Source organism: Cyrtonyx montezumae, unplaced genomic scaffold (assembly GCF_038088225.1).
Source record: "Cyrtonyx montezumae isolate F1298 unplaced genomic scaffold, pur_monq_1.0 scaffold_3, whole genome shotgun sequence".
Classification (NCBI taxonomy): Eukaryota; Metazoa; Chordata; class Aves; order Galliformes; family Odontophoridae; genus Cyrtonyx; species Cyrtonyx montezumae.
The window spans coordinates 100,521,184-100,786,781 of NW_027072034.1; the positions used below are offsets into that span (position 1 = coordinate 100,521,184).

Consider the following 265,598-nt stretch of genomic DNA (forward strand, 5'->3'; position numbering starts at 1 on the left):
CCTTCCCCAGGGCTGCCCACGCGTGGCCTGCCTCGTTTCATCACCCAGCAGATCGCTACAATGGCGTCCTTTATCCCGAAGCGCCTCCAGCGACCTCCCCTGAAGACGCTGAGGCCACATGGTCATTATATCACCCACCCCCCAAATAAATAAATTAATTAAAAAGCAAAACCCCGCCCACATTCAGAACGAAATTGCCGTTGCCACCCCTACATCGGGGCGGGACCAGGCCGTTCTTATAGGGGCTGAGTGGGCGGTTCCCTCATAGCGGTGTGCGAGGCCATGGCGACGTATGTACAGCTGAACACCGGAGCTAAGATGCCCATCCTGGGGCTGGGCACCTGGAAGGTAACCGGGTCGGGGCTGAGGCCGGTTCTTGGAGCGGGGTTGCTTCTCCCTTGGTGGGCTGTAGGGGACCCCAGCGCCCCGCTCCGGTCCTGTGCTGGGGGTACTGAGTACGAGTGTGGCTGGGCGGGTGAGGCAGGCGTTGGAGCCCGATGTTGGGGCCTCTCTGGACGGCAGCTGCTGGGGCTTCTTTTAGCAACAGTAGGGGGAAGGGATGAGGCCTCGGTCCGGCTGTGCGGGGCCCTGCGCGGGAGCGGGGTGACGCTGAACAGCTGGAGGCCGGCTCTGAGCATGGGAGCCTCTGCTGGAGACGTGTACGGAGTGAAGAATGCTGCAGGAAGAACTGCTTTGTTTGCTTACTTCTTGTTTTGCTTATTTTTGTTGAGGGTTGGTTTTGGTGGGGTGGACTTCTTGGGTTTTTGGGAAAAGATCTTCAGGATGTTTTGATGAGCATTCTTTAGACGTTTCTTTTTTTGATTATTTTTTTTTTCCAGTCCCCACCAGGGCAAGTAACAGCTGCGGTGATGGCTGCAATTGATGCTGGCTACCGTCACTTTGACTGTGCTTACGTGTACCAGAATGAGAATGAAGTTGGGGAAGGGATCCAGAAAAAAATCAAAGAGGGTGTTGTGAAACGAGAGGACCTCTTTGTAGTCAGTAAGGTGAGGATCTGATGCTGTGCAGTCCATGGAGAGGCCTGCTTTTTACAGTAAACCCCTAGTTCTGAGCTTCTTCTTTTATGTTATTCTGCATGGTGATGTTGTGAACTTTTCTGGACTGAATTTTGCCCAGTCTTATACAGAATATGACCCTGTAGTAGTTTTTAAATATCTTAATTCATGTCTCCTGCTTGTTGTCTGATGTAAACTCAACCAGTCCTGTATGCTGCCACATCAACTCTTGCCCTCAGTATCGTGGGCTGCTCCTGTTCTCAGAGCAAGCCCCATCTGAAAAGCAATAACATGACCTAATTCCACATCAGTTTCCAAAGGAGGCCTCTCTCCTGAACAGGACAGAATTGCTCCAAGAGCTTTAACCCAGGAGGTCATGGTGTGGCTTGACTTTTTGTCTCCAGCTGTGGTGTACATTTCATGAAAAGACTTTGGTGAAAGGAGCCTGCCAGAAGACTCTTGCCAGCCTGAAACTGGATTATCTGGATCTCTACCTCATCCACTGGCCTGTTGGATTTAAGGTACTGTGAGAACAGTGCTGTTGGTGTTGTTGCACTTGGCACTTTTTAAGAGCTATACAGTTTTACAACGCAATAACTGCTCAGTAATGGTGTACCTGTTGTATATTGGCAATGCTCTGGTGTTTGCCTCTGTTCTGCACAGGTGAGCCAGGATGGTGATTTGTACCCCTGAGAATCTTGCTTGCACAGCATCCTCCGCTGTTTTGATTATGCAGCGGATAAACTTAGACCTAGAAGCAGTCTTTCTTATTGCAGTCATAGGTAACAATCAAAAGGAAGGTAGTATAACATGGGTATTGTCTTCTACAAATCAAAAGTATGTTCAGTGGGTCAAGATTTAGTTCCCCCTTTGTGGATGAGAGGGCTGTAATTTGCTGTCTGACAGGAATTCTTTCCTTTTCTGCATGTTGCAGACTTGCAGAGCAAGAGAAAATGCTGCTTTTTTTCTCTTTCATCAGTGAGTCTTTAATACAGCAGAGGTGGAGCTGGCATTTGCTGTAGAGCCTTAGTGTTCTACAGAGCTTGTTTTTTAAAAAGTGAAGCTTTTAATTCTTAACTTTTACTGACTATATAGAAAGGAATCAATGTCTCAGTCTGAAAATTAAGCTTAATCTGTTACAGCATAATAAAAATCTGTTTTAACTGCTACTTCTGAGATGCGTGCTTCAAAAAGCTGTTTATATCTTTGAAATTGCTTTTATATGAACACTACTATCGAATTAAAAATGTGTTGTGGTATTCAACGGAAAACACCTGGTTCTGAACCAAACTCATACTTAGCCTCTTGTCCAAACTGGTGCACAAGAGGTTTCAACATTCTGTTTGCAACTTAATCAGCAAGCTTCCTCATGAAAGACCTGTCAGCAGATCGGGTCTTTATGGAAAGACTGTGTTCCCAGGTCCTAGATAGATCCTTATTAAGTAGTTTAATAAAACAGTCCACTATGCTCACATAAGAACATTTTTGTAATGCAAGAAGTAAGTTTGTAAATTCACTGTAATTCTACAAGTGAAGCAATTTTTAATTCATATTTTGGTGAGCCACAGGACATTGATATGCTGTAGTGGGCCAGTCTTTATTTGGATGGTTGCTGGCAAAAATGCTGCAAGCCCATTTGAAAACAAAATAAGGCTCAAGAATGTAAATTAATGTGCTTATTATCTAATAAGCATGTAGTGAAGTAGTATTTTCTTTAGAACTGTTTGTGATACGGTCTGCAGCTGCTTTTAATATTCCTAGCTGAGAATGTTTCCGTTATTTTCTGACAGGCAGGAGAGGACCTGTTTCCCTCGGATGACAAAGGCATGTCAATACCTGGCAACACAGATCTTCTGCAAACATGGGAGGTAAGTTCAGCTGCAGTGACAGTTACGCCTTCTATCCTCATCAGTCTCCTCCGTGTCGTCATGAACCTCACTGCTCTAAGCTGTTTCACGTTTGCAGAACTACTTGGAAGGAGCTGGTACTGTAGTGCATTAAGTGCTACTTTAAGACTCTGTGCATTCTTAAAGAATGTATCCTTATATGGTACAAATATACCAGTGCTTTGTTTCTCCCTCAGACCTAACTGCAAATCTAAATGCATTGTGCTTCTTGTGAAGGAAATAAGCTGTGTAAGGAAGATTGTCTTCCTCAGGCCCTGTCATGCATACTGGGTGTTAATTTTTGCCCTTCTTGCCATTAGGCCATGGAAGAGCTCGTGGATGCAGGTCTGGCAAAAGCTGTTGGAATTTCCAACTTCAACCACGAGCAGATAGAAAGAATCTTGAACAAGCCAGGGCTGAAATACAAGCCTGCAAACAACCAGGTAAGCTGATAAGTGACCCCCAGGGGAATGTTCTAGGTTTTATTGGTTTTGTTGGGGTTTTTTTCACCCTCAGTGGTTGCTAAGATTGTCTTACAGGATAAGGCTGGGGTTTCTGCGCTACTAATTGAAAATCTGGCAGCTCCAGTATATCTTCGTTTTGGAGCAGAGAGAAAAGTCAGATGAGCCTTAAAACTGCCTTTCAGTGGAACAAAGCTCTGTAGGTGTTCAAGAACTTGGTAGAGATGTAGATAGTTGGTTGTTTTTTTAGTGATATTTTTTTTTTTTTCTTCCAGCTCCTCTATAAGGGTGTCAGTTTCTATAATTGATGACTTAAAACTGGAGGAACTGCACAGAAATACGCTCTGTGGACTGTTCACAAATAGTCTCTATGCAATGTGTTGTGCTGCTTGATTGCCCTTCATAGCATGGGCAGGCAGTATCTAGTACCGGTGTGCCTTGTTTCAGCCTATGCTTGTTGTCTCGTCTCCCAGCATGTGCTACTTACAAGCTTGGCTTTACTTGTGATGACCTTCTTTATTGGAAAGCTATTACTAGGAGCACTATGGCCTTCCCTTCCTCAGCCTGCCCTAGTACCAGTATGTGTTTCAGTCCTCAGCCGTCCTGGTGTCCCTCTACTGAGATGCCAGTCTGTCAATCTTTCCTCTACTTAAAGAACTGGGAAGGGGGAAATTTGGATGCTATATTTTAAAGGTAGCCTTTTTTTTTTTTTCCCCCCTTCCACTTGAGTAGCGGGGGATGATCACTTCCTGCAACTTGCTGGCTGTGTTCCTGCTGACAGATAACTATTAGCTAACGTTTAGTTCAGCCTGCCATGGCTCCCAGCTGCTTTCTAGCAGAGCTGCTCTCCAGGCTCCAGCCTGTGTCACTGCTTGGGGTTCTTCCTTCTGGGGTGCAGAACTTTGCAAGCAGTTCTCTTGAATTTCATAAGGTTTGTTAACATTTTTTCGCGTTACATGAGTAGGTCTTTCTGAAGTGGCAGCCAAGCCTTGAGTATTTCCTCTGGTTCTTTATTTCCCCCTGAGTTTGAATCACCTCAGAATTGTCAAGATTTCTGCCTTTCACAAGTTGTTAAACAGAGCAGGTTCCAGATTCCTCTGGAATCTATCTAGACCTGTCAGAAATTGCCATGGTACTTAAAGGACTGCAATCAGTTCTTGAAACTGGATTACAAGGACTTGTTAATTTACTGTAATAGCTTAAGCATATGTACTTTAAAAGGACTTTAGGAAAGCTAGCAGTATTCTCTGGAATTCTGTTCAATATCACACCTTCTGACAAGTGTGGAAGCCATAATTCTGCACAGAGTATTTTCATAATCTATCCCTCTCAATTTTTAGGATACTTAGAAATCTTACGATAGCTTTCAACACTTACCACCTCTCTCTGCCAAGAAAGCTTTCACTGTAGTTAATGATTGGCCCTCTATTTCTATAGAAGATGCTGACCTTATGTCACACTACAAGTTTACTTAAGCTCTCTGATTACCATAATCAAGTTAAACTTAGAGCAATAGGTCTTAGTCTCTGTCCTTCAAAACTTACCACTTCTTCATAAGTGTTTGCAAGCTTAGGAGCTTCACTGTTATTAGCTCTCACGAGCTGGCTTAGTGTAAGATCATAATGCTTCTTGGAGGCATTTCTCTGGTGTCAACATTCCATGTGTAGCCCAGTAATCCCATGTATTGATATTCCTGTTCTTAATTAATGCAGTTAGTATGTATATTGGTTTCATTCATGGTGAGATACGAATTTGGCAAGGTAGTAATTCCACTGTCATAATACTAGTAATTATTTCCCAAAGGAAAACTGACTCTTAAGTATTTCATCATTGCCACAGTGTGGGGTGTAATATCTTAAATATTTTAAGTAGATGTTTATTGGGTGATTTTCACCATGGTCTAGATGTAACATGTAAAACAGCTCGGGAGTCCTGCAGCTGGAATTCTAGTGGACATGTGGGGATGACTTTGTCTCGTTCATGTGCTCTGAATTCTCTGTTGAATAGTGGGGAACATCCACAGTTTGACTAAATGCCGTTAACCTGAGAAGCTGCTGAAGCAAAATTAATATGCATAATCTATCCTGAAGGCTGCATTACTAAACACAACAGGAAGTTATTCCAACATGCTTCAGAAGAGAAGCAGCCATGCAGGCTTCTGGTATCAGCAAGCAGCCAGAACCATAAATAAAGCACTCCAGGCTGTAATCTGATCCCATGATTTACGCTGTTGCTCTGCCTGCCAGTAGCACAAGTTTCCAGGGACTTCCTTCTGAAACTAAGCAGCAGCTACCTTGAAGGCTAGGATGACAGTGTAGTCAAAAGGTTCTCTTTTGCCTGCTGAAAGATTAGTGCTGTCTGGTATGAGACTGTCCCACAAATCCACCTATGAAAAGTGTCAAAGTTTCATGTTCATTCAGTGCCTCCAGACAACACGAATAATCTCTGTTCTATACTTCATATCAATGCTTTAACCTGCTGGAATACAGATCTGCTGTTAAGGACTCTGAATTGTGTTATATTGATAGCCTTATGGAAACTAATGGTAAGCTTGCTTGTATTTATAGTAATCCTATAATGGAAAGTCACTCGAAGTTCTAGGATCTGTAGCAATGAATAGCCACTCTTAATGTTTGCAGGCTGGAAGTATTCAGCATGAGTATTGACGTTAAGCTGATAAAAGAATGAAACATTACCACTATTTAGGCTTATGTAGCAGGTATAGAAGCATAATGACTTTACAGCCGTACTGAGCAAGGAAGAGAGCTTTGTACTCCAGATTGGTCTGATCTCATATTCTTATGACTTTACAGTTGTTTGTATGTATATCTCATTGAATTATTCCACTTAAGCAATTGTAAATATGATCCTGTACATTAGGGACAAGAGAGTTTAAGTTCTCGGACCCCTGCACTTGAGAAGAGACCTGCTACAAAAAGCAGAAAGGGAGTGGAGGTGTAGAGAAGGCAAATGCTGCATAGTATCACATAGACTATAAATTAGGACCAAAAAAAAAAAACAAAACAACCCTGGCTTTGGATTAAAAACCAATAAATGGAACGTGACGGTAGTTCTGCTGCTAGCATTCTCTGCACTTTTGTGCTTCCAGGTTGAATGTCATCCATACCTGACCCAGGAGAAGCTGATCAATTATTGTCAATCCAAAGGGATCTCTGTGACAGCATATAGCCCCCTTGGCTCTCCTGACAGGCCATGGTAAGACCAATTTGCAAGGCAGTTGGATGGGTTATCCTAACAGCATTAAGTTTACTGGTTGTTCCATTCTTCATTCATAAAGATACAGATACCTGTTGTTAGGTTGGCTCTTCCATTGTTCTTCTGTTCGTTTTGCAGGGCTAAGCCAGAGGATCCTTCACTTCTGGATGACCCCAAGATAAAAGAGATTGCAGCCAAGCACAACAAAACAGCAGCACAGGTAGGTAGGTGGTACTGCTTCCTGTAACATGGCTTGTGTTGCTATTATTTAGAGCAACTAATGACACGAAAGATGTAAAGGAAAGCCTGGTTTTTCATTCCCTTTGAGCAGCTGCAGTCACATGAAGTAACAGTGCAGTTTGTTTATTGCACAGTATGCAGTGTATTCTCAGAAAGGTTCTTTGACCACGAATAGGAAATGATTTCTTGACCTACCTTCAGATGTTTCAGTCTACCCAGCTCAAGTTGTTGCAGAGAAATGATCACTTGTGTAGACAGCTTGTTTCCTAACTAGGCTTTTAGCAGTCTGGGTACCACAGAAACAGTATGGAAAAGGAAAAAACACCACTCTTTGTACTTGGAGTTCTGCTTAGAGTACAGGTGTGATATGAAATGTAGCTCCCCTGTGATAGTTTCATCCCACTCAATTGTACAGCTAACAGCATATGGCTGTTGGATTAGGCTCTAAATTTTACAGAACAAGAGTAGTTCTCTCTGATTCAGTGATGTGCTCCCGCAGGTTCTCATTCGCTTCCACATCCAGAGAAATGTGATTGTGATCCCCAAGTCTGTCACACCACAGCGCATTGTGGAGAACTTCAAGGTGAGTGATTACAGGTGACCTGGCATCACTTCCCCCTGCAGAGAAAACAGGGATCCTTTCTTCTGCAAGTTGCAGATGGTTTTTACATGCAGTGTTGTATACCACATAAGACTTACGTAGAGCAAACGCTTAAGCCCTTGTTCATAAGTAGTGTTGCTTTTATGTGATCCTTGACTGAAAGCAGTCATCAGACTTCCAGGAGGCACTTAATTGGATTAAATGAATGTGGCAAATCCTGTACTTGTTCCTTTGAAATGGGACCGGAAGATGAGTCTTTGACAAAATAGATGGAGGGATTCTGTAACATTAAGTGTTCACCAAAGTTACTGGAACAGCTTGCATGTCAACCTCAACTTCTGGCTTTTTTTTATTCCCTCTACCACTGAAGTCTTGGAAATCCAGATATACCTTTCTTTCTGTCTTTTCCTTAGAAAGAAGGCAGGCATTACTTCTAACCAGCCTGCCTCCAATGTGGACTTGTTTTTTTCATTTTGTGCATCGTGCCTACAATCTTTGATTTCACCGAAGAGGTGATTTCCACCTGTCTCTCTTGTTAGGTGTTTGACTTTGAACTGACTAAAGAAGAGATGGCAACTATCCTCAGCTTTAATAGAAACTGGAGAGCTTGTGCAATGAGCATGTAAGTGCCAGCATTTCTCATGCTGTTAATCTCTTATAATTTTATTTATAATTTCATGTTCTAAACCTTGTTAAATACAGGATATTTAAGCTCTATATCCAGAGAATTCATCCTCAAAACAATTTTTTCCACACTGAAATGTTAGATTTTCACATTATGAAACAAACTGTGATGTGCTAGGTATTAAATAATTGTAAAGTTGCAAAAAGGTCTTCCAGGCAGTAAGCAGTTAACTTTCCTACAACATGCTTAGGTCCCACAGCATGTTGGAATATTAAATGCAGCCTGATGTGCTCAGAGCCAGGAAGAATCTTTCCATTTACAAGTGCAGCTTATCACCATGGAAAACAGAAGTCTGCAACAAATTGACTCTGTTTTAATACAGTTCATCTGCTCCTCTGATGGTTCTTTGCAGTGGTTCCAGCTACAGCTTTCAGCCACTAGACTAATCTTTCCTCTTTGATTTCTTTTAGGTCCCAAAATCATAAGGAGTACCCTTTTAATGCAGAGTACTGAAGATGGTTTCTTGCCCTCCTCCAGATTTCTCAGATAACGCTTCTGCTGTTGCCCATGAGTTGTCTATATAGCATTCTCACTGCATCAGCCTCCCTTCTTTTTTTTTTTCTCCACAAAGACACGGTGTATCTACCCAGTGACTTTTTGTTGTTATTTGTTTTGGAAGAGGGAAATGTGTTTCTGAAGGGCATACTGTGTGGACTGTGGTGGAGTGGTCTTTGCCAAACTGTTTGTTGGAATTGGTAAGCAGAAAACACTGAGAAAGGTTGAATTACCAGTCACTTTTATTTTGGAGTACTGTGAATTGGAGCTAGTGACTATTGTCAGGAAGGACCAGAATATGACAGGCTTTGCATAATTAAGTTGAGGTTGGATATTTTCTTATGACTTTTGGGTTTGGTTTTGTTGCTTTTGTTACTCTCTGGACTTCTTTCTAATTGGAAGTACCAGTCGATTTCTAAGTATAGCAGTTGCTACATGAGTAGCTCCTTTGAAAAGTGTAAAGGTCCTGTTTTCTCGGTGATTTCAAAGCTGTTTTTGCTTATAATAAAATATAGTTTCATTACTGTGTGTAATGAGCTCTTTATTTCGGCAATGCTGTAATGGTAGTGATGCTAATGTAGCTGTATTATGTTAGCTGTCTTTGGAGATTAGACAAATGCAAGGAGAACTACCAATCACTGTAACTGGTGTTAGCAGGTTGCAGATAAGTTATCTACTGTTCCATGCTACTGTGTATGTGGAACATGTGTTATGAATCTGTGGCCATGGACCTACACTGTAATGTAGCCTTGGCTGTTAAATAGCCTACTTAAACTTTATTTTAATGCAGCTGTTCTGATATAGCTGATAGACTGATTTAAGCATTAGTATTTTAACTTTGTTTCACTGAAGTGGTAGTATATTTTGGCTAGTAGAAAACTCATTCCTTTAACAACATCAAGCCCAGACAGAATTCTGTGGTTGTTTTTTAAGTAAACAGTATAAAACATGTGTCTTCCAGGTCAGTAGCACATGATCCTGGAGAGATTTGCAATTGCTGTTTGTATGAGGTGTAGGGATAACACTATTTCCAAGAAACCCCTGAAGTGTGGACTGGTAGATCAGAAGCTACTACCCTCTTTTGGGAGGACAGGAAAGTAAGCTTACACCCATATCTTGACAGATGAGGTTTATCTCTAGTTCTCTTTATAGATTTCACAATACATACCAATGAATATGTTAAAGTTGGTGCCTTCTGAGGCTGCTTAAAGCTATTTGTATTGGAATCTCAGCTAGTTCAAGAGTTACAGTAATTAAATGTTAGGGGAAACACCATGAATGTGGTTGTTCTCAGAGTATTTCTGAAGTAGGTAATTCATTTTTCGGTACTGATAAAGAGATACTAAGGCTTCATACTAATCTAAAGTTTTAGTCTTTCTGATTAATATGAACTATTCTACTGAGAAGGGAAAAAAGCACTTTGTCTCTTTCAAATTTTTTCCATTATTCCTGAAGCCAGACCATGCAACATGTTTTTTATCAGAATAATTTACAACAGGCTCAGGAGACAAGACTGAGTTGCCTTACAGCACAGCAGGGAGGCAGGAGAGAATCAATGACTAAGTGATGTGCTCCTCTAGTGCTGATTCTCCTAAAATAAACAGATTATAATCATTGAATTCTGGGCTTAAAGGCAAATACGGGGGGGGAAAAATTAGCTCTGGAAGTGGTTTTGTTTCTGTAATGCAATAAACAAAAGCCCGGCGGCATCTTGGAGAAGCAGAACAGCTAATGTTCTTAGGTTAGTCTGAGCTGTGTCAGAAAACTGTTTGGGGCAATGTTGACTTGCTTGGAAATAAATCTTTGCACTGAGTGTTCTTGCAAGAAGTTATACTGGGGATGAGGGATTCAGAAATAGTACATCAGGCACTGTTCATTTCCTCTGTTTTTATTTCACTCAAACTTCATGAAAATGCATGCCTGAAATTTTCCATTCTCCAAGTAGGAATTTTACTGGAGAGGACTCTTGGACAGACTGCTCCACAGCAGAAGGTAGCAAGCCCTCAGACTGGAGGGGCTTTGTAACAGACGTGCTCTGTGTTTTGCTGGATGACTTAAGGGGAAGGAATTTGGAAAGAGTCATTCTGGGACATTGCAGCGTTTCTCTGACAGAGGACTTGGATGCTTGGTGAGATGGATGAGAGCAAATAGAGGAGAAACAGAAGCACCTGAGGGAAGGGGCAGTGATGCTGAGCTTTGAACACAAGGCTAAGTTTTCTCCTCGGACAGTGAGGATTAGAAAGAGTGGTAGAAAACCCTGTTGATTATACTGTTTTTATTTTTTTCTTGATTTGCTTGCTTGAGGCCTCATGTAATCCAACAAGGGTTAGAGCCAGTCTTCTGGCCTACAGCAGCCTTCACTATAATATAAGCTGATCTAGGGATTGTAGGGGGTCAAACGTCAATTTATTTTTACTGTAACAAATACACCAGGTCATAGAACTCCTTTCATCTTCTAAAAGGTGAAGTGGAATGATCAAAGAATTAGATATCCGGAGCTTAGCATTCCTGCTACCCGAGTTCTTCCTGCTACAACTGTTCCACAGCATTTGTTTTTTTGTTGTGACTTGACAGTTCTCTGGGTTTCTGATCAAAGAAACTTGTAAAGACAAATACAATTTTGTAGCTCTTCCAGTGTGTTGTTTTTGTTTTCTCAGCTTCAGAACATGCGGTTCAACTCCACCTCATTGGCATTTTAACCAGACTTTCTCAGGACGTTGCTGCAACAGATACCTCAGTGTGATACTGCAGGACCCCTAGGGGAGGGTGACCAGCCCACAGTAAAGATTAAGAGTTGGGAACAAACACTGTCCTGGGACCTATAAAGTCAACGCTTGCACTCCAATTTCATATTTTTCAGCTGTCCTTTCACTGCTTAAAGTTGAAAGTATGTTGAGGTGGTTTTTTTTGTGTGTTAAAATGCATCTGAGAGAGCAGATGAATTTCCTTAGTAGTGATGAACCATGAACTGCTTTATCTGGGAAACGGGTCCCTCTTCAAGGAATTTTTGTGTAGCAGAGAACAACACAAGAAGCTGCTGTTAATATCAGATAGGACACCACCAGCAGATTTGCAGGTATGATATGTTGCCATTAATGCTTGCTGTTAATGTTACTTTGGGTGAAAGTGGTCTAACTTCTGACATTGGAATACAAGCAGACAAGCTAGTTGTCTGGCTGGAATCACTTGGACTTTCTTCACCTCTGGGGAAGATGGAGGGGCTGTTCTTGTTGAGCTTTTGAGTCTGACACGAGCACATATTGTAATACTTGTGCTGGATTGTGGAATCTGGGACAGAGGAAAAGAAAATCCTCCATTGCTCTGTAATCTGCATTCAATGTGTTGAAAACATTGTTAGAAAACTCCTGCTTAATTTAGACACCGAACAGTTGACTTAGGACAAGTGTTAATCACTTAATCGTACAGGTTATCACTGGTATACTCCATCAGTGGCATTTCATCACATACCAGACACATGCCTGACTTTGTCCTTGGTCACTTAAAACGTACAGAGCTGAACCTTACTCTGGTTGGGCCTTGCTCATTTAAGCTGTGAAGCAACTCTTCAAACCTTTCATGCTTTCCAAACTGTCCTAGACTTTTTAAATTTTGGCATAGCTCCTTGCACTTGATGACTGGTCAAGGAGGTCTTATCCTACTTAACTACAGCTTGTAGGAATGATTCCCATGCCATGGACCATATTTGTCAGCTCTCTATTTCTCTTTTTATGATAGAGGGTTCTATGAACTTTCTGTGCAGGATTAAATGCAAACAGTTTGTGTAGAATGGATCTGTTGTACTGTTTCTGTTTTTTGTTGTTTCTTTTTGAATGATAAAGAATTCAGTGTGGGAAACCTTGGAATTATAGTAGATAGAAAACCAGTGAAGTGATGACTAACAAAGTTTCTGAGGTTTACTTCTTGCTTATTATGTTACCGTGTTTTTTCTCAGAAATGTGGGAGAAATGGTTTGTTTTTTTCACACAGCCCCTTTGGAACTTATAATCAAGGGCTGACTATACCAGAGTGGATGAGCTACACAATAAAAGCTCAAGTCATGGGACAACATGTTGTGACAGAAAGGCAAAATGTTGAGCTAAGGTATTTTTCCATTTACAGTGTTCAGTCCAGTGGTGTGGATAATTTCACTGCTGACTAGGAAAGATGTATCTACAGGATTGTCCTAACCACACTGTGACATTACCCCCAAATCATTTTTAATTTCCCTCAGCAATCTAAGACTTCTGCTGTAGTTCCAATAGAAAGCCATGGATTATGCTGCTGAGGAAACTGCCGTGCAGGAAGGGAATCTGCTGCTCCTTTGAGAAGCTTTCATAAATGGGCTCTAGGGAGTTTAGCACTGTCTCATACTCTGAGAATACTCATTTTCTTTTCCTGAAGCATTTCGTGGTAGCTTGACTCATGTCTCAAATTTTCAATTCTATGAGGTGCTAGAACTGTGGCTTCTCAAATATCGGCCTCTCATGCTATGTATCCATACAGCCTGGGGGCTAATAGTGGTTAAGTGTTCCATAGGTCATTGAGAAGAGGGTGGAGATAGAATGTCATTTCATGTATCAGAATAGCAGCATGCTGTTGGTTGCAAGCTCAGAAAAGAGGAGTGGGTTAAATGCCTACCAGTACACAGTTGCTTGTAAACACAGACTCCTTTGAAGAAATCTGAAGATGGCAAATAAATGGCTTCCAGCACTTGTCAGTAGGTAGAAATACTTCTGTACAGGATGCTCACCTTACAACAAATAACTCTTTTGGTGAAGCTATGGAAGTAAACTAGAGCAGCTTATAGTAGGCTTTTGTAGGCTGCTGCAAGGCAGTACTAGTCTGCCAGGAAGACATGCTGTCATTGTCATACGGCTGCAGCGCTGCTGCAAAATTTAAGATACTTTATTCCCTGTAATTAGTATCACCCACACTTTTTTTACCCCTGGTAAGCTTTCTGCAGTTGGGAAAAAAAATCTATTGTCTGTACAACAAACAATCAATTTCTGGCTTCTAGCTTGTTTTGAGCTCTTTTTTGCTATTATGCAGCTGCTGTGATCATCTAGTCTGGCTTCCTGCCTACCAGAGTCTATAAACATCCTGTAAATAACTTTGTCTGATAACCGTGATTAAATTGGAATGTTCTTAGAAAATTCCTGTGAAGCAGGATAGGCCATGCACTGCAGCATTGAGTGAATATTGCTGCTGATGCTTCAGAATAGTTCAGGACCTGCTTGGGATCTTTTTGGCAGAACCAGGCTGCAGTCTGAGTGCCTGGAAGTGCAGCACCTTCCACGCAGCTTGTTTTCCAACTGTGTTAACAATGACAGACTGTAACCTGAGCACCTCCCTGTCCACACCACTGCATTCTGCCCCTTTGGCATCAATTGCTGATACGTTTCAGATCTGTGCTTTCTTTAGGAGAGATGCTATATGAAACGCAACTTGATTGCATTCTTTCCTGGTTCTAGGGCACCTGTTATTAAAGCACCTTACAAGAGACCGAAGTAGCTCAAAGATGTCATCACTTCCCTTAAAGGCTTAAAAACCTCAAGTTCAAAGAATGTCAGTTGGCAAAAAATATCCATGAAATTTGTATCCTAGCTGAGAACCTAAACTGCATAATCATCCTAATCATCTTTCCCCTCTGCCAACAGTACTTGTCCATTCTGTTTTCCTGGACTGGAAGAACCTGAAGTGGTGACAGGAGTTTTGTGTTTTAGAAGTCAAGAGCAAGAAGTCTTGATTAACAAGCATTTCATTAAAATTTGAGCAGATGCGTAGGCTGAAGCAAACTCTGCTTTTTCTCTCCCCTTGCCCCTTATGGAAAACAACATTCAGTAACAACCTTTGGGTAAGAACAGAAAGTGACTAATAGCCAGGGAGTGGTATAAGAGAGTGGAAATGTACTCCTGGCTCCTAGAAATCTGCCCGACTTTTCTGCCAAATAAAATAACTCCTGTTTCCTTTATCAGACTTTGGATTTGCTGGAAGAGGTTTGCAGCCTTAGCAGCTATTCTACTGCTAAAGGCAGTATTTATATACTTCTGTAGATATGATAACCCAAACATACAAATCTCCTACCAGTTTGTTAGTGTTTAGCAGTTCATAAATGGGAAACTTCATTAAGAAAGCTGCTCGAGAAATACAATGCTGCAGTGACCTCTGAGGTGTTTTTAATCAATCACACAGCTCTGAACTCGATGAGAATCTAAAACAGCATATTGTTCTATGTTCTACCTTGTAAAAGTCTTCTGATGTTGAATGGCTTGTCTTACATTAACAACTAAAACTGTGCTTTAGCCTGTTGTCTAAAAATAAAAGCATCAGGGGCATCTTTAAGCATCTTTAAATTTCTCTAAAACTTGACATGATTTATATCTGACAAAGACTGATTTCTGTACGGCCCCTGGATTTAGGATAATTTGATTTAAGTGTAATTACTAAATGCTAATATAATGCATAGAATCATTTGAGTTGGAAGAGACTTTTATAGGTATCTGGTCCAAATCTGTGCAATGGACAGGAACACCCACAGCTAGGTCAGGTTGCTCATTCAGCCTGAGCTTGAGTCTCCAGGCCTCCATCTCTTCTCTTTGTGACCTGTTAACATCTTTGGTTACAACTGAGAATACAAGATCAAAGAAAGGATGCAGACAGAAGATTGGAATCTTTGTAGTTGATAATAAAAGAAGCAAATCCATGTATGCTCAAATTTACTCTTCAGCATTCCTATGAACTACATTCTTCCATCTTGTGCAATATGTATTTGATTTAATGTGTGCTTTAATATTCATGAACTATTACAGATCACTTGAACCATGAAGCGTAGTCCTTCTGATCCCTGGGGGATCTGAAGATAACACCCTTTCAGTCTGTGTGATTTTTGCATCTATGAAATGATTATACGATTATAGCACTTAAATGGATATTATTTTAATGCTAAGAAAAATACGCAGGCACAGCTTTTCACTTAAAAAAGAAAAATTGAAAATAATTTGTAAAATGAACAAACTGCCTGTTTCTTTTGAAGTTTTCAGACAACAGCCTGAAATCCATTTAAAGGTGCTTCAGCATACCTTAACTCTACATAAATCTCAGTGCTACCAGCTTGTACAAGGTGGACAGTGCTCTAACAAAGCCTGGTGCTTGCTGGATTCCAGTAGATATAGATATGATTGTGGATTGGCTGATTCCCTCTTTTTTTTTTTTTCCTAAGTGAGGCTATCAATGGCTGTCTGTTAAGAGGATATTGAAAGATAATCTAGTCCTGCCTAAAAGTAGAGAGGGAGTTGGTGAAGGAGGTGCTCACTTGCTTAATGCACAGTTTTGATGCTGCTGCTTCGAACTGAGGCAGGTTTCCATCTCCTCTTTATCCAGTTCAAGGTTAAGTTTTCCTCAGTGGGATGTGGAATGGATTTCGGAATTTCACTCACATTGCTTTGAATCTAGAGCTGGATAAGCTCCTGTAGAAATAAATAGGGAATTACAGCTGGAAGTTCCACCCATCTGAAAGCCAGATCTGATAATCCTTTCCTACGTGGTTACAGTGGACAGCTCTACTGATAATCACAGATGGCCTACATATGAAAAACAGAGAAAAAGAACTATAGTAAGCACTTCCTGATTGTTTGCATGAAGCCAATTAACCATTTTTTTCAAGTTGGGATGACAGAGTGCGTTGAACAAGAATTCAGAATTGGCCAGGGATGCTGTGTGTAGAAGTGGCTTGAGAGCTGATTAAAGACCACCAGTGAAAATCCAAAGACAGTGGTAATCACTGGTGAACATATAACACTAGTCTTTAAATCTAGAGAAATTTTTTAAAGCATTACTTTGGGGATGATGGTGGAACTCATCTTTCCATAAGGTCTTTTGCAACTTTAGCACAAGAGAAAAAAGTAAATATCTCTGGGGAAAACACCAAGACCTCTGTTAACCTGAGCTGGGGTTTTGCTGTGCTTGAGTGCAGTTTCCTTCATTTAGGGGTCATCAGAAAGGGAAACATCCTCAGTCTTGGGCCTGGAAAATAAAGAGCAGACTTCAGCAATTGAATGTCCTACTGTCTTCGCCCTCAAAGACTGCAGTGTATGAATATTAGTGAAGTGATAAGAAAGCACCATTTTGCACACTTAAAATCATCTTCTTGCTGCTCCAGTCCTGCCTTCATTCTTTTCCTTTTATCATAAGCAAGCACGTATGCAGGTGTTTGTACTTCTTAATGTGTCAGATATTCATGATACATTTCAGTTCAGAGTTCTCCAGCCTGGGATCATGCTGGGAATTTGTTTTCTCCAGTTTTGTACATATTACTCAGCTCAACAGTTTTCTCCTGTAAAGGGTTATCCACACGCTTGTTTTATTGTATTGATTCCCATTTATTTCCAAGAGTGAAGTGTTCCTACCATGGCCAGTTGTGTGCTCCAAGTGGACAGTATGCAGTGACAGAGATCCCTTTGGGCAGGCAAAACATACTCAGCTCCTCCTGAGGAAGGTAGGGTGGCTTAATCTACAAATAAAAATATTCAATTTCTTTGAAAGCAGAAGCTTCTTCAAAGTTTAACTTCACTGTGATGACCTACCAACCCCATGTCGTCTTTGGAAAGAGTGTAACTTTTGCATTTATCTGGTTTTAATTTAAGAGTGTTGAACAGTATGTCAGAATGCTTCCCCTTCTCAGTGCTGCCTCACAAGTCCTAGACTTCTTACATTACTTTTCAGCTGTCTGCCTCATTTTTCATGACCTCTCATAGTCCCCATATCAATGGACTCCAAGGTCCAGCTGTTTGCATCCAGCTGAAGCACCCAGCTGTCTTATTAGCCTCAGTCATTCGCCTTGGCCCCACCGTGTAGCCTGGCTCTGTTCCTATCCAGTGCATGCTGCTGCTTTTCTGCCAGCCCTGGGGCACTAGGATTGGAGAATAGCAACCTGCGTTTTCTATTTCTTGATAATTCAGCCAAAGACAGGTGTATTTTCACTGGGTTATTGAAAACCACAGCCTTGACATAAAAGCTATTTCACGGCCAGAGATGCTCTGTTAAATGCAAGACACTAATTGTCACAGACAGCTGTGATATCAGTCCTGATGAGCTGAAGCACAATTTACCTGATTATTGGCAGGTTTGCATTTTGAGTCTGGTTTGCTCAGGAGCCAATCTGTCCATTTAGAGTTGAAGTTGGAGATTCTGATGGCCTTTACCATCCCCACATCCATCAGCTCTTCCATAGCCTAGAAATACCACAGGATCAGTCTTACTATTGCATTAAGATCTTTTTTTCTTTTTCTTTCTTTTTCTTTTCTTATTTTGTGTATTTATTTATTTTTGCATATGGAAAAAGTGCCTGCAAAACGATTTTGGCAGTAAAACTCAATGTGGAGAAGATGTGGTAGTAGTACAGCACAGTGAACACCAGCACCTTGGTCAGAGTCAGGCTCTGGTGTCAGGTGCCACCATATAAATAAACAACAGCATGAATCCAGATGAACAGTTATCATATGACAGTTATTTCAGCAGAATGCAACCATTCTGCTCCAAAATAGCAGAGGGGGCTTTTTAGAATAATTCCTCAGCTAACAAAATAGTTTTCCCATACTAAAAAGCCTGTAGCTGGAACGGAGTGGCTGTGCTCAGCTAACCCCAGAGAGACAGATCATCACTGCTGATTAATTTCCCACAGGAGCCGTACTGTTTAGCAGTGTTGGTATAGCACAAGCAGTGCTACATTCCTCTCACTTCCTATTTTATTTCACACTAACAAATGGTAAAACCACTTGACAGCCATAATTAGTTTGGCACCTCCAACATAAAAGAAGCAGGAGAAAAATAACATACTGCCTTTCCAGAAGAAAATACACCTTTACCAAATCAGAAATCCTTCTCAAGGAACTTGACTGACTGATGAGTCTCATCCTCTGAGCACATGAGGGAGGAGAGCAGAGGAAGAAGAAATCATTAAGAAAGAAATGTGGGCCCGGACTCACACGCTGCCTGTGCATGTACCCGCACACACAGTGTTAGCCATAGGCTTTAGGCAACTCCAGTCCTTTCTGGAGGGGGAAATTTGGATGCCTGGGCCACACTGGCACAGATATTTTATCTTGGCTGTGTTCTGACAGCTCAGGAACAGATTGGGTTGAGCACAGCTTCAGAAAAGCCACCCATGAAGACGTGGTGCGTTGCAGGGACACCACAGTGTGTTTCACTTTAGAAATTCTCCCAAACTGCCCCCTGGTGTGGTCAGAATGAAGTTTGGGGGCTGTTATTTCAAACTAGCAAGATTTTTTCATTCAACTACTGAGTGTACCTCCCGTGTATCCAGAAAATCTGTATCACTGGGAATTATCCTACTCTTATCATCTGCAGGAAATGGCTCCTCACCTTTCTGTCATGGCAAAATAAAAGTGGGGTTAAAGCTGGCTGGAATTGTAAGTAGTTAAATCACACAAATCCAACGAGCAAGTGGATATCCTGGCTTATGTTTGTGTTGGGGAGAGAAGTGGCCAAGAACAGTAATCAGTATGAACACAGTAATCTTCAAGAAAATCTGCCTCTGGAGAATCCGTCCTGCGGGCAGAGGAAGGGCAGACACTTTCATGTGCTTCAGTCAGGTTGTGGGAAGTCTGGGGATGTGACACAATGGGGAAGTGAGGATTTATTTAACCTGGGGGTAGAGAAAGAAGAGAAAAGGGAATTCACAGCTCTTTGATCCTGGGTAAGCAAAGAACAGCCAAATCCCAGACTTCTTCACAGAGCAGTGACGGAGCAGTGGCACAGCTGCACAGAGAGGTGGTGGAGTCTCCTTCTCCGGAGATGTTCAAGACCCACCTGGACGCCTACCTGTGCAACCTGGGCTAGGGAGCTGCTTTGGCAGGGGGTTGGACTCAGTGATCTCCAGAGGTCCCTTCCAACCCCTACAGTTCTGTGATTCTGTGATTTAAGAGGAATGTGATCTGGATAGTGATCCGATCCATGACAAGAAAATGCTGTGCAGGTGAAAGTAAGGCGATTTTGTATTGTGAAACCTATCTTAAACAGCCACAATATTACCTTTCCTCCTCATCGCTCTGGTATTATGTCACAATGTCATTAGTTCTTAATGAGGTTTAACAATGCTCTTCAGTAGATCCCCAAGGAAGAAGTGTCTGAGTCCTGACAGAGGGCTCAGGAGAGTTGAAGCCTCATACCTTGAATCCCAGGGGCCAACGCATCAGGTAGAGATCCACATAATCCAGCTGGAGGGCAGCAAGTGTCTTCTGGCAGGCCTGCTTCGCCAAGGCTTCTCATGGAAAGTGCACCACAGCTGGGGAGGACACAGAGCTGGGAGCTGCTCTCCCCACAGGAGGCACTTGGCATGAACAAAAGCAACTCACAATAATGGACAGCTCGTCATCCTGAGGAAGCTGCAGTTCTGTGCATCTTATTTTATCTGCAGCAGTATCTATCAGCTAAGTAAAATGAGACTGAGACAAAAATTCTAGCCATTTAGATGAGGATTAAACAGAGTGAATTAAAAAGCTAAACTGGTGAAAATCAACCCCTGGTTTCCAGTAGATAGAAGTTACTTTATTTTTCCTACCATTGTTGTTGGGAAAAACAAAACGAAACATAACACCCGGGAGTTAACAGGCTGAGCCCAGCAGCACAGCAGGAGTGACCATGAATACAATAGCTGTGCTTCCTATCTCAGAGGCAGCTGAGAGCACTGCCTCAGTTCCTGTCTCCATAGATGACAATGGATATGGACTACAAAAAATTCCCTCTCACATCAAGGCAGTTTTTCAAGGATTGACCTCTTTCTTCTCTCCATCCACAACATGCTTACATCTGAGAGACGAGCTAGCTCCCAGCCCAGTTCCATTTGTGGGCCAGTGGCCTCACATGAGATGAGTTACCCAAGGCCTTACCTTGCTGACAGTAAGGAAGTCATCTTGCCTCACAAGATGACCCTCTTCAATTTAAAACACAAAAATATTGAGGTGCTCCAATTTGGATCTTGTTTTTGTTACTTTTCTGGAGTAAAATGAACACTTTGGCTCTGGCCACAAGTCACTGATGATTTCTAATGTTCCCCCAAACAAAAAAGCAGTTTCCACCGTGAGATACTGACAGCATAAAAACCCGAATCACCTCTGGAAAGGCTTCTGGCCTTCCTCACCAACAGGCTGACTCCTGTTAACACAGGACAAGGGACGCAAGAGGACTACAAACCACTACAGACAGTGCCACCTCCTGGGTAAAATGCACAACTTGTTATTTAAGAGAAAAGTAAAACACTTCCATTCGTGGCTCAGAGGCACTGAAGAGTTGCTTGACAACTGGATATCAGCTTTGGAAAAAGACACTTCAGAAGGAAATGATCCAAAACAGCAACCACTGCCTACATTTAGCTTAATTAAATCTCCATCCATCACCTTTTTTTTTTTTCATTATTTCAATTCTCCAAGTGTTTCCAATCAAAGAGTATTTATCTGATTTACCTTAATTCAAAACAATCTCACATAGAAACCACAGCAGGTTTGTTCTTCTGTTTTGTTTTCCCATGAGCCTGCATGTGATCAAGTTTAGAGTCGTACAAGTTTTGTCTTTGGATCCACGTTCTGTAGTTCTGTGCCAGAGAGAACTATCTGGGAGAAACCACAACAAGGAGTGATCTGCATTCCTTTCAGGTGGAGGAGGAGTTGGTGGAGAACAGCAGTGGCAGTATACCCTGTCCATGCACAAAGCTGAGTAACACAAGATGCTTTTCAGAAAAATAATCAATTTTTTTTATATTGTGCTCACTGTACAGAACTTCAAATTCCTGAAGTGAGAGTGATGGAGCAAAAAGGACGCCTTGTTGTCCCACTGAAACGCAGAGAGTTGCAGTTCCAGTTACATGGGAACCTTGATATCAAATAGCTTTGATTATTTAATCTCAGTAGGTTTGGACCATGTTTTCATTGCACTAATACAAGAGATTTTTTTTTGTGGTGACAGAGATCACATATCCAAAAATTTCCTTCTATGTAGTCCTGACAGGCTCCTATTACTGTACTGATCAGTTCCTTCAGAGTGCTCCTTAGCATTACTGCCCTAGGAGGCCCCACACAAGGCACACTTTTCACTTAAAGCCTATTTAGTTACTGTTTAGTTTTCTTTGTGTCTGCTGTCATCAAACCAATCAAGACTGAAAGGGTTAAGTGAACTAATTTTTACTTATGTGAGGAAAAGCAGCAGCTGGCCAAGAAATAGAACAAAATAATTGAAGCTATCTTTATGCTTACTGAGCGGTGTGTTATAGATAGAGCAATTTACAATTCATATTTCATTTCTAGTCTCAAGTTCAAGTGGCGATCCACTTTTTTCTTTCTCTCTTAATAAGATCATTTTCCCCCATTTTAAGTGTTTTGTCCAATTTTACATTTATAATTCAGTATGCCCTTAAATCTTCTCTCTTATTATATTCTTATATTACATATACTTATGATATTCAGTAATACAATATTCGCAGGTAAAGAACTAATCAATCAAATTTATTTTTTTCTGCAAAGTGCTATGTACTACTCATCTGCTTTCATATGAATAAGTTCTCCACATTCTCTAAGGAGAAAATGTAAATTCAAATCCACCACGTCACTTCAATTCCCATGTCTACATGCGTCAAAGATGACATCTACACGACATGCTAGGTTATTAATACCCAATGTCAAAAGCAAGAAGAAAGGAAAACAGGCTCAGCAGAAATTTTTTCTTCTGTAGGATGTGAGGTTCTTCTTCTGTAGCTAAGAAAATTTTCCTTGCCATCACCACCTGCTCAGTTTAAATATTTCTTGAAGGACAGGTATTAAAAAACTACAGTACCGGAAATACTTTAAGAGGCAACAAATGCCATGTGGAATATTTCTGCATTTTTCAGACCTGAAGAGGAGATGACTGAAAAAGTCCTTTGCCTATCTCAGGAATTTCTTGGTGTCACTTGTGTGAACAGAGGTGCAGGGACTAGCAGAGGAACTCCATGTTCAGCATGTACTTGCCAGGTGCCCAGTCCCAGCATGGGCATCCTTGCATGAGTGGGTACCTCCAGGTCGGTGGTCATGCATGGTCCCCTTCCAAGAGGCACACGCAAGCAGAGACTTAAGCCCCTTCAAAGCCTTTCAACAGCCTTTTCTCCTCCCTCCTCCCTTGTCGTTGACTGCAGGTGAAGAAAAAAATGGGTAGAATTAGTACGATAAGTGAAAGAAGGAAGGGATTTTATCTTCATGTCATTCTCCAGAGAATGACAAAACATACTGTGGACTCCTTCCACACATTTGTTGAGTGAGCTTGGCATTTCACTTACACATATTGCATTGACTGTGGTTGCAGCTTTTCATGTTCCTCATAATCTCTGGTTTTCTGAAATGAAAAAAGAAAAAGGTATTTGAGGAGTTCACACTCCCCCAGATAACCCTTTCTAATCTCACCTGTCCTCACCCAAACAGATCACTAGAAGTCAGAAAGATAGTTCTCTTTGTTTTGCCCACAGGAAGAATCATTGTAAATAATTCTCAGTCATGCTTCATCCTCACAGCAAATTACTTATTTCCTCCTCACTGCTTTTATTGCAGCCTACAGCTTTTCCTCATGAGACAAGGGCAGCAGCCTCTCTCACTTTCCTGAGAGCAAATGGTGGCACTAGAGTTGCCTGATGCACAAGGCCAAACCTTTTTGACATGGTAACAATCTCTGTCTCTGAAGGTTTACAGAGGGAATCTAAAAGCCCACTATAATTTTTGCCCTGCCCCTTGACAGAGGTTTTGCTGCAGAAGTGGCAGATTTTCTGACATTATCTTGTTTGATTGTTTGACATATTTAAAATGCCTTGATTCAATTTTGTTGATATTTGTAAAATAATCAAATAGACAACAAGTTGTTACCCACTCCCCCATTAATGACATATTTTTGGAAGTATTTTGACATTTACACAATGTGATCTGTGAAGAACCACAGTCCCTTTAAGCAAGGGTTTCCCCTACTTGGAAGTCTCCGAGTGAGAGCAGCTAGTCCCGGCAGACCCCGGCAGCCCTCTCTCGCGAGAGGCTGACGTGACATAGGCGTTGCCAGGGCAACGGCGGGGGATTTAAAACGGTCAGAACCCGGAAGTACCGCTCAGTCCTCGTGATCAACTGCTTTGGAGTCGGCACAGCCGGAGCTGCAGTGGCTGATTGAGGTACAGGGGGGGTTTCGGGAGGTTCCAGTCTCTCGGGAACCTAGTGAGAGCAGGCAGTCCCAACGGCTGTTCTCGGGAGAGGTTAACGAAGCGTTAACGAGGCATAGGTGTTAACGAGGCATAGGCGTTGCCAGGGTTTCATCGCCCTCGCCCACACCCCTCAGCTGAATAGGGCTGAAGGGGTATATCCCTGAAGGGCTCAGGGAGGGCAGCGAAGTATCACATTACAATTCTTATCTATATATATATTATTATAAACTATTATTTATTTATTTACTTTCAATTTTTTTTTTTTTTTTTTTTTTTTTTTTTTGTGCCATGGTCTCTACAAGACAGAGGGCTTGCCTTAAGAAGGCTGTGGTGACCCAGACAGAAGGTCTGCCTAGAAGTGTGGCTACACAGGTCTCTGGTTGCAAGGAGTGCCAGAGCCTGCTACTGCTGGATGAGGGTGCTAAGCAGTTCTCCTGTGCAAGGTGTGAGCAGGTGGAAGATCTGCTTAGCATGGTGGTTGAATTGAAAGAGGAGGTTGAGAGACTGAGGGCCATCAGGGACTGTGAGCGGGAGATTGACTGGTGGAGTAACTCCCTAGAGTGCCAGAGAGAAAGGTACCAGGGAGATCCCCCACAGTTGGTGGTGGACTCCCTGACCTGTCCCCGTTGGGCAGAAGGGGGATATCTGAGGGATAGGGAGGGCTGGCAGAGAGTCCCTGCTCGGTACCCTGCTCGGTACCCTGCTCGGTACTGTGGGCAATTTCCCCCTCTGCCTCCCCAGTGTCCCCAGATACCCCTAAGCAATAGATTTGCAGCATTGGAAGTTGAAGAGGTGATAAGGGGTGAAGTGCAGGAAGATTCCCGCAGGAGGTCACCAATGGCAAGGCAGTCACCTCCGTGCATTGAGACTGCTGCTACTAAGAAAGAAAGGAAGGTGATCGTAGTGGGTGGCTCCCTTCTAAAGGGAACTGAGGGCCCCATTTGCAGACCAGACCCAAACCGCAGGGAAGTGTGCTGTCTCCCTGGGGCTCGGATCAGGGACATTACTAGAAGACTCCCGGACTTGATATGCCCCACCGACTACTACCCATTACTTGTAGTTCAGGCAGACTACAATGAAATATCTCAGAGAAGTCTGCGAACTATGAAAAGAGATTTCAGGGGATTAGGGCGATTAGTTCAAGGGGTGGGAGCACAAGTGGTGTTTGCTTCCATAACTTCTGGGGCGGTGAAGGACACAGAATGGGCTAGGAAAACACAGGTGATGAATAACTGGCTGAGAGGCTGGTGTAGAGATAGACACTTTGGGTTTTTTGACCATGGGACAGTTTACTCGGCTCCTGGCCTGTTATCTGTTGATGGGACGCACCTATCCCAAAGGGGGAAACGAATCCTAGCACAGGAGCTAGCTGGACTTATTGAGAGAGCTTTAAACTAGCTGTGATGGGGGAAGGGGATAAAACAGGGCTCACCAGTAAAGAGCCTAAGGAGGCTGTGCTGGAGAAAGGGGTGAGGCAGATATCTCAGCTGAAGTGCATCTATACCAATGCACGCAGCATGGGCAACAAACAAGAAGAGCTTGAAGCCATTGTGAGGCAGGCTAACTATGACCTCGTGGCTATTACAGAAACATGGTGGGACCTCTCCCATGACTGGAATACTGGGATTGATGGCTACAAGCTCTTCAGAAGGGATAGACAGGGAAGAAAGGGTGGTGGCATAGCTCTCTATATCAGAGAGTGTTTTGATGTTGAAGAGCTTGTGGTTGGAAATGACAAAGTAGAGTGTCTATGGATAAGGATCAGGATCAGTCTCTAGGAGTGACATCGTGGTGGGGGTCTGTTATAGACCACCTAGTCAGGATGAAGAAATAGACGAGGTGTTCTATAAACAACTCGTAGATGTTGCACGATGGCCAGCACTCGTTCTCATGGGGGACTTCAACTTCCCTGATATATGCTGGAAATACAATACTGCGCAGAGGAAGCAGTCCTTGAGATTTCTAGAATGTGTGGATGATTGCTTCCTGACACAGCTGGTGCAAGAGCCTACCAGGGGAGATGCCTTGCTTGACCTACTTTTCACTAACAGGGAAGGACTAGTAGGGGATGTGAAGGTTGGAGATTGTCTTGGCCAGAGTGACCATGAAATGGTGGAGTTTGCTATTCTGGGTGACGTCAAGAGGGTGACTAGCAAAACTATTACCTTGGACTTCCAGAGGGCAGACTTTGACCTGTTCAGGATGCTTGTTGCAAGGGTCCCTTGAGACTTGCTCCTGAGGGGTAAAGGGGTCCAGGAAGACCCCTGGGGAGGCCCTCCAGAGGGATTTGGATAGGCTGAACAGCTGGGCTGAGCTCAATAGGATGAGGTTCCATAAGACCAAGTGCCGGGTCCTGCACTTTGGCCACAACAACCCCATGCAGTGCTATAGGCTTGGGGCAGAGTGGCTTGAAGAATGTAGAGAGGAAAAGGACCTGGGGGTGTTGGTTGATGCTCGGCTCAACATGAGCCGGCAGTGTGCCCAGGTGGCCAAGAAGGCCAACAGCATCCTGGCCTGTATTAGAAATAGTGTAGCCAGCAGGAGCAGGGAGGTGATCATCCCCCTGTACTCAGCTCTGGTGCGGCCGCACCTCGAGTACTGCGTTCAGTTTTGGGCCCCTCACTACAAGAAGGACATTGAGGCCCTGGAGCGTGTCCAGAGAAGGGCAACAAAACTGGTGAGGGGTCTGGAGCACAAGTCTTATGAGGAGCGGCTGAGGGAGCTGGGATTGTTCAGTCTGGAGAAGAGGAGGCTCAGAGGAGACCTTATTGCACTCTACCACTTCCTGAAGGGGGGTTGTGGTGAGGAGGGGGTGGGCCTCTTCTCCCTGATAAATAACGACAGGACGAGAGGGAATGGCCACAAGTTGTGCCGGGGAAGATTTAGATTAGAGCTGAGGAAACATTTTTCCTCTGAAAGAGTGGTCAGGCACTGGAATGGCCTGCCTAGGGAGGTGGTTGAGGCACCATCCCTAGCACTGTTCAAGAAGCGTTTAGACGAGGTGCTAAGGGATTTGATTTAGTAGTTGGGTAGGGATAGTGATAGGAGGATGATCTTGTAGGTCCTTTCCAACCTTATGAACTTATGAAGAGTTAAGAAATACATAGTAAGTAGAGCTTTGTCATTTCAAGATCCATTTTATTATCTCTGAGTGATTCTTCAAAATCAAACTTATTTTATCTGCAGGACAGACAATTAACAGTGGCAGTCTTGATTCTTAATGTTGTGGTAGTGCTCCTTTGTGGCCTTATCTTTTTTTTTTTTTTTTTTTTGTCCTATATTGGGTACTTTATCATTCATAACTGAAAAAATTTCTGCATCAATTGCATCATGATTTTGCAAGGCTTAGGAAGAATAGCAGTCTCTTCTGGAAAATCCCAAACCTCTCATTTTTACAGAGAGTGTTTGACTCCAGCCTGGAGGCTGCTGTGTTCTGACAGAAGGAACTGGTGTGCTATCTGATTTCAGAGCACTGCCCAAGATTTCACAAGAAGTCATTTCAAAGATATGAGTGGTAAGCACGTATTGTTTATCCAGCCATCCATGAACTTTTCCTTCTCTGGCACTTCTTTGTTACAGCAAAGGACAGCCCCAGGGTAACACTATGTTTCAACAGGCAAAGCCTCAGATGCCCAGTGACCCAGTGCAGGTCACTTCATTTACGGCCTTTTTTGCATCTTGCAGCTCCTGCATGCAGGATATGCTCAACGTGAAAGCATAAATCCACCGTTTTTTATTCAGCACACAAAAACAACAGAACTTGAGAGTCCAAGAGATTGAGCACGAGTATGCGCAGTTCCCACTGGGCAGACAGTGCAAAGAGCTTCCACTCTTCCACTGAAAGGCCAGCAGCATCAATCAGGTGGCCAAAGGTCAACCCTGTTGCTCCCCAGAAGAGGTCCCCAGTGGCACCAAGCTCTTGTTCTCCAGCACCAACTTTCCTTGAGAATTTTGTACCTTTTCACACTGGGTAATTTTCCTCTTGAATCCTCTGTCTCTGCTTGCACTGATCTAAACGAGCAGCTTCCTTCTCCACAAGCATCCTGCCCCTTCTTGCACAGCTTGAGGCTGCTGACCTCCTTGCAGCTTCTTCCTACAAAGTGACCTTTTCCATGCTGGCCTCAGCCACAGGCATCTCAACCCCATGTCCAAGGATTTTAATTGAGAGGTGTGAATTTGCTGCAGCTTTGGGACAACCTAAAAGAGAATATCTTTCTCTTCCAGTCTCTGCTCTGCCCATGGCCAGTGCAGTCTTGGGTAGAAGTTCTGGCCCACATTTCCATACTGAATCAAACTTTGCACCCCATTGGAGGCTGAGCTTTCAGTCATGAGTCTGTTTAGGAAAACAACCATTACCTCAGAGCACTCTAAAGTGTGAGTGAAAATCTTTGTCTACTTTGAAGAGGTAAGCCCAGCTTCCATCTTATACATCTGTGCAAAAACCCTGGCAGGGTTCATACTGTTTCCTTCCACTTGAAGTTCTGTCCCCCAGTCAGAAGATGTGGAGATGTTTCTGTTGAATGGCCCAACTTTTTACCTGCTATTTTACTATCATGACCAAACAAATGACAGCTGAAAGCATCACTTTCCACATAGGTTAAAATGGTCTCAAGGTGCTCAATCAGAGGCTTAGATTACATTTCAGGAAGATTTACTTCACAGAGTAGTCAAGTAGACTGCCTAGGGAAAGTGTGGAGTCCCCATCCCTGGAAGTAGTTAAGGGACGTGGATGTGGCATAAGGGATGTGTGTTAGTGGTAGGATGTGTCGGGTCAGGTTGAAGATTAAACTTGACGATCTTGAAGGTCTATTCCAGCCTAAATGATTCTATGATTTCCCTTTAAGCCCTTGTTCAGTTTTTCACCGTGGTTATGTCTTTAAGTTATGTTATCTTTTTCTTTAATTCCAGGAGATTTACCTCAGATAGACTTATCTTCCAGTTTCTTGAGCACATTCACATCAGAAATCTGTGTTACATTTCCAGTTCTCTAAAGCATTTTTGACTCCTGTTCCTGTTTTCACAGGCAGGTGCAAACACCGCTGAGCCTGCTGCATGCAAACTTCATCCTGGTCAAATATAAGCCAGCCATGTGGGAAACAGCATGGAATCTGGGTTAAATTGCTCTAAACTGAAAACTAATTGTTTCAGAAAGTATCTCCAAAGGGCTATCTGAGGTCTGTTTGCACTTGCAAGGAAAGTAGTGCCCTCCACATACAGCTGAAAGTGCAGGCTGTATTGCCAGGAGCCATTTTGCTATGGCTCTATTCCTATCTCACAAACTCTTACCCTTAAGCTTTGGTAATCCCAAAACAAACCCAAAAAAAGGAAATGAAGATTTACCAGAACCTACAGTTATCTCTCCAGTTTTCTTTTGGCTTTATCTTGCTTCTCAAAGATCTTGCTACCTGTGTTAGGTTTCACATGCACAGTGGCTCTGGAACAGGGTCAGTAATCTCAACTCCTCTGAGGGGACTCTGTGGCTGTGTTGGGAACTCTGGCAGAAAGGCAGGAGGTGCTTTTCCTCACCGTGCTGCTGTGTGAGGTTATAACTGCAGGGCACAGAATCTCAGCATGGGCTGTTTTGCCAAGCAGCGTGCTCTGAAAGCCATCCTCAGGCTGTTTACTCAGTGCACACATGAACGGCTGTAGGCAGACACAGGGGCATTCAAGGTGATCTTTTGCAAAAAAAGCTCAGGTCAGGCAGTTTTTAAATCTATAAGCAATGCAGTCCCACTCCTCCCACGGCCCAGTTGGATCTGGAAGCAATATAAACTGACTACAAACCCTCACGATAAACTCACTATCTCCAGTGCAAGGGCAAAATGACCTGGGAAGGATGTGTCTCATTTTCTCAGTTGTTTGCTCTGTCTTCATTACTTCTGATGTGCAGTTTCTCCAGTGTATGAGCTCCGAGTAACTTTGTGCCTCCTGGCATTTCCTGCTATGCTGTTCAACAGAGAGAAGGATAGAAAAATAAGTTCATAGTCTTTATGCAGGGCGGCCCTTGATGCTTTATTTCCACACACCTCCCAGACATGACAGTCTTTCATAGGGACACAGTGAGTCCTCCTTAGTGTTAGTTCTCCCAGACAGTCTTGGAAGCAGTGACCCTGGATTTGCAAAGTGAACTATGTTACTACTAGTGATTAATTCACGTTGCATACTCAGCCTCTTCCTGGATGTAATGCTATGGACAGCCACCAAATCTGTGCTGCTTTAAATTGTGTAAAAGGTAGCAGTAAAGAAGTCAAAGAGGAGCACGCTATTTACAAGTACAGAAGTTAATCGTGTTCATCCTCAAAAATGCACAGTATCTCCTTCTCTCCCTAATCAAGCCCATGGATGCTGTGTGAGCTACACACATGTAAGAACGACATGATGCACTGTGATTGCCTCATGCTGAGCAGTAAAGCCTCCAGGTCAGACCACAAGTGCACTGACAGGCTCTGCAACCCCTTTCCCATGCCTTGGGGCTGATTGACCACAGAAGTTGCTTCATCCTCTCCTCACCTCAGGAGCAAAACATTCAGAGCCAGTGCTGATACAGGGCAGTTGTAATTTTGGATCCGACACGCAAATTCTGTGAGAGAGCTGTGAAAGGCCTTATTAGGAACCTTCACTCTTTGTTTTCAGGGTTGCCTTTGCCTTTGAACTCAGGCCCCCATGCTAGGTCCATGCCCAAGCTACACCAACAGCTGCTGAAAGAAGGTTGGGGGCCAGGAATCCTCTCACCTCAGAAGGTGCTGATTCAGGACTTTAAATACATTTAGTGTGACGACTGAAGCAGTTTACATTTCAACTGCACAGACCTCAGGGACACGCAGTTTTTGGGGACCTGCCATAGTAAAGAGAACCAGAACTGGTCTCCATGTTTGTTCATCAGTATTAAACATGCAAGCGTAGCATGGCAGCACCACAGTGAGGACTTGACAGCTCCTGATTTCCAGCACCTTAGGGAACACCATGCCCGCAGAGATGTTCAGTAGTCGAGCGGTTGCTCGAGGTGGGGCAAGCTCCTCCTATGGGAACTGAGCAGCCTTTACCAGGCAATTCATGTTTTCAGGTAAAACCAGGCCAAGAACAATTCAGAAAGGTTATTTTTCTAGGGAATTTATCCCATACTATTTAATTCAACGAACAAAAAACAGAGATTTCTTCTTATTGAGATACAGACTGAAAAGATTCTTAATGCATATCTCAGCAATTCCTGGATAAAAGCAGATAGGAACTTGATTTTCTTATTCATCAGTCATGACAGACTTTTAAAAGTGCAAATTGTTTCTGAAGGGGAACAGGCTGGAAACTGCTCACATGGGATATCAAGAATACACTGGGATTTTTTAAAGCAGAATGAAGAATGCAAATAGAAGAGAGTTAACAGAATAATGGACCTTATTAATTACAATGAAATAAGTACCAGCTAGCTCATAAAAATGTAATTGTCACAGCTATGCTCCAAGACATCTATTTATCTTCCATACACCAGCAGAAAATGGGCATGATTCAGCTTCATCACCACCAAAAAAATACAGTTTATGTTGCTAGGCTGGAAAGGACTTTTAGACATTAAACTGCTGGAATCAGTGACCCTTCCACAGACTGCAGTGAGGACTTACCACTACAAACACCTTGAAAGCACCAAACTTTAAACTTCCCTCAAATCTGAAGCCCATGAAGAGATTTTACAACACCATTCTTTTGACTGCCACATACTACCAACCTGCCTTTCTAGTTCCCTCTGCCTTTTCCCCCCAGCTGTGTAGTCTTGCCACAGGAACACAGGCTGAACCAATAAGTACAAAGTATGGAGTATGGAGTATGTTGTCACAATCTTCGACTACTGGTGAAAATTTTCCATTAAGTACATATATATGCATGATAGGTATACTAAAACAATAATCACCTATCATCTATGTAAATGCATACAAACTCATCTTCTACATCAGAAGTAAAATAGCTCCCAATTTTAAAACATCTTTTTTATGCTGACACCAACTTCAAATCATAACTCAATTCCTCAGTGATTCATTTCCTTGAAGTTTTTTAAGAGTAAGCATCTCCTCCCTGGAAGCATTCAAGGCCAGGCTGGAGGGGGCACTGAGCAACCTGGCCTAGAGGGAGGTGTCCCTGTCTATAGCAGGGGTTTGGAACTAGATCATCTTAAAGGTCCCTTCCAACCCAAACCATTCTGTGACTCTGTGATCAATGCCGCATCTGTGATAAGGGCATTGATCCTGGTTAGAGCTGTTTCTCAAGACTTTCAGGGTCCCTTGCCCAGCTTGCCAGCATCAAACATGTTCTGGACAGTCCTTTTGGTCTTACAGCTGCCATGGTCCTCCAGCCAAAACATGTGCCCTCTTGGAACACCGTGCAGGTTTTCAGGCCAAAAAGTTCCTCCGTGTTGCAATCTAGGCATCAGCATGGTGAGTCAGCAGAGGAAAGGACTAACTTTATTATTTTTTAAGAGAAAATTAGTATACAGAATCACATAAATATGAATGATGCAATAAATAAATCATAACACAGCATGAAAGGAAATATTTCTAGATGCAACCTATTAAGGTCCTTTCTCCAGTTGAGTTGTCCTGCACTTCTTTCATAGAAAAAAGAAGTGAATGCAGAGGTCATTGATGGAGTGTAGTTCTTTCTGAGGAACATCTGCACACATCCATGCTGGCTTGCAGATACTGAGCTCCATGGACAAGGCACAGCTTCTGAAAACATTCTGATAAGCTAGATAAGGCTTCTCAGGGGATGCTTTTTCATGTAAAACAAGAGATATGCTGTTTGTCCCCTACAGAAAAAAAGAAAAAGCAAAATTAGTATGTTTGAAGATGTCACTAATGTCAGTTGTAAATCACCTTCCAGGCTCATTCCTGCTCATCTTTTTGAGATTTAAGCCAGCTGAAGCGTCCTTCTCCAAGGTTCTTATGACAGCATGTAACACTAACTGCCCTGGCAGCACTATAGCTTATAGGAGGAAGTCTCCCTCTGCATGCTCATTTTCTTACTATTCATCAACATGGATACTATTCATCAACAAGGGACAAGGCTGGACTCTTCTCAGCAGTGTGTGGTGATAGGATGAGGGGAAATGGCCACGAACTGAAGCATAGGAAGTTCTGCACAAATGTGCATAGGAACTTCTTCACAGTGCAGTGACGGAGCACTGGCACAGCTGCACAGAGAGGTGGTGGAGTCTCCTTCTCTGGAGACATTCAAGACCCACCTGGACTCCTACCTGTGCGACCTGGTGTAGGGAACCTGCTTTGGCAGGGGGGTGGACTCGATCTCCAGAGGTCCCTTCCAACCCCTAACAGTTCTGTAATTCTGTGATATAAAGCATCAAGGAATCATGACTAATGTACCTAATGCTAGTCAGGATCAAGGGTCATTCACAATAATACTCTCACAGTGCCATCTGTGACTACTGCAGGCTCCACGTATAGATGTACCAAGTAACCAGCACAAGAGGATGCTCCCTCTACACTCCAACATCCCCAGTTCATGAGAGGCAACACGCAGTTCCAATCATTTGTTCTTTCTCTTTGCTACATCATTTTGCAGACCCCAGAGTGGCATTAAGTGAAAACAAAGAGGCATTTCCTTACCAGCTGAGGTCCGAATGCCCATAGGTACATTTAACATCATCCCATGACACCTGAAGTAAAAAACAGAAGGCGATGGTGGTAAAAACTCTTGAGGTGGACATATTGTGATACCAGTACAACAGTCCTCATGACAGTGATACAACTGCCACTTTCAGGAGCTATGAATATTTTAATTGAACAGATTATTGCTCATGATTTTGGGGGAAAATCAGTTCCTTTGCCTCTTCTGAAAACATGCATTAAACAGATCTAGAGTATATAACGTAGGGTATGAAGTGGCTGCTTGTGAAAAATGCAAAGCAGACCCTGAGGCCCCGAGCTAAAGTCATCTTGTCCTCAGCTCAGAGTATGCTGTTGAAGAGGAAAGAGATGCACAAAGCTCTGCAGCTTCACTTTTCTCTCCTGGTTCTCTTTAATTAGCAGTCAGTCAGACTAAGTGACATCTAGAAGGGTGTCTGGAAAGCTACAAAGGAAATGTGAATTTGTCTCCTTACCTGGTTAACAATAGAATCATTGAAGCAATACCATTTGCATTCTGTGAGGCTTCGAATATAGGCACAGTAATGTCCAGAGCTAATTGATCCTGAATGAGCAACAACAGCAAAAAGTTCATACTGCCAGGTGTCCTGAAAAGAGACAAAGGAGGAACTTTCAGTAAGGCAATTTTCATTTACCACTGCTGAAGACGAGCAGCAACCAGGACAGCAAGAATGTGCATTTCATAAGGAAAAAGGAGGAAGATTAGACTGATCCTGAGCATCCTGCCTTTTACAATCTTACCCTCAGAGTTTTGCCTGACACCTGTGGGCTACCAGCCTCCTTGGAGATCACAGGAATATAGAAAAGGCAAAAGGACAGCAAAGAGGCAGTAAAGGGGTGACAAAGGGGCAGCACTGCACTAGTAAGGTTTTGCTGTTTCCACATTTTCTCTTGTTATTTGCAGTAAGGGAAAGAGTTCTACAATGTGGCAGATCACTCAGCTGCTTGGTAAAGCTGTTGTCTTCCTGCTCACCTCAACATCTGGATTTGGTCATCTAAATTGACAGTGTTTAAATCTTTCCTGTAGTATTTTTAGACATGGAAGAAAAAAGTTACGCTAATTGCTCTCAGAAGAAAAAAATAGAAAAAGAATTGATTTTATTTCCATAAAACCTTTTTTTTTGGACCTCGTGGCAGAAAGCTCCAGCTATGTTGCCTTTGGAGATTTAATCTTAGCATGAGAACTTGAATAACACCTGAACCAGTCAAAACAATGTCAGACCACACCAAGCACAGGTGAAGTCTGAGATACACAATTCTAAGACAGTGCTTTAAAATGAAGTCAGCACTGGTCTGATCTGTAGGTTATTATGAAACCTGAGCTAAAGGCAGAAGAAAATTGCCTCTTTTAGTCAGGGCATTAGGATTATCTCACCTTTTCACTGTCATACGCTTCGCACTGCTGTTCTGTCAAGACTGCATTGAAATCAAGGTCTTGAGGGAATGGCAGACAGTCACTAAGTTTGTGGATGTAAGCTGATCTGCCAAAGCAGAAGCGCTTCAGGTGTATGGTCAGAGTCTGTGGCAGGTGGACTAGCTTCACACTCTGAAAAGGAATATATAATGTAATTTAGAACCAGGGAGTAAACCCAGGGGAGCTGGGGTGGAAACACACACTGCCAGGCAGTGAATGTAGCAGCCCACCTATGCATCACTTCCCAACGTCAGCTTGATCAGCACTGAGCCTTGCATGTCTCATTGGCTGCTTCACTTCTCATCTGCTTTTCTAACCCCAGGTTTGTAGCACTGCCATAACTATTCCCTCCGTTCACTAACCCATGCCTGAAAATTATGGCATTTAAGACTGTTTAGGTGACCACATCGGTCACAGCATAAAATTCAGATGGTGCAGCATGCTGCCTAGCTGCTGCAGTCAGCAGGCTGTTTCTACACAACATAACACAGACATATTCAGAAGAAACTTCCCTCTTGCACAACTTGTCTGTGAAGATTACTTAGAGTAGTTTTTGCTGTCTGCTGGGTTGGCTGTACTTTTCAGTGGCAAAATACCTGATGTGTTCATCACCTTCTTAAACCTGAACACCACCATGCCATTGGTAAAAAGGATGAGGTCTTGGGCAGGTGAATGGATAGTCAAGCACTGTACCTGGTGAGGAGAAGCAAGCCAACTTCCTTGTGACGTGGCCAGCGGAGTCTGAGAAGGATGCCACGCTGCCAGCTCACTCCACCTAGCACTGCCTTTGTCAATATTACTACTGCTGCCATGACTGCCACCAAGACGTGTATGCAGTGTGCCACAGGAGAGTGGCCCAATCCTGAAAATGTTGTGGAAAGTCTCCTCCAAACTTTGGGCTGAGGCAGGCTTCCCCTCCATACCACTCTCTTCAATGCATTTGCTTCTGCATGAAACAGCTAACTCATCTGCTGGCACAAACCAATACTGTAAAAATGTAGAGCCCAATGGAGAGAAGGGGAGAAAAGAAACCACCCTACGCTCTCCTGCTCTTAAATATATGCACAGCACCAGTAACAGACCCCTAGGTGACTTATCTTAAAAACCATGAAAGCATTTTCTCACTAAAGCTATGTACACAGCAGGAATCTTGGCATATGGCTTTTAACGAGCTGATGCTGCTATGCCAACACAGCTTTGAGTTGTTGACCTCTTAAAGAGATACGGTTGAGTTCTTTCTTCACCTTTCCCAGTCCTAATGGGACTTCTGTGTCTAAGGGACATACCAGGGAATACTTCTGCTTACCTGCAGAAAAGGTGTTTTCTTTCCACAGTGTTCACAGAAACACATGTTCTGACCAGTCAACTCTTCCGGATGGAAAAAGCATTGCAGGCACTCCTCCTAAGAAGACAGAGCAGTTTTTCTCTCATCTTATTTCTTTCCTTCAAGTTAATTTTCTAGGAAGTTCTGCACAAATATGAGTGGGAACTTCCTCACAGTGCAGTGACGGAGCAGTGGCACAGCTGCACAGAGAGGTGGTGGAGTCTCCTTCTCTGGAGATGTTCAAGACCCACCTGGACGCCTACCTGTGCAACCTGGGCTAGGGAGCTGCTTTGGCAGGGGATTGGACTCCATGATCTCTAGAGGTCCCTTCCAACCCCTGCAATTCTGTGGCATTAGATGCCCCAATTTCCAAAGGCCCTGTTTACAGTGAATTAGGACTGGCCGCTCTCGTTTAGCATTGTACCTCCAAAAATAAAGAGGCTTTAATATAAGTTGGGACACTAAAAACCAAGAGATTCAAAGTCACTAATGACCTTTGAGCGTGATCTTCATTGAGCCACTCTTCCGTATCTACCACCATCTGAAGTCAGCACACATATGGCTGTAAAACTTCCCCTTACATAGTGACCCTCCTATTATAACTGACTATACAGACATACTTACAGTCAAACTATATTGAATGTGCATTCACCTATGTACACATGCATACACATACACTGTGTGAAATCATTTCTGTTGCAATGTGACCAGGACAGTTCTAAAATAGACATTTGTTTCATTACTTTAAGAGGTGAAAGAGTATCTTCTTTATATTAAAAAAATATCCTCAAAGTATCAACAAAATAACATCAACAGGAACGCATTGTTTTAAACTCAATTTTAGAATGAGTAAGAAATAATTTTGTGTCTTTCAAGTGGGATATGCATTATGCAACAGATCCCTTTTCTCCTCTTTCTTAGCTCTGAATGTTATCACATTATTTGTAAACGTAGATTACATGGCACAAAAAAAGCTGTTGATATGTGTGGGTATTTCATACTATCACAAACCTTTGAAGAAGTTTGCTTTATCCTGGAACACCATAAAGAGATCAGGATATTGTTTTCCACTGACAATCTGTCATTGTAACATCCACTCTCTACTTGCCACAGCACCCACACAGCCACCATCACTTCTGGATATCAAACAGCAGTACTGTTTGAACAGTAAAAGAACACTGCATTGGGCAAACACAGTGTATCTGGTGAGGGACTAAAACTTATTTAGGGCACTTCACTATGGTAACTAAGCTCTCACAGGTACACATCACCATACAGTGCAAGTCTTTGAATCCTACGGAGTATTTAGCCAACAGCCTTCTCAGAAAGGAGCTTTAAAGATTTATTTCTCCAAAATCAAACAGTAAATGTACAAGTCCTCAAAACAAGCAAGAAATGCAAATGAGAAAAGGCCCCAGGCAATCTGCAGAGATTCTCTAAATGAGCACTGGTAGACACCAGTCCTACGGGGAGAAGGCTCTGACACTGAATAGTGGGGAATCTTCTTTCTAAGGTAACAGCACTATCACTGAACTTACCAGAGTCTTCAGCTTGTGAGAGCAGGAATCCAGTAATGGGACTGGAAGAGTTAACATGCTGCTGTTCCTCTTTGTTTCAGAAGAGCATGTCTGACAGGCCAGGTGCTCCTGCACACAGACGGTGTACAAATCGCTCAGCTTCCCAACCTGGAGGAGGTAAAAATGGCCAAAACAAGGTTTGTGAGGTAACACAAAACACAGCTGAGGTATTTCCCTCTGTGGGTGGAATGGACACGGTGCTTCACAAAGCACCAGTGCTTTAAGGCTTGAACCCAGATCTGACGTTGACTTATGTGGACTGGATAATTCCCACCATTTAAAGGAGAACAGCTCCTTCCCCTCACCCCCTAACAGAGGTGAAAGACACCTCCTGTAACAAGGACAGCTAAATGTCTGCTTTAAATGCAATTTTATAGTTCTGTTTGGAATAGTAACGGGAACCTGTTTTGTGTATGAATGGAACTATGATACTGGTTTGAGGAACAGTCACTTTTTTCTTACGTTACACCATTCTCTTTGGAGGAACTGTCACATGCATAACATACCAAGAGTTATCAATAATGCAATGCTTGTGGCTGACTTCAAAGAATGAAGGAACTGTGTAAAGAAATGCCAACTAATGCTTACAGTAATTTGGGAAGCAAAGACGTGCAAGTCATAACTAAATTTGGTGCTGTTAAAACATCAGTCTTTTTGTTTATTAATAGACTCTCCCATTAGAAAGGAGAAGCTGGCATGCTCTAAACATAGGAGGAATAAAAAGGTGATTAAAACTGATGAAGTTTTAATCTATGAAATCAAGGCTGTCCACATTTATATATGAGAGGGAATATTTAGGTGGGAGAGAATTCTAAGAATTTCACTTAGGATGATTGACAATGAATGGGATTCTCCTTGGAGAAACAGAGGAAAGCACAAATGGCAAAGGCCAAAGGGGGGGTTCATTTCAGTGATGGTCCTTACCAGCTCTGGGTTTTTCAACTGCTTCTTTAACAAGTTCCAAATAGTCAGAAAGAGCTGGGCAGCATCATACTGTACAAACACTGGACAAACAGAAAACACAACCTCAATCAGTATTATCAAGAGCACCAAGCATGTTTTCTACAGGTGGCAAAGGTAGATTTGTTCTTCCCCATCAGAGCCTTTGTTCTGTTCCATTGCCACCTTCTACCAGGGACAGAGCTTAGACTGGAGACAAGCTGCAGTGTATTCATGTGAGCTGAGCGAACAGTGGGAAAAGATGGGAGGGCTTGAGTGCCCCATTGTACAACCCAATGCAAGAGGAATGTCCCTGTCAGTAGGACACAGAGCCTAGCATATACCTAGAACCTACTGGAGAATGGGCCTCATTGACGTCCCACTGAGTTAAGGGTTGCATTTATTTCAGTCCTCCTTAGAAGCAATGTAGGGAAGCTTCTGTCTACTTTCTTACTTACCTTATTCCACAAACCCTCCTCCATCCCTTTACTAAGGCTGTCAAACTCCTGAGAGCTGAAACAAAAATTATACGGAGACCTAGCCATATAATATCCACCTGGGGATAAAAGCATACAGCTACTGTGCAAGAAGACAAGGACAATACAGCAATGCCATATGCTTTGGCTTTCCATTCAGGCTAAAGTGGCATAGTAAGAAAACAAAGATGGTGGGATACAGCTCAACGAATGAGTTGATTAAAATGGCCCAAAAGAGAACTACTTCAGGACTTAACTGAGAGGAAAAACATCAATGTCCATGAATAAAAAGAAATTATGTTCTCAGTCTGTAACGAACTCAAGATTCAGCAACTGGGGAAAAAGTACATATATGCAAACTACCATCCATATTTGTATATGTAATCAGACCCTCGGAATCTTGTCCTTATTCATCACTTGTGCATGCAACTATTTGTCTCCTTTGTGCCCACGCCCAGATGGGAGGGTAGGTCAGAGAGTTCTCTGAGCTCTTATGACAAGGTACAGGAATGGGATCCTTAGGGATTTGGGTGAGCTCAGTATCTTTCCTACATAATCCCTTCTTTCTAACAAGAAATAGCAGCTCTTTCATTGTTATTGCAATAGCATAGCAAGACAAATCAAGCTATAAGCCATATTCACTATGTCTTGCACAGCCCTTTCACTCCATCCAGTGTCAACAGATGAGTCGTCCAGCAGGTTGATCTTCTTTGTATCCTTTCCATGCCAGCAAAGTAAGTCAGAAGTGAGACCCAGCACATCACTCATGACAGGGAGGTAGCTATAAAGAGCACTATGTCATCAGGTACCTACTTCTCTCATTTCTGAATCTCTGAAGGAGATGTCAAGGTCTGCACTGCTTTCTATTGCTTGATAACAAACATCCCCAGTCTGCAGCCAGACGTGGGCATGAGAAAGTGTCTGCTTACGTTTCACTCTGTGTGCAACAAGACAGATAGCAAGCTCTCTGGGAGAAACAGCTTTCTGCTTGCCACACTGCATCTGCTCCAACAGCAAAAGCATTTGGTAGGGGACATTCTTCATCTTTTGTGTAGCACGTACTGGCACTATGATCCTATAAAGAGAAGTAAACAAATGGTAACCAAGCGGCACAATGGAGGAATATTAGATAACAAGTGGAAAGCACTATCAAGCAGAATAAAAAAGCAGTGTATTTGCTGTCTGCTGCCACACTTATTCATCTCTATCAGGAGTTAGCCAGGGCAGAGGGGGCCAGAGACTATGGATCACCAGTACGTACACATTCAGGTGCTTACAGTTAATAGTGGGTATGACTATACATGGCACATCCTTTCACTATAATGTGCTATAATCATACCTGGAACAAAATCATAACCTGCTATGGAAAAGAGGTACAAATCACAGAGACTCAGTTCAAGCCTGCAATGCCTTAATGTGCAAACATTACATGGGAGATGACTAACAAGTAAGAGAACTGCAACTTCTATCTTTGTAGGAACTACTCCATAAAATAAGAGGCACAGTGAAGTACGGCTCTTTCCAAGTGAGCTGAAAGTACTTAACACCTCTTGATGAGTCTGTCCTTCAAATGAATGTCCAATATAAAAAAGGAACAGAAACAACGGGGCAACAACAGAACCATCTCAGGTAGTACAAGCAGGCAGTACCTTCGCAGTATCTTTGTGAAGTGTATGTTCATGAAGAACACTTGGAGCAGAGAGTTCAGACAGCAGGTCTGCCCAATGTTGTACAGTCCAACAGCTCCTGTAGGCACAGGAAAAGAGGAAGTGAGTCCAAAGGCAAGTAACAAGAAAAGACAGTGAGAATGGTGGTGAATGGAGTTAAATCCAGCTGGTGACCAGTCACGAGTGGTATTACGCATGGGTTGGTACTGGGGCCTGTCCTACTCAGTATCTTTATTGATGACCTGGACACCAAGTTGGCTGGAAGTGTCAGTCTGCATGTGGAAAGCAAGGCCCTACAGAGGGAACTGGTCAGGCTGGATAGCTAGGCTGAAGCCAATGGGATGAGGTTCAACAAGTCCAAGAGCTGGGTCCTGCACTTTGGCCACAATAAACCCAGGTAATGCTACAGGCTTGGGGCAGAGTGGCTGGAAGGTTCTGTGGAGGAAAAGGACCTGGGGGTATTGGTTGATGCTCAGCTGAACATGAGCCAGCAGAGTGCCCAAGTGGCCTAAAAGGCCAATGGCATCCTAGCTTGTATCAGAAATAGTGTACCAGAAGGAACAGGGAAATAACTATCCCCCTGTACTCAGCACTGGTGAGACTGCACCTCGAGTACTGTGTTCAGTTTTGGGCCCCTCACTGCAAGAAAGACATCATGGCCTTGGAGTATGTTCAGAGAAGGGCAACAAAGCTGTGAGGGGTCTGGAGCACAAGTCTTATGAGAAACAGCCGAAGGAGCTGGGATTGCTCAGTCTGGAGAAGAGGACGCTCACTATTAGATTAGACTAGAAGAGATTGCTCTCTATAACTACCTGAAGGGAGGCTGTAGTGAGCTGGGGTGGCCTCTTCTTTCTTGTAACTAGTGATGGGATGAGAGGGAATGGTTTCAAGTTATGCCAGGGGAAATTCAGTCTGAATGTTAGGAAATACTTCTCTGAAGAAGTGGTCAGATGCTGGAATGGGCTGCCCACGGAGGTGGTGGTGTCGCTGACACTTGAGGTACTTAAGGAACATTTAGACAATGTGTTGAGGAACATGGTTTAGAGAGAACTATTGGTGACAGGTGGACGGTGTGACTGGAGAATCTCGTAGGTCTTTTCCAACCTTGGTAATTCTATGATTTAAAAGACAGCAAACTTATCTTTGTACATACTCATCTCAGATGTCTCCCAGTTCCTCCACTTTCAGTCCTCTCATAACACACTTAAAATAAAGAAAATAGATACCAAAGGCTGCCTGTATGAGCATTTTCATTCAGCCTTTTAAACAGCTGGGCATAACAACAAAATAAGGAGCTGCATGTATGGACCACATGTTAACTGTCTACCATACAAGCTTCAAGATCCCTTTCAGCCTACCTCTGCTATTTTTTTGTCTCAGTTTTGAAGAAAGGATCAAGCCTGAGAGAAGTGAAAAAAGTCACAGCTGTTTGTACTGCATATAGAAAGAAAGTGTATTCTGTGCCCCAAAGCAATACTACTGAATCATCAAAAAGGAAAAGTTCGTCTTCTGAAGTCGGGAGAAAGGAAATGAGACAGAAACTCAGAACAACCATGAAATGCATACAACCAGTGGTAACGAGAGATATATGTGATACAGAACAGAATATACACCTGAAATACTGAAGGCAGACTTTAGGAGCCAATCTACTAATGCAGCATATTAACCAGGACCTACTCTACGGTTTAGCAAATCTATAGGCAAAGCTGGCTGCACTTAGAAAAAGGCTGCCGTCTACTTACTCTCTGCTGCAATGGCAGTAAAAGCAGTTAGATGGGGGGAAATCTCTGAGATCCTCATGTAAGTCCTTATTAAAACCTAAAATGGTTACTTGGCAGTGCAAAATGAGAATCATCTGCATATTCCTCAGTAAAAGGGTAAAGGAGAAAACAAAGGCCAAGGACAGAGAATGGAACAGAAGGCATTAGAGCCAGAAAATAAGTGTGCAAAGAATAAACAAAACATGATTACCATTTCTTAAGTCTGCAGCACCAAAGACTGATAGTAGCTTGCAGTCTTTGCTCTTCAGCTCTTTGTTTTCCTCCTTAGAATTTTCTTCTTCTGCCTTCATGACCTCACTTGGTGATATCTCCAGTTTCTTCCAGCTTTCTTGATGCCCACCTCTTTGGCCCATCAATAGTACTGTATGTACAATCACAGAAGGGATGCAGAAGGACATAGAAAGATCAGAAAGACAGCAAACACCCAAAAACACACAATTTGTTTTTGTATTTGATATTTTCTTGATGAAAAAGACAGAATGGCAATAACATTAGTATGATTGCTGCAATAAAGTTTGGTACATGTAAATAACTATGGGCATGGTAACTGGGCAATATATCAGCAAGGTAAAATACATGGAGCTTGTTGGCAATTGCACATCCTGACTTCCTTCTGTGACTAAGTAAATGATCCTCTGGCTCCACAGAAAAAGCTCCACCTAACCAAGGGAATTTCAGACATACCGACCTGTTCAAGATTCGGTGAATAATGTGTCAGATGTTCAAAACCTCAAATGTCAGATGTTGCAAAACTCCTCCGTTTAGTAAAAGTAATGCCCAAGTATTCAAAGGAGAAAATTTCACCTTCTCTAATCTTCTGAGTTGGTATTTTCTGGTTGATTTATTTTCTGGTTGGGCTGTCTGTTTTATTTTTAAGCTCCGCAGTCACAGCTCTACTGTAGCACTTTGTATTTTAATTTTTAAAGGCATTTAAGCATCTAAGTATCATTTTCATTTCACACTTCTTCAAACAATCACAGAGGAACTGTTTAAGCAAGAGAACAATCGTAATGCCTTGAGTTTGAATGGACCATTACTCTAACAGACCCTTATGATTCAGCAACTGGCACTTTAAGTAAAAGCCAAAACAATCACTAAACTAAAGGGAAATAAAAATCACAGTGTCCTACACTCCTGTTCGCTAAACATCATCATATTTGATGAAGAAACTCAGACATTGAAAGATAGATTCAAGAACACTGCTTTTTATATGGAAAAGCAGTGATTTGAACAGCTATTCAGGAAAAGCTAAACAGGATTCAATTTCTTCTTCTGCAGAACAGTCAGAACTCACGCTGCTTGTTTCCTGGAAAGGGCTTAATTCAGCATTCAGGATTCTGAAATCTCATCCAAAGAAGTAATGCATCTTTGTGTGCAGTGGGTTTATTTGTGGCATATCAACAAGAGTGTGAGCAATGCAGTCAGCCAGCAAAGGTGCAGGAGGAGACAGGAAGAAGGGAAAAAGTAGAGGGAGCTGAACGGCAGCTATGGGTGTGCTGGACGTAAGGAGAACTTGTAAGACACAGCTTTTGGTTGGTTGGATTAAAGGTGGGATGAACAAGCAAGCACAGAGCTAGGAAGTTCTGGGTGACTTGAGAAGTAGGTAGAATGACATTGGTGCAGGAAGATGCAGGGGTCTACAGAGAAAGAAGGATTTGGGTCTGTGGTTTGATGAAACTCTCCTTCAGGCACCCAGGCCCTGCTAACAGGAACCCTAGCTTGGGAGCAAGGACAAGATCAGAACTTCCCAACCACTGCATGGAACTGTGTTGTCTCCGTTCCTGAAGATTGGACAACTGAGGACTAGCGATCTCCCCATGCTAGGGCCACTGCCATCACAGACACCAATATGGTTATGTAGAAAATGGCAAAATGGCGATTAATAAGGCATGGCAGCTCCTTATATACATACATCTATCATCGTCTACGCCCCTCAGCATGCATAATTAATTAATTTCTGAGCAGGGAAGGTCCTGTCCCCTAACATCCCAGCGTCCCAGCCATGCCTACTACAACAGAACTGCCTCGTCTCAGCTATAAAAAATACAGTATACCTAAGATTTGCACATGATTTTCCTGCATAAATGTATAAGAAATCTGGTGAGTTGGCACAGCACTGGAGGAGAAGGCTCCCGTCTTAACCCTAATTCCTACCCTCTTACTGAAGGGGCAGGGTCCCTTCTCCCTGGCAGATGAGGGGGATTGCTCAGTACTGCTCACCCAGTGCACATGGCTTAGCAGGGCTGAGTGACCACGCTAACTGCAGGCAGACAGAAGGTAATAGCCATGTCTGCTTCTACATTTCTCTGCATAATCAACAAGCCCTTTTGCCCATCCTCTCAAGTCAGCTTAGAGCAGACTTTTTCACTGTGCACCAAAGCCTGCCTGTCCCCTCAGGATACCAGCCTCACAAGACAAATCCCCATGGCCTCTTCACACCTCTGTACCACAGTGCTCTCAGCCCCAGTGTCCCTGTGGTCTTGCTGCCCCATGGTCACCTAAGCCCTCTCTGCCTGAGGATGGCCTCTGTCCCTGGTCGCCAATCAGCCTTCCCACCATCATCATTCCTTTATCCTCATGGGGTACAGGCTGCCAAGGGGACACAGGGTAGCTCCCCAAGATAACGGCCACCCCAAGGAGATGATCTAGTGGCTGGTAACCCTGCCCACAGCAGGGGGCTAGAGCTTGATGATCTTTAAAACGTCTTCCAACTTAAAGTACTCTAAGATTCTATGGTGGCCTCAAGGAGATGATGGTGGCCCCGAGGTGTAGCTGCAGGTCTGAGAAATGGACTTGAGCCCTTCTCCTGACACGACTGAAACGAGACTTTCCACTCCTCTGTTGAACAACGTGTTTGCTCAGCTCTCTTTTATTTCTCTCCCTTTTTACTCACATTTTTTGTTCATAAAATAACATCTCTGCTGAACCAGACAAAAGCAACCATTCCAGCCGCTACAAACGCCCAGTATTCGCGCCCCTCCTGACTGCGTGCCCACTAACCAGCTCAGTAAGAGTCCGGACTCCAGAAGACTCCGACGCTCCGCTCACGGGATGGCTCTCCTCGCACCCTAGGGCTGCGGCTCTCCGTAGTGACAAGCAGTCTTAAAGTTTTCCTACCGGTTCCTGCAGGACCTCGAGCACCCGGAGCCACTGCCGACCTTCAGCCCCACAAAGGCTCGTCGCACAGCAGCAGCGGGCCAGGAAGGCACACCGCCCGCGGCGCTGCCCGACAGAGTGCCGCCCTCCCCGGCTGCGTCAGAGGCACCGAGCAGCGCCCGGAACGCCGCGCCGTTTTCGTTTCCCGCTTAGCTCTGCCCACGGACAGAAAGTGAAACCGCGCTCCGCTTCGCCCTGCCCGCCGCCAGGGGCAGATGGGGCGCGGAAGAACCGGCGCCTGCCTGGAGAGGCGGCTGCTTCGGCCGCGTTCAAGTCCAGCAAGGGAAAGAGCGAGCTTTAAAGGGAGAGTGAGAAACTGGGCTGTGTGGGAAACGAGCTTTTCTCATGCAGTTCCTCAGGTGGTTGGTTCTTCCTGAGCTTAGGTACAGCATCACCAGCACAAATGTGCGTGGGAACTTCTTCACAGTGCAGTGACGGAGCAGTGGCACAGCTGCACAGAGAGGTGGTGGAGTCTCCTTCTCTGGAGATGTTCAAGACCCACCTGGACACCTACCTGTGCAACCTGGGCTAGGGAGCTGCTTTGGCAGGGGGTTGGACTCAGTGATCTCCAGAGGTCCCTTACAACCCATACAGTTCTGTGATTCTGTGATTTCTCTTCTTCCAGAGCATCAGTTGGAGGAATGAAGCGGTGCGGTGCCCTGTTTGGGGGTTCCACAATCTGGGGAGCAGCTGTCAGCCCAGCTTTGCACCACACAAGGAGATAGGAGAGCTGAGATGTGAGTGATGCTGCCCTGGTGGCTGGGGAAATGCTGTGTTTGAAGTAGGTGTCTTAGTATCTATGTGAAATAGGTGGAGTCTCTGGGAGGCCAGGAGTGCGAGTCACTGTGCAGTTTAGCATTATTCATCCACTTAGCCTTTATTCAGGAGCTCCAGAGAGCCCAGAGACAGCACTTCCTTCCCTTGTAGCTGCCACCAGATGTTCATTGTACATATCTGAATTGTACAGACATTTAGTAGTTACAGAGTGAATGCAGGAGCTGAATGTGGAAGGCCTTTGTGATAAAGTTTCTGCAGCAAAGATAGTTTACAAGGCATTATGCGACATAATCACTACAGGGGAGTTACAGGAGACTAAATGGCCTTTAAAGGTCACTTCCAACTCAATAGATTCTGTGATTCTATAAGCATTCTTATTACTAGCTTGTGTTTTTTTGTCTGTGAAGAAGAGGCCCCAGCTTCACACCCTCTGGGCAGGGTATGAAGAACCTGCTCATACAGCCTGGCTCTCGCAGCGAGAGCTCTTCAGCCACGGTAGAAGTGGCAGTGAAAAGCTTCCTGAAATATCACATGGGCAGATCAAAGTATCAATAGAGGCTTGTGGGCAGAAGGGTACAAATGACTCAGCATCTTTCCTGTGGCTCCCATGAATCATTTTGACAATGCCTTAGAGCTATTGGTTTTCACTTTGTATTACTACTTTGTGTGGAGTCTGCCTGATAAAAGAAAGAGAAAGAACTGCATAGCTGTACGTTGCCTTGAAGAAGTTAAACCAACTAAGCAGAGTGCAAGTTGGTACCCGAGATTACCTAGGAGCTAGATCTGGAAGTCTTAGTGGACACCGAGTTGAACATAAGCCAGCCATGTGCCCCTGCTGTGAAGAAGGCTAAAGGTATCTGGGCTGCATTAGGCACTGCTAGCAGACTGGGAGATGATTCTTCCCATCTGCTCAGCATTGGTGATGCCACTGGAGTCCTCTGTCCACTGCTGGGCTATTCAGCACAGGAGACTACTTAGCCTAGAGGAGAGAAGGTTCAGGGGAAATCATGTTAATGTGCATAAATACACAAAAAAAAAGAGTGCAAACAGGACAGAGCCAGGCTCTTTTCAGTCACACCCATTAAAGGTTATGACGGAATGGGTGAAAACTGGAACAGAGGAGTTTCTGTCAGAACAGCAGAAAGCACTTCTGTGCTGTGTAAGTAAGTGACCAAGCACTGGCCCGGCTTGCTCAACAAAGCTGCAGAGTCTCCCTACTGAGAAATACTCAAAAGCTGTCTGCTCTGGGGGACCCTCCTCTGGGTGGCCCTGCCTGAGCCAGGGGATGGCTTCCAAGGGTCCCTTCCAACGTCAACTATCCTGTAATTCTGAGATTGCCCAATCAGCCGCACCTCGAGTACTGTGTTCAGTTTTGGGCCCCTCACTACAAGAAGGACATTGAGGCCCTGGAGCGTGTTCAGAGAAGGGCAACAAAACTGGTGAGGGCTCTGGAGCACAAGTCTTATGAGGAGCGGCTGAGGGAGCTGGGATTGTTTAGTCTGGAGAAGAGGAGGCTCAGAGGAGACCTTATTGCACTCTACCACTTCCTGAAGGGGGGTTGTGGTGAGGAGGGGGTGGGCCTCTTCTCCCTGATAAATAATGACAGGACGAGAGGGAATGGCCACAAGTTGCGCCGGGGAAGATTTAGATTAGAGCTGAGGAAACATTTTTTTTCTGAAAGAGTGGTCAGGCACTGGAATGGCCTGCCTAGGGAGGTGGTTGAGGCACCATCCCTAGCGCTGTTCAAGAAGCGTTTAGATGAGGTGCTAAGGGATTTGATTTAGTAGTTGGGTAGGGATAGTGATAGGAGGATGGTTGGACTAGATGATCTTGTAGGTCCTTTCCAACCTTATGAACCTATAAATTGTTAATGAAGATGTTGAACAAAACTGGATCCAGTACTGATTCCTGAGGTGCACTGCTAGCTACTGATCTGCAAATAGGCTTTGCATCTCTGATCCCCACCCTCTAGACTCAGCTATTTAGCCAGACTTCAGTCCATTTCTATGTCTGCTTATGTAGCCTGCACTTCTGACCAGAGACCATCAAAAGCCTTATCGAGGTCTAGGTAGACTATATTCACTGCTGTCCCCTTGTCTACGAAGCCAGTCATTTTGCCATAGAAGTTTATAAAATTATTCAGACATGACTTGGTGAATGCATACTAACTACTGCTAAGTTGCTGTATTTGTATTTTTTTCTGTTAATGTGCTTGTAAATGATGTCCAACATTAGCTGCTCAAGGATTACCTTCCCAAGGATCAAAGCAAGGCTGTACAGCCTGCAGTTCCCTGCATCCTCCTGCTTGCTCTTCTTGAATATAGGAGTGGCATTTGCTTCTTCCAGTCTTTGGGCACTTCACCCAGTAGCCATTATCAAAGATTGAGAATGGATTCACAAAGATGTCTGACTGCTCCCTCAGCACTTGTGGTTGCATCCCATCCAGTCTCTATATCTACATAAAAAGTTGCTGTGGTTTTTCCTAGTCAAGAAAGATGGTCATTGCCCAATAAGATGTGAATCCTATAAATCCAGGTTCTTTTATTTCTACTTTGAATTATCTCTGAGTGAACATTCAAATGCCTGCACTGCATGCTCACTTGCAGGTGGTCCACTAAATAAGGATGACATCATGATCTGATGGATAAAGCAGAGAATGCTGCTTGCAGAGGAAGAACCACTCAAGTAAAGAATACTGAAATGTTTAAGACTCATTAGGTATTACGAAAAACAGAAAAAATGCTATTTGTTTTATGTTTTTCAGTTTGTTTGTTGTTTTTTTAAAGGAGCCAATTTTCTCATTTAAAGAATTTCACAAACAGAAAAAAAATATTTCATCTGCTGCAGCTGTAATGCTTTTGGACCCAACCAAAAAGGATATTTGTTTTCAAAGCACAGATACTCATCTCCCAAGTCTGTAAAAGATGCTTTGCTTTAGCATTTGTGATGAAAACGTTTGATTTATCAGAAATGACATTTCAAAGAAGAGTGAAATGTCTGTTTTAAGTCAATCGGTTGAAGGTGAATTAGAAGATAATAAACCACAGAGCAGAGGAACCATTTCTCTATTTCCATTATTTTTTGACATGCCAAAAAGAAAAAAAGCAAAGATATGTCAAATTTAAATGTGAAAACTATACTGTTTGATTGTAATGCATTATAAGCTTGCCTATATTGGATTATCATGTTTTAACGTGTATTAGAGTTTTAAAAAGCTTAGATTAAATGTGCAAGAGAGGAGAGCAAGTGGTGGAGCATTACTATGACTACAAGACAATTTACCTGTGATTCATGGAACAAAAAGTCTTTGCATGATTCTTCCTGTATTGCTGTATATTACAAACAAAGGTGTGACATAATCATAGACATACACAGTAATGTGATACAGAGACAATTCTGTGCTCACTGAGATCAAGATGTATTTTGAGTTTTTTTAATCGTTTTCATCTTCAAATGAGTCAATTCCCACTTCTTCGTAGTCCTTCTCCAGGGCAGCCAGGTCCTCTCGGGCCTCTGCAAATTCTCCTTCTTCCATGCCTTCACCTACATACCAATGGACAAAGGCTCTCTTGGCATACATGAGATCAAACTTGTGGTTAAGCCTTGCCCAGGCCTCTGCAATGGCTGTGGTGTTGCTCAGCATGCAGAGTGCTCGCTGAACTTGAGCTAGGTCTCCCCCAGGAACTACTGTAGGAGGCTGATAGTTGATTCCCACCTAGGAGTATGAGAGAAGTATGAAAAAGGCAATAGCAGAAAACAGTAAGGAAGTAGAAAAAATGAATACACTTACAGTTGCTGAGATAACATAGTACCACTATCAAATGGCTATCAAAGGTTATACATGATATAGGAAAAATTTAATTGCTGGATACTAATTCTGTTTAATGTACACTGAAAACTTCCTGGCTTTTTTAAGAGCTAAATCAACACTGAACATGCAGTTGCACCAAGGTACAAACTAATACACAAAGTTGGTTCCCCGTTAAAAGTATTTGGTTTCTTAAACTAGATATATGCATGACAGATGTTTTACTACTGTCTATATTGCTGTAGAAATGACGTTTGTCAACATTCTGTGGAGCCAGAGGAGGGAGGCTGTGTAATATTTCTGTGTGAGAGGGTTGACTGACAGCTTCTGTAATACCAGCATTTCCTTTATTGAATGTATTGATTTTGGTATTTCCTTAGTTCTAGTTGCTGCTTCAGAGGGCACACTCACTGGCTTTCTCACAATTCAGGTCTGAATTTAGTATGACTTTAGATTTGAACTCATACACCTGGATTTCCTCATATAAATATTTACAAATCTGAGCCATTGGGATTTCTGAAGAGGAAAGGGCATATTTTATACCCATAAACCTTTTATAGGTTCGTTCTTCTCACAAATGAAAAGCATACAAGATCTAAAGCTTTAAATACAAGATTTCAGCTAGACTTCAAAGGTTAAACTCATGGCATTCTCACCTTGAATCCTGTTGGACACCAGTCAACAAACTGGATGTTTCTCTTGGTCTTGATGGCAGCAATTGCTGCATTGACATCTTTGGGAACTACATCACCGCGATAGAGCATGCAGCAAGCCATGTACTTCCCATGTTGTGGGTCACACTTCACCATCTGGTTGTTGGGCTCAAAGCAGGAGCTGGTGATTTCAGCCACTGAGAGCTGCTCATGATATGCTCTGTCAGAAGAGACGATGGGTGCATAGGTCACCAAGGGGAAGTGGATGCGTGGGTAAGGCACCAGGTTTGTCTGGAATTCTGTCAGATCCACGTTGAGGGCACCATCAAAGCGCAGTGACGCAGTGATGGAAGAGATTATCTGGCTGATCAGGCGATTGAGATTCGTGTAAGTTGGTCGTACAATGTCTAGGTTTCTGCAACAGATGTCATATATAGCTTCATTGTCCACCATGAAGGCACAGTCCGAGTGTTCCAGGGTGATGTGAGTGGTGAGGATGGAATTGTAGGGTTCCACCACAGCGGTTGAGACCTGAGGGGCTGGGTAGATGGCAAACTCTAGTTTAGATTTCTTTCCATAATCCACAGAGAGGCGTTCCATCAGTAAAGAGGCAAAGCCGGAGCCGGTGCCTCCACCAGTGCTGTGGAAGATGAGGAATCCCTGCAGTCCAGAACAGGCATCAGTCTAGAAGGCAAAAGATGAAGAATAGGGGCCGAAAAAGAAGTAGAAGACTACATCTACTGCATTTGCTTATTCTGAGGTGAAGGAGAGAGCAGTCATCAGCAATATTCAGCACATATTTCAGGTGAGTATTTCTTGAGAAAGGGCTGATGATAATCATGCTCTTTGCTTCCTTCACTGGCTCAACTTTGACTCCAATTGGTCTCTCAACAGTGAGCTTCTCTCCCTGAACTCCACAGTTCTTTCAGTTCATCTTACTGAAACCAGCAACATAGAATTATGTAATCTACCCTTCTATGTCAGTGTTGGTGTTTTAGAGCTATGCTGCTGATGAAAAATTACATAATCAGAGCCATCTTTTAAGAATATCTGAAACCATAGAGCTGGGAAATGACTACTAGTCTTCTTTCACAGAGTAGTAATGATATTTCTGTACATCTTGCAGTTGCTTTTCTGAACTGATTCAGCTTTCCTTCTGTGCACTTCTTCCTTCAGTGGAACCAAAGCACTATTACGAACCTACCAGGACTTACCAGCTTACGAACTTGATCAAGCACTATATCAATGCTTTCTTTGCCAACAGTGTAGTGGCCACGAGCATAGTTGTTTGCTGCATCTTCCGTTCCAGAGATCAATTGTGCTGGATTAAAAAGCTGCCTGAAGGTGCCAGCCCGCACTTCATCTGACCAAGAAGGAGAAATTATAAGAAGCTGTATGACTATGCTCCAGTGCCAACAAGCTGTTTGTTGTTGGCAGTGGTGGCAGCTTTCAGTCATGGGAGGTCATGACCCAAAAACGACCCAAAAAAACATATACTTATTGAGAGAGGGAAACTAATGGAGAAGGAAACACTTCCCTAAGAATTTTTGTTGCTTTTGTTGTCGCATTCTGTTTATTTGTTGTGGGACATCTGTCATAGCTGTTCTTTTCTCAAGAAGAGCTTGTTAGTTGTACTAACAAGAGGACAGATCACCAGAAAAAGAAAGAAAAAAAAAGTGACTTGGAAGAAGAAAATCTGGTTCCTAATTTTAAGAAATCCCATTTTTCCTGGAAGGAAACTGCCGGGTTTTCCCTTTGAATACAAAGTGGAGAAAAGCAGAATTCAGATGGAAAAAATGTCATGATAAAGGAAACCAAGAGTTAACAGTTTCCACAAAGAAGAGAAAACTGTGTATACTAGCTATTAAGCAGCTGAGGATCCTGCCGTTTCTAGGTCTGTGACACCTTCAGAGATAATAGCATCATGACAGAATGTGACATTCAGTGTCACAGTAAAATTAATTTTATGCAGTCACGTGGTAGACACACTACGAAGGATGTGATTCTTTGCTGGAGACTGGTGACACACTGTGGAGATACTGAGGAAGAATAAGCCCTTCTCTGTTCTCTGGGTTCATACTGACCTACTACAGTTGGTTCCAAGTCCACTAGGACAACCCGTGGCACGTGCTTGCCAGTGTCAGTTTCGTTGAAAAATGGGGTAAAAGAATCATTGTATTTGAGTTGACTGTGTTGTTCCTTGATGGTGCCATCTGGCTGAATGCCATGCTCCAGGCATAAGAGTTCCCAGCATGCACTTCCTGTCTGAACTCCAGCCTGGCCAACGTGAATAGAGATGCACTCACGCTAGAGGGAGAGAACAGAGAGATAGGGTCAGGAAAATTAATGTGCTTTATCATTCCTTATTCCTAAGTTACTTTTCCCCAGAATATCACTTTAAAAAATAATAATAATAATAACTGTCACATTTCCTTTGTTTGTTCAACTTCATGATTGAGACTGTACATATACAGACCAATGCTTGGGACAAATTTTTAACAGATTGAGGTCTTTGTGCTGTAATACATGAAAGCAAGCAAAAAATAATGATTTCAGTTATACAAAACCTGCCTTTCCTCCTGTGAATTGGCTATACTGAAGAGCACATCCCACTTCAGTTTATTTTTACTTCTGGCTGGAACCTGACACAGTCATATGGTATCTTTCAACCATATGTAACCCAAGACAGGTGATGTCTTTGGATCCTTTTACCCCCTGATAACACACCAGATTGGAAACTTGGAGGAACTGCTTTCAACAATATTCACCTCAGGAAATGATTTCAGATTCTTTTGGTTGAAACGAATGTTCTTTCAAGATCCTGACCCAGCTGTGAATTTTGCACTGCAGGTTCACTGCTTATTAAGTAAGTGTCACAGCATATAATGTGCTTATTTACATCATTTTGAGCACAATTCCAGGAGGTAACCTGAAACTTTATTGAAAGGAAAACAACATATGTAGTACCAGGCTTAACTAAGCAGAAGCCAATTGCTCAAAAGCCTTAATACATATAGTACAGGGGGCCTGGTGCTTTATTCAGTAAGTTCAGAAAGAAAATTATAAAGGAGGGACTTCTGAGTTGGTCCAGAATAATATGACACTGTGTGGAGGGAAAGGCAGTTTTGTAAGTAAAGGTGGTTTCAGATCACATGGAGTCTTTCAACCTAATTTTCTGCTTTGGAGCAATTGTAATTATAATTTTCTGTGCTTCACATTTGTGGTATCACTGGCCCTAACTATGCTAGTGAGTAAAAGTGACAGAGTAGCCTGTACTGACTGATAATTAACACACACTCTGGCATAATTTTGGTTTGTGCCAGCTCATACTTTCTCAGGTAGTGCCATTCAGAGGACAGCTCATTGTTGAGAATGGTTTCCAGCGAGCAGCTCACTGACCACTGCCCGGTTTTGGAGCAAGAGAGAGATGTATAAATATGAAGCAGGCCATCCTAGCTGGGCTCAAGGCAAGAGAGTGCTCCTTGCTCATTCTGAGTTTGTAATATAGATATATCCAATGATGTAAGAGCAGATGTGTCCAGTTAACTTGTTGTCTATAACTGCTTATCCTGCAAAATCATCCTGTGATCTGACAGTTATTTATCTTCCCCAAAAACCAAATCCTCTGGCAGAGTGCACAACCAACATCATCTCTGGAGCAGTTTTCTTCACAGATTGACTGTGTTTGCATTTTATAAAGAGAACCAAATATAATTTTTCAGAACCAAATGTCATTTTAGAAGTCACTCCTGCCACAGGTTGTCATTTTCAGAAGTTCAGATGAATGCAGAAAATCAGTTTAAGTATTTCATCCAAGGAAATATATTATTTCAATTCAATACTCATTTTAAGTTGCTGACTGTGAGAACTCATTTGCAAAAGATGTGTAATATGCTTCCATGTACACTTGTGTAACCCTGTGTTTTTCAACCGAGTTTTGCAAAAGTGAGGTATCTGAGTGCTGGTCTTCATAGGCAAGTATGTTGCAGTGGAGCTGCAATCTGGAGGATTAGTTGGGAAACACTGAAGGCAGGATTGGGTTTAGTGATTAACTAATTAATTAATGCTGATTTGGCACAGTGCAGACTCTTGCTTTTTGGTTAGATATTTGTGTGGATCTACAAGGCTGACAGTAAGAAAAAAGAAGCTCTGTCTTTTAAACACAGAAATGAGGCAAGGTAACTTTTTAATAGACTCTTATAGAGCAAAGCTACAATTAAAAGTCGAGCAATGCTTGGAACCTTTTCTCAAATCAGTAGAGGAATATATATATTTTTATATATATGTATATGTATTTACATTTATTTATTTATTTATTGTGGATGTTGCCTTAGAATGTTAATACTGTAGAGCTCAGTTTAGGACCACAGTTGAAAACTGCAGACCCAGTTTGTTTCTTTTCACACAGAGCTTCCACTTCCACTGGTTTGAAGCAGTATCTTAACTCTGCATTTTGGGCCAGGCTTTCTGCCACAACTCCTGCCTTCAACTCCTGTTTCTTCCTAGTCCAGCAATTGTATGGAAATATTCTGGCAGGTAAAGGAGACAAAGAGATTGCTAATTTTGAGGAGTAAACAGCTTTGAAAATGATATTAGAGTTGTAGTAGGAAAAAGAATGGCCCTTCTTCAGAATCACAAGCAGAGTAAACTGATTTCTACATGGTATTTAAATTTTGAGCCTACTTCAAACTCACATTTCACACTGCATCACTAATGTACTAGGACCTACCTTACAAACTGTGGACCTGACTTTTACAGAGTCTACTTTAAGGCGTGGTAAAGAAGTGCATGGAAGTGTATGTACTTTGCCTGTGAAATCAGCTTTCTCATTTTAGACCTGTAGCTGTACTGCCAGAAAATTACATAGTTCTCTACACTAAAATAAGCCAGGTATAGACATTAATTGATGTGCCAGGTGAGATTATTTTCACATTAAAAGAGATTCTGAGCAATTTCTATGGATTAATTTAAAAACAATCTTTAAAATTCCACTCTACTTACTTAAACACATACACATGTAGACACCTTCCTGCACTCCAGAAACACATACACTGTATAGCTATGAACTGTACAGACATCAGGGCTAAATTGATTTAAAACAGGCACAAATGTAAGGAAAAGGAATATTTTTTCATATGAAAATGAATGCATGTTGAGAAAATATAGTCGCAACAGAGATTACTAGGAAGTTAAAAACTCCACATCTACTTTGCTTTATAATTCCACTAATTAGAGAACCTCTGAAGAAAATCATGGCTCTGCATGCCTTGCAGCTCCTGTGAGATATTCTGACACTCCTTTCTGGACTTCTTACACTTTAACCAGTGAGTGACATTGGACTTGGTGGTGATAATGGCAGATCCCCCTGACTGCCCTTGCCCGTAATCCTCCCCGTCCCTGTATGACTAGTGATCCCACATTCCCTCTTACCATTGGGTCTCCAGTGGTGTTTCCTTCCCTCTCAGGTCAGTGATGGCAGGTTTTTGCAGAGCCCGGTTCTGAAGTGCAGGCAGGAGGCAGCCTGGGTCACCACTGGGCACCTGCTTCTGTTCTTCAGTGTCACAGTGCTTCGGGCAATATGTCACAGACCACAGTTCCACAATTTTGCCTACTGCATCACTGCCTTCCTCCCTGCCAGCCGCCCCAAACATGCAAATTCAGCCACCTTGGTAGGGCTCAGATATACCCCAAGATTTCACATTTAGTCCCTTCTGCTTCTGCATGATTGTTAACTTTGAATGTGGCCCCGTAATGTGCCTTACACTACAGTTTCTGTGTACACAGAAAGGAATTTGATTCTCATTGCATTGCTTATTGCAAGAAATAGCTGGAGGCATCACACAAGTGCTATTGCACTCTGAACTAGGACAGTTGCCTCCACCATTACATTGTTTGCTCCTTCTGTACTAGCTCAGTACTGGAAGGAAGCAGCTTCTCTCACTGGACAGATAAGTCCTCATGATTTCAGCTCCTAGGTCACAATGAGAAGGCATTTCTTGGATCTGAGTACTATGTATCTCATTTTTAGAGATGCTACCCTCATTGCTCACACAAAACCCAACTCCTTTTTCTCTATTTAAAAATAGACACTTGTCTGAAAACAGCATTTTGAATAATCTAGAGCTTAGAGTTACTGTAATGAAAAGGTTGTGTTAAGGGAATAAAACAAGTATGAGCATTAGACCCCATGTCCTTTAATAACTGTTCTATTTCCAAAGTGTCTGCACGTTTTGTGCTGTGACACTCAGCTGGGGGAGCTGTTGACTCCCTTGAGAGTGGAGAGGCCTTGTAAAGAGATCTCAACAAATTGCAGAGCTGGGCAGTCCCCAATCACTGCTGAAGAAGAGCAGTGCTGGGTTCCACACCACCCCAGGGCATCTCCTTCTGCAGCTCCTGGTGCCCATAGGCCCACACCAGCCATGAATGCTGGGGGCTGCTGAGGCCTTTCCTGTCCCTCATTGTCACCCTACAGCAAGAGGAGGAGACACCTCTGCTTCCCTCCTTCCCTCCTGGCCTTCTGTGCCCAATGCTGAGCAAAGGCCATGCCTGCAGCCTGCCCTGGGCTGCCATGTGCCCCGAGGCTTGGTCTGGGCCCTCATCCCACAGGCAACACTATTCTGCACTGCAGGGAGCAGGAGGGGTCACAGGAGACATCATGCAGACACTACTGTTTCTTTTACTCGCTAGTATAGATGGGCAGTGATAGCCCAAACATGGCTGTGCTGTGCAAGGGAAGCCTGTGGCCTGACAGTGGCCCTACTTGCCACTTAGAAGGTTTTATGCGTGTGTAGACAGTTCATGGTACATGGATGCCTTTGTACTGCCCATACACGATGACACCATTCATTTTAATATTAGTTAAAGCATCCACGACAGAGCATAGTTAGTTAGTAATGCTTGCTATTAAAAACTTAAAATGTATCAGTTCTATCTGGATGTTGGGATCATCCCTAAAGGTAAAGACATAGTGAGCTGAACTCTGGCACATAGAAGAGTTAATTCATTTCATTTTTCTGGGATTAATTCAATGCTGACCTACTACAGTTGGTTTCAAGTCCACCATAACAGCCCAGGGCACATATTTACTAGTGCCTGTCTCTCTGAAAAGTGTGTAAAAGAGTCGTCGTTGCTGGGTGTGTGGCTGAAGGTGCCAGCTGGCTGAATGCTGTGTTCCAGGCAAAAGAGTTCCCAGCACGCATTGTCAATTTGAACTCCAGCTTGGCCCATGTGGACAGAGATGCACTCACACTGCAGTGGAAGGACAAGGGAGATGATGAGAAGATACAGTTAATATCCTAATAGTCTATCTACTGGTCACGAATCAAACATCAACTCAACCAGTGATTACAAAATTTTCCACCAGATGGGGTAACGTAAGTTCTTTGCATCCAACAAGAGGTTGACAAAACTAAAAAGCAGACCTATCATTTGCTCTTACATGTGCTGATACCAACACAAAGTTCACCTGCACATGGCAGGCACACATTCTCTCTGAACAAGCCTTAATTGGTAGGATTCCTATGGAATTAACACCACTACATCTTTTCCCTCCATACTGCAACGACAGTGCAAAATAAAAGACAGATAAAGGTAATTACCAGGTAGTTTATTCTCAGTAGTGCTGATCTTGGCCATCCCAGGGTACACAGAAACACTTACATATATTTTAAATATAAATATATATACTGCATCTTTCACAGAAAGTAATTATCACTTTCTGAGCTCCTATGAAAATGCAGACCTGTAAGTCTCTATTTAATTAGCAAGACCTCTGCCTAATCCCAATATACTTGTACAATGAGGATACGTATGAAACATTTCCAGAAACTGTTTCAAGGCTCTACAGCATCAATTCATTAAATGCTAAAGCTTTGATAACACTTCATCACAGCACAAATAAGCAACTCTACAAAAACGTAAATAAGTAGTCATTTTATTGTGAAAATTTAATATTGCAGGTTTAGCATTCATCACAAAAAAAGACTGATTGTTTCTGCCTTCACCCCACTCATGGTGAGCTAAATACAATTCAAATCTAAAATCAGTAGTACTCAAAAGAATCAGAGGTTGCTAACCTAACACTAAAATCAAGTTGAATGTTAGAGTTCTGGTAAATGAATGGCTATATTTAACAGAGCTGTACACATAACATGTGGTCTGTGCACCAAACCCACTGACCCAGTCCCCAAAATGCAGCTCTGCCATTTAACTGTTCAGTGTTAAAGGAAATGAGATTTAAAAAGTGGTTGTTAGCTGAACGGTCACATAACGTTAAGAATTTAGCCTGACTTCAAAGGGAAGTTGACTATTTTATGAACTGGCTTACAAAGTCTTTAGAGCAAGGCCATGCAAACTAGGTGGCCAGAAGCAACCCAGTCACTTTCTGGAGGAACTCAACTCCAGCCAGATCCTCTGTGTTGGATTCTTCCTAGTTTTCCATCAAGTGCTGGCTGCAGGGAAGCGTACCTACACTGACAGTTAGATTCCATAAATCATCTAGCAGTATCAAGAACTGCTCCTCCCTGTATACACAGTATATGAGAAATAAATATATATATTTTTAATGTGGTGAAGCATTACGTGCTACTTGTCCTGGTGTAAAGTCCAACTGGAGACAAAAATTCCAGGGGAAGAGAAGATGGGAATGTCTTCTGGTTTTATTTTTATTGTTCACCTGAGATAACTAGGCAAGGTGATGACTGCTTTCTGCATTCATGGGTGCCTCACTTAATCTCATGCTAACACCAGAGTATTTATCAGGATAACTCAAAAACAATCTAGACACATGATTTTTAGTGGTAAAGATGCAGACTTTTCCAAGTGGCCTGGTAGGCTGTAAAGTGACAGAGCACACAACAGGCTGCTGTCCTTGTAAAGAAAACTGCTATAGCCACTGTGTGGAGCCATTGCTAGAAACAAATGGTGGACTTGAAGGAGGCTGCTGTTGTTAAGACACTGCAGTGGGATCTACATTGGCTACTTTCAGCAAGCTTGGTTTGTTGGATAGAAACTGCCTACCAAAATGGTGCCTTTGTTTCTGTTGCATTTCAGCCTAAGTCATCTTGGTGCTGGGATGGCTGGCTACATTTGCCACATGGCTCTAACTTGTTCTCTCCAGCACAAGTGCAGCTTGCTCTAGTAGAAGCAGTCTTGAAAGTCAGTGTTCTCTACCTTGGCCCTCACTCATTGTCAGTCCATGGGAATTAACTGTTCTGCAGACCTCCAATCTCATTTTTGATCTCAGGTGATAAAAATGGCATCAGCCTGGTAACAGACCTTCTGTAAATACAGTAACTTTCTTGCCACAGCTGTGGGAATCTCAGAGCTATCTCTTTCTACCAATGATTTTTTTGTTCTGAATGATGGAGCATTGCTTAATGGTTACCAAGTAAATGAAGACTTTATGAGAGTAGAAAGAAAGTTTCTTGACATATTGGGACTTTTTGCCATCTTCATGAACTAAGCAAGAGGTAAGGAAAGAGTAAAACAATGCAACTACTTCAGTGGTTCAAATAGACACCAATATGGAATACAATTAAAAACAAAAATAAATGTCCTTACCACTGCCACGGGCTCCTATGGATTATTATGCAGCAGACAAGCACAAGGTACTGTAAACTGCATTTGAGAACTGTGGGTGCAGCACAACAGTACGTGTGGCACACCTAGGTTTTCTGCCTTAGATATGACTAAAATCAAGAGTGCCTGTATGAGGAGGCATCAGTCACAAGAGAAACTATGGTGTTCAAAACACAGCAGGCTTCCTTTCCTGCAGTATTCTTCTTCCATGTACTTGTCCTTAGTCCCATGCTGGAGGAACTGGGATTTGAGATGTCTTCATGCAAAACAGAATATTCCCCCTAATCACTGATATTCTGTTGCCTTTGACATTTGTGCTTCCAGGAATGCTGTTTCAGTCATTCAGTGAACTGAATGGTACTTGAAAGGATGGAGCCATCTGCCAAACAGACAGCTTACTTCCTAACTCAACCCTCACAACCCTCATTCAAAAGCCACACCCAAAGCAAAGCATTTCACATGGAGGATCTTAATCAACTGTGGATTACAGAAGGAGTGGCTTTACTCTGGTCTTGGACAGAACGGTGCTGAATAGCCAAGGTAACGTCAGCGATACTTGGCATGGTTTCTAAGTTCATACAGCACTGCTCCCTGCCTGAAGAAAGGAGAGGACCACTTCACAGGAGATCACAGGTGGTCATCTCCACTAAGACACTGATTTCAGCAGTCCTTGAAGAACCTCATGAAGTCCTCGAGACAAGCTGACACAGGAGCAGAGGAAGATGTTCTGTGGTGGAAGACATTTAATCTTGAATCGGAGGCCTGTGGATTGGAGACAACACAGCTGCCCAAGCCTGTCGGAAGAGTTGGACCAGTTTGCAAATGAATGGCAGGGATGTAGGAGAAGCTGCGGAGCAAAAGAAGACATTTTACCTTTTGTAATGAAAGGCTAACACAGACCAAACATACTAAGAAAGAACTAATTCAAGCACAGTTAATGGAAACATACGGAGCCTTGTTTCCTTCTGTTCTGTTTAGTACTCAGGCCTTCACCCAGGGCACTGCTCCCATACCGAGCAAGGTTTTTTTCACTATTTTCCAATGCATAATTTGCAGCATAGCTATGGAGCACCTGCCAACCAGCAGAAGGGGCATCTCCAAACACTAAAAACATGCAATCCCTCCACAGCCCAGCAGCCACCTCTGTGCCATGCAACCAGCCCATTCTTCAGTGGTCAGGCAGTGGCACAGGTTGCCCAGGGAGGTGGCTGAGTCACCATCCCTGCAGGTGTTCAAGAAACATGTAGATGCTGTACTGAGGGACATGGTTTAGTGGGTACTAAATCGGTGGCAGGTAGACGGTTGGACTAGATGACCTTGGAGGTCTTTTCCAAGCTTAATGATTCTATGATTCTATGACAGCTTCAGCCTTTTATTTGCAAGACCTCAGTATAAGCAGATCAGAAGTGTGACCACACTGCTGCTCCGGGCAACTCCCTGCTTCCCTGACAGGTCAGCTCTGAATTGCAATTGCTCTTCCAAGAGACAATTCACCCTTGTAGCACCTCAGAGTGACTGAAGCAGAGGCTGCATCTGGGACAGCCCAGCCTGCTTCCTTCAGTCAGCACTGGAAAGAACTGAGGATGAAATCACTGTGCACAGAAGACTGGCTTTTGTAGAGCTACATTTTTCTGCATGGATTGCAATTGAAAATATTTCAAACAAGCCCCTCTAAAACATTCCTAGCCACACAATTTTTGTCTCTCCTAAAAATGGAACATTTATACAGATCTAATCTATTAAAAACAGCAAATTTCTTCTCTATAGCCACAATTTAATTTAAGAATAAAATAAAATAAAGACCTTAATACTCTACCTGGGTCTAATCTCACCACCACCAGGTACAGCAGGAAAGTAGCCAAGAGCATCTTTTTATAAGGAAGTACATAGAAGTGGCTTGACATGGACCTCAGCGTTCTTCGTAGCAACGTCAGCATGGTCAAGAGCTTTTGGGACAGAGCACCTAGAACACAGAACAGAATAGCTGTTGGGGCAAAGTAAAACATATGAAAATAATCACGCAGACACTAAGAAATTAATATAAATAAGACTTTTTAGTTTGATTACATGAGAGGGGGTTTGTTTGGTGTTTTTGTGTCCTGTTCTGGTTGGTTGTGGTCTTTTTTGTTGTCATTACCTTATAGTGAACAGAGAAAGAGTAGAATTTTGTAATAGAATTTTTACACTCTTTTTACCTATGAATTTATACCACAGCAGAGCCCACTTCTCTCCTGAGAGATAAAGTGATTTACAGTGCTGTAGAAGCAGATCTTTAAATGCCAGATGTGGCTTCTTGTACACAGGCCTGTCAGCAAACAAATTACTATTTCCTTGTGCAATACCCAGCAGGAATTCCTCAAGGCTGGTAAGGCCTAACACCAGTATTAATACAGAACTAATACTTGCTACTCTTTGTTAGTAATGGATGAACATAAGTGGTCAAGTAGTTCTGCAGATCTGTTAAAGCCAGATGTGAAGAGTCAGTGTTTCATGGACAACTGTATTTGAACTGAAGCCACCAAGTCATTTAAGGAGATTAAAAAATTAAGAAAAAGCAAGGGCACAGCTGGTAAGACAAAGCACTGCTTCCTTCCTAAGTCACTGGTCTCAACCTGCTTTCAGACATCAGCAAATGAGAGAGCTTCAGTGATCACTGTGCCTTTGAACAGCTTTCACTTTTGGAACTTGCACCCTCTGTCTTCATGTACCAGTGACAGTTTGCTGTCCATATACACTGCAAAGCCCTGAGTGCTTGTGTCACCAAGCAAATTTTCTGGGATTGATGACCACAGACAGCAGACAGTTCACAGGTTAATTACACAGAATGCACAGATGATGATGATCAATCACAGCCTAGATTGAACTATCCTGGTAATCTTTAAGATATGTGTACCTCTAATCTTTGAAATTTGAGAGGGGAGTACAAACAACAGAAGGAAAAGCCTACCCAGAACAGTCTCTGTTGCTTTGTCTTCCTGTTCATCGTGAGCTGAGTGCATCTCTTCCTGCTGAGACCACTGACATCGCTTTTCACAAATGGTCTCAACAAATGCCAGCTTCTGCTCACTGTCGAGAACATCAGAGCTGTACACAAGCTCTTCTGCCCCCTCAAATCGTCCAAGTGGAAGGAGCACGTGCAGCAGATAGAGCTCCAGCAGTGAACCATACTCAGGGAGGCTCTTGTTGGTTAGGTCCCTCAGCCAGCTACTGCCAACCTCCAGCATCACCTGGGGCTCTCTCACTTTGCTGTATAACAGGATACTGCAACACAGAAAAGAAATATTAGAAGGCAGTAACTCCATAGAATTTGAGACAGCCGGCGTGTCTTCATGGTAAATGAAGACATACGTCAAGGTTTACAGCAGAGGTACAGAGAACAATTCTCCTGCACTCACCACAGCTCCAAGACTTTTGGAGGCAGATGCTCGGGGCGGTGGTAGTACTGCAGGACCCAGGACAGAACTTCTCTCCACCGGTTCATCTCAGCCAGCGCCTGGATCCCCACCACGCAAAGGGAGCACTTCACTTCCGTACAGCTGCTAACAAAAAACACGCCTACTAAGCGCTTCTTACACGCGCATCATCCACCCCAATGAGCTACCCCCCCGCTTAGGTGTTTTGTACTTCCCCGCCAGCCCTTTGTTCTCCATGAGCAAGCACTGCCGGCACCCGCACGCTTCCTATGTACACTCCGACTTCGGAGCTCCCAACGCAAGGAGCGGCACAACGGCCCCACGGAGCCCGCTCGGCTCGCACCTGTCAGGGCCGGGCGCGGGGCCCAGGCTGCCGCAGCCCGCCTCGCAGCGCTCCAAGGCGGAGGCGAAGTCCCGCTGCAGCACCAGCAGCTCCGCCGCCTCCTCCAGCAGCGAGGCCGCCTGAGCCGAAGCCGGGGACCAGGCGGGCGGCACGCCGCCCATAGCGGCCGCTGGAGGGCTGGCGGGAGGGCTGCCGGCTCCCCGCCCGAGCCCCGCCGCCGCCCGCTGCCCGCCCGGCTCCGGCTCCGGCGCCGCCATCGCCTCCCAGGGCCGCCCTCTCCCGCCGGGAAGCCGTAGGGGATCCCCGACGCCACCGCCCCCGGCCGACACGTTCTCCGTCCCGCAGCCCGCCGGGAAATGTAGTCCGGCCTCTCTACGGGGCGCGGACCGGGCGGGCTCTCCCCGGTCCGAGGAGCAGTGGTTGTGCGCTGCGCTGCCACCACAGGCTGCGAGGGGATGGGCGTGCCGGGCTGCGGCACGGGGCCTTCGGAAGCACAGCAGCGAGAGCTGAGCGCAGGATTGGCGATTGCTTTCCCCGGAGATCGCAGTCGGTTGTGTACAGCGTGCTTTGCAGAGGCTGGTTTCTGATTAAGTCCAGTGACGGAGCTATGCGAGCATGATTAGTGCTGCTGGCCCAGCAGCGCCACGGAGATCCGCAGTGCCCAAGGAGAATGCCACAGGCTTGTACCTGCGTGAGACCGAGTTTTTCTCAGAGTGAACACTCATTCATAGACTCACAGAACCGTTAAGGTTGGAAAAGACCTCCAAGATCACCCAGTCCAACTGCCAGCGCACCCACACCGTGCCCACTGACCGCATCCCTCTGTGCCACATCCACGCGATTCTTCAGCACCCTCAGGGATTGTGACTCCCCCACCTCCCTGGGCAGCCCGTGCCAGTGCAGCACCACTCCTTCTGAGAAGAAATTTTTCCTAATACCCCAACCTGAACCCCCCACCTCCATCAGCAGGAGGCGACAGCGATTGCCCTTCCCGTCAGGACCACCAGGTGTCACCAACCACAAGCGTGTCGTCCTGCCCAGATCAGTTTCCAAGCGCAGGAGGAGGTTACTGAGAAGTGAGCCAGTACAACTGTAGTGCCGTGGTTTCCCTCGCCAGCGGGAGGAGGGCTTTGGGATGGCAGGGAGGCAGAGCGCTCTTTGCTGACGGCTGAAGCAGTTTGGTAGTGGGGTGGGTACACACCTTCCTCTCCTCGGGGTATGCTGCCCTGGGATCTCTTCTTCAGCCAGAGAGCCTGCTGCTTCTGGCGGATTAAGCTATGAAATGGAGTTGGGTAATAGTAACAACATCTCCACTGGTGCTGCACAGCAGCAATATAAAATGTGCCGCGTTCTTCTTTAGCTGGTAGTTAGAAACAGTAGGGTGTCTGAATTGCAAAATAACTATTGCACTCTGAAAACCCTCTTCAGAAAACTGAATCTCTACAGAAGAGGCAAGATTTATTGCGCTGCTTTTTGCAACACTGGTCCGTTGGTAATTAAAAAATCACATATTCTAATGCAAAGCATTGAAGAGTGAAGCATGAGTTCAAAGAGGGAGCTTCTGTGCCAGAAGAAGGTGTGGGGAGTCTCAATACTCCTGCTCCTGGCTCCCTGAGGAGCTGCTTGCAGGCAGCAGGACCACACACCAGCCGTGTCTGTTCAGGACAAACCCACAGCAGCACCTTTGGCAGGGCGTGCTGGTTTGTGCACTGTGCTGCAGGCTGAGGAAGGGGCCCCAGGTGTATTCAGCCTGCTAAGCCAGAGGCACAGCACAGAGGTGGTGCAGAATGCAGGGCCCAGCAGCTAAGCAAAGGCAGAGATAAAAGCTTTTTGGATTTCTGTTACCGTTGCTTGGATCATGCAATTGGGATAACAACATTCCTTTTTGGGAACTACAAGTCCCAAAGTGCACTGTGGGAAGATTCTGGCTTGTACCAGCCAGTGCCCTGCACAAATTCCCAAATATGGATAAGGAATCAATTTTGAAAAAGCCTCGCACTCACCGAATGCTCCTCACTGCGATTCTGAAAAGGAGCGAGACAGCAGGAAAAAGAGGTTAGTGTGCGTTATCCAAAGATTTTGTTCAACAACATCTCTTGGGGAGAGCAGCCAAGAATATTCTGTTCCTCAGAGGGAGGGTGCAATGCTGCCTGGGTGACAGTGGAGCTGGCTGCTGTGGAGATGGAAGGGACTTTGGAAATGGAATTGTTGTTTCAGGTGCGAAAACAGCAGCAGGGGCGGCTGTGCTGTGGGGTGAGTCAGATCCCGCTTCCTTGCAGATGCTCTTTATTAATAAAGAACTATGAGCTGCAACAACAGTGCATTTCTTTGGTGGCAGAGAAGGGCAGCGGAGTCAGGAGATGCACTAAGCAGCTCAGCTATGTGAGTTGTGGGGCTGCTGGTTAAGAAGCAAAGACGGAAAAAGCAGCCTTGTTAATAATAATTATGGGTCAACATAACGTCTCTGTAAGGCATGATGTTTTTGTAGTTCACCCCTCTTCCTAGTGGGGACAGTGTGGTGCCTTGAAGGCTGAACTCCTACAGGTCCTGCAAATAACAGTAACTCAGTTACAGAACTTGAGGCCGGGAACAACTACCTGTTGAACTGGCAGTTGGTTAAGAAGCCAGATGAAATCATTCTCCCATCCAGGGAGAGATGAGAAATGCTGAACCCCCAGCCCAGGTCTGTGACCCCTCATGGCTGGTTGCAAATGCAGGAGGTGTGCCAGGCTATGGAGAGGTGTGTGTGTCGGTTTAGAATGATGAAGTGAGCAATCACGTGGAGCTCAATGCCAAATAAGAATAACGGTTTTTCCAGCTACGTGTGAATGGTGTAAACTGTTTTTAAGGCTGTTAAGAGTCACTCTTGGACCTGGATTTGCCTATACAGCTGTGCGATATCACTACAAAAATACTAGAGGAAGTCAATGTGTCTGGCTGCATCTTGCTTCGTCAGTAACAATGTCTAGTAACCAGAAAAGCTAAATTCAAGCACATCTGCAGTCAGTGACAGATGGTAAGAGAGGAAGGACTTGACTGTGAATTTTACCCAGTGGGAGGAATGCCGAGGCCTGGCTCCTCACCTCTGCTCCAAAACCTAGGATTTTTGGTTGCAGTCACCCTGATTTTATAGAGGCAAAGAAAGGGGGTGAGGTACAGAAGGGCCTTGTTTGTGTCTTCACCAGCTGTGCATGTCCAGGTTCCCCTCTTCCTCTCCCCCGAAGCATTTCAAGGAGAGTTTAGAGTTACAGGCACCTGTAACAAGGCCTCCTGGGGTAAATCGCCTCAAGTATTAATCCAGATCTGACCAGCATGCGGTCACAGGGCCAGGGGCGCTGGCAGTCAGTCCTTTCTGTGGTCTCTTCTGTGTCAGTAGGCTGTTAATACGGGATTAGCAGCATTAGGGAGACCAGGAGCTAGAAACACTGAGGCCTTCTGACTTGAAGAAACACCTTTACGCCCATATAAAAACAAAGAGAAGAATCTCATGTTATGTAAAGGCATTATAAACGCAGCTGAAGAAAGGACATTCTCTAGGAAAACTATTGTTTTGCAGAACGTTGTAGCTATTTATAAAGCAGTGAGGTCCCAGCATGCAGCACTATCCCTTGCACCACGTGTTCTTGTTTGGGTCTGGCTAGGCCATTACACACTGGAACCTGTAATTTGCTTGTAATTTCCATGAGCAGAACGTCCCTATTAAACACAAAGGTAGCTGGCTGCAGTTCCTTTCAGTCTGCCCGGACTCAGGGCTCCCTCTGGCTCCTGGCAAGCTGTCATGAGAGCCATCGGATGTGTGAAGGTGAGTGCTTTCTGGCTGTGCACCCAGCAGCTGGCTAAGCATCACCTTCTGCTTTCTTTTTTTACTTAGTATGGGACAGTCAAACCTGTTGTTTTAAACCTAGAACTAGTAAGTGGTTGAGATCACCTGCTGTTGCTCCTAGTTACTGGTTTTTAAAATACTCACCTTTTATACTGGCCATACAAAAACTCATTGCAAGGAAGGTAGAAGACAAGAGAGAAGGCTTTGGGTGTAATCATAGTCACAGTCCAATGGCGGGATATCTGTGACATTAAAGTATGAGCAAATTCCTGTTTTAACTTTCATCACAGACACAGTGTAAAGTGCAAACACTGGAAACCAGAAAACTGGAAACACAGAATTGTTTTCACAACCTGTAGTAACGTGTTTTTCTCATATAATGGCAAAAGGTTTCCGAAACAAAGGTGAATTTTAGATTAATAATGCCTCTTTCTTTGTTCCATATCAAACAAAATGCCAGACTTGGCAGGACAGCAAAGTGTAACAGCTGTTACTTTTTATTTTGTTGTTACTAGTATAATAGTAATAATTGGTACTGGGTGGGGCATTTCATCACGGTAAGGTGAGCAGTTCGGTTAAAAGCCTCAGGCTTCTTTTCTGCAACCAGTTATTACCTGTGAGAAAATACTGAAGGCTGTCACCAGCTTGGGTCAGTTAAATCCTGTTTGCATAACACTGCTTCTCTGCATTCACCGATTCAGAGTTGCATTCCCTTCTAATTGTTCATATCTCCACTTAGAGCCCCGCCTGCTGAAATCAGTTGTTGTCCGTTAGTCTCTTTCTTTCCTCTTGTTTCAAAAGTGAACAGTGTGCTCTCCTAGCTGGGAGAAATGCTTGACAGTGGGAATGCTGGAAGTAGTGACGCTATATGGCAAATAAGAAAAATGTATTTTCTCAAATCATATCATTTTAACCTAGCTTCATAACTTCTCAGTACTTGTTTTTTTCAGTATTTGTCGGATATCATCCTTTCTTCTGAATGCAAGTTTACCACAACCTCCTGTTAATTATCACTACAAACAGACCCTGCATGTTCAGCATTTTGAAGTGGAAACTGTGGAAAATATTACAGACATTAGCAAACTCTTTTGCACCTCAGGCTGCTGGACCTGGTTCTTATTTGGCCAAGTCTTGTGATGCTCATACAGGTTGTAATTAGAGGTTGTTTGAGGAAAGCCAGCAGTGCTGTGGAGTTGCTCCATACAGCATCTTTTGCTCTGGAGAGGATCAGCTGAGAAGGGGCCAATCACTGATACAGCCCATGTCTTGTGTTTCTGGGCCAAGGTGCTGCTGCACTCCCCTCCAGCACCTGAGCTGTGGCGGGGAGTTGGTCGGGACTTCACTGCTTGATGGTTTGCTCACACACTTGATATATTAATTAAGAAGCTGTTACTTTTTTTTATTAAATTGTCTCCAAGTTTTTTTATGCAGGTAATGAAAAAGCAACAACTCTTCTTAAGGTAGGATTTTTCCCCTCCTTTTGAAGATGTGTGCTATTTTAGGCCATTACTGGATTGAGAAATATGATCATAGTTTGTGTAAAGTTATTGTCTAGAGCAGTGTATTACCTCCTATTTCTGCTGCAAATTAATGTTCTCTCTCCCTCTGCCCATTTCTTGCTGGTCCTCCTTCTCTTTCTCAGCGTCATAGCAGTACTGGATGCAGACAAATGTGGGATTAGGTGTCTAATTAGTTTACGTTGCCTTAAACATACTTGTTTACTTCTTGGCACTGGGGGAAGGGCAGCCCAGAAGCTAACTGCTGTCTCTCCTTTAAAAGCAGCCTGAGTCTGTGCAGACTGGAAAGAAAGGCCACAATTTTCAACTGCTTTTTTGTTCCATATGCCTGAGCGCAGAGAAAGTTGAAAAGTGAGTCTGTACTACTAAATATGAAATAATTTCTCGTTTAGGGTTAGATCCAAAATATTTATTTCCAAACAGTGACTCAGTGTAGACAGTCTGAAAGGACTTGCTTGAACTGTTATGGAAAAGCTAATAAACTGTAATTAATATATTTTGGAACTCTTCCATAGATCAGAACAGTTGCATTTTAAATATTTTTGGTTTAGTCAGAGTGAACTTTTAAGTTATAACTTTCCTGCCTCCAATTGCAGTCATCCTTTGGCAGATCTAGCTGGGGAATTCAGCATGGTATTCCCACCACAGATTATTTTCACCTCAGACCAATGCTGGATCATCCGTGGAGAGCAGTAACACAACACCTTGTGTTGGTTTTTGTCAACCAATTCACTGCAAAGTCAGTGCCTGCTTTTAAGCTACTGCTGAGTAGAGTTTGGTCCAGGATGGCTTTTGGACTTAGCACTAAGGTGCTTGCAAGATCTTTTTCAGCATCTCCAGTGTGAGAGCAGCCTGGCTGTGAGGACAAGAGCTTTGGAGAACAGCAAGACTGCTGTGGAAAGGAAGACAAGTTATGATCTCAGGGAAGGCAGGGGCAGTGCTCTCTGATCAGGGTGCAGTCACACCTATGGGATTCAAAGAGGCTTGGAAGCATTGAGCGCTGATAAAAGGCTTCATCAACAGTATGAACCAAGGCATAGCAATGAATTAGGTTCAGGGTCCGTGCCAGGAGCAGCTGGAGATAGGACTGCAACACAGGTCCAAGGTCTACCCAGAAGATAGAGACTGGGCCACAGAGGTGCACAGTAACAATATAACATATGTTATTAGGCCAGATGTGGGTCTTCAGGATGGAGCTTAAATGAAACTCCTATCTCTGGATTGCAGGGTGGAAGGAACAGGGTGAGAGGCCTGGGTGAGGCTGGCCAGGGCATTGAAGGTATGTTACTGCCCTTGGGGGTGGGAACAGTGACCTCCTGAGCTGCTCTCAGTGTTTCCAAAATGGTTGCACAACTATATAAATGTAGGCTTTCTAAACCAGGTTTAGTGATTCATAAACTTGTACAAGTGTCTTGATTTAGCTAAAAAATAAAAGTGTCCTGAGTAGGAACATGTCAAACATTTGAATTATTCCAAGTTATCTGAGATGTAGAGTTTATTGACTAGAGATTTCATCATCATCAAGTTTTTCTGAACATCTACTTCTCAGATAATGCCATTGTCTTTACTACCTGGGAGAAAGTTTATTAGTTTTGTACTTTATCATAGAATCATTAAGGTTGGAAAAGACTTCTAATCTCAGTTAATCCAATTGCCAACCCATCCCCACCATGCCCACTAACCCACATCCCTCTGTGCCACATTCACATGGTTCTTGAACACCTCCAGGGACAGTGACTCCACCACCTCCCTGAGCAGCCTGTTTCAATGCAGAACCACTCCTCCTGAGAAGTCTTTAATTGAAGGTGATGACCTCTTGTAATACCGCTGTTATCTGGGAGAAGAGGCCAACTCCTTTCAGGTAGTTGTAGAGAGTTATGTTTATGTTGTATTTATGAAGCGTTCTGAGAACTTCAAATGAAAAGAAATGCACTGCAGTAAAGCAAAGAAATGAAAGTATGCTGCAGCTGTATATACTAGAAAACTATTCAAGTGCAACATAATGGAGGTTAGACCCCTGTAGAAACACTGACCAGTCCTGCAGAGATGGCAACTTGAATGGCTTCTGCCAGAGCCTGGGAACTTAATTTTAGTACTCAGTGAGAGAGAGCACCTGCCCTCATGTCTCACACGATGTATTTGTGATGAAGCGCTAGAAGGGTAGTAGACAGAGGAAGATTACAATGTCAGGCTGGCACCAGGAACACAACCGAGTTGGGAACAGGGTTGTGAGGGTGGAGGTCAGTGTAACGCTGGCCCCTGTAACACACAGAAAGTTAAGAGAAACGGGGGGGTGGGGTGGGGTGGGGGGGTCGTGGTTAGTTTGAAAGGGAGAGTGGATGAAAAGACATGACTGCTGACAGTTTTGGCAATCAGAAACAGAACAATAAGTAGCTCAAATTTGTAATTTGTGTTCAAGAATACATCCATGCCAGGACTCAGCATCTTGTCATTCTCATTAAGCTGCAGTTAACGTTCCTTAGGTGCTATCAGCTGCCAGAACAATAATCCTGTTCTAAGTTCCTCTTGCAAGACTCTCTCAAGCCAAAAGGTGTGTTCAGCAGAAGAAACTCGATACCACAAAGATACTTAGATTATTTTAGAAGAGAGAATTAGTGAATACTAAATCCCCAAGTAAACTGACTAGCAAAATAGTCTTAGCTTTGTAAGTCATTACCAAAAATTGGGCTGGAAGCATTAAAACACTTTGCATAATGTGCACAAAACTTGTGCCTTCATCTTCCAAACCACTGTTTTTGTTTCCCAAGTTTGCTGTGATCAAAGCTGGCTCTGTGCTCTCACTGCTCATGTGACAGCTGAAGACTCAGACTGGCCAGAAATAGGACAATCATGGGACTCAATCTCTAGAGCTGCCTGAATCATAGGGTTAGAAGAGAATCAAGCATACTAGGCTGCCTTCACAGTGCTCAGCAAGTCAGAGGTTAACAAAGAACCTTATTCTTTGAAAAGATAATTGACACTGAAAACAAGTCAGCCATCCCACAGCTAAGCCCTGGAGATCATCAATTTTCGTGAACAATAGCCAATGATGTTCAAGATTCACTGAGTTAAGTGGTTAATCCTATACAGAAAGCTGCATCCATAATGGCATTTAAATGGGGGGAATCCACCCAATTTGACCCCTAGAGAATTGCTTCCTGCTGTTACACTGATGGATATGCTTATAAATACCATGGTAGCCATCAACAGATAATATCTTTAAGAGCTGAAAAGCCTCTTTCTATTAAATGATACGTTGATCTTCATGAAACAGCAGTAGCCCAGTTAATGAGCCGTGGAAACCAGTCTGCTGTTTTTTGCAGTGTGCAGTAGCCAAATGTAAGGAAGTTCCATATTTTGTTTCCTCCTTCATTTGGTAAAAGAAATCAAAACTCTACAGTTCTGTTCTTCTGCTCAGTTATCCCCAGTAAGGCTGTTTCCTTGCCCTTCTGAGGAAATCCAAAAGCAAATCAACATCCTCTTACTGTCTATCAATCCAAATTTATTATTTGCTCATCAGAAGAGTCCATCAATCATGACAGTTAGCACAAACTGGTAGTTCTCTTTGGGTAAAACAGTACCCTACACAGCTGCAGAGAACATAGCTTATATTCCTTCTCCAGCTCAGGTGGACAGACAGACAGACAAATATTATCAGTCACTGCTGTTTGTCCTCACCCATTTTTTTCCATCTTCGTGCTTTCAGCACAAGTGCTCACAGTCCTGTTTTATGTTTTTTTCTTTAAGGATCAAAAACTTGTATTCTGCACTTCTCAGAGCTGTTGGTACCGCATGTTTATAACATGCACATACGCATAGACTTCAATCCCATTCTCCATGCTGCCTGTATAAAGCCTCCATGTCTGCATGCACAGACAGGCCTCGGGACAAGTGCACCTTATTTCTGGTGCTTTAACTAGAAATTAAATTAAAACACATTACATGGTGATTTTTCTTAGGCATTTTCTGTCTGTTTCTTCCCTGCATTTGACCATTTGTTTCCCTTTGCTTTTCTTCCATGTTGTTCTCTGGCTCCGTGCTCCCCAGCTGCTGGCTTGCTGCAGATCCTGTTGTTTTCCCTGCATTGAGGACTGTACTGCATCTGTGCTGGGCAGCCCCCTGGGCATTGCTGCAGGACTGACCTGTAGGAGGTCTGAGAGACAATTTGCCTACATGTCCTGGTTTGCAGCTGGTGATGTTGGCAGTGGTCTTCCAGACATCACAAGGGCCTAAATGAGAAGGATTAGAAGAAAGGGGGTCAGGGTTTCACTCTCCCTCCAAAACCATGCCCAGAACTGCTCACACTGAGGATACAGAAGAAAGGGGCACTGAGAAGGCAGAATAATTTGGGCGCTCTCCTCTTCTTTCTTTCACAATATTTGTCCTTCCTTCTCTTCCTCACAGCACAACACCTCTGTTCAGGGAGGGAAGTCCTGCCTTAAGCACTGTACTTGGATGCTGAGGCTTAGAAATACTCCTACGGTTGTCTAGGAATGAACCAGCAAGAAAGAAGGAAACTTTACAGGGTCTTTGTTTCTAGTCTTTGATGTCTTTGAAAGTGAGACAGCCTTTTGCTTCAGGTGCTCTAGAAGGAGTTAAAATAAAGTGGAACATCAGAAGATGATCATGCAATTCAACAGTTCTGCCTGCCCCACTGCACTCACAGTTGGGTCTACTGATCTTGGTGAGTCAACAAAATGAGCTGTCATTAGCTCTGAAGAGCCAACACACTACAAAAACAATTCTCCATTTTCAGCAGTATCAACAAAATTGTTTACCAAGTTCCAAAGTTATATTTTTGGCATCACTGTGGCCTGATTTGGCCTGTTGAACATTACTTATGAGTAAGGAGGAAAGAACTTGACTTGACTCTCCGTTATAAAACAGAATTTGTATGGTTGACAGCTAAAGAAAAACAAAGCAAACCAAGTTTTTTTGTATGTTTACCTCATCTGATCTGGAGAGACAATGACTACGAAGCCCACTGACTTCCATTGGAGGGATGTGTATCATCATGTTTTTAAACTGTCCCTGTCTCTCTGAACAACCAGAACTTGAGACACCCAAAAGGAAACACTTCTACATCTAGTTCTAAGTGACCTATTCAGTGTCATACAAGGCTGTGGAGAAGCTGGAAGGCCTCAAACCTTTTTCCTAAGGGTGGAATTTCTGTCACAGACAAGCCTCCCCTCTGTCATTTGAGGTCATGTTAGCTGCAGCTCTGCTGTAATCTGTAGTCTCTTTGACATCAACAGAGTACTGGAGAGGTTTCCAAACGGAATCACAGAATTGCAGATATTTCTGAGAGTCGGTCTAGAAACTGATCTGCCTTTGGGGTAGGCTGCAACCACCCGTTTTTTCTGCTGTCTGCTGAGTGAGGAGAGCCTCCATCTGTCTCCTCACCATGCAGATGCGGTAAGGGGATAGCTGCAGCTAAGTCTGGAATCTGAGCCTGGTGGCAAGGTGAAAATGCTGCTAGGAGAATAACAGGGCATGAGATCTTTGCTCAAATTCCACAAAAATGGTGCTGCCAGAAAAGCTACCGTCTTCAGGCAGCCATGGCCAGATGGTCTTGCTGGCTGCACAGCTTAGACTGGAAACAATAACCATGGCAGCACTGGCTTCGTCCTGGTCACTGCCACTGAAGGGCAATGTGGAAGAAAGTAAGAAAATAGAGAGCAACAACGGTAAAACAAACAGCAGCCTAATGAATCATTCATACCAAGGACTTACACAGTATTTTACTTAGCCAAAGCACCGTGCAAAGCATTAGCTGATTAACATTAATTAATAATTCAGGTAATTAAATGAAGAGGAATGAAAATTGTTAGAGGAAATGTGGAGTTTGAAAGCTTCCTGAAATGATGAAATGATTTTGCTGTCTCTGATGGAAGGAAGAATGTCTTCCTTTAGGGTTGCAGTGTGCTCGGTGTGGGTGTAATTATTGCAGTTTTAATAACCACCTGCTTAATTCCGTGGAAGAGGAGATGGCATGCAGAATAGCCAGCTCTACGTTTCAATACGACCAGCTTCAGTAAGAAATCTTATTCCTTTAACTGCTCACTAGCAAGATGAACTTTTACACATTCCTTTGCAAAACTTAGCATTTTCCTTAGCAGGAATATAGAGCGTGGCTATATTTCTGCTGCTTTACATTAAGCTGTTCTGTCAGGATACTGTGAGTGAAAGCTGAGTTTTCTAAGGGCTAAGTCATTCCCCTGCAGTAAGAAGATAGGAGTCTTTGGCAGAGAATCACTGTGCAACTTGATTCCTGGCTGTGACGTATTTAGGCTTTCATTATCACCTGCTGCCCACACGTATGTGGCATAAATTCCTCAGAGAACCTGTGAAGAGATGCATCTTTAGTTGGCTGACCTGGATCCCTTCTTTGTTGATGAACCCTCAGAACTGCTGGAAGAAGTGTTTCATGCCAGACCAGTGTAACCTCAGACTGAGCACACAGCACTGACTTCCCAAATTCAAAGGCTGACATACTGTATGGTGTAAGTTGGTTTTTCAGTGTAGGCGCAACCTGATAACTCAGTATCTTGTGCAAGTACAATGCAAGCAATTGGTGCTGCAGATAAAGCCAACAACTCCAAGAAAGCAGAGATTTAATAGACTGCTAATTGCTTTGGTACCTTTGCTACCCATCTTATAAAAGACTATTAAGTCTGTGTTTCTTTATGACCTGGGATACTGTCACTGTAAGCAATGACAGTTATTAGATCTCCTTTTTTCTCCTCTTTTTTCCTCTGTCCACTTCTCCTGGGGATGGACAGTCTTGGCAGCTAGACCTACCTCGGGCTTTTGCCTTTTGTTTTCCTGTACTTGACTCTTGGCACAATTCAGAAGTTTTTAGTGTTGTGCTTCTACAATCACATGCTAAAATATTTGCACAGCTGTCTGATGATAGAAAAGGGGAGAGAGAGAAAAGTAGTTCTTCTGTTATTTTAAAAGATTAAAATAAAAACAACCAACTAAATGAGCAACCAAAACCAACAAAAACAAGCTCACAACCAAAAAGGGTTTAACATGAGTTAATCATAGAAGATTCTTAATTTGCTCTTCTTCTCCACACTCTTTAGTTTCCCCTGTGTTCTTCATCTTCCTTCTCTCGTACATCCAAACCTACTCTTTCATGCTTCTCTTAAAATGCTTGTGGGTTAAACCTTCCTATGGGATTCAGATACCCGTGGGACTGTGTTGCCCACCTGCGTTCACTCACTTCAGCCTGCTACCAGTGTACAGAAATAGGACCAACTCCCACGGGCTATCATTAGGCATTCTTCAGGCAAATTTCTGACTGAAGTTGGTGGAAGTTTTGGCAGGACTTCAAAACTAATTACATTCATCCTCCAAGAATATAGATTGGATGGCGATGAGAGATGAGAAAATACTCCCTAGAAAGAAAGTCCGTTAATAAATGAGATCTAGATGTGGGGAAGAACAGTTGATTGAAGTTGATTGTTATTTATAATGCTGTTATAGAATTGTTGAGTTGCTGAGCACTCCAGAAACCCATCAATAACAGGCATGACCATAGCTGCAGTTAATAAGAGTATAGACAAGCAGGAGCAAGGATCTTCATGAACATCAGATATGGAAATGTTTTGGAAATGCTTAGCATATAATCTGTTTCAGTGATGTGTAACTTTATAATAGCCTTGAAATCTCACTCTGAGTTAATTTTACCAGCTATGTACCACAGATTTTCAAGCAAAAACTGAGCGAAATGTGTTCCCCTCTTTTAAAAATAGAGAAACAGCATAGGTACTCCCTGATAAAGCTAACTATAGGTCACGGTGAAAAAAAGAAATAGATGTAAAAAGAAAAACATCTGGAGAGTGACACTAAGAGCAAAAATGAACCTCAATATTTAGATGAACAATAAATCTTGTCACATGTTTTGTGTCAGAGTTATCTAGTTAGTGACTGATGATGACAGTACTATAAGAGATAATACTTGGCTGCTTTCTCTGGAAAATTGAACTTCTCAAATCTTCAGTGGCTAGAAGAAGGAAAAGTGAAAAGGCCAGCAAGATCTTTTTCAGCTGTGACATCTCTAAATCATATGCACGCACTCCCACTGCAAACAATCCACTCTCTGCCTACGCGCATAAACACACTCCCTGCCTTTATCCTGCTCTTGGACCACACACACATCTCTATCCATTTTCGGCCTTTCATATCAGCCAGCCCCCTCCTTCGTACACAAGGATCCCTTCTCTGAGCTATCTCCTCAATTACAGGCTTGTTTCCACCCTGATCCACCACGTTTGTGGTTTTTCTAAGGGTTTATCGCTGTCCTCAGTCATGAACTCCAGACAAGGCAGTCCTTTCTGTGAGGGAGCTTCACACCTAAGAATGTGGTTTGGACATTTATAGACAAAAGAATATTCATGTTACTGCTCCCATTGCCTCTTAAACTTAAGGAAGAATGTAAGTGCTGATGTTGGCTTTCCAGCTCAATTTGTGAAATCTGTGTCCTGTGGATGTACATTTAGTGTGGTTCTCTTCTTGTTTGTGGTTGAGAATGAGATGTGTAGGCATTGGCTTGGACTCAGCAGTCTGAATGTCATTTCCATCCCTTTAGCCTCTAAAGCTTTCTGTTTGCAAAATTAGTCTGATGAGGCGACTGATGAGAAAATGGTGCTTATTAGCTGCTGTCATTTTTATTACCCTCTTCCAAGAGTAATGGTACAGCAGCCCTTATGATCCCATTAAATTCTAGCTAGTGCTCAGGCTGTGAGAGGATAAAGCTGCAAACAGAAAAGGCTTCTTGGTGCTGCAGGCCAAGTCTAGCCACCTCCTCTCCCTTACATTTCTCTGTGACGTTCAGAATCCAGCACAGTTCACTCTCAGAACTGCTTTCTTCAGGGGACAGCTTCATTTTGAGTGGTTTAGTGCTATTGCACCCAGAGGCAACATCCCTTTCACCAAGCCAAGTGTAAAAATGTTGGTATGTGTGTGTGTGTGTCAGCAAGATAGATACATCTAATTATATTTACCAGCTAGTATTTCCCCTATGTAAGATTAAGCATTCAGTTCAGCTTCTGATTTTATTCCATTCTCATTTAAAACTACTGAGAAGAAGCCATAAAATGGCCTTTGTAACGTGGGTTTTTATTGCATGCATTCCTATTTTTAGTAAGCTCATATTTGTATGGAGACAGATGCTTGTAACTCTGGGTATACTCATAACTTGAACAAGCCACTGAGCTGCCATGCAAGGACTGGGAGGGCATGGTGTTAAAGCCCAGCACCTGCAATGTGCAGGCACCAGACTGGCTCTAGACTGGCTTAGCTGCTTTGCAGAGACACTTCTTCACTGCCAGTCTTGCAGCACTGTTGTGGCCACCACTCTGTTTGGTGTTGGTCTCAGAATCCTGTGGTTAAGAATCACTGAAGCACAAGAGAAACATAACTTTTCCTAAGATGAATTAAATTATAATCCTTTTAGTGTTGCATAAAAGCTTGGAAACTGAGTCTGAAGCAGAAGCAAAGAAGAGTAAAATGTGTTTAATTGTTGGTAAAGTCAGAGATTTTTTTAGGCTACTCACAGGTTTTGAATCTGGTTCAATACACTCTAACCCTTCTGACTTATACTGCTGTTCTGAGCTGGTCTTGCCTCTGCTGCTTCCCATTATATTGGGGTAAAAAGGTACTTACTACACTGTCACAATGAGATCTTTAATATATGGATTTTGGCATCTAAAGGCCTGTCCTTGTCTAGCAAATGGTGATGAGCTACTGTCAGGGAAAGCTCAAATAATCTGAGTTGAAAGCAAGGACAGGAAATTTAATCAAAAGAACAAATGTGTGGGTTTTAACTTATGCATATTTGTTTCTGTCCGTACCACCTACGTGCACACAAAGCTATGTTTGTTACTGGTGTCCTGAGAGAGGAAATCTATTACCTCAAAAGAAGCACTTGGCATTAGTAGAGAATAATAAAGAAAGCAACAAAGAACCATTAGCAGCGTTTTATTAAGAAGATGAGATAGTCTCTTGTAAACAAGTGGTATTATTTAACTATCCAAGGATTTTCGTTCCAAAACAAGCCTGAATTATTCATCGTCCAGCCTGCTTTTGAGTCCTGACTTCTCTACAGACAGCATGGGGTCTGTAGGTCTCTGCTCCTATAGGCTGTCCCGTCATGTTACCGTTTATGTCAATGCTGTAATAATAATATTTAAAGCAAGTCAAAAACATCAGTATTAAGCCTCAGAAAGGATCACGTCCAGACTTTTCAGTTCAGGGGACAGGAACAAAGGAACTCTCCCTGCCCTGCAGCTTTGCTGTAGCTGTGGATGAGGCCTCACAGACACACTTGCACTCAGTCATGTTGGCAGGGAAAATCTTGGCAGAGAAAAACCCCATTACTGCCTCAGCTGTTCATTCACCTGCTGAAAGGGACAGAATGATCTCCCTCTACCCTAGCTGTTCTTCAAATAATCATGAGCATGTATGACCCTGGGCAGCCTGATCTAATGGGTTGGACCTGGGTGGGCTTTAAGGTCTCTCCCAACCTAAGCCATTCTGTGAGTGTATGATTCAGTGATGCTCAGATACCTACCAGAACAAGGTTGCTGTTTTCCTCTTTTCACATGACATGGTATTTCCCAGAGGATGCAACAGACCCCCTTGGGTTTGTGCCAGCTTTGCTATACCGTATAAATGAGACCGACAGGCGCCATGGAGCTCTATGAGGGGAATAACCCAAAATGTGTATATGGGGAGTGAGTGCTCTGGATGATGCAGACTGTTTTAGGGGCTGGGATCCTGCCTCTGTCAGAGGACGCCTCAGAGGAGGGGGCAATGCATGCTCTCCGTGCTGCTGCCTCTGCTACCAGGCCGCAAGAGACCACTGCTCTGTTACCACGGCAACAGTGACTAAGTAGCAGCCGGAGCCATCATCACACCATCTCCCCAGTACCCTGTGAGATGCACAGAAGGAGCTTTGCATCCCAGACCCCATTTCCTTCTTTCTTCAGCTTCGTCCTGCAAGCCTAGTGAAAGAGCAGATTGTCTGGGCAATCTGAGAACCCTGTGCGGAGCCAGGGCACGAGGGGAGCGAGGGAGCTCTGCTCTGGGTGGCAGCTGTGGCGCAGGTGGGTGAACTGCGAGCACTCATCAGGGAGGAGCTGCCCTGTGCCTGGAGAAGGTGACATTACAGCCCTGCTCTGTGAGTACTGACCCAGCTGGCCTCTCCTTCCTTCTGCTGAAAATTTTACTTATTGCTTGATACTGTGGTATGCTGGGTTTTCCTCTCTGTAACGGGAGGAATTTTCGTTTGTGCTAGCCCTTTTAAATAGCCCTCATGCAAAATCTGCAAAAGGGGCTGCTACTAGATTTTTCCAGGCATAAAGTCCTGCAGGAGCTGCAGTTAGCTACTTGCAGCAGGCTTTCCACCTGCTGGCACCCAGCAAGCTGTGGTACCTGTACGGTAGCATCTGCAGGTTGCAATCTGAGCAGCACAATGGGTACCTTAATGCACTGGTACCAGGTTTTGCATTCTAGCCAGCTGATGTGGTACTATCCAGAGGTCAGCTGTTTCATTTAATTCCAGGCTTTATTGTACACATTTACTTACTTGGTTTTGTTCAGATTAGGAATTTAAGCAGTAAGTAAACCAAATGCTGCTTGGAACAGGTGCAGAGAGAGTATTCTGTGTACATAGGATAGAGTTACGAACAGATGCATCAGATAAACTGCTGATAAAAATATATATATATGATTATATTGGCAAAGATCCACCATGCTCCACAGTAGAACATGGATATCATAGGCAAACATACAAACAGACAGTAGGCAAACATAGAGAAGCCATGGGTGAGATCAATCTAGTATAACTAACAGTAGGTATCTCTAAATGCATTATGGCTACAGAGCATCAGTTTTAGTATTTTACTTGAAAAATATTAATTAAATCTCAAGATCTATGAGAATATGCTGCTTTGTAAAAAATAATGCATTGCAAAGTAATTGCAAGAAAAAAGAAATTAAATGGATCTCACACACCATAGTTCTGAAATTCTGATCAAACTGCAACCCACTCACACAGAAATTAAAGGGATTTTTTTTTTCTCCAGATGAACTTGGTGCTTGTTCTGCTCCTCAGCCAGACAGCAGCACTGGGGCATCTGTAGCTGTAATCTCATTAAGGCTATTAGGCTGTGCTTGTGCTTATGTTCCGTTGCTGGCATGGACTTAGGCAGGCAGATGATCCTCAAAGCATAGATAGTTGTCACAGTTGAGAGGAGATGGGCTACATTCTTCTTCACAAGGTTAGAAAATATTACCGCTCTGACTTCGGAAAGGTACCATTTGCAGCCCAGACAGAAAAGAAAATAGTGACAGGCCCACTCAGTCCGTGCACAAAAGGGAAATTTATGAACGTAGTTTCAGTTTGTGCTAATGGGAGTCACATGTGTAAGTTCTCCACACAATGAACACAGAACACACTCCCTTCAGTGTGTAAACAGCATAAAGATGTGCCTGTGTGAGTGTTGGCATGGGATGCTGGACTACAACAAGAAAAAAAGAAATCAGAAATGATTTATTTGTTCATTTTTCCACCCGAAGAACCAGTTCTGTGTTCTGCTTTGTCCACTCTGTCACAACTAACACAAGCACTGTATCTTTTGCTGTTTTGGAACATTTCTCCAGATTTGAAAGTATTTTGATTTTTAGAGATGCCTCCTCTCATTCAAGTTTTATCAAATTACTCTTCATTGCATAAGTACCTGTTTTTCCTTTTCCTGTGTCACTCAGATATTAGCAGATAGTTCTGTTCCTTTCAGTGGTGGAGTTTAAGTGCTTCTGCATGTAACAGGATTTCTAGCCCCTCTGTGAACCCTGCACATGCAGACCTCTTGCACATCAGCCAGTACCGGTTTATGTCATTCGTACATGAGCCTTGGGAAGCCTTTGCTGAATGAATGCCAGTGTACCACACAGTTCATAAATATGTAAAAGTAATGGGCCCTATCCCAACAAGCTTAGATTCAGAAACATTTAGCAGATGTTCTGGCTGTGGGGGAGGAAAACAGGAGATGAATAAATACAATACTGCAATAACAAATACTTTGTTGATGAAACTGTGCATAAATTAGAATGACAAACACACCCTACCAGGACTTTGACCTATCCATAAAACAACATAAACATGTTTTATTAATAGTAGTTCCACGTTTTTAGGATCAATAAAGTGACTTCATTGATTTACTTTCTTCTTATTATTAATACTTCTGTAAACAGTGATGAATTTGTATGGCACATAAGTAGAGTCTTCTTTATTGTTTGCCCAAGGGTAGGCCTAATAGTACTTGTAAAACACAAGGTTCTCAACCCCAGAGCCTTCTGTGAAAGAGAGCCTAACCACAAGTAAGTTACAAGCTTGAAGAAAACTTTCAGACTTGTTAGAGAATCAGGCTGGTCGGTTAGTTCTAGGCAACACAAAGAGCTGTTCTACACAGCTTGGTTAAAGGAGTAAAATGATGTTACTTTAAAAACAAGTACACAAAGCATGCCTCAGGATAAACTCAAAGTGTTAAACATGCCTTCTAGACATGCATGCTCTGCCGAGTAAACCAGTTCCAGGAGGAGCCCTGCCCAGGAGCTCTTGTGCAGAACTGGTATGGCCCAAATTAGGTCAAGAACCAATTAATATGTCTTGGTGATGACATCAGAGGCCTTTCTTTCCATTGTGCTTGACCAAGATATATTTAAATCCATTTCTCTAGTCCTTCCCAAGGGCTAGCTGCATAAAAGGAAGTGTTGTACTTCTGATTTTTTGTTTAAGCTATTAAGTGCATAGTGTGGCAACAGTTGTCTTTTTGTATATATACGTTTTGCTAATTGAAGGTGATCTTGCATGCCTTTACTGATCCAGGTGTTGCTGTTCTACAAGGAACCATGAAGTCAAACTCATCTGGGCTACTCTTCCTGGCCCTTAGTGTCCTGAACAATTTTGGGAGGGATTTTTCTGTCCTTGGATAGCCTTTGTTTTGTGTTATCTCTACTTATAGTAGAGATATCTATCTCTACTTAGAGTAAAGCATAGTGTAGTGTTGTATAGCACAGTGTAGCGAAGCGATGTGAAGTGAAAGTTGTGTGTTTCTCACTAGTTCTTCTTACACCTACGGTCCTGAGTAGTAGCAGCAAACTCAACTGCAATTTTATGTTTTACAGCTTGGACAGTCTGTGAGCACTGAAATTGCCTATAGTGCGTATGGACAGATCCAGAGCCTCTAATTCCTACAGTGTTCCCAAATGCTGTTTATAACCAACACTCAGCAACTTTGCATGTAGCCACAAGGAAACTTTCTTTACTCATTCCTATCTGAATGTGCATTTTCTTATCCTGAAGGATTAGGAATGTTTTTCTAAATGCTAAATTTTACAGGATCAACAGGCTGGTTTTTTTTATTTCCCTGTCAAACCAGAGGAGTTTTTACTGAGGGAAGCCTTTACTTTTTCTTGCTGATCCACTAAGTAGCTTTTCTAAGTGAATTGGGCTTCTTTTCCTTTATTGAAATACTGCTATTTCAGTTTACTTGGAATTCAGCTGCAATCCCTATTATACAACATCAGTCAAGATTAGTGTGTGCTTGTGTATTCATGGGTGGTAGAAAGGGTTAAATAGCTTCATTTTATAAATATTACAGTTACTCAAATGCTCATGCAATAAATAACCACAGGCATCCAAGAGGATGCTGGGTGTTTGATGACCTCTGCCTTGTATTTCAAACACAAGTTGAACACCTGTGTTATTGCTTAGGGATTAAGCTCTTCATGTTTTCCCCGGAACTTGACAATTCTTCCTGCTAACAGCTGCAGTTGATGCAGAAGACAGCAAATGTTAAGACCTCTATAGAATGGACTTTCTTTGCTGTCCCTTGGCTTCTTCTTGAAACATTTATTTTGGAAACATTCAGCCTCTGGTTTGTATACATATTACTTTCACAAAGCAAATATGCCTTAGCTATCCAAGTAGATGTGAGCATCAGAAAATAAGGCAATATAATCCATCAGGGAGACCCCCAATGAAATTGCCTCCAGCAGGCAGCAATTTAAACGCAGTGACTTTTAGCAGAAACACTTCTCTAAAGGAGGTAAGAGCTGTGGTTAATGGAGAGCATTTCAGATGCTTCAATGGTACTTGGGTTTCATGCTGTTGACCTGACTCTTTACATCTATGTGGAAAGCACATGAAACCCTCTAGCACTGCAAACACTGTACTAAGTTATATAAATAGAAGGGATGTTTGCAGAACACAGCAAGTGTTTCTCCCGTTCAACATAACGGTGATAAGGCCTCAACTGGAAACACTTGGCCTAATGTGAGAACCTCCAAAGGTGAACTTCAGGTATCACCAGAGGTCTCACAATGTAGCCTAGGAAGACAGATAAGAAATGGGATTTACTTCAGGAGAGTGTAATAAAAAGTGACACAGTAAGTCTTCATGCACCTAAAAGGCTGCTGCAAAGCTAGAAGGAACAATTGTTTCCTTTGTCTGTGATGGGCAGGATGAGAAGAAGATTCAAATTGTGATAAAAGAGATCCCGGTTAATCACTGTGGAAAAACTAAGGCAAAAAGAGATAATCACAATAATCAGAACAGCTTGCCTGCGTAGACTGTAGTGTTTGCAGCCTTGGAGGTCTTTAAGGGGTAAAACAGATAGAACAGAGATGGAGTTAGATCACCTCTCAGTATCCCTTCCAGCTTGCCCTGTAATTCAGTGTCTCCTCATTTGAAAATTCACGTGCTGTGTTTTCACTTGGTAATTCCCAAAGTGTCCCAGACTCTGCTCCAGTACTGTATGCTTCTAATGGAATCTGCTGTTCCCAGTATTTAAAGAGATTACAAATTCCCACAGGAGTGGCCATGCACCTGGCAAGTTCTGAGTTTTGGAAGGTCTTCAGAAGAGAATTTAAGATTCCTTGGACGTTTTTATTATGAAAAAAGCTTTGATGCCATGAAGACACTAAAAACTTCCTTGGGTTTTCTTCTGTAACTGTCTTCCTTGCTATAGTTCTTGCCTAACTGGGAGCAGCAACTGGCCTTCATGAACCTTCAGTCATTTACTTTAGAAATTGAATATATATATATATAAAAATCAGGCCCTGTTTTTGTACACTGATTTTTCGAAATGGGGCACTGTGCCATTACATGACCTTATTTTGAGCTGCAGCAGCTTACCTCCTTTTAAGAACTGAGTGTCGAACCACAGTATTTTTCCTCTGGTTTGGTTTGGAACTACTGCCTTGACTGCTGGTCAGCTTACCAGAGGCACCCAGTTTTATAGTGCTTGCAGGCACTCATTCACAGAGAATCACCGCTTTGCTGGGGCGAGGTGATTGTTATCTAGCTGGGTGCTAAACAGTAGAACTGTAAAAGCCTCAGGGATGACACAGCAATGGGCTCACCTTGCACATTACAAGCCTGGAACATCAGTATTCTATTAGGCTGAGATGCAGAATTTCATCTTCCTGTGCTTTTTTACATAGAGCAACCCTTTTTGTACTGATATTGCAGGCCCTTGTTCTTGTGTGCTCTCAAGGGTGTGTTTTATTAGCCTGAAGTTCTCCCTGGTATTGCTTTCCACCCTCCTCCCAGTCTGAACACCACGTGCACACAGTAAAAAGAGACATGTGAAGGAAGCACAGTGCTTTGTTTTTGCTTTAGTTCTACTTGTTTAAACTCTTCCTCTTACAGTGCATTGTGAAAACTCCTCTGGGAATCTGACAGCGTAATGATGCAAATAACCCTGTCATATGACTAAGGTTCTCTGTTGCTGGATTCCAAGATAGCAAGGAAAAACATACAGCAGGTCTTGCTGTGGATGCCATAGACAACTTCGTTCTTGAGTGCAGATGGCTCTTCAATTCCCTAATGGGAATAGTTCGGGTCCTTGTTAGCATTTTACAAAGATTACTGTTAAACTGACAGCCTTCCTGATTGTTCAGAGGGCAAGTACTGAGCACACCAGATGCACTGGCCTCTTTGAGAGCATTTAAAAACATCTTCCGTATTGTGTGTGATCCCTCTCCTCCATCTACTTCCATATTTCAATAATCATAATCTAACACATCCTCATCCCGTGTCCTTGGAGAGATGGAGACATTATTTGGTTATCAAATTAGTAAGAGCTGCTGCCTCACCTGCAAAGAACTACTGCCCCATTAAGCACTGTTGGTTTCAAAGGCAGGAATATTCATTCAGGTGTTACTGCCACTTGGTACTTGCACGTGTATGAACACATGCATCTACTCAGGTGAGGACAGACATCTTTGCCAGATTTTCCACCGTGTAAGCTGACTCAGCAGGCTAGTTCTCTAGTCATTGCAACTGGTAGCTCTAATTTCTATGCTCATGGAAACTCCATCAGTAATTAGAGTGGGTTGAGCCAAGTTTGTATCAGCTGAAGGCTTTCCTCCATCTGTTCTCAGACTGGGATATAGATAGTGATTTGGGAATTGTGCACTTCTGGTTGATATTTGTTGCACCACACTAGTAGTAAGAATTTCCTCAGCTATGCCATGAGCTCATTTTGTGCATCTTTTATGAATGGTATCCATTCTGTTTTGGAGCATGTTATGGTAGTACATGACTGCTTTTCACGTCAAAATCAAGCCCCACATCCTTAATAGATTATGAAGATCAAAACTTCTGTTAAGGTAGAGCTGGAAAATTGTGGCTTTGGTATGAGATTGGAACTGTACGGATCTGGTATGACAGATGTTTGAATTACCTCTGCTGGAAAGGCTTGTTGAAAGCAACAGTGGACTACTTGTATATGACCATTGCCGGTATGACATAATCCTGAGTTTATTCTTGATTCTTAATTCCTGGATTGCATATAGGTTTGCATTCCTGCTCTGTTCAGGTGCAGTCATCTGGCTCCTGCGGCATATTCAACAGAGTGTGGGCAAGGACAGCATATATATGTGTACTGCTTATGCACAATGGTACAGACAGAGAGAAAGCGTTTATATATAAATGGTATACAAACAAGTGTGCCTACAGACATGTTGGACATGCATAAATGCTGACTGCTAGTTCAGAGGTAGAACTTCTGTTAGTAAGCAGTAGTTTCTGAGATCGTTTAGAAGTATGTGCATACATACAAACCTACATACATGTATATTAATTACACATGTACAAATGAGAGCATACACGTTCTCCTCAGTACCTTCCTGAAGAATAGGACTTTGTTATTTCCCCACTTGCACTGTTGTCTCAGTGTCACTTGAGGGATTGCTCAGCATTTGGGTCTTCCAAGTTGACTCAATTAGTGGGAGACAGCGATAATTGAATTGCTTGAGCTTGCTCAGAGAAAAGCAACCAAGCTGGTGAGGGACCAGAAAACACAAGTAATGAGCAGTGACTGAGAGAGCTGGGGCTCCTTAGCCTGGGTAACAGGAGGCTGAAGGAAGACCTCATCGCTCTCTAAAACTTCCAGAGAGGAAGTTGTAGTGAGCAGGGCGTTGGCTTCAGATGGTAGGTAATAAGGCTCAAAGGGACAGTCTCAAATTGCTCCAGTGAGATTTGTATTGGGTATCAGAAGGATTTCTTCACAGAGAGGTGGTCAGGCATTGGACTGCACCGCCCAGGGAAACCGAGTCGCCATCCCTAAGTATTTGAGATGTGTGGATGTGACATTAAGGGACACAGATTAGTGACGGCATTCGGTATGTCAGCTGATGGCTGGACTTGCTCTTGTGGAGGCGTTTTCCAACCTAGGCGGTTGTGTGATACAAGAGCCAGCTGACAGCAGATGGCAATGCTCCACGTTACCCTATTATTCCATGATAATGGAGACAGACATACACTTGACGTAATTCTCTTCATCTCACATGCGAGCAGCGCTTTCTGAGAGCACAGCGCGATCCAAACGGGGAGTTACCATGACCACAGCTCCGAGCTTCTCCCAAGCCAACCCCAAACAAAAATAAATTTAGCTTTTCCTCGCGATGACTTTATAAACGCCTGTCCAGCCATCGCAAGCTCCGACCCACACCTTCCTCCTGCCGCTGTTTACGCGCCTCCAACCCCACGCAGCGGTTAAAGGGGACAGCCGAAGCGCGCCCGTATCCCGCGGTGGCACAGCCCGGGGACCGAGCAGCACCGCTACGGCGCCGGAGACCGAGGGTGGGGGTGGTGGTGGTGGTGGTGGCGGGCAGGGCAGAGCCGGGGAGGGGCAGCAGCCGCCCCGGCGGGCACGCGCACCCCAACGGCTCTCGGCGCGCGCTCCCGCCGCGCCGCCCGGGGCGCTTTAAGGGGCGCATCTCGGCACCGCCCCGTTCCTTGCTCGTCTCCGCTCCGCCAGCCCGCTTTGGCGCGCCTTGGCCTCGCCCCGCCGCGCGGCCAATCAGCACCGGGCTGTCCGATTCGAGCGCGGGGATTGTACCACCCGCGCGGAGCGCGGGGGCGCCGCTCGGGGCCGTGCGGTCGCTTTCTCCGTCCTTCCACGTCTCCCTTTCAGAGCTCCGCGTGCCGGGCTGCGGGAGCCGCTGCACCCCCCCTTGATGAGAGCGCTGGGGGCGTTTCTCCGGCACGCGTGCTGAGACGGGGCGGGACGGGACGGGACGGGACGAGGCGCGCGGGCTGCACTGCCAAGGTGTGTGCGCGCGCGCACGCGCCGCCGCCCCTCCGTCCGCGCGCGGCGGGCAGGGCCGAGTCGGGCCGCGCCGAGCCCCGCCGGCAGCGCCACAGGCAGCATGAGGCGAAGGCAAGTGCGGGAGGGCGGCGAACCGCGAGGCGGGGGCGCAGCGCTCGGCCGGACGGGGCTGGACGCGGCGCCGCAGAGCTCCGGGCGCAGCTCGGCTCCTCGCCCCGCTCCTGCCGCAGTATCGCGGCGCGCTCCCGGCGCTCCGTCGGCGGCGCCGTGCCGGGCTGGGGCGCGCCCGCCTTCCGCCGTTTCGTTGTTTCCTTACGGGTCTTCGGGATGCGCCGAACAAAGCGGCGCGGAGCTCCTTCTGTCGGAGCGGTAGCGCGCGGGTCCGCGTTCCGGAGGCCGCTCCGGGTGGGCTCGGGGTGGGCGGAGAGATGCTGCCGGGAGCCGCCCCGTGCCTCCTCCGCGCTCCTCTCGGTGCCGGCGGGTATCTGTCCCCGGCCGGAATGCTCCGCGTCTCCGCGCTCCCGGTGGTTCTGCGATTCGCGGAGCGTTTGCGGGGAGCCGACAGCGCGTCGGAGCCCGTCTTAGCTACAGACTGAAAGCGACGAGTTAAAGATCCGTGCTCAAGGTTGTGAGCGTACCGAGGCATCTATCCGAATAGCCTTCTTTGTTCCGTGGTCCTGCGAATGCCATCTCTCTTCGTTTCGCGATGAGAATGTGGTTATCCTACATATTTTTCACTGTCCCATTTCCAGGGCTTGCCTTTGGGTTGGTTGTCCTGCAGGGATGTATTTGGTAAAAATAACTTGCTGTGTGGGAATTAACTTCTCTAATCGCAGGAGCGTTTCCACCACTCTGACATTCCAGGGATGCTCACTTGCACAAAACCGAACTTAGGGTTGTTAGATTGGAGGTGACAATGTTGCTTTAAGTCATCCAGAAGTCCTTTACGTGCTGATCTACAGCTGAAAATGAAAAATTCAGACTCTGGTTATAAAACAGTGACGTTTACATGTAGCTTGGAGCTTACTGCAGTACTTACAGATGAGAACAGATGTACGTAAGTGCTCTCTAGGTGTGCATTCATTGATACCTTAGTCCACAATCAAATGGCATACCTTATAGCTAACTGATGGACCTTGAAATCTGGCAGTCCTTCAAGCAACGGATAGGGGAACTCCTTCTGAATGCTACAGGAGAACCATCAAGGTTTTCCTTTTGACAGTTAAAGTATTTATGCAGAAAACATAGCTAATGGCTGCACTGATTATGAATGACTCGTATCTGAATGTCCGACTTCAGAAAGTCTGAGTATAAATCCCATACTTGACTAATTCTGTGTGTTAAAGGGTTGGTAAGTGGTATGTGACTGTGTATTCTTGGTGTATTCCTAAACACTGGTGGCTGAGGTCAGAATGACATTTTATTTTAGGCTTGCTTACCTCCCTGTTTTTACATATCCTGCTTTTAACCTTCCTCTGTTTGCATTTAGGAGCATTCTGCTAATGTACCTCTTGAGAAGGCTTAGCTGGTTTGCTGGTGCTGCCCTGCTTTGGGAGGAAGCTGGGGCAGAGCTGGTCCTCAGTTGGATGTGCTCCATTCTGCTTGCGGGATTTTAGAATGACTTCTCAGTCACTCACTTAATCCACTCATGGATTAACTCTCCTTTTTTATTCCCCTGCCCGCCCTGTTTTGCAAACACAGTGGCTGTATTGCCAGCGTAATCTTAGAGCAGTATTCAGTGCAGCTCAAGGTAAAGCGAGAGGGAAACTGTCCGTGCTGATGCTGTCTGTCTTTGTTCATGATGGAACCACTTCCACTTGTGTCTGTCCCAGATAATTGCTGGTGAAAGCAACAGTGGAGCCCATGCCTAGACTTTTGTTGTTACTGTTTTAATTCAGTGTTGTAACCCTTGAGAAGGCTTAGGTGTTTTGATCCCAGTGCCATCCAGCTATCATAAGTGGTCAAAGCTTGCTTCAGCCACGCAGTGTCCAGCGCTGTGTTCTTGGAATCCGTTCTTTCGTGCTTGATCTGCATCTTAGCAGCCTGAGATGGAAACATCCTTCAGCTTACAGTTACACTTTTCCATCCGAGTAGCTCTCAGTCAGGACTATGATCTGTGGTATCTAAAGTGATAGCACAGAGTCACTTACACCAGCAAAACACACGTGCTGTTAGGGATTGTTTTAGCCTATGTGATCTGTTATTATTATGTGGCTGTAACTGAAATGCCAGCTGCAGAAATGATGTGGCAATAAAACAGCAATGATACTGATCTAGCATTCATACTGCAGTTTGGAAAAGATATGATGAAGTGCAAGAGACGGGCACTGTTTCTTTGTTAGGAGGGGAGACCAATGCAACAGGCAGCAAGAGGTGAGCTGATAGGCACATCATACCACCACCCTTTCCTTCCTTTTTTTCCTCCTCCCTCCCAAGCTGAATGACATCTTCTGTTATAATTGCACAAGGGAGGGGAAGAAAGGGAAAAACACATTTGGGAGAATTCAAGCATGCACTCTTTATAGTGTGTGTGAGAGATCAGCATGTAGCCGTGGCTTGTGAAGGGTGTGAAAACATCTGGATTCCAACCAAGCTTTTGGGATGCAGACTCTGAATTATTTGTCTGTTCCAGCTTTTTCTTCCTAATTTTGTGGTAGTAGGCTCTAACAGCATTTGGTTTCTTGTTGCGAACAGTATACTGTCATGGATCATAGCTCTTAACCATTTTTTCCATGTTGCCTCTTGAAGAGGCACAGTGATGCTATTGAGCATCTTGTGCTAGAAACTCACTGTCCCTTTGTAAGACGCAATTGAAGGTGAGGAATATTGCTCACCTCTCTGGACAGCTTCTCTTTTGCTCCATGCTCCTTTTCAGTTTGATCAAGCAGCAGTCTTTTGGCTTGGCAGCAGGAGGAAGCTGATGTGCATCTCTTCATTTCCTGAGGCATTTGAATTGTCTCCACTCAAACGCAGTCAGTGTGACTAGGAAAGGAAGTGCAGGCTCTTGCCGTTCTTAGACAGCAGTAAATTAACAATAGAACTATTTCAGTTTCAGGAAAGAGGTACCAGTTTTGTTCGGCTAAAAAATTAATTCAGCTAAAAAAATGAATTCTCAAGGGGAATTCATAGTTTTTCTGCTAGAGATGTGCAGTAGTGGCATAGCTTCTTACTGAAGACAGAAACCCTATTGCTCTGGCAAAGGTCATCTGTTCTGAAACTGTTGCTTTTGCAATAGACAACATGACAAACTGCATTTCGTTTTTTAGAAAGGGCTTTGAAGAAAGCTATGGAAATCACGAGGAATACCTTTTTACCACATTCCTTTCTCTCAGCCTGTCATTTCTCCCTTCTCTCCAGATCTTTATCTGGATTATATTTTAACTTTTTTCTTTCTTTCTCCATGGCATCTCTGAGATACAATCTTTTGTGTCTAGCAGTATGGTTAAAACTAGTCTAGGCTGTCCTTACTTGGTGTCTAGTTTTCTTTTTGACACTTAACCATTGAAAACAATGACCATTTTTTACTGGAAGCAGTATATTTGTTTGCTTGCCGTTAAGGCTTTAAACAAAATCATTTCAGTGTGGGTCCTGCAGCTACATGCATAGGCTCGTTTTCTTCTTGGTGCTTCAGCTGGCATTGAGTGGCACGCTATGGAGAATCTGATACATAGTCCCAGCTGTCATTGCTGCTAACCTTCAGGCCATCACTAAAGCCTCTTTGTTTTGTCTCTACCTTCTTGATCCTGAAAGAGGAGTGGCAGATACAGGTGCTGTTCTCTCATCGTGAGAGTCTCATAGATGCAATCCTCTGCCTTGAGAACTGCAGGAAATTCCTTAGTGCCATCCTGTACTGCTGGCTGAACTGCTCATCGTTAAGGATGCATGTGCCCTTTTGCTGTCCTCCCTTCTCCCTTTGAAATCACTTGTCTGGCAATCATCCTGTCTCTTGAGTTGAAGCCTGTGTGCAGGAAGTGTGCTTTCTTCTGCTCCTCGCAGCATGCTGAGCAGTAGACTTCTGCTTTAGGATGGTGGTCTCAAGCTTCTTACTATATGTTACAAAACAAAGCTTCAGACCTGCAGTTCTCCATTTTCTGTGCTGATTTTTTCCAGTGTTCATCTGACGGTTTGGGTCTTTAGCTGAGTTTGTCTGTGTCAGTATTCCAGCCATATAGCTTAATTAAAACCTGGAAAATAACCTGCTTACTGCATCAGCTTCCTCTTTGGCCAGCAGGAAATTGTTCTGTATTACTGCTTTCTGCCCTGCTGTTTGGAAGTAATTCCTTTGAATCTTCAGTGCTTTGAAGTGAGGCAAGGCTTGCAGGAAGCTGCTTGTGGTTGAAGGAAGAGGGCATTTCAGTGCATGGAAGACCTGTATTAAGGAAAAGTGTCTCCCTTTAAAGCTTTCCTTTATTGTCATGGCTGTGTTATTCTTTGGATTGAGCTTCTAGTGGTGTGTCTCAGGAAGTCTTAGGGTATAATCCCACTTTTGAACTGAAGTGACTTAATGGATAGCATAACTTTAAGCAATCTCCCTTTAAGTTATTGAGATCTCTTTAAGTCTGCGGGGAAACTTCTTGCTGGAAGATTTTTTTTCTTAAAAGAAATAGTGTATGCAGAAGAGCCTTATCTTTGTGGGATCTTATCTTGTTATCTCTGCCATGCAAGTAAAAGTCTTGTGGCTGTGCAAGTCCTGTCTAACACTGGCATCTCTTTGTAGTCCTGGTAGAAATGTGTTGGTTCTATTGGGATGGTTGGGAATTCCTTCTTGCCCTTCTATTAATATCTCTAAAATGTGTTGTGTACTTACACAACTGTTGAAGTGGGCTTCTGTTTGTCAGGTCCTGTGAAAAGGGCAGCAGAAACTCTGCTCTGTTTCTGTGAGATACCGCAGCTCGCAAAGATTTGCAGTATTTAACACTTGGATTTTTTTCAGAGTTCATTCAAGAAATGAAACTTGAGGCAACAGAAACCAAATTTGGCTCAAACTCAGTTAAAACCAGCAGCAGTTGGTACCCACCCATTTAACAGACTACTCTGGGTCTCCTGCTGAGAAACTTGCAAACACCACAGTCTTGTGATGGAGGATGGGGGGCTTTCTCTTTTGTGTGGTCATCTGCACAGTATGAAGCAGGTATTTGCCTAGAACTCTTGCTTTAAGTAGTGAAGCTTCACTAATTTTTCTTGGCAGAGCGAAGATTTTTCTTTAGCAAGCCTATGTGCACTGTGTATGATACTCTACCTGCTATGAATAGAGTTCTGCTTGGTTTAGGAGGGAAAAGCTACCTTAGACTGTCCGGAAGGGCAAACAGTTTATGGGTATGTGGCATGCTTGTGTTGATTCACTTAGCCAAGGTAAATCACTAATTAAGTGAGGCTCCCACTGTGAATTCTCTAGAGCCGTGCCTCTTCCTGCTTTGATTATAAAGAAAGATTAGTACAGGGTTAGCCTTTGTGTATGGTTTCCTTGGTTAGCCTGGGGAGGTCACTGCTGCATGCCTGGTGTTGCAGGTTTCTTCCGGATCTCACAAGTGTCATTGGTCTTATGGTCTTTCCTGGGAGAGCTAGGACTGCTTGCACTAAGTATATGGGAAGACAGGGTGTCAGTAATACATGGTCTGCATCCAGTACTTCAAAACAGAGAAGTTTGTATGAAAATGGAGCAGTTACCCAGAAGACGACAGCTTTGGCAGGATACTGTTGCTAATAATTCTCTGCAGTGAATTACTGTCTCCATGCTCTTTAGAGAAGGCATATGGGCTACAACTGGGACCATTGTTCTATCTTAATACTAGTATTGCTTTAGCATTACATGTAATGCCTGCTGCATTACACTTGTGCCTAGAGACTTACCCAGGGCTTTGCTGTGCTAAGCACTGTATTAAAGCACAGTAAACAAGTCCCTACTCTGAATGAATATATATATATAATGTGTATGCATTTGCTTAAATAAGGCAGATGAGAGAAGAACACAAATACAAATTTCAGTTGATGTTTAGAATGGCAAATGATGGTAAGTTTTGAATTTGGTGCTTTGTATAGGATTTTATTTGACAATGGACTTATTTCAAGATGTGAACCAACTTACATATCATTCAGTGGGATGCTACTAAAAGAGCAAAGTGAGAGGTATATATTTATGCAGGAACCTTTGTGTTGGAATAACCAGTTTGCGTTCAGGGCATAGGTCCCTGGCACATCCTCTGTCTTCCACTATCTGTTAGCTTGGTCAGCCTTCATGACATAGTTTAGCAGGAAATCTACACGGTCTCTCAGACAACTCTTTGTACTCATACCATGTTGTCCTACCCAGACAGTAAGCGTTGGGACTTCCTAAAGTCAGAACTATTTCAGATGGCAGCTTATATGCTGAGCCACAGTCTACTGATACCATCATAGTATGGTTGTGGTCGCAAGTGTATTCACTGTGTGGTTCATCAGGAGAAGGGTCTCCCAGTCCACATTCCCTCTGGCACAGAAGGGAAATCGTTCTTGTTGTGTGTGCTGCATGTGAAGCAGGTAGCTCTTCTCTCATTTCCTCCAGGCCTGCTTGTTCACGTTTTGACTGTTCTTTACCCTTCCATTTCTTTTTATTCCCTTCCTAGCCAGTGCCTCTCCAAGAGGCAGAATCTTGTGGCCTGGTAGGACTGAACTTCAGATCCTTTACAAAATGTTCCTTTTGGTTGCCTCTTCCTACACATTTTCCTTCCTTTAACCTACTGCCCTCTTTTAGTTTTTCTGGTCTCCCAGCACTGTTGCCCACCTCCCCCCCACTCCCCCTATCCCTCCCCGGGCTGCTTACTGTGCCACCCTCCTTTGGTGCAGGAGGAGAAACTACTGAATTTTGTTAGCAATAGTTATTAAGCCTGTTTGTATCAGGGTGAGCCAGTAGGAACAAACGTAAGAGCAGGGTATGTCTCATGGGCTGGGTTAGCCTTGGAAGGGTATCAGTTAATGTTAATTTAGAAATGGTATAGTCTGTGCCGTGATCTAAAACAGCTAAATTGCTTGGAGAGTGTCGCTTGAGATGTTTGCTTCCTTTTAGAAGAAGCCTTCTGCTAATGTGCCCTTTTGCGGACGGTTGTGTAGACGTCTCATCAGTCTGCAGAGGCTTGTTTTTAGTGTTATCTGTGCTCTTGGGAGTTTATTTTTAAATAGTTACTGAAGCAACAGTCTTGTAAAATGCTGCAGTGTTAAGATAGAAGGAATTAAAATGTTTAGTAATCTTCCAGTAGGGTAGGTTGAAAAAATGTCTTTCTCTCTTATTTTCTCTAATGCTAGCTGACAGTATTGGTGAAACTATATTCTCAGAGACTTATTTGGTTAATGGATAAAACTTCATTACTTTATTCCTCAGAACTCTTCTCTAATTTAAAAGGTGGATATTCCTAAACTGAATTTATGTCAAAACCAGATGCTTGAGTTCAGGAACTCAACTGTGGACTGTCCTTCATTCTCTGCTATGAAAACAACTTTTCTCCTCTGACTTTTCTCCTCTAACTTCTGCCTTCTTGAGATGGAGTGTGCCTCAAGATAGTTGCTGTGGCCCTTGTGAAGCAGTGATGCTTCACAAGCCAAATGAGATTTCTCCAGGGGGAGCATTCTGTAAGCTTTCCTTCTTTGTGCCAAAGAGCTAGGTTCTTTGCTGCTTGCACTACAGCACCAGAAAATTTCTAAGAAGACATTTTTCTAAGAGGTCATATAGCCTTAATATATATCCGTGTTCTTGTATCATTTTATTAATCTACAGTTTTCAGTTCAGTTGTGCCAGTACAATAGTTACACTTCATTGAGCTTTTAATTTCATTTGAAATCATACTGTGTCTAGATGACATCACAAAACTAGATGATCTTCAAGGCTCCTTTCAACCTAGCCTATTTTGTGATTCATGTCATTGGTGAATCAGATGATTAATTGAATGTAGTTCCAAACATGAGTACAGATTGAGTGATGAATGGATGCAGAGCAGCGCTGCGGGGAAGGACTTGGGAGTTCTGGTGGAGGAGCTCAGCATGCACCAGCAATGTGCACTTGGGAGCCTGGAAGGCTGATGGTATCCTGGGTTCCATCTAAAGAAGGGTAACCAGCAGGGTCATGGGGAGGGATGTGATTGTCCCCCTCTACCCTGCCCTTGTGAGCTCCCATCTGGAGTCCTGGCTTGCAGCCCCTGACACAAGAATCACAGAATCACAGAACTGTAGGGGTTGGAAGGGACCTCTAGAGATCACTGAGTCCAGCCCCCTGCCAAAGCAGCTCCCTAGCCCAGGTTGCACAGGTAGGCGTCCAGGCAGGTCTTGAATGTCTCCAGAGGAGACTCCGCCACCTCTCTGTGCAGCTGTGCCAGTGCTTCATCACTGCACTGTGAAGAAGTTCCCACTCACATTTGTGCAGAACTTCCTGTGCTTCAGTTTGTGGTCATTTCCCCTCATCCTATCACCACACACTGCAGAGAAGAGTCTGGCCTTGTCCCTTTGCCTCTTGCTTCTTAGATATTTATAGACATGGATCAGATCTGCTCTGATTCTTCTTTTTTCAAGGCTGAACAGACCCAGGTCTTTAAGCTTTTCCTCATAAAAGAGGTGTTCCATGCTCTTCATTTGTAGCCCTCCACTGGACTCTTGAGGAGATTCCTGTCTGTTTATTTGTACTGAGGAGCCCAGAACCGGACACAGTACTCCAGGTGAGGTCTCACCAGAGCAGAGTAGAGGGGGAGCATCACCTCTCTTGCCCTGCTGGCCACACTCTTTTTAACACATTCCAGGTTCCCATTGGCCTTCTTGGGCACCTGGGTACACTAGTGGCTCATGGCCAACTTGTCATCCACCAGGACAGCCAGGTCCCTCTCCTCACTGCTCCTCTCCAGCAGGTCATCCTCCAACCTGTACCAGTGCTTGTGGTTATTCCTCCCTAGGTGCAGGACTCTACACTTGCTCTTGTTAAACCTCATGTGGTTCCTTTCTGGCAACTCCCTGGCCTGTCCAGGTCTTGCTGATGGGAGCACAGCCTTCTGGCGTGTCAGCCATTCCTTCCAGCTTTGTATCACCAGAATACCTGCTGAAGGTGGACTCTATCCCCTCATCAAGGTCATGAAGAAAGACATGGAATTGCTGGAGCAGGTCCAGAGGAGGGCCATGAAGACGATTGGAGGGCTGGATCACCTTTCCCATGAAGAAAGGTTGAGGCAGTTGGGCTTGTTCAGCCTAGAGAAAAGAAGGCTCCAGGGAGACCTTGTTGCAGCCTTTGAGTACCTAAGAGGGTTTACAAGAAGAATGGGAGGAACTTCATAGAAGGGCATGTAATGATAGGACACAAGAGATGGTGGCATTAAACTAAAGTAAGAAAGATTTAGATTAGATATTGGGAGGAAATTCATTACTCAGAGGGTGGTGAGGCCCTGGCGCAGGCTGCCCAGAGAAGCTCCCATCCCTGGAAGCATTCAAAATCAGGCTGGATGGGGCCCTGGGCAGCCTGAACTGCTGGGCAGCAGCCCTGCCCATTGCAGGAGGGTTGGAACTGGGTAGTATTTAAGGTCTTTTCCAACCTGAGCCGTTCTGTGATGTATAATGTCATCTCCAAATATTAAAAATGATTTTTTTCTAAGTCTTCATTCTTTTCCTGACTCATTCCTGTGGTCTTCAGCAATCACAAAAAAAGTCCCTTTGTTACTCATTTGGTTGTTAAACTGTATTTATTTCATGTTTCCTCAAACTTCAAATGAGCTCTGTATTTGTAATATTGAAAGTCTGGACCTCTGAGGGTGAGAGAAGCTAATAGGTTCCATAAAACAGTCAGGAACAGTCAGTTTACAGGAGAATATGCCAGGCAGTAAAGCTTTTTGATGGTAGACAACAGTGGTGGTAAATTATTTACCAAGCATTTATGCATTCATGCAGACTTTAATAACTTAGAGGCATGATGCTTTCTCACAGTCAGTGTCTGCTCTCATGTTTAGTACATTGTTCTAGACTCTTAAGAAAGCAAGGAATTTCAGAACCATGACCTACAGAAACAAAAAGCAAGTAAAGAAAGTAGCAAAGACAGAGGGAGGGACCAACTCAGACAAGTAGGTTCAACACCTGTAGGAGGGACAACTGGGTGGGGCAATGCCAGCTTCACACTAGCCAGTCTTGGTTGACCTCTCCTTGTTGGTGTCACAACAGCGGTGGATCTTGGAGGGAAGACTCTGAAGTGGACTGGAAGTGAAGTGTTCTCCTATGATCTACTGTGTTTCAAGTCTTCTGGGTTTGAGGATGAATTGCCTTAAAATGCTGTGTTGACTATGGCAATTCTGGAAACAAGAGTAGGCAGCTGAGCATGGCCCATCTATGCAGTATCATGCAGTGTGGGGGAATCTGGGAGCAGGTGTTCCTGCTTGCAAATGCCATAATGACTTAATACTTAAAATGTATTTAATGTCAGTTATCTCACTTCTCTGCCTGTATCTCCCCTAGTAGAATGCACTTTCCACTTGCATTTTTTTCATGCAGAAATACAACTTTTTGATATATGGGAGTTCACAACACAGTTATGCTCATCATAACACAGGTTTGGTGAACTTTGTTACGGCAGTAAAATCTTTAGGTAGCGAGGTCATGGTCAAGGGGTTAACTTGTCTACAGCAGTCCTTTCCATGGAAAGGTGTGCTTGGTGAACATCTGACTTTTTATAAGCTGGCATTATTCAGCTCTCTTTTTTGTGAAGGTCTTAAAAATGGTGGTGATACCAGCCCTAGCCAGTTCCTTCAGCTCTGGCTCCAAAAGGGCTTTTCTTTGGGAGTACAGTGCAGAGGTGGGGACATGGGCTGAACAGGCATTTGGTAAACACATTTTAATTTGTGACAATTCGTTAGAGCACTGAAACCAAGCAGTGGTGTGTTGCCAGCGCTCTCCCCTGCAGGATCTGGTTGTGGCAGCTGCTGATGGGATGCTGGTGATGGGCATGAGCTTACTTTTCTTCCAGGCAGAGCCCCGGTAGTAAGGAGTTAAAACTTGGAGAGGAATGAACTGAGGTCAGCAGCACAAATAGTCTGTTCAGTAAATAATTTTCTTTGTATACTTACTCCATTCTTTCACTCATTATTTGCTCCACTTATTCTTTTCCCTTCCTACACACACATGCTCATGCGTGCAGTCACACAGTTTCTCTGGCTTTATTATTCTCTCTCGCCCTAGTTATCGCCTTCCAGCGGCCACTTGTCACTGTGACCCTCCCTCTGGCCAAGGAGCTGTAGATGATAGGTTTCCTGTGCAGGACCCACCCTCGAGCTGGGATGGACACCTCTGTTCAGCTTTGGAGATGGCAGATTGTTTTCCGGCTGCTCTTGTGAGTCTGCTTGCTCTGAGCACTGCAGTGGTTACACAGAATGCAGCGCACAGGAGGGAGAGAACTCTGCAGCCAAACACAGAGGAATTAGGAGCTCTTTCCCACCTCTTTTTCCCCTATGGTGGCAGGCTGTGAGCTCCTGGGTGAGTGAGCATCTGATATGTGGCATGCTTTGTTCCAAATTCAGGGGGAAGTCTGTTAAATCACCATGCTCTTAGCTGAGACTTTGGGTGAATGTGGGACGAAGCATTGGTTAATGATAAGAGTCTGAGAAATACAGCAAGCTTTCGTGCTAGTGCTTGGATGTGATGCTATGAAAAGAGAAAGCTTTAAAGGGTCATGTATCTGAGGATCCACAGAAACCAGCTAGAGGGAAAATAGGATTCTGGGGTGTGAGTGACCTTGAATGTCTGTTCCAGTGAAACAATGTAGGTGTGACTTGTGTTTAGGAGGCCTTTTGCTTGGGTGGGGACAGCTTAAATGTTCTGTATACCTGTAGAGATCCATTCTGATTTTTCAGTGAAAGTGTAATAGCTACATCTTATCACCTCTGTATGCAATATTATAAATATTCCTGTCCCCAGGCTTCTGAAAGACATGCCAAATGGCTTTTTGTGGGTGTTAAATTGACTTGAGGCCTCGCAAGCAGGAAGAAATAAGTGTTTAGCAGGCATACTGGAGCAATTGCAAGGCAACTATTAAGATGGCAGCCTGTGAATAACAATGCATAAGTTTTGGGTAGGAAAGGGTCTTTGAGTCTGCATGGGTTACCATCCTACAGCCTAGTAGTTCTTGCATGCTGTTGGAGCCTCTGTGTTGCTTTCCTTTAGGGCATTGTTTCCTCCTTCATTCTTCTGAGATTTTTATGCTTTCCATTGTGTTTTCTTAAATAAAAAGGCAACTCTAGAAGCAAACAAACAAAATTCTTTTCTTGCTTGACTTGTGCTTTTCACTTAAAAATGATTTTCTGTTCCAGTGTTATTAAAGCCAGGACTTTTCTCAGCTAGACTGCAGCTGCAGAGCCAGTGGGGTAAAATGAGTATAGTGCTTGATTTGAGAGTTAATTTTTACCCCTCCTGAATTAACTGTCGATAATAGCAAAGTTGAAAATCTGAAGATACTAAATGGAGACAGGAGTTCATTGTTCTCTTAACAGACTTTATATACAGCTTTCCTATAGCTACATTGTTTAGTGAAGTGGTTTACCTTTTGGTAAATAGATGGGTTTTGAGGCCTCGTCCTTCACATCTGAAACAATAGAAGCAATCATCAAAGTTAAATGCCAAAGTGGAACAATTGAAAGGGTGTATTATCTAGAAGTGTCTAGGGCAGTACTCCTACATCCAGCTGCTTGGTTTTTATCCTGGGGTGCTGTGTCCTTTTCTCATCTTGTTGTCACACAGGACAGCTGTCTGCACATGCATGAGAAGCCTAATCAGAAAACTGATCTGAGTTTAAAAATAGCCCTGCTGGAAGGAAAGGTAGCAAACCTGTTCTGATTTACACTGTGGTCCCACAGTTGTTGTAATGGCACTAATGGTCAGGTGGGGATGGCTTTGGGATGGGGCTGCTGTCAGTGCTTCTTGGCTTCAAGGGGAACCAAGGTGGGTGACAGAAGTTGCAGTTGTTGCTTGATGGTATTCATTGTATTTGAGAGGGTGTACTTATGATACCTTTGGGGGAAAGAAATGCTTCCAAAAGAAATAGTGAAAAGGTTACAGTTTCTATGAAAGAATGGAGCAACAGATGCAATTAATGTAGGAGAGGAAATACAGCCAAGTGGTTGGATGGAGTGCCATTAAAAAACAAAACAAAACACTGTTTCTCTTGGAGTGTTGTATTTTTCTGTGCGACCTATTGTAGGGAACCTGCTTTGGAAGGGACGTTGGATCTCCCTTCTGACCCCTGGAATTCTGTGGAAAATAACTTTCTGTAAAGTCTCACCATGCGTGGAGAATGAGACAAAATGACTTCACTTCACTGCCTGAAGAAACTGAGTCCTAGCCTCGGTGGGTCCGAGTGTTACTCACATATACAAAAAGCCTTTAAGAGAAATTGACAGGAAATAAAATGGGAAAGGAAGGATCCATCCGTCTTTCCTATTTCACAGAACTTGTGTATGAACCAGGGTGCAATGTGCAGGAGATATTCACAGTTGCTTTTCTGTCATTCTCCTGTACTTTGTTCCCTAGTTTAGATAGGCATTTGCAGCACTGCAGGATTTCTGTCTGTAGTCTATTCTTATCTGCAAAAGTAGTGTTACCTTTTAAACCAGTGGGAATACTATTGATCTAACACTGCACTGAAATCCTTTCATCTTGAGTTCTTCCAGCCATTTTATAAAAGAGATAAAAGCCTGCATCTCCTTGGCTTTTGAAGGGAAATGAGTGAAGTACAGGGTTGTGTTGTAGATGACCTCTGTGAGCTTAGACACAGCTAGGATGAGAATCTGCATCGCTTCCTGGGATCAGTACATTAATAAGGAGACTTTCAGTATCTGTGAATATGCATGTTTGAAGGCATGAAATAGCAACTTATGCGTATACTAATGAATCTTACATCTGTTTTCACATATGCATATGGGTATGAATTTGCTAGATAGTGTGGGTGTAAGTAGATGCAGGCCTGGGAAAATTGTGATAGCTTGTAACTGTGGCACTTGACACCTAGTGTCAAGTATACAAAGTAATTTCTGCCTTCTTTTCCCTCTGAAAAAAGTGGCACCCTAGGTGTTTTTTTTTTTTTTTTCTAACTTAGGAGAATCTTGGACAGTCTTTCCCACTGTGGTATTTTGTTGCCTTTCTGAATGGGAACCAATGCTGTGTGACACTGCACATCCCCAAATAGTCAAGCCTGGTAATGGTAGAGATGGAAAAGTGAATGGCACTGGAGTCAGCCCAGCAACTGTCTTCAGTGTGTTCTGTGATTTAGGATTGGAGTAATGGGTGAAGTTGACAATTTCACCAGATTGCCTGTTAGGAAAGCTACTTCTAGGGATGTATGTATTTGGCCCTTTATTTATTCATTTTGAGATTTGTGATAGTTTGTCATAGTAGTTTCGCAAAAAGTAATGCTTCCAAAATTAATAGTGTGTTTTGTTTGCTGCTTTATCTACAGCATTAGTGAGGCCTCTCCTTGATGTTTTTAGTGTTACTGAAATTTCCATTGTACTTTGTGCTCTCCCTGTGCTACTTTTATTCCTTTTACTTTTTTTTTGTTTTTTTTTTTTGTATCAAGAGCATCAGTGTTTGATTCTGTAGTCTTTCTGTTGACACAAGTATCATTCTGATGGAAATGTTGAAAGGCTGCTGCTTCGCAGGGAGGAACACAGGTTGTTAGGTAAATTCCATGATTTTCCTACTGTGTGGGTAATTTGAGAAATGGCAATACTACATTCTGCGCTCCTTGGGCCAGCCCTGAGTTATTAATTAATTTGACCTTTCTGTAATTTTGTATAATTAGGTGCTCTTTAAGGAACCAAGAAACAAGTACTTCTGTTTTTACTGACTTTCTCATTGTAATACATGCTGAACTTAAGTTACAAAGATGGACTAGATTGTGATTCTTCCCTCTATAAAAAAAGAAAAAAAGCTACCTATATGCATGTTCAGTCCATGAATTCCTTATAAATTGGCTAGTCTGAAACTAGCTGAAACTAGGAGCCATACTGAAATACGAAGCATAGCAGTCCCTGTATGATACTAGTTCTGGCAGCACTCACATTCTGGTTTCTTAAAGTGTCTAATAACAGATGGAGGGGAAAAAAAAACCAACACCAAACAAACCTGGAGGCAGGGAAGGTCAGTGCATGAGCCATTCTCATACAGTAGAAACTAGTAAATTAATAGGCAGTCAGATAATTTCAAACTTGAACTGAATGGAGTCAATAATTGGAGATCAATGTATGCACACTCACTGATTTTCCAAGGCAGTGTGTGATCCTGTTGCTATTGCAGTATTTGCCTCTGGGGTAAAGCAGTGTGCTATATCCAGTTGTGATCCTTTTCAGTGGATGGATTTCCTCTCTTGAAATCACTGTACCCTAGGATATACCTTTTTTTTTTTTTTTATATCACTAAGTACAATGGAAGTGATTTCTTCCATGTTTGTTCCAATAGGCCTTTTTTTTTTTCCCTCTGGTCATACTGAGTTATTTGCTTGCAAATTAAATGATGGAGACGACTTTCATAAACTGTTAGGTAGCATCTCAGAGACCTTTCTGTGTGTGTGTGTGTGTGTGATTCAGGTCAGCCGGCAGAGAAGAGGCAGCTCAGTTTGCCAGGAGTAAAGTAGAGCAACATTGCAGAGCTCTTGCTGCTCCTGTTAAGGACATTAATAGGGATGAAGCATAAGATCAACAAGAAAGAATGAAATGAGTACTACTGCCTTCAGAAAGGGAAGTAAACAGAACAGCTTTGTGTGGCTTTTGTCTTCTATTGCTAACTTATTAATTTTAGTATGCCTGACTTGTCTCTTATTTTCATCATACTTTTGAGAGGCTCCAGATTTTTATGGCTGTTTTTAACACTTCTGATTGAGAGGAATACATTCTCCTATGTAATTAGAAGTGCTGACTGCTGGTTCCGTAGAAAGATTGTAAATCATGCCTAGGCCAGTACTGACATTGATGACGAGACATAATAAGAATTCAAAGAATCCATAGACTTGGTGACCCCTGTTCTCTTATCTCTCTTATGTGGAGTTTGTCAACTGGAGGAAGTGTGTGTGGTGTGGATTTTTTCTTTTTTCTCTATTTATTTTTTCCTTCAGACTGTTCTGACTTCTTGAAGCACTTAAACCTGCAAACAACTTCCTCCTTTTCCTGATCTAGCTCGTTCTTTCAGTCTGTCTGAGGTGCATTTCACACGCAGATTTTGTGTAGGGTTTTTGAAAGATTGACTTTCTAGATGTGAAGGCAACTTGGACAGCTTTGTTGGTAAACAGCATTAAAAACAAAATTAAAGAAGTCTAAAAATTGCATGTCCTTGCTGCTATAAACTTTGTTGTAATTTGTTTCTTGAAGACAAAGTTCCTTCTTTCCTCAGTAAGTTGAAAAGAAGGCACAAATCTAAGCTGGAACTTTGTGTCTTGACTGGAGGCATGTGAGTATTTGTTTTGGGATTGAGCTATGTCTTCAGCTTCTGCATGCACTCAAGATTTCTGGTTAAGGGCAAATGAAAGGGGCCTTTCCCAGAGTACTCTCATGCTCTGATGTAGTGGTGATGAGAATCTGTTGTGTGGCTATTTGATAGGGCATTGTTTCTTGGCTGTCAGTCCCGTGGGCTTTCTGGCATGGGTGTGTTATACAAGAAGTCTGTAAGTTCAGACAGCTCTGCAACAGGAATTTGTGGCAACAGGTAACTTCCCTGATCTTTCTGGGGATCGGTTTCATTATACTGTGTTGATAGTTGTCTCTCTAAGTGGCTTTCCTCACAGACCTGGATTCAGATGTTCCACTGAAGTTATTTTGGGACCCTAGACAGATGTCAGCTTTGCACCTCTTGTCTCTTTCTGGTATCCAGAGCAAGCTGTGACTTCTCTACATACCACAGAAAAAGGCTTGAAAATAGAGAGCCTATGGTTTAATAAGGGGAAGGAAAAACCCTACCATTACCATTTATTAATTACTAGGCAACTTCCTTTGTGGGAACGTTCATCAGGGAGAAAGTGACTTTCCTGTAAGTGCCAATTCTGTGGTGTGGGAGAAGTAAAACTTCAGACCCTGACTGAGAGGAGAGGGCTGCAAAGAGCTTGCAGCATTTCAGACCAAAACTTGATTAACTTTGGTGTTCCCTGGGGCTTTCAGTCAGGTGACAGTATGAACTTAGTCAAACAGAGAAGCCCACCAAATGTTTCCTTCTGTTAGTTTTTAGTGAAACAGCTGAAGCAGAGAAGGCTATCTCATACATAGATGCAAGCTTCTTTTGCCTTTCTGTGAAAGTGGCTTCTTGGAAAACATGTAGTCTTCATACTGTTTTCATAAGTCGTATGTTCTGTGAAAACAAGATACTTCCATTTCCTATTATTGTTGCACAAAAGTCAGGAGCGCTACCCAGTATGTGCAGCATGTCAGTAAGACTTTACATTGTTGGTTTTTTTTCGTCTATTTGTGTATGTGCAGCAGCAGCTGCAATTTGAACTTTCATTGTACTCCTCTTTTCCAGGTATATTATGTGTACCACTTATGTTATGACTATGCAGTGGAGATTCAATTGGCACAATGAAGAAATGCAGTTTTCTTGAGTATCTTGCTTCTTTGAAAATGTTCTGCTGCTTACAGGTTTCAAGTAAAGTAAGGTATACTAACAGAGCAAATCTGTGAGATTTGTCAGCTTGATGATGTGTCGTGTTCTTTTGTGTAGCTGGTTTTCTCCTGTAGTGAAAAGACATTTATAAACACCACTGTTAACGAGTGAACACACTGAATTTAATAGGTACAACAGCATTCATGTCAGCTCTAAGAGCTTCTCTGAAGCATTGTGCTATACATTACTGTTGCAGTTTGGTTTGCAGAAAAAAATGTTTTCTTCTGCTTGTGGAGTTCAAACTTTACAGCTGGGGATTGCCCTGCAGCAACATCAGGTTTGGGACACGTAGTGCTGTTTGGTTCAACTTTTATGAAGTAAAAGCAGGGCCACAAACCAGTTTCTTTTGAACTGTATAAGGTTACTGAGCCCAGGAAATGAAGACAGGCCTGTTGACATTAGCCCATTTCTGACATAGATGCCCTATTTTATTCTTTACAAAATGAATACATAATTTGGACTCAAGTATTACTTTGGGCAAAAATGTGATTTAAAACCTTTCTGAATAAACACAAGCCTTGTTACAAATGAGATAAAGAAGTATCATTACATACATTTAGAAACATTTTGAATATTATGGAGCAAAGTTAATTGTAAAAAAAACCTGTGGATAACTCCCTTTAACTATTCCCCTAAATGGACAGGGTACAGCCACCTTTCTTTGTCAGTAGTGAGGTACAGAAACATAGCATCTTGCTGACTCTGCAGGTAACAGACATATTCCCAGCCTGTTCCTGATGAGCACTCTAATGTTTGTAGTGGTATCTTACATGCAAGGGCTGTCTGCTTTTCTGGGTTGCAGCCCATAAACCAAAACAGCTGCTTTGCCTTTTTCTTCTCATGGTAGGAAAACTCCATGTTTAGGGGCACCAAGCACCCTGTGCAAGGAAGATAACTATAGGGTTGAAGCTTTTGGGAGTAGGCTTGACTATCACCAGCTGCTGTCAGCTTGCCCTGGACTTTGTTAGAAAACAGATAGTGGCTCTTGAAAAGCCAGAGCTCTGCTGGTATGTTAAAGTGCTACCTGCTGGCTGGGGAGAGCTCAGTTTGTATAGAATGTGTCATTTGTGTGTGTATTCCTCTGTCAAGAGGGGCACCTGGTCAGGAAAATTCTTGCAGTCAAGGAGAACATCCAGACTGGCATCTGTAGGAAAGAGAAAGTAAGGTCGATGGCATGGGCTGAGGCAGAGGAGCAGTGTGCAGAAAGGGAGAACTTACTGTGCGTGTTCTCTAGTTCTAAATTGTTGAGAAATGACCTTGATTATGACTTTGCCAGAAGCTTTACTCACAGTAAAATCACTGGAATTGGTTTGTATGGAGATCAGGTGTATTGATGTCATTGTAAATAGTGAGGATGTGATATTCTACACTCCCTCTAGATGCATTTCCAGCATTGCAGAGGTAGCCTTTTTGGAATTAAGTGCCATCACAGGAGGAGCAGCTTCCTTTTCACAGCAGGATGCTTCCTGCAGGACTTCCTTCAGGGCCTAAGGAGACAGGACCCAATTTGTGATGAGAAATGATGGAACTTAGGCATGTGGAAATTTTAGACTCATAAAATAGCAGCCTTGTAGGCCTGCATCCTTGGTAACCTGGGACTCTGGACAAATTAGTTGAACTAGAAAGTAGCTTTAAATTGAGAAACTTCTCAATTTCTAGGAGAAAAATGTGCCCTGGAATACTTGGTCTCCTGAGTGTTTTCTTAGCCTTCTCTTTACCTTAGGTGAGCTTGATGGCCTCTCAAAGACTTTTGTCTTTGCAACAATTTAATCAACTTTAAGTTCATTTGGACTTTAAAGGCTCTAATCGCTTCAACAGATTCAGGTAGGGGCTGAATTAAGTATGTTTTGTCTAACACGAAAAGTATTGCATGGTGCAGTATCTCAGGTAACAGAGGGAGAAGAAGTGTAATGGAAGAAGAGCTGAGGGTCTCTGTCTGAGCCCAAGTGAAACTTGCTATCCTGTTTGCTAGGATGTACATTGAAGGAAAGGCAATCTGCGTAGGTTTGCTCCTGACTTGTTTTCACCAGTGCCTCAGATATCTTACTCTGAGCTGCTGAGGGAGAAGCTTTCTTATAATGCACTAGCTTAATTAATTAGTCTTCTGCAGAAGATCAAGAACTGTTTTTTCTGCCCTGTTACAGTGCATACTCGTATTCCACACCATTCTGGCAGAGGAGACTGCTTTCCTAAGGTACACTCAGTGAAGTTACATTGTAGTAGAAGGAAAGAAGTCTATCCATCTAGGTAGAGAGACTTCTTAGTGGGGTTCTGGTTCTGTAAAAATATGAGGAAATTTCTGCAGAGTTGGATGATCTGTTTTACAGTATTTGTCTCTAGACTATTTACTTTGTTGAGATGGTTGGGATAGTATCCAGCAAATTGCTGCCAGTGAACTGACAGTTGCATTGTCTCCACAGTTTAGAGATGGAGAAGACTTACTGAGGTTTGAGCTGAGGTTTCTGTAGTCCTGCTTGGCACACTGTCTTGAAAAGGTCTCAGTCACAGGGCTTCCAGGGTTACTTTTCAGTAGAAGGTAGAGTTTTAAGCTCTTGCTTTTAACTCCTGGCTCTGAGAGTCTGTTGATGCCTTTTGTGCCTTAATTTTTCCAGCACTGGAGCTAGTGGTCCCCCTTCAAATGTTAGGATAATGCTCTCTCACAGTTCTGAGGCTCAGAAGATTTGCTCTGCTTCAGAAACCTTTATCTGTTGTGGCCTCAGGTGAAAGCAAGCAGCTTGTTGATGAGCCTTTTTGTTAGGTGGAATGGATTGTTATCAAAGTAAAGATGTTCTGGAATAGGCACAGGTGATTCCGCAGTGGAGTTTCTTCCTGTAGGACAAATCCTTGCAAGAGTTAGGCTAACAAACTTACAGTTTCGCAATTTAGTCAGGCCTGTTTGCTTACTTACACAGTAAACATAGTAACCGTTTTGAGAATGGTCTCTGTTGAGTAGTTTAGACTTCACAAGTAGTTTTATAAGGTGAGTAGGAGAGGCTATTGCTGGATCTTAAATATTGGTAGAGTCCTATTCCCTAGACATTAATAGGAAATATCTACTTATGTAAGAGTCTTAATCCAAGGTTATACAAAACCCTCGATGGAGGATAATAGGAAGGAAGTTGGAGTTTCCTCTAGATCATGACTAGTTGTTAATTCTCTGAAGTTCTTGACATCCAGCTACTGAAGCAACTAGATACATGATGAAGCAAGTTTACAAATACCTCATCAACTCATTGCTTAGGCAACTTCTGCCCACATTCCTTGTCTGTTAGGTAAAGATTCATTCACTTTTTTAGATTATTGCAATTGTTTGTTTCATGAACCTCAAGGAAGACAGCCCTTAATGGCTTGTGTTTAAATACAAGAAGAGATTGAGTCACTGCCTCTCCTGCCTGCCCTCATCTTCAATCAAGTAGAAACAGGGAAAAGGCATAAATGTTTTTCATCTTTCCATTGGAGCTGTTAATATAAGCCAGGGCTTTGTCCTTCCCATTAAGGTATTATCTCCGTTATTTCTATCACTTTAGGAGGTAAAGTAACCTCTTAAAAACACCTGTTGGACTGCTTAGTATTTCCTGTTAAAGACTTCCTTCCAGATTGAGCAATGCTACTAGAAATCTCCTCCAAGTTCAGGGTGCAGTGTGAATGTTTTGTGGGAGAACAGGTTTGCAGTATATTTATTGAGAGGTTTCCAAGTGCTTGTGGTTCTTCCTGATTAAGAGAAGTTTGGGAGCTGCTCTGGATCATGAAGAACTGTGTAGGTTTGCTATGCTCCACAGAGAAGTTTCGTGAGAGAGCATCACCAAAAAAGAAAGGCCAGGTGTACAGCATTAGTGAATCTCATCTTGTAGAAGAACCTGTGTAGGTCAGCTAATTTCTGGCTCTTTTCCTTTCCTAGTTTGATTTGGGCTCAGCTCAACTTACAGAATGGCTGTATAGATCTAGCTTTTCCTTCCCTTCTTATTTCAGGGTGATGCATGTTTGGCATTCAGTGCCATTAGGCAAGCAAAATCCTTGTCCTTGACTTAGTTTGGATAAATAAATACATCGCCCTCGACATTCTGCTAGTCTGTGGGAAATGTGCTTTAGTGCAGGGAAAGCTATGGAGGCCATTTACTAACTCCAGTATTGGTTGTGAGTTAAACGTAAGCTGTTTTTTAATTATATTTAAAATGATTCCAGAGGCCTCATTTTGTTGTTAGCCTCTGGATTTCTTTGTCCAAAAAACAGTATGCTCAAATTATTTGCTAAAATATTGGCTTTTAAGCATTAAAATAAGCAGTAGATTAATGCTATTTTCTTGCAGTGTGACATCTACCAGTGTTCTTTGGGTCCTGTGGAGCTTGATAGCCACCACTGGTATACAGTGATTCATTGTATGCTTTGACTGGAACGTGATTTCATTCTATGCCAGTGATGCAGGTACACTTGATCTACGTGAGTTAGCTGGGTGCTAGACTTCAGGTAGTACTTTTCTGCTAATGTACAAAATCGTTAGGAATAACTTGAGTTTTGAGTCTGCAGCCATGGCATTGTGTCACATTCCGGTTATGTTCTGGAAAAATCTGGGTTCATCTCAGATGAGTAATGGCTGCAGACTTCTTGCCAGGACTATTCCTTTCTCAAGGCATAGCATCAAATGTTTTGTTTTATTCTTAAATAAACAAGTATTTAAAAGCATACTTTGTTTTAACTTGCATAAAAGCTGTATGAGGGATGTAGTTTATGATAAAACATTGATCCTTGGTTCTGCTGCTGTGTTCGGTATTGAGCTCTCCAAGCAGGGTAAGGAGTATGTCTGAGGAACAATCATGCTCAAGATAGTAATTAAAATCTGGAACTTAGAAGAAAAAGATATCTGATTCTGAATAAGTATCCAACGTTTATGTGCTTTGTATTCTGAGAAAAGGGTGTGCATGGGGGAAAGGGAAACCTGCCTTTCACCACATATTCATGATACTGATAGCTTCTTCAGCCATCCCCCCAGAAACGTTTCAGTGAGATGAAAATATTCCATGGAATAGCTTTTGACAGAGGGAACAAGCCCAGAGATAGGAGCTTTACAGGGAGGTTCTTGATGGGACATTTCCTGTACTAACCTGTTCTTCCTTGCTGGTGTAACAGTGTGGGGTCTGCAGGCTAGACTCTTTCTGAAATTTAATTTGGAAGCTAGAGGGGAATATTTACTCTTTGAATCCCAATTGCTTGTTACACAGCAGGGCTGGTTGTCATCCTTACTTTTGAGTTTTACCTATTGAATGATGCATCAAGAGCTGATGATTCAGGATACTGACTGCTCTGAACCTGCTCTGAACCTGCACTGACACCAGTGAGAAGACTGCTGGTGTCCTGAACAGGCAGCAGGGCTGTAATCATCAAAATTCCCAGTGCTCCTGCCATACTTGTCTGTGGTGAGCAAGGGGTGTGTGTATATTTGTGTATAAACACACACACCATGAGCTCACATGGTCTGTATGGTTGCACTGCATGAGCTGAAATTCTCAGCAGTGTGTGGTGATAGCACGAGGAGAAATGGCCACAAAGTGATGCATAGGAAATTCTGCACAAATGTGTGTGGTACTTCTTCACAGTGCAGTGACGGAGCAGTGGCACAGCTGCACAGAGAGGTGGTGGAGTCTCCTTCTCTGCAGACGTTCCAGACCCACCTGGACACCTACCTGTGCAACCTGGGCTAGGGAGCTGCTTTGGCAGGGGGTTGGACTCAGTGATCTCTAGAGGTCCCTTCCAACCCCTATAGTTCTGTGATTCTGTAGTTCTATCTATCCTTGAAAAGCTGCCCTCTTTCCTTCTATTTCCTCTCTTGCTTCCTTACAGTGTATCCTTTGTTTCATTTCTTCTGAATGCCCCAAAATGTACCCACTAGGGGTGGAAGCTTTTTCTTCTGTCATTCTTTTTATGCTGGGGCCTTATTCACTGCCTATGTTTGTTGCTCAGCTGTGGCAATGTATTTTGTTTCTAGAATCCACCACCTTCTTATATGTAAAATATACCTTTGACTATTGTCTAAAGCTTTTGTATTAAGTGCCAGGTAAGATGTTTTCAACAACAGTGAACTGAAACTCAGAAGTTTCCTGCTCCAGAGAACTCATTTGCAAATGACATTGCTCTTCTCATTTCCTTCACTTAGTCTAAAAATGCTTACTGGTTATGTGAGATTTCAAGGACGGTGTTTTGCAGGAGAGTGAGAGGCTTTTTTAACTGTGATTCATGTAGTAGTTTCTTGTTTATAAACTTTGACTGTATGTTTGAAAATATGACCTCTGTTAAAATTTGTTATATATTTCATCACAAAGATTTTTTTTTTTGCAAAGCAGAAACACTCATCGTTTCTTCCCTAACCTTGTAGGCCTGCTTGTGTCTGGGTGAAGTATAGCTCAGAAGGGCAGGTAAGGTGCTTCAAATTAAGACATACTCCTGTCCTGGTAATCTTTAGGCCCTTGAGGCAGCAGTAGTGAACCAGAACTCCTTATACTGCAAGTAGTTTCCTTCTCTATTTAAAATCTCTTCAGGATTAAGCCATTTTTCTGCTTGGTTCTGTACACTGATCAAACAGTTCGGTTTTCAGCATCTAAACAGCTTCTGAAATTAGACTTGAAAGGCTTGTTCATTTACCACATTTTGTTTTGTTCTGTCAAGGTTAGTAACACATCAACTCTGGATGTTAATTCAACTTGTTAATTCAAGGCTTGCAGCGCAGCTTGGAAAGAGAGGAAGTGCATGTGTGAGCACTGCTAGGAGAGGCCTCTCTGAACAGTCAAACAGGTGCTTGTGCACCATGATTCATTCTTCTAGCTGTAATGCAGAAGAATGAGGAAGCTAAGTGCAGCTCTAATGCTTTTGTATTACTCGAAGCTTAGGACCTCTGTTGATCTCTCAGGCTCACTAATACAAAAGAGAAAGCTTTCATATGTTGTGGTAACCTTTGGGAATGCTATCCTGGATGCAGGGCCTATTGTGTTTAGAGTACTTGGGATTGGGACTGCTTTTACCACCTGGCATTTGTAGAGCTCAGCATGTGACCAGGAAAAAAGCTCAGCCTAGGAAGCAGTAGAGCACACAAACTGCTTGATGCTTGGGTGCTCTTGGTGTGCTGGCAGAACCCTTTGGATCTGGGTCTTTGTGAATTGTCCTTAGTGTTGCTCCCCGACTTCAGAAGTTGGTGAGGCAGCTGTGCATCCCTGTGCTTGAGAATGGTGAAAGAGAAGTAATAATGGTGCTTCTGTGAAGGAAAAAATAAAAGCTAACGAAAGTAGTTAGTGGCAGTGGTCTAATACCCAGCATCCTTAGACTTAAGAGAAGTACTGAGCCGGTGTGTTTGAGTGGCACCTTCTAATCACGTTTTCAATGAAGCTTGTCACAGGCTTTGTAACTGGGGTTTCAGTATTAACCTGAGCTGAGACGGCTGGCAGGAGCCTGAAGAATGCTTTCCAGTTTGCAAGGCTGTAGAGCCTTGATAAATCACTTGTTGGCAGGCCGCACTGCTGTAACAAGGGTGGAGCCTGTCTGCTGTTCTGTTGTCTGTTCCTTTGCATTTCATGGTGCTAACTAGAATGGCAAGTGGTCTGTTCATGATCTTTTTGGTCCTTTTTTTTTGTCGTTGTCTGGCAGGTGACCTGCAGTAGGACTACTAGAAGAGGCTTTATAGTCTGTTTTGGGATTTACTGAACCCAAAGAGATAGAATTGTGCTGCCTGCCTGTCATGGGATTATTCCACCCTCTACCCCACCCTTACTGTGCCTTCTCCTAACAAGCTATTTTAAGACCAAAGTTTGGCACCTTCTAGATGTCTGCAGATTACCGTAAAAACACATTTATTAGCTCTTCTGTTTTTCTGGGGGAATAACAGCTGCCATGGTTAGTGAAGGCTCCATGTTAAGAATTCCCCCACTTCACAGGTTACAGGCTGCCTTGGCACAGCTGATTGTTGACATGTGCAGCACTTCAGCTTAGGGTCACCAGTTCAAACACAGCCCTAGTCAGCAGTGGAAGAAAGCTGTTACCATGGGAGGTTTTTTAATGAAGTGAGCTGGCAATCTGTCAGGCTCTTCGGGCATGAGTTTCTGCAAAACTGCCATAAATGGTACTTGCAAATAATCTTGGAGTCAAAGAATTAAGCAGGTGTCAATGATAATCCAAAGAAATGAAGTAGGCACACAGGGAGTAACAGGCACTGAGCAGTCAGGCTTGTACAGCTGATAAATTGGGTGTTTATGCATTCCTTCCCGAACTTCAAAACTAGTCAGTAAAGCAGTGAAAAGCTTGTAACTATATTCATCTACACTTTACTGTCCAGGCAGAAATAGAAACCCGTAATAACAATGCTGCTGGGTAAGCAAGGCACCATTAGAGCTGAGCTTTCGTGGTCAGAATGGGCAGTCCTTGAATTTCATTTAACTTCCAGACCACTTTTTTCTGTTCCAGCAGATTTTTCAGGGTCTCTCTAAGATTGGTTTTGTGTATAATGTTCATTGAGTTGCTGTTTTGTTGTGGTGAAACTGAAGCTGACTTCCCTTCACTGTAATTAACTCCTGGGAAGAAATAATGACTTCCTCTGTTGCCCTCCTGTGAACTTTTCATAGAGTGTCATTGCCCTTCTGCCTGCTGTGGAGTAAAAGGTGTGATGGTACCATGCTTCTTTCCATCTGTTTCCGTTGACTGAGATTTAATTCAGCAATTTGCTCGAGTAGTTGAGGCGATTACAAATGCTGCATCATGCTAACAGTATTTGCACTATGATTTTTCCTTTTGTAGGCTGCCTTCTCCACCCCACTCATCCTTTTCCCACTTACCCTCACGTGCATGCTCTAAGCCTGGTTAGACAGCTCCATTCATACAAATCTAGTTATTCCTTGGAGATAAAAACAAATGAAAGTAACTGGCCCTGAAGTTTCTTACTGAGAACCGTGGTGCTAAAAGCTGTTCTGGCTGGAGATGTGAACTTGGAATAGTTCTTAAAACAACTTTGTTTTTCCTCCTCTCCCTCTCCACCCCAGTCTTGCCACACTGTGGTTAGAAATCCTTTTTTGTTGTTGTTTTTTATTTTAAGCTCATGATAGTTTGGGATATTTTCTTTGACTGAAATCGGTGTATAGGCTAAAACATACACTCCTGGCATGAAGTATCTGCTCTAGGGAGAGAACAGCTGCCACATCAGCAGGGTTCTGCCTGACCTCACCCGTGAGTAAGATGGGGAGAAAAAAAATAAGTGATAGCATTCACATTTTGCTGAACTGTATGTGTGCTCTAAGAACTTAAGCTAAGAATCCAGCAGCTCACTTGTGTTACACTTGCATGTTGTTTCTCTTGATCTACCCTTGCCCTTTAAAATCAGGGATGATAGATTTCTGCTTTACACCTGCACCTCTTTTGTTATCTTCCAAAGGGTGTGTGGCTTAATGTGTGAACTCTGTCCTGTTTTGATTGGAAGGTGGTGACGTAAGTGTGCATAATTCAAGTGCATCAATTTCCCTGGAGTGCAAGGCTGGAAGATGGGAGAGTAGCCAGCAGGATATGTGCTATCGGTCTGGAGAAGTAATGAAGTAAGGGAGCAAAAATGCTGGAGCTGCCTGCTTTATTGTACCATGTAAGTGACAGCATCATCATCTGAGAAGGATGCTGAAGTGCTAGGTAACAAATTTTGTGTTGCAGTTAAATAGAGCTCCTCATAATGTAGACTTCATGGAGGCTACAGGAGCTCTACTTTAAAATGGTGGCAAGCTGGCAAAAGCAAGGTTTAAACTAGGACTGGGCATAGACATTTGTGGCTGGATGCTAATTGTATGACACTAACTGTCTTTGTTGCTTTATCTGGTCCAGTACTTCTTGTGAGTATGCCCTCATCTTGCTGCTTTGAAGATGAGTAAATAGATTTTTATAGTGAGGACAGAATGTGCTTTCTTGGCAGCAGGCTTGTTTCCAGCTGAATTTGTCTTCCTGTTTCTCTAAAACTTCTCATTTCTGGATCTTGGGTGCGCTTGTTAACCATGTTACTTAGATTCAGTCGTGCCATGTAAAAATCCCTGCTGATTTGAAGGAAAACAAAAAGTCTGACCTGGATTTGTAGCTGACTCATAACCCTTTAAAGGATCTGGAGGATCATATATTTTGGCTTTGGAAATAAATAGGAAAGACTGTTGTAGAAAATGGTAGTTGTTCAAGCAGTAGTTGTTTTCTGACTGTTTAGGGAAGGCTTAATTTGCTACTTCCTTGCAAACATATAATCATTGTGCTATCTTTAGCTGTTTTGTGGTATAACTTCACCTCATGAAAGGCAGAATAACACAGATGGTTTACATTTTCCTGAACACAACATGCTCCAGGAGAGTAGGCATGCTCTGAAGCTGTGCACTTTGAGCAACTTGCTGGCTGAAGGTGGTACATCATACACATTTTAAAAGTGTATACAGTTAATCTATGGAAATAGGGTTTTTGACCTTTTAGGGCCATATCAAAAAACCTCTTCTGTTGAGAGAAATTATCTGTGAATAAAGTATGTAAGCTTCTGAGATCTCTCAGATCTTGTACCTGGGTCAAGACAACACCCATTACCAACACAAGCTTGGGGATGAATGGATTAAGTGCAGCCCTGCTGAAAAAGATCTGGGAGTACTGGTGGATGTCAGGCTGGACATGAGCCAGCATTGTGCCCTCACTGCTTAGAAAGTCAACCATATCCTGGGCTACATCAAAAGAAGAGCAGTCAGCAGGTCTAGGAAGATGATCCTGCCACTCTGCTCTGCACTGGTGATGCCTCACCTGGAGTACTGTGACCAGATGTGGAGTCCTCAGTAAAGGAGAGATGTGGACCTGTTGTATCACATCAAGAGGAGGGCCACAAAATGATCCCAGGGATGGAACGTTTCTCCTGTGAGGACAGGCTGGGAGCTGGGGCTTTTTAGCCTGGAGAACAGAAGGCTGCAGTGTAACCTGATTGTGGCCTTTCAGTATCTAAAGGGGAGGTAGAGGAGAGAGGAGGACAGACTCTTTAGGAGCATCTGTAAGGGTAGAACAAGGGGAAATGATTTCAAGCACAAAGAGGGGAGATTTAGGTTAGATAGAAAGAAAAAATCTTTTACAGTGAGGATAGTGAGACACTGGACCAAGTTGCCTAGTGATGTGGTTGATGTCTGGAAACTTTCAGGGTGAAGCTGGATCAGGCCCTGGGCAACCTGATCTAGCTGTGGTGTGCAGGAGAGTTGGACTGGTTGGCCTTAAGCTGTCCCTTCCATCTCTAAGGATTCAATGATTCTAGGAAGCTCTGGTTTGAATTATCAGAGAATCAATCATTCATATTGAAAAAGGGCCGTGAGCCAGAGCCTTAATTTAGAATTGAGCATTGATCAAAGTTCACCATGGCAAGATGCTATAAATGCTTCCACTATACTGGTCCTGTACCTGTTTTTCTAAGTGTTGATATAAATGGTGAAGAAATGCTTCAGTCTTACTCTTAATTCAAAAATTGTGTAGAAGTCTTACTGCTAAGTCACTGTAAGGACAAGAAAAGGAAAAAAAATACTTGATGGGGGAACTTCTTTTGTATTCTATTTAAGTAGACCTGTACGTTAAAGAAAAAAATAAAACTACAAGCTTTATTGAAAACTCTTTTGTGATTCTTGTTGTACTTTCAATCTGTGGATACGAATGGCTTTTTAGCATTGGCTATATTTAATTTCTAAAGTCTTTTCTGTCCAAAAGATCAGGCGTGACTTCTAGAGTTAACCAGTGAAGTCTCTCTACTTTGTTCTTTCCTTGTATATTGTGTGATTAATATTGAATAGAAATGATTACACTGAAAACCTTAACAGCTACAGTAACCTGTAATCTATAACTGTGCTTATACCATTCTCATTAAATCGAGTTAGTTTTGTTTGTTACAGACAAATCAGTCCTTCACAGAGAGCAAATGCATTCCTGATAGGAATGTGTGGGGTTTTGCCTGATTGGTGACTGGGGAAACTCCTGGGAGACTTCAGAGTGGGTCCTGAGTGTCCAGGACTGTTCTGGAACCTGTGTCACGTGAAATTAAAGCATAAATGTTGAAAAACTGGCAGGGATGTGGAGGGAAAAAGAAGTACAGAAAGTCGTTAGTTATGTTTGAGTACTGTCTGCAGCCATGTCTCAGGTTTTAGGTGAGATGTGTTAATGCTTAGCAACTCCTGGGATTTAGTTGCCGATATAGATAAGGTAGCTGTTTTCACATCCAGTTCTGGCATGCTTTTGGCTGCCCAAAGAAGCCTTTAAATAAATAGAAGAGCCATGACTGGTAAACTTGTGGTAACTGCATAGAGCAAGAGTTGTTTGTTGCCAACATTATCCTGACTTGTGGTTCCTGGTTTTGAGGGATGGCGATGTTGGCAGAGGTAGAACTGTTTGTTGTACTAATGCAATTACACTGGATCATAATGGGCGGTATGACACAGCTTTGATTTGGATGTCTTCTGGCTTTTGAATACATGGTAGGTATATGCCTCTAATTTACTTTGTCTGGCAGTATGTATTTTTGGTTGTGTTTTTGTTTAGTTTGGAAAGCTGTTATTTTAGTAGCTACTAGACATTCTTCTTTCTATCATAGAGAGTGGGGACACAGACTCACAATAAAGTGACATAGGCAGGAAACGAGTAACTGCTTCTACCCTGGATAATGTATATCGCCATAAATGTGCTGTGGAGGTAGTCTCCTTTGTTTGCTTGCTCTTTTCTCCCATACTTAACTCCACCTCTTCTCTACTTGTGTGAAAACATGCCCCTCGGTTGGTACAGTTACTGTGTATTCCCTAAATAGAGATTCCCAAAGGCAGAGGGGCGTGAAGGTTGTCCTGTTGTGCTCTGTAGCTGTCTTAGGGCTTTAAGGGAGAATGACTGTGGGCGCTCAGGTAAGGGAAGCCTCAGGTGTTTGTGCTGACTTTTGAACTTCTCTATTACTGAGCACCCAACCTACTTGAGCTCTGAAAATATTAATGGATAGTGCAGACAACATTGGAATGCAAACGTTCTGTGTGTATGCCCTTAAACATCTCACACTGGGGTGCTTTATGTCTCACAGGTTCTCTGCCCTTATACAAAAATAAAGCTGTGGATATTTGTCTGATTTTCTTTCAAAACTATAGGAAATATAATCTAGACAGCTATGCTTTCTGTCTGCTGTTATTTCTTTAAATAATCTTAATTTTAAATGCTTTGAACAACAGACTTCCACAACTTCCCTTGTGGGTGTGCCAGGTTGATATGAGAGCAAACATTCAATTTGTTCTGCAGTGCTTCTGGTGTGGGTGTGAGCTTTTCTTTACTACTTTGTCACAGTTCCCAACAGCAGCCCTTTGGATTGCCTGAATTGCTGTTCCTCCAGGTTTTTTGGGAGCCAGTTAGCTGTAGTCCTTAAAAGTCCAATGAAGGTTCTGGAATGAAGTTCTGATTAGTGTGCAGCTGCCGTGTGCACAACAAAAAGAAGGTAAAACTACAGGCTTTAGAAACTGAAATAGAACGTGGCGGTGGAAAAAGAGCAATTGGAACCTTTCTTAAAGAGGTGAAATGTGAAGGTGAAATGTCTGTGTTTATAAAGAGGATTTCCTTAAAGTACCCAGAGTATCTGAACTCAGTGGGAAGATGCAGACAAGTGATTTGTATTCTTTCTTTGTTAATAAGCAGGCTAGGGGTTCCTGGTTTTACTTGTACTGCTTCTAATTAAACCTGGTAGCACTGCAACGAAAACAAACAAATAAATAATTTTTATTTTCCTAGACAAAAAATATCGAGGTAATAGGAGCTACAAGGATTTGTTATTCTCTAAAAACTATTGATATTAAAAAAACAATCCTCTGTTCATTGATTAAAAAATGATTAAAACCCAGCAATTTTCAGGGACATTGCAAAACCAAGGAGGTTATTGTTCTTGTAGCCTCTTCCCTAAGTGTAGGAATATCCTTACAGTGTTTTCTTGATTTGCCTAAAACAGCAGAATATCACCCAGTTGCCTAAGGGGTGGGTCTCATGTTGTCACAAACTGTGTTTCTTTTCCTCTCCTGTTTCTGTTATGATAATTGCACAGCCTGTGGGGAGTTGGATTGTATCTGACAGAACAGGCTTGTCTTGTTTCTTAGGTTAGGGGTTGGTAGTGCTGATGTGGTCTTCAACTTAAACTTGTCCTTAGAGCCAAAAGGAGCAGAGTAAAATTAATGCCTTTCTGTGTTGGCGTGGTCCTAAATCATCTTAAGCACAAATTCTGGCAGCTGCAGATCCTAGGTGCATGTACTGTTAGTTATTGCCTTGAATTGTGCATTGACAGGAAGGGTATGTGGCTAAACTTACAACCGCAGAAGTGGTGGTGTTCCTTTCTGCAGTATCATTATGTACTTAATGTTATTGAGTGATATGAGCAAACCCAATGAAACCACGGGACTAGAGGAGAAAGCTGAGAAAATGAGGAACTGGTTTTGGTGAGTAAGCATGTTTGGCTTTTCTGAAGGCAGAAATATCTGTTAGCACTTCTGTTTTGGGTGAAGGTACTCGATTTTCTTTATTGTATTTGACTGAGGTTGTGTTTCAAATGCCCAGTTTTAAGAAATGTGCACTTCAGTGTTTCAAATGGGTTTTGAAATACAGAATGAAAACATATCAAGACATTAAAGAATGCTTAATAGATTGTATTCCTTATTCTGTTCTCATCTATATGTATGTGCTATATGTATGTGTATACTATAAAAGCAGGAAAAGCATAACAATTGATTCCTTTGAGATACATTTACAGAGTTTGGAGCAGCTCGCTTGCTGGTGATGGATAACAGAGCTTTTATCTTTGGAATCCCTAGCACCATCCTAGTGTGGTTATTGATGACTGGAGTAGTCTGAGGTGTCCTTAACTTCATGAATTTTGCAGCTGATTTTAGAAGTTTTTTTTTTTTTTTTTTTAATCTCAACCCTAGAAACTGTTCTCTCTACTGTTCTTGGCAATGTGAATTGGAGAGATGGTACTGAAAGGAATCTCTGTCCTTTCTAGAAGGGTTTCTATCTTGCTGCAGAATCTAAAAGCAAAGGAAAGAAGAAAGAAGAAGAAGAAAAGCTATGGCTTTTCCTGCCATTCTGTTGGGAGTGGGAGTTGATTTAAGCCTCGAATCTGTGAAAACCTGTTGATTACCTTATCTCAAAACTGAGCACTGTATCGCAATGATACATTAAACTATATAAATAAACTATATAAACTGTGTAGTTTAATGTCTTAACTGTTAGTAGCATGAGGCATTTAACTTTTGGGATGAGATTTCTAGTGTTTTTAATGAAGGCTATAAACAAATCTGTACTCCTAAAGTCAGTCTGCTTTTGTCTCATTAAACAGAGAACTTGAGAACTCAACATTGAAGTCTCGATTTGTTTGAACTTACAACTGTTAAGGAAACTGAAAACTTCTGTTCCTTTTTCAATCTTAAAGGCCAGCAGTTGAAATGGAGTTTGAAGAGTTGTATAGCGATGAACTTCCTGTAGGAGCAGAAAAGTGCTCGAGTTTCCAGAGCCCTATTACACCTCTTTGAGGCATGTTTTTTATATATATATATATTTTTGTTGAGGAAACAAGTCACTTAAAAACAAACAACAACAAAAAAGCCTCAGATCAAATCTTGAACAAAAGAGATGAACTGTTTGATGGTTGCAGAATGTCTCTTTAATGAGAAGAACCTTGTTTTTAAAAATCACTTCCCTGTGATCAGATTGGCTTCCCTTTTTATCCAAAAAGGAGGGTGGTGATAGATAGGTCACATGCGGGAGAAACTCAGTGAACACTTACACAAGTAGCAACTGCAGCAGCTGGCCTCTTTGGCCTAGCAACTTGAATTCTTGTTCCATAATACAAGGGTTGGCTAAAATCATTGCTTAGGATATTTTATTCTAAGTTTCTACATAAGTTCCTAAGTTTATGAACCAGTCTGGATGGTGGCCACTGTCTAGCACTGCTACCTGGACTACATGCCATGAGAAGGGAGACTGATTCTTCTGTGAAGAAGGCTTTCTATTGCTCAGGGCTTGTAGTTTTCTTCTCTAGTAGAAAGCTGAAACAGTTTTGCATGGAACAGTTCAGAGAAGTAGATTCTGTATCACCCAGCATTTGTTGCCTCAGATAGCAATTGCCTGGGACCTGTTCACCCATGCACTCAGAGGTGCTGTTTACATGGCATGTGATTAATTGCTGGCTAGTTTAGTGGAAGCAGTCTGTCTCAGTCCTTAATGGTACTGAGGTGATTAACTTCACTTTTAGACTGCAGGCTGAAATGCATTTCCAACTTTGACCTGGTAATCTTCTGAAATCTTGTTGGCAGACCTTCCTACATGGGAACAAGAAAGAGAAGGACCAGGGACGTATGAGGGCTGACCTGGTTGTTTCATCAGTCCAGCATGAATGTAATAGATTTCCACTATATTAGGCTTTCTTCTAAACTGTTTGCAGAGACAAATTTGGTTTCAAAACCTGCCTTCCCTTGCAATTGATTCTTCTTTTTTTTTTCTCCAGCAAAGTAGTTTGATGTCCCAAGTATTTGTAAGTAGCTAACTGCCACCAGAACTTCTCAACAGCCTCTCACTCAAGAAGTGAACCGCATTTTAATGAATACTAAAACCTGATTGCACTAAAATTGAATGATAAGTCTTTGACTGGGTTGTACATGTCTCCTATGTTTTAAACCATTACAAGTAATCCAAAATGTGGCTTTGTAAAGACAAAGTTAAGATAACATTTACCTTTAATGTTTTTGCTTCTTGACGGTATATCAGTGTTACATTTCCTTACAGCTTTGTAACACTGACAGCACGGGATAAGGGTATAATCTCTGCTTTTGAACTATTTAAAGCCTTGTGGTTTGGTTGCCAATTGAACAGCTATTCCCTATAGTCCCACTGCCAGGAATTGTGCTCTACTCTTGGAAATGTATTTATTTTTAAACCAATAGTTGCAAATAATCCTTTCTGATATCATGAGGTGTCCCTTTCATACTGCAACTCCTGAGAAGCTCCATATCCTGGGTCAACATCTGGAGCAACTTGATAGAGTCAGCAGTCTAGAGGTTCTTGACAATGTTTTCTGATTTTGCCAGAGCTTATATACTGCCATTTCAGATATCTCCAAACTTGACCAGCAAGAACTCTATTTGAGGAGAGGGTAGCTTAGTTGAACCCGTGGGCTGTTTTACCTTTGTTTAGAAAGAAGTGTGTGAAATGAGATTCACAGCTACAAATCCCCAAAAGCTAATCAGTAGTCGTGTGTTATCTTCATGGGTTAAGCTCTCTTGTTTAATGTTCAGTGAAACCTGGGAATGAACATCATTTTGTTTCTAGGAGAGAAGGAAATCTGAAAGGTTTATGAGTTTCATGAATATAAGGGAAAAAATGACTTGCTGCTTTTTGCTCTCTTGGCTTTACCTTTTAGGGTGATATCTGCTGAGACTTGAGCATCTCTTTGCTACAATTGCTCTCCTGTTACATAAAAAATAATCTGCCTGGAGGTTAAATATGCAGATCTGTCTGTAAGGGATATTACATTAAGTTTAAAACATTCCTCATGACTCCGTCCTCGGACATATTCAAAACCTGGCTGAGTGCTGCCTGGGATAACCTGCTTCAGCTGACACTGCTTTGAGCAGTGGGATCATACCAGTCAGTCTTCACATGTTCTTTCCAACCTCTACTATTCTGTGGCTATTTGACTCCAAAATTTTTAATTTGACCCACTTCTTAAATAAGAGTTTCAAACAGGGCGGATTGGTGCACTGCCTTATTCAAGATCCAAATCAATGGACTTAATGTAGAAGAGAAAGGAAGCATGAATACTTCCCCTCTCTCCAAAGTATTATTATTTTTTCTGCAGCCAAATGTGCCGGTCTGGAGAAGGTATCAGCGTGGCAGGTCTCCAGTTACACACTGCCAGGGTCAGCTTAGTACTGACTTGTTGAGTGTAGCCTAATTGGAAGAGAAGAATTTTCATGCTTGTGTGCTGTTTTTCCATGAGTAGAATTCAACTTACATTCAGTGGAAGAAGCCAAAAGTGCAGGCTGAAAATTTGCTTGCTAATTGCTGTCTGTAGGAGAGTTTTGAGAGTAATCCATCCTGCTTGGATGCTTTGGCAGATAGCTGTTTTGTTTGTTTGTTTGCTTGTTTGTTTTTTTAAGTGAAAGAATAGATGGATTTTGTTCATTTTTTGCTGTCATCTATCCTCAGAGCTTGTAGAGTCAGGGGAGTTTTATTTACACGTAGAATTTGTTGGAATGACTGGAGATAGGACTGCGGTGATTATGGGTGCAGGTTGCTTTGTGGGATGAGGAAAACAAAGAAAACACCTTAGAGAATGGATTGAGTTTGTTTGCAGACGTTTTCTATCCATGTCTACCTTGCAGCACGTAGCTGTTGCATAATACAGTCAGCTTATCTCACGGGTTCTGGCACTGCTTTGAATTCTTCTTAGGAAAGCAGTATTTAATAGCAAGGTACCTATCTTGGCCATTTTGATTAGGACTCGATCTGCTCTTGATTTACTTAATATGATGCTAATGAAATGTGGTGTAACTATTAAATGGCTCTGTCCTGCACACAAATTGCTCTGTCCCTTGGAGTGGAGCTATGTGAGTGTCTAATGCCTGGATCCTGACATGTGCAAACAGGGTGTTCTGAGTTAAATACAACAGAGAATGTGGGTACCACTAGCATTCTCGACAGTGTGTCCTGTGAGTTACTGAAATACTAAATGTTGAATAACTGTAGGATTATACAGCATAATCTCTACGAAGACAAGCTCCATCCTTTGTGCTAGCAGCCTGCTTTCTCCAAAGGCAGTGAGTATAACAGACAGAAAGGGCACCTAGAAGCACTGTTAACAAGTGAGGACTTAAACTGCTGAAAGGGGCCACCTCTTCAGTGAACACTGCTGTATTATGTTTGTCAAGGATATAGTTTGACATTTCTTACATCTGGGTACTGTAAGCTTGCTGCTATTTTGTTCTTTTTCTCTGAAATATTAGCACGTCTCAATCTATAAAATATAAATGCTTATAAAAGTGCCATCACCTCTTTACTAAATTATAAAGACATGTAAACACTGATATTTCTGGTAAATTTAGGTTCCTACTGATCTGCTTAATTTGCTGCATTTTTGTCACATCCACTGGGGTAGCCAGGAGTCTAATGGAAATGAAGTCACTGCTACGTGGCATATATGGAAAAGGAAAAACTGTGCGTGCTGAGAGCCAGGTTGGAACAGTCCTGAATTAACTATATTGTTAGTGTATTTTTAAGAGCAAGTCAAACACGCATTGAATAACTTTTCTTTTGAGATTATTGACTCTTGGGCTCTGTAGTACATGCTTGGAGCACTGGAGCAGTACTTATCCCATAAATTCCCTGATGTAATGTGGCGAATTCATTTTACTTGTTTAGCTTGTAGTTATCTTACGTTCCTTTATTAGCTGTGGGAACTGACACAGATGTGGTATAAATGGCCTGTCGCATTTCTTTGCATAGTGTCCCTGTGCCTCTGGCAGAAAACAATACTCAAAAGTTTATTTTCCAAAGTCGACATGCAGAATAATTGTACCAACAGTTTTTAGTATATTGCTTCTGCACCCTGGCAAGCAACCAAAAACATTTTTTCTTAAAAAGAAAGAAAGAAAAACAATGAATCCATTTTCCTCTTTCCCAATAACTTTGTTACGAGCATTGTTACTTTCAGCTCTACACATGAGCGGAATTCAGTCAGTCCATTCTGTTCTTCAGCTTTCAAAGCTGTTATTTTTTTTAAATTCGGGGAGAAGTGATATTTCTTCCATCCTGGCAAGGAAATGGAGTTTCAGTTATATGAGGATCACCAACCTCCCACTTCTTCATGCCCCACACAATACATGTGTCAGTAAAAGGACAGACAGTTACAGAAATGGCTACAAGATTGGCTACTTTGACAGAGAAAAGTTATCTTTATGATGCTGAAGGCCTTGAAAGCATATTTTATTTTATTTTATTTTATTTTATTTTATTTTATTTTATTTTATTTTATTTTATTTTATTTTATTTTATTTTATTTTATTTTATTATTCTATTCTATTTATATTAATTAATTATATATAATATAATAATTATAGAAAATAATCTATATAAATTATATCTATATTATGTAATAATGGGATGTTAATTGTGCATATGCTGTCATGTCTGTGTATGTACAATAAAATCGTATTACTAGTTTGTGATGTGTTTCTTTCCAGTATCAGAAGCCTGCATGCTGTTAACAAATTGAGTCTTTTGAGTCAGTCTCCTGTGATGTGTGATCCAGTGATGTTAATATTACATTTCCTTTGGAGAGTGCGCTGCAGTCAAATGCCATATTTGTTTCTTTTTCATTTTGTCCAGACAGATGTTTGATGGCCCTAAAAGTGTTTCATCCTACTTGTACTTGTGACTTGGAATGAGCTGATTTCCCATGTGTGTCTTCTTGATTCCCCCAAGATGCTCACTCAAAAGTGAATGCAATTCCACTCTCATTGCTAACAAATGCACCGTGAAACATTAATAGCCTTTATGGGGGATTGTGTATTCTACAGAATGCATCATACTTACATAACATAAAATTAAAGTCCCTATATGCGAAGGGCTGCTTATCCTTGATGCTACTCAGCTGGGAAAAGGAGTGATGCTGAGCCTGAGCACTGTACCATGTCAGAGCATCTGCCCCTGGAACAAAAAGGAGCAAATTGTAGTTGGAAGAGGAAGGAACTCGGGTGGGGGGAATGTTTTTTAATGATCAGGGGATGTGATGATCCTCTGTTGGATCTAACATCATTTTTAAATGTGTATTCTGTAGGTCTAGAACATTTAGGATACAACTGAAATTAATGAAATGTCAGAAACAGCAAAAACTTAACCCCTCCCACCCCAAACCCAGAGACTGTATGGTTCTGTCTGGGTCACAAGCAGCTGTACTCACGGGGAGGGGCAGAGGAGACAGTGAGCATATAAATTGCAGTGATGTATTCCAATCCCAGTTGGGAATAAATTCATTACGTTACTTCAGTCTTTACATTGGACAAAAAGCGGCCCTTCTTGATAGCAGCATATACATCAGTTAGGCTATTGGTGGATGTATGAATACTGAATTATTTAATACTGGTGAGTAACTGTAGAGAGAGTGGTTTCCAGATGTTGTAAGCCTCAGGTTGCTCTGTCTGGAAAGGACCTTTTAGTAACTGTGTGGAAGATGGCAAAGGAGCACCGAGCAGGTTTCCAGGAAAAGTGGCTGCTTCACACTGATGTTCTGCCACAGCTGCTGGTCTTCCCAGGTTTGCAGAGCTGTGCTGTGCTATCAGTCTGTGCTAGCAGACTAAGCCTGAAGGCAGCAGCTTAATAAAGCTGAAGGAAGCATTTCTTAATTTCAGTCTTTTTTTTTTTTAACCTTAAATATGCTTTCTGATTCTGAAGTTATTACGTAAGCTGGCAGCAACTTCTTGGTGTTTCTCCCTGAGAGAGTCATCATTGTTACCTTCAGCCTCTCATGCCCTTTCTTGCTGCATTTAAAAGCATTTTGAAAACAGAGCAGTCTGGCCAGTGCTCAAATACCAGATGGAGATTGATATTATGAAATGAGGAATTATGGAAATTCTTCAGTTTGAGCCCAAGGTCTAGAATTCAATCATCTGTCAGTGGAGATCCTGGAATCCCCCAGAAGACAAATTCCAGCCTGCAAAGAGCACAGGGCCTTGGGGCTGTCATTGCACACTGGAGAGAGGAGTTTGTTTTGCTGTAGATAGTCTTCCGTGACCTGTAATGGTGGGCTGGTAAAGCGGTGTGTGTAGATGTCTTACACAAAAACTTAATATAGGTCCCTTGATGGGATCTCTCAGAACTGCATTAAGTGAAAAGAGTGCTCGTGCCCTCTCCTTTCTCTGCAAGATAGCTGGGAAGTTCAGCTAAGGATATCTGCCTCAGACCCCCAGATACCCTTGCAGAGGAATGGCCTTCATCCAAAGAAGGATGGAATTAAAAAGACTAGATAGAGAAGTCCTTGAGGATGAAAGGCAAAGAGAGAAGCTTTTATGCGTGCTCACTGCTAGGAACAAATTCTGCTGAATGGCATCCTTACACTTAGATTGGATTAAATCTCTGACTAATTCATACCAAGTCTTTTCATGTCCCTACCAGTGCAGCTGTATTTGAGCAGACTGGTAATGTTTGCCTCTGGAAATGATGAGTGCCATCTTATTTCAGAAACTGTGCTTGCCAATGCCTCAGGGAGAGGAGAGCAAATCATAAAACCGCCTCCACCTCTTCCCTCTGTAACTGATTTCCTAATAGATTTTCATTTGCTTTAGGCACTGAGCTTGGCACTGTGTTTGCTGAGAGAGGCATCTCTTGTGTGTTTGGGGGCTTGAGGGGAATCGCTATCTGGCCAATTGAAACTGGTTCAGGATTTACTGAGAGTCAAATGTCCAGCCAAGTGGGGAACATACTGCGTGGTTACTATTTTTAAGCTATGTAACAGTATGTACAAATGGTACTAGCATGTCACGAGTAGAAAGCTCAACACTCTGAGTTGTGTTTTTGCTATACTCGGAACACCACCTATAATAGGGATTACCTTTGGAAGTTTTGGTATGTTTTGTAGCGTGAGAAAACGTAACTTCTTGGTTCTGCCTGTTTGTGATAGCACAGCCGAAATGTCAACTAAGTTTTTGCTTACAAATTGTTCCTGTCTCCTGGTAAAAGCTTTCCTGTTGCCTGAGAGGAAAATGAATGATGGGTTAGACCCAGCATTGTGTAACAGAGCATTTGATTTGATCAGTTGTTACTTGACAGTCTCACAGTGAGGTTTATTAGCTGCTAGGGGTTGGAGTTTGTGTTGATTTTATTGATAATAATAATACTTACTGTTGTTGTGATTAGAAATGGTGGTGTGTACCAGAAAGCAAAGGGTTGACCGTTTTTACCTTTAGAAATATTTGCATGGCTAGGCTTATCAAGAGTAAGTATCTTAAACTCAGTCTAAGGTGCTGTCAAATCAAGAACTCCAGGATGTAAGTACAGTAAGGGAATGCTTTGAGGAAAGGGTACAATGTACAGGAATTCTGCCAGGGAGACATGATAGAGGAGTATTGTGGAACTTGTGGATGTGAGCTCAGTGGAAGGATCTCATTTACAAAATAAAAGCTATCGGATTAGTGTGTGTGTTTCCCTTTTCTTCCTGTGGTCTAATGAGTTGGGATTTATCACTGTGCCTGTTTAAGATGTTCAGTATCTTCTTAACATGCAAGGACTGAAGAGGCTTGTGGTGGCCCATAGAGCATCAAGGAGCAACCTGCTGCACCTTCCCTGGATCACGTTCCTTGACACTGCCTTTTCTGATTTAGATATGTAGAGGGACTAGCAGCATGCGTTTTCACACAAAACTTTTAAGAAGAAAGGAAAAGTGAGTGTCCTGAGTTGGACTACATAAGTAGGGTACCCAGATAACATGCAGGACGATTTTCTTTGGCAGCAGTGGAACTTGAGGGAGTTGGCTTGGCTGATGGAGCTTGGGTTTGCTGGCAGTGCGTGGGCTGGGGGCAGTGGCAGATAGAGATGAATGATAGCTGGGATAGAGTGCTGGATAGACCAACACTAAGTGACAAGTGAAGGCATGCTACAAATAGTGAGTAAAGTCTGGTCCTGTTCTGCGGCTGAGCCCTTGAGGTGTTGCTCTTGGATCATTCCAGTCAGTAGAAAGGAGGCAACAGTTCTCAAGGTCTGGGGTTTGTGGTCCAATTCCTTACGTGTTTTCTGAGCTCTCTGTGTATATTTTACCTAGCAATTATAAAGGCTAAGGTTGCACCCACAGGTTACAGCATGGTCCCAACCCTTCCTGGGCTTTTCATAGAATAAGCTTTGGGGTTTGTTTTGTTTGTAAAGCTCAACAGCCTCGAAATGAAGTGGTTTGTGGGTTGGAGATTTTTGTATGGCTTTTTTATTCAAATGTCTTTACATAGGTTTCTTGGCTCCCAAAATAGTCTTGCAATGTCTGCGTTAGAAAAGCAATTCAAAAATTTTCAGTAAATCTGCTTTCTATATTCAGTATTCCTCTGCAGAAATACAAGGTAGGTCTATTAAATATCCAATTGAACTGCTCTGTACAATATACTTTATTTGTGATGCTTGAGATAATTGAGTATGTGTATAGGATGGAATTAGAAAATAGGATTAAAAGATTTCTAACTCCTTTCTCCCCCTTTGAGAAACTTCTTGCCTTTTTTCCAAATTCATAATAGTTGAAAGTTGGAAACAGCACACATAAAACTTGTTTTTCCACGTACGTTTTTAATGTCTGTAACTGAAATATTTGTTCTTTGGATTGTGAGTGTCGGATATTTACCATACGCCTGGGGAGGGAGCCTTGGAGTTAAAAGTCCAGGCAGCCACTTGCTTTGACTAGAATAAATGCTGACAGATATGATGAATTTTAGAGTTCGCTTCTGAATGTTAAGATGTCTCCCTTGATGACTCAAATGAAGGTGACTTTCTTAAGTTCAGCTGAGACTGGACCACTTGCTTCTCTGTGATGAGTAACCTTTACCTGCCTGTGTATGCAGTTAGATGATGAAAGAAGATCTGAAGCACACAGCTGGAGACAAGCACCTGTAATAGAAGGCACAAGCTTCTGTAGTGCAAGCACGTACTACATTAGACGTTAGACTTCTTTGCTTTCTAGATTTCACGTGAAACATTTGATGTGCTCTTTAAAGGACAGTAATGTTTTTCCTCTTGTTACTTGCAGATCGTATGTATCTGTCTGTTTGTCCATGCTGGTTCTTTCTTGCATCATGTTCTGTGATTGTTGCAGCCTGTTTTGGTAGAAGATTCAGACAGATCTAACCTTCATTTGTATAATTAAAAAAAAAAAAAAGCGTTCATATGAATTTTATTAGATTGTTAATTTCTTAGAACCATCACAGAATCATAGAATGGGCTGGGCTGAAAAGGTCCTCAAAGATCATCTAGTTTCAACCCCCATTCTGGGGGCAGGGTTGCCAACCACTAGGCTGCCCAGAGCCACATCCAGCCTTGCCTTGAATGCCTCCAGGGATGGGGCATCCACAACCTCTCTGTGCAGCCTGTTCCAGTGCATCACCACCCTCTGAGTAAAAAAAACCTCTTTTATAAGATCTCTTTATGTTTTCTAAAAATTGGGCTCTGTTTGTACTGCCATGCCATGGGTCAGCTTGGGGTGATCAGAGTGCTGGCAGAACCTGAAAACCTCAGAGAAGTTCTATCACTAGGCTGTAGAGGTCACTACAGTGCGTTTGTAGCCTCTAGTCTTCATTCTGCTCAAACTTTCTAATTGGATCAGAACAGTGCTTTTTTTTTTTTTCTCTCTAATAAAGTACAGCTTTTCTGAAAACCTCTTTTTTCTTGTGTTGGCTTAGAAAGATAAATCTATTCCCTGTATGATGTCAACAGCTTTTATGTCTGGCTGTGCTAAGCCAACTGATCTGTTTTTTTCTCAATTTGGAATCATAAAGTATTGTGGAAATGTCATTCCAGTCATTCCATACACTCCTTATTTTATATTGGAGCTGTCCTCAGGTAGCATTTGAAGAACTACAGGAGTGAAGTCCAGCTTGCAGAACTAGATAGCACTAACTTTAGGACGATCTTCCGTGTTGGAAGGTAACATGAGGATCAGCTTCAAGGCAATTCAAATGAGGGAATGACATTAAACCTCCTTACCTAGCAAGAGGTGGAGTAAGAAGCCTCCAGGTGTTTCAGCTCAGTACTGAAGTCCTCCTCACCTAGTGCAAAGTGATTGTACACTTGACTTACAAGTTACATATGTATGGCTCATCAGAAAATACCAATGGTCTGACTTCCTACAGGTGTGAGGTATGGTCTTATGGGCATGTCTGTAGGCTGAGGGCTCTCTGTATTGAGAATGTGGCAAGCTGTGAGATGGGGTGAGTCCTTTGGTAGGAGTAGCATTCTCCAGTATATACAGTGGTAAAATCTGTGAGGAGTTGGAAGCAGAAGCTGGTGCTGTGTTGTAGCAGTTTCACCAAGAAGTAATTTTGGTGAAGAAATATGTCCTGGAAGTGAGTGCTGCCTTCCTCCCAGAGCAGGAGGCTTGTCACTGAGGACTGTGTTGCCGTATGATCTGTGAAATAGTGATGAAGATGAGAAGTTGCATGTCTTTAGAGCTCAATCATGCTAATGTCTGTATCTGGAAGAATTTAGTAGATTTTGTAGGATATGCACAAACTTCGCCGTACAGATAATAAATGCAGCCTTTGCTCTCCTATGTCTTAGGGTTTTGGGAGGCTTTTAAAGGGAAAGTTGCCCATATAACATGCCCTCCTAGGCAGATTCCAAAAAGTTTGTCCTCGCAGTTTTGATTCTATTAAGAAGTACTTAAGTCTGCTTTTGGAAGTAAATTTTATTTTGCTGTGAATTATGAGTAGCTATGTGGTTCCTTACAGAATGGTGACAGTTCCAAGATAAGTCTTGAATGTCCTCAGCTTCTCAAGCATATAGTTAATGAGTTGGTTATAGGTGAGAAGGAATCACTGCATTAGTTACTGTTGGCCCATGTGAAGATTGGTTCTATGAGGGGTCTCCCTGGTATGTGGCTGTGTCATGGGTATATTTAGGGACTCCAGGCTAGACATTCTTGAAGCCAGTCTTACAATAAGACAGCTATCCAGATGGCCTACTAGTCCTTTACCATCTAATAAAGGGCAGTTACCTCTTCCTCTTTCATGGTATCATGTCTTTTTCTTTCTTCTTTTATTGTCTATGGAGTCTTTGCTTTATGATTCAACGAAACTGTCTAAAATGGTCAAATACATAACACTTTCAATGCTTAAGTTAAGCAGCTTTTCCCCAAATACCAGAAAGAAAATCCCAGGTAGAGCATTTTGGGGCATTATTTTTTTTATCAAAGGAAGAAAAGAAGACATCTGATGTATTTTCTGGCCTCTTTTTTTTTGATGTTGATGTTCACTCACTATAGGGACCCTGATTTGATCAAAGAGAGGTGTATGACAAAGCAGCAGAGTAGTACATTTGTTGAATTTATGTAGATAAAAGGTGTTATTTTGTAGTTCTAATCTTTCAGTAAATGTTTTATGGCACTTAAGAAAGGATTAGGAATGAACAATCGACATATTTTTATTCAGTACATCGATATGAATTTGGGAACCAAATATCTGTAGTTAGCTCTGTGCTTGTTTTCATGTTCTTTGATATAATTTACATTTCCTGTCAAATTATTACTGAATTGATCTTTCTCTGTGTGACAGCTGGTGACTTATTTGTATATATGCTTTGATCTTCTGAGGAACAGGTTCTTGTGCTTGCAACAAGTTCACATCTGATCTCTCTTTCTCTCACTTTTGCTGTAGCTTGGTGGAGTTAGAAAATGAATGAAGATACAAATGATTCATCCCCATATGGTGGGCAGAGGTTTTCGTAAACCGGGTTTTCATAAGTGCAAACATTTATTGTCCAGTGTATTTTCTTGAATGTTTAATGTTATGAATGAGAGTAGATCTAAATGCCATCTTCAAACTTGATCGTGTACTGTACTGACATTTCATTTTTCCATCTGGTATAAAAGAGAAGCTGCACACAATGGCAGCCCCACCCTTTTGTCCTCCTGCTTTTCCATTTCTTGTCTGTACAATACGGAGCTAAAATAATTGCCAGTGCTTTTTATCTTTTCTTGTCAAAATCGTCCTCTTTTTGCCATCTGTTCCCCAGCCCTTACAGCCAACCTAAGCCTGCACTTCTTGATATCTGGGATCACTTACAATGCAATCAGCATGCTGTAGCAAAGGCCATTACTTCAGTTTTAGCCAAAAGTATAAATAAATCATGTCCTGGAAACGAAAGCAGAGTTCCTTTATTTGCTGGAATAAAGACTTTTGTTAGTGAGGTGGAGGCTTATGGGATTCAGTCATTTGTCCATCTGCTTTTCAGTTCATCCTTAATAACTTCTGAACCGTTTCATCCAGATTTTAGTCTTGAAGTCTTGAAGGTAATTCATTTCCTACAAGAAAACTGGTGGCTGGATGGAGGAGAGAGACAAAAATAGGTGTCCCCACTGTCTGCAGCATAGCTTAACAGTAATCTGTTCTTAGGCTTTTGCTAGCCAAGTTGCAAGTGTGTGCTGGCTGCAGTACTACGCTAATCTCAGAGTTTCCAGAACACGTTACTGAGTCTAGGCAGAAGGTGAGGGGCCATGTTGGGGAGACACGGGCATGGGATGTTGCTGGGCAGTTGGAAACACTATGGAAAGGATGAAATCAATGGACATTGGAGCTGTTGGAGCTACCAGTCGTTTAGATTTCATACAATACTGCAGTTTATTGATCTCTGGCCCCTCAGAGGTTTGGTCTGTCAAGGCTGCATCTGCAGTGTCTGCCTAGCTGTGAAATAACTGGAATATAAGAAAGTATTGAGTTGTTGCTCAGAGGAACTCACACTCAGAAGTGGCAAATGTTTTATTTGCTCAAAATGCTGTTTTGAGCCAGAAAGAATGGTGGGTGAGTTTAGATGGAATTAAGTCAGTAGTTCCTGCTGGAAAAAATGTAGAATGCTGGAAAATACATTCCCATACCAAAATATTTTACTTTTCCAGGCTCAAATCATTGGTTGAGTGAGCACTTTTAACTGAATACGGATTGAAAATGTGGGAGGATGGTTCCTGTAAAGGAGGCATGTATTCGGGATATAGGATTTGCAGCACTGCAGAAATTTGAATTTGTATAACCCAAATGGTGGCGTGTATCACTCGCAAAATCCTTTCCTATTTGTTCCATTTGATGTAAGTTGGGGTGAGTTTTGCAGGCGCTGAACTTTCTTTATCACACACGTGTTTGGTAAAATATTCATATTAATGCGCCTGTGATGACTGCAGGAAGGGGAAGGAAGCACCACCTGGAATTATTCATCCTTTGTTTCTGTTTCTCATTGTGTTCTTTTATCCTGCGCAGGAGCAGAGATCCTGAGCGTACTTTCAGCCATGAGTCAGTGACAACCCCTTGGTATTATTGTAAATAGCAACACAAATGCTGCTCTTGCATGCATTTTTTCACAGACTTTGTCTTTCTTTCCCAGTGCTTCAGCCAAAGGATTTGCAGAGCTTCTGAGTCAGCAGTCAGCTGCCTCGAGACAAAACATGCAGCATGCTTCAGACTTGCAGCAGGGCCAGCAAGGCACACAGATACCCTGGAAACCTGGCAAATAATTCCTGCCTGCCCTTGTTTTGCCTCCTGTAATTTCCGTGCTCTCTGACATGTTGCTCACAGGTTCTGAGTGCTTTGGCTGTATACATCAAGAATGCAGAGTTTTGAGGAGTGACTAATTACAGTGGCTGAAGCCTCTGTATTTGACCTGTGAGCATAACTAACTTAACAGCCAGTGTGAGATGGGATGTGGAACAGAACAGCAGAATTAATGTGCCGCTCTGGTTGTGCTTCACAAAGTGACCTGTTTTTGCAGGTCTGCCTCCTGACTTGGCCAGCCTTGAACACAAAGCACCGAGTTCCTGTGGTAACAGAAGGCCAGGTTTTAATTTGCAGCTCTCTGTGCAGCACAGAAGTGTCACTTTGCCCCTTTGGTGAAATTACAACAGGATTCAATACAACACAACAGAAGAATTGAGACTCAGGCTGTCCTTGCATCTGAGCGTATTGGTAGTGGTCTGTGGACCAGCCGGCTTAAATTGCCACGCCAGTGCATTTGGGCTGTATAATTTCTATCGTTTTTTCTTAGGAAGCCCTATGTCAGTCATCTGAATTGCTGTAAAGTGAGTGAGTGGGTGGTAGAGTGGGATGGGGATAACGAGCAAAATAGTATTCAACTTGAGATGTTGTGCAGGTAAATGAGGCATATGGCTTCGGGTATTTTATTTCATTTCTGTTACCAGATGCACTGAAATTGCTCCTTCAATGTAAAAGGAGACTTGTTGGGGCTCTTTATAGCCTTCTTGGGAGCAGGAGATGCAAGCTTAAAGCACAGAGTGTGGTGGTCCCTCTCAGATGGACATCTGGAGCACACTTAATAGTGAAGTTAAGATTAAAAGTAAAGAAAGAAGTTAGTTCTGTACTGTGTACTGAGCTGCTGTGGATGATATCAGTGTCCATCAGCTGTTTATAAAAACAGCTTCGTTTGTGCTGAGTCCTCTAAGGCAGCTGTCCTAATAAAGTCAGAAATACACTGTGTGGTATAACCTGTTGTTTTTCAGTGGCTTTGGCAGGAACTTTTATTTTTATTTTAGGGACATTTTAGGGACAGTTTAGGGACGTATGTAAAGGCTACTGGGTCTCCTTTGCTTTTTGAAAATGTAAGCAATAAATACCATGCTTGGCTGGGAAGCAGGAGTGCCCACATAAACTGCTGCAGAGCTGTCCTGGTGGAGGGGAAGAGAGACATGAGCTGTAATGTTTGCCTTGGCTTCCTGTCTGCTGGAAGCAGGAAAAGAGCTGGTGAGAATCGAAAAGGTTTTATCCAAGTCCACATACTTCCTTTTTTACCTTAATGCCCTTTGCAAAAAAACAAAGGAAAATGTACCTCAAAATTGTTTTCCTTTCCACAGTTCCAGCTATATGTTCCCATGCTGCCATCCTATCTGAAGATAAACAGAAATATTCTTCCTTAGAGTTAATTGTTTATTTCTTATTTATGTGTTGATGGGTGTTTATGGGTGCATATATATAAAAGGAAGAAAGATTTATTATGTATTGAGGGGAATGGCTTTCCTTTAAAGAAAATTGTTGTTTGTGATCTAAACAACTCTGTACTTCTGTGGGATCCTAGAAAAGAAACTAACAGTAGACCTCCCATTAGCGTATTTCATACGCCGAGGATCCCAGCTACCGCCTAAAATGGATATCTGCATATCAAACAACTTTGGAAACCACAGAACAGAGGAAACAGCCTGAGAACCCCACATGGATAGTACTGCAGCCCTGTTTCTCTCTTGGGCTACTATCGAGACAGGAAATGTCCCCATAGGCATTAGGTGAAGCAAATATTTATCCTGCTTGATGCAGCACAGGCTGCCATTCTTTCTCACTCTTGACATCTTACACATTTGATTGCTCTTAGGTTTAACCTCTTTCTAGGACTGCAGTACTATCGTTGCTTTTGTTGTGGCATTGCACAAAGGCAGGCCTTCATACTCACAGATTGTATGGCTCAGATAAAGTATTTTGTGCTGTGATAGGGAGGAGGTGTTCCAGTGTCTGAAGAGAGGCTTGGTGAGCTTTGGAAGGCTGTGCTGCAGTTATCTTAACAGGACTCCCTAGGGTATTTGTTGGTTGACTTATTTGGGACTGTTGCTTTCTTTATTTGTTACTGAGAATCTGGACCTCAGCTCAGACACAGAGATAATTTTGGAAAATAAAAAAAAGATAAGAGCAAGCTCAGTTACATTTTCTTCTTTTTATTTTTTTAGGTTAATGATGGTTGTAAGCCAGAGGTGAAAGTGGCTCAGCAGAGCAACACTGGGAAATCTGGCAGACTGGAAGAGAACAGCTGCCCTGCAGGGCAGCTGCCAAGTGTGAAGCATGGAGGAGAGTAAGAATGAGAAGGTGAACCAAGCTCACGTTCTCTTCGACAGATTTGTCCAGGCTTCAACATGCAAGGGGACTCTCAAGGCTTTCCAGGAGCTCTGTGACTACCTAGAACTAAAGCCCAAGGACTACCGCTCTTTCTATCACAAACTCAAGTCCAAGCTAAACTATTGGAAAGCCAAAGCCTTGTGGGCCAAATTGGATAAAAGGGGCAGCCATAAGGATTATAAGAAGGGGAAAGCATGCGCCAACACGAAGGTAAGGAAAGTGATCCCTCGTAAGAGACCGATTTGTGGGAGTCAGAACAACTGCTACACAGTTTGTCTCTGGAATACACAAGAAGACCAAATCAATGTTCTTGATCTTGATCAATGTTCTATCAAAACAATATCAGGATAAGCCTGGGGAGGATTCAGAAATGTTCTCATCCCTGTGATTAACAATACAGTCATAATTTGTTTTCATGTGACTTTGAAGAAAAATTCTGTTTGCAAGTACCAGATCTGATTGTTCACCTGAACAGGGGAAGGGGAAGCTAAATGGAAATCCAAAATATTTGCAGTTTGTTCAGGAAAATCAGTCTGCAGATTTCTGTTCTCTGTTGTGTCATCAATACCATAGGCGAGATTGAGATTTGATTTGATTTGATTTGATGAAACACAAGATAATAGCTAGGATTTGAAATTTGTTGTTTGGCTCTGGATCCCCAATATGTACATTTGGAAATTTCTCATTGTCCTCAAGGAAAGTGTGCCAAATTGGTAAATACTCAGTTCAGCATTATTTAGAAAACAATTGCTTGTACTTAAGGAAAAAAAAAAGTCATTTAGAAAGATTGATATGTATGGTATTTACTGTAAGGTATTCCTGCTATCACTCACCTTCTCCAATTTATTTTACTTGGGTTATGTGCTACATATGCCCTTGTTGGACTCTTACAGTATGAGCTTTATTTTTTTATTTTGTTACTGAAATACATTTATATAATTAATCAAGATATATTCATGGAATAAGTTATTTTCTCAAGTAATCATACACTTTTCCTTTAAAAAAATAAAAACAGTGTGGACTATGATAAAATTAGAACAGGATTCTGTCCTTCATTTATGACAATAGGTGCTTCTCTTTCTCTTGTACATTAACTTTTCTGGAGAAAGAAGTAATGTGAAGAATTAAATACTAATTCCTGTAGAAGAGAACTAAAGGGGAGATATATCTTGTTTGGGACATAACTGGTCATTTCAGGTATGTGGGCTTAGGTTTAATTTCCAGCTAGATATTTTAAAGTTAACAATCAGTTCCTTGATTGTTTCACTTCCCAGTATAGATGTTGACATTTATTAATTGCTACAGTCACACAGTAATTACTAGTAGATCAAGGTGCAGTTATCCTGTGTCTTGTGAAAATAATGCTTTCCCAAAATGTTCATAATTGTTACATTGGGTTGTAGCTAGCAGGTTCATGCAGATCAGCTACGAAAACAGTAAGGCAGATAGGCAGTGTTGGTCAGTTCAGTCCACACTGAACTGGGTCATACCAAGGGAATGGATGGGCATATTGCATACCAGCTCTCTTATGTGCTTGGCAAGGAGGGAGAGTGGAAGAAAAGAGTAAGAAGAGGAAAGTCTTATTTTCTAGTGTTACTGTGAAGCTGCTAGTGAGATGCACTGTAAAAAATGCAACTAAAAGGAGTGGATAAATTAAACAAAGTCCACACCTACATATCCCAGCCCAGAAACATGCAGGACTGTGGATTTGAGATTCAAGTCATATTGAGCAGTGAAATCATGTAGCTGAGAGGTAAGGAAAATTATTCAAAAATTATACATCTTGAAGAATACATGCTTGCTATGATAAATGATTTTTCTATGCCATTAAATACAAACTTCTTGCTTTTTTATGTAAATAAATGATATTCAAATGTACTTTTTCATATATTTCATATATCTCTTTTAATTACTTGCTTGTGCCATTAAATGTTTATATGTAATTTGTAGGAGGTAATCTCAGCTATTCAAAATGGAGGCCTTTTGAGAACTGATTTCAGATCTCTGATTTGATGTTTCCTATCTCACTTAGTTTTATAATCCTAATTTTTAGTGCAATTTGCAGACACTAATTAAAAAAAAAACAAACAGAAATTCAGGTGGGTGAGTGGAAACAATAGAATTTAGAAAGAAAGATCAGAATTTTACCCACGTTATTAAAACTGTTGTCAGTTATTATTTAGTAAGCTCAGCTTCTGCGTACGTGATCATATGAAGATTCATTCTCTGGAGCTTAATTCCTGCTTGTCTATTTAAAGTCATACAGGAGTGAAGTGCCCTGGCCAGAACCAGTGCTTGGTACATCACATGGCCAGAGTCCAGGTTAACTGGAATTCAGATGGTCAGGGGTATAGTTCATGAAAGGAAGACTTGGATGTGATGATTTGTCCAAATGTAAATAGTTACCAAAAATTTACATTAGTCCCTTTATTTATTTAGCTTGAGTACCTCAAAAGAGAAAAGAGAGGTAATTCTCCATTTGAGAACTGGAGAATTCAGGATTTGTTTGTATTTAATGTTACATTACCATGGTGTTGTTACTGGGAACTGAACATAACTTATCTGAAAGATCTTGGGCAAGAATTGATTGTGAAGAGTGAGATTGCTTCAGTGTATGGAGCTGCAGTGGTTGCTTGGAGTCATTGTGGAGCAGAGGAAGAAGGGACGACAGTTACTTGGCTGTCATTAATGTTTCATGCTTACCGCTGCCCATGCAAATGTCAGAACTTAGGTTTCTTCAAGAGATCTGAAACTGGGAGAGTCAGTAGAGGTGGGAAAGGGAACAGAGACCTTTCTGCTGATGAATTGTGCTTAGAGCTTACTACATTTTATAACAACTCCATTTAATATTTTAGTAGAGGTACAAAATGGTGGCAACCTTTGCCATGAATTGCTTCGCTGTGTATCATGTATTTTATATCCAGAACATCTAAAGTCCTAGTTAAATTACCTATTTAAATATGATACATAGAGCTAATTCTCTTATAGCATTAAAAAATGAAGGACTAAGTGGTGTTTGAGAATTACACTTAACCACAAAGAAAACAATATTGAATTGGAAGTATATGGTAGATTCTAATTGATTATCTCTCTTACAAATTACCAGTTGGACACCTGTTCAGTATGTAAGTTTGTTATGGAATTGCACTGCTAATACCTCAGTGGTTGGGCTAGCATTTTTTTATTTACGCCTTCAGGCTCTCAGAGCTACTAATAAACTGCTGTTATCCTTCCCTTCCCTTTTCTTTAGACTTGAATCTCTGCCCACAGATTTATATGAGTTGTTATCTTATACAGTAGCCTTGTCTACAATTTGCATGTCGGTTTTTAACTCTTTACTCCTGCAACTTGTACTCTTTCATTTATCATTCAGGCTTTATATTTGCATTTTTACGTCATTTGAAGACTATATATGCCAATGAACAGCAAGTTTAAACTGCTGGGGAACTGTACAAACTGGCTTATGGGGACTATCAAAGTACAAAGAGCTTTGTTTGGGGATAGACCGTATAATTAGAAGGATAGGTGCTGATGAAGTTTTAGCATGCTTATGAATTTCTTAGAGAGCTTTGTTTTCCACTGTAAGGGTACTTAGGGATCTGGAAAATATTCACATGGCAGAAACAGTCACCATGTTGGCGGGTCTTTATCTAGTGTGTCTGATTCATAATCAATAGAAAAACAGTATAAAATTGGTATGACAAAATGGACTATGCATCATATTAATGCAAATACACATGCAATGGCAACTTTCTCTGTGAACTTCAGTTTTCTGTGGATTTTTTATCTTGAAATAAAATATCTTGCTGTGTTCCTTTGTTTCTTAATAAGTACTTCCAGCACTGGATATGCACGTATTTCTCAAGTCATTTATTAGCCTCTAAAAAGTGTTTGCGAATAGAGTGGAAAAAGATGGGAGAAGATGAAAGACCTTTGATGTGACGAAGGGTACAATGAAGAAGATGTATTTTGATAAAAATGGTTTAATTATGCAAAGTTCACCTTTACATTGTATTTACTTACCTTGGAAGTTCCTTTGCTGCAATACTAAAAGCATCAGCATGAGTATAAGTCAAGAGTGCTGTCTGTGCTATTCTGAATGATCATAACCTGGTTCAGGAAGCTGCTTTGGCAGGGGGGTTGTACTTGCTGATCTCTAGAGGTCCCTTCCAACCCCTACGATTCTGTGATTCTATGATCATGTTTGTGAAAACATATCTGTCTGAACCATTGCTGTGCTGCTCGGAGTTGAGGAATTTTTAGTTTTCTGAGAAAGGCTAACTTGGGCTTTGGGAGACGAGAAGAAAAGGCTACTTCACCTTTTCTTAAAAACAGAAAACACGTGGTTGGAATCAGAGAGAGAGAGTGTCAGAAATACTGCAGCTCTGTAGGTACTTAGGTAGCTTGGAGAGCATGCTATGCTCTTAATCCCTTAAAAGAAGGGTTGAAAATACCTTTTTCTTCTTTGAACAGAAAAGTTACTCTAAGATTGTTTGTTTTGCAGTGTCTGATAATTGGGGCTGGACCCTGTGGCCTTCGTACAGCCATCGACCTGTCATTCCTGGGAGCCAAGGTGGTGGTCATAGAAAAGAGGGATGCCTTTTCCCGCAATAACGTTCTGCATTTGTGGCCATTCACCATACACGACCTGAGGGGTCTTGGCGCCAAGAAGTTTTATGGCAAATTCTGTGCAGGATCCATAGACCATATCAGTAAGTACAGCTGCTGCTTGACATGTAAAACCTGAATGAATGGAATGCTTTTGAATGTCCTTCTGGATATTGATCTGGAAAACAGAGAAACAATTTTAGTACTGTTTAATTTTGGAAGAGTGGTGGGGATATTTTCAGAAACACTGCCAGAATTTGAACAGATTTTGATTGAGTTTTATATCTTAACATTGAGAATAATTATGATAATTCTCATATTCTGAGTAATCAGTCTCTTTTGAGAGCTTTCTGTTTTGATAGGGCAGAAATTGCTATTTTTCAAAAAAATTTTTCCTTTTTCTTTTTCTTCCAAAAACTTACCAAACAGATTAGTGCTCATTGGTCTGTTTTCACCTTACAGCATAAATGAAAATACAAATTGCCACAATCCTAGTAGATAAGATTTAACTTCTTGTTCAATGCAAAAGCTGTTCCTTTTTAAGGGAAAGTGAATAGTAAAAATGGAAAGATCTTTATAAAGTCAGTCTTGCAGCCTTTTCTTTTCTGATTTCTTATTATTTTTGTTCTTCCAATACATTATATTGTCTTCTTTTGTGTCTCAGCACAGATGAAATTTATTTTTTTAAGTGTAGCATTTCTTCATTCCAGTATCTGAAATGATGACAGTGAGGTTTCTTCCTTAGAATTGGTATTTTCACTTCAAATTTATGCACAGTCGCTTTCATACCTGTTACCTACACTAACTTAAGTGGAAAGTGGTGATGAGAAACTTAATATTCTCTCACTAACCCAATCGTGTGGGCATTAGGGTGCATCTCAGTATTACAGCCAAGTTGATCAAATGGCTGTTTACTATCTGTGGTAAAGAAGCAGTACTGCTTGTGCTCTCTTCCCTGCCTCTCCTGCAGTGCATGTTCTAGTTGTTTCCCTTGTTGCTGATTTCTAGGACTGAAACATTAAGTATTTACGTTCTTTGAGAAGTGCTGGAGTTTCTGCTATATGGAAGTTTCTTGGCATACTGTGTTATCACCCGCCAGTGCTGACTGGATGAAGTGCTGAGGACACAGTGGGAAGAGGAAAGCAGCAGCTAGCCTTTAAATTAGTTTATTAGTAATGTCAAATGGAGATGTGTGCACTTATGCTCTTCCCTTTTTCTGTTTTTTTTTTTTAATCATTGCTTTTTTCAGGTATCCGTCAACTCCAGCTTATCCTTTTGAAGGTTGCCTTGATCTTGGGAATTGAGATCCATGTCAATGTGGAATTTCAAGGGCTTGTTTACCCTCCAGAGGATCAGGAAAATGAAAGCAAGTAGTGTTGAATGGGTTATGGAGAAAGGGGAAGTTATGGTTGGGTACATAAACTCTTGCTCCTTAATGTTGCGTATGACTCCTTTCCTTATGTCCTATTAATTACAGTAATCTTCAGTGCACTTTTGCATGAGTTCTTATTAGGCTTTCTTCTTTCTAGTATAACCAAGTCACCTGAAGTAGTAAGCAAAAATAATCCAAGACACAGTAATTCCTGATTTCTCCTAACATATTTATGTTAATTTATTACACTTAGAAATACCTTATTGAAATAACTCCTTTCTTTGTGTTTACTGAGGGTATTTACACCAGTGAATTGTCTTTGTTACGCTCTTTGCATCTTAATGAAACTTGCTGTCTGATTGCTGTGGAAAGTGGTGGCTTACTTGTCTTTTGGCATCCTGTAAATTGAATATATAGTAGAGAACCTGTAAAGGTTTTAGTGATCCTTGAAGATAATCAGGGAGGGTTTACTGTGGCTGTCTTTGTCTACTATTGCACATTCTCTGATATACATGGAGTAGTTTTGCAAGTCACCAATAGCTCTGTCAATAATGTAAGTATCCTGCTATATATCTTTACCAACTTTAATAAAGGATTTATGGATAGCAAAAAGTGTTCTTTAACATTTGTTCTACTATGTGCACTGTTTATGTTGTCATTAAACTAGAGTTTATTGACAGGAATAGGTTGGCGTGCATTGGTCCATCCAAAAACCCATCCAGTATCAGAGTATGAATTTGAAGTAATCATTGGAGGGGACGGCAGAAGGAACACTTTAGAAGGTAATGATGTGTCCATAATTCATTTTAAAATACAGCTAATTCTTAAATTAGTTGGAGTAGATATAAACAAAAGTGGCCTTCAAAATCTCAATCACAGTCAAGACATTAGACTTGTTTTAAATGAAATAAAAAGTCCATGTAGAAATCTATGCTTAACAGACACTTAGGTTGTCTTTTTCCTCTTCCTGTCCACTAGCACAAAACTCAAGTATTTTGACCTGAATAATCTTTTCTGTGATTTTTCTTTAGCTGAGTAGTGTTGCAACTCTCAATTTTGGGAGTAGGAGTTGAAAGCATTGAATATTCTTATGTGTAGTAGAAAATTTTCTCTTAATAGCTTTAATGCATGTTGCAGTTTTAGGGAAAGAGATAAGAAAGAGTGGGGAGACTTTTCCCTAAACAAGAACGTTTATTTTTCCGATTAAGCAATTTTTGCTTTTTCAGCGGAGAACTTTGTAATACATCAGATCCAATCTCTCCTTTATTTTTGAGGGCACCGGTCTGTCGCGTGCTGAGCCTCCTCTGAAGCTATGCTCTGTTCTTCAGTGTCACTCCTTTATCTTTCCTGTAGGGTTTCGCCGAAAAGAGTTCCGTGGTAAACTAGCAATTGCTATCACAGCAAACTTCATCAATCGTAACACCACAGCTGAAGCCAAAGTAGAAGAGATCAGTGGTGTGGCTTTTATATTCAACCAGAAGTTCTTCCAGGATCTACGAGAAGCCACTGGTATGTCAGCAGTTGTCAAATTTCCAGTGAAAACTATTTGTCTTTATTATTACATCTTCTATAACTCGGGAATCGCAATATTTAGTCAGTAAACAAAAGTCATGTGGAAGGAAGCCAGTCATTTCTGTCCCCCTTTGAAATCTAACTTCCCTCATTTTTACAGCTGTTCTATACGTCCATACAAAGCAGATGCGTATCATTCAGACATGTCATTTTTGTTCAGAACTTATTTCCCTAAGGATTTTCAGGAAATCTGAGCCATTCATAGGAGAAGCCTGAATCCTGAGTTTTGCTTCCTGCATTCCACATCTGAATACAAAACTTACTGTCAAGATAAATACGTTTTTCAAAACAGGTGGCTATATACAGCTGAAATAGTCTTTTTCTGGTTTTGTTGAAGATACAGATAATAAACTCATTGAAAGCATGGAAGGAGGCTGCCTGACAATCTCTCTAAGATTTTATAACCGTCTGGTTTCAGTGTACTTTCTTTCAACAGAGCTCATTTGTTGCTTGTTCCTTCATTATCTTTTGTTCTGTCACAAGGTATTGACTTAGAGAACATAGTCTACTATAAAGATGATACACACTACTTTGTCATGACTGCCAAAAAACAGAGCTTGCTGGATAAAGGTGTAATACGACATGTGAGTTTTAACCTTTATATATTCACTATGTATTATTTGGGAAATTCTGCTGTTAATACACTGAAAGAATACTTTTATCTAAACTTGTCAGTGTGGGGGTTTTGTGGATTATAAGGAAGAATACACAGAAAGGAACTTTGTTGGTTTTTTTGGGGCTTTTCATTTATAAAAATGAAAAAAATGAGTAAAGAATGTCTTGGAAATTTACCTGTGTCTAATTCTGAGGGAAGCAAGTGTAAAAGTAATTTGTCTACAAGTGAATGCAAGAAGATGGAGATCTTGCTCCTTTTGTGTGAAGTGAAATGCTCAGATGTTTCTTAGCCCTTTCACACTCAGAAATGCCAGCAGTATTTACGGATTTTTCCTCCAAATTATAAACATTGCTAGGAATATAAGAATTTCAGGGCAGACCTTTACCAGTGGCTTTGTATAAAATTTAATGCCAAGATTTATATGTGACAGTCTCAAAATAACCTTGTGGATTTGGCTGTCTCACTTTTACTTGTTTCTCTTTGTTAGGATTATGCTGACACAGAATTATTACTCTCACGGGAGAACGTGGACCAGGAAGCTTTGCTAAACTATGCCAGGGAAGCAGCTGACTTCTCCACTAATCAGCAGCTGCCATCACTGGACTTTGCCATCAATCACTATGGGCAGCCAGATGTGGCAATGTTTGACTTCACGTGCATGTATGCATCAGAGAATGCAGCACTGGTGCGAGAGCAGAATGGCCACCAGTTACTTGTGGCACTGGTTGGGGACAGTCTCTTAGAGGTTTGTCTTTTAGACTTATCAAAGCATAAGTACAAAGCATTGCACCCATCACTGAAATATGCACTGCCTGTAAGATAGTTATGATAAGGAGTGCTGCTGTTTATTGTATTACAAAGTAGGAGATTTGAAGGAAGGGTAAGAGTCTTGGGACAACAACATTTAGTATGGAAACGAGCTTGCTTAAGAAAATACGTGCAGAAGTTTCACTGAAATTATATCTGTTCCATGTGCTTTTTACTGAGGCAGTTACACTCTGTATGGGAACCTATTCTAGGCCTGTTAATAATTAGCATTTTATAGTTGGTTAAAAATACAGTATGGAAGAGTAGCTTTTAAGGCACTCTATGAACTGTTGTTGGAAATAGAGGAGCATTTGGCTATTGGACCTCATGGTCAATTCATCATGCATCTGGTTTCCTCTAGCCCAGTGGGAGTAGAGTTTTCAGCTAATTACTGAGCTAAAATTTTCCAGCAGATTATCCCCTGACTATATTCTTGATATTAATTTAAAGTTTTCCCTAACTGATGCTTTTTCTTTCTCGTCTTCCTTTTGTGGACTATAATATCAGCCATTTTGGCCAATGGGAACTGGAATAGCGAGAGGATTTTTGGCTGCTATGGACTCTGCTTGGATGGTACGAAGTTGGTCACTTGGAGCAAGTCCTTTGGAAGTTCTTGCAGAGAGGTAGTAGAAAAAATGCTTATGTTTTGAGTTCTAATCTAATCTTCCAATATCTTGTCATTCATTCCAGTCCCTTCTAGTACAAATACATAGACAGAATACGAGACACAGATTACTGCTGTTTTTAGAGGTGCTTGTAGCTATAACTGAATAAAAGAAAAAATTTCCAAGGAGATGATAAACTGAAGTATATTAATAGAAGAATGAGAAATGTTGCAGCTGTTCTTGGTTCTAGTTTTACAAAACTGATTTGATGGAGAGTCTCTTCTTGGTGCTTACTGGTATGATATAGAGAAAGTGAGCCTTACTTCTGTCACCAGCATTGCAAAATGGTGAAGTTAATCATGTTGCAGTTCTTGCCAGACGTCATTAGACATTTGCAGAGAGCTGCAGGATCTCCACTCAACCTTCTTTTCTTCAGGCTGGCCACATCCAGTTAGTTTCCTTGGCCTCTCCCAACAGGCTGAGTACTCCAGTCCCCTTGGTAGCCTTCTACCTGAGTCATTTAAGAGTGTCATTGTTTTCCTGTACTGGGGAACCCTTCTAGTTGTGATTAGTGTATTGTTTTCTTTCTTCCTTTCGATTTCTGGAATTGTATTAAATTGCAGATTTAAATACATTTATAAGGATTCTTAGCAGTTCAGCTTTTTTCTCTCCAGAATTGGCTTAGCAGTATTAATAGTTGCATCTTTATATATATATATCTTTTTTTTTTTTTTTCAAGGGAAAGCATTTATAGACTACTGCCTCAGACCACCCCTGAGAATGTGAGTAAAAACTTCAGCCATTATAGCATTGATCCAGCCACCCGGTATCCCAACATCAACGTCAACTTCTTGCGACCACAGCAGGTAACCAGAGATAAGTGATGCTTCTGAGTGTAATCTGCATTGTCTTTTCTTAGGTGAAACTATGTTAATATTTTAGGGATAGTGACTGAATGTGTTACTATAACTTGGAAGCAGTGAAATGCAGATGTATCAGTCAGGAGTTGACCTCTTTACCAAATTCCTATTTTGTTTAGAGTTTTGAAGTCTTAAAAATGTGCTTTTAATTCAGTTGTATTTTTGATTTTGCATGCATTTTCTAGTACCATTTTATAACTGTGATTTGGTATGCACTGAACAGCATCAGTCAGCTAGAGTGTTCAATACTGATAAGTTGTTCCTTGTTCTGGACTTCTTGGGCTAGAGATTTTTGCTACATAAGAAAGAATACTTGTTCTTTTGCCTTGGGATAGCTGCTGCTTGTCCTCCTTTCTGTATCCATTGGGTACACAGTGTGTTGGTCACATTTAGTTTTTTGTATCGTTTTAGGTACGCCACTTGTATAATACAGGAGATTTGAAAGACATACACCTGGAAATAGAGAATTTTGTGAACTCCAGGACACCAAAGCTGACTCGGAATGGTAGGCCTGGTTACTGCTCCATTCCTCTTGATATTCTGATGCTGCATCAGCGCAGAGCACATAGAGCAACAGGGCTCTGGTGTATTCTTTAGCTAGCTTATTTGAAAAAGCAATTATTTTGTCAGCAATCTGATTTTTTTCTAACCATTCAAGTTTCAGTTAACATGCAAATATACTTTCATTTGCCTAATTTCCTTCCTCTATGATGCTGTTAAAATTTTAGAGCATATTTCCTTATACAAGCATTTTTCTTCATATCTTTTATCCTATAAGAATATTCTTAGTTAAAATGCAGAAGGCTGTTATGAATTCACTTAATCAAAATCCCAGAATTCCAATAAAAATAACAAAGTATGTCTATTACAGTCTTTCATGGTCATATTTTTCTTTACTTAATCTCATCTCCTAGCTTCATTAAATGAAACAGCACTTTACTTGCATTGTTCTGAAAGCTGGATGCCTTGTGATAAGCGTTTCGGTATCTGTCTACTTGTCCTGTACCCCGAGGGGTATGTTGATCTTTTCCATTTGCACACCTTGCCTTTGGATGTCCAAATAGTGTTTGGGGACTCCCCCAATAGTGCTTTGCTGCTGAGCTTCCTTTCACTGCTCAAAATCCACGTAGTCTTTGAATATGCAACCATGTCCCTTTAGGCTGTAATCTTGTCAGATCTTGCAGTAAGGCAAGGTCAAAACAGGTCAGCACTTCTAATGGAAAACTTTCATTAGAAAAGTAGCAAAAGCACATTTGAGTTCTTGCATTGGAAATACAGTATTTGGGCTTCAGAGAATATTGTACTACTCTATAACCTTTAGGTCATATTCAAAACAAGCCTTTGTGACTTCTTTGTAGTTCTTGAGGCTCTTTTAGGGTGAATTATATGTCAAGTATTGGCTTAGGTAAATACTTTTTAGCAAATGAAAAATCTTTATTGCATCTAGATTAGATGTGATAGTAACAGCAGTTTTGTCCCATGCTACCCATTGTAGAAGGAGCTTATCCTTTACAAGAAGGTTTTATTTGTTGATTTGTATTTTTTATGATGTAGTTAGAATTCAGAAAAGAGATTTTGTGTATTTCTACTTAACAGCATGATTTCTTACAGAGTCTGTAGCTCGCTCTAGTAAATTGCTCAGCTGGTGCCAGAGGCAGACAGATGGGTATGCTGGTGTAAATGTGACAGATCTCACGATGTCATGGAAAAGTGGCTTAGCTTTGTGTGCCATTATCCACAGATACCGTCCAGACTTAATGTAAGTAATTTGCTCTTTTGAAGATCTGGGAAGGGCAGAACAGTAGTTTTAGTTCAAACTAGTACTAGTGAGTCTGAGGCAATGCATTTGTGACTAATGAAGAAATGGATTGAAATGAATTCAATTAAGCTTGATGGAAGCTAATGTGCAGTGATTCACCAGCAGAGTGGAAAGTTGTAATAGCTTAATGAACATGAAGGTAAACATGTTGTCATTTTCCTTTATGGATGGTTTGACAGAATTAAAGTTCAAATTGGTACGGACTAGAAAGCAGTATTGTCAGAAAACTCTTCTCTGCAGAATTAGTCAAGAACAGTTGATGGCTTCAGTTAAATTTCTAGTGAACAAGTCTGTACACAGGCCTTTATAATCTTTCTTTTGACAGTAACTCTTTTTAAAGTTGAGGCTGCCCCTTACAGAGGTAGTGACTCACTGTCTGAATAGAGAGGTTGCTGCCTGTAAACTTTGTAGTGGGTAAAACAGCTACATGATTCTAGAATGGGAAAACACTGGCTGGCAGAGGTACCAGTAGGTTCTTAAAAGGAAAAAATTATAAGTTTATTGAAGGGGTAACACATAAAAAAAGAAGTTTGAGCCGAAGTTCATCACCTCTGCAATACAAAAAAATTTGTTGGCAAATAAATTTGAGAGATTTAAACAAAACCAAACACCTGAATCTTTTCAGAAGACTGGTTTTCACTTGATTCGTTGTGTGCCCTCTTCCTTCCTGTTGCAGAGACTTTGATTCTTTGGATGAACACAATGTGGAGAAGAATAACCAACTAGCTTTTGACATTGCTGAAAAAGAGTTCGGAATATCTCCCATTATGACTGGAAAGGAAATGGCTTCTGTTGGAGAACCAGATAAACTGTCAATGGTGATGTACCTCACGCAGTTCTATGAGATGTTCAAAGACACCATCCCTTCTAGTGGTAAGGAGTTTGGTGCAGGTCTGTGATTTTTAAAGACAGCTGCAGAATGAATTTGTGTTATTTTTATGTTTTTTCCACGCGATCTTATAACTAGTTACTCACTGACTTTATGGTACAAAAAGTTACCTTCTTATTGTTGTTGATGTTGTTCTTGCTGCTAACAGTATTAGTGGTATCAGGAGCAAAAAGAGGAGTTAATAATTAATTCAAACTAATGTCCTCAAAAGTTTAAAATCACTTCAGCGCTACTAGACAGCTCTGCTCTCTTGGTGTTATTAGGTGTTCATCAGTCTTCACTAATGCGAGGTGCCTTGTTAATAATTGTTTAGTAGGTAATGTCAAAACTCTGGCCAAAGTTTATAACTGTTATTTACCATCTATGAATGGTGAGATCAACTTCAGGCCAATGAGAGGCAGGAATGAAAGACAGATTAGAACTGAAGGATGTAATTGCCTAGCAGAAGCTAAGACTGCCCATCTCTTAAGTCATAATAATGCAGTAATATTTTCGTTGTTACTGATGATCTTTTATTAATGTCTTAAGATATTCAAGACTATTATTCTGATGGAAAAAAAATATGTGTTTAATAGCCTTTAAAAAAATCTAGTGTGTTATCAATTAGGTATTATTTCCAAAACTCTAAACTCCTTTTATTAATACTGATGACGATGATGATACTCTTCAGGTATTTAGATACTGAACAACACAGTATTCTCTGTTGTTATAAAACCTAGAGGGAGAATTGATTTTGGCAAAAGGAAGAAAGCATTATGTTTGTATTTAATAACAGCACTTCAGAAATAATTGCTTGGCATTCCTTCTCCTATCTGTTTCTACTTACAGATAGCGTGGACCTGAATGCAGAAGAAAAGGCCGCCCTAATTGCCAGTACCAAATCTCCTATCTCTTTTCTCAGTAAACTGGGACAAAGTATATCTCGGAAACGCACTCCAAAGGTAACCATGTCACAGGCCTGATAACACTTGGGTTTGCTAGGCTGCTGTCCAAGTAGGTGGTGCTACAAATGGATATGTCTGTCTGCTGTGTATCTACTGAAAACCAGATGTTCATCAGCTCTTGACAGTACGTGACCTTTATAACTGCAGAATCACATTGGTAATATGCATTCTCAGTTTGTGATATACTTCAGTCTTAAAATCCTAGATTTTGGAAGAATATAGGGAAATACTTCAGTCAGGTAGACTTTCCAGTATGAATGCTAGAAATCCTGAAGGAGAATAAAGGGAAAAACAAACAAACAAAATGAAACAGCATCAATAACAACAAACCCTTTCCTTAAACAGATGGAGAATGGCCTTATAGAATTAATTACTTGTTTTGCAAAGCTTAAGTTCACTGATGACAGTTATCCCAGTCCAGAAATATATGAGAGTCTTTATCTTTGTTTTCATTCCTCCTCCCTCTGTTTTCAGGACAAAAAAGAAAAGGAATTGGATGGTGCAGGAAAGAGGAGGAAAACCAGCCAATCTGAGGATGTAAGTATTACAGTGAGTAAGATGTAAAGGAGAAAAATACATATGGTACCTTCCTCGTTCTCTCTTCAATCCTTTTATTTTCCATATCTACACAGGTCCTATTTGAGAATTTATGTATAAAAATTCTTCTTCAAAGCTTATGCTTTGTTGTGTTTGTAGAGAAAATACTTTATCGATGCTTATGAGAGAAGAGTACACTAGAAATGAAATACCGCATTTCCTTCACATTCTATTTTTGATGCAATTTACTTTGATTTGATGAGTGCACCAAGAATAAAACTTCATTTAGTGAAATCATTCAGTAGTCGGAAGTTTTATTCATATTTGATCTGTAATCTCAGTGCAAAATGCATACATATCCAGTGTGCTTCACAGGGTAGTCCTTCAGTTGAGGTGTTTATAGCCAAATAGGTACGAGTGAGCTAAAATTTAATACTTGAAATTGTCAGTGAAGCTGTGAAGATATCCATTTGCTTTATGTCAGCAAATTTATGAGGTCTCTTTGGTAGGTAAGTATATCAAGTAAGGCTGGAAAAATTAGGAAAGTTTATCAGAGCTTTTGTTGGCATACCAAAGAAAACTGAAATGTGAGCTTTAAGAGTAGTAGGTTTGTTTTCTACAGCGTAGAAATGCAATACAGCAAAGAGGAAGAAAGAGAAAGGTGATTCAGAGGTATTTGTTAAATGCTGGTCTCACTGATTGACAGGAGGAAATTCCTCGAAGTTACAGAGAAGACAGACCTACATTGGTGAGTGCCCTGACAGAGAGGAGAATTGATGCTGCCATAGGGAATCAGAACAAAGTCAAGTCCATGGCAACCCAGCTACTGGCCAAGTTTGAGGAGAATGCACCAGTACAGTCCTCAACATTACGAAGACAGGTAGGAGATGGTCAATAAATCCTAGTATTTTGGAATTGTGACAGAAAATTGTGAGTAATAACATGCATTCATCAAGACGGGATGCTAGTGGTGCTCTTTTACTTCAAAAGCTATCCTAGAGTGAAGAGTGAAAGTTACTCAAAAGAGAAAAAAAATAAGTTTAGGAGTATGAGATGGTGAACTTCCTAATGAAAGTCCACTTTCCTGTTACTGCCAGTATTATGTTATATAACCTCTTTCAAAAACATCTTACCAGTGATTAGGCTTATACTCTAACTACTATGTCTGTTGGAAAAACTTTTCAGGATACTCCCATTTCTAACCTTAAAGAATTACAATTTAGTTTCTAATTTGAAGATTTTCATTATCAGGTTATATGTTTATTCTTGTAAACTATGATTAAATTTTCTATCCGCATAAGAATAGCAAGTAAATACTTGGGAGGTTCTTTACAATCAGAATGTTTATATCAATTCAAATGAGGCTAGTTGTTCAGCTCAGCATCTGAACTACTGCAACTGCATGGTAGTCATATCTGAAGTTATGTTGAGTCACTTCAAGATACTGCTAGCAGCGCTGTGTCAGCACCATAAGGCTCAATATGGTTTAAGTGCCTAAGTTCTTGCTCTAATACTTACTCTATCTTAACAGCTTGCATCAAACTCTGAGCTGCTGTGGCCAGATTGTGAATGGAACCTTATCTAACTACTTTAAGTTGAATTTAGGTATACATGTGCTACAGTGCACGTCAGTGTTAGTAGCATAGCATAATCTTGAAATGGTGACATTTACCATGCTGAATTGAAGAAACAATGAAAACAAAGAGGAGGTCCAAAAAATGTGCATTTTCCCTTTTTATTTATTATATTTTATTTTTATTTTTATTTTTGTGTTTTTAATGTCTTTTCCCTTTTCATGTATGACTTGCTAAATGAATTCTCCCCTACCCTCTTTTTTTTTTTCTTAAACGTTTGTCTGTCTGATTGTGCCTCCCATTTTGGCTTTCTTCAAATTTCTTTTGCTATTATATCATTCCTCCTTGCTCCCAATCCACTTGCCCTGCAACCTGCATGCAGCAGCCTGTCCTGCCTTATCAAGAACGTGTTCACAATCAACCATCCAGCAGACGAGAGCAGGGCCGTCTAGCTCCTATACCCCAGTGGAAACAGGTAAAGAAATTGATTATGAATATGATCTGTTGCCTGCACCCAACACCTGCTCTCACTGTCTTTTTTTTTTAAACCAATCCTTTTCCAGCAAAAAACAATCTTTCTAATGTGAGTCTCTGATTTTTAACAGTTTAATTTAATCAAAGCCTTCCTCTTATGCTAGTTTCAGCTTTCTAGGGCTTCAGTGATCGTTTCATCAGAAAATTTGCCTGCATATGCAATGTTGTATTATCTGAAGTATTTCTAGATTATTTTTGTGGAAAAGAATGGAGAGTACATAGGAAATTACTGTAACCAGCAAAGTTAAAAATGTTGTGGAATCTGGAATATTGAATCTCTTCATTAGTATAAAAAGTAATTTTGGTTATCAGTTTTTCTGTTCACGTGAAATCTTATGTATTCTGCAGCTAGAAGAGACTTTTCAGTTACTAGTATTTCCCTTTCTTTGTGACCCAGCTTTCCTTGTCACTTTATCAGCTTCATTGCGTTGCGGATTCTTGTAGTACTGTAGATTAAGTATATTTTAGATTTTCTGCCAAACAGAGTGACAGAACAGGGATGAACAAAAGAAAATTCAGTAGGTATCCTATTTTATTTTCTTTCCATTGTGTTTTGATTCATTGTCATTACTTGTGTTTCTTTTTTTTTTCAGCAGTGCACTTTCAAAAGCAAAGGCTTGTGACAGTCAGTCTTTCCAGGCAAATGGGATACTTATTGCTTCCTCTGCTTCCACTCTTTCCCTGTGTAAATCACACTCTCTTGTTTCTGAGAGTGTTGAGATAAATTTTTCTGGCAGTCATAATTTAGAGAAGCATCTGTTTCTGGTTGCAGTTTTATCAGTGCGTACTTTGGAGTTAAGGGGAAGAAAATGACACTACTTTGGCATTCTCTGCATGTTTATAGACTTGTGCTGTACTTTATGCTTAAGGTATTCGACACAAGTAGAGCTTCATGTCATGACCAGTGCCATCATCTAGAAGATTTCTTTCCAAAAAAGACACAAAGCAGGGGAACTGTTGTCATTAGGACTGTCAATTTTAATGTCAACATTATGTTTACTTTTCCTGACTTATTTCTTCTTCTACCTTCTCTTCAAAATTTTCTTTATAAGCTAATTAGTACTTTCAAGTGGATACTTATCATCCATGATTAAGACCGATTTCAGATTTTAAGAGTACTTCCCCATATAGGGGAGAAATGATGTAGAAGAATAGTAGACATCTGTACAATACCTGTGCAGTTGATGAGCACTGTTTGTGATGCCCTCTGTCTTACAACAGAAGGAAAACTGAATTGCACTGGTTGTCTTTCTCAGTTCAGATGAATTAAAATTTGTGATTTTGTTCTTGGAGAAGATCCCATCCTTGCAGCCTTGAGAGTTATATTTGAACCTACTGTTGAAAGTTTATGAAGGCCTTGTAATCCTTTCTTTACAGTGAAACACAAGTTCTTATTGTCTTCCTCTTGTAATTGATCACAAAATGGCAAACTTTTGTTCCCCATTTTTATGGTGAGGGTTTTCTTCTCAAAAGCAGTTTATTCTTGTTTTTGTTCTTCTTTGGAGCTACACAGTTTGTTGAAAAGGAGAGAAAAAAGTCCTCTGGTCTCGCTCAACATTGATAACCATCTCCATGAATGTGGCAATGTAGGGCAGATCCTTGAAAAAAATGTTATTTAATAATTGTACTTTCAAAGGACTTACTTTTTTTAACATGACATTAACAGTTATCTTTGGGTACTTTTCCACTCATGGTTGCTCCTGAAGTATTTATTTAATCTTACCTTGATGAACTTTACTGTGTCAACAGAAGATGGTTGGTTCTTGGGTGCAGATTTCATGCTGGATTTTGCAGTGGTTTTCATCTGACAATGAAATGGAGAAGAGTAAAAGTAGATCTCCCAGGTGTTCAGTCTGCAGAATTAGGATCAAAGGAACAGTTCATAATGTCCTATTCCAAAGGTTCCTTAGGACTTACAGGGAAATGAATAACATCACCTGTCTCCACCCAAAAGCCTTTGTAGGCATATAGAACTATTTATTCTGGACTGATGGGAGATCAGGAGAGGCTAGAAGCCATACAGTGAACCAAGTAGCCAGCTATGCCAAGCTGAGACAGAAATCCATCCTGCAGGAAGTTGTTGTTGAAGCAGTGCTTCAGCTGACTGCTGAGATTGCTAATTCTAGTTGCTTAGGCATGTGGAATCTGATAGCTGTGAGACTGCGTTACTACAGTACTAAAACAGCTTTCTACAGTGACATTAGTCACTAGCTACAAAGCTATTCCCTGGGCCACAGATCACCAGTAGTGGAATTGGTTCTGTATGCCTGTACGTGTTGTGGAGATGGCGAAAAGGAGTGGTATGGCTCCTGACAAGCTCTTCAGGAAGCATTTGTGTTTGCTGTAAAGAGCTGATTTAGGAAGAGCTGCTCATGAAGGTATGGGAAGGGGTTCTCTTGTTTGGCACAGGTATCAAGAGTTCAGAAAGCAGAATCTTCCTTCAATGACTCCACGTAAGGAATATCACATAGTGGAAGCCTTCTTCTGAGGAGTCTTTTGAAGAAGAGCAAAGCAATTATTAAGGGGACAAAGTGGTCGCCTGCTTTTGAGGGAAGCAGCTAGTTGCTTAATATTCTTGCTCACAGGCATGACAAAGCTGAGGTTGTTAGGCGTTCTTGGTTGAAGGGCGGTTTCCTGTGGTGTGATTGGTAGGTTTGGTCCTGTTTCTTGGAATCTGCATGGAAGAGGAAACTGCTGCAAAAGCAGCAAGAATGATTATAGGGAGAAAATGGGACAGCTGCAAAGGAGGAGGTGATCTGGGTTGGGTCACCAGTTTTGATGGAGAGTTTGCATCTGCCTTGGTCTATAGTCTGCCAGTGTCTGGCAAATAAATTTCCTTAGCTGTCCTTGCTTTCCTTGCTTTGCTCTAGAGTTAAAAGAGTTATCAGACCAGCAGTGCTATCAGATCATAATGCAGTGTCTCTGTGTGTGTTGTAGAGGTAGGGTAGGGATGGCTTGATGTAAAAAAATTCCAAGAAAAGGTCCTGGTGGAATCTATTCTGAAGCAGTTTTTACTTTCATCACAAGACTTTCTTGCTATCTCTCTTCCAAAGGCATAATCTTGAAACATCAGAAACCTCTTCAATCCGCTTCTGTGCATTCAGCGTGGCCTGCATTTTCCCCATGAATTGGTCTGGAGTATTTTCTTTGTTGAACTACACATTGAGAATGTTCATCTGTATTGTCAAAGCCGGTTCTTGCTATTAGGAGCACCTCAGCAGTACCTAGTAATGCTTTAAGATGTTTGTGTACATGCACAGTAGAAGTATGTAGAAGTTTTAATGTGAGCGTAATATCCCTTAAAAAGTCTGGATTGCATTTTATGGTATGGTGGTTCATCTCAAATTAACTTCTTGCTGTGCAAAAACATCTTCCATGATGTGTACTACTGTTTTCTGTTTTTGCTACTTTTGGGCAGTCATGCTCTTTGAGCATGTCATCTGGGAACATGAAGCCATGTAGCCTATCCATAAGAATATATGACTGTTTGGATATATTATGGGAGATTGGCCCTTTAAACTGAATTTTGTCCTGGCTTTCCAGACTCTCAGCTTACATTTTTCAGCAGTTTTCTGCCAGTTTCAGAGGTGTCCTCACAACAAAAAGTGTGTAATGCACAAGCTCAAATCACTGATGTGTGCAAAGATGCTTGTAAGACCAAAATCACATGCTGTGTAATGCAGATCTCTTCTGCCTCTGGAGGTTTGATGCTTGGTTTTTTTGAGGTGGTTCCCTGAAATGAGGTATCAGTGCAGCAGTAAAAACACTTCTCAATAGCTCTGTTATAATTGTGATTTTTGAAGACGTGTAGTGAATGAAATGGCTACAGTCAGTTGGAGCTGAAATCTCAGCAGAAGAGGGCTTACCTTACCAATACTGTTTTTCCTAATTAATTTCTTATTTGAATATGTTGATATGCTTTTCTTTCCTCATTCCTGTAGCCATCTTTGTCTTTGCATGCTTAGAAATGGATCTTACATCCTATACAATTCTGTATGTTATGATCTGCTGTGGAAAATTACCCAACCTTGTGAATATACTGAAATCTGAGATGTAAACTAGGCTGTTGTTAGATGACAGTCCATAAACAGCTGCAGTGCTTGAAAATGTTGCCACGCTTTCTGCTTGAGATTGATGCCTTCAAGGCTGAGTGTATGGATGTTTCTCATTCACTTCAGTGCGAAGATATGTGGCTTAGTTTAAGCTGCTTCTAGTATCTGTTGGAATTCAAATTGACTCTTTTTTGACGAAGGGGAAGAGAACACCCAAAAGATGCTAGTGCCAGCTCAGCTGTCAGGACCATAGTTAACATCTATATTTCTTTAAACAGTATGCTGTTTCTTTAAAGGCTATCTGACAGTGGTTACAGGTACACAAACTTTTTTGTTTCTTGGTGCAACAGTTACCAGATATGGTCTGGTGAAAAGGAAAGAATAAGCTGAAGATACATTAAAAGGCTGTCTGTAGCAATTACATAAAGAACTAGAAGGCATGTTCTTTTGGTATATAAAAATGAGGGCATATTTGCATTGTGCAGTCTTCAGATTACTTGATGTCTACATTCTGCCTTTAAAGCAGCTGCATTCCTGTTCTAGTAGAATGGGAAAGTTCACTTTAATTTGCCTGAGATGGCTTAATATATGTAAGGCAGAGAAGATGGATTTGAAACTGAGAACAGAGCACCATGACTTGAATTGTTTTCCTAATGAACTGCAAGCAGGAGTAATTAGGTCAACTCAGTGGATATTCTTAAATGTTGCAGAACACAGCAATAAGCTTTTTGTGAAGCAAAATGAGCAGTCCAGTTCCACTGTTGTGAGTTCCAAGTTATACATTTCTTTGAGTGTAAGTGCTTGACTCAGAAACGGTTGGTTTAGTTGGTACTTGCCGTAACTAAATATTTATTGTCTGTCTGTAGAAGATTCTGTCGAATAGACATGTGGTCATGTGAATACAGGAGAAAAGTTTACCTCCTTCAGCTTCAGTAAAATGTGGCTTTAGATCATTATTAAGAGGTGTGAGCAGAGGATTGCAGTCTGTCAGCTTATGCATTCTGGCCTGTCCTCCCGAAGTCAACAAACAGAAATATTATCTTAGCTTTCCTACCATTATTACAATTTCTTATTTCTTTTTCTGTTTTAAAAAAAGATGAGGAGTAAGGAACGTTCTCGGACCTGCCCCAAAAAAGTGATCATGCTCTCTTCTTCCACTCCACCTTCCTCTCCATCGTATCCCAGGCTGCAGGTGATTCCCTCTGCATGCTCTGTCCCTCCTTATTCTTCTGTCTCTCTTCATTACTGCTTGTACAAGTGACTAAATCAATTACCAGATATCCCTTTTACAAATACATTTCCCATTTCTTTTTTTCACATGTAGATAAGGCTTCATCGAACTCTTAGATCAGACACACAGTATAGCGTTATCTCACAAAAAATACTGTTATGGTGATTATCTGATGCACTGGAGATTCTGAGATTTCACTGCAGAGTAATTGGTAATCACTGCAGCCTTCTTCAGTTTTGAGCTGAAGCAAAGTAGAAATGAAGGGCCAAGTCTACCCTTGAATTGTATATATGCTGCTTAGAAATTCAATGAGTTGCCTATGTCTAAGCATTAGAACTTGATCCTGTATTACATACAGGTTGTTCACCGTCCAAAAACTCATTTTTTCTACGCAGAAGTTAATCTTTTTGGAGTAGTTCAGAGATGGAAACTGCAAATTTTCTCCGTCTCTGCTTTTTGTTTATAGAAGTGTGACTGAGAATTTCCTCTTTTATCCATGAAACTCTTTCATGTTTACTTGTATGAAATGCTTTTTTGAACTGTTGTTGTGCTCTGCATGTGTCTGATTTGCTCCTTCTGTTTCCCCCACATCCAGTCCTTTGTCTCAACAAAACTCTGCATTCTGTCTGTCTTAGTTTGGATTTGTAGTAAGCCTTGTTCTGCACACAGCATATACGTGTGCAGCCAGATGTGTGTACACGTGTATTTGTTGTCTTTTTACTTAAACACTGCCTGAAATATTTAAATGCCTGTTTGTTGTACACAAGTCATCCTGCTTCTACAAATTTTATCTACTTTTGTTTCATTTTCCTACTGCAGTAATAAATTCCACTCCTTCATCAACCTTGAGCTAATCTTTAGGTGATAAAAAGGGAGCTGCAGTTCCAGAGACATCCCATACATTCAATAGGAATTACACAAGTAATTATCCCCAAAGATGGATAATGTTTCTTTTCTGAGCACCTGTTTGCTAATCAACTCCATAAACACCTTACCTTTAAGGAGAATAGAGAAAGGTCATTCCTTTCTGACCCATGCATTCTCTGCCGCCTCTCCTGTGTCATACTGTGCACCCACAAGACAAATCAGGGCTCTTTATTGATCTGATTTAAAACTGTCCTAACAAAAGAGCATTTAGTTTTCTGGCACACTGTGGACAGCATGGTGTGAGGAAGGATTCAGGGATGCACATCTGGGTAGAATGGGCAAAACCCACAGCTAAACAGAACTGACTGCAATGGGGAATTGTATCGTTAGATATTGTAATAGCTAGCAGCCTTCCTCTTGTCCTCTAAGTTTTTTGCAGATTTTAACAGATAAGTTTTATGGGAAAACAACAGTTTTCCCCCAAGTTTGCAGATAGAGAAGCAAAGTTGGTTTACTTTTCAACCTATGATAAGGCAAACATTTTCCATATGAAAAAAGGTCCTTCAGTAACAGGATCCTTTAGCTCTCTGTCTCCCCTCCCTCTCTTCTTCAAGCATTTTGTTTGTCCTGTCGTTCACTTGCCTAGTTCAGTCATGAGATTTTGCTGCTGCTGGGCCCAAATATGCTTTCTCTGTTTTCTGTGTTGTGTCCTGTAGGAAACTTTTTGGTATGTCTCTTTGCTTAAAAGAAAAAAAAAGGCAGCTTCATCCTTTAAATTCTGAGGAATATTTGCATCCTGTGCTACAGAGCTAAACCTTTAGAGCCAATTGAGGGGTCTGCCTTTGGTGAGATGTTTTTCCCTCATTATTTTTCTGAAGTTGTCTTGGCCCAAGTCCTCATGGCAAGTCAGGTGGATCTGAGTCCTTGTTACACTGCTGTCTTTTAAAAACTCTCTCTGCACTTCTAATGGAGTCTTTCTGCCACTTCTTTTAAACTTCCTATTTACTTTCTTTGATCTAACATCACCGTATGAGTTGTACTGAGTGTCTTACTATCTTTATTGCACTAATTGTGGTTAACTGACTTTATGAATGTATATAGAGTGATCTTCTTAAATCTTCCCTACAGGAGCCAACTTAGTGTTAGAATATTCTTCTCAATAAAATACTTGTCTTTCATTATGACTTCTTCTCTGCTTGCATTGTCAACAAAATAAGACAAAGTCTGTTTGACTAGGAAATCCGTCTGTGATTGTTATTAAGTTCATAATTTGTTGCCTGCAGAGATACAGGGAACCTGGTGCTGGATATCCTGGGGAGCAGAGTCCCAGACAGGAAAGGGTAAACAGCATGAACAAATGGCATGGATGCTGATGACACAACGCTGTGTTGGATGTGTGCAATTCAGGAAGCAAATGTACCGTGTAGTGAAACACACTTACCTAATGCTGCTGTTAACACGCTGCAACTGCAATTAGGAGTGACTATTTCTGTGTGATGCCCACACAAATGCATAACAAACCTTCATCAGCAGTTTGCTATATGCTTTTATTTTGCCATGGATTTGGCATTTAAACTCTTCCCATTCCTCTTTTTCTCTCACACCTCTTTATTGAAGTATGCTATGGCTGTAGCAGAACAAGAAGAGTTATGTTTTGTGCTAATTCATGTGAACATGGTTGCATTGTGTTCACTGCTTGCTTTCTGGATGGTTAAACAACTGGCATTCCATCCTGCCTCCTATAGGCCAAAGATGAGGTATTATGTTGTATGCAGACTTTGAAGCTTTCTTATTAATGGAATATTCAGCGGGCTGTCTGAGTGCTTTAGTATAATACAGAAGCATGGGAAAAGGAGAGATAGACACTCAAAAGAATGAGTTGATTTGAATTCATATTGGCAAATTAATTGACATTCCAGTAATGGCTTTTAATAAATGAAGTCATAAATGATAGCCAGCTATAAAACTGTTACAACTTCAAAAATGTGTTCAACACAAAAGGCACTTGTGGGCCGAATGTTTTCTGACAGGCAGTGGGAAATGAATGAGCATGTGTCTCCAGTGACACAGAGCCCACAGCTTTATAACAGGCCCTAGTTTTAGTGAAAATGATCTAGTAGAGAGGAGTAGGTGGAACTGAAAGCAGCTGAAAATAAGAGAGTATTATTAATGGGTTTGAATGGGAGAAGTGTTTCACGTTGATTGACTGTGAACCCAATAGTTAACAGCATGTAGTGGATAAAGCCTGAGGTTTCTTCACACGTTTGTAGTTCCTGCTCCATTTACTTTTGAATGCTACAAACATATTAGCTGAAGGCTGTGTGGTGTTGCAAGTGATGCTCCTGCCCTGTATAGCAAGCCCACTGCCAGGTCTTTTTTCCATGTTAGCAAGACTGATATGAAGGGCCAGAATAGCAAGGTGTGAAATGTTGCGCCTGAGGCGTGTTGACATGGTAGTGCAGACAAGTGCAGAAGTAAAATTGAAACCTCTGTGGTAGTTTGATTTTGCTATGCTTTCAACAACCAGCCAGTCTTGTTAACCATCCCATCTGTTGGTAAGTACAACATTCTGTTTTTATATACCACCAGCGTCTTTAAGGAGACTAGTTCGTTCTTTATGAAAATTGAAATCCACTACCCTAAAAATGTATGTTTCTGTGCAGAAGATCAGAGAAACGCAAATATATGCAGATTGATCTGTGTAAGGGAAATCCTTGACAAAAAAGAGCGGTAATAGAACGAGTTGGTGAATCAGTTCCTTTGTGCATGATAAAGCCACATCTTGATGTAGAGTGGTGGGGGTTCTTCGGATGGTAATGCCAGATGGAGGCTCTGCGCTTGTTGCAGCAGTGGGAGAGCAATGAATAATGTCTAATTCAGCTGTTTTTTTCTCCTGACCTGGAGGGCCAACATTTAGCACTTCATCAGAATAGTAATCCAGTACACAATAGAAATGAAAACAGACTTCGGAGGGGAGCTTCTTTCTCTGCTCTGCATGTGAATTTCATACCTTTTGTCTGGCGTTTTGGTGTCGTTTCCTTTTGGGGCTTTTTTGTTTTCCTCTGGTTTATTTACTTCCTTCCTTATCTCACAGAGATCTCCTCGTTTATTTTCTGATGACCAAGTGCCTGAGAATGTTGAACAAAGGGCATGTCAGCTGGCTGCCCTCCTGGAGCCCAGGCCTGCAGCGAGGCATCAGGTGACTACATACAGCCTTGCTGTCTGTGTCCTGCACCAGTGGGTCAGTCTGGGTGCTCCTGGCATCTGGACTCACAGGTAGAAGAGCTCACCGTGTGCTGGGACCGTTGCTACACACAGTCCTGTGGCTAAAAAGGAAAGAGCAAGTTTATTTTGTGTAGTGTTTTTATCAGACTTGACAGCTTCTGATGAAAAATCAAAAGCTCCTTTGATCAGCTTCTTGATGAATGCTTCTGTTTCACAAAGCAGTGTAATCAATAAGGTAAAAAGCAGCCTCCAAGCTTCAGAGTGCATGCTGAAAAACAGCTGGACTCCAGCTCGTTTACCAGTCAGTTGCTCCCCAGTTTTACTTGCTTCTGGAAGCAAAAACACGTGCATTTTCCAAGCATAACTCCTGGCTCTGGAGTATGACTTTTGTGCCCATACTTCCTGTATTATTATTTCCAACAACGGAGTTGGAGGCTTGTGCCAATTTTCTTTGATTCAGCTGTACACTTTTATTTTGGATTGTTTTTGTGCTTCATTTTCTCTCCTGTTTGTCTGTCCTGGCGTATGGGAGTGTACCAGTTTGGACTGTGGCTTCTTTTGTTCTTCGTTCTTTGCCCCATTTCTGCTTTTGGTTATCTTCAGCTGCCTTTGGCAAACTAGAGAGTACTTTTATAAGACACTGTCAACTTAAGTGATTTTTAGCAGAATTTATGGTTTTGATTTAACTATCCAAAATTAAACTGTCTTCTTGAGCTGGAGTATAAACAATCCTATAATTTTTGCTGGTGGACATAACTTTTCCAAACCATCTCAAAAAGAAGTGTGTAACAAATAGGTCACTTTTAACTGCTGTTCTTTGGGATGCAGTCTTTGCTGATTTGATGATTAAAATCAGCGAAGCTGTTCTCCAGGAGGGAAGAATGAACCTTTGGCTGGATTTGAGATAGGATGTTGCTGACATAGAAGAAACCATGTAACTGTGGGTAAGGAGACTCCTTTAAACGTACCAGCATCTATTTGTTAATGGGTGATACAACTGAAGATCTAAGGAGTGATCTGAGAACAGCATTCTCATATGTGTTTCATTACTCTGAAGAAATAATGATACAGAAGATAACATCTGGACCCAAACTTCTATTTCCTACCTTCTTCTTGCTCTCTAGCCGTTTCAGGCTCCTTTTGAGGGTGGAAAAGATTAACAGTATTGCATTGCAGAGGAAAAAATCTTAGTTCTCTACAGTGTAGAATTAAGGAGGAGAGAAAATATATTGAAGATGGAGAATACAAAGTAGAGGAAAGGATAAAAGAGGGTAAATCAGAGAGAAAGAAGGAAACAGCTGTTGGAACACTGCAGACAGTGACAGATTACAGTGTGGGATTTAGGGAAAGAACAAGAAAAAGTAGAGTACTAAGAGAAAGCTTAGGAAAGTAAGAAATTTTCAGAAAAGCAGTTTGATTAATTATTGATGATCTTAGGTACAGAAACTGACTGTCTAATATATGGTTATATTTCTGAAAACCCAGCTATTTTGTATTGTGCTCAGTAGGTTTAATCTCAAAGCTAGCTTTGTCTAAGTGACAGTAAATTACTATTTTTGGTGGGTCAGGTAGCTTAATGACATTTATTTTTGTCCTTTTTGTAAGACAAAAAGTAGTTTTCTTTTAAACAAGAGTCAGATATTTGAAATTTCCATTTTTTTTCTTCTAGATAGTAATGTTAAGGAGTGCACAGTTCCTACCAGTACTGTCCAATATGTCTAGCTACCATTTTGTTGTTGTTTTTGTTGGCTTTTTTTCCCTATTTACATTAAGTATATTGAAAGGAGGGGCAGCATTAATTAGCCATGAAAGTTATGAGAAGAATATGCTGGGAGCCCAAATCTTCTGTCCTCTTGTGAAGGGCTGGTTTCAGAAGGATGCACATTCTCAATTTGGGATTTGCTGTTTGCCACTTGATTTGATAAGCAGAAATGGCAGATTGAATTATATTGTTTAATTATTTTTACTGTGGTGTTTCAAGTCTACTTACATTAAATTTTACACTGGATATCTGATGCTGCTTGGCAATGACAAACAAGTTAATTTCTCCCACCTCAAAGGAGAGTGGGATTTTTTTTATTTTTTATTTTTGTATTTATAGTTAAAAATGTAGAAGAGGTCTCATGTGGCCTGAAATACAATCCTATTGTCTTGAGCCAGTAATACGGAACAACAGGAGATGCAGGAGGAACAGAGGAAATTGATCTGGGATCTGAGCCAGTGGCTTAGTTGTTGGGTTACAGGAGGCTGGACATCTGTGGAAGTAGGTAACTGCTTCCAAATGGCCCTCAATGACTTAAAACTTAGTAAAGGACAAATTAAGAATAACATACTCTGCCTCACTAGGGAGAAATTGAAAATGCCCTGGACATTTTTTTCCGAGTTGTTCTAGAAATGTCATTAAGAATGATTATGTTTCTGTGGTGGGCAGAAGGGCCTGAATTTTTGTTTCCATTTCCACCTGGTTTTCCTTCATATCTATGTGTGATTTTTGTGATTCTTATTTTATTTTTTAGCCTGAGACTGAACCGTCTCGCCGATTCTTTGTTGACCAGTGGGAGCTCTCCCTTAGCCTCCGTTCTTCTAATCGCCCTTCTTCACCTTCATCTGACTCTCTTCGACAGGTAGCATTGGCCTGAGCATTGCTAGGTGCACTTGGCTATGTCACTTACCCACCCTGGGCCCACCAGCCAAGGACGTACCACAAGTGATGGCTAGGCTTGCAACGCTTCACCTGCAAAATGCAATGTCTGTGCATATTCATGCACAACTGAGAAATCAGAGGCAGCCTCTGGCATAGCTTGGTTGTCAGCCATAAAGCAGTTTGAAACTAAAGATATGTAACAGTGCAAATGTAAAAGCTTCTGGTACATCTCGCTCTCAGATTGTTGGGTCTTTTTGAGCACTAATGGTCTAGCTTTGGAGTAAAGCTGTCTTGTTTTGCTTGCTGCTTTTGATGAGATTCTGGGCCAAATGACAGAGTGTGCTTGTGTGTATATGCTTATTGAATAGTATGAAATACAAAGTACTTCGGCCTTCTGAAATATCTCTGGGGATTTCAACTAGTTGCAGTTGTCATGCAGAAAAGCAAATTTGATTTGACATAAGCTGAAGCAATTCTTTGCTCGCTGTTGAAAATTTTGCATATCTTGAAGACATTTGCCCAAGAAAAGTTAAAGTGCTTCATTAAAAATCCAGTGTCAGACCAATTGTCACTTATAGCTAAAGAAATCAGAAACACAGAACCTAAAATAAAAATTTCTGCAGTTACATTTCCCACACCAATCAGTCCCAGATGTTGTGAGTTAAGGTGAGCATAATCACTTCAGGCATGGAACTTTGTATGTGCTGATAGAAATTTAAAGTTCTGAAGCACCTGCAGTGAAGGTTGGATGAAGGTTTCAGATCAGAACTCATTTAGTAGAAATAGTTTCAGCTAAAAGATAGTTTCTGTTTAAAGCAAAAGACAAACTGTGTTATTTCTTGCATATATAAGTATTGCAAGTGCTCAACATTTTGGGCTGGATTTAGCAGACAAGCCTGTAAGAGGACTGGGTACAAATTCTTTGTGGGCAGAAATAAACTTTATTGTAGTGACATAGCATGTAAGGAATTAGGACTTCAGTGGTAGCAGTTACAATCTATGACGGCTGAGCATGCCATTTTCCCCTGAAATCCCATTCTGTAATAGATTTCAGGTTTTTGTGATGCTTCCTGCTTTTCTCATGTCTAAATATGTGAAGGTCTTAAACATTTCTAAAAGGCTAATAACCACACTCATGAAACCTACACTGTGTTGTTATGAGAAATAACTAGTTCTAGTACGGTAATGGGAATTTTGAGATAAGAGTTCAGTCTTTCCCTTCAAGATACTGTTATCCTAGTGATTTTGCACTTGCCAGAAGGCAGTCTCTCTTTGCTCCTTCATTTCCTGAGCAGACTCCAGCTAGAAACATTCATAATACTTTGTAGTTTGGAAAAGGAAAATTGCTTGGCGTGCTCTTTGCTGCTCTGCTGAGTCAAATTCGTGGTGTTTGCAGTGTGATTAAGCTAACACGGATGCAACCACATCATTTTCTTAACCATGTAATTATTGATGATGGCTGAAATTATTTCCTGTGAAAATCACTTCTTCTGCTCCTTCACTGACTGAACATGGCTTGCAAGCACTCATTTTAGACCATCTAGTGTATCTGCCAACATGCGTAAGTTTCTCAGAACACTGGAAGGTTTTTAGCTATCCTATTGCATCAGTCAATACCCATGATGGAGAAAAGCCTAGTCATAAAGCCATGTTCACTGATGAACAAGTATATGTTCCATATGTTTGCAGGTATGGCTTTAAAGTGTTGGATGAGATTCTTGCCGTCATTTTCCATATAAACTTCTGTCTATTTTTAGCTTTGGAAAAAATAGTTTTGAGTAACTGTGAGTTCCTGAGTTAAGGATTTCTTCCTGCTCTATGAATGCTCTTTAAATGAATTCTTTTCAGGTCTAAGCATATAAATAAACTGTTGTAATCAATACGTTACATTAGACTCTATGACATCTTCTAAAATATCTTTGATTCTGATGCCAGTTTTACCTGGAACCTAAAATCTTAGCCTGTCTTTGGTTTCACCTTTGAGAAGGGAATGTGTTCAGGTTTCCAGATGCAAAATACCCCATAATCAAGAACAAGCTTGGCTTTCATCACCGACATAGTATTTCTATAGCACTTAGAGAATGCAAAATGCAAACCTTTTTTTTCATAGTTGTAGTTGATATTGGACTGTTCCAGTGATTACTGATGACACTAGCTTTGCCGTTATTACTTGTCACTCTATATTGTCCACTGTCTTGGCATGGATCCACCTCTGTGCACATTTTCACCACCTAACCTGTTATCATTTTAGTCATTTTTATAATTTTATTTCTTTTTCTTTTCTCACTTCCCTTCTGTTTTACTCCATCCATCTGGTAGAAGTATATAAAGATGTACACAGGCGGAGTGAGCTCATTGGCTGAGCAGATAGCCAATCAGCTTCAAAGGAAAGAGCAACCCAAAACCCTTCTAGACAAGAAGGAACTGGTAAGATGTTGTGCAGAAGATGATGTGTGTTTGTGATTAGTTGTACTGTAGATCTGAAGTATTGTGAGTGTCGACTTGTTAGTTCAGCTGATGAAATCCATAGTAGCTTTGTGAAAGACTTAACATCCCTTGCTCTTGGCCTCTCTTTCCTTGCAAAACCACTGAACCTAATCTCGGCACCCTAGAATTAGCTACCAGTTGACAAACAGCGGGTCATATTTGCGAAGATGTATTTGATCCACTGGGCTATTTCAACATTATTGTTTTCTGGAGGAGCTACTGTTTTTGGTCAGGAATTGCAGTTTGAAAGGTCTCTAATGGTTTTGCCTTTCATCACATGCTTCCCTCAGTCATTTATTTCAAGGCCATTGTTAATAGTACTTGTGTCCACTTTTCCATCTAGAGCCTTATTTACTCCTCACATACATAGGCATGACATCCTAGGACCTTCTCTGGACTTCAAGGTTAGTTTTTGATTTTCTGGCTAAAACTGAATTGTGTCACAGCGCTGCAGCATCCATGTGTCAAAGAACAGCGGCATCCAGATGCTCCTGTGTCTGCAAAGATGAAGGGAAAACATGACCGTGCGGTCTTGGTGAGAATGGGCGCACACAAATTCAGTCATGCCTGTTTCTGTCTAGGGCTCACTCAAAAAGGAGTTTCCCCAAAACCTGGGAGGCAGCGATGTCTGTTACTTCTGCCGCAAGCGAGTCTATGTGATGGAAAGGCTGAGTGCTGAAGGCAAGTTCTTCCACCGCAGTTGCTTCAAGTGTGAATACTGTGCCACCACGCTGCGGTTGTCATCTTATGCCTATGATATTGAAGATGGTAAGAGAAATCGCCTTTTTGTTAAAATTCTCTTAACTGTCCTAGAAGTTTGTCTAGTGATTTCAGGGCTCGCTCTTTGCTTACGAATTATTTCCTGAGTTAAGAGATGGAGTAACTTCAGTTCCAGAGATATTCTCTTGAACTGTTGAAACTCTTTGGATTTCCTGTGGACAGGTAATGCTGAGAGCTGTGAGTGTTAATGTAAGAATAGCTGCTGGCATGGGAATATTAAATAAATAATAATTGTAAGCTTAAAAATGCTTTGGTAGCTGGCTTTTAAAGCTAGATCCTTTACTCTTCCTCAGTACCATTTACATGAGGAAACTCAGTTTTAAATGAATTTAGTTTTAAATTTAGTTTATTTTTTACTTAGTAAAGCATAACATGTTGGAGGCAGAAATAATCAGCTTTTACTTTTTTAAGAGAACACAGCAGTAGAACTTTACACTTTATATATAACAAAAGAGGAAGTTTATAACCATAGGCCATGATAATAGCTAATTACAGACTGAGTTCTATTTTGGTGGGAAAAAATGGGGCACGGAAGATGAATAGGGGTAGATGAATGCTAAATACATGGAAAAAGTGTTGAATTGGTTACTGAAGGTTCAGTAATGACTTTTTCTTTCTGTATCTGCTAGACTGAGGAGCAAGAAATATGATTACAAAATGTAAAAATATATTGATCACTCAGTTAACAGAGTCCAACATGCAAAGGATTAAGGGAAGCTTCAGATATATATAACAAATCTGAGAAACTAGAGAATATGGCAGCAGATGAAACTCATTTTATCACCCAGAAAATAAGCACATTGAAAATTATAATTTCAAATTGCATGTCACTTCTGAAGAGTACCAGCCTTCAAAGAGTGTCAGTTTGTTGTATTTGTTGCTTGTTAGCAGACAATTCACATTTTCTGAAGTGAGGTGTCTTAGATAAAGCTTTATGTGTATGAAGAAGTAAAACTTTTACCCTCTTCCACAGCTGTCATTTATCTTTACTCTGATCTCAATAAGAAAATATGTAGAAAATGATGTAAAAATAGTGAGATATTAGATAGAAAAGATTCTACAGCATAAATGATGATGCAGAAATAAAAATAACAGGAAAAAGTGACAGAAATGATACTTTTCTGCATTCACTGAAGTCAAAGATGAGGTAAAAATTGTAAGCTGTATGCTACAGGATGAAACTCCAGAATACTTTCTGCAGCCTGAAAGGTTCTAAAATTGATAGATATCTGCATGTAGCCAGGTTGAATCTTATTGAAGATACTGATAATGGCCATGGATACATCAGCTAGGCTTATGGGGCAAAAAGAACCATCATCATATTTCTAATGAAGATGAATTATATCGTGACCTTTAGTAATGGACTTTCTGGCTCATAAAGAATTGAGGAATCTTGGAATTGTCAAACCAGGCACCCAGTAAAGAATAGAAAGCCCATTATTACTTGTCCGGAATGACAGTGGACTTGACTTGTAAGTTTAAAGGGGCCAGTGATAATTTTGAAGTCAATGTGTAAAATAAAAAGCTTGATCAATTATCAAAGCTGGAACAAAGCAAATTTTGAGCACTGCTGTTATTTTGTGCATTCAAAAGTAATGGAACATCTGATTAAACACTTAGCAATAACAAACTGAGCTCTCCCGCCTGTTGTATGTGCTGAAACAGTTTTTGCCATCAGACAGTGATTCCTTCTGCCAGCAAGCTTATGCACACAGCTATGGCCATGTAGCTCCCAATGAAACAAACGCAAAGCTTGGAGTCTCAGTGCACCTATAGCATTGATTCTGAAGTGATTGTTACATGGTTAACAATTTCATATGTATACATACCAAATATGACCAAATAGAAATGTGTTATTCTGTCTACACTAATCACTGTGAAAATGCAGATTATGTTTCATTCTGGATTTGTTTTGAAAGAAAAGATAAAATATATGCACATAGTTGCAATTCATCTAACTCTTCTGACTGAGAGTGTTCTGTAGTATTCTACAGTCAGGGTCTGGTTCAAAGTCTGACAGTGTAAAGCTTTGCTGTTTCTCTTTTCAGACATTTCCCTGAAACACTTTGAAAGAGTCAGCATTAACAAGTTTTTATTTAAGCAGACACTTCTGAAAAGAGAGCATTTGCCACCCATCTATCATAAAACAAACCATTAGAAAATGTCGTGCTAATACCAGTTCAAAGAAACTGGGGGGAGCAGCAAAGGTCAGAGTATAGATTTGAAATGTGTTAGCAAAGTTGTAGGAATAGGATAGCAGAAGGGGATGCTGTGACTGCATACACGTAGCAGGATTTGCTAACAAAGATACATGGGAAGATAACTGTGCAATCAGTTTGCTCCTATTATTGTTATTTGCACTGGGGTATCTCTAGTGCTGCTTTGTCTTTCTGTTAGTGTTCAGATACTGGTGAAAACCCATCTAGACTTCTGGGGTGTTACTAAGACATCGGTGTCACAACAGGTCTTCCTTGTGAAAATGAATATTTTCAGGGATGGTTCTCTGGGAGTTAATATCCTCCTCTCCCTCTTTCCTCTGCTGGTTGTATTCATTCTTGCTTTTTCCAGAAGTGCTTCTGCCAGCTTTTCATGTGATGATTTCTTTGTTCCTCACACACTGCCGCATTGTTAGCATGTGATACCACACAAGCCTCACAGCTTTGCTTTGGTGTTTGATAGGATATTACGCTCAATGGTTGTCAGGCACCCAATGGAAGGGAAGCTAGCTAGGCGGGGCAGAGAGGAGAGCTGGAGTTAAAACTTCAGATAGTGCTTGTCTCAGTGCATACTGATTAAAATAGATGAAGGAAGGACAGCAGGAAATAAGTTGCAGTGAGATGGACATCTATCTTGTGTCAAGGTGCTGTGTTCTCATTGTCGACCATCATTCATGTTCTGTCTGCAGGTAAATTCTACTGTAAGCCCCACTACTGTTACCGACTCTCCGGTTATGCTCAAAGGAAGAGGCCAGCAGTGTCAGGAAAGGTAACTCATTCTTTTCATCTAGCATGTCGAGTTAATAGGTGTTGGTTCTTAACACTGAAAGAGTAAATATGCTTTTCTTTTTCTGAAGGTAGAAAAATTCAGAATGCATCAAATGGCTTTGTTATGTCATGATGTCCTACAGTTGTATAAATTTTCTTTAAAAGCTTGCAATTATCACTTCTCTTTTCCTGGTTCTTACTATAAAATAATATACTGTTCCACTCAGAGCAGTATTTTGATTTGCATGCTTGTTACAATGAAATGCTTACTCAGTCCATGTAGAGACTGAATAACTTCTGTTGCTGATTTTGCTTTTCCTTAAGATTAAACAACTTACTTGCATTTCTTCTGAAACTTGAAGTTCTAACTCGCATACAGAGGCTATAAAGAAGATGTACTGTCTTTTCTGAATGCTTGCTGTCTGTTAGTGTGTACTTGTATGGAAGAGAGGGTATCCTTTTTCCTGTACTATTGTAGAGGAAGCATCTGTGTTTTAAACATAGGACCAAGACCTACTGTGTAACACAGAAAGGTGTCCCTACTTTTCTCTTTACAATCCAGTGTATATTAGACTTAATTTGTCTCCTCAACCCACTTTTCAGTATTTCTGCATTCTCTATGTGAGCAGGCTCTATTGTAGTTACTTTGCATTCGAGGTCTGTTAAGATTGAATGCTACAAACTGACCTTCCCCCTTAGGTGATGTTTCCCTTTGTGGTGGTGGTGATGATCTTTCTGCCTGTTTGTCAAGTTTTGTTAGCACAAGGTAAAGCTGTACACTTTCTTTTTGGAAGAAAGATCCCAAAATTTGTGCCATACTTCTGGCCAAAAAGAAGGACCAAAAGTGAAACATTATGTATCCCAGACAAGCAGACTTCAGAGATCCTTTTGCTTTGCCTTCCTTGGATATCCAAGTTGTTTTTCAGGATTTTAAGCCTTAAGTTGAGAAGGAACATGTTTGATTCAGACCTTGCCCTTATGCGATGATTAAGGGGTATCTTAATTGCAAGAGGGATGTCTTCCTAGTTCATTGCATTCAGTATATACAACCTCGTATGAGAATTCTTCTAGGTGCTTCCAGTTTTAATATGGATGTAATTCACTTCCTCACTCTTACAGGACACCAAAGGACCTCTACAGGACACGATGGCAAGTGATGGAAGTGGACGGGCAAATTCCATCTCCGCCTCAGCAGAGAGGGCCCCAGGTAGCTCCGCTTCCTTCTTTAGCAGGGTGGTGCAGTACTCTCTCGGCTTCTTTGACAGAGTTAGGGTGGCAAGCCAGCGACTGCAAAGCACAGTTTCCTGGATTAGGCACCAGGTAGCCCAGAACCCTTTGGACTCCTTTTTCATGTGTCAGCTGATGGCTTTTGGGGTTCCCTTTCTCTATGTCCAATCAGAAGTTCTCGTGCAGATCTTAGGCGAGTTCTGTGGGCAGTCTGCTGACCATTAAGAATTAACGTGACCCAACTTTTATCAGCTGTATAACTCCTGTGAATTGAGGTGCCCTGTGAATTTCGTGTGTTATGTGAAGTTCTCAATATGTTATTTTGCCTTGTGGCTTTGGGGCCTAGATATTCTCATTTCTTTCAAGGATGCTGTCTGAAATAGTTCCAGGAAAACACAGATCTTCAGTTAAGGGTCTCCTCTGAGCAGACCCAGATAAAAGAGGCTTTGTCTGTAATGTATGTACCTCACTGTTGACTCAAGTTACAAGTTCTGATACACTGGAATAATTCTCAAACTGGATTTCTGTGTTTGCCTGAAATCTGGGAGCGGTTTCTCATTCTCCCAAATTTCTGTTCATTAATCTGGTACTTGAATGGGAAGATCCCATTATCTCTGGATTGTGTCTCCTTTGGAATTCTGGGTGCCTGTGACAGCTAATGGGTTGGGATTCCTTAAACTTCTTGAATTTCATGGTGCTGACAGGTCATGGTGCTTCTCCCTTACTGCCAGATTCTGTGCTGCTCCTGGCCATGGCTTTGGGAACGAGGTAGTGAATGTGTGTGTCTTACTGTGAAGTATTTTTGCCTATGAAATTAAAATTCTAATTCCTTCTAACATGGGAGAAGTGACTCTGCTACAAATGCTCGTTTGCCCAACCCCTACATGCTCACTTAGTGATGTCAGAAAGAGATTTCATTCTAGTATTGGTTCTAGAACACTGTGGAAAAAAGAAATAAGGTGCTTTTAGAGGGAGAATGTAGGGGAAAAAATAAGAAATGAATGTCTTCACAGTGCTAATTGAGAAGAAACATTAAAAATATACATACAGATAAAAATCATGCTTATATTTGACTTTACATATTATTCTTACAAGCATTTTGAAGTCAGTAACTGAACACAGTCAGACAGAAAGTCATTCTTACTGTGTGTAGTTGATTCTTTAAGTGCAGTTACACTCACTGCTTTGTCAGTTAATGGCATGGAATTTCTATATGGCAAAATGGAGGGAAAAAAAAAGTAATGAAAAATGATACATCCAGAATGCCATTGACAGGTGGGATAATATCAGCATTTATTGTACTGTTGGCTAGGCTTAAAATTGCTTTCTATAAAGGTGAAGAGGTTTGGGTTTTATGATTTATTTATATTTTAACATAAAGCATATTCTTTCAGATTTATGAAAAAGGTATTTCTTCATAGACTATTTAATAGGAAAAGTGGCTTATGGGTTGAAGCTATTGGTGATGAGAAGTGGAAAAAAGAGAGTTTAGCTGTGTGTATCAGTTATTTTTCCAGTACAGCTGCTGTTGGTCTCCTTTCCTTGATTCAGTCCTTACAACAGATCAGATCTAATTATTTGCATTTCATTTAGGTGAGCCTTCAGTGAACAGCATCTCAGATCACTAAGTAGGACATGTGTTAGGCCGGGTATTTCCATCTCTCCTTGTGTAGTGGTGGCATAGTTGGCACCTGCAGTGGCACAGTTATAAGAGCTGTAGTATTTCTATAGGAGAAAAGTAGAACAGACACCATTTTATCAAACAGCAAAACTTGAAATCTAGGTCTCCTGTTTGCTGTGCCTAATTGTAGCATTGTTTTTAAACCTTTTGGAGCTTTAAAGCTTTGGCTTTTGTACTGTGCAAAGTACATCATTAGGGCATACTCAGCTGGATGAAGCTAGTTCATCTTTAAGGCAATGTAATATGTTGCATTGTTGTGTGTGCATGACTGAAGCACCTTTAATGTTTGAAGAGTTATCTTCTGCTTCTGTTATCTCCTTCTTTCTGCTAGAAAATGTAATTTATAGCTGAGATCTCATTTTCTTTATGAAGTAAGTTCTAAGTATATTTTAACACTACTGGATTAACAAGGGTTAAGAAGCAGAAGGGGAGGCTAAATGCAGTGTATTTTAAAAGCAAGCTGCAGTGTCATTAAGGCAGGCCAGTTCTCCATTAGTCGGTTTTACGGTCATGTGCTGTAGGTACCTTACTTTAGCTCCAGTTCTTGCACAGTACATCAGGAAACCTGTAATGTGTTTACAGTTCTGTATGGCTTGAAAAAGCAAACAAACAAAAAAGACTCAAACAAAACCTCAGCTTTTGAATTACAAAGCTTGATGTTACAGTGGAAGATACTATTTCTGAATAATCAAAAGGAGTCTCTAAGATTACATCTTTATTTAACTACTGACTTTGAACTATGTGTGTATATGCTTTCTTCTAATTTATTAACCTGTCTGTGTGAGAAACTGTAGGCATTATGCTTTCACTGAAGTACAGAAGAATACCTTAAGCAAAAAGCTCTCTGAACTGGAGTTAGTTTCCCACACTCCACTTTGGCCATTTGGTAGACTCACCACGAACAGGTTGTGTATATCTGAAAACTGTTTGGCCTCCTTTAAGGGCAAGTGCCACCAACTCAAGTTTGGCAGTAATAATTTCATACCTTGATGTCTGAGCCAATCTTACTAGTGAGGCAGATGTTGATACAGAATGTAATTTGCCTCTGAAATGGTTAAGTAAAAGGAGAGTGTAAAATGCGTAGGTTTAATTTTTGATGGAGTTCTGAGGATAGTGTAGAATGCAAAAGGAAGGCATACAGCAGAAATCAATTAAGCAGTGAACAAGATAGAAGCCCCCTGGTCTTAAATTTTATACCCTCTGAGTTAAATTCTGTCTTGAATTAACTTGTTCAGTGACCATTATGATGTCTTGTGCCAGGCATGTTTTTTAGTTGCCACAGAATCCTGAACAAATGTCAATTTTTTAGGTTTTCTCCCTACACTCAGTACTGCCTTTACTCTGCCACCAAATCTGTCCTCTTCTTTTTGTATTCAGATTAATAATTAAAATCTACTCGAACACAAAATGAGATTCAGCAGCTCTGATCAGCTTAGGTACAGTTGGTCACAACAAGCACTTTCTTGTGATGTGGTACTAACCTGACAGGCATGCATTAACTTTGCTAAATATGCCAGTCCCGACTGGTTGTCTGTCCCTTGTATTGCCATGACTACAGTTATAGGGTACAACTTGCTAGAATCAAGTTGACTTTTTTTTTAGCAGTCTTCTAGAAACATCATTTTATGAGTGTTTCCCTGGTTTGACAGAGAGCCCATGTGACGTCTGATGTAGTGTCACTAGGAATGTTTTCAGGGAGTTATGTGCAAACTGGCTTCTGCAGTACTGATCACCCCTTTGGATGGGGAAGTGGCAACAAGCTTTTGAGTGGTTGATGCCATTCTCTCCTGGGAAGTTGGGGAAAGCTGGTACTGTGCTTTTGGTTCTGCTGAACTGTGGCATGCTTGTCGTAGATTCTGTAATCCTTCTCTGTACTCTGTCCGCCTCTTTCTATCTTCTGCATTTGCCTTTATGCCAAAATTGCTGCTATTGCCAAGGGAAAAAAACACTTCTCAACTGTCTCTCCCTTTCATAATCTGTAACCACCGTGTCTTGGATTTTTTTTTAATATTATTTACAGTACTTTATATGATTTTAATGTGCTTTTAATGTAAATGCTTTTTTTTCTGTTTGTTCTAAAGGTCTGTAAAAACACATTTTCAACTGTCAGCTCTTTCTTGACAGATGGACTTGGAACAGTCTTTACTCATTTCAGCTTTATGATAATGCTCTTTGGGGCAATTTTAGGTGGTGATGTTTTCTTGTGTTTCCTATTCCAGGCTTGTGTTCTCACAGCAATACATTTCCATCCCTATCAGCAGTAGGAAAGACAAATCAGTTATAAAGGAAAGACCTGATAGGGAAACTCAAACTTCAAAATACTCAGCAATAAAATACAAGTCATTTGTAGCAATTACTTGACCTACAAAACACTTAAGAAACCAATTATAAGGTGTAGTATGCAAACCAGAAGATTTCAATGAGAAGTAGAGGCATTAGATCTCCCGCTTTACAATTGCAAAAGTATATTGTATATATGAGACAGGTGCAATATGAAAAATCCTCCTATGGATGTGCCTTAAACGTTTTCAGGGAGCAATGTTAAGAGCAAACCATTTATGGTAGACTCTTAAACATATAAAGTGTTGGATTTAGTGACAAAGGCTGACTTTACGTGAGGAAGCTCTTTTGGTGGCGGTGATCTAAAGGAGCATGGCTGCTTCCTCTGAATGCTATGCCCTTTGAAGTAAATAATCCAAGTCCCATTTTCAAAAGGATCCTAACTGTCCATACAGTTTACACAAAATTTTATGAATGCATACAGTACTGTTTGCACGTACTTCTATGTCTAAGGAAGTAGAAATGCATGTTATATACATCTCTGTATAGAAAGTGTCTTCTTGTTCATTCACGTTGTCCCTGTACAGTTCTACATACATTGAATGTGCCTTGTGAAAATATTTCAGCTCAAAGCAGTACGGTTTTCTTGTGCATATAAACATATCTTCATGAAGGCTTCCACTTGGTCACTCCTTTTCATTATTATTCACATTCATTTTCCATGCTTGTTTTAATTTGTTGTGTCATAAACACTGCATTACAGATGATACAGTAAGCTAATTCTGTGGCACACTGTTCTGTTTGTGATGCCACCATTTTAAACCTCCAAATTGTGTTTATGAACACGTCTATACACCTTCCCCTCCTCCTCTGGTCCAGAAAACAGTAAAATAAATAAATAATAATTAAAAAGTATGTTTCAAGATGCACCACCAAACTGAGAGGAAAGATAGTTCCTCTTCTTCCATGCCTTGAAGTTTTCTTTTCTGTTTGGAGGCACAGTGGTGTTGTGTTCTGCAGGACAGGGCGCATGGTAATGAACCCTTTCACAGGGCCTCATACAGCTCCACAGAGATCTAACACGAGGTTTATTTTTCTGAGTTGGAAGATTTGATATGTAAACTTAAGAACCAGACCCTGTATTTTTGGAAGCTGAGGAGAGTGTGTGGGTTGCATGATTAGGACCAAGGTTCAGTGCCCAGTGAATCATTGCTCAATAGCAAGCCAGGAAACTCTCTTAGGGGATGTGCTTGACTGTTCCCAGTCCATCATGTTCCTTGTTGGTGTTCTTATCAGGATTTGGGTTGGCTTGGGTGTAAATGAAAAGAGAAATTGAAGCCCAGAAAATCCAGAAAGGCAAAAGATGTGATTGCTAGTTTATTTGTTCTAAAGGGTGAGATGCAGCTGACCTAATAGAGCTTCACTGAAAAACCCAAGAAAATGATTAGGGGACTGAGAAGGGGTTTACAAAATAGCAATGTGGTTGGTTTGTGCTCATGGCTGGATCCTGCTAAGAACACTTTTTCTTGGGAGTAGAAGGCCTCCCACTTCCACCTTTCTCTCTCGCTTTCAGACCTGTAGACTTGTTCCACTGAAATATCTGTTTATTGTTTGTATGTATAAGCTCTGAAGGGTGATATGAATTTTTCTGGGCACTTTTAAGAGCTTCATTAAACGTTTACGTGTCTTAGAAAAAGAACATTGTGTAAAGGTGTTGGTTTTTGTTTAATTGCAGAATTAAAACATCTGTGGTTTGTTGTTGTTGTTCTGAAAAGTAGAAATAATCAGTTTGAGGAGATTAACTTTCCCTCAGAGAAATGGAGGGTGTTTGTACAAAGTAAGCTTCATGACAGCTGATACTCAAGTGAGATAATTAGTGCTCAGAAAGGCTTCATGTCTCCGTTGTATAGTTTCTTTGAAGATTTTTATTTATGCAGTTGTTTTTAACCTGTTTTTGTTTGAGGTGTGTGTCTCCTTAAATTATGTAATACTTGGTTTTCTTGTTGCTGTGAAATCAAGACATTATTTGTTCAATTGTGTGAAATGTTCAAGGGAATAAATTCCAAACAACCTTCAGGTTTCTGAGTTTTTCTTTGTCATCCCCCTTCTCCTTCCACTAATTCCAGGTTAGGAATACTGTGGGGGATAACTGTTCAGGGCAGAGTGAAATGAAGAGACCTAGGAAGCTTGAATACTCTTCCAAAGACAGTTTGGGGAGCTCCTTGGCATGTGTAACTGCAAAGTACTACAGAGACTTTCAAGGGCAGTTCTGCTCTGGCAGCCACAGGCTAAATTATTAGTATTATTATTGCTATTAAATGTATTTATATTTTTCTTTTGCTGCCACGTTGTAGTTTGCTCAACATGCAGGGCATACACTGCCCAGACAGCATTACATATTTCTGTAAAAAAAAAACTGTTAAGGACCCCCATACTAAATGTTCTACTGTTTTGCTGTAGATATGCTGTCAGTGTTGTGGCCTCACGGATTTTTGCTGATGTGGGAGCTTGTTCAGTGTGGCTTGCTACAGGCCAAAGTCCTCTGTAAGGAGGGCAGTGAAACACATCTGTGAGGGGAGAGGAGGGAGAGGAAGAGCATGAGTGTTAAGCCAACACTGAGGAACAGGGAAGCTTAGCCTTTGCATCTGGTGTGACAGGTAAGCTTTTTGGCAGGATATGTTTCCTCTTGTTTGCACAGCAGCAGCTGTGATTATGGGATGTTAGAAGCGATGGAAAGGCGTAAAATGAGGAAACGTGGAGCCTTGTAGCCAAATCCAGTGTCTTAGTCCATGTGAATTGGCTCTCTCCTCTCAGAACAGTGGCATGAGGAGATGACCTCCATTCTTCAAGACCGCTGATAGACTGTTTTGTTATGTTCAGTCTGTGGCGGATCAGACTTCTTTGCTGTACCAGCACAGCATACATGATTTTAAACTAAAAATTGAAGAAACCATGTGTTTGTGTAATGGAGTGCTCCCAGTCATTCTCAATTCACGGCTCTGTGAAGTCTCCACAGTGCTCTCACGCTTTCTTTTTCTATCCCTGTGGTTCTCCTCTAATCTGATGAGTTCTTGTGTTCTTTTACTAATGCCTAAGGGAAGAATTAAGCTCTGGATCCTGCCTCAGCACAGGAGCACTGCCAGGGAACTCCTTCCATGGCCCTACCACTCAAAATCTCCTTTGTGTTAAAGACACCCCAGTTTTGTTTGTGAAACAAAATTTAACCTTTTTTCAGGCATTTTTCTCTTCACCACCACCCTCCCTCCTCCCTCCCCTTCCAATCTAAGATTTACCTGAAAATTATTTTCTCTAGAGGAAACTGTCCTATAAGTAAAGCCCCAAGTAACACACACTGTCTAATATGATTACTTTTAACCTCCGCTGTGCAAATGAAATGGCTTGCAGATGAGAAAGTAGGTTTGGGTTGAAACATTCTCTTGCTGAATGTAAATGCTTCTTTGCTTGTAGTCCTGTAAAGAGGAAATGTTGATTTTTTAGAATATGCTATTCTAGGGTCGTGACTCACACAGATTTGTCCCCAACTTGCATCCATCAATTTGAGAGTCTTTAGCATTATTTAAGCAGAAAACATAGGACTCAACTTCACTATAAACTGGTTCAGTATTAAGAACAAGTTTTAAAACAATGTATTGTAACTAGGTGTGTAAGTGACTTTAAAACATTGAAGTGCTGCCCCATTAACAAATGTACAGAAGTTTGTGGGAAATGTGGATGTTTCATTTCCTTGAGAAACAGATTAGTTCAACTGCGGGTGAACTAATTAGCCCATGCTGGAGTTTGGAAACTTCATTGGAAGAGTTAAACTTTAAGGAATATTAAGGTTATTTTCCACCGTACATCAAAAAACAGTTTGCTTCATCATTTTGGTAGCAATTTTGTCAGGAGAAGAACTGGCATAGACCATTTCCTTTGCAATGCCCACTAGTAGGATAGTGTGGAAAGCCTATTGTGTACAAGTTTTTGTATTTCTTCATCTCATAAAATAGAAAGTAATGTAGATCTTTTCCTCTAGTTTTCTGTAACAGCAATGAGAATGTATGAGGTACTTTGAAAATAATACGAGTTAATACACATGCATCTCTACACCAGATTAAACAATCCAGAAATTATTTAACTTGATGATGAACTTCGCATGAAATACGAAGATACGCAGTTTGTACTGTATCTTCAAATACAAAAGGAAAACGAGGGGAGGAGAAAAAAATTATAAATGCAAACAAGCAAAAAACAAACAACCCAAAACAACAAAAACCAAGTGGAAAATATTTGAAGAGAAGAAGTGGTTACCACAGAGTCAGCAGTGAACCTGTTCTCTTGTTTTTGTGAAGTATATTTATGGAAGAAGGTGGAGAAGCAGTTGCTGAGCTGATCATGGTGATGTCAAGCTTAGCTTAGGCTTTCCAAAGAAAACAGGGCAGATATACTCTTAAAGGATGAGACGGCACTTCGGTGCTTTGTTTAGTTACTTACATCTTCTCTCAAAAATGTATGTTTAGTCTGACATTTCTCGTGTTTGCTGTCATCCCAGAAGTCTGTGTTTTCTTTCTTTGGAAAATTTCATAACCATCCTTTATGCTGTTACACAAGTTTATCTAATTGCCCTGGGGGTAGTAGTGTTCAAAAATAGGACTTTTTTCAACCCAAGAGATGCTTCAGATGCTTTCAGACTTTGGTAATTCGATGATTTAAAACATCATAATTGATGTGTAAGTTATCTTCAATCAGATATGTGTCTTTTGGAATCTGTACTAGGTTTTGAATACACCTAGATATACCTACATAACAGAATTTCCTTAGTTTCAAAAAAAAAAACAATCCCTGTAAGGTATGAAGCTCTGGATTGCTTGGAGCAAGTTAAGCAAGGGTATGTGGGATAAATGCAGACACTAAGAAAGGAGAGAACAGATGCTGATGTTTTCTGGAGAGTATAGAACTACTTAGGACAAGTATTCCCCAGTATATTTTCCTATAACCACAAGCTTCAGATTTGAGTCTGTTCCATTTGCAGCACTTCATCTTCTTGGAAAAAATAAATAATTAAAGTGATTATTACTTAAATATAAGTGATATCTGGCAATTATGAAAATCTGCAATATGGAAGAGAGAGTGATTAGCTCTGTAGTTGGAAGAAGATATCCGTTCGGAAGCTATCTTTTGATACTGATCACAGTTTGAATGGGAAACTGCAAACAGTTGATATTCCAGGTGATTTTATTATTTATAATAAAATCTTTCGTTCCTGGTTATTTGTTCTTTAATGATGACAACATTTTCCAGGATCCAAACTGGGACTGGAAGAGCAGATTAAAAAAAACCAAAACAACAAAAAAAAACAAGTAAGCATGATTCGTTTTGATAGATTCCTCAAGTGCTGTTAGATGGAAATGTGCTTGGTTCATTGTTGTATTACTCGCACTTTGGGAGCCACTGTACCTGATGCCTCCCACTGAGATGAGGGATTCCAGAGTGCTGCTAGGAATGAGTGGTGAGAGATGGATGCCACGATAGATAAACTGTCTGAAGTGTTACATAGTAGAGAAGGTAGCTGTCTTTCTTCACAAGAAAGTGGTTGCTGTTTGGCTTATTTTTGGATGATCAACTTTTAAATGTTAATTTCTAAGGAACTTTATGGTACAAAGAACATATTTCACATTAAAAAGGGTGAAAAGTCAGAGCCAAAGTCAAGGTGATTTTAGCATGGAGTGTGGCCTTTCTCTCCTTTGCTTTTTCTTCTGGCCAGTTCCTGGGTGTACCTCATCCCAGGTGGCCCTTTGAGGTAACATGCCTTTAATAGCTTCCAGGGCAAAATTTACACCTGCAAAGTGATGTTATCTTTAGCCAGATTATCCTTTAGGGCTCTTCAGCCTTCCCACACCCAGCTTCTTTCAAGAAATAGAAACAAGGCTGGGCAACAAATGATAGAGCTGATCAAAACACTTGGAGAGAGCTCAGACAGCCTAGATGTTACAAGCAAAATGGAAAATGATGCATTATATGTCACTGATTTGATAGTATTACTGGATAATGGACACACTGGTAATTATCTAATTAAATATATATATATTTGATTATATGTTAAATAAAAATATATTTAAATATATAGTACTGGTAACTTGTTTGAACAGAAGTAAAAAAATAAATTATGCAAATGATAAGATTCTGTGCCAGAGGAGATGTGTTAAGAAGAGGGAAGCTTAGCAGTGTTCACTGGGTCTGGGATTAGGTGACCTAATAACCTCTTTTCCCCTATTTCTTTTCTCCACCCACTGTCTGCAACATTGGACTCTTTCCAGGAGTCCAGAAATACATTCCTGGATTGTTCTATATCCCTCCTGTAGTGAAGATGGCTTTTCTGTAGTGAACTATCTCCTGAGTTTCAACTTTTGTTACGTAATAACACAGCTTCATGCATCCGCATATGAAAAATGCCATGTAGTTCTCAGGCATAACTTGGTGGTGTTAAAGTTGCAGATGAATTTTGACTTGCTTTCGAGACACAAGTGGGAAGGAAAGATGACCTCAAAATAAAAGTGACTGATTATATTCCCTTCTGCTGGAAATGAAGAAAGGAAACATTGATCACATCCACAGCTGCTTTGCTCCTACTCTGCCACTGTTGTGGGAAGCAATGTTTTGTCAGCTTGTTTTGACAGCTCTAAAAGCCTATTTTAATCACGCCATGTGGGAGCAGGAGGAAAATCCTGAAGCCTCAATGAGATAGATTTCATTCTGTAATCAGACCAGTCCACTTTTATAATTATGAAGAGAATGGGCTCGCATGTTTTCTAACAGTATCTGACATAGGAAGAATTTAATTATCATTGGAAGTTGTGGAATGTGTGGAGGAGGGCCTGTGTCCTCACGTTTGTTTCTAGAGTATCTTTCAGAATTCCTTGAATATTTTATCTGACAGTTATTCCTGTACATGATAGTGGTTCCGGGGTGCTGGTTCTTTAATAACTCTCTGTTGGGTACTTCTGCATTAGAGAATATTTAAACGAAACAACTTGTTTTCTGTGCAGCGTGATCTCCCTGTTTCTCTGTTTAGTTCCCCAATTTGCTAGGAGGAATTGTTTTAGTGAAAGTGTGGGGTCTGAGATTTGAAGTGGAGGTAGAGGTCCCAGGCACAGGTTTTTAGAAAGTTTAGTTACTTATCATTAAGATTGATGCATGTGCATTACAGACAAATTTCAGTGGGGTCATCTTCAAGTTTGATCTCCTTTTGAATCTTGGGGGTGACCACTGGATATCTTGCTTGTAAATTATGGAAATACATCAGAAAATTCAAGACTTCCTGACACAGCTGAATATTTCAGGCTCCCTGAGGGCTTAGGAGAACCCTTAGAGGCTGAGAGAGAAAAATGAGGCGTTTTATCATAAAAGCATTGAGAGTCGATGACTGTTATGTATTTATGTTCAAACAAATATATTCTTGTCTCTATTTGCTTAGGTGTTTTATCACCCTTTCTTGTCCCTGAGGATGTGCTTATCAAATTTCAAGGGATGCTACCAGGCAATGTGCGGATCTGCAGTGTGCAAAGTGAGGCTATGTGAGCAAGCAGTGACAGGAATTCCCCAGGCCTGCTGGACTCTTGCCACTGGTTTTCTAGAGACTTTTCTTAGGAATTAAATTTTAAAGAGTTTAGACTCTCCTCATTTAACATGCTCCTGCAGGTCAGCTTAGAGTTGCCAGTGTCACATGTAGTGTATCTCATACTGTGCAGTACCAAAATTCTTAACAATGGCTAGACACTAATTTTGCAGAGGGTTAAAGAAAGGATTTCTGGCTATGTCTTTTAAAAGAAATCAGTTGCACTTAATTAAATGGGGTGTCTTAATTGACTTACCGTTTCCGTATGTGCAGCATCCAGCAGCATGCCTCAGTGCTAAGCATTGTGTTTTAGAGCACACTGTGCTGAGCACTGTGAGCATCTCATAGGAGGTGTCTTTGCTCAGCCTGCTCATGTAAACCACATAATCATGACACTTGATAGCTGGCATGTTTTAGCCCCTTTCTTATTTCAAAGTCTTTGGTTGTGAAGCTGAGAGGAAAGGGTTGGCGTTGGGCATTCTGGATCTTGTTTCTGGCACTGCCACTAGTCTGCTGTGGGACTGACTTGCTGGTATTTAATCTCTGTGTCTGGTCTTGTGCAATGCCTATACGGTACTTATCTACTTCCAAAATAGGTTAGTTTTAATATGCTAAGGCTTGTAACACATTCTGAGGCCGAGATGAGAAATGGAGCTGAAGTACAAAGAGGCAGTTATAGGAACAGAAGAGGGCTGGGGTGAAACGTCTTGGGGAAAAAAATGAAACTCAGTCTGACATTAAAACTCATGAAAAATGAGCTGCCAAAAATGCTATTAGAGCTCATTTGCATTCTTCTGTATGCCTCATTGTTAGTGTTTGTTGGACTGCGAGCAAACTTCAGAAACCTTACCCTCAAAGATATTCCTTACAAATTAATGGCAGTGGAATCCGAGAACATTCAGCATTTCTGACTCATTGCATTTCTTCAAACTGCCACTGAAGAGTTCCCATCTTCCATCTCTGTGTTTTGTTATATGTGATACGCGGTTGTATCTGTAGCACTTGTTTTATCTGACATAGCTGTGTTCTCCAACAGCTCTGTGGAGATAGAGGTAATTGAAGAGTTTGGAAAAGAGGTCTGAATACAAACAGATAGCACTTCAGATTATAAAAGCACAAGATGTGTCAAGTCCAGAAGGAAGATTTTTCTGAGAATTGTATTCATTCATTCCCTCTGTTATATGTCTTTCTCAGTAGATCCTTTTGAGTTGCTGCTCCTCCTAAAGCTCCATCTGAGCCTGTGCAAAATGCTGGCTCCACACTTGACATTTACTGGACAGAGTTTGCAGTTTGGCCAGATTTGACTAAGAAAAGGAAGTGCAGAGGTACTCCATGATTCAGGAACAATAAAGTGGAGGAAAATAACACAGAGAAATGAATTGGGCTAAGGCAGGTAGTTTCCCTCTGGGGAGCAAGCTGTTGTTCTCAAATCCCCAGTTTTGTCCAAAGTGTTTGTCCTATGTCAGGGAGTAACCCTGGCAAGATTTCATCTGCTTCACAAATTCCTCTGTAGCTTTTATAGGACAAAGAACTACTGGAGAAAAACAGAGATGGGATCCTCTGCCCAACAGGAGATTCTTATACCTTCCATTAGTCTCTAAAGCTGCTGAAATCAGGTTAGAGAAAAGGACACATTCGGGCACTCCAGGAGCAGTTTGGTGTAGGAATGTTATCTCTGATTTTCTGTGCAGGAGGCAGGCTGTGTCAGGGCTGAGATAAATAAAGGACTCTGGCAGCTTTCACGCAACAGCTAAGCGGCCTGTCCTGTTAGGAAAAACAGTTCCCTTTGGATGATCTATGTAACGTTCATGGCCCACTGCTCTTCCAAAATAAAGATCTGGATTTTAAAATGTGTCCTATTTTGGATGTTGTTTGTGAATTTTCAGCTGATCTGTTGGTTGCATCAAAAGCTGCTTTTGGCTTTCAGGTATCTCCCCTCCCTGGCCAGCAACGCAGCATTTTTCTGGCACATGCAGCTTCATCAGCCCCCCTTTTTCTCACTTGTGACCAGTTTCAGTCATTTGGCTCTGGGCCCTTATGCACTGACAAGGTGGAATGTCAGATAACAAATGATGAATGTATTCTGCAGCTATTTCCCACTGACAGGCTACAAACTAGTCTGGGAATACAGCATGACATTTGTGAGAAGTTTTTCTCCTCTGGTGCAAGCCTTAGAATCATAGAACCACAGAATCGTTAAGGTTGGAAAAGACCTCTAAGATATTGTCCACTAAGTTGTGTCCCTTGGTACAACATATATCTTTTCCTTATATACATCCAGGGATGGTGACTCCGCCACCTCCATTAGCCACCGACTCTAGTACCCTACCACTCTTTTTGAGGAGAAATTCGTCCCAATATCCAGCCCGAACCTCCCCTGGTGCAACTTGAGGCCATTCCCTCTTGTCCTATCGTTGCTTCGTTGAATGCAAAAATCAGTTGTGCTCAGCTTGGACAGGTCCAGCACTGAGGTGCAATGGCTTAGGAATGAGCCATACTTTTGGCTGTTCTCACAAGTCTTGGCTGCTGACCCCACGCTAAGGAACAGACTTTTTCCATGCATATAGCACCGTATATGATTGGAAGAAGTGAGGGTAGGCAGCTTCAGATTTCCTTGTGCCAATTAAATTTTCTTTTGAAGCTTCAAATGAATTGATATGAACTGTATAGGATAATGTGAAGAAATCGTTCATATAAATATATAAATATGTATAGGATATATATAAATATATATAGGATAATATGGAGAAATCGTTCAATAAAGTGGAGAAATCGTTCATCTTGCTGTGTTAAACATATCTGTATCTCTCACTGCCTTCAGCCCTTAGGTAGGTTGTAAACTGTAATGCTTTTCCTTTTGGTAGCTGATGGCTTGATGGTGAAGACAGGTGGCTGTCAGCATTTCTTCTGTTCACATCAGATGACAGTGGCTTTGCAGCTAGTCAGATAAGCCTTTATGGCACCTTTTAGAAACACCACTAAGACTTGCATACAAAGTGTGTCAGTGTAGACCAAACTTTTCAAAATCCTTGCTGAAGTTAGTAATCAGTTGAGTTTCTGGATTATGTTGTCCAGCATAGAGCTATTTCACTTAGAAAGTAAAGTGAATGTTATCAGTCCTGCACCTGAACTGAGTGGTTATATACATGAATTTGAAAATTGCTGGGAGATTTGTTTTTACTTCTTTGGGATTTTGAGACAGAAAGCTCAAGCTTAGAGGTCATCCTGCTTTGAGTACATTCTTTTGCCTTTAAGTATAGGTGAATTTTTCTTTTTTTTCCCCATCTTTCCATTTTTTTCTAACGTAGTTTTATTGATTGATTTGTTCATCCTTACTCTTCGTACTGTGAGATAACGGGTTTGATGCTCTTTGTACAGTTTGTACTTTGTACTGGGACTTCATGATTAGAAGGTTGGTGATCCTTCGCTTTTATTGAATAACGTGCCCAGAAGATTAAATACTCCAGTGCAATGCACATAAAGAGATATCAGCTTGATTTTCAGTCCTCTTTTACCTCAGCGTTATTACTGCCAATCTTTCTCCCCCACCCAGATACTGTAGCAATGAAATGAGCATCTCTTTTATGTATATATATATGTAATTATATATATATATTCCATTCATTTCCATTAATTATGTGGAAATGATATTTAAAATATTTCTTTTTTTCCAACTTCGAAAAGGCTGACAAGAAAAAAAGCTTCAGCCTGTTAGAAGGAGTGAGAGAATGTCAGATGGTAAAGAAGTTCTCTTCTTTTTGTTATCATTTTTTACACTGGTGCATGTTGCAGCTGTGTTGGGGTGTGCATTGGAAGAGAACAAGTTAAAGGCAGCTTGTGAAAGGATATTCCTATGGAAACAGCTGAGCCTAGTTGAGTGCTCTGTTGTGTATAAAGAGTTCCAAGTAGAAGAACTCTCATTTTTTGCTGATTTTGTGAATTCTTCAGTTGTTTTCTCTCACCTCGATGCTCTTCCATTACCCAGAGTCCTTGGTTTTCCTCTGTCAGCCAGAACTGGCGAAGCAGTATTCCAGGTCATTTCTCCCGTTACTATGAACTCAGGGCTGGGGAATGTAACACAGATTATAAAAATAGATTTGGCTGAGGTGGTATCACCATCTAGAGAGAATGAAATGAAGCATGAATCCCAGCTGAGAAGACAGATCAGTTCCACTAAACTCTGAAAGCACTAATACAACATAAGGCTTAGCAGCAGGAAATGATGGAGACTGCAATCTCCCTGGAAATGGATGGTGATGCTCCCACCTTCCACCTCAGCAAGCAGCTGTGGTTTGCACCGTAAGGAGGCTCAGTAGTTCCAGCCCAGGGGCACAGCAGCCACTTGCCCACATCATAGAGGGGTTCAGTAACACCAAGCAAGGGAGTGAGGTTGTCCTGGCAGTTGTCTTCATGAGATTTTATCGTTCTGGAGAGGGACTGGAAATTAACGCCTCCAGTTATGTCAAGGCCTATGCAGTCTTTTGTGTGAGAGGCTAGCATGTTCCTAGGTGAGTGAGTGCCCTGAAGCAGAGTTGTAATAGGAATAAAGTGAGAAACTGCATAGAATCAAGAGGAAAAAACAAAAGCTCTCTTGGAGGTCAAAAAAGAGATAGGATAAATTAAATGTCAACAAAGCTTGAGCTGGTTTAGGCTGTGCAGAGGTAAGAAAAGCAAGCATTCTCTAATCTAATCATGTGGGAAAGAAGAAGAGGGTCGAAGAGGGTCCACAGACACAGTGTTTGACATTGAATGCAGTCTCAGGTACAGCCAGGAGAGCAAGTGAATAAAAGTGGCAAGAAGGAGATCTGAGCAAGTACACATCAGTTAATGTAAACAGTAGATAAAACTTCTTATTTGAGTGAGTAAATAAAGACTTCTAATTCTGCAGTGAAGTCCTTTGAGCTTGTGAAGGTAAGTGGTATATAATGCAATGTGGATTCACCAAACACTGTGCCCAACTACCTTGACTGCTCTTACTGATGAAGTAATCTTAACATCCAGGAGAAAATGCAGCACATCCAAAGTTTGGACGTCAGTAAAATACCTGAAAGCTTCCATGTGGAAGTAATTATTTAAGCTGGATAAAATGAGGAGTAATATATGAAGTGTCAAATAGTCGAGGAGCTGGCTCAAATGGAAGTTGAGCAATTTTATTCAAAATGGAAGTAGTGGAGTTGGGTAGCACCTACAGACTGTGGATCTGAGGACTGATCTTTGCAATGCTTTTGCTAAGAATACTGACCAAAAAGGAGAGATCTGCTAATGAAGCTCACTGCTGAGGGAACATTTCCAGCCCTCATCAGTGCAGGGGAGGAAAGGCATGTCATACACAGAGAACTGCAAAATGATGCGGACTATAATATTAAAAATAGACATGTAATAGTAGAAAGTACCAGGTCATGCACCAAGAAAGCCTTGATAATTTTGGCTACCAGCAAGGTGTTTATCAGTTGAAAGCAGAGAAGGAGAAAGATCTGTGTATCAGTCAATACATAAAGCCCCCAGTATTACGTGGCATATAAATAGGCAAACGTGTTCTCAGGGTGTACCAGATGAGAGATTTCTGGCAGGGCTGTATGTCACACTGATAAGACCTCATCTGGAAAGCTGTGCACAATTCGGATCATGCAGGTTTTGGAAAGATTAATCCAAACAGGGACAGGTGCAGAGACCTGGGGGGTGATCAGTGCACTGAAGAGCTTATCTCACAAGAGGGAGGCTTGGTTTGTTTAGCATAGCAAAACAGAAGCTGGGAAAGATTAGGCTCTGTGAATGGTAAGCTCAGTAAAGATAGACAGTGGCTCCCTGTTACAATACTAAGATTTAAAAAAGAGATGGGTGAGTGTAGGTTACAGTTTAATTAATTGAGCGTCACAGTGAGCGAAGCTTCTGTGTACTTTTCTCCAGCTGCCTGGTTCATGTGCACTTACAAGTCTCTGGTTTTCATGATGCTGGGGTTGCGAACATCTCACCTAGATTTTTTCACTGTGATTCACTTCATCACAGGCTCTGATTAAAAAATAAATGGATTTAAGTCTAAAAAAAAGGTTTAAAAAATCACTTTCCATTCCCTCCTTCCCCCTTTCCATTCCCTCCTTCCCCCTTCCTTCAAGTATTTATCATATTTTCTTGCTCTCTAGCTCTACCTGGCTTGACAGGTAGCAGTTTTAACGCTGTGCCGCAGGCTTGCCCCCATGGCATTCCTACTTCGTCTCAGAGAACATATCCAGCCTGTGGCCAGACTGTGCAGACTCCACTGCAGCTCTAGGTTTTTGCAGCTAAAACATCTCTCAGCTAGGACATTTTAAGTTCTTTTTAGCATCTATTAGCCCAAAGCACTGAGATTCCCTTGTGCAGTCTGGCTCCCCAGCAGGTTCTGCCAGTAGTGGCGAATGGGATAATGACTTAAGGTATTACCTCGCTTTATTTATCCCCCTCTGCCTCGTGCCCTATTTCTCCCAATTGCTCAATTTCCTCAAAACTTAAGAGTTCTGACTGTTGCATTTATTGTTCATTCACTGACTTATTCTTTAGGTCCTAATGTAAACGGGCTGGAAGAGCCCAGCCTTGCTAAGCGGTTGCGTGGCACGCCTGAGCGAATTGAGCTGGAGAATTACCGACTGTCACTGCAACGGGAAGAGGAACTGGAAGAGGTTCCTGAAGAGACACTGGCAGAGCATAACCTGAGCAGTGTGTTGGACAAAGGAGCAGAGGAGGATGTGCCCAGCAGGTTAGTACACTTGTCCATAAGTTTTTTTTTTTGACTGATGCTCACTCGGTTTTTCTTTTTAACATACTGTTACTGAGTTGCTTTTTCTACAGTTTTTGAAAATATTCCGTGTGTTTACACAGTTATTTTATGCTGTAATTTCTGATCTTTTAAATAGTTTGCTGCCATTCTAAGAAGGTAACTATAGTACCATAATGACATGAAGTTCAGTCCTAAGTTGGAAAGGAATTTCATATTTTATTTATTCATTCATTTAGAAATTTGTATTAAAGACAAACAACTCTTTTAAGAAAACAGTACATGGATTCAAATGGAAGAGGGTTCCAGAATTGACTTAATTTTTTCTGTTTTACATCACAGTTCAACATTTTTAGTTAAAAAAACTCAAGCTTGGCACATATGTAACCCCGACAGAGTGGTGCTGAAAAGCCTAGAGGTCTTAGTTTGAAGTGGTGTTTGCAGCTGGTAAAAAGTATCTTGCACCTTTACAAATTTTTCTTTTTCTTTAAAGCAAAGTTTACGTAAACAGATCAGAATCCATGTATTTTCAGGTAGAGCAGATGGAAATAGTTGTTACAGGAGTCACTGAGAGAGAATATTTGATGAAGAATATCTTGCACTTTTAAAATTCACAGTCTCTCATAGGGGTTTCTAATTATTGTAACAGTAACAACCCTTATCCTTTCAGCTTCCATTCTGCCCATCAGTCTTCTTGAAATAAACTCAAATAGTGCTGTTACTGGTTTCCCAAGGCTTAGATCCTACAAACGTATTCCAAGCATACATTACCTTCAGGAATAGGACTGTAGAAAAAAAAATGTTTCACTGCATTTACACATGTGAAATTGAAATGGTGTGGTAAAGAATTCAAAGAATAAAATGTTTATAGGTAGTAAAAAATCTGTCATTTATCTATCATATAATGTAAATCTGAAGAGCTAGCATCTAAAAATGAGTAATGGCTGATAGCCTGAACTCTGCCATTCTTGATGGAGAAGGTGTTCATTTAGACTCATGAAGGTGAAGCTTAATAGAAGTGCCTAGGAACTGCCGATAATTTGTATAGCAGCTTTCTCCAAAACCTAAATAATACTTTTTGATTAATTTCTTCACATATTCTTTTCTTTAGAAGATACTGTTTTGACATATTTTACACAGTTGAGAACTTCTCTAGTGTCTGGTTTAGTAATCATGAGAGTTTAATGGCAGACACAAACTCTCTTTGCTTTACTCATTCCTCCTGTAGCTCCCAGTTCAGGCCTAGAAATTATATCAATTGTTTAGGCATTAATAATACTGTGGGGTTGACAGTCCATTTTGTTCATAGTTCGAAACCAAAATTCAGTAGTTTGGATCCCTCTTGTTATTAGTCATGAATTTATCATTATTAGCTCAGAACTTGGTGATCATGGTCAGCAAATGTCAGATTTCCAAAGGAGAGAGTTAGTTAAAAAAGCAGAGCTTTGGCATTTTGAGATGAAGCCATTAGTCATCTCCATGAGTTATTTTGCAGGATTGTGGAGTCTGAGGCCATTACTAGCTTGATTTCCTCTTGTAGGCTTTATTGTATATTTAGCTAGCCTTGTAATTTGAATTTGTGCCTGTAATAGATGGAACTACTAGATTTTGCATGTTCAAAGCAGTGTTTAATGGGGCAGTTTACACTGATAATAGAAAGGAAAGAGAAAAGTTGCCAAATTCCCATTCAGTTTAACCTGGAGAAAATTTTGTCCCAAAAACAAATACTGCAAGCAGTTTTGTCACATCATCGGTAAGGCTGTGTGGGCAAACATCAGAGAGAGAATTTTCTGGATGATGTAGCTCTCTGATGGATTTCTGCTCAGCTGTATTGTCTGCCTGGTATTTCAAAGAAAGAAGAGGAAAAAAAAGGAAAAAGTTTCAGGGCTTTTTCAGCAACAAAAGAAAAAATAAATGAATAAGTAGGTTCCCGCAACAAGCCAACCAAAGCCCTGATTTGATCATCTTCATTGTCTGTACAGAGCCCCAGGGTTAGGAGCAGGCTGAGGAAATGCAGGACTTTTTGTTCCCTCTGTGTCTTAAGGAGTAAGGGACTGAGCTTCAAGGTTCACCTGGATATGAACTCAAATCAGAGACAATGCCATTTGGGTACTCAGCTTCCTTACACGTGTATGCACACATGCTCCTGGGCATACACATTCGAGAGTAGTTTTACAGAAAAATGTATTCTAAGTACATCTTTTCAAAACAGAGTTAATCTTCCATCAGCTCCTCAAGAGACAAAAGTCGTTTAAGCAACCACATTCTGACTATGCAGAAAACTCTTTACGTGCGTTACTCATTGACTTTAGTTTGCAGTAATGCACAGTATGTCATCTGCACTTCTGGTGTAATCCTCTGTTATGGTGACCTTTCAAGGGAGCATGACAGGACAGTGCATGTGGTGTTGGCCTGTATTATAGTCACAGAATGGCTTGGGTTGGAAGGGACCTCAAAGATCACCCAGCCCCAATCCCCTGTCATGAGCAGGGCTGCCACCCAGCAGCTCAGGCTGCCCAGGCCCACATCCAACCTGGCCTTGAGTGCCTCCAGCAATGGTGCACCCACAGCTCTCTGGGCAGCAGTTCCAGGGCCTCACTGCCCTCTGAATGAAGGAAGGAGCATAGCAAAGGAATGGAAGAGGTTCACTTCCACAGTTCAGGTTCCTTTCTGCAGCACTACATCTGTGTAGGAACATCTCTTCAAAGGGCATTCTTCAAGTGGTTATAGAATTCCATAATATAACCAACTTCACTGGTTGATCACCACTTTATAGGAAAGAAAAAAAGAAAAGAAAAAAGGAAGAAAAGTGTCACCTGTTGAATTGTTTCTCATGGCACACAATCGGCGAGCTGAAAGAAATGCCCATTATGCCAGGCCATCTCGCTGTTGTCTCTCAGATTCTCATTTCTCAGTATTCAAAGGTCAAACAAAAAGCAGGTTATAAATAAAAGCCAAAGAAGGTAAAGTGAGCTGTGTGGTAAAGAATGCATGTCGTCAATATTACATGAGATAAGCAGGCTGGTTGAAGAGCTTGTCCCACTCAGCAGTCATGGTAACAGTTGGAGCAGCAGTAAACCTCACTGACAGCCGGTGTACAAGCCAGCATGCAGCACCTGTCAGGTTTATTTCCATACTAAAGGGCAGGAAAGTGTGCTGCTAATCGGGGAGCAGGGAGGATGGAAACATCCTTTTATCTCTGTGAGCATACCTGTGTAAAGCTTTTGGAATACACAAGGAGCCCATGGCACGCAGCCGTGTTTAGCATGAGATTAAAAGAGACAGCCCGATAAAAATAAGTCTTCCATTTATGCTGTGAAAATGTGGATTATAACTTGAGCATTTAATGAATGTCAAAATAATTTTATGTATATGCAGCAAAACTCTCAGAGCCAATGGACAAAAGTACATGACAGTCAGGAGATGAAAAAATGTTTTCTTCATGAACTCCACTATCGAAACCAGTCTCTCACGCTAGTAGCTGAATAAAATGATGTAAATGATGATAGGTTCAAGCAGTGGTAGAATAATTTAACATCCTAATCCTGAAAATGTTAATCTGCAATATAAAAGAAAGGGTGCTGCTGTGTGTTGTTTTTGTGAAGCATCAGTTTGTCATATATAGTGCTCATATAATGAAAATCTCACATGTGGGGAAAAGAATTAAAACAGCAATAAAAGGTCTGTCTTATGGACATGAATGCAATTTAAGCTTCATCCTTTGCCATTTTCAGCTTTTATGTTTTCTCTCTCATTGTCTATAAGGAAGGGGTTCTGCCAAAGATACCAGTTTGATACTGCAATGATAGTTCCATAATGCAGCAGCAGAATACTACTCTCAAATGATTCACTGAAATTTTAACCATAGTAGCTTTCTCCTTCAAATGAGATTAATTTGGCCCTATTGAGATTTTTATTTACATCCAACTGCTGCTCTAGTAAATGCAGTTCTTTTCTGACAATGTTCTATTAAGGAAAAACACCATGTGGATGCATTCTCTGAAGGTGTTATGGTTCACATTCATTTTTCAGTGACATGCAGCCATCTTTCTGCCCAGTATCTCTAGGTAGTCCAGCGTGTAAGAATGAGCTAGATGCATTGTTGTTGTATGGACAGCAACAGTTCTACAGACAGTTTCTTGTCCCTGCTGCCTGTACTGAAAAACATATAGAATCAAAGAGAGATGCCTACTAAAGAACACTAATGATGTATTATTTTGCATACTTTAGACTTTGCTGTGAGAATAATAAGCTCATCATTGTAATTATCCTTACGCTGCTTCCTCTGGTTTCTTGTCACTGTGTACACTCTGTACTTAATTGGATACGTAACGATAATTCTGTCTGTTACCCTCAGCAAGTTTGCATATGACACCGAGCTGAGTGGTGCAGTTGATAAGCTAGAGAGAAGGGATAGCATCCAGAGGGACCTGGACAGGCTTGAGAGGTGGGCCCATGCCAATCTCCTGAAGTTCAACAAGGCCAAGTGCAATATCCTGCACCTGGGTTGGGGCAATCCCAAGCATAGGTACAGGCTGGGCTGAGAATGGTTTGAGAGGAGCCCTGAGGAGAAGGATTTGGGAGTGCTGATTGATGAGAGATTCAACATGAGCCATCAATGTGCACTTGCAGCCCAGAAGGACAACCATATCCTGGGCTGCATCAAGGGAAGTGTGAGCAGCAGGTCGGAGGAGGTGATTCTGCCCCTCTGCTCTTCTCTCATGAGACCCCACCTGGAGTACTGCATCCAGTTCTGGGGCTCCTGACACAAGAAGGACATTGAGCTGTTGGAGCTAGTCCAGAGGAGGGCAACAAAGATGATCAGAAGGATGGAGCAGTTGGGGCTCTTCAGCTTGGAGAATAGAAAGTTCTGAGGAGACCTGATAGCAGCCTTCCAGTACCTGAAGGAGCCTACAGGAAAGATGGGGAGGGCATGTAGTGACAGGATGAGGGGAAATTGTTTTAAACTGAAAGAGGGTAGATTTAGAAAGAATACTAGGAAGAAATCCTTTACAGTGAGGGTGGTGAGACACTGGAACGGGCTGCCCAGTGAGATTGTGGAGGCCCCCTCCCTGGAAATGCTCAAGGCCAGGCTGGATGAGGATTTGAGCAATCTGGGGAGGTAGGTGTCCTTGCCTATAGCAGGGGGGGTTGGGACTAGGTGATCTTGAAGGTCCCTTCCAACCCAAACCATTATATAATTCTGTGTAGAAAAGTGAGGAATTTTCTCCATCTTTCCTTAGCTCTCACATGCTGTATCCTTTGGCACCCATGTTGTGTGTTCTTTCTGCTCATTAAGTCTTCTACAGTTGTCCCCAGCAAGCGCTAAAAATGTCTTAGCTATACAGAACGCTAGCAGAAGCTGCCATTATCAAAAGTGACCACCTATGTTATGATAATGCCAAGTACTCTTGTACCCAAAGAGCAGCATAGTATTAGGAAGGACACTTCTCTCTGCTGTGCGATCATGCACAGTAATGATTAATACTGCACAAATATTTGGACGCAGCTTCATGAGCACTTTTATGTCACCTTATTCATAAGGACAATACTACAGGGCTGTGCATAATGAAAATAGCTATGAAATGTTGAAAGCAGAAAAGTAGTATTATGATTGTGTGTATCGGAGTTGTATATATTTAAATGACTTGTCAGTGATCCAGGGCTGATGTAGGAAACATTTACTAGTGTTTTTTTAATCTATTTTTTCCCAAACTTTTATAGTAGTTCAGAGTCTGAGATGGAGGAAGAAGATGAAGATGAAGATGATGAACTGCTGCTGCCTCAGCAACCCCCTTCAGACCTGGGAGGTGTGCCATGGAAAGAGGCTGTGCGCATCCATGCCCTCTTGAAGGGAAAGAGTGAAGAAGAGATCGAGGCTGAGGAAAATCACGAGTATGATGACAAAGAAGAAGACGAGGAGGAGGATGATGAGGAGGAGTATGAAGAGGAGTCTAGCGAAGGTTAGACACATTGATTTGTCCTTTTTTTCTGCTAGACAGCAGGAAAGACTGGGCTGCATACTTCCTGTTCTGCAGAACGAGCCTTGAAAAACTTTCTTTCTCCTTTTGCTTTTTTATTACTTTGGTTTTTGAGGGACTTACTGTCAAGGGAAGCATTAAATTGGCCATTCTGGTTACAGAAAGAACTTCCCCCATGGAGCACTTGCAGCACTAGTACCAGCACAGTATGCTGTCCATACACCATGCCAACATGTGCAACTCACAGCTTTGTGACTATGTATTGTTTTCTTGTTATTTATTATTTTTATTGGGAATTGAATTTGAATGGGCCCTTTGTTCCTTGATGGCAAGAACTGGAAGCACTGTGGAGGCAGTGTTTTCAGTGCTGCAGGGTGCTTCACTCAGGGGCAGTGACAGCAGGACATTGCAGAAGAATCTGCTTTTAGCTTTCCTTAATTAAATGACAGCCTTAAGTTCAGGGAGTTCAGAGGATTCTTGGTTTTACTCTGAGGGATTTCTGTGAAAAATCTTCCCGTGTGTTTGTCTCAGTCATCAAAATGCAGAGTTTGTGCTAAGAACAGACATTTTCAGTGTTTTACCACCATTCCAGTTTTCTCACTGATCTTGTCTTTGTCTTTATACTTGCATTTCCCTTCTGTGAAGCCTAGTAGACTCTGAAGAGCTTCTTCACAAAGGGCTTTGGCCATCTGCTGCAAGCACTGGTCCTGTTATTCTGAGTCTTAGTGGCTGTTTTGTTCATCGGGTCAGTGGGCTGCTTGCCTGTTTATTCAACATAGAAGCTGTGAAAGTCAGGACTGCTTTTTTCATGCGGTAACATGCATGTTTAGTCTGCTAAGTCTTGGTGTGCTCAGATGGATGGTGGTTGATTTTTTTTTGAGCAGTTTTCCTACTACACACAGCAGGAATAAGGGGTGTCGGTGGATTTCCAGTCAGTCTTTCTTTCTGATGCTGTCCTTTCTCTTTCTTTCCTTATTTCTCTCTCTCTCTCTCTCTCTCCATTGCTTGTGTGTGTACACACGTGTGTCTGATGTGATATATGGATGTGTGGTTCCCTCTGCTGTAGAGGGAGAGTATTGCCCTTGGGAGAAAGAGCTGCAGCAAGGCCTCTGGCTTCAACGTCTCTCAAATGAAGAGGACACGGGTACATTTAAAGGTACCCATATGCTATTTCCACTTCCCCTAAGTATGGGGGGAATGTTTTAAAGAGCAGGTCCCACATGAGAAGACCCTGTGTTTTACATAATTACTTTACCAGCTTTCTAAATATTGATTTGATAGCAGTTATTACATTTAGCTCTTGATTAAAGCACCAATACACCAATCCTGTCACTGCCACTGATTTTAGGAAAAAAAATAAATTTGCCCAGCACTCGAGGATATCCAGAAAGCCTGAGCAGTTTGCAACTGTTATGTACGTGAACAATGACCCCCACCTATTTAGAAGCTTCAGGTTTGATCCATACACACACAGACATACTGAACCTGTTCAGTATGTCAGACACATGGGACACATCCAAAGTATTATGATTCAATTTCCTGTGTGAGCAAACTTGCATTTTTTTGTTATTGTCCTTTGTGAATGTGTGTTTGTGAGGAGAGTCTACTGGGGAAGCTATTGACGTGGTGGAAATCCCTCAGATATTTTGGTCATAAAATGTGCATAAGATGAACCTGAGATTCCTATCTAACTAGTTATGCTGTTTTCCATAATGCATTTTGTTGCAGTTTATTTCTGATGGTTGTTTTTTGTTTTTTTGAAGCACTTGGTCCTAATAGCTTGTTAATCCCTTAGTCCCTCAATGTGGTTCATTAGAATTCGTAAGAGGAAAACCCAAGTGCCTTCCTGCAGGTAAGAGGGCATACCTCATCATCTAACTGCCTATTTTGCAGTGTATGGTTGTAACAACTGTAGCTTAGCTTCTGACCTCTTTTTTCTTTAACTTAAAAAAAAAAAGGTGTTTTTTTTGTTTTGTTTTGTTTTTTGTTTTGTTTTGTTTTCCAAATTAAGTTTTCTGGTGTTAATGAGAAGTATTAGCAAGAGAGCTGAAGAGCATGAATGAAGCTGTTGTAGCTGCTACTGTTCTCTAGGTCTGGATTCCAAGGAGTTGATTAGTGAGTGACTTCTCTTTCCATTTAAAGTTAAGCTTCGAAACTGCTGACTTCTTAGCAAGTGCTGCAGTGGGCCTGGAAGGGAAAGCTAGATTTCCATATGTAAGAGGAATTAACATCCAGCTTCCTGGTAAAGCTTAGCAGGTAGTCTTGAGAGAGAGCTCAAGACTCTGGTGGGGACTCTGAAGATACCAAATGTCTCTTGAAATTGTCAAGCATGTAGATCTCAAGGAAATGTCAGGTTTGCCTGTCAGCCAAGCAGCACTCCTACACACTTGGCCATGCTGTTGAAAGTGCTATTTATTTACTGGAGAAGGTGAAAAGGACTTATCCCCTAACTGGGACAGGCCCAGGCCTCCGTCTGGAGGCTTTTGGGGGTAACTAAAGGTGTGTATATTACACTAGTCTAAATCCCAGAGAAATGCATTTTAAAACATAGAGATCACGTGGGACCTGCTCTTTCCTCGCCTTGCTGAGTAATTGTATACTTCTCAGCCACTGCTGGCAAACCTAAACCGTTTAACACAAAAATTTATTTGGCTATGCAAATGCTAACTCTACTTATTTTGGGGCCTGCATGCGAGTGCTTTGGTCTGCAGTGAGAAAAGCCCAGACCTCTGTCCCTGCAAGATGTCCTGTAGTTTGTGCTGATTGATAAAAAAGCTCTCTGATGAGGTAACAAAGACCTAAAACTGCTGAATCCTTGGCTAAATTGTGAATTCTGCTCTGCATTTGAGTTTGTGCATCTGACCCCTTTTCCTCTTTAATAACCAACAGGTGATTCTGTCCTTCCTGCAGTTCCTTCTGCCTGTTTCTTCTGCAGTTTTGATGCCAAGTGTCACATAGTCATTTGTGAAACAGAAGTCTCAAACACTTTGTCATTTCTGGGGAAAACATGGCTGGGATAGAGGACCTTTGTTAAAACAAGACAGCAGGAAATGATGACTGCAACTTGTAAACGCTGCTGATGTTTCTTGTTTCCTTCAAACACTAGTCCACGACATAAAATCCTCTAATTGCTTTTGAGGTTTTTAACTGCTGGAAACAGTGTTGGCCCTATGTAGGGGTAATCAGCTATTTTAAAAAATAACTTAACTGCTTATGAAGTAAGTGGCATTTTACTTTTCAGGATGGATCATTTGCTTTCGAAGACCACTCCTGAAGGCACTGAACACCTTGACCCTATAGAATGAGTTGGGTTTTTTTATGGGTAAATAGACCCTGAGCTGTAGTCCCATAACCAACAGCAACAGATATAGGGTCTGTCAATATAATACTCATCAGGTTCGATGCTTCCAATGTGGGTGTTTTGCAGCAATTTGGTTATCAGCTTCTTTTGTAGTGTGCCCATTGTTCTCTTTGACTATCCGCACCTGAGTGTTGTATAGGCAGATAACTGGGAAGTAATGCAATCTACTTTAAACAAATTCGTTTCTGTAACAGGAAGTCCCTTCTGAGGAAGTGGAGACACTGTTAAGTTATAATGAAAATACTCATATTGTTCGGAAAAAATACTGTACCTTTTGAAAAGCCGTTTAGTGCAAAATAGAGGGATTGTACAGTGTACTATTTTAAGTGTGCATGCACATTGACATGCATCAGAAACTCTGAGGTCCATCATGTAATTTAATTCACAAGGAGATATTATCCAGCAAAAAAAAAAAGAAGTACTTAACCTGATAGTAGAGCATGAAAGACCTTTTGTTTTGGTGCCTCAAGCTACAGTGCATACTGTCCCTTAAAAGCAAGATGTCTTTGGCAATAATCATGAAGAATAGGCTGAAGGAGCTGGAAATTTCTGCTGCATTGGTATTTACATACCACAGTCTGTTGGACACCCAGGGAATGTCTTTCATTTCAGTGAAGCTGCTTGCAATAGACATAATCTGCAGTGACTTTTTTGATAGCACCTCTTTGCCTCTGGAATGGCATTATTGAGCTTTGGTGGGGACTCTGAAGAGCGCTGTGTTACTGTATGCGTGCACACACAATGCTGAACTGTTTCTGTCTTTGCAAACTGTCTTAGCCAGTAATGCCTTCTTTTCTTTTTTTCTTATTTCCTTTCCTATGATGTGTTACCTTTCCACCGTTGTCCCATCTCTTCCTCCCTGTCCTTCATTCCGCCCTGCCCACGTCCCGGTATGCCATCCCCTCCTCTGCTAGCTGGAAACCTTAGGCTGCAGCAAATGGTAAATCCAGTTGATCCTCTGGAGATTCTGGCAGATGTGCACTGGACACACATCCGTGAAAAAGAGGAGGAGGAAAAAATGGTCCCAACCTCAAAGTCCTCCACCTACAGAGGTAATCTTCCACTGCCCTGCACCATCAGTTCCTAGATCACAGCTGCAGCTGTTTAGCACTGTTGCTCTGTGCCCTTCAAGAGTAGTGGACAGCAGGGTCAGCTGTGATCCAAAGGAACTGCTTTCTGAAACTATACTTGGTTAAACATTTTGCTTTTCAGGTCAGTGACTACTTAAAATGAGTGATTTCTCAGCCCTGTGTTGGTGTGACTTCTGACCTGTTTGTGTGCCTGCTCTGGCTCCATAGCATTCTTCCTTGTTGTACATGGTACTGGTAATCAGGTCGTGGTAACTGATTTCTGGGGTAACAGTGCTTTTTGTGTCAGCGAAGACTCTGTGCCTCTTCAGAGAAAGTTGTATACCTACTACAGCAAAGATCAAACAGAATTGGCTTCTGTATTGAGCTTATTTCTCCACTGGTGTTTTTCAAATTGTGTAATTGCATCTGGTATCATCAGGGAATGGTGGAGTTCCAAAGGCTTGCATATCTCACCAAGGGTTATGTTGACTTCCTGTACTGAAGACTGGACAGTACGTCTATTTTTTAAAGTGAGGCGTGAGCTGTTTGAATTGCTGGTTTCTTAAAGGAAAACTTTGGAAGGGGAATATGCTAACGGTCTAGCAGTCTTATAAACACTTTCTGTGAGTCCCTATAGCCCTTATTCTAGACTGCATTACAGTGTCTTAAGGTAAGTATGTTGTAGGTGCTTTACCTGTGCAGAAGGCTAAGCTTAGTTATAACTGATGCTGTTACCGAGTAGCTACAGACTTCTATCAAAGTCTGTGACCACTGTGCCACTGTGGCAGAATTGTAAGGGGGGGGGGGTGAATATATTGTGAGAAGGGATGTCTTTCACAGGAAATATGAGATTAAGCTTGTGACTGATCTGAATTACAAAACCCTAGGGCTTTACCTCATCTTGCCTGGTCACATTCCATTCTAGATAATTATCTTTTTCTCATATTTCTAGATGGCTTTTTTTTTTTTTTTTCAAGTTGTGATCCAACTTGTTAGATAGTTCCAGTTCAGTTCAGCCACACTTAACATTTGCAGTTTACAGGATGCACTGGGATTTTCTGGTGTGAAATCATCTCCCTGCAAGCAAGAATCTCACAGTGTTCCACTCTCTGTAATATTCAGTGTTCCTAGAGCGCTTGCTTTGATGTTTAGGAACAAAAAATGTCAACACATTTTCATAAGCTTACCACAACTGAAGTTGCTTTAGCTGCTGCCTGAGGGTCTGTGTACACTGCGGTTTTTGAATTCTTTCTGTTAGTTTACAGTTTATAATTCCACTTTTCTATATTGTATTGGTACACCTGCCAGCAAAACAAAGGGAAACCTGTGTTGGTACTTCCAAGTTAATTGCGGTCTTTCCAGCTCCCCTTGGGAAGCAGAACAATAATATTTCCTTCTTTTCCCTTCAAATTAGGCCAAACTAGGAAAACCCCAGTCAGTAGATGAGCTCTTTCAGTTACACTCTGATGCAGTACAGGTTGTTTTTCACAAGGGCTGTCACAAAGCACTTGTGGCTAGGCCCTGGCTGAGCTGAGCTGTGAGGTGCTTGGAGAGCTTATGAGGGCAGCAGTGGTGGTGGTGGGGTTTGCTCTGAAGGCCGGGGCAGCATGGCGGCACACGGAAGCCCCTAGCACTCTGCTGTGGATCCCCTCCTTATCTGCTGGCCTTCAAACCTGGGCAGCTCAGTTCCCTCAGCTGTAGGTTTCCTTCCTGTACAGAGTATCTGGGGAGCACAGCAGCAGCAACTTGCGGGTCAGATGCTGCGTTCTTCTTACTGTGTATTTTCTCTAACATGGCAGATCCTAAAGGTTTGGGCCTTGACATTTGTCTGATTTCTCAATTTGAATCCCAAGCCTAGAATCGGTTGTTCAACATCTCATAGGTTTTATCCCTGTGTTTCTCAGTGAAGACTCTCCCTTTGTCACTCTTCTAATTTAGATACTTACTGATGGTCTAATTTTGACTTCTTATAATTTGTTGTTTTTTAAATTCAGCATCCGACCTTCCCTCCGTACGCCATGAGGCGGTACAGGCGTGGCTGGAGACAGTCCCTGGAGGTAGTTTGGTGATGTTAAATGTATTCCAATGCACAATAACCCTGCCCGTCTCTTCTCCATGCCTTCAGCAGCTGAGCTGGTACTTTAACCCTGGACTTACAGCCCTATCGCTACTGCATGACGGGAAGTGGAGGGAGGGAGGGGAGTGTGCATGTACACCTTGCTCAGACAGCCCGTTCTTGCATGAACTCGATGTTTGTTGTAACCCTTCTGAAGGGAGGCCAAACAGAGAGGTTATGTTTGGTGTAACAAGGGAGGAATCTAGTTGAGTGTTTTGATTCTCTTTGTAAACTGAAAAGTAGACCAGTTGTTATTCCCCCGGCTCCTCAACTGAAAGAACATGGGGCTTTCTTTCAGTCAAAAGATTAAAGAGACAGGGTGCTGAAAGCAATAGCAGTCATCTGTAGCAACTGCAAACTAGCTATCTGCTGACGAAGACAAGAAAGATTAAGGTTGAAGGTGGTATCTTTAAGAATAATGATGGCTGTTGGCTTTGGCTTGGGGATCCGTGTATCTAGGAAAGCCTCAGTAAAGCTGAAGGATGGTAGGTAGAGCTCAGTTGTTTTCATTGTGCAGTCATCTAAGGCCCTATTACAAAACCAATGATTCTGGGACTAGAGTTTCTACTAGAAGGTAGATTTGTGTAAGCAGTGCAAGTATCAAAACAAGCAAATCAGAAGTAGTTAGGGATACATCACTGATCTATAGCTAAGTTGCTTTGGCACATCAGGATAGCTAGCTCATCTATACAACTTCGCTTCTGTTGCTGCTTTGGCAAGAGAGCAGTGGTTTACAAGGTAGCTGCACGTTGTGCAGCCTGCTCCTGGCTGCTAGCTGGTACAAGCAAAGTGCTGATCCCAGTTTCCGGCTGCCATAGTGCGTAGCTTCTGAGTTATTGTGTGACAGCTTTTGGCCTCTTGCTTCTTATTCTAACTGCATATACATATATGCACAGTATGTGTATAATATAACCAACCACCTGCAAGCTCTCCGTGTCCCTCAGAATGGGATCCCCCTTGCACCAAGTTGTTTCTTGTCTGTGCATCTGTAATCTTCGCTTGAGGTTTGTATACCAACCTATTTAAGAGCTGATTTTCTCCTCTCCTTCCAACACTCCCTGTGTGAATTGTGTCCCCACATGATTTCTGTATCTGAAGACACGTGTGCATAGTGCAAGCAGATATCCCTTAATGTCAGGTTACGTTACTACATGTTTTGATTAAGTTTACTCACATTTGCTGTTGTCATAAAACCATTCCTTGACATTATTATTCCCAAAATAACATAGGATAGTGCACACTTCATCAACAATCAGTCAGGGTTTGTTTTGTTCAATACACTTATATATGCCATTCTGGGAAGTCCAGCCTTTGCTGTGTGGCTCAGTCTCCTACACTCTAATTCTGTAAGATTGTGTGTTTTATAAGCCTCTGATGTAAGGGAATAGGCCAGTGTTTTATCGGACATAAGCACAATTGCTTTTTCACGGCAGTTGACAGAAAATAAATTAACACATATGTTTGTCTGTGTTAACGCTACAGAGGGGAAAAGTGTAGAAAAGATACTTTTAGGTTGAGTGAAGAGAACATACCCTCCACTGAAGGCTGTGTTTTGAAATAAGCAAAAACTGAGAGAAAGAAGAGAGACTGTAAGACCTGGTTTATCTTCAAGATTGTCATAATTAGTAGTGCTAACATATCCATGGTCCCCAAAACCTTATCTTCAGTGGTAAATAAAAAGATCAGTGTCCACTATTTGACTCTGAAGAAAGACAGCACAGTGTAACCCGCTTCCATAGGGCCAAAATTCTTTGTCATCCAAAATCAGGAGACTGCCTCCCAACTCCTTCTGGAAACAGCCTCCAGCTCTACCATGGGAAATTGCCAGGTGCCCTCCTAGGAAGGACAGTGTGACACTGTATGCATGCAGGTCCAGAGGCATGCAATGCGTAGTTTACTATAAAAGAGTGACCTAGAGGGTAGTCATCATTGTAGGACTGGGTGCTACGTGTATAGTTAGCAAACATTGTTCATGATAACATGTGATGTCTGTGTATGCATTTGCAATAGGTGGATATATAACAGAGCTAAATGACCTGCTGCACAAAGCTAAAAACGTAGTTCATTGACTCTACTGTGAAAAATCTGGAAGAGCTTCTTTATATTTAAATTATGTTTGAAATTATAGCATTCTATGAAAATGCTTAATGAAAAAAATCCTAGTAAAACATTCATAGAATTAGAGATGGGTCAGGGTCTTGTGGGTTTTGTTTGTTTGTTTTGTTGGATCTTTTTCAGAGGGGTTTTTTGTTTGTTTGTTTTTGTTTTTTTTAAGTTATTCAAGTCTTAATTAATGAAATGTAGACTTCATAGCTTGGTCTTCTCTCCTCTTGTAACTAAGTACTGTTACAGTTGCCAGTGTCCCATGACAAAGAGCCTTAGCTGCCTGGAGTCTGTTTCCACATGTAATAATGTTTAGTCCCAGTGCTAGACTACTCATCTCTGACTTACATCCTCACAAGTCTGTTTCAATTTCTAGATGAGTAGTTGTGGTACACTGTGTGATTTCAGTTTTCACCTAGTACACATGTGCTATGAAGTGATAGTGATTTACTGGAAAAGCAGTAAACTTAACTCTGGCTTTATGGCCTCCTGGTCCCCTTCTTGTTGAATTTTACAGAAGGCCTTCTCCTCAGAAAAGTCCTGGCAGCTTTCACTGCAAATTCCTTACAGAATCCGAAGGGGCAGGCACTCCTTTCCTTCTTGGAGTTTGGAAGTATCATTTCATATTATGTGCTTCTAGCTGACACGCTTCAGAATTTCTTGTTCTGGCAGTAATAAAGAAATAAATACATCCACTATGATTACAGTTTAATGTATGCCCTTTTCACTGTATAGATGTTTTTCCTTTCTCTAAATACTGGAATATGTTCTAGCTTCGTGTGAAGATAATGGTGTGGAGGATGAGCTGGGCACAGAGCCTGCAGACACAGAAGGGCAGGCGGGTGAAGAGGGAGACACGGGCGCCGAGCTGGATGATGGTAGGGTACCTCCGTGCATTTTGTGAGCCTCTTATGTCAACAGAATTGTATTGATAGAAAACACTTTGTATGAGGGTACTTAAGCTTAATCATATTTTTAGTAGGAGTGTCTCTCAAATAGTTAAGAGGGAACCAGGCTTGAAGGACAAAAAGAAACAGAAGAACCTCTGTACTATGGGTTGTAGAGCAAATTTCTTGCGTCCTTTCCCCTTCTGCTATTTAGAAGACTCCGTCTCGTGCCCATATTCAGTATAAATAACAAAAATAGAAGTAAATTTGTGAAGAGATCGTAGTATTGTGCTAAAAATCTTCTCCTGCTAGTGTAGAAAGAGCTGCACATTCCAGAAAACACTGAGAAGTTTTTAGAAAACTGAAAAGCTATAATGTCAACTACCTCTTCAGTACTTTCTAGTAATGATCTCTCATATACTACTTAAGTGACTGTTACTGCACTAAGAAAGGAAGTAAAACATTTAGGTGTTCATGTTATGAAAGTGCTTAGCACCACGCGAACAGAAAGAATGATGAAAGACTTCGATAATAATAAACAGATGTCCTAATGGACTTGCATCCAAGATGTCTTCTTTCTATTTTTTCCCTTCCTGCCCAACTTGTGTTATTAATGACCAGATGACATCCCATCTGATGCAGAAGCCGAGTTTCGCTTACATCGAGGTAACATAGAAGAGCCAGGACTAAAAGTTTCTGAAGATGAAGAAGGAGCAGAAGATGCTTCTTGCAGTGTGACAGAAGGTACTAGCTTTCCCACCAGTGTTTCAATGACTATAATTGAATTCTGGGTAGTCTGCACATTTATTTAACATTGTAAATCTGTTGGATTTGAACCAACTCGCTACTCTCAGTGGCAAGGGATGTGCCTGCATTAACACTTTGTGAAGAATGTTGAGTCCATCGATTACAGCTTCAGAAAGAGTGAGAGGAGTTTATGTAACTGCTCCTTCTTGTAGAAGCTTTTATGTAAGAACTTTGTACTGCTTTGAACATTCACAAAATGTTGATGAGGTTCCTGATTTGTAATCTAGAATTTGTAAGACACTGTGGAATGTGTCACTACTTGCTGCGTGTAACATTAGAAATTCAGAATACAGCAGTCTCACCTGTTTCCTTAAACATATTTTTGCTTTCTGTAGATCCATGCAAGCCATCCACTCCTAAGCACTCAAGTAATGATGTTGTTCTTCCTCTGTCTCCAGCTGATAGTCTCAAAGCAGAACAAGCAGAGGTAAGAAGTTCAAATTTTCTACTTAGAACCTGACATTCAATAGAACAGTTCATTGGATAAACCATTGAGAACAGACAGCCATGCTGTTTTCTGCCTTCCACTCTCTATAATTGGTGTTGTTCTTGAAATTTGACTTTACGTAGACTTAAAAAATAATGTACTGGCTTTCTTTCCTACTTTTAGCGTGCAGTGGCTCTGCCACAGTCACCCAAACTTGGATATTTTCATTTCAATGCAAAGTTAACAAGAAATATATTGTATATAGTGCATAATGGGAGTCATCAGTGAACTGTTTCTTGTTTGTCCTGGTTTGAGTATCTTTCCTGTACCAAAACCAGATTCTGTACTAATCTTATTTGTATTACTTATACCATAGTAACCAAGTGCTTATATTTTTCCAGAGTAACAACATAGTTCAGCTCAAGGAAGCTGAGTTATTTAATGTTGTACTGTTAGCCCTGAAGTCAGCATGAAAGCTTACTGCAGTGTTTCCTGCTAATAGGATGCAAGAACAGAGAGTCCATGACCCTTAAGATGTTTATTTTAGATATTTATCTCCAGTGTTTGTGAAGAACTGCTTAATGATTTGACTTTCCTAGAGAGTTTTGTTATAAACTATTTTACTTGCACAATAGGCAGATGATGGGATAAAGCTAGTTTGCTGACAGCAATTGTTGATGACATTGTCGATTAAAATGGAGGGTGATTATTTTTTCCCATCCATTGTTTCTGTTAGACGAAGTTATACTTCACATTAGAATAATGCCCAAATGCAGTACTTTAAGATCTGAGTGTTTAATAGGGGCACACAGATAGAGAAGTTCATGTTCTAGAGGTCATGTGACAATTGAACTAAACTTTCTGCATTCAGAAGAAAGCTGGTGCACAAGATACCACTGGAACGATAATATCATAATGAAGTGAGGAGTCTCCTGCCAAAAGTTTAGATATTAAAACAGAGAATTGTACTATTCAGTAATATGGCAGCTAATTTACTCTTAAATCACCCCTTGCTTTAAAAAAAAAAGCGTTGCAGCTGCAGTGGATGTAAGCCAGCAGAAAGTGCTGTGCTGGTGAGAGCTTGAGAGACATGAATGAAATCTGTCTGAAATAAGGGACTACCAGTATAAACAGAGCTGGATATTGAAAGGGAGAGTGGGAAAAGATAGAAATGTATTTCTGGAATTCAGCATGCTTTTTGTTCCAAAAGTTAAATTTGCCTTATTGTTGTGTACAAAGGATAGTTTTATACAATTGGACATCTGCACCAGAGGAGGAATCCTAAGTGACATTCAAGGCCTGGGAGCGAGATGCGATTTGTGCGTTTTTTTCATATTTTAATACTTGGAGGTTTAGCAGCAAAAATGGAACAGCATTGTCATGTGACTACTAATATTTTATTCCATTTTATTTTATTTTATTTTTTTGCATTTATTAGGATGTAAAAGATCCCCTGGCTGCAATAAAATCTCCAGGGGCACGCTTTTTCCCTGAGCTTTTCCTTCTTGAGGAAGGACCAAAGGATGAAATTCCCAAAGACAGAAAAGCTAAAAGCCCTTCTGTACCACTCTCTCCAGTGTTATTTCAGCCAGCTGCATCACCAGAAACTATTGCGCCTACATCTCCAGCAGAATCTCAGCCAGCAGCACCAAAATTGGCTTCATCTCCAACATCTTCTCAAAAGCCTATCTGTTCCCAGCCTTTGCCTTCTGCTGAAACATCCATTCCTTCCCCAGTGGAGCCTCCAGTATGTTTCCAGCCTGTCGCAGCCTTAACGTCTACTCCTCTAGCTAAACTTGTCCTTAGGAACCAGGATAGTGAGGTGGAGAAACTGGGGAGCCCTACCACTGCAGAAGAAGCTCTGAAACGTAGTAACCTTGTAGAAGAGTTCTGGATGAAGAGTGCTGAAATCCGTAGGAGCTTAGGACTCACCCCAGTAGACAGAAACAAACGCTCAGAGTCAAACTTTCCTGTATCTGCCCTTGAGACAACTCCTCTGAAGACTTTTAATAGTGAGAGTGTTACAGGGGATGAAAGAATTCATCTTGTGAAGCCACAGCCTGCCCCAAGAAGGCAGGGATTGTCTAAGTTGGAAAACGAACAAATTTCTCTGCTCACTCCAAAATCTCCATCAGAAAAAGAACTGAAGAGTTCCCACGAAGTTAAGAGAGATGTATCCAGCAGTTCTGGACTTGGCCTTCAGGAGAGCTCATCTAATATGAGGACTTTGGCTAGCCAGAGCTTCAATACTTCTGACTCTACCATGCTTACTCCTCCATCAAGTCCCCCACCACCACCTCCTCAAGATGAAGAACCAGCTACTTTGCGCAGAAAGAGGTATCAAGCACTTTGGCAGAATGAGTTTGAATCCAAGTCACCTCCAACACCAGCATCAACACCTCCCGTTCCCCCACGCCATGAGCCAAGCTCTGATGTCAGAGAATCAACACAGGCCAAAAAAGATGACGTGCGAAAGTCTTTTGCAGAGAGTGTGGATGAGATCCCATTTGCTGACGATGTAGAGGATACGTATGATGACAGGACAGAGGACACAAGCCTTCATGAGAAGTTCTTTACACCTCCTACCAGTAGGCCACGGCCAGAGAAACCACTTGTTTTGCCCTTGGTCAAAGAAAATGGTGGTCCACCCTCTGTGGAGGGAGGGGTTAATCAAAAGAGGAGAGCGTTGCCTGAAATTTCTGCAGAGGCCAAGGAGCTTGCTGAAGAAAGGATGAGAGCCAGAGAGAAGTCTGTTAAGAGCCAAGCACTACGTGATGCCATGGCTAAACAGTTATGTAAGATGAAAGATATGGAGATGGCCGCAGCTGCAGCTGCTGGAGTCACAAGGGCACGAAAGGCATCTTCTATGCCTTTGAAGACCAAAGAGTTGTTTTATGACTCTCCAAAGCACTTGGCATTGAAAATAGCAGAGGGGTCCACACTAAAGCACGATGCTGCTAGTGAGAAGTTCTCCACACCCGCCGGTGATGCGGCTGGACCTGAAGGGTCTGTCACCTCTTCAGAGGGCTCCAGTGGGAAAAGTAAGAAAAGAACTTCTCTTTTCTCACCTCGTAAGAACAAAAAGGAGAAGAAATCCAAAAATGACAGCAGGCTTTCTGACAAGTCTAGTGGTGGGACAGAAGAAGCAACAAAGTCTAGGTCTTTGTGGAAGTCTGTTTTCTCTGGGTATAAGAAAGACAAGAAGAAAAAAGCTGATGACAAATCCTGCCCAAGTACTCCGTCAAGTAGTGCTACTGTGGACTCTGGCAAGCACAAAGCATCTCCGCTGATTACAGCTGCAGGTATAATAGATAGGTGATACAGCTGCGTATCCTTGAAAGTAAACTTGTCATCATCATATTGTGGTGAATGGCACCTTTCCTCATTGTCAAAGGTACAGATCAGGATAAGTAGCAGCAACTGGAATTGTGTGTCTGCATACTTATGGAACTAAAAGACTCCTTAAGGAGAAGCTTCACTCTTGATATGTACGAGGCACATCCAGGTTCTGCCTTATGCTGATTGGAGGAATAAGCGCTGTTTACTGGAGTCAGGTGTCTGTGATGTTACATGTTTGTTTTATATCTGATCCTCATCTTTTCCTTGGATGTTCTGTTTGTTTCTTTCAACCTGGTTTGTGGATACAGAAGACTGCAGAGGTGCAGTCATTCCCATGTTCTCGGTGATCTGACAGCTGTTTGCTCACCTAAACACGCAGATTCTGCAGCCTCATGTAAATCTCTCACATGCCATCAGGTACAGACAGGAATGTTTAATGGCTAGTTGTGATACAGTAAATAAGTTAGCCATAAGCATGATCAAAAGCAAACATTACATTTCTTTGACTTTGTATAAATAGCTGAAATGGTGCCTGCTGCTGTCATCCAAGTGCTGAGTGTTCATCAGAGCATTGGTGCAGCAGAAAGGAAGAATCATGGCCACAACTTTGAGTACTGTTCTCAGAAAGTGATGCGCACTCAGACTGAAGCTTCTTACTAGTGACCATCATTCTGTGGAACAGTGCTTCTGCGCTATGTAATCCTAGGCAGAGCAGCTAAGACTGGCATAAACAACTGTAATTTTGAAGTTGAAGCAGCTTACCAACTGAGATCCAAAGTGTTTACAGAAGGAAATGCACTCTTGTAGCTCCCATTTTTCTAACTTCCCCTTTTTATTCCCGTCTTTTCAGATTTGCAGCTCCGTCGACACCTGAGTTTCTCAGAGGACTCTGACCTCTCCAGTGATGATGTTCTGGAACGTTCCTCCCAGAAATCCAAGCGAGAGGTAGGCAGATCTTGTATCATGCAGATCAGAGACTCAGACCCATGGCAGGAACTGAGGTGATTCTTTTTGTCATCATTACTGTTTCTTCTGTGGAACAGGCTTCCCTGGAAGCTTACCAAGGGTTTGCTTCATTTACTTCACCGTTACAAGTTACTTCCTACTGTTATAATACGAAGGGTCTGTTATCTCACTGTTAGTTTATTTTACAACTGAACATCACAATCTGAATAGTGAATCTTGTCCTTATTATGAGCATGCCAATAATCTATAGAAAACCACAGTTTTGATGTCAGAAGAGTAAATTTCACTAACTCTAATGTTGTTGCAAAAAGGCAGTCCTCACCTGTTGTAAGGGCCCGATTGAAGGACTTTGTTTCACCAGCCTTTTTGATAGATTGATGTGGTAGAATTACAAGCAAACTACAGGCAGGAGTATACTTCTTTATGCCTCAAGAACTCAGTCAAGATAGACTGGCAACTGAAAGGTAAGCTGTAGTTTGCAGTCTGTGACTCGTGCAGGTTTACATATTTTTCCTAGGCAAAAAGTATTAGTACCCTCTTATTCTTGAAGGATAGATGAGACATCAGCTCTCTCTCCTACTTTGACCTTATTTTCTTCGATGACTTTGTGGTAGCTGATGAGTATTTCTTTGTGTCTTTTGTAAAGGAAACAAATGTAAAGGCAAAATATATAGTGATCCCTTTTGAAATCCCAGTATATAGTGGTTAGCCTTAGCATGGTGTTTTCGTTCCAGTGTGGGCTGGTGTGAACTCTGCTTCTTCTGAGAAACTTCTTGTTCCTGAGCAAACTTTCCCTAGCTAACGCAGTATCATGATGGTGTAAGATGTATCAACATCTAACGTAGTTTCACTTTAAGTGGTACTTTAATGAAGCTATTGAACAGAACACGGGACACACCAGTGCACCTTTGTAAAGCCTAGGGAGAAAAATACTTTTAGTTTATTTGCTTAAAATGTTTAAAAAATGTGGTGAGATCCAAGTGCCAAAGTTAGATGCTTTTAAGTTACTTATTTCAATTTTTTTTTCCCACTACTGGTGGAAAATGTAAGCATATGTTCTGCTTCATTCATTCTTATTGTCTTCTAAGCTCTGCAAGACAGACACTGCAAGGTGTAGGGAGTAAGTAGAGATGCCACTGGCCCTCCTGGTACTAAAGAGTGAAAAATGGATTCTTCTTGTCCTTTCTCAATGGAGCTTGGTCCACATACTAAAAATCTCAGGAAGAGATTATCTCAGAGGGTAGTGTCCCAGCCACAGTGGGCTGTACCTCCTGTCTCAAACTTTTCATCCCATCTTGCATTTCTATGTATATATAAGGCTGGTGGAAGGAATTGATGAAAAGTAAGAACTGTTTTGCATTTACTTACCTCTCTTTCAGTTTCTCTTCCTAGTTGACGTAGATCTCTTCTAGAAGAGGAAGATTATTTTCTTTTTATTTTATTCCCTTTTTTCTCTTACCTTTCATACCTTTATGCATGCCCTCAAGGTGTTTCATGAGAAATCCTGCATTTTCCAAGAGATGCAGAAGAACGAGGTACCTGTGGTTAGCAGAGGATAGATGTGCAGTACAGGGGTTCAGATAAGAGTTACGGAGTTACTGTTCTGCCTTGTATGCTCCTTATAAGAGGAAGCAGGCCTTCAATAAGGTCCATACCTGTTTTCAGACTTGAGTATGCCTTGATGGTCATGGTTTGTTGGTTTGTTTTTTTATTTCTGTACTGAGCTACTTTCATTTAAAATGGCTTTAGCAGGAAAAGATATCATCATTAAGCTTTGTGGGGATAGGTGACAGTGTCAGATGGCTGTAATCCTAATACTCAAAACATCTCACCAGTTTTGCCAAAGGTTTGGCAGTAGCATCTCATTTTGTTCCATTTTGCTGTTGCTGAGCTTATGTTAAGAATTTCTTTGGCTCAGCATCCGCCTGTTTTTCTAAAGGAATAGTTCTTGAGAACAGATTTGTTTAGAGGGACCAAATCAGAGAACTCCACTTACCTGACTAATTGAATCCTGTCCAAAGATGTGAAATGTAGGTGCAAACACGGTATGTGTTGCTGTCAAAAGAAATGTAACTGAACTTTGGGACTGACGAAACTGGGTATTACGAACTACTTGCTATTTATTATGGGTAAAAGTTTACTTCCTACATGGCACTTAACTTTTATGTGAACCCCTTCTCTAAACTGAAATTTTGCCTGTGCTGCTTTTTCTGTAATTGTAGTGAGCTTGCTTCCCAGACAGCTTGCTCTGCGTATTCTGTTCTTTGTGATCGGCAGCAAATTTCTTCAGTGTTGTTCATAATGTCTTTCAAGAGAAGCATCTTGTAAAGAATTCCTAGTATGAATACCCTGTGGGTTCCTTGTGCGTGGGTGTGTCATTGTGCTTGTTTGTCATTGTTCCTGTACAGTTGTGGTATTGTGATCAGATGTGTTTTACTCACAGGTAGTTTGCTTTTTACTGATGTTTGCATACGTGCTTAAATTGTTCTATGGCTTTTCATTTGTGGTTGTTTTTAGTTAACTAAATGTGAAAATGCAAAATGCTGACTGTTTGCCCAGAATGGCATAATGCCCTCTGTATTTAATGACACAAGGCAAATTTCCCTCTCTTAGAGACTCTAGGTAGTTTACTTGCCTTATTTTCAGGTACAGTTTAACCTAGAATGTTCTTGAGGGGGGAAGGTAGTGGTTCAGCTCTGCTCTGCTCCTTTTTTCTTTTTTTGCTCCGCTCCTTTTTTTTGGCTCTGCTCCTTTTTTTTTTTTTTTTGCCTTACTCGTTTTTTGTTTTGCCCTTTCCCTTTCTTTTTTTGCCCTGCCCTGCACCTTTTCTGTGTTGTTTTTTTTCTTGCTCTTTTCCTAATTTTATCTCTTGAGGTTCTCTTTTTAAACAGGGTGATGACACGTAACCCATTCTGAGCCTATCTGCTGTTTCTCCAGTCACAAAGCAGCAAGGAAGATTATGGTTTTATTTAAATGCAAGTGATTGTTTCTATGAAGTAGTTATTATTTAAAACCATGAAATAGTCTCAGCCTCCATGAAAGGTTTTGAAACAGTATATAAATGGAGAGTTGTGTGACAGAGTGATTGGTTTAGCAAGTTCAGATCAAACATGCCCAAGCAAACAAGCCATTATTCCAGACTGTAAGCCAGAATTTTGTATGTGTATGTATACTTACTGCCCCAGTGGATATTAAATCCATAGGTGGATAAAGGCCAAATAATTCCTCTAGAAAAAGGTATTTCCAGGTTAGCTACATCTTGAAAGAAGCTGCCAAAGCTAATTGCTTTCAGGAGAGTGCTAGAAACTTGATTTTGTGCACATTTCCATTGTGCTTAATCAGACTGGGCCATGTTCAGCATTTGCACAATTCTGTGTTGCATTTAAAAACAGCTTTGTTTTTTTTACTATGCATCTGTTTTCAATGTTGAACTGATTTTGCTTCATTTTGTATGTTTTTTATTTTTATTTCTTTTCCTTTACCATCCCCCCTTTAAAGTCGATTTATGTACCACACGCCTTGGCATTCAAGAGATCATATTCGTCAAAGGTAGTGTCTCCATTCCCAGTAGTTGGCCATTGTTGCATGTACATCCCTATATTAACCCATTGAATCTGTAGCTATCCATCACATGTACACTAACATCACAGACATTGACTGTGCATGCATGAGATGTTAGCAGACATGGGCAGCAAAATCTGTATAGAGGTTGTCTACCAAAAATGCATTGAGCTCCAAATTGTTTGACTTGTTAGAATGCATGCAACTCTCAGTGCCCAGCAGTGCACCACTGTACAGAGTGATGTGGATGATCTTCAAGCTTCAGAACAAATGGGGTTGGTAGGAAGTTAAATATGTATGTGTATTCTTTTTTTCATGTACTCAGAATGTGAAGTCACTCCTTTCAAAATTACTGTTCAAAATCTTTGGGTCCACTGAAATCTCAGTGAAATTCTGTATCGAGCTAACTTCAAGATAGAAGTTGCATTTCAGTTCCACAAATGTTGCTGCTTTCTGAAATCATTTTTGTCCTATCTTGACAGTCACACTAGCATTAAGTAGGATAGGAAAGTCACACTGGCTCTGACTTTCCAGCAAAGTATTAACTTCTTGCTGATCACCTGTCTGAGGAGGTTTTAGTAGAGCTGTGGTCCAACCTTATAAACTTCTGCTCACTAAGAACAATAAAACAGAGGTAGTGTGATTGGCGTGGCAGTACAGTAACTAGATAAAGGAAATTTCAGGGTGGCCTGTATTAACATTTTGTCCTTAAACTTGACTGTCAGTGCAGAAGATATTTCCAGAAGTGAAAGACATCTTTGTCCAGCTGTCCCATAAAGGCTACACACATGTATGTGGGAAGAGATTTCTTCTCTTCACTGTAGTTTATTTAATGCAATAGTGAATTGTCTTTGACACTCAAAGTTGATGAGTGGAAAGTCTCCTAGATTACAACAAACCCACTAGTATATTTGAAAAGATACTTAACTGCATTTCAGTACAATCAAAAATTTAGACTTAGATATTTTTAAAACTAGTTTCCTTGGGAGAAAAGGAGGAAATATCTTTCCATCCCTATAGACGTAGCCTTTCTCATTTTGGATTACTTCTGGTGCTGTAATGTTCTAGTTTTAGTTAAGGTGCTGGTTGCTCTGTTTTCTACCAGGCAGTTTTGTGGCATTGTTCTTGAGATGGGATTTACCCTCTCACACCAGAACATCATTCTGCTTTCTCCCTTTTTGCCTTCTTGATTCAGAGAAAAAAAGCACAGATTTACACAGGTAGTCATTACCAGTTATATCAGTATAACTCCCAAATACAGATGTTCTTGATCCAGAATAAAATGGTCTCTAGGAGGAGAGCAGAATACCAATTTAGCTACACCAGTTATATTAATCTCTTAGTTTATTCTGCTGTAACTGTTGATGTCTTTATCTTCTAAAATGAAATCAAGGTGACCTTGTATGGTACTCACTGACTTAATTAAGTCCATTTGGTTAAATTTGTTGAGAAATAGGTTAAGAAATGGATTTGATCATTGTGCAGAGGTTCCGAATAGCAACGGAAGACTGAAATGGGACATCATATAAAATCACAGCTTTGCAATTGGCTTATGTGCTTCTTCACTCCTGATTTGACCCTGAAATTGTTGCTCACTGCACCGTGAACACCTTTGCTGACAGAAGCCTGACTGTTGACACAGCTATGACAAAGACAGAACACCTCCCTTCTGCAATTATGGAAAAGAAAATGATTTCCCTCCCCCCATAGCTCTAGGCATGGAAATAAAGTCTGCTGTTTTTCTTCCTCCAGAGAGCCTACACAGAAGAGGAACTTAACGCTAAGCTGACTCGACGAGTACAGAAAGCTGCCCGTAGACAAGCCAAGCAAGAAGAGCTCAAGAGGTTACATAGAGCTCAGGTAGTGTCTCACAGTCTTCTTGTTATGGCAGAAAACCCTATCCAAAGGCAACATGATCCTGACATTCCACTGGGTGTGTCAGAAGAGGGTCCAGAGCCAGAATTTCCCTCCAGTTCTACATGGCTGTCTCAGCTCCTACTTCCTCTATCAAATTTGATGCAGTCTCCCAGACATGGGAAGAAATTGTCGGAACCTGTCAAGGTAGTTTTACAGCAAGAAAAATGACAAATGAGAGCATAACACCTTCCTACCTGGATATGAGTATGGTACCATTCACTGAATGGAAGAGCTGTAGTCAGATAATATCAATGACTGCTTTACTAGATTATGCTGGTGGGTAAAGTGTTATCAAGTAAACTTTAAACCACAAGACAATCTGCTGGCACTGCTTATAGGAGATGGGATTTGTTTAAGGTTTGAGGAAGGGGATCAGCTGACTGAATGGCAACACCTTTCACTTAGTATTTAGGAGGGGGATTTCAGTTGTAACAAGTAACCAAGTATCTGTAAAATGAGATGCTAGGATGCAGGGATGGGGTGTTCTCACTGGAGGGGGCTGTGATGCCACCTTTCAAGGCAGTATGTTGTTGGATGCAAATAACTGGTTTTCAAAAGGCTAATTTGATTGAAGTCACTTGGTTCTGGATATGTGCTGCAGACAGAACAGGAGAATTGCTATTGATAAGCTCGTTCTTCTTCACAGATCATCCAGCGGCAGCTTGAACAAGTGGAAGAGAAGCAGAGACAACTAGAGGAGAGAGGGGTTGCTGTGGAGAAAGCCCTTCGGGGAGAAGCAGGTATCCAGCAGAGCTTGGTTTGCTCTTTAATGTTTTCTTTTTTTTTAATCAAATGCTTGTGCAGTAGTCCATAGCTGCTTGGATTTTAGAGGCAATTGGACTATTGTAGCCTAGAATTAGAGTCCAATATGAATCCATTCCCCCTTTTCTTCTCTTCCTGAGGCCTTGTTGTTCCTGTATTTCCTCTAATCCTTGGACCTTTCTAAAGGCAGAGACTTAGTTTGCTTGTCTTTGCCTGAGACTCAGGAAGTAATCCTCCAATTATTAATAATGAATGTCTACTTCTGCATATTACTGAATTTTACAGCTAGGAAATTGCGGGGATTTCCTAGCTGCAATTCACAGCTGTCACAGTAGAAGAACCCCATTTGTACATGAAGAAAGTAACTGTGAATCTGTGTGTGCTTTCTCTATTGTGTTGGATCAAGGTAGTGTCCTTACAAGGGACCATCACAGAACATCTTCCTCACTGCACAGCCCAGCACACTGGTTGCTTCTGACAAAGTTGTGCAGAGCAGAAATACAAACGTGTACTGAAAGGTATCCATGTCAAGCTTTTAAATGAATTGATTTGAACTTGAAATTAAACTAAATGACTTTTATCTGATCTGGCAAAACATGAGTGGAGGAGTACTTGGTTGAGGTAATGTTGATAGTAGCGTAATGATCTGGTAAAAAAGAGTCCTTAATTGCACGGAGTCAAATATCCAGCAGGCAAATGCAGCGTGCACACATCTGACAGGATTATGTCCTGGATTATGTACCTGATTACAAGGACCAGAGATCAGAAATGGTAACAGTGGAACAGGTTGGAAAAATGATTTGGCTTGTTGCTTGGATTTAAGAGTGGCCACTATGCCCGTGAGGATGGTAGAAGATTAAGCACCGAAGGTTCATCAGAGGAAAGGTCTATTGAGACTTCTCACCAATTACTTCACCAAGTTTAGCTGTGTTTGATGCTCCACAAAGGCATGCTAAAGCAGCAGGTCTGATTGGTTGCCAAAGCAAATAAGTTCTACAAGTGTGGAAAACAGTCTTGATGACTTGAGTGGTATTGTGACTGGGTTTTTAATATGTGGGTTCAAGTACCCTTGTATAAAAACTCCTGGTGGTGGTGCCACCTTCCTTATGCAGTGTATTTCTGTGTAGTACTGCTCTATTTGCTGGCCTGCCAGTTACTGCGCTTACTAACACCACTTCTGATCTCTCATTCCTCTTTTTCCTTTTTTTTTTCTACATCTAGAAGTCTGTCTAGAATAGTCAGCTGCTAAATGACATTCATGTAAGACATGCCAGCACAAGTTGGAAATCCTAGCAGCTGAGAGAACATCCTTCAAAATGCAAAAAAAAAAAAAAAAAAAAAGTCCAGACCAAAAGTGAGAGTTGGTATTTTGTATGGAAGGCTGCAGACTTAAACCCTTGCATAATATCTTATTCTCAGCTCTCCCAAAATGGAAGTAGTCTTAGATGAGCTTGTATATTTGTGGATCTCCTAGCAAAATTAGGAAGGTGTAAGTCAGTCTTTGTGAAACAAATCTTTTAAGATGTGCTTTAATCTTTGATAACAGAAGCTTGACTCCATCATAAAGAATTACAAGCACCATTTCTCCAGTTATTTCCTGAGATTAACAAGAAACACATTCTGATAGGGGAAAATATATATATATATGTATATATAAAGTGTAGCCTTTTTTAACTGAAGATTAAAAATAAACTCCATCCTTTACCTCTCTAGCCACTCTTGCTTACATATTTTACATATGTTTGCAATTAAAATAACAAAAATACCTTTTATTGCTTAACATCTGTGATGTCACATCCTGTAAGTGCAATTCATGTCAGCCTCCAATGCCATTAATTATTCAGGAGGGCAGAATAATTTTCCTCTCATCTGCATTGCCTAGATATTGTCCTAAAAGCGACCACCACATTCAGCAGTACCAGTGTGTGAAGATGTAGTGTCACACCCTTGTCTCTGATCAGATTTTCCCTAATGAAACCGTGTAAACAAAAGCTAAACAAAATGGGAATGTCAGTGTTGTCATCATCTAGGAAAAAAAATAAAATCCTTTTCATAAACTTGTACAAGTGGGAGAGAGAGGAAGGTGGGAAGTATGCCTTCTATGCACATACTCCATCCTCATAAAAGAAGGATTGCAAGACAGGGTCATAGTAATTGCTGGCCCATAGAGGGCCACCAGTGTTATCTTGGAGTTGATACTGGGCTCCGCAATGAGTGGATTATTTAGCTTCCCTCCCTGAAGGGAGAGAACAAATCACTCCCTGACTACACATTTAAATAGGAAGTTTTGGAAGTAATAGTTTCCTACTCCTAGATGTTTGAAAACCCTGACAGAAGAAACATAATTTGGTATTTTCTAATGATTCCTTTTTGTTTGTGGAAGGAGATAGACAAGGCTGTCTTTTTTTTACTTTACAAAGTCTCTTGGCATATTTCAGCGTGTTCCCTGTAAGTCATCTTACAATTTTTCTTTGTTTAGAGGTCTTTCATTAACTTTCAGTTGTTCACATCTCTGACCTCTGGACCTCTTCCCGCCTTTACAGAAGCCTGTCTTTCAGTTAGACTGGTGAGAACAAAAAAGATACTCTGGGTAAGGATTTGTTTACTTAGAATAATTTTGCTTTTATTTTCCATCTATTTTGTTTCAGCCTTAGGTGGTTTATACTGAGCAGAGTAGTCAGTAACTTTTCACAGCGATGCCCTGTGAGTTTACAGTTAATTTAGATTCTAGCAATAGTGCAAGCAGTTCAGTACTATTTCCAGAAATGTCAGTCCTTATCCGATTGTCACCAGGCTGAAATATTCTGTATGATGATACTAGTAGGTCACTGTCAACTTTAATTTTGACAAAATAATTGCACCTTTCCGTATAATTTCTTTTCTTCTTTTTTAAATTGGCTGAGCCTCAGGGAATGTGCAGCTGGCCATCTTTTATTTAAAAAAGCTGTGAATGCTCAACCTAACATTTCGTTTCTGATTCAGAAAATAGTCTCACATCATATGATTACTCAGCTACCTTAATTGATTCTGTCTTAATATCTTTGAAGATCTCACCCTACAGTAGTCGCTTTGTAGTAAGAATGAATGATCTGAAATGGAAGCTGTATTTAAGGTGGCAAGTTTGTCATATACAAACTGGCCCAAGCTTTTGTCATCTGTTTTTTTCTTACTTTCTTTTATTATTATTATTATTTTTTTTTAATTTTCTTTCACATCATGGCATTTCACTGCCGAAGTAAAGTAAGATAATCTCAGGGAATAATTATCCTATCTGTCTACAGCATCCCAGGAGACATCTGGAATTGGATCACTATTAATGTAACACTGCTTTGTACTATAGTGCATTCGCCTGTCTGGACATTGTTAAGACTTTTCAATTATTACCTTGAAAAATATGTCAACTCAGAAATTTCTTGAACCTTTTTCTTCTTCTCCCTCGTCCTCCTTTAGCACAAACTTTGATAGTCATTTTTAAGATGTCTTGTACTAACAGATGGATACTGAAAAATTTAAGAGCAACCTCTTGACATCAAGTGAATCATATGCAGTGAGAAACAGTGCTCTCAGTACTCCCATGTCTCTTCCCAGAAGAATAACTTTGCAGTGCTAGACTTGTGGTATACCTAGCAGCTGTGGGCAGGCATGTCTGTGTTTCACACCCTCTTATGTTCTTCTCTCATGTAGGTACTGCATTAGCAGAAACCCTTTTTGCCACACTTCTGCGTTTGCCGTTTGTGTCAGCACTCAGTGCCTTTCACTCGTGTTCTGTACATACACATCCTCCACACGCACAGCTCCAAGAAGTCAGTTCTTATACCTTTCTTGCAGCTGACCTAAACAGTTATGAAAACAAGAATAGCTCTGCTTTTCTCAGCAGGATCAGGGAAGACATCAGCATCAAGTGCTGGTGCACTGAAAGAGTGAAGTGTCTATGTGTAAACTTCTTGATTTTTCCTCCTGGATATCCGTGCCTGCCTGCTGGGAATTTTCTCCTCATCTTCCCAGTATATTTTTGTGATACATATATGTGCGTGTGTACATATATGTGTATAAACAGTGGCATAATTTTATACATATTATATGTATGTGCAAACGTACATAGATGCATGTTTCTTGTTGTCCTGTCTCGTTTTGTTTCTGTCTGTATGTCTTTTTTCTCATAGATCGCTTTGATTGTGTGGGGGCTAGGGTGGGTATCTGACTCAATAACTCTGTCTTCACCGATTCCTTGTTATAGACTATTGGGGAGAGTCTTATTACAGTGACCTCATCGACTTGCATCTGGGTGGTATGTATAGCTGAACCTCTTGCTGACACTAACCCTGCTGACACTCCTTCCCACCCCTCCCTTCACCTACTTCTCCCATCCTTGGCTCACAATCAAGAAGAAGCAGCCCTTGCACATGTCTGGCAGAACCCCTTTTGCAGCTCAGGAAGAGGAAATCCTGGTATACTCCACAAACCATGTGTAAAGCTCCCTCTTGTATTTTTCACATTGGTAATTATTTCAGAATTTGTTTACAGTTTTCACTCCAGCCACCTTCCCTGCTAGAAGTGGAGGGCCATTCTGACTTTTTTTTCTCCTTTGCAAAGTCCAATTCTACCATCCTAATCTTCAGGAAAATATATTAACACAAAGGGAACGGCAGATCTGACCAACTCCCAAGAGCTATGGCACTCTAAAGGATTAGTTACGCCTTTGCCTCCCTTGTCTCCTGGGGTTCTTTTGTTCTTTTCAAAGAGTATTCTGATGAGCTCACAGGAAGTGCATCCTCAAGGGACTTCAGGAATGGTGGTAGATGACGGATGTTTCTTGGTTTGTCTTATTGTAGGGCTAGGAAGGATCTACAAGTAGAGTTGCAGTCAGTTTTGGTGCAGTCTGCTGTTTCCAGTCACCTCTATTTGCATCATTACACAGCTACTAAGCTTCTTGCTATGTTATTTTACTTTTTGTATCTCATTTATGTGACAAGCATACGAGTGTTGAGCTCCTTTTTTCCTTGCTTGATGATTATAATGTGATTGCCACTCTGCACCATGATTATCCATTTCTTTAATTAAGAAGTTACTTCTAGCTCTTTTTTTCCTCACTTTACAATTATAACGTGGTCATCAATCTGCTCTGTGGTTCTCCGTTTCCTTAATTAATGCTACTTCCTGAATCCTGTAGTAGGCAGATAACTTCTGCTTTGTAAATGGTGCTTGCTTAACATTTGTCCCTCTTGAAAATTAAAATTCCCTTTACTCATTTAGTGAATGTAAATGTAATCTTTCAAAGTGACGGAGTCTGTCAGTGGATCCAAGAGAAGGCAAATCCTGCTAGGTTGCTTTGCCATCTGAGAGTCTCTCATTTCATTTGTCGTTAGAATATGAAGTTCCTTGATCAAACTGTGCTTTTGTTGAGGGCCTGCACTGCATCCAGCTCTGCAGGATGGAGGGTCCACATGCTCCAGGCCTAATCCAAGACAGATCCCTGGAGGTCTTCCCTCTGGTTTCACTGTTTTCTGTGTTAGCACCTTCAGATGTAATCATGCCCATGCTTTTAATTTTCACTTTTTCTCCTTCTCCAAGGCAAAGCTAACCCACAAAATACTTGTTTGTAGCTCTTCATTGGGATTTACTCCAGGTTGTCTTGTTGTTTAAGAAAAGCCAACTGATATCAAGTTTCAAAATGGAACATTTTTTAATTCATATTAGACTTGATTTGTTGCCTGGTTGGTCCCCGGTGCTAAATTTGGTGAGATAGTCCTGTGTGAACACTGTGCTTCTTACACTGCTCAGTCCCTCTGGCATTCTTTCCTGGGGTATTTTCTACAGAGAGGCTTTGAAATCCTCTTCCTATGTGTGCCTAGACCCATGTGAAAATGAAATGGGAGCTGTAAAAGGGTTGATGCTGAATTACTCCTAACTGATCCTTTTCCTCATCTAATGCTGTTTCCACTAGACCCTTCCCTCCACCCCATCCTTCTCCCTCCAGTGCCTTTTTAAAGAGACAGCAATCCCATCAAAATCACTGATGGTGGCTTTAAGAGAAGCAGAATAATCTTTACTTAAAGGGACACTGTCATTTAAAAAGTACTGTGTCACAGAAAATCTCAAACAATAAAAAACTGGATTTACTTTTTACTTTTTTTTGCTTTTTCCATTTCTCTGAGCTACAACTGTCACTCTAGAGTGGTCACTTTTGGGCTTCTATTACAAACTGCTTTTATTTATATGCTGACTTAGTCATTTGGACTCCAAGCAGTTAGAGACAATGTTGATATTAAAAAATGAATAAAAAAATAAAAAGGTTGATAGACTTTAAAACATCATTCTGCTCATCTCAAAATTACCTTTTCCTAAAGCAACTTTAAAAAAAAAAAAAAGCATTGGGCAGTATCCCTTTAAATGCAATGAGACAGTAGAGCCTGCTGAGTATGTGGCTGCATAATTTAGTTTTGTTGCCTCTTTAATTTGCTTTTTATTTGCTTTGAGGGCTGCCAGAACACTTTTGCCAGAGGGGATACATTGCTCTGCTGATACTTGTCACTACTCAGTGGCTGATTTAGAGCTCAAAGTGTGTCTGTGCAGGCTGCTGCATCTGGGTGGAGTGCTGTTAAACCCCGTGGTGCTGCGTGGTCCTGCTGAGCACCGTAAGCATTGCGGGTTAATTATTCTCCTGGTAATTCGTGTCTCTGAGGTACAGGCACAGCTCTTGAGTCGTGCTGTCAGAAGAACGATAAGCAAAGTTTCACAAGTACTTTGCAAAGTTATCTTCAAGTTGGTAATTACTTTCAAGTGATTAGGACAGTACTTTAATCTTTAATTTATACTAATGAGAGTTTCATTTAGTGTTTACGGGCTATGCAGCAACTTCTGCAAGGTGTGATACCTCCTGGTCAAGTTCTATTTACAGGATTACAGATTGCTGCCCATGCTGCTCTACTCATACATCATAATCCTCTCTTCCTGTTCTAAAACATCATGTATTGTTGTTCTGAAGCAGATGTTTCATTTCATGCTACAGATGGTCACGTTTCAATTCTGAGTAATTTTTTCTGTGTATATCGTATATGTAGCTATGTTAAAAGAACGTTACAAAACTGGCTAAATCAAGTGAAATTAAATTGTGTATTTTGTTGATTAAAACTCTGCCACTTTCCCTTAGGGAGTAACTGATAGCAACCCTAGGTTGTCAATCTCTGTAGAGATCTCATGGAACATGGTCAGTGGATTTCACAGGTGTTTGCTTGCAGCTTTGAAACGGTGAGACCTGAAAGTGTGGATTCTGGTCCAGGCGCTGAAAGGATACAGTACTCTGGTGGATGCATACTCTTCGTCCATTTTACTCATTTTCCAGACAATCCTTGTCCTAATTCTGTCTTTTTCCATTCAGAGTTCATTACACCACTTCTGTTTTCATTCTGTTTCTCTGCTTCTCAGTCATTTAATTTTAATCCCTATCTTTTTGACAAAGAAATCCTAATATTTACTCTTCAGATCTCTTATTCTTCCCCGTTACTTGTTCCTGTTTTTTCACTCCTTGTGTTCCCACTGACTCAGGCCACCAGATTCAATCCCTACCAATGGTTTTCTCACAAAATTTTTGAGTTCTCTCTTTTCTACTCATATTCTTTCTCTGGACAATCCTAGACCATATCTTCATTGATCTGTCTTCTTCTTCCACCCCTTACCTGTTTTCCCCTCTCTTCTCTGCCTCTTTAGCAGTTAGCATCCTTAGTCTGCTTGCCCAATTAGTCTCAGCCTCAGATCTTCCTTTCCCACCAGTTCCTTGACTTTTGGATGCAAATTTTGCAAATAATGTGATCTCATTTGGTCTGTGGTACATCCACTGAAGTGATTGTGATTAGTGGTGACTTACCAATTCTCACGAATCATCACAGCTTTCATTTCGTAGCATTTCTGCAAATAAAGAATGGGGAGCTGTAACTTACTGATAACGGTGTCTGCCACCCTAAATGTTCTGCTATACTTCCCTTTTCCCAGTTATCTTTTTTCCACTGCCCTTCCAATTATGAACAAGTCTTACGTAGCTACAGAATAACAGGAAAAAAACTATTTTTAAGTATTGATGTTTAAACAATGGGAAAATGAAATGAGAAGACCAGAGTCCAGTGTAGCTTGTGCAACAAAGGACAACATAGAGTGAAAAGGAAGGTGCTGGGTGGATGGGGGGAGGGCGGTGGATGTAGTCTACCTTGATTTCAGCAAGGCATTTGATACTGCCTCCCATGACATCCTTATAACAAAGCTAAGGAAGTGTGGGATAGACGAGTGGACAATGAAGTGGGTTGAGAACTGGCTGACTGGCAGAGCACAGAGGGTTGTCGCTGGCGGTGCAGAGTCCGGTTGGAGGCCTGTAACCAGCGGTGTCCCCCAGGGGTCCGTGCTGGGTCCAGTCTTGTTCAACATCTTCATCAGTGACCTTGATGAGGGGATAGCGGCCACCCTCAGCAAGTCTGCTGGTGATACGAAGTTGGGAGGATTGGCTGACACGCCTGGAGGCTGTGCTGCCATTCAGCAAGACCTGGACAGGCTAGAGAGCTGGGCAGTCAGAAAGCGGATGAAATTTAACAAAAGCAAGTGTAGAGTCTTGCACCTAGGGAGGAATAATTGCATGCACCAGTACAGGCTGGGGGATGAGCTGCTGGAGAGGAGCTCTGCAGGGAGGGACCTGGGTGTCCTGGTGGACGACAGGTTGACCATGAGCCAGCAGTGTGCCCTTGCGGCCAAGATGGCCAACGGCATTCTGGGATGCATTAAAAAGAGCGTGGCCAGCAGCTTAAGGGAGGTGATCCTTCCCCTCTACTCTGCCCTGGTGAGGCCTCATCTGGAGTACTGTGTCCAGTTCTGGGCTCCCCAGTATAAAAAAGACAGGGATCTCTTGGAAAGAGTCCAGCGCAGGGCCACAAAGATGGTGAAGGGCCTGGAGGATCTCCCCTGTGAAGAAAGGCTAAGTGAACTGGGTCTGTTCAGCCTTGAGAAAAGAAGACTGAGAGGGGACCTGATCCAGGTTTATAAATATCTGAGGTGTGGGGGACAAAGTGGCGAGGCCAGACTCTTTTCAGCAGTGTGTGGAGACAGGACAAGGGGGAACGGACAGAAACTGCAGCACAGGAGGTTCCGCACAAATGTGCACAAGAACTTCTTTACGGTGAGGGTGACGGAGCACTGGCACAGCTGCACAGGGGGGTTGTGGAGTCTCCTTCTCTGGAGATATTCAGGACCCGCCTGGACGCCTACCTGTGCGACCTGGTGTAAGGAACCTGCTTTGGCAGGGGGGTTGGACTCGATGATCTCTTGAGGTCCCTTCCAACCCCTATGATTCTGTGATTCTGTGATCATTGCTAGAAAATTTCCTTGTTTCAGAGAGCTCTGGCACTTATTCTTGGATTAGCTCCTGATTTCCAGCACTTCATGGTTGGACTGAATGATCTTGGTGGTCACTGCAGACTCTCCAGTGTGCTATGGTAAACAAGGTCTTTCTTGTCATGGCTGCATTAACACAGAAGGATCTGGGAAGTGCTGTTTACAGAGGCAAGATAATTCCATTCAGTCATTGCTGGGATGTGACTATCTTCCTGTGCACCCTTCTGAATTCCTCTGCTTGCCATCTTTGTTACTTAAGTTATGGGCTGCTGACCTCTGCTTCGAAGGTTTCAGAAGAGAAGTAGGCCAGTAGCATTGAGCTTTGGAATAAATGGCATACGTGGGGCAGCACATAGCTAATAGTGCTGAGGATAAAGAGCCACACCTAGCCTGTATTTTTTTGTGGTGGGGGACATGTTAACAGAATCGTTATTTGTTTTTGTTTTTTAATTTGCTTGAAAAGAAGAGTTTTTTTTTCCATCTGACCACAACTCTGTGACCAGGAAAACTGTCATGCAGTGATGATCACGTTTTTAATTTAATGAGCTCATAGCTGGTGATTTCTCTAAATAATACTGAGAAAGACTGTGATATCTACTGTAGGTTTATTGATGGCTTGGGAGGAAATAAGACATAAGAATTTGCCTGTTGTGATTGAACAAATGAGAAGGGCAAGGCAGATGAGGCAATGCAGCCTTTTAATAGTACTCAGGTGCTTGGGTTCTTCTCAGGAGTATGTTTAGACATACATGTACACAGTGAGAACTCTTGCTGTGTAGTTGACAGGAATTTGGGTTCACTTTTTTAAATGAACTGTGGCAGGAGTGTGAGTGATCTGATGATACATTCACCACCTATAAATTTATCAGTGTACTTTAGTAAAGCCTTTTCCATACATCAAGTGAACTTCTTTTTTGCTTTTCTGTTTCTGAAACACAGAAGAGGCCTTTTCTTCAAAGAGTTCATCAGTAAGGATATGAAATACATGATACAGAGTGCGCTTCAGTGCTTATTACTGTTGTTGAAAAATCTTTATCCTTTCAGGAAATGCAATAACATATTTTTCCTCTTAAAATTAGTAAGTTCCTATTTCTGTCTGCTTATAGCATCTGTACCACCTGCACTGATACTTATGTTATCAAGTTTGGGGAGGGAGTTTTCACAATTGTCACCTTAGGAAAAAATTAAAAAGTATACTTAAAATTCTACTATGTTATATGTTTTACAGTACTTTTGAGTTTGGATTATAGCATGTTCTAGGGCAGTTTTAAAAGCTTTAGAGAATGATAAGAGGGAGGTTTCAGGCTGCCCTTGCTGTTTAGGGCCTCCAGGAAACAGGGAACAGTTCAAAGGCTTCTTAATCATCATGGATGGATGGAAGTTGTTTCCAGAGCAACCGTAACAATCATGTTACCTGTTTTCACTAATGCAACTATAATTTACATCTGGAATAATTGGAAAATATTGTAATAGTGCAGGTTGTATTCATTACCTTCATGAAGAGCAATATTAACATTTCTAGTAGCAGGAGTGTAGATAATATAGACTTTGTAACTTGATTCAAGGACACATTATTCTTAGGGAAGAGTGGAGAGGATTATATTTTTGTTAAAATATATGACAACTAAGGTCAAAGGAGGAAGCCATGGGGTGGGGGGGAGTCTGCACTACTGTCTTCTGCTGTGTAAGATCTTTTTGTCTTTTTGCTGGAGACCAAAGATGGTATCTTTTACAAGGATGTGATCCTTTGTTTAATGATAACAAAAGTTAGCAGTTTGTGGCCATTGTTGCAATGAGATGAATGGCATTTTCAATACCAGGTATTTATTTTCAGATCAAATATGGCAGATTGAGAATTCCTCACCAAATTTGTAAGTCCATAGTTAGAAATTCAGAAACATAACTGCATTTGGGTCACCAATATCACCCCCACCCCCTAAAATCCTGAAATCTCAGACCCTGAGAAATTGAAGTGGATCCTTATGTACAGTTAAATATCCATTTCCTGATCCCCAAAAAGGACTGGTCGGCCATCAATTAGGAGTGTAAGAAATTATATGATGAAATACAAACGTTGAATAAGGTAGAACGTAGAACAGAAAAATGTAATGGGCATAAAGCACAACATGCTCTACTTCCTATGGAAGCTCCTTCACAGCGGATAACCCAACTGTTTCAGTATTTTGACGATTTGTTTTTGCTTTTGTAACCTAAATCTGTGAAATGGCAAGCATAGGAAAAGCAGCCCTAGCATTTGTCATTTTAAGTGAAGAAGCTGGAAGACTGAATAACTAGAATTAAGGTTCTGGTACTGTCAGCTAATGTTGGTATGGTGCTTTATTTGTAACTGTCTTATGGCCAACTGTGGAACCTCTCCTAATGTTGCCCCTTCCTGCTCCCAGTGCAGAGGTTTCTTTCTGTCTGAGAAAGCCTTGCTGCTCAGACACAGGCTTTGAAGCCGATGTGCTCTCCCTGTCATTCCAGTGCGTCCTCCGTGTGCTGGTCTAGTTCTGTGATGGTCCCTTCTAAAGCTCTCCCAGTTTGCTGCTAGTCTAGAGTTATGTAAAGCTGTCTCCAAGCCATATGTATCAAACTGCTGGCTTCTCCACGTTATGAGTTACTCTTACCATATTATTGTTCTGGAGCTTATGCCTTTTCCCAAATGGAAATGCCCCCCATTTATAAATGTGGTTCTTCATTGAGCATAGCAAGTGTTTTGGTTTGCTAGCTTTGATATTTCAGTCTCACCACCTCCTTAGTGCATGTGTTATCCTGTAACTATTAAAGTGGTACTGGTTATTTTCTGCTATTTATCTTTGCAAAGTTAAGTTTAGCTGAAAAGCAAATTCTCAGTGTTGAAGCAGCTGAAGCATTGTAGAGATGAGAATTGTTTGTCCTTCACTGGGTGACAATGATGATGGGAAATATTCAGTAAGTCGCTGATGCTAAGAGGACTTGTAAGCTTTGTGAAATGGGAATGTCAAGGGACAGCTTTAAATTCACCATTTCATCTATGCGATCCCCTGAGGTGATCATTCCCTGCCCCAGACACTGACATGAATCATTTTTTTATCCACATAAAAGCAGATTCTCCTCTAAGCACTACAGTCCAACCCGAGTTACATGTACTCACCATGTCTGACACGGCAGATCCTGACAGATGGGTTCCACGTGAATCAGATTCTCCCAATGATGTTCCCCATCAGAAGGAATTATTTTCCAATAAAAAGGATACTTTTTCCATCAGTGGATGCTGATGAAGATAAGAATGATAAGAGCATGGCCTGATCAAGCTGCAAGGTGGACTGGCTGTTTACAGCTGGAGTCTTATGCATGCAGGCAAGACTTTTTGTAACCCTGCTTGAAATTTGAGATTTATCAGCAGGAGTTTAATATTTATCTCTGCTTGTCCTGACATCTTGTTCACAAACTTTTCAGTTAAAGATCACGTGATTGGAAATATATGTTAGGAGAAGGTCAGCAATAACCTCCTCTCCAGTAATTGTACAGCTCAATAAGCATTCATTGATACTCAGCCTACCTCTTATCTGTTATCTGTGCTTGCTAGAGACATTATTCATCTGTAGACTGTTCCCTTGTTTCTGCTTCTCCATTTCTTGTATTTTTCTTTTCTTCTTGTGTTTCCTTTCTTTCTCACTCTTACGCTTTTTGTCCTTTGCTTGTCTTTTATTTCACCCCTTTCCTCTCTTCCGTTCCACTTCCAACTTCCTATTCCTCTCCTGCCTCTTCCTCTTCCTCGTTTGGTCCTATTGAAGTTGAGCCCAATGGCGGGACACCACGTCGTAGACCTCTCTCCTTCTGCCCTTGCTGTGCCCATGAAGGTAACGTAACCTCACACACTCCCTGTTCTCCTTGACCACAGCTGGGTTGTTGTAGCAGCACTAGTCAGCTAGTGACCACAGGGTCCTCAGCCTTTTCTTGCTGTTTCCCCAAACCAGCCTTCTCAGTAGCAACCTGGTAACCAGCTTTGTGGGCCTATGGCAAGTTACTAAAGGTACAGTATCCCTTTTGCTAGTCCCAGCTGTGTTATGGTGGGCGCCGTGGAGCGGTGGTGGAAGGAGTAACATCACACTCAAAAGTTTCTGTTTTTATTTGGTGGCTTCAATTTCTCCATTCCTCCTGAAAGATGTTTGGAAGGTGGGGTAAGGGAAAAAAAAAGTGCTTCCTTAAATTGCCTTTGAATTAATATACATGGATTAAAGGAATACTGTGTCTCTTTAAAGTACTGGCTTGCAAAACATCTGTGAACTTTAAAAGTAAACAAACTTTAAGTTAGACCAGTTTTCCCTCATCTATCTTGCTGAGTGAGTTCTTTAACTGTCCCAAATGGAGTTTGCCATAGAGTTTCCATTGCCAAGGCATGGGGGAAGGGGGCTGTTTTGTGTGTTCATGGTGTAATTTTGCTAACCACTTACTCTGCTTTCCATGGTGCTCCCTCATATCAGTCGTCAGTGCTCTCTCTCCAATCCTACCATTCTTCCTCTGCTCATTGGCTGTTTAAAAATACTTAATATGTTCCATAGGTCAGTAGCGCTGTGTTTTTGGCTTTTTCTTAGAGGCATTTGTTTTCTGTACATTCTGGCATTGGAAGGGACAGGGAGACTTCCCAGTGCTTTCATGCGCCACTGCACTGGACATCTGCATGTACTGTCTCCCTCTCCTGCCGCCATATGGGCATATTGTGCAGAGATGCTCAGAAAGGAATGCTTGGAAATGAGCAACACACTGGTATAAAGCCCAGAGAGCTGGAGGCTCTTAGGGCAGTACAGCTGGCTCTGGTATTTCCCAAGGGTCTGGTGTGTCAATTTTTCAAAGGCAGATGTTCTCAGACTAAGCTGCAGTTCAAAGGAATTGGAGGTATGCCTTTACTTTGCGCCAGTGCAGCAGTTCTCTGAGATCAGAAGGATGAAGGCAGGTCACAGATCTGAGCATTAATAGTCATTAATGTGATAATTGTGTAGTGTTTCCCAGAGTTTAAATAGCAAGCTTGCTGCATGATTATTTTTGGAATCAAAATGACTAATCAACAGGCTTTGCTCTTGGTGTAGATAGCATGTACCCTTAATAACAAACTTAGACAGTTACTTTAGAATGCCTAATTTACATGCAGCAGCCAGGAAATGCTGTAGGGCTCAATTTGAGGCCTTACTCTGGTCTTGCTTTCTGTGCAGGTAGGCAAGTTGCCAGGGTTCTTGTTGGTGTTGGGTAAGAGTCAAGGCACTCATCTGCAGATGATTCAGTATGAATTCAGTGGCCCAAAACAAGGGACTGCCAGGAGTTTCTTTCCTGGTAAGCTCTTGTGTTTGGTCAAAATCAACAAAGGGCTTTGAGAACAGAATTCTGTAGTTTATTCTATGTAACTCCTGACAGATGTGATACTCATCAGAGGTCTACTGTGTAAATTTTTGAGTTGGTTTTATAATAAATACCAACCAAGAAATATCATTTTCAACAGTTTACAGGCTGGTTTGGCCCGGTTCCATGACAATTGGTGTGGGGGACCTGCAGACCCACGCCCCAGGAAAGGAGAAGGGGGAAAGGAAAAAGGGAGATGGGCCTAGAAACAAAACAGCAGCAACGATCTGAGGAGGAAAGCTAATTTACTAAATAAGATATTGGAAAGCAAAATAACACAATATAATACAATATAAGTGGAATTGAAGCTAATGAATCAAATAAAATGAGCAAGAGAGAATGTCCGATAAACCGAAGGCCTTACGCTGAAGGCACGGCGGCAGCGAGCACCCACTGCTGAGTCCATCCCAAAGGAAAGAGAGTGTCCTGAGACCACAGACAGTTTTTATCTTTCCCTCTGGGCCGAAACACGTAAAAATGCAAAGCATCACAAAGTCCTCTGGGGAATGTAGTTCTTCTTCTCTTCTGAGACAGGTATACCTGGAACTATCGATGATCCACGGAGCTGGAACATTAACTCTTTGACTCTAAATGCACTGCATGATGTTATGATGTGGAATACCAGTACCAAAAAATCATAAAACCATGACAATCATGGCCCAAGATATTTTTGCTTCTACCTTCACATTAGCAAATACATCTGGGGGTTCTCTCTTTCTTTCCGGTGCTGATGTGCAATACAGTAGCAGTAGTTTCTGTGCTTATTGTGCAGAGGGGATCGTCAAGGTGCATAGATGCATTTGGCTAGAAGGAGTGGTCAAAAAACTTTCATTAAGATACTGAAAAAAGAAAAGATGAGATGTTACTTTCTGTCAGTAAAGTAAAAGATTGAGGATGTGCAATTGAAGAAAATAAGTGTAAAAGCCATAGAGTGGCAATTGAATCTATTTCTGATGAGCGTACACTTAAGTAGCTGGCATGAGGCACTATAAAGCAATTCTAATGAAAGGAAAAGTGACATACAGAAGTGTGGTCTTTCTGCAGTAAGTGTGAGGAAGAAACAAGCAATCACAAGAAAATCGGAAAGCAAAAAATAATAATAATAAATCAGGCTCCAAAGACAAGAAAATCCTTTTGGAGATGACTTCCACTCTTCTGCGTGCTGTAGGCAAACTGAACGGACCCGGCTTGGGAGTGCTCTGGCAGCATCTTGCTCGGCTTTCTTTGCACATTTTGCCCCATTGTTGTTTTTGCCATTTGGGCTTGTAAGGATTGGTGTGGTGTGTTACCTCAAACTTAACGAATTTCTTCTTCGCAGGCATGGGAAAGAAAGATGATCCCAAGCTGATGCAAGAGTGGTTCAAGCTGGTGCAGGAGAAGAATGCGTTGGTTCGCTATGAGTCTGAACTGATGATCTTGTAAGTCAACATACAAACATCAAAAGAGGGATTATTGTATAAATAGTAGTGGAAGATTTGTCAGTACTGTCTTCCCTATAATGCCTGAAGGTCAGCAGTCTTCCGGTTTGATTCTTGGCTAGGATAGGGATCACACTTTCAGAAGAGTGTAAGAAGAAATAATAAGGAATGAAATTTCCAACTGTTTGCACATGTGCAGTAGCGATATTTGTTCAGTTCTGAGCCCTTCCCAAGCTGTTCTAGGGTAAAACATGTGCTGTATGCATGTTACTGAGAGACGAAGAAATAAAGTGTAGCCAAAACTGCTTAACTCTGCTACCTCTGTCATATGGCCCCTCTTCTCAAACTGTAGTGGGACTCCAGTGCTTCTCACTTGGGCTCGCATGACAGATTGACAGATGCTTTTCCTGTAAATTCCCTTGTGCAAATTCACTGAAATTAGCTTCTGAGTGTGGCAGCTGACCTGAACAGTGTAGAAGCTTGCTGTCTTTTCTGGTGCCTTTATCAGAAAAGCCCCAGGGTGTTGTCTGCATTGGAATCTGAAATGGTAATGGCCTTGCATGACCTTACTTGTTAAGTAACTTGTCTTGAGAGTGGCAAGTAGCAGACACGTTGAGGTAAGATATGATATTATAGCAATTGCAGATTTGTTCTCAGTGTTTCATACTGTTTTAGATTTAATCTCTAAGATCTAGTAATATATATTAGGTATCTTTAAAGTTGTTCTAAAACACACTGATAAAATGCATAGCAGATATCTAGAGGGGTGCAGAAATTGACAAGAGGTATGGGACAATTGTACAGAGTATTTTAACACGCCCAGAACTTGGATCCCTGGTGTGTTTCTCTTTCAGTGCTCGGGAGCTAGAACTGGAAGACAGGCAGAGTCGATTACAGCAGGAACTCCGGGAGAGGATGGCGGTGGAAGGTGAGAGCAGTAAAGATTATCTCACAGTCTGTATGTGCATATTTCTAGTCTTGTGTGTGCTGACAGTTTTTAATATCTCTGTAGATCATCTAAAGACAGACGAAGAGCTCTCAGAGGAGAAGAGGATCTTGAATGAGATGCTAGAAGTAGTAGAGCAGAGGGATTCTCTCGTGGCTCTCCTTGAGGAGCAACGGCTTCGAGAAAAAGAGGAAGACAAGGACCTGGAGGCAGTCATGCTCTCCAAAGGATTTAGCTTGAACTGGTCCTGAGCTTGACACATTTACCTCTGCTGGTTTGTGTTCTCCAGTTGGCCTACCCTGAGTTCGCCAGAATTACATGGATAGGAAGATGCTGAAGGGGTCCGACAGCATGCAGTGATTCGGTTGAAGCACTCAGAAGCCTTTTGATAAGCGTGTTGGTTCCAGAAGCTTAAGTTTTACATGTCTGCAAGCCACATTGAAGATAATGAGTTGAGTCTGTGGAGTCTCCTTGAGGTTTAGTACAACTGACTGTATTTTTTTTTTTCTTTGGTAGCAGGGAGAGGAATGATCCATGTGTGGGGAAGGAGGTTAAGGGAAGATGTACCCTTAACTAATCTGGATTAATGGCAGTCTGTTCCTTTCCCATTTTTACTACAGCAGTTCTAATAAAAGGGAGGGAAGTAACAACCCTCTCTGGAAAACCACAGCAGCCTGTAGCAACCTGTTTGGTGGAGTCAGCTATCCACGAGAGCTCCAGAAGCCCAGGGCAGCACCTTCTTTGCTTTAGTCTTCCTCCCCACCAAAGAAACCTGCAGTTGATCATTATGCATGGATATGAAGAAATATGAGACAAAGAAGATACTACTAGTACGCGTGATGGAACTGTCTGCCTCACGTTTTTTAAAGAGATTTGGGCATCAGAAGACTCGCTCCCTATCATCGTCCCCTAAATCTTTATTGTAGGGGAAAAGGAGGAGAAGAAGAGAGAGGGAAGATGCCCTTCTGCTTTGCTACACACTGGAAAGACAGCTGCTGCTGGCCTTAGTCTTCTTGGCCACAGCTCAGAGGCTGATGGGCTTCTTTGTTCTGTTTTTATTGCGACTGTTTTGACACTGGAAAAACTGACTGTGGGACAGTGTTGAGTGTGCGCAGGAGCAGGGGTGTTACCAAGCAGCATTCCCTGGCTGTTCAGCTCCTAAAAGGGAGAAGCCCTTAAGTGACTGAAACCACCATTAAGACTTTTCAGTGTTTTTATTTTTTTCCTCTACATTTTGTTTTTGCACATTGGAAACGAAGCTTAAGACCTGCCTGGGCCCTCAGTCACTTTGACCCTTTTATGTCAATTAACTTATTTTTTTAATACTTGAAAGAAGATTCATTTTTGTATCTTTTAGGAAAAAAAAAAAAAACAACGGATGAGTGATAGGTGCGTGTGCCTGCTGCATCCTACAAATTCCACTTCTAAATTACTGGACATTGTTACCTGTGGCTATTTATTAGTGTTCTTATAATAATTTTAATGTTACACATATTCAAGGGGGGGTGGGGAAGTGTTTTAACTCTATTAGAGGAAGACACTACTGCGGATTGGTCCCTCTTTCAGAGCAAGGGCAGTCTTTATGGACCCCATGAACGCATCCTGCCCTAGCAAGATTTCCTTTATGATAAAATCCTGTACACTTGTAGAGCTGTAAGAATCTATTTTGTGTTCCTAGCATACTTCTCGTCTGCATCCCTGAATCCCTCTGTTGGACTAATATACCTATAATTTATTTAAATTTAAAACTTTTATAATGAGAAAGCCAAAAATGTAAGGCAGAAATATCCCATATGTCCCTTTCTCACCAAAAGAGGGGACCTTCATACTCCTGAGATACAGCTAGAGGAACCTTCATGAAAAAAAAAAAAGCACATTTCCTGCTGCAAATGTCAGAAGAAGATCCTTTTGGCTCAGCTGGGGAAGCTGCTGCTTTTAAGACAGGAGGGTACTCACCATAATCATACGTTAAGTAATGCGCAGGTCATGCACTTAGCATTTCAGCACCATCCACTGTTTGACAGATTCAGGAGCACACGACATCCTTATCGCGCAGAGCTGAAATAGCACGGTGTGCTGGGTCTGTGTCCCATCCTTAACGTGATGTGTTAAGAAGTTTTCCATTTGTTTTTGTTTTTCTCCTGGAGTTGTTGCCTGTTTTCTTTTCATGTTAAGGAAGTGCTAAGCCTGCTGTCCAGTGTCTTTGGACAGGTGTCCCATTCCCAGGAATATTCATGCAGCATGGTGGCTCTTTCAGCCTGAACATATGCTGTTGGTGCAAGATGCCCAAGCAGGGCTGAACATCCTTTAATTCCTTGCCCCAGGACAAAAGTTCATCTGGTTTCTTGCTGTGACTCCCTGCCTCCTTCAAAGAGGCCAGCAGTCTACAACCTGAGGTCACCTCCGATGGATGAACAAATCTCAAGCCAAGGAAGAATGGGTAGGATGGGCTCCAAGGTCTGTGAGCAGGGCTGATTGTTAACACTTCAAGAGTTTCCCCTTTCCCCCCCTTACCATCGTCAGCTAAGGCATTACAAACTAAACACAAATGCTGTGAAACAAAGCAGGTAGGCAGCTTCAGTGCTACTTAGTAACTATGCATGTTAGAAAGTCATACCTGTATACCAACCTCACTGGACAAAATTCTTGACAAATGTTGGCCTATTAACAGGATTCATTCAACAGAGTCCTCCCTGTTTGCCAGCTGCTGCAGTCAAACTGGTAACGGTAGTAGGCTACTTAGTCTGCATGAGGGGCCAGCAGAACCTGCAGAGAAGAGAAGAGGGAACCTCAGTAGTTTACCATAAACTGTCCTGCACAGAGAATTGGCCTCAGTCCCTTTTGTAGTGTATATGGACCACACTGAACTTTGAACAAAAGATCACTGTATGTGAGCTGTATAAGGAAGACATATCAGGCTAGTACTTACCCATTTTCATGCTGGGGGACAGATTTTTTCAGTGCATGAGTCATATCACTTGAGGGTGCAATGCCCTACTGCAGGGGAAGAATGCATATCCTATAACTTAATTCTTTGAGTTGTGCTGAAGTCCTCCAGCACTGAGAATGAAAGTGAAGACCTAACATCGCACACACAGATTAACTGAAAGTACATGAAATCTTAAAAGGCCTTTTTATATCAAATGGTTTTAAAAGGCACAACTTGTGTTTGCTGTTCAGTTGCACTTTAAGACTATAACTTGCATACCAGATACTGGTTTTTTTTACTGTCTGAATATTTTTAATTCAAACTTTGTATTTTTAAAGCTAAAGAAGGCTCTTGTGACCACAAGATTCCTTATTTGTATCAGAATCCAAGTAGGATGTTCTAGCTCCTTCTGCTATCCAGGTGGGAAGCAGCACATGACTCAGCCATGTGTATTCAGTGATGAGTGTCTGTAATGCACATGAGGAAAGTGAAAAGGCCCTCAGCCTACGAGAATTAGGCATGCAAAGGTATCTGCCTGCAAGCCCTCTGTGACTGTGGTCCCCATACCAGAGGCTGGCTCCTTCCTCTGTGTTGTGGGAGGAGCACAGACCTCAGAACCTCAGTCACGTTTGTTTTCAAATGGACATACTGAGGATGGGACAAGCACTTCTGTCCCCTAAGGGGAGAGAAGACATATCACCTCCTGCAACCACCAGGAAGCAAGTAGGGATGAGGGAATGAAGACTGCCAAAACACCCAATCTGCTGTTTTCACAGTATGAATACATTTTTTTAACTGTTCTGTTCCTTTCACCATCTTTTCATTTAAACTCACAAACAGCTGAAAAATCCTGAGCTTCAGAGAACTATGCATGGGGAGATGATGAGCATCTTTTGGCTCCAACTTCCAGACATGCTCCTCCTTTATTTTTTTTTCAGCTAACCCAATCCCCATGGTCTCACTAGGGCATGATACAAACTGTGTTGCTGAACACATTTTCGAGCAAACTACAAGTTTTAAAAGTCTGTGCTACTCTCTGTCTCTGCATTTTATGTAAATATTTGTTTGTATGTAAAGACACCAGTGGATCCTTGGGCTACCCCTGCGGTCAAGAACTTGAGTTTGTGCAATGCCTAGGCCTCTGTTAGAACACGGTGCTTGCGTAGAGCTAGTCATCACATTCGTGTGCACTCTGGTGATTTTTAATATTTTTATACATCCTAATCCTGAACATTATGAAGTATTATAAGTGGTCTAGACTGCATGATCTAGAGCAGCCAGCATTTCTATTTTCTTAGCAGCTGTTCCTAAAATTTTCACAGCTACACCTTCTTTGGTTAACATTCTTTTAAAATGAGTTTTCAATTAAATGTTTACTCCAAGCGCCAGTGGACGAGAAAGGTGTTGCATTATAAAATCTCCTGAGTGCAAACTGAAAAGCCACAATATGGCTGTATGGGAATTTAAATCATCACTGTCTGCAATAAAGAGAACTCTAAAGCATACTAACAAACCAGCCTGTACATAGTTGGCAGGGAGAGATCGCTTGCTCTTGACTGTTGCAAAAGTAACAGAAATTAGAAGCTTTCCAAAAGCCTCCACTTTTGGACTGCTCACAGTACTGCTACAGACAGTGTAGAGGGCAGATGAGGATGTCATTGAAAGTAGGTATGGAGGATGCCAAGTTCTGATGGCATTGCAGTAATTTAAATATTCTCTGTATCTGTGCGTGCATGCGTGTGTGTGTGTGTGTGAAGTCTGTTCCAGGTGAAGGGATTTGCTTTGACATCTTCCCTTTGGAATGAAAGTGAACTCTGATATTCAGATTGTTCGAGGCTTTTATGGTTGGCATGTATGGAGTGTTAACAGAAAAGCGTATATACCCTACTTGTAAAAAACAACAAAAACAAAACCCAAAACTGTTCCAGCCTGTTTTCTTCTGTTTGGTTGTGTTTTATCATTTGTTTTTATGCACACTTGCTTCGTTGGTGTTGAGATTTTAGCACCTCAGATGGCCAACTGAACTAAAAGAAAAAGGAAAAAAAAATAAAGTCATTAATTATTTTTTCTTTCTGTTCGTGGAGTTACCGTTTGTTTGCCATGCGTTCGCTCCCACAGCTGCTGGAGGAAGGCAATCTAGAGATAAAAGGCCAAGTGGCTCCACTTTGTAGTTGTGGGGTTGTTTTTTTTTGTTAGAACACTTTGAGCCTATCTGAATCATCTCCGATTTCACATTACTTCTTCTGTGCAAAAATAATAAAAAAGATAGTAAGTAACAGAATGGGATGAAGGTGATTGTAGAAACTAGGACTTAGCTTCTGTAGTTGTAGTTCACTTCCTTAGCAAATAATACTTGCATGAACTCTGTCACAGCTGGGCTTAGTACAAGGACTGACATCAACACCTCTCCATTTCCACATTGTTTTAAACCACTACTACTGCGCACCTGTTTCATCTGTAGTGTGGCAGCTCAGGAAGGTTAGCTAAGATATGTTACCTGCAGCTCCAGAGCAGTGTCCTGTCAGCAGACTCAGACATTAAACCTCATCAGCTTACATGTCGAGAAAAGTTGTCTCATCTGGGCATCTTCCTGTTGAAAAAGAATAAGATGTTCAGCTCAAGTGCTGGGTGTTGTATCCTGTAAACTCCAGGAAGTTGAAGCCCAGTGGAATTGCATCCAGTCAGCAGCACATCGGGTATGTGAAGCAAATCATAAGACTGAAACGTGCCATTTGTTCAAGAGGCAGAGAACACACAGGATATTGTGGGAAATCCCAGCAGGGTAAAACCGTAACAATGAGTTATGCCTGCCTGCATGCCCGACCATCATCAAAACAAAGGAAACACTGGTTTGTAAAGCCAGTCTTTTTTTTTTTTTCTGTTTTTTTTTGTCTCTTGCTTTCAAAAAAGAAAGCTGCAGCTACCTGAGAGGGATCGCTCTGGAGTCAGAAAGACATAATTATTGCTAGTCTCGGTGCTAAAAGAGTGGGTATATGGCAAGTGACAACAGGAGGCTCCCAATCATGTTTAAGGAAGTCAGCCTCACAACACTTCATCTGCCTTTATAACTAACCTGCAGACTTGCTAGCTCAGGGGATTCCTCCCAGTCTGTGCCCATCAAGCACCCATGAAGTGTGTCTGATCTTAATTAGATATCCACAGATTCTTACATTTCACAAACTATGAATGGAAAAGCCAGTCCCAGAGTGTGCATCCCGTATCCTGACTCAGCAAAAAGCTACGCTGACCCGGGAGGCTCTGAAAGGAGCCGGTCACACTTCCTCTACAGATTAGCCAAGTGTGGTAAGAAATTACACCAGAAAAAGTCTCATCCCGTCCCTCTCCCCCCAACAAAGCGATCCTAACGCAGAGTCTGGTGTGGCAGCAGCTGTTACTTTCAGTTTCCAATGATGACCAAAGTATCCCCTGGGAGCTTCTGAGCCTGCCACGCTCAGCCCTTCATTCCCTCGAAGGTACCTCTGACCCCATGCTGCTCACCTCGCTCAGAGCAAGGCCGGCAGGGAAATGGGGCAGGGAAATGGGGCAGGGAAAAGGGCCCCTTCCAGCCCCCAGGGCTCTGCAGGGTAAGGAAACGGTGCTGAGCCGCAGCCCTCGGCCTGCCCCGCATGGCGCCACCACTGCCCTTCCGCCCCTCCCCCATCTTCCCGCCCATATCACGGGACGCAGAGGGCGGAACCGGGGCCTTGAAATCTAGCGGGCGCGAACTGCGGGCGGAGTCGCGCTGTCGCCCGGTGAGTACAGCTCGAGGGGGTGCGCGCTGAGGGCCGGGCCGGGTTTAAAGCGGCTTCTGCTCGCTGCTGTCTCCCTGCAGCGCTCCCTTCTGCCCGCTGGGTCCCGCCTCGGCGGGTTCCTTGTTTACTCGCTTGCTTTTACTTTGTCCCGTAGTCCTGCGGCGGGGCTCTTCCGGGTGTGCCGTGCCGCCATGCCCCCCCTCCCCCCCTCCTTTGTCTGCCGCGGGGCGCGGGCCCTCCGGGGGGACTGCCCTGTGCTGCTGGCATTGCTCACAGCAGTGTGCAGTGTGCTCTGTCAGGTGTTCCCAGCGGTGCGTTTGCCTGAATTTCTGCTCCTGGGTCTCTCGTCATCGTGAAGAGCTGACTGGTAGGTGGGGAGGGCAGAGCGTGCCTGTTTGTCTGCTCGGTAGGCTGCCTGCTGCTGGGAATGTGGATGTGGCAATCTCGCCTCCCCGCTTGGCTCATCCTTGTTTATTTGTGGTGGTGTGCCCTGCGTTTAGGGGGAAAAAATAAGGCTCCTGGTTAAGGTGGTTTCGTTGGGTTCCTGCTCGTCCTTCACCTATTCCTTATAAGCAGATTTGGAGAGCTGGAGACAGTTCAGCTTGGTGGTTTTATTTTTTTTCAGCTCTCACACCCATAAAAGTCACGATAATTCAAAGTGGGGAAGGCTGTGTATGTGTGCTCAGTGTGTACTTATCAAGGGGCCGTAATGCCGTGTTGTTTCCGTGTATTGTTTCTCCTGTGTAACAGAATGACCAGGAGTCAGCCGTTTTCCTCAGGAGCTGGCAAAGCAGGCGGGTTGCTTTGTGATAGGGTGTAGCTGTTTCATCTGGAAGCAGACAGGCACATAAATCCTGTGACTGCTGCCTCCAGAGACCCTCTGGAGCTGTCTGGTTTTTGGGAGCTTTGGCTTCCGTTATAGGACATTGATGGGAGGGTGTTGGTGTAATAGCTGCATACAGAGCCTGCTGACATAACTGTGGTGTCTCAGCTATTCAAGGTAGGCTCCTTGATTGAGCAGCTTTGTTGCCTCCAAGTACAAACTAATAAGCGGTGGAGGGTAGGGAAATAAACTGAGTTTCTAGGTATCTCTGCTGGAGGGAATTGATGGCAATTGAGCAGGTTTTGTTTCCTCCACTTAGCAGTTCCTCAGAATTTACCAGCAAATCTGATATTTCTTTGCTTAGCACCTTCCTCTGGTTTTCTCTTAGCTTGCTGTAGCTTTGTCTGTGTTAGATAAATGCAGCTCCAGGTAGTTGTGCACTCTTATCTGCGTACTGTACAAAGCTGAATACTTGCCAATAATTCTGATTTAGGAGGCTTGACTTAAGGTGCAAAGCTCCTACTTGGAAGCTTGATCCCTTGTTAGTTTTGGCTGGCTTATCTTGGGTGAGGGTGAAGGGGTGGGTTACTGAAAACTTATCTGTTAATGATTAAAGAATGTGTAGAGTTGGTCCTCTCCGCAGAGATTGAGTCTGATTCTGACACAGGATGAAGAAAGGTAAGGGAAGGAGGGGTAAGGTGTAAAAACATGCTGTGAGTCATATAGGGTGTCTGGTCTCGTGCTATGGATTTCAAAGCAGTCCATTCCGGAGCTTCAGTGACTACCTCAGTTTGTACCAGTGAATAGAGCTCTGTGTAGTTGCCAGTGGTGGGCATTCAACACCACCTTACACCTGGATGAGGCAGGGTGGGTTGTTCTTGTGCTGTGTTTGGAGCAGTTGCTCAAGGGTAAAACACAGTACCTTTTTTGTACCTGGTTTTGCAACAGCTGAATCTTTCAGTCACTTCTCCCTTCAGCAACCCCGTGGTTTAGTTGAAGCATTGCTTAGACTGCTTTGGGCATTCAGTAATTTTGGCACTTGATCCGTGCTTCCCTGTCTCTTTGCACCCAGACAGCAGTTCTTGGAGGTGACAAATCGTGCCTCCTGGTTACAGTGATTTTTGGACTGATTGTCCTTTTTCACCAATGCAAGGAAAAGGCTGTACAGGGCAGTGAAGCTGTGGGGTACCCCTTTTGCTGCAAAAGGGGGGCGGTGGTCACGTGGCTATGAACTCTTTTTACTGAAAGTAAAAAAGAGAAGAAGAAAAAATCTCAGACCTTTTAGTCAGTTTCAGCTAAGGCATGAGCTCAGCTTTGTGTGCAGTCACTGCTCACCTGGCTGTTGTTTTTTTTTTTTGTTTGTCAGTGAACCTGCTGTGTTTTCTGACGTCACCTGACCTTTGGTTAGTTTTTGCTTCATCCTCACTGCAGTTTCCTGGAGGATGGGCAGTGACCATGTCTCTAATGTGCTGGGCTATTTCTTTCAGAATTGTTTTAGGGAAGAAAATACATGTTATTTTGTCAGTGTAATTGTTAGTCTGGTGTAACTGGCACTATACCCTTGCTTAACAGCTGTGCAAACTCACTTAGGTCAGCTAGTTGCTATGTTTCAGTTTTACATTCGTTTTGTGTGACAGAACTTTAGCTTATGCTTCCTCTTCAGCTTAAACTGAAATGGCTTGCATTATTGTATGCACAGTCAGGCTTTTTCTTGGTGTAAAACCCACATAGCCCCCCATAGTGCCTGTGGGCCTGCAGCTCAGGAGCCTCTAGCAGTGCCAAGTAGCCATCTTTAAGAGGTTTCTTCAGGATATTTCTTCATCCCTCAGGTATTGAGGCAAGGCTGTGTATTTGTCGGGTATGGACAAGAATAGTTTTTGTTTGAGCACATACTCTGAAGCAGAGGCAGAGAGCATGCTGCTGTTAGTGCCACCTGTGTCCCTGCAGCTCTTTCCTTGTCTGTTTCCTTCCTTGCACACCTACGACTTGGCAAAGAAAATTCAGATTACTCGCATTCTTTTCTACCAGTGTCAGCTATGAACTGTGTTAAGTTGTACTGTAAAGCGGCGTTCCTAATTCTTCTGACTGACGATGTTAACAGAGTATGGATGTTTCATATGAGGAGGATATTGTCGTCCTCTAGATGGCACAGCAGCTACAGTTCTAGACCTCTGATTCCACATCTTTGCCTGCACTTGTCTGATCTCACCTAAGTGGCACGTTATTTCTGAGTGCCTGTTGTCGGGTGATGTGGGACTGCCCTCTCTGTCCTAAGGAGTGAGCGCTTGGCTCAGCTGTAAAGACATGCTGCGGTGCAAGCACACAGTGCTTGCCCCCCAGAAGGGGCATCCTCTAAAACTGGACAAAAACTCTCGCATTTCTGGCTTTGCAGACTGTTTGGCACACTTAATCCCTGATCCGAATAACCATGTAGTCAAGATCCAATCTTGCACTTTTCATGTGGATGCATGAATTCCTTTTGGATCTGACTCTAGCTGTCTGAATCCAAGCCCTGGCTTGGAGCTTTCAGGTAGTTCCAGCTGCAGGCTTCCTGCTGACTAAACTTCAGCCCAACTGTGTAGGCTGGCTTTTAAAGATTGCTAAGTAGTGATCTGGTACAAAAATCAGAGTGGTTGCAAGCTCATGTTTTGTGGTGTTTTTTTTTTTTTAATCTTTCCTCTTTAAACAGTACTTGTGTTCCTTCCTAGTCAATGACATGCTACTTTGGGGCTGGATGAGAGTATTTTGAGCCAAGTGAAAATGAAGGCTGGTGAGAAAGCTGGATGGTACTAAGAAGTCAGAGTACTGCCTCTAATAACCAGAGGGTTGGTGTGATTCACAGCAGAATCTCCAGCTGGAAGCACAGGATCAGAAATAATGTGAAACAGTGGCAATCTTGGGGAGGCTAAATATATCTTGAATGAAAAGGCCACTCCAGAACTTGAATTTTCCAGTCCTGTTTTTCTGTCAAAAAGGGGAAGAAGAACTCCATCAAACAAATTGTGGTGGGCTACCAAATTGAAGTACACAGTGAATTACTTCTAACTATTCAGGCTGTGATGCTTACTCTGTACTACTGTATCCTTTTAGTGCCACTGAACACTGGGAGGTGAAGCAATGAAGCTGTTAGAAGCAAGAAGTATTCAGCGCGTTTCAGTTTAATTTTCCACCAGTGGTGCTTTAAGCAAACAGTGCAGTTTTGTTCATTGCTGGAGTGATCGAAAGTGGCATTATTCACAGATCTTTGAAAGAGGAAGCAAGAACAGAAGAAACAAAAGCTGACAGCCTCGAGCAACCAGTACTCCTACTTGAGAGTGGGAGGGATGGGTGAATGTGAGCAGCCTTTTCTGTTCTTGACAGGCAGGGGATCTTTCTTAAGTTAAGTGTCTGGGAGATGGGGCTTGTCCTGTGCTGTGCCACAGGCTTGCTGCCATCTCAAAGGTTTACCACATCTGAAATGAAGGTAGCTATGCTTCCTCCCTCTGAGGCAAATGAATGGAGAATGTGTGCAGTTTGGAAGCTGTTGCCTGTGATGGGCAAGTCCTGAGAAGCTCCAGATTAGTAGCTTTTGTATTAACCAGGTGATACCAAACCACTGATTTGGTTTCATGGCAGCACTGAGCACTAGCAACCCATGTAAGCAGCTGTTCCCCATCCTGTTTATATGCTCCCTCCAAGTACTGGAAGGCCACAATGAGGTCTCCCTGGAGACTTCTCTTCTCCAAGCTAAACAAGCCCAGTTCTCCACTCCTTCCTTCATAGGAAGGGTGCTCCAGCCCTTGGATCATCTTAGTGGCCTTCCTCTGGACCTGTGGATTTCTTTGAGACTTTGGGCTTTTTGATGTGGATTTTGCTTGCTCTGTTGTGGTGTTGGAGGCGTTAAGGCTGGTAGTCAGGCACTGTTTAGGAGTCCTCAAATAAGGAACTTGGTAGGTTTGTGGTATGGTTTTCTTATGACATTGCAGTACTCCTGACTCATCATGTAAAGCAGTTTGCCTGTTGCATATGTTTGGGAACATAGTGAAATTGAGTGGTTATGGGTTAAACTCCCACTTTAAACTATCAGATGGTGGAGCAAGTTGCGTCAGCTCCAGGTGCCGTGGTTTCCCTGTCTGGAAAGTGCTTCTGTATTGAGCTTTGCAGCTCAGCAGTGAAATGTTTTCCTGTGAGACAAGTAAAAATCAAAGGGTCCAGGAATGGACAAATAGGTACTGTTTCATTGTCTCCAACGATGATGTCATTCAGGCTGCCAAAAATAAAGTTCTTATCTTTCAGTTGTCAGACAGAGAAATCAATGCAGTGATTGTAAGCGTTCTCCTTTCTTAATGACTGATTATTCTGCTTTGAAGATTTGAATTCGCCAAATGTGAAACAAAGATAAATATCTTGACAACTCACAGTAAGTTCTTTGATAGTATCTGTCCAGGTGTTTGTACAGGATGTGTCTCAGAATCTAGACAAGCTGTTAAAGGAGGCAGTCCCATGGGCATGTGGCTCTGCTGCTGAGAAGTCTGCTTTCATAACCAGACAGTGTCTGGTAGAGCTGAAAATAGTAACTGCTGGCTGAGCTGTGAGGAGAGGTGAAAGGTCTGAGGGAAGAGTGGTGGCAGGCTAGGGGCGTTTTTTGTGACATGGGTTCTTTCTTGAGCTGTCTTGGAGATGTGACAAATGGATGAAAGCTGATTTAGGTTGACGTTGTTGTAGGTATCTACTCTTTGTTTATGGCTGCCTTGAGACCTATTGAGAATTCTCCCTAGCAGTTCTCCTTTTGGAACTAGTAACTTGCTCCTGCATGGAGTGCTGCTGCTGACACACAGCGCCTGAGGGCATGGCTTTTAGAGCAAGCAAAACCTTGCGTGTTTTCCCCCCTTAGAAGATGAAATGTGTGCTTGCAGTGTTTGCTCTTGAATTGCCTAGTGTATGGCAGTGGTGCACCAGGGAGGACTTGCTTTGATCTCTCTCCAACACAAGTATGGCCCTAGCTGCCCCATGTTGTGATGTTGGAGATAAAGAATGGAAGACAGCTGTGGAGCCCTTGCCTGTAGGCTGCAGCTAAGAGCAGCTGCCCTGGTAAGCTTCAGGTAAGATTTAAAGACTAAAAATGCTATGATAGCCTCAGGTTGGGAAGGAGAAACAGTGGATGGGACTGCAGGTGTGAAGGACCTGCATCAGCAGGAAGATGCTGTGTACTGTCCCTCAGGATGCACTCAACACCAGCTGAGAAGTGGTGTGTGCCTGGATGGAAGCCCTGAAGGCTTGCTTTGGAGGAAGCAACTGGAGAGTTTTCTCTTGTGAGGTCTAGGATGTGTGAGGGTGAAATAAGCACTGGTGTACTGTGCTGACAGATGTACTGCTCTGACTGCTGTTGTGTTCAGATGGTGTCAGTCTGTGTGGCAGCCTGCATTAGTTAGGCAGACAGAACTGTATGGAGGCAGGAAAGGAGCGAATACAGAAGTGTCTTTAGCAGATAACAGTTATGAATTTGTGGTGGAAATTATGTCTTGGGAATTACAAGCTGAAGAATGAAGGTACCTTGTGAAAGCCAGTAGCTTGGTAGATTCCAGTTAGAACCCAGAGGAAGCCCAGGGTGTGTGTATTCAGATCCTTAGAGGTTCGTGAAACAACTTTAAATTGTTTTGATTGCTCCTCAAATAACTCTTCCTCCTGAGGAAGTTTTGTGTACAAGAGCTATAGGGAAGCGATAGCTTGTTATTTTAGACTTTCAGAGCTTATCTTTTGAGGTCAGTCTTGTTGTGTGAAATCCGTCAGTGTTCTGGCACTTTTCACTTACGAGAAATGCTTATTTTGTCATATCCTTTGCAGGCCTGCAGGAGCATGTGCTGACTTTTATGAGGAAGAATTTAAATTAACTTTGCCTCTCACTGCCAACGCGTTCTCTGCCTTTGAGTAAGCCTTGGTGAGACTCATTATATGCTCTGTTAATGTATAACAGCTTTTTTTCTATCCAGAAGGGGTTTCCTCATTTTCTTCCTTATGCCATCTTTTTCCATATTTTTTTTGTCTGCTTGTTTTCTTCTTCCACATAGAGGTTACCTTCCTTCAAGTTGTAGCAGTTCATCTCTACTGGTTTGACACTGTTTCAGTGCGCAGTTAATAACTGAAGGGACAGTGGCTGCTGTTGTATGTGAAAGGAGAAAATAAGAAGCTAAAGATCTGTCAGTGCATAGATGGTAACAAAAAACATAAGCAGACTTCAAGCTGCATCTCTTAACGAGGGACTACTGCTGAATCTCTTCCTTGGTGCAATTCTGGATTGCAACTGAGACTGAAAACAATTAATACATTATATTAACTGGTATTTTATTTAAAATTATATTTCATAGAATAGAAATCCATAAGGCAAATCAGGATGCTCAATTTTAGGAAAGTCAAATTCCAGCTCTTCGGGGAGTTAGTCAACAAACCCCCCTCAGAAAACACCACACAAGGGAGCAGAGCAGGTAGATCTCTGTAGTCTAGGGAGCCCCCTCTGGCCTGGGGAGTTGGACTATATCTCTACAGGTCCCTTCCAGCCCCTACAATTCTGTGATCTTTAAGGGAGCTTTCCTTAGGACTCTCCATCCCCAGATGTACGAAGTCAGGAAAGGCAAGAGACCAACATGGCTGAGCCAGGACCTGCTGGTCAAACTGGAGAGTGAGAAGAAAAATGCACAGGCAGTGAAAGCAGGGACAGGTACCCTGGGAGAAGTATAGAGTTGCTGCTAGGCTGTGTAGGGATGGGGTCAGGAAGGCCAAAGCCCTACCCCATCTGGTAATGGATGCAGAGTGGAGTAAGAAAGGCTTCTATATGTACATCAACTGAGGAAAATCCAAGAAGGCATCCCTTCTTTCCACCTAGTGAGCAGTACTCAGAACTTTGTGAAGTTCAACAAATCCAACTGTGAAGTCTTGCACCTGGGTTGTGACAGCCCCCTGTCGATACAAGACGTGGGATGAAAGGATAGATCACATCCCTGCTGTAAAGGGTTTGGGGAGTACAGGTAGGTGGCAAGCTGGCATGAGCCAGCAGTGTGTCCTCACAGCCCAAAAAGCCAACTGTATCCTGGGCTGCATCAAAAGTGTGGCCAGCAGGGCGAGGGAAGTGATCCTGCCCCTCTACTCTGTGCTGGTGGGAGGAGAACTCACCTGGAGTTCTGTGTTTGGATTTGAAGTCCTCAGTACAGGAGAGACATGGACCTGTTGGAGCGTGTCTCCAGGAGAAACCACAAAATGATCGCAGGGCTGGAACAGCTCTGCTATGAGGACAGGCTGAGAGAGCTGGGGCTGTTCAGCCTGGGGAAGAGAATGCTCTGCGGTGACCTGATAGTGGTCTTTAAGTATCTAAAGGGGAGCTGTAAGAAATGAGAGTCTTTAGGAAGGTCTGCTATGTAATGGTTTCAGACTCAAATGGGAGATCTAGATTAGATACCAGGAAAAAGTGTTTTATGGTAAGGATAATGAAGCACTGGCACAAGTTGCCTGCAGAGGTGGATGCTGCATCCCTGAAGACACCAACACAAGTTGTCGGCTCTGGAGCAACCTGATCTAGCTGTGGGTCTTCCTGTTTTTTTTGCAGAGCTGTTGGACCAGATGGCCACTAACGATCACTTCTGACTCAAATGATTGAGTACTTTCCAAGACTTTTAGCAGCCACAAAACAGCCTTAGCAGAATATCTAGTTTTACTATGAGCGAGGCAGTTTGTAGATGCTTTCTCCATGTGTTTTTTGTACTAAAGCTTCTGTTTGTCCTGTTGTAGATAACATCTTCCATCCACTGAAATACATCTTAAAATCTCAACCTGCAGCCGCCAGATTTGCATGCTTAATGAATTTATCTTCAGATGGCAGTAATAGCACTTATGTGCATGAGGAATTTTTTTTTCCCCTGTTCTCACGTGTGTTTGTGACCACCCAAGTAGAACTTTGTTAGCCCAAGGCTGGAGCACATCAGGGATTTTCACTGCCTGGGTGATGACTGCTTGATGTAAGGAAGAGCTAATGAAATTAGAACTATCTGCTTAGCCTTTTTGTCTTAGTTTTTTCTGTTTAAGTATTTGGAGGGTGGTGGGTGTTTTTTTTTTTCCCCTGCCTTAGCTCAGCTTATGTGCAGGAGTGGACAGCTTTGCAGTTGGTGACTACTTGAAATATTTCTTGAATGTGCCACTTTCTTTGTGGACTGTCCCTGAAGAGGGTCATGTAAAGCTGGAACGTAATGGGAAGAACTCTGCACACCCAGGCAGTGTCTCTGGGCGCAGCAGGTACCCTGCAATCTGTGGCAGGGCAAGGGTTACACAACACCTTTCTGCCTGCAGTGGTACTTCTGTTGAGGAGCCCTACCTGAGTAGGGCACCCGGGGGGGACCTTTCTGCCGTGAGCACCTTGTGCTTTTCAAAGAGACAGCACAGAGTGCTGTCACAGTGTGACATCTGGATCTTAAGAGCTGTAGCCAGGCAGCTGCAGCTTCCTAGGAATTCACATGATGTGTGTGTTCCAGCTGGATCAGACTCCCCTTACTGTGCAACTGTGCACTTGCACCAGCTTGTGTGAAGCTCCTATGCTCTGTCTTTCCAGCCCTGCCCAGGAAAATGGCTACAGGCATGCACAGGGGAAGAAAAGTGCCTGTAGGTGTGCCCTGAATTGATCTGGGTCTCCATGTTGTTAGTTTTCTATTTGGTGATTTGCGAATAGAGTAGAATGCCCATTTTTCCTTCTTTCTCTTGGACTGGAATAGTGTCTCTCTCTCTTCCTTTAGAGCAAGGGGTGGGAGAAGGCAACAGTGCATTGCCTTTTGATTGCTTCTTTCATAGGTACTTGGACTGAGCCACACAGGTTTCCTAGCAACATGAACTAATGTGACAAAAATTGAGGGAATTTGGGTTTTTAAAGCAGTATTTTGAGCTGTAAGGTGTGAGGTTAACACAATGAATGATATACACAATAAGTGATAACACAATGATGATAAACAGATTATTGTGATGGAAAAGAGACCTTTGAAATAAAGGGGAAAAATGCTCACCCATGTCCTAGACTCACAATAGGAAACTCCAAAGGAGCAATCTCCAACAAGAGATCCTTCCCCAGTGGTGGTCAGCCCTTAAATGGGGTCTGGGAGAGGTGGAGCCAGACTGCACCCCTCCCAGTCACACAGTGCATTGCCTTCACCTGTGCTCCTGCAGCTGACTCAGTGCTCACCTCAGGTGATCAGTCAGTGGTTCAGGCTGTGATTCAACAGTTCCCGTACAGAGCTTTCCATAGAGAGATGTGATAGGTGAAAAAAAACACAAAGAGGGGTCTTAATCTCATTTCCATTCCACCCTCGTCAAGAAACATGTTTGTGCATGGACTGATGTTTTCTCTTGGCAGCTTATCCCTGACTGTTCAGCTGATCTTCCAGCTGTATTCTGAAATTCCCCTCCAGAAGGAAAAAAAGAAGTCATCCTCAAACAGTTCGCCTGGGTTTGGGTGGAAATGGTCCTCTTCTTGTAAATCTCTGGAAGAGGAAAGCTACTCAGCTGGTTTCACTTGTACATCTGGGCAGTTACTTGCATGCAGCTGTAGTGGTTTGTGTAGTGTCACAGCTCCGTCAGGGCTGCAGAGCACCTGCTGCTGTGTTCCTGTGGAAGGAGGGTGGCCTAGCTTCTGGGCAGCTCCTGAGATATTACACAAAGCCACAGTCCTGCCACTGACTTGACAAAGCATCCCTGGAACCAAGAGGAAAATGGGGATTTAACATTCAGTTCTCCAACCTTAATGACCATCTGTCCACCAGCAGAGATGAAGGCTGAGAGAAGGTTAACCCTGTGCTGATCCTGAGCTCCTGTCAGGTCCCAGGAGAGCTCAGGGGTCTGACTATGCTCTAAGCAGCCAGCAGGCTCTGGGGTAGGGGTGAGTGGCAGCAATAGGGATTTGAACCATGCACAGAAATAGTGTGATGCAAATCAGCAGGATTTGTTTTAGGAAGCCAAGTCTAGCGTAACTAAAGGAGAAGACTTCATGGTTGAGGGGCTACCCCTGGGCTCTTGTGTTTTTTAGATGTATTTGAGGTTGTGTTTTGGCACTGGGAGCTTCTAAGAATCTTTGAAAAGCTGGGAAATTCCTGGTCTTTTGAGGCTGTTACTGTGGCTTTCTTCAGACTTAGAATGAGCTTCAGCTTTCACTTCCTCCCTTTCTTCCCACCTGCATACCTAATGGCTTAAAGCACAGCTGTGGAGGGTTACGGCTTTAAAATGTAGCGTGTCATCATGAGTCCAGGTCTCTGGTATTTAGCCAGTGATCTGGGTAGGTGAGCTCTTGAGTGCTGTCATGCTATTTTGAGTCAGCAGGTACCTGTGGCCAGGTGGTTTCCCTGTGTGGAGCAGGCCTGGTGGGGATGCAGTGCTCATGAAGTCAGCTTATCCCAGGGGTTTCTGCCTGCTGTTGTATGGCTGTTGCATGTGAGGCAGCAAATGCAGATGTGCAAACTGCATTCTTCCCCTCCTTATCTTGGCTTGAGCCTTCCTGTACCAGCTGTGGCTATTTGATCTGCTAGTCTGACCCACCCACCAGCTATGCACATCTGGGTGAGGAGAGAGTATTCTGCTCTTACCAGGCCTGGCTTTTCTGGTTGGTGAGAGAGGCTGCCCTCTGCAGCATGCTCTACACCCCCTCCGGCCCCCAGGCACTGTCCAGGTGTAAGGCAGGATGTGGGTTGTGAGCCCTGGTTGTGACCTGCTAGTTGTTGGTGTGCTGGAAGCCCTTGTCACTTGATCATGTTTCTAGGATTTGTTGAAAAGGAACTGAAACAAAGCCTGAGTGTACAGAATCTCTGTACATATGGGATGGGGGCACTTGAAATCCTGCAGATGTGTTGCAATGTCACCTGGATGATTCACTTAGGAACGTGCTGCTGAGCACACAGACCTGAGTAGCTCACTTCTCAGTAGGTCATCAGGAGCCTGGAAAACCCAAGAGATGTGAATTACTTATACAGGGCCACAGTTTTCTCTGTGTTAAACCCTGCTTTCCTGCTCTGACACTACAAAAGGCCTTCCCTGGCATTCGTGGCACCACCTAAAGGTGGCCTTAAGCCCCATTTGTAGGTCATGTTGCATCCCTGTCTTGTATGTATCCATGGCAGGTAAGTGTTTTCCTCTACCTGGTTCACCTGATTTAGAGCCCTTCCTGCCAGAACAGCTGCTATTGCTCAGCATTTTTCATGGACTGCTCTCTCCAGGAATATATGCATCTCTAGGTAGGTCAGTTTCTACAAGACCTGTGGGTACTGCTTTAAGAGATGTGTTGGAGTCTGTCCTTTCCATTTATCCTTTTCTTTCTCACTCTTGCAGGGCAAGGACTTCTGGTTGGAAGCAGACAGTTGCGAGCTGAAGCATCATGGAACAGGTGAGTTTCAAATGCCACTGAAGTCTGTGGTTCTCCTATGTGCTTGTTTGGAAGTACCTGGAAGAGATGAGTCTCAAAAAGAACTGGCTTGTGCCCTTCTCATCTTCCCAGAGTTCCTGCTGGAGTCTCTGATGCTGCACCACTCCATCATGAATACAAACAAAAGGTGGATGGGACCGTTCAGCTTGCAGGCTGCTTCCTTGTTATCTCAGTGTGAGACTCCCCTTTAGACTGCAGGTGTGACTGATTTAACAGACATTTATCAAGTAGCAGACCACTGCAACTAACAAACTGCTTGAGACATCACTGTGATCAAATTAATATTGCACAAAACACTATTAATAAATGCAATTTTAAAGCTGTCATGTGCATGTTGCAAACCCCATAAATCTGTTGGAACATGTCACTCTGTACGTTTAAGTGTGGCTGTAGGGAATGATTCCAGCCCTCTTTGTGCTTACCTACGTACTCCTTTTGGACAGAAACATGACAAGTCAGGTGGGTTGTTCAGGGTGCTTGTGTGGTGCCCCAGGGTGCTTGGGTCACCTGGTGACCTTTGCTTTTGTCTGCAGACACCTGTTCTCCACTCATGGGAGGTGTGCTTTATCTTTGATCGTGCTTTATTTTCCACTTGTTTTTTGCTTTCAGACTTACTGCCCTTGTTCTGCCTGCTCCCTAGTAAGCATTGTGTTCCCTGGTTATTTCTAACACATTTATCACAACTTTTCTGCTGTTGGATAGGCCCTTTATGACAGTACTGATAGAGTTGTGTAGAGATGGAGTGACCTTGCAAGCTTCCACTTGCCCAAGGATATACTGCTTCAATTCTAATGTTCATCCTGATTGATGACCAGTTACCCTGTGCAATGGGCAAGGGAAACCAATTCTCTTTTAACCTTCATTCCTTCAGATAGTTCTGCTCAAGCATGAGCACTTAGTCTAAGAACAAGAGCAAGGACTTATTTTTTGTTGCTTCATTTCTATGCTCTCACAACATCCTGCTCTGTCATCTGCTTAACTGGAATCACTGGGCAGTCTCCTGCCTTGGTTGTTCCTGTGGGGCCTCTTGCTCCCATCACTCCCTACCTGCTGGACCTCAGCCAAACCCGTCTGGGTTGTCTGTGCTGGATGGCAGTGCATGGCCAGTGAGGAGGTTATGGGACACCAATGTCTGCTGTCTTGCTATTTTATGAGCAGCTGCCTGACTCCACAGGGATCTGTGTAGGTTCACTATGGAGCTCGTTTAGATCTCAATTCAAGAGGGAGAAGGAATGTAACTTTGGGTTTTGTTTTTTTTGTAGGCTTATGCTGTCTGTTATCTCTGCACCCCACCTTGTTACTGCTAAGCTCTGATTACATTTTAAATGGGGAACTGTTGGCTTAGCTCTATACAGAAAGTAGAGTGCCCAATTGCCAAATACAGGGCTGAAAGCCTTTCTCACACAGATGTGTGAGCACAGAAGTGTGTCACTTGTGCTGAGTGTTCATGTTTGTTTCACGAGAAGGGTTCTCATTCGGGGATTTTGTCCTTGCTACTCAAGAGGTGAGCTGACACCACTGCTGCTTGGTAAGACCAGAGCTGGCCAGCATTAACCAGCAGGCAGTTCTGTGTGCATGTATGCATCTAGGAGTTAGTGTGCATTTGCTTGGGTCTCGCAAACTAGGCATTATTATGCGGTGCACCCAAAGGAGACCAGAAGAAGGTGTTCACTGTTAGTGACAAACAACACATACAAACCTATACAGCAGGATGTGAGCTTAACAGTGGTTCTTCTTCCATTTAGGATATCTATAGCAATGGTTGTGACCACGTGGAGCGTATGCTGCTCTTCGCTTTCCTGGCAGAGTCCTCTGGTTGTGAGTTCCAAGAGCAACTGCCGTTCCTACAAAGCCAGGGCAACTCGTGTTCCCTAAAAGAGGTTCACAGTTACGATAGTGATGGAGAGCTTCAGACCGATGGCAATCGAAGTGGCCACTTGCAGAACGGTGAGCTAGGTGAGTGCTCTCTTTCCCACGTGCCTTCTCAAAAGGAGGTGAGCCTTTGTTTGTATCTCCTTCCCTCTTGGCTCTCCTGTAACAGACCATTGGCAGTATTCTGTCCACTGAGAAACTTCACAGCTGGTGGTTGTACTGGTTGGGATTTTATCACTTGGGGTGAGGCAGCTAGTGTTTGACAGCGCAGCTCCCTCTTGGTGGCTGGAACACCTGTCCCCCTGCACAGTCTGTAGCACATGAGACCAGGGCTGCTCACGGTGCAGGTCCTGGCAGTTGTCAGCTGAAAAATCAGACACTGTCTCCCTTCCCTGCCTTCTCTAAACAGAGCGTTGTAGCTGTCCTGAGCAAGTCTTGGTTGGATACATTCTCATTTCCCCACTTAGTGTGCCTGGCTGTCACAAAGGCACTGTGTGAGAAGAATGGGGGGGTAGGGGGAGGTTGGTGATGGAGATGGGCAAAATGCCATAGGTCACCTTAGCTATGCTGACCCCAGTGTGACTGCAGCCTGTGATCCAAATCCTGCTGTTGTATGTTGGCAGTGCTTGACCCTGAGGTAAATGAAGAAATTATCCGGACCATTGCTGCTCAGCTTGCTGAGATTGGAGACCAGCTGGATAAACAAATCAAAGCAAAAGTAGTAAATGATCTAGTGCAACATTTTCTGAATGAGAATCTGCCTAGAGAGGTGAGTGGAAAGCAACGTGGAGTGGCTCCCCTTTTAAATGTTGAGAGTCCTTCCTGCTGCGTCTGAAGCAGCAAGCTTGCAACACCTTTGCTTGTTTGATGCTTTGATTACTGCGCTTTTAAAATTCATCCAAAATGTTAATATTTGATGTGAAGTTCTGTTGGAGAAGATATGGGCCTGTGTGCTGTGGCAGCCTCTGCCCTGCAAAGTGAGTTGCCTGGGCTCTGTCCCTTTCTGCAGGCAGGGAAGGTGTGGAGAAGGGCTGACTTCCAGAGGTAATTTGTTTTTAAGATCTTTGAACTCTGATGCTGGATCCTGAATGTCTGCTGCTTGTCAGGTGAACAAAACCAGCTGAAGTTTGGGCCAGGATGGGTAACCTGCTGAAAAGGCCTCTCTAGGTGGCACCTCCACCACTTCGGAGCAGGTTCTCTCTCAGCTTATGATGGGATGAGATTAGTGTCCCTGGCCCAGCATCTGACATGCCTCACTGCTCTGCAAGGGAAGTATCCACATCTGGATCAGCAGTCACGATTTGCTTCCCCTTTTGGTATCTTTGAGATGCAACTGTATAACTGGATATTTAGCTTGCTTTTTCTCTGCCTGTGATGAAGTTAATGTTATCTTTGATTTGAGGGTCTGCTTAGCTTGAAAAGGCAGGATTGAAATGATTTTATTTGGGGGGGGGTTGGGGAAGCAAAGTGAGTTTGTCCCATGTCTGGACCCCTTCTCTAGCTCCTGCCTATGTAACAGCTTTTCTGTGAAGCTTTTCTTCATACCTGCTGCCCCTTGGTGTGTAGCCCTGATACTCAGTGTGTTTAAGATTAAGGTAGGCTCCCCTTGTCTGGGAGCCCAGGATTCTTGGGCTGCAGGTTAGGTGCAGATTCTGGACCGCTGCACCCTGAGCGTGTAAGGTGCTACCTAAATTTTCCAGTGTTGTGTGTCGTTTCCTTGTGTCTGTGTTGGTTTTTGTCTGTGAGCAGCTGAGCTTTGAGGCTGTCACTCATCATTGCTGTGTAACAGCCTGGAAAGGAGTGTGGCAGCTCGTGCTGTGTCTGTACAGGTACACAGTTTCTGCGCTGACATCCTCTCTTCCCTCCTTGCAGGAGATAACCCGGTGCCTGTCACAGGCAGTGGAAGGCCTTGCCAGAGCCATCCCATCAGATCTGGAGCAAGAGAAGGCCATGTTGGTGCTAGCAATGCTCTTAACTAAGAAAGTGGCCAACCGAGTGCCTTCCCTTCTACAGCGTGTCTTCAGCACCACTGTGAACTACATCAGCCAACACCTCCACAACTACATTGTCAGAATGGTGAGTGCTGTCCAATAGCTCTGCAGCACAGCAGGTGGCAGCACGGTTCTGGGCAGAGCACAGGCTGCTGCTGCTTTGCCTTCCTGGCAGCTGCCAAGAGTGAATGGGATGTGCAGGCAGGCAGAGGGCTTGTGGCTGCGGGAAGGCGCTGCTGTGGTTAATGCTGGTTCTGTTCTTTTCCTTCTAGCTGCGTGAGTGAGAGATCCCCAGGCGTTGGCTTCCTGAAGACTTTTTAACTTCTTGATCTGCTCAGATTACTTCTTCTGCTCATAGCTTTTGAAACACAGCTGTGAAAGGGAAAGCAGAGCTTGTAGATGGGCTTTCATAGACTAGCACAGTAGCGAGGGTAGTGAGAGCTTCACGACTGGTCTGCCAGCACCTGTAAGATATAGTGCTTACCCTTCTCTGTTTTACAAAATAGGTGGGTTTTTTTCTTATTGTTTTTTTTTCTTCCCTCTCCTTATTGGTAGCAGATATAATGCAGGTACAGCCCCTGGCTCGTGCCTCCAGGGGCAGTGTGCTGGGTGCTGAGCCCACCTTGTCAGTATTTCTAACTGCTGCATCCTGCAGGGCTCTGTGCTGCAGCTGGGCAAGGTACAGGGGTGGACTCAGGGAGAGGGGGGAACAGTACCTGGATATGCTTGAGAAAAGGTGGTCTTGGGCTTCAGAGCAGCTTGCTGTAGAGAAAAAAGATAGGAGCCTTAAATGAGGAGGAGTACCTGGTGTGTCTTGGCAGTAGCACACTGTATTTGCATCTCAGGTTCAGTGTACAAACTTGGACTCAGGTTGATGTAAGTCATCACATAGGTGGTGACTCAGGCTCCATCCTGCTGCCTCTGAAGAAATCATGTAAATAATGTCCTTTTGTTGGTATTAATGTTTGTTGTTTTCTTTTATTTTTTTTAAATAAAAATGGCCATGACATACATACACATCTTACGCAGCTGGATTTCCCCTACCCCTTTCCCAGAAAGCATATACCTTTCATGCAAGTCCTTCCAGCATTTGTGCTGTGCTGCTGCCAGTGGCAACAAAGCCACTGGCCTGTGGTGCTTGCTGATACCTGCACTTGAATGGGGGAGGGGAAAAAAAAACCCCAAACACAACCTACATGTTTTTGAAAACGGTACCATTTATTAAAGTGCAACCTGGGGGGCATGGTCTTACAGCAGTGTCCCAGTGGCAGAGGGAAAAATGTACGCACCCCTTCACTTAAACGGATTCTAGAACAACAAAGCTGGAAAGAACTTTCTTTTTAAGGTGGAAACGCTTTTATTCACCAAATGGTACAAGAAGCTTTCAATTGCTTTCCCCGAGAGGGCTGCACTTGCATATTAAAGGAATAGTAGGACCAGTTCCTGGGGCAGGGACTGCCCTCAGCCCAAGCAGGGTCGGTCTCAACAACAGGGCCTGTGCTCCCTGCTGCCAGCCAGCAGAAGCCTGGTGGAAGACCCCCCCCCCAGCACGCACGCAGAGCCCCTCTCATGAGACTTTGCTACCTAACTCAAGTGGGTTTTAGCTTTACACTTGAATAAAAGCTTATAACGCAAGATAAAAATGGGGACAGACCCCCTAAAGGTATAGCAAGGAGAAGCATCCTCTGCAGCTTGTTCTGACCAACTCAGTAGTGTTCCTTGCCTCCCCTGCAGATACTGCAGGGAGATCGAAAGCAGCTTCCACTGGAAGCTAACTGCAGCTCCCCCACTCCTACAGCATACCGTAGACTTCTGCCCAGGAGGAAGCAAGTCAGCCTACCTAAGAGACTGAAAGAGGGTCAGCTCCAAGTAGAAAAAAGTGACCAAGTCATTTAACACAGGAGGTGAAGCTGAGCAATGTGTCCTGGCACCCCTGGCTGTACCAGCACCCCCACACTGCCCCCTTCCAAGCTGGGGCAGCTCTTGCTCTCCAGCAAGCGACCACAGACCCAGAGCCCTTGCATAGAGCGAGTGCTGTACATCCTGTGCCAGAGGGGCCTGAGCCAGGGGGACCAGAGTGACTGCTGGTGGACTACGTGACCCCCTCCCATCCTGTTTACTTGTTTGTATGGCAATACGTAGCTTGCACTTGGAAGCATAGCACAGGTGCACACAGACAAAGCACTGCTGCTCTTGTAGCCTCCTAGTACTGAAGTTAAGCAGGGTGAGCCAAACGAGTTGTGCACAGCTTCTGCCCTCATTAGGTACAGGCAGTAACCCCTCACTGCTTCACTGGGAGATGTGCTCTCCTGTCTGCTTGCTACTCCAGTAGCTTACAGACAAGTCAGCTTGCAGTTATGCTTTGTGCCTAAAATGAGACATTCTATGGAAGACCTGGGCTGTATGTACCCATGGTTGGGGGGGGTGGGTGCTCACTCCTCCCCTCCTCCCAAACATTCGCAGCCAAACAATTTAGGAATTACATTCTTAGCTCCAAATTTTAAAGCATGAGCTTGTTCTGGTTCCATGAAGGAATGACTGTGCTGCCAGAAGCATGTTTATCTATCTCTGCCTGACAGTAACACCTGCCTCAGTAGGAAGGAAGAAAGGATTTATGACTTCAGTTATTTTGTTTACTGCAATCGTCAACAGTGAAAGACTAAACCTTTCCAACCTAACTCGAACACTTTTCCAGCTGTGACCGTTAGACAGCATCAGTTAGCTTAAAAATACAGTCCAAATTGTCAGAGCTACGTGAAAAGGGAAAACAAGATTCTGGCAACGGACACCAGGCACCAGCTATCTTCAGTATTCCGGGCAGCCAAGTTATCTCCTTGAGACCCCCTCCTCACCCTGTCCTGATTTCAACTGAGCCCAGCAGCCAGCACCGCTGTAGCAAGGTTAGGGTTCCCCATGTGTTTGGCTCAGGCTGTTGGCTTCCAAGCCGGGTCTCTGAGCTGTGCACAGCAGCATGCAGAGCGCAGCGTTTCACACGTTGGGCAGGTCCAGCCCCTTGCGTTATCATCCCAGCCTGAGGATGTGCTGCAAGACAAGGGGAGGGTGAAGAACAAATGGGTCTAAGGTAGATACTTTGTTAAGGTACAGGCCACTCAAGGACGTGTTGAGGCACTTTTGGGAAGGGAGTAAGTAACACAAGTGAGAGTAATTCTAGATGCTTTTTTTTTTTATAAGTAGACAGCTCACCGCCTTGCCTTCGCCAGCTGCAAGGGAGCCACTAAACAGGCTGCCTCACCCAGTTCAGGGCAATCAGACCGGGCTGTTAAGGATTACTTCAAACGTGCTTGAAGACAGGAGAAAGCCCCTCCATTCCCTGATTCACCCCTGCAACAGAGCAAGCAGCCCAGCACCCAGCTCAATAAGGACACCGTTGCAGAGCCTGCACAACCTTCTGGTGGCTTCCCCAGAGCCTGCTCCAGCGCTGAGCACAGCACAACAGGCTCACAATTGAAGCGAGCTTCCAGCTGATGGAGTGTTCCTAGAGGGAAAGGGAGCACACCACAGACTTCTTGTCTAAACACGTGGTTGTAGGGATGGGGGAGAAGGAGGTACAAATCCTTTTAGAATTGTCAGATGTATCTCTAAGGCCCTAAAGAGGGGAAGTATGTAAAGAAGGGACTGAGCAACCACAATGCAGCTGGCAGTCCACTAAATGCTGCAGAATACCCCGTTCTCGACCTTTCACCCCACCATGAAAATGCTTTAAAAAAAAATCCCCAAAGCATTTATCTTCCTTGCTGCTGCTAGGTAAAGAAGAAGACACTAATTATTTAATGCTCCACTGGGCCCTTTGTGTCAGTAAGGGACGTTTCCCTGCTGGATTTACCATCGTCTGCCCTGCACCCACCCCCTGCACTGCTACCAACACAACCTCTTAAAGGTAAGAGCCGAAGAGTGACTACTCCCTTATGTGCATACAAGTTATCCAGCATCTCCAAAACATCCATCTCTGAAACAGAGTGGATCCGAGAACTTATGCACAACCTGCAGAGCAGCTGCACATGGGGCATCTTCCCCCGTGGCAGTGTCTTGCCTTCAGAGAGGATGCAGCTGGGGTTAAAGCAGCCCCACGGGGAACAGCAGGACACACAGCCATCAGCAGAGCAGCAGTAGGAGGGAGCCCCATCACGGCCTGCAGGACCACAAAGCAGCTCCTGCCACACAGCAAGGCAGCTGTCCTCGCAGACTGCATCACCTGTCCACGAGCACTGCTGGATGTGAAACAAAGCAAAGCCGTACACACTCATACATGTCCAAAGGAGCAGACGGTACCAATTCCATTTTATAACACAGTGTATGTTCGGGGTTTTCTGTTGCTGTTGCTGTTGCTTTTAGTTTTGCTTTAACTTTAAGGCCAACTTGCTCCTTCTTGTACTTAGAAAAGCCATCTCAGGCCCACACAGGTGATGCAGAGCTCCTGAGCTGGGGCTCCCTCCCAGTGGGGTACACACTAACAGTCCTTCCTGTCAGCATTCAAAGTCACACATCCAAACCTGAGAAGTTTTCTACAAAACCCATTCTCAAAAGAGCTAAAACAAAGAATTCCCCAGACTCTGCCAGCTTCTTACTGACTCACCCGCGTGAGTGGGATAGGGATGGGAGCAGCAATAAGCTGAAACAGAGAATGTGCTGAAATCTCTGGATTATCAGATCACTTCAGAAACGGGCTCACTGCAGGAAATACCCAAGATAAGGTTGTTTAAAGTACTCTGTCTTTGTGCTTTAGCAAGAGTAAGCTTACCACAAGCTCACGGTTTGATTTTTACATTATCCCGAGTCCCCTTTCCCCTTTCTCCACCCGTTCCAAGCATCAGACCCTCAGAGATGCACCAGTACCACTGCCTGGACAATCTGCGACCTCGCCACAGAGCTGCAGTACAGAGCAGGATGGACACAAAAGGAACGCCTGCAGCCAGCTCTGCCATGACTGTTGGTACAGCAGTGCCTTAAGGGTTCTCCTTGCACGCACCCAAAGAGTTGTGTCTGCAGGAAGAGGGGTTTTGCTTCTTTCCAATGCTACATTCTCATCATTTGTGAACTTGCAAATGTTGTCCAACTGCTACACATTCAGAGTCACAAAAGAAATTGCACCGCACAACACTCTGGGTCAGCTCAGGAACAGGTAAATAGGGAAATAAGGTGTTTAATGCTGTTTTGCTCAGTTACCAGAAT

The 265,598-nt window shown here is 42.1% G+C and overlaps 6 protein-coding genes across 9 annotated transcripts; 3 read left to right on the forward strand and 3 right to left on the reverse strand.

Annotated features, from left to right (window-relative positions):
- The first annotated feature begins 240 nt into the window (after positions 1-240).
- On the forward strand, positions 241-8,719 carry LOC136052449 (aldo-keto reductase family 1 member B1-like). The gene is made up of 10 exons (XM_065742596.1): positions 241-348; positions 840-1,007; positions 1,421-1,537; positions 2,807-2,884; positions 3,223-3,345; positions 6,473-6,579; positions 6,718-6,799; positions 7,319-7,402; positions 7,960-8,042; positions 8,516-8,719. The coding sequence occupies exons 1-10, from the start codon at positions 283-285 to the stop codon at positions 8,556-8,558; spliced, it is 951 nt and encodes a 316-aa protein (XP_065598668.1). The 5' UTR covers positions 241-282; the 3' UTR covers positions 8,559-8,719.
- Positions 8,720-32,393: 23,674 nt separating this feature from the next.
- Positions 32,394-45,841, reverse strand: USP18 (ubiquitin specific peptidase 18). Its single transcript, XM_065742594.1, has 11 exons — positions 45,766-45,841; positions 42,839-43,032; positions 40,850-40,946; positions 40,130-40,275; positions 38,710-38,789; positions 37,747-37,893; positions 36,191-36,286; positions 34,846-35,016; positions 33,926-34,057; positions 33,432-33,481; positions 32,394-32,614 (listed from the first exon to the last, which is right to left on the reverse strand). The coding sequence occupies exons 2-11, from the start codon at positions 42,999-43,001 to the stop codon at positions 32,554-32,556; spliced, it is 1,143 nt and encodes a 380-aa protein (XP_065598666.1). The 5' UTR covers positions 43,002-43,032; positions 45,766-45,841; the 3' UTR covers positions 32,394-32,553.
- Positions 45,842-50,014: 4,173 nt separating this feature from the next.
- On the reverse strand, positions 50,015-56,522 carry TUBA8 (tubulin alpha 8). Its single transcript, XM_065742592.1, has 5 exons — positions 56,473-56,522; positions 53,127-53,349; positions 52,257-52,405; positions 51,046-51,726; positions 50,015-50,296 (listed from the first exon to the last, which is right to left on the reverse strand). The coding sequence occupies exons 1-5, from the start codon at positions 56,473-56,475 to the stop codon at positions 50,015-50,017; spliced, it is 1,338 nt and encodes a 445-aa protein (XP_065598664.1). The 5' UTR covers positions 56,476-56,522.
- A 4,520-nt stretch (positions 56,523-61,042) lies between these two features.
- On the reverse strand, positions 61,043-64,634 carry PEX26 (peroxisomal biogenesis factor 26). Of its 2 annotated transcripts, none has more exons than XM_065741144.1 (5): positions 64,378-64,634; positions 64,017-64,160; positions 63,569-63,882; positions 62,438-62,584; positions 61,043-61,468 (listed from the first exon to the last, which is right to left on the reverse strand). In XM_065741144.1, exons 1-5 carry the CDS (start codon positions 64,632-64,634, stop codon positions 61,365-61,367), a joined length of 966 nt encoding a protein of 321 aa, XP_065597216.1. In that variant the 3' UTR covers positions 61,043-61,364. The 2 variants fall into 2 exon arrangements, with proteins under 2 accessions (XP_065597216.1, XP_065597217.1); XM_065741145.1 differs by having other exon boundaries at positions 64,017-64,157; positions 64,378-64,538.
- Positions 64,635-100,742: 36,108 nt separating this feature from the next.
- On the forward strand, positions 100,743-239,516 carry MICAL3 (microtubule associated monooxygenase, calponin and LIM domain containing 3). Of its 3 annotated transcripts, XM_065742561.1 has the most exons (43): positions 100,743-100,808; positions 138,433-138,808; positions 143,103-143,310; positions 144,456-144,572; positions 145,259-145,360; positions 145,932-146,087; positions 146,634-146,734; positions 147,254-147,511; positions 148,081-148,196; positions 148,918-149,044; positions 149,510-149,603; positions 150,710-150,857; positions 151,594-151,790; positions 152,635-152,747; positions 153,225-153,287; positions 153,994-154,167; positions 155,244-155,336; positions 160,544-160,639; positions 162,829-162,885; positions 164,640-164,744; positions 167,287-167,394; positions 169,734-169,841; positions 170,483-170,669; positions 173,587-173,666; positions 174,785-174,872; positions 193,000-193,195; positions 198,938-199,176; positions 200,261-200,350; positions 203,470-203,607; positions 205,620-205,682; positions 208,618-208,722; positions 209,353-209,475; positions 209,874-209,965; positions 211,404-213,267; positions 214,155-214,249; positions 217,769-217,819; positions 219,584-219,691; positions 220,395-220,488; positions 224,748-224,798; positions 233,659-233,724; positions 236,577-236,676; positions 237,531-237,604; positions 237,689-239,516. In XM_065742561.1, exons 2-43 carry the CDS (start codon positions 138,545-138,547, stop codon positions 237,871-237,873), a joined length of 6,894 nt encoding a protein of 2,297 aa, XP_065598633.1. In that variant the 5' UTR covers positions 100,743-100,808; positions 138,433-138,544; the 3' UTR covers positions 237,874-239,516. The 3 variants fall into 3 exon arrangements, with proteins under 3 accessions (XP_065598633.1, XP_065598631.1, XP_065598632.1); XM_065742559.1 differs by lacking the exons at positions 160,544-160,639; positions 162,829-162,885; positions 164,640-164,744; positions 224,748-224,798 and having other exon boundaries at positions 100,744-100,808; XM_065742560.1 differs by lacking the exons at positions 155,244-155,336; positions 160,544-160,639; positions 162,829-162,885; positions 164,640-164,744; positions 224,748-224,798 and having other exon boundaries at positions 100,744-100,808.
- Positions 239,517-256,482: 16,966 nt separating this feature from the next.
- Positions 256,483-261,186, forward strand: BID (BH3 interacting domain death agonist). The gene is made up of 5 exons (XM_065742541.1): positions 256,483-256,506; positions 258,291-258,501; positions 259,041-259,186; positions 260,290-260,493; positions 260,681-261,186. Exons 1-5 carry the CDS (start codon positions 256,498-256,500, stop codon positions 260,690-260,692), a joined length of 582 nt encoding a protein of 193 aa, XP_065598613.1. The 5' UTR covers positions 256,483-256,497; the 3' UTR covers positions 260,693-261,186.
- The last annotated feature ends 4,412 nt before the right edge of the window (positions 261,187-265,598 follow it).

Excerpts from the sequence above, each read along its gene's own strand:
- LOC136052449 (XM_065742596.1), top strand. The coding sequence starts at position 283 with ATGGCGACGTATGTACAGCTGAACACCGGAGCTAAGATGCCCATCCTG. Across the intron at positions 349-839 it reads TGGGGCTGGGCACCTGGAAG|TCCCCACCAGGGCAAGTAAC; the intron begins GTAACCGGGTCG and ends TTTTTTTTCCAG. Across the intron at positions 6,800-7,318 it reads ACAACAAAACAGCAGCACAG|GTTCTCATTCGCTTCCACAT; the intron begins GTAGGTAGGTGG and ends GTGCTCCCGCAG.
- USP18 (XM_065742594.1), bottom strand. The coding sequence starts at position 43,001 with ATGGGCCAAAGAGGTGGGCATCAAGAAAGCTGGAAGAAACTGGAGATA. Across the intron at positions 34,058-34,845 it reads AAGCGTATGACAGTGAAAAG|GACACCTGGCAGTATGAACT; the intron begins GTGAGATAATCC and ends GTCTCTTTTCAG. Across the intron at positions 32,615-33,431 it reads GGGCATTCGGACCTCAGCTG|GGGACAAACAGCATATCTCT; the intron begins GTAAGGAAATGC and ends TTTTTTCTGTAG.
- TUBA8 (XM_065742592.1), bottom strand. Across the intron at positions 52,406-53,126 it reads CTTGGAACCAACTGTAGTAG|ATGAAGTGCGGGCTGGCACC; the intron begins GTCAGTATGAAC and ends CTTCTTGGTCAG. Across the intron at positions 50,297-51,045 it reads GGTGTCCAACAGGATTCAAG|GTGGGAATCAACTATCAGCC; the intron begins GTGAGAATGCCA and ends TCATACTCCTAG.
- PEX26 (XM_065741144.1), bottom strand. The coding sequence starts at position 64,634 with ATGGCGGCGCCGGAGCCGGAGCCGGGCGGGCAGCGGGCGGCGGCGGGG. Across the intron at positions 64,161-64,377 it reads CCCGCGCCCGGCCCTGACAG|CAGCTGTACGGAAGTGAAGT; the intron begins GTGCGAGCCGAG and ends GTTTTTTGTTAG. Across the intron at positions 63,883-64,016 it reads CCAAAAGTCTTGGAGCTGTG|TATCCTGTTATACAGCAAAG; the intron begins GTGAGTGCAGGA and ends TCTGTGTTGCAG.
- MICAL3 (XM_065742561.1), top strand. The coding sequence starts at position 138,545 with ATGGAGGAGAGTAAGAATGAGAAGGTGAACCAAGCTCACGTTCTCTTC. Across the intron at positions 138,809-143,102 it reads AAGCATGCGCCAACACGAAG|TGTCTGATAATTGGGGCTGG; the intron begins GTAAGGAAAGTG and ends TTTGTTTTGCAG. Across the intron at positions 153,288-153,993 it reads AAACCAGCCAATCTGAGGAT|GAGGAAATTCCTCGAAGTTA; the intron begins GTAAGTATTACA and ends ACTGATTGACAG.
- BID (XM_065742541.1), top strand. Across the intron at positions 258,502-259,040 it reads CTTGCAGAACGGTGAGCTAG|TGCTTGACCCTGAGGTAAAT; the intron begins GTGAGTGCTCTC and ends GTATGTTGGCAG. Across the intron at positions 259,187-260,289 it reads ATGAGAATCTGCCTAGAGAG|GAGATAACCCGGTGCCTGTC; the intron begins GTGAGTGGAAAG and ends CCCTCCTTGCAG.